Source organism: Pinus tabuliformis, chromosome 9 (genome assembly GCF_031772625.1).
Source record: "Pinus tabuliformis cultivar Carrire ecotype Pingquan chromosome 9, CPIR1, whole genome shotgun sequence".
NCBI classification, from domain to species: domain Eukaryota; kingdom Viridiplantae; phylum Streptophyta; class Pinopsida; order Pinales; family Pinaceae; genus Pinus; species Pinus tabuliformis.
Window position 1 is genome coordinate 272,371,000 of NC_142307.1, and position 288,358 is coordinate 272,659,357.

Below are 288,358 nucleotides of genomic sequence, written 5' to 3' on the forward strand. Positions count from 1 at the left end.
TGGAAAATCTCTACATGTTGATTGTTCTCTCCCATGCATTCACTAACTATTGATGAGGAGGGTATAGCTGCTACTTTGCATTCTACTCTGTAGAATTCTCTTCAAGGGTTAATAGTTGTTGTTGTTGTTATATAAACTAGACATATGTGATATGCTCCTGCTAATAATATACTACCTTTGCTTTCAATTCTTCCAGCTTTTGACACCTTATATATGACTAAATATTCTTTCTACCAATGCATCTTTTGTACCATTTGAAAATAAATTGATACCAATTAAAATCTCTCATAGTATTGTTGTTGTAGCAAATACCAATCATTAGTGATGCATTGAGCTTGTTGTTCACTACCATTTTTTCTTCGTCCTCTATGCTCACTTCTCTTGAGCATCTACATTAACCAATTATGCTCATCTTGAGGTCAGTATACTCCAAATATTGATTGCCACTTCAATAATATCAATTTCACCAAAAAGGAAGATACAATTGGATATTGTACCACGCAAACTCTAATACTTCCTTTCAGAAATAAATTCCAATTTGCAAAAAGGATACTCCATATGAACTTAGACCACCAATTGACATAGTGATACCAATTGAAAGCTAAGGGAGATTCAAAGCTTGTACATATTGTGTTTCATGAACACAAGACTGCTAGGAATAATCAAATTCACAACTTAAATGAAATAATGGTATTTCACCCAAGATGTAAACCTTTCATTTCCTATGCAAACTTTCTTCCTGAGGCTAACAATTGTTTTCCACTACTTCTTAATAAAGCATCTCCCCCTGAGACAATTCTCTTTGATCTCCTACATCCTCTTCCTTGCATCTGCGTGAGGACATATCTTGTGGACTTGACTTAACTATGGACCTTTTTCCATTCCACACTTTTGCTGCAACTCATCCTCTTGGTCTCACAACATGATATTTTGTTGTGTACTCCCCTGAAGGTTGGCTACATTTACTCCTCCTATCTCTTTCAATGTTGATACATTTGAAATAAGCAAATACATTATTGTAATCAACAATGGAACTTGACCATACCTTCAACAATAAGATGCGCCTTTTTGTCTATTCTTTCTAGCTTACTTCATCTAACTTATTCAACCTCCCTTGAGGCCACTCTCTTCCTTTACTGAAGATAAATAGAGTATCTACCCCCCTAAGTTGACCATCTTCCTTCTTCTTCCAAACCTTCAATGGTTGAGTCTTGACAGGATCATTACTTTTCAGCTTCCTTTTTTCCCATGTTTAGGCCTTCTATTGCCTACACATGGCTAGAGGAAACTTCTCCTTCAAGTCCTCTTTATTAACCAAAATCTTATCGTTGCCTTTTTTCCTTACAGAGGGGTCTACTACAAGACTAAGAGGATAATTCTTCCTCGTTTTCTTATGATTTATTCCTCCTCTTTTCATCTTTCTCTTTTGATACCAAGTATTGAAGACAACCTTGTATTCCTCTACTCCAATATTTGTTTTGGTCTTCAAATCTCGAGCTACTACATGTTCATGCATATGCTAAGAAGCATGCCTTTTATCCCCAAATATGTAGTGCGTTTCCTCATGCCCAAATTATCCATAGTTGTAGCATTTTATTTGGCTTAAGAATGGGGTAGAGAAGTTGCTATTATTAAAAACACTATGGTCAAGCCTTCAATTAATTTCAACATTCCTTGTCGTAGCCTGTCTATGTATTATTAGGTTGCTACTACCCAATGCATCATTTTTTCTTCCATGCCATCTACAATCCATGGCCTTATGCCCAATATTATTGCAAGAGAAACAATAACCCTGAAAAGGTTTCTGATAGTTAACAATACCTTTTATTGAAGGTGTTTCCTTGAGAGGGAAAGGATCTATGTTGGTTCTTCATGTGACTTTGCTATTGACTTGAATTGTTCCCTGTTGCTGCTTAGCTCTCTTCTCCTACTCTCCTTGTTGTTGCTTCTTAGCATATTTTTTGACTTTTCTTTTCCTACTGTTTATGATTTCCTTTATACTATTTAAGTAAAACAACTTATTTTCCTTTATTATAGATAGAACCTATATTTTCCTTTACCTCAGATGTTGAACCTTGACCCTTTAATCTTGCATCCTGGATTTTCTTTGAAACCCAAACTATCTTTGATGAGCCTTTTTTCTCTCCTCAAGCCTCTGATATTGAGACATCTCTTCACTTTCCCTTTCTATGTCATGTCTCAATGAGACTACTTCATTTTGTAGTCTCTCACAGTAAACTTCTCCATCATTTAGTTGAATTTATAATCTCCCATTCAATCTGATAGCCTCTTCTTGTTGAGAATTTATATGAAATATTGTTTTTCTCAACTTCTCATTTTCAAGCTCATACTCATGCAACTGGTCCTTGTGCTTGAGATTTTCTTCTCATATCTCCTGGATCTCTTTTGGAGCAGGGATCAAATTCTTCCTAAAATACATCGTTTCATCTAGATCATTTTCATCACTATTAGAGGTGTTGGATGAGGCACAACAAATATCTAAACTCATATATGTGCCAATAAAGTCTTCCACAGGTATAAGGGGTACTCTAATATTTTCTTATGGATGAGCACACTTGGGATCCCTCTTATGCTTTGGAGGATCACTCTTTTTCTATTGCTACTAAAGTAGGTCTATCTTCATTACTATTACTAGATACATGGCTATCTCTTTCCTCAAGTGATTCACATGAACATATATATAATGAGTGACTTGTTTCTTTACATATATCACAAAGAAATATCTTAGCTTCTAAGCCACATAGCCTCTCATCTAGGTCTTCTTCTTCACCATCCTTAGAGAGAAGCTCAACAATTTTCTCACTGGAAGAAATGTCTTCAATATTTTGAGCATCATTTCTTTTAGACACCTTCTCCACCAACAACTACATGTTCTGCTTCACTACTTAAGAAACAAGGTTATTTGTCCTTCTCTTGAGCCACATTGAAATCTTCTCCATATAGACATTGCAATATTTCTAACATTTCCTTTGTTGTCTCATAGTTACTTACTTCCTCAATATCTGGTTCATATAGCCCTGCCATGATGATTTGCTTGGCTTCTTCATTTTTCTCACTCTTATATCCATTCAATAAGGACCATAATACATCAACATCCAATGCTATTAAATAGGCTTCCATTATAACCTTCGAGATTACATACACTTATCCACTTAAAAATGGGACTCCTATTGTTTGCCAACGTTGATTAGTCATTATTTCCCTTCGATCTACCTTCTAGAGATTAAGTTGTTCTTGAAGGAACCTGGCTCTGATACCAATTTTTGGAAACAATGTTAGTACTGAGAGGGTGGGGGTGTTGAATCAATTTTAAGTCTAATTTAAACTTTTATGTGAATATTCGTTTACTCATTCAAACTTGGAATCCACTAAATGAGAGAAACCATTAACAAACCATAACAACAACCATTTCAATCAACACAAGAATTCACATCATGAGAAGCACAAATATGACATAGAGGTTTAATGTGGAAACCCTTCAGAGAGAAAAACCACCAAGCTTGTTTTTGTTATTGATGTAAAAATAATAGCACCTACTCTATTAAATCATTTTTTTGTGAGAAACCAATCATAGGAAGCACCAACTCCCTTTGATTGTTTGTTGGAACCCACTAGAAAGAATGTTAGGTCCCCATAATACTAGTGATTCCCCCATCACTATTGTCATTATAGCCCTTATTGTTATTATTGTGCCCCTATTGTCCCCATATTTTTATTAGTGTGCCCCATAGAAACCCATTATTGTTATTGTTGTGCCCTTATGTTATTACTGTTATGTCAGCTTGATTATATTGTGACCCCATAGACTCCTATATATAGAAAGGAGGTTTAGTCATTTGTATCATTCAAGAATTGTTAATTTGTGTAATGTAAAGTAGGTTTCCCCCTCAAAGAGGCTGAATTATAAAGCATTGATCTATCTTTTCTATCTTTTTATGAGCTGGTTTCGTAAAATTTGGTATCAGAGCTTTTGATTCTAGGGTTTTGCTGCTCCAAATGGGTCATCATGGAATTTTTGCTATAAATTTTTGTCTATGACATTTCAGAAGCTAAATTTTATTTTTTACGTGAAATCATTCTTCACTTTAGATCTAAATTTCATAGGTTGTCTCGCTTTATTTTTGTAGATATTATCTGAGGAAGTTAAGGTTTTTGCAGACTCTCGAATTATATTCCATATAGGAGACCTCAAGAAAATAGTCATAACTTTTGTTCTCAGCATCAGATTGAAATTTCGTAAGAAATTTCAGCAAAAGGATAGCTTGTAATTTTCTATATATCAGTTTCAGGTACTAAGGTTGAAACTGTGACACATGGAACTTCATACAAATTTGCTCTACCGAACTAGTCTATAGTTAGGTCACTATGGGAGATTTGGCACAAATCTTCCTTGGAGAATCCAATGTTGATTAGGCCTGTAGGGTTAGAAAGAGGACTTGAATAGCTACTGCAGGACATGATTTTAGATATTCAATATTCACAGTTACAGAGATACAATAGATTCAAAATTAAGCTCTTACAAAGTGAAAAAAGGTGTGTAGTTTTTTTTTTTATTTTTCATAAGATTGGTTTGAAAGATTAGTTTGAAGGAATTCAAAGAGAATTACGAAGAATTATTAGCATTAATTGATTCCCCGAAGAAAGAAAATGGAGACACCTAGTAAGCAATCTAAAAACTATAGCATGACTTGTGAAGAAGAGGAAGAAATGAAACATGATATATAAAAATTACAAGACCAACTACAACAAATTTCACTCTCACAAAAGGTAATTGAAGCAAATATGAATGGAGTGCAAGTTAAGATGGATGGCATGGAAGCTAATATGAATGGCATGGAAGCTAAGATGAATTGAATGCATGCTAAGATGAATGGCATCGATGCTAAGATGGAACAATTGAAGATAAACTTGAATAAGTTGGTACAAGAAATGACTTCTAATGGTGAAAGGGTAGTAAAGGAAACTCATGATGTGAACAAAAGAAATGTTAATCATGATTTCATAGATTCTAATGTTTGATTGAAGATCCAACATGTTCCAAAAATAGATATGAAGAAGTTTGATGGCAAGGATCCCGGAACATAGATACTACAGATGGAGCAATTTTTCGATCTCCACAATGTGAAAAGCACACAAAAGGTACGTATTGAAAGTTTATATTTGAAAAAAAATCTATTTATATGGTATCGATGGCTTTGATCTTGTAAAAAATTGTCCCTTGGGCATTTTTTCGGAAGAAATGTTAGCACATTATGAGGATACAAAAAGAAACACCTATTTTAGACAATGGATAAATCTCAAACAAAAATTTTCGATGATGGAGCACATTGAGGACTTCCAAAAATTGAACATAAAGGTAAAATATATTCCAGAGGAGCATAGGATTGATGTGTCCATAGGAACTCTAAAGGATAATATCCAACATGAGGTTTGCCTTTGGGAACCTGATTCATTGGAGAAGGCATTCAGGTTAGCAAGAAAAATGGAAAGCAAAATTATGGCAACCAGGAATTCTACCACTCACAACTATAAATATGGAAGTGTTGTTTGCCCTAGCCTTCCACAACCTGCAAGGTTGAGACCACAACAATTGGAAGAAAGAAGAGAAAAGTAGCTTTTATATAGTTATGATAGAAAATACAGTAAACTTCATAAGTGTGCTGAGAAGAAATTATTCTACATAGATTGTGAAGAGGAGGAAGAAAAGGAACAAGAAGTGTCAAAAGAAGAGGATATACTCTAGGAACGAACCCTAGATAAAGAAGAAATTAATCCAACCATATCTTGCAATGCATTGGCTGGAATTACCACTCCTCAAACTATCAAGATAGAAGGACATATCAAGAAGAAAAAGGTAATAGTGTTGATTGATTTAGCAAGTACCCATATTTTATTCATTTTAAGATAGCCAAGGAATTGAATTGCTTCCTATATCTAGAACAAGAGTGTCAAGTGATGGTTACAAGTGGAGGAACCATAAATTGCTCTCGAAAGTGCCATAATATCAAGCTATCCATGGGAGAATATGTATTGAATAGCCCAATGCTTTCCATTCCAATGGGTGGTGTTGATGTTATACTAGGAGTCTAGTGGCTACAATCCTTGAGTACAATAGCTTTTAATTTTCAATAACTTTTCATGAAATTTTGTGTGGAAGGAAAGGAAGTTGAATTAAGGTGTATTGCAAGTAAACCGGGAAATATAATAAGCTCTAACTGTATGCCAAAGCTTCTAAAGAAGGAACAATGAGGCATAATTGCACAATTATGTTCACTAGAGATTCCCACATCGAAACCATCTATTTCTCCAGATATACAAAACGCCTTGGACAATCATTCCAAGGAATTTGAGACTCCCAAAGGCCTCCCACCTATTCGTGATCATGATCATGCTATTCATTTGATTCCAAGAAGTGTTCCTCCAAACATTAGGCCATATAGATTGGTGAGCTCCAGTATTGCAGCAATAATTCTGCAACTCCTGGGTTATCTACTTTACTCTTATCAACCTGGTAGTTCGTAACAAACTTGGAAGTGACAGTGATGTATGCACAAGTACTAGTTCTTATTGTAGGTTGTCACTTGGTTAGTCAGCACAAGATCGCTAGAAGCTCAAGTCAACTTCTATGGATTCCAAAATAAGCTTTATATGTGATGAAAGAAGAGAAATACTACCCTACAAATACTACTCTAACTGCAAAAAGGAGAAAGACTGAAATGTAAGGCAAACCAAGTAAATTCTAATTAACCAATGAATCCTACTTTTGTAGAAATCACTATGAAAACCATGAAAAGAATGCCATTACCTAGTCAAGGAAGTAAACAACATCTAACTAAGCTATTTCTATAAGTAATTGAGAAAAAAAACATATTTTTGGACTTTTATGTATGCACAAGTACTAGTTCTTATTGTAGGTTGTCACTTAGTTAGTCAGCACAAGATCGCTAGAAGATCAAGTCAACTTCTATGGATTCCAAAATAAGCTTTATATGTGATGAAAGAAGAGAAATATTACCCTACAAATACTACTCTAACTGCAGAAAGGAGAAAGACTGAAATGTAATTCAAACCAAGTAAATCCTAATTAACCAATGAATCCTACTTTTGTAGAAAGCACTATGAAAACCATGAAAGGAATGCCATTACCTAGTCAAGGAAGTAAACAACATCTAACTAAGCTATTTCTATAAGTAATTGAGAAAAAAAACATATTTTTGGACTTTTATGTATTTTTATGTGAATTTGACATGCATGTGATTTATTGTTTGTGGATATGGCAGCGAATAGGTGGTATTGAAGGGAGGTTTTTGGACTTGTGAGGATGTAGGATGGTGTGGTTGGGTCCTAGGATCTCTTAGGTGGCATTATAGAGGCCTTTCCCACACTTGACCTTCAAAACAAATCCTACAGAAAAATCTACATGAGGACACAGGAAATCTACAAGAGGAAAAACAACGTTATACGGGATGCCTATAGGAGGAGGCCGAGAGTAGTTTTGGTTGTCTTGATGGTGTGAGAGTTGCTCGAAAAGGTGGATGAAGGTTGGAATGAAGTGTTATGGAACCTAGGGTATACCAAGAATCATTATGAGAGAGAAAGATGATTCGATTTGCTTAAAGAGAGAGGAAGAAATTCTATGGAAAATGCAGGAAAATAAGGCAGATTTTGAGGGGAGACTTGGGAAACCTATAGGGCATGGATCAGATGGAGGATGGGATGGATGATAGGCTGGCCTGCTGCCAGAAGATCTTTTTTGCATAAGCAACTGACAATCAACCAATGAGATTAAGCAAGAAATGAAATAAGTGCATCTAGAAAAACAAAGTTTTGGAGCAAACTAATCTAAACTGTGATCTTATGAAAGGAAGTGTTCATAACTACTGCAAGAAAGGAAAAAATGGAAGAATACTATGGTAAATAAAGAAGCAAGCATGATGAAGAAGTTCTGAAGCAAAGCAAACTAGACTATTAACCAACTAAAAAGCTGTAAACACTAGAAGTCCTATGAATGAGGAAAATATGTGTTTTTAGGGTAGTAAGAGGGTCTTTGCCTCAAATCGTGGTTCCAGAGGGCGGAAGAGAGGCCAAGGCATGATTTCTAGCCTTTTGGATCTTTTTTTATCACTACTTAACCTACTATGGAAAGCACAAATGGAAGCAAAATATTGAATCATCGAAAGCAACTTAGTCTTGACCATAAAAGAAATTCATCTAACAACAACCTAATCTACAAACTGAAATAAAACATACAAATACAAGTAAAGAGGAGCTTGGCTACTTCTATTGGGACCTAACCCAAGAGCTTCAGCCCTCTGAGGTAACTCAATGCTAACTCAAAAAGGATTCCATCTTTATTTCAAACAATAACAAGATTACATGAAGCTGTCACAAAAATAATAAGCTCAAAATTGAGCAGAGTTTACATAAGAAAAGTACAAAAAAAATCCAACCCTAGTGAGGCCCTAAGGCTCTCTACTTATACCAATGAAGCTACCAATAGCTTCCTTAAAATAAAGGAGGCTTGGCTCCCAAAACTTGAGATAATCGCCAGTTATCCTCCACTTGCCCAGTTGCGCACTAATGCATGACTTGGCTGCTTGTACTCTGAGCTGAAGGAAGGGGAATTCAAAGCGAGGAGTGATAAATGAGGGGGAATACCTCCTAGAAGTCCTCTCCTTTGTCTGCTTCAAGTTATTTTTTCTGTTTGTCGACCAGATCCTCGCCTTTGACCACAAAATTCATCAATAATATGCATTAAACACATATTAGACCACATGGCATCATAACTAACTCAACTCACTCTATATTCATAATTATATTTAAAAAATCATGCAATAAGCGAATAGAATGGTTGATTTGACTAGGTTAGGAGGTAAAATGATCCCATATAATTACCCATTTATGAGGGTCATCATCACCCACCTGTTGAAATTGTTGCTCATCCTCTAAGGAACTTAGTACATCTCCTAAACTTTTATGGCCCTGGTGGCCTCCCTAACATCCCATGCTTCTAATGTGGTCTCCTCTTCCTTGTCATAAAATCCTGCCTTCTTGTTTATTTCTTCCCACTGCTCCTGCTCTTCTTCTTCTCTTCTACCTTCCAACATGCCTAACAACAATGGGAGAATCAATTTGAGGCCAATATAATTTATCTTCGGCCTCTACATGGAGCGCTTATACATTGGAACTCTCCTTAATGCCTCCTTCATCCTCATTGGGGAATGGTATTCCCTGATCTATTTATTGTGTGGTAAGGTGTTCCATCTCCTCATACATGCATCCACATAGTCATCCCCAAGTAACCTTTCCATATCCTCAAAATGTGCAATGGATTGTGCCTCATAACTAATATATCTATGGGAAATTTGAGCATTATTGGCAAGCCAGTTATGTGCATTGATGAGTGCCATGGGATCTGATGGCTCAACTCTTATCACTAATGGCTCATTTTGCTCCTCTACCATCAACCTCCTTATTTCTGCTACCCTTAACTCTTCATGGTTCATCCATGAGGCCATGGCCATTCGTTGAAAGTTCCCTAACCTGGCATTAGGGTCCCACACACTCATGTATGTGGGGGACATGTTATGCAGGTGGAATTCTGCCATCTTTGCCTTATCTTTTGTTGTGCTTTGATCACACAGATCCATAAATTTCCTGTAATATTGGAAAGGCATTGTGCCTCTTTGTGCCAAAGTCTTTATCTAAAATTGCAACCATTGGTCCTTGAGATACAGGCCATGGGATTTTTTTGGTTTCCTACTTTGCAATGCCTCCATGGACTAGTTGGCCATGCATGCCAGTTGGGTCTCTTTCTCTTGCAGCTGCCTCCTTAGCAATTCATTTTCTATTTCAAGTTGGCTTCTTGCAATTGCTTCTTCGTGTCTGACATCACTTAACTCTCTGTCCATTTCTCTGATTTTTTTCTCCATATGGCCAATATCCTCAACCCCTTTAGATTTGGCTATTTGCATCCACCTATGGGTCCTTATCCTTTCTTTCTCTAGTTTAAAGAATAGTGGAATTGTCAATTTCCGTGGAATTATTTTTCCCCTACCCCCCAAAGAATATTGCAGTAGGAGCTAAGACTAGGCTGGTGATTAGGTTCTTGTGACTCTATTTATTCCTCCTTTCCATGTGGCTATCCTTCTACCCTTTTCTCAAACTTTTCGGTCTCCTGTATTTTTGACATGGTCTCCTGTAGAACTATTTGTGCCTCCTGTAGGACTATTTTTGGGTCTTGTAGTTCTACATTTTCTTTCCATGTGGGGGATCTAGGAGTCCCCCTTTCATGTGTGATAGGTGCCTTGGAAGGGCATTCTTTTCCTTGGGCAGACGGTGAATCTTGAATAATAATTGGCAATTTTGAAGAAGGTTGGGGTTTCCCTGTTTTGATTCTTATGCTCTTCCTAGCCTTGAAATACATTGAGGTCTACCTCTTCCTCTTTTGTTTCGGCTTAATTGGTGTTCTGAGGGCAATGAGAACAGTTTCTACCTCTCTTTCTAGGATCCCAGGGGACACTTTTGTCTTTTATGCCCCTTTTTCTCCTCTTTCTATTTCTCTTTCTGTCTCTGTTTGCTACGTTTCCTCCTGCTCTATTTCTTCAGCTTTCTTCTCCTCTATCATAGTTTCTTCCTCCTTCCCTTCTTGTTCTACTAAGTCACCAGTTGCCTCACCTTCTCCCCCTTGCTTCTCTTCTTCCTCACGACCAGTAGGACTGATACCATACGTTAGGGCTTTTATGTCATCTTGTGTTGTCATGTTTCAGTAGATTTCCCATGCTATAGGGAGTGTAAATATATGGAGGGATTCTTCCACTAAAAGTTTGATTAACTCATGGTGAGCGAGCTGCTCCAAATTCCCTACTTGAACTTTAATTCTAGAGTCAACGACTGCAGGAGGAAGTAGGGGATGTTGAGCTTCTGAGTGGCTGGCGTGTCCATGCCATATTTTAATTAATGAAGGATTCTAAAATGGTAACTATAGACAATGTTGTACCTCCCCTCACATGAAATACATTTGATTATTTGGTAGCTAACATCATCCCAAGGATATGGTATGCTAGCCTTTCTAATGCCATTTTTATCCTCTACAGGGGTTTCATTGTTTTGGAATAAGTTTTTCTTGGTAGCCTAGCCAAGTGGTTTTTCATCCTTACTCCAGAGCACACCAAGAGGAAGTGTAGTGACCCTACTGATAAAATCAAGGGTTATATCCATGAAAAGACCTCTAAAGGTGACAGTGGCATGTGTTATGGTGTGAGGGACAAAAGAGTGGGAAAATTCTTGAGTAATTTCCTCATCAAACCCTTGGAATTTCTCACAAAAGTTCATCCAATTTTCTCTTGTGAATATCTCCACTACTTGGGGATGTGCATGGAGCCCGGAGGAGTTGGTGGGCTCCTTCCTCATAAAAGCTCCTTTCATTTTGTTTATGCTTCTTGTGGAATCCAAATGTGGAGAAGGAGACAACAATTTTTTAAGAAAAAAGGAGAAATAGAGAGAGTGTGTTTATTTTAAGAAATAAGCAGAAATTTTGTTATGTATTTCTTCCACCTATAGGCTTTATTTCCTCCACAAAATTAAACCACTGCTCGCATATTTTGATATTCAATGCGGGTATGAATAAACCTACCTCCTCAGGTCAAGAATTATGATAAAACACGAGTTTTCTCCCTTCAAAACAACTCACTAGCCCTACTGTAGAAGACTATTGGCCCTCCTGTATAATTCTTGTAGGTTCTCTTGTAGAACCTGTAAGTGCTCCTGTAGAAAATTCCGAGAGTAGGAATATGGGATAGATCAATGGAGAATGATTGTTATGAGGCTATGGGGGGTAGGAGGAGATTGCAGGAGTGGAGTTTCGAGGAGAGAATGAAGGAAAAGGTGGTGAGAGTGCTCAGTGAGGAGTACTTTTACTTTCTATGGACATTCCCAGTGATGGAGGGTGAGCTATCCAAGTTTACACTGGCCATATTCGGACCATTGGTCCCCACCTTCCTTGTCATCATGTCCCTTTCCTCGTAATCATCCCTTATGATTGCATCGCAGTTCACACTTCCTCCACTACTTGTCCTTGACAACTTTCTTGAGATGATTGTGCGCACATGTGGTTGACATCTTCGGATGAGTGGAGTCAACTAGATGAAGGTGGCCAAGTTAACTGGCCACCTTTCCCTCATTCAAACTCAACCATCTCATTACTTTTGCATGCCTTCTAAATACACAAATGCAAATAGAGGAGCGGGTTATTTACTTACCTGAGATCCGAATGTATTTGATTATGAGGTGTTGTGGTTGCTTCTCTCTACTGCATGCCTTTGTTTCCTTTGCTACATGTTGTCTGCTTGCTAATGTGTGGTTGTATCTTGTGCAGGTTATTCTCTGGTTGGATCTAAGCTTCAGGTGCCTTCTTCAACTTCTATATTTGCACCCTCTTGCTGTTGATGCTGGATTTTAATGGGATCAGTTGCTACGGGGATTTATACAGGAGCTCCTGTAGTTGCTTCTCCCCTTGAAACTTCATCTTATTTCTATGCTTGGAGCTTTGAGGATGATGCCAGAGATGGAGAGGTAATTGGTAGGCTTTAGGTGAGGTTGATGGTGCTACTTACACTCTTATTTTTTTGTCTTTTCTTTTTCCTAAAAACCGTTTTTCTCTCTGTGTTTTTCTTGGACAGGAAGAAGAATGATGCTTCGGGTGTGATGCAGGATTGGACATGATGGCAAGGAGGTCTGAATTATTTAGGAGGATTTACAGATTTTTTATGAAGCTTCCTTTTCCCTCAAACTGTCTTTTATATCCATTTCTAGCTCTCTATAATTCCTACAGGAGCCTCCTGTAGAAAACACAATTTTTGAAAAATAAACATATTAAGGTGAAAAAAATGCCAAGGATGATGAAGAAAGGTGTGGGAAGGTAGGACAGGTGCTGGTGTTGGTTTCAGGGCTCCCTTGGTGCCTTCTATTACTTCCTGTAGTCATCTTGCAAACCTGCAATGTAATTGGAAATTCATTTTTCTTTTTATCTTTTTTCTTTTTCTTTTTGAAAAGAACTAGGGCACCTCAGGGAGAACTGCCTGCCCTGGGTGCCTCCAAGAAAATTTTTCACCCAAGGATCCTATTTTTCTCTCTTTTTTTTTTACATCACTGAGCTGCCTCATAAGAGGTTTTCAACCCAATGATGGGACTCAAGCACCTCATGGACGTTCCACTTGAGTCCTTATTTTTTATTTTTTCTTTTTCTTCAGTGAGTAGGTGAAGTGGAGGCTAAGACATGCTGCACTACCATCACTGTCTTATTCAAATATTCAATGAACTCTCGCTTGGAGAGGGGTTTCTTGTAGACTTTCAACCGATGTCCATTGGAAAGCATGGGGATGGCTTCATCATCAATGGTTTTGATCAAAACTGAACCATTGTCATTGCGTTTTTCCACAGTGTAGGGTCCTAGCCATCTTGTCCTTATCTTGCCCTTGAAATATTTATATCTTGAGTCATAGAGTAGTGCCTAATGTCCCTCTTGGAATTGCTTCACCTTGATGTTTTTGTCATTTCATATCTTTCTTTCAAGCTGAACTACTTTTGTATGGAGAACGGCCTACATTCTGTGTTCATACAATCCATTGAGCTGAAGTAATATTTGTTTTTTCTGTGCATGGCTGAGGTGTAGGTCCAGTTGAGCTACCATCCTTAGGGTATTGAATTCAAATTCTATTGACAACAAAGCCTTCTTCCCATAGACCAGCTCATAGGGTGTGAACCCTGTAGTGGTCTGCCATGTTTTATTGTAGGCCCAAGTGGCCTCAACTAATCTGTCTGTATAGTACTTTCTGTTGCTGCTCACTATGTTTATCAGGATCCCTTCCAATGCTCTGTTAGTGAGCTCCACCTGCCCATTGGCTTATGGATGGTAAGGGGTCGAAGTATTTTTCTTGATTCTATGATGTGTGAGCAGGTCCTCAATCAAATTTGAAATAAAATGACTACCTTGATATGTGGCCAATTCTCTTGGATACATGAACTTGTAGAATATGTTTTCTCTCAAAACTTCAGCTACTTTTTCCTCTGTCATTACTTTGATTACTTTTGTCTCTGCTGTTGGGTTGTGTTATATTCTTTCCATGTAGTTAATAGGGGGTTTGAAGGGCACCCGTAACCCCACTTTATGGGGTTTGGGGCAGCGCCCCGAAGAATTTTGGTTTTGGACCATATGTTAGGTTGGGCGGACCCACCTATAGTTTTGTGCATGATTTTCACACATGTTTTTTGGACGCGATGGTTTTCGGTCCATGGTATTGGACGCGATGGTTTTTGGTCCATGGTATTGGATGCTTCGGCATGTATAAATATGTATTGTAACATTGAAAGGAACATAATGAAAAATGAAGCTGTTAGTCTCAGTTTTGGGATCCAGGGAAAAATCTCTGTGCATATGTGTTTTATGGGTTATGCTCTCACATTGCTTATTTTCTTTGTTTAGAATTCGTATGCAAGTAATTTCTGTACAGGGTTAAAACCTACATTTGGTATCGGAGTTGTTTTGGCTTCAAGGGGACGCCTTTGTTGCTGAGGGGTTTCGCTCGGGCCTGTGGTAGACCCTATTCAGTGGGAGATCTGCGAGATCGATTCTGGTGGTGAAAGAAGATGGAAAGCAGTGGAAAGATAGATATTGAGAAGTTCAATGGTCAGAATTTTGAGTTGTGGAAACTCAAGATGGAGGATCTGTTGGTGGATAAAGATCAGTGGATCGTGGTAGATCCGGGTACTAAACCATTGGGAGTGACTGATGAAGGATGGAAGAAGTTGGATCAGAAGGCAAAGAGCACAATACGATTGTGTGTCTCGGATTCAGTATTGCTGAATGTATCATGGGAAGCTACAGCAAAGGCTTTGTGGATCAAGTTAGGGACTTTGTACCAATCTAAGTCTTTGGTGAATAAACTGTTCCTGCGGAAAAGGCTGTATAACCTGAGGATGAAAAATGGAGACTCGGTGACAGAGCATCTGAATGCATTTAATACTGTGGTAAGTTAGTTATTATCTGTTGATATTAAAATTTCAGATGAAGATAAGTGCATCAGTCTATTGTGTTCTCTACCAAATTTGTGTGATAGTCTGGTTATTGCAATAGGTAGCAATGCAACTGCTTTGCAGTTTGATGAAATAGTCTCAGCCTTGCTGACGGAGGAGATGAGACGGAAAAATATGGACAACCAGAATGGTGATGCCTTGTCTGTACGAGGATGGTCCCATAAGAGAAACAAAAATAAGTCATCAAGTGGGAGATCTAAATCTAGAGGGAGATCTAAATCTCTAGGAAAACCTACAAAGGTGGTGTGCTGGAAATGCGGAAAGGAAGGGCACTTCAGAAGGGATTGTAAATCTAAAGCTCCTGATAAAGGAAAGGGATCTGATGATGCTCCTTCTGTAGAGGCGAAAACCACCTCAGATGAAGGTGGGGATGTGTACTTGGCTTCTTCAAGTACACATGTAGATCATGAGGCATGGTTGATTTACTCAGGTGCATCCTTTCACTTCACTCCCCATAGATAGTGGTTCAGTGAGTATGAGAAATACGATGGTGGTGATGTCTTCTTAGGAGATGATAGGAAGGCTAGAATCATTGGTCGGGGAAAAGTAAAGTTGAATTTGCAAGGTTGAAGGGTTAGAACACTTCCGGATGTTCTACATATTCCTGCATTGGCCAGAAATATGATTTCTGTAAGCAAGTTGGATGATGCAGGTGTAAAGACAGTGTTCGAGAAAGATACCTGCAATATGGTTCGAGGAGCACTGATATTAATGCGGGGAGTTCAGATTGGAACTCTGTACAAGCTACAAGGTAGCATTGTTGTTGATGGGTGCAATAGTTCTATGGTTCGTGAAAATGGAGTAGAGAATCTAGTGGTCTCTGGAGAGAAGACCATGTTGTGGCATCAAAGGCTTGGACATATTGGAGAGAAGGGCCTTCGAATACTTCATGGTAAAGGTATGGTAGAAGCTATGAATAATAGCTCTCTGGATTTTGATTTCTGTGAAAATTGTGTATATGGGAAGCAGAATCAGGTGAGCTTCCCCTCTGGTGGTAAGAGGATGAAACAGATATTAGAGCTTGTGCACAGTGATGCGTTTGGACCTATGAAGGTTCCATCACTGGGTAAGTCTGTGTACTATGTATCATTCATAGATGACTTCTCAAGGAATACATGGATATATTTTCTTAAGAAGAAATCTGAAGTCTTTGACAGGTTTAAAGAATTTAAGGCTCTGGTGGAAAATCAGACAGAGAAGAAGATAAAGGTGTTGAGGACAGATAATGGTGGAGAATTTTGCAGCAAGGAATTTGAAGAATTGTGTAAGAAGTGTGGTATAGCACGGCAGAAGACTACTCCATATACACCTCAGCAAAATGGAGTCACAGAAAGAATGAACAAGACGTTGATGGAAAGGGAAAGAAGCATGCTCAGTGGTGCTGGGTTAGGACATGAATTCTGGGCAGAGGCGGTGGATACTGCATGTTACCTGATCAACAGATCACCTTCATCAGCGTTGGAGGATAAGACTCCACAAGAAGTATGGACTGGTAAGAAACCCTTTCTTTCACATCTAAGGGTATTTGGATGTGATGCATATGTACATGTTCCAAAAGAGAAATGAACCAAGTTGGATAGTAAATCTTAAAAGTGCATCTTTATTGGGTATAAGGATGGTTTAAAGGGTTATAAGCTTTGGAACCCAGTCACACGGAAGGTTGTGTACAGCCGAGATGTGTTGTTCAGAGAGGTAAAAGATTTTATTCAACATGAATTCCAACCAAAGGAACCTGAGAAGATAGAGTTTGAGCCAAAGGATGAAGAATCAGACTCTGTAGCAGAGGAGGAATCAGAAGATGAAGAGCCACAAACTCTGGCTGTGAGAAGATCAGTTCGAGAAAGAAGGTAGCCAGAAAGGTATAGTCCATCTACTTTCAGTTCAAATTTTGCTTTTTCTGTTACTGATAATGATCCCAGAACTGTGAAGGAAGCAGTGGATTCAGAGGATAGAAAACTCTGGAAAGAGGCCATGGTCGATGAAATGGCATCTTTGCACAAAAATGAGGCTTGGGATCTGGTGTAGTTGTCGGCTGGAAGGAAACCCATTGGCAGCAAATGGGTGTTCAAGAAGAAGACAAATGCAGAAGGAAAGGTGGAGAAATACAAAGCTCGATTGGTAGCAAAAGGTTATTCCCAGGTGCCGGGAATTGATTTTGGTGATATTTTTTCTCCTGTTGCCAAGGTAACTTCTATTAGATTACTTTTATCTGTTGCTGCTGCTTTTGATTTTGAGGTAGAACAGATGGATGTGAAGACAACATTTCTTCACGGGGATTTGGAAGAGGAAATCTACATGAAGCAACCTGAAGGCTTTGCGGTGAAGGGTAAGAAAGAACTCGTATGCAAGTTAAGGAAGTATTTGTATGGGTTAAAACAGTCACCAAGGATGTGGTATCAGAAATTTGATACATTTATACAGGGACTTGGCTTCACCAGAAGCAAAGCAGATCATTGTGTGTATTTTAAATTAAGTGGTGACTGTATTATTTATCTCGTCTTGTATGTGGATCATATGTTGTTGGTTGGAAATGACAAAGAAATTATCCAGGATTTGAAGACCCAATTGTCCTCCAAATTCGATATGAAAGATCTTGGTGCTGCAAACTATATTTTGGGCATGGAAATTAAAAGAGATCGGTCAAAGAGAAAGCTCTAGTTAAACCAGAGGAAGTATGTCGAGACAATACTCCAGAGGTTTAATATGCAGGATAGAAAATCGGTGAAGGTTCCTATTCCTCTAGGTGTGAGGTTATCTGCTGAACAGTGTCCCAAGACACAAGAAGAGGAAGAGAACATGTCCCGTGTTCCATATGCATGTTCAGTGGGTAGCCTGATGTATGCAATGGTCTGTACTAGACCAGACATTGCACATGCAGTGGGATTATTGAGCAAGTTTATGTCAAAACCTGGGAAGGAGCACTGGACAACAGTGAAGCGAGTTTTCAGGTATTTGCATGGCACTAGTGATTATGGTTTGTGCTACCAAGGAAGACCAGGATTGGACAGAGTGTTGGATATTCATGGCTTTGTTGATGCAGACTGGGCTGGAGATCTGGATCAAAGAAGATCTACAAGTGGGTATGTGTTTAACCTATTTGGAGGTGCAGTCAGTTGGATGAGTAAGAAACAATCTGTAGTGGCACTATCAACTACAGAGGCAGAATACATGGCAGCCACTCATGCAAGCAAGGAAGCATTTTGGTTGCAGAGATTGTGTTCAAGTATGGGGTTAGTATAGGGAGCTATAAGAATAGACTGTGACAGCCAAAGTGCAATTTTCTTGGCAAAGAACCCTGCTTATCATTCAAAGACAAAGCACAATGATGTTCAGTATCACTTTGTGAGGGATATGATAGAAGACAGAAAGGTGTTGCTGGTAAAGGTGGACACTTTGAAGAATACTGCAGATGCATTGACAAAATCTATGAGCAATGAGAAGTTCTCTTGGTGTAGAGAAGCAATGGGAATCTCAGGGCTGAAAAAATGACTAAGCTCTAATGTGGCCCCCTGTGGAAAGAAAAAAACAAGTGGGAGATTGTTGGATTGTGTTATATTCTTTCCACGTAGTTAATAAGGGGTTTGAAGGGCACCCGTAACCCCACTTTATGGGGTGCCCCGAAAAATTTTGGTTCTGGACCATATGTTAGGTTGGGCAGACCCACCTATGGTTTGTGCATGATTTTCACACATGTTTTTTGGACGCGATGGTTTTCGGTCCATGTTATTGGATGCTTCAGCATGTATAAATTTGAATTGTAACATTGAAAGGAACATAATGAAAAATCAAGCTGGTAGCCCCGATTTTGGGATCCAGGGAAAAATTTCTGTGCATATGTGTTTTATGCGTTATTCTCTCGCATTTTTTATTTTCTTTGTTTAGAATTCGTATGCAGGTAATTTCTGTACAGGGTTAAAACCTACATCTGCCGACTTCGTCAGGTAATCAGTGCACACAATAATGTATTGCTTCTGCTTTGAAGGAGGGTTGATAGGACCCACAAAGTCTATGCCCCACTTCTCAAATGGCTCAAAGGTCACTTGAGGTTGCATGGGAATTTCATCCTTTAGTGTAGGTTTCCCCATCCTCTGACATCATTCACGCTAGCTGGTATGTCTCCCCACATCCTCATGAAGAGTGGGCTAGTAGTAGCCCACTTGTAGTATCTTGAAGGCAGTTCTTTTTGCTACAAAATGACCTCCACAAGGCCCATCATGACAGGTCAAGGAGGATTTCAAATACTTCCTTCTCCCTAACACATCTTCTCAAGATCTGATTGGGGCCAAGTTTGAAGAGATTGTCACCAATCCAGGTGAAAGGGGTGCTCTTCCTCACTATATTTCTCTTATCTGTTGAGGATAGATGTTGTGGAAATTGTGCTAAAGCCAAGTAGTTTGCTATATCAACAAACCATGGAGAGAGTACTAAGATAGAAAATAGGTGTTCATCGGGCATTTGGTCATCCACCATTCCTCCTTCCCCTACAAGCAAATTTACTCTAGACAAAAAGTCAGCAACAACATTTTCTTTACCAAGCTTATCAATAATGTTCAAATCGAGCTACAGCAGTAAAAGCAACCATCTAATAATGTGAGCATTCACATCTAGTTTGTTCATTAAATATTTAAGTGCATCATGATCCGTTTACAAAAAATTTTGATAGCGTGTGATATAATGTCTAAATTTTTTTAAAGAATGCATGACAGCTAGGAGTTCCTTCTCAGTCACCGTATAATTTAACTCTGCCTTTAACAAGCTTTTGCTTATAAAGAGTATGGCATAAGGTAACTTTTCATCAATTTGTCCCAAGGCTGCTGCTATTTCTTTGTTCAAGCCATCTGTGTGAATGTGGAAAGGTAGGGCCCGATTTGGGCCTCTTAGAATTGGGGCAGTCACGAGCTTGCTCTTCAAGGTATCTAGGGCTTCCTAATAGTTTTCCAACCATATAAACTCGACATCTTTACTTAACATGCCAAACAAAGGAGAGGCTATCTTGCTGAAATCTTTAATGAATCTCAAGTAATACCCAGCTAAACTAGGGAAACTTATGATGTCTCTCACCTTTTGAGGAGGTGGGACCCTTTGGATGATGGCAATTTTGTTGGGGTCCACGTGTAGTCCTTGTTGAGATATTGCATGAACTAGCATGGTCCCTTCAGTCATCAAAAATTCACATTTTTCTAGAATGAGGGACAGGTTCATCTCAATACATTTGTCTACTACTTTTCCTAAATTAGATAAGGCTTCTTGAAAGTCATAGCCATAAGGAGTAAACTCATCCATGTACATCCCTACTGCATCATGGACTAATTCAGAGAATATACTCAATACCGCTCTTTGGAAAGTGGAAGGAGCATTACACAAACCAAAAGGAATGACCTAGTATGCAAAGGTACCCCAAGGACAAGTGAAAGTGGTCTTATCTTGGTCTTCTAGGGTGATTTGAATCTGATTGTACCCACTAAAATTGTCTAGGAAAGAGAAAAACCTTTTTCCTGCCAGACCGTCAAACACTTTATCTATGAAAGGTAAAGGAAAAAGGTACTTTTTGTTGGCTTTGCTCAATTCTTGATAGTCGACACAGATTCTCCACTTACCATTTTTCTTTAGCACTACCACCAAAGGAGAGACCCGTTCACTGTTAGAGATGGGATAGATGAATCTTGCATCAAGCAATTTCTGTAGTTCTTCCTTAACAATATCTTTAAGTGATAGATTCATCCTCCTTTGAGGCTGCCTGACTATCTTGCAATCCTCCTTGATGTATATATGACGAGTGCATACTGAAGGGTGCACTCCCTTCATCTCCTTATAACTCCAAGAGAAGGAATTTAGGTGTTTTCTCAGAAAGCTACAGAGTTCCTTCTCCTAGGAAGTGGATAGCGATGGATTTATTTTCAAGGTTCTTTCTGGGTTGAACTCTATATTATTAACATGGGTATGAGTGGAGTTGGCCACATAGAGATCAGTTGAGGGGTTGTTTTGGGTTTCTCTTACTATGTCCTCTAATGGTGATACAATGGGGGGTGGATTCTGAATCAGATTTTCAATCTTATCATCCTCATCTTATGGTTTCCCCCCATGGCAATTAGTAATGCACAAAGTTGTGCATAATAGACTTCATCCTCATCTTCCTCCTCCAACCAGAGAGGTAGATCATGTTCTATCAAGGGTTGGGTAGGATGATATAGGATTAACTGCTTGGACATATGCCCATTCTTTATGGTCATGTTCCTAGATCGATAGCTGATTTACGCATTGACAGTAGCCAACCAGAGTCTTCCTAGAATGAGAGGATACCACTGAGCTTTGCCTTTGGCTAGAGAACTAAGAAATCAGTAGGGTCCTCTGAAGAATGAATTGAGACCATCACATCTTCCACAATCCCCTTAGGGGTCATGGTGGAGTGGTCTGCAAGTTGTAGCACACTTGTGGTCTTCCTCAAGGAGCCCTGGAGGTTGACTTTGAGCATTGTGTCCTTTGTCATCACCTTAATGGTAGCTCCCAGATAAATCATGGTGCCATTGATGTGGACATCAAATACTGGGCTTCAACTGTCTAGATATTTTGAACAGATTACCTACCCAAAGATCAGGTCGGACGGTTGATCTATGACATTGATGGTTGGGACATCCCTCTTGCAGCTTCATGGATGCCTAAAGCACTTCTATTTTATCAACCTATTGTAGATAGGAACATCTTTTATGTCTTGGAGAAGTGGTATCTTCACACATAAATGTTTCAATTCTCCCAAGAGTTTAGTTTCTTCTGGGGTAGGTTTGACTGTTGCAAATAGTCTCTCAAGAAAAGGTGGATTTTCTTTAGGTTCACTTTCCTCTTTATCTTCCTCAACCTCCCTAGGTGGATGCTGGCTATCTAAGAGAACATTACCAGATCAAAAGTTTGTTGAGATTGCAACAAGATGATGGAGCTTAGTGAAAAGAGTCGCCTTCACTAAGTGGGCCCGCAGGCTATTTTTGGCGCAAGTCTATTTTTAGACATATGGATCATGTCTATGGATTGCAGGTTGTTGTTTATGGATGATTGATCAAGTTGGAAAAAACAAATGGACTTCTATTTTTGATGAAAGTGTGAGTGATCACAGTGTGAGTGATCAAAGTCTATTTTTAGATTGGCTGTCAAAAATAGAAAAGTCAAATATTATTATCTCACAATAATATTTGGACTATAAACTTAATCTTATTCTCTTGGAGCACTTCAGTTTGAGCTACAGAGGTGGCACATACAACCGTCAGAAGGAAATATGCTTTTCTTATGAGTCATTTGAGTTTTTGCATGCATGACTTCAGTTAGAACTCAATCAGTTGAGTTTGGTGGAGTTGATTGTGGAGTTGAAGGAGTTGTGTTCAGTTTAGCTTTGTTAAACTAGTTATATTTAGTCTAACTGGAAAATAGACTAGAGATGAGTTGGGTGAATTAGTTATTAATTAATTCACAAGTTATTAACTCATAATACAACTAATGAATACATCAGTTAACTCAGTTGCATGTCAGTGCATGTTCAGTTCAACAGGGATAGGTGGTAGAGAATTAGATTACTATCAGTTGTGACTATAGTTGTGCACCAGATCTTGCACAATCAAGGGATTGAGTATGCCAATGAGTTTTCTCACGTATTTTCCCACATTATAGCTTGTGATCACGTCCAACAAAGAGTGAGTGCCTATTTTGCAGGTGAAAAACGAGTTTGGTGAGCCATTCTCATCAGTTCTTGAGCAGGTATTGAGCAGTGGAGGCAGGCAAGCAGTGGAAGAGATTTGGAGATCAGATCTGAGCTGTATTGTGTCTAACAAAGGTGGAGATACTTGTGAGAAGTATTGTGCTGTGTAATGTTATGTGATTCAATCAATATAATATACAGATGGTTGGGGTTTTTAGCGAGATGCTTTCCCTGGGATACATACTGTGTTTATGAGTTTGATTGATGCTTCTATGTGCGCCTGTGAATGTTTCTGCTTCTGTAAATTGATGATCAACGTAGAGGAGATTATGTATTATATATGTTCCGCTTATAATTGTATGATCAGGATAATCTCTGTTGAATATGTGTTACATTATTCAAAATTTCTACATGGTATCAGAGCTATTGATCATCAGATCTACTATTTAGGAAGTGTTTACATTCTATTTCTTCAGGCAACGTCTGTAATAGGGCCAGGTAGCCTCTGGATTCATCCTTCCTTTGGAAGGTGAGATATCCGGTGAATGCCCATACAGTCAATCTCTGTACGAGAAATATTGTGTTCTCACGAATTTTAGATCGGAGGCAATTGAGTTTGGAGCTCGTGGAAATCGAATTTGCAGCAGTGTTGTTGAAATGTCTTTCAGTAGATTACAGATGTTATTCCAAAGCAAGAGCGACCTGGCGCTCAAGGATAAACTCAGTAACAATAAAGGTGAGAATGGATCTTCATCAAAGGTATCTGATGAAGAGAAGTGTGCTTTGGCTGCCAAAGAAAAGAAGGGGAAGAACGAGAAAGCTTCTCATTCCGGTGCAAAAGGCAAGAAGCAGGATATGTCCAAGGTGAAGTGTTTTCACTGTCACCAGCATTGAAACTATGCCACAAATTGTGCGCAGAAGAAGAAGAACAAGAAAGCTACTAGATCTGCAGGGGAAAGGCCTTAGCTTCTCAGTTGGAGCTTGATTTTTCATTGATCGCATGCTTGGTTTCAAGTGTGATGGGATCAGTGTGGTTCTTGGATAGTGGTGCGTCTTTTCACATGACGGGAGATAGAGATTTGTTCTCTGATCTAGAGGAAAAAGATCTTGGAGTGCACATCGAGATGGGCGATGATGGTAGATACAATGCGACCAGTATCGATACCATTTCCTTTGAGAGGGAGTCTGGTAAACCCTTCGCATTGAAGGAATTCATGCATGTTCCAGGATTGAAGAAGAATCTTATCTCAGTGGCGATGTTAGAAGACAAAGGGTATGATATTGTTTTTAGCAAGGGAAAGGCCTTCCTGCGCAGCAAGACAACTGGTGAGACCTGGAAGATAGGGGTTCGAGTGAGGAACCTTTATCAGTTGCATGTAGATGGATGCGCAGCAATGGCAGGCATGGCAGAAGGATTGGTGAGCCGGGATGATGGCGAGTTGTGGCACAGGAGATTGGGTCACCTTCACCATGGAGCCTTGAAGCTACTGCAGCAGATCACTACAGGGCTTCCTAAATGCACACTTGCGCAGTCAAATCAGTGCAAGGGGTGTACTTTGGGGAAGTTTGTGAAAGCCACCTTTCACGAGAAGGATAGTCGCGCCACGACGATCCTTGAGAGAATTCACATAGACGTGTGTGGACCTTTCTCAGTTGCTTCAACAGAAAGACACATGTATTATGTGATTTTTGTTGATGATTTCTCTCGTAAGTGCTGGATCTTCTTCATGCAGAAGAAGAGCGAGACATATTCAAAGTTCTGTGAATTTAAATCACTGGTCAAGAAGGAGTCGGGGAAGAAGGTGAAGGCTCTTAGGAGCGATAATGGTGGTGAATACATCTCGGAGGAGTTCAAGGATTTCTGCAAGACAGAAGGGATTCGTAGAGAGCTCATAGCTCCCCATAACCCACAGCAGAACGGGGTAGCTGAGCGGAAGAACAGAAAGATTGTGGGTGCTGCACGAGCAATGTTGCATGATCAGGGCCTACCCCTTCACTTGTGGGCAGAAGCATGCAATACAACAGTTTATGTGCAGAACCATTGTCCTCATAGGATACTTGGCATGAGTACACCTGAGGAGACTTATTCTGGTAAGAAGCCTAATCTTTCTCATTTGAGGATTTTTGGTGCTAACGTTTACATGCATGTGACGAAGGATGCCAGAAAGAAGTTGGAGCCAACCGCAGAGGTTGGGATATTTGTGGGGTACACTGATACGCCCCACAACTATCGTGTGTATTTTCCAGACAGTGGTAAAACTTTTGTGCGACGGGATATAAAATTTCAAGAGGAGAAAGCCATCAAGTGTTCGCATGAGAGGGAGATACACTTGCATGTAGATGAGGAGCTATTAGTTCCTAATGATGAGCTTCAGGACGTGGATCAGCCACAGGATGAGGTTCATGCAGTGGAAGAGACCACTCATGCAGCGCCAACCATCAGAGGGCGAAAGCGCTTAACAGAAGCTGAGTGACTGGCTCAAGATGCAGAGAAAGTTGTAGGACCACCTATAGCCCAACGCAGGCAAAGACAGTCACCTAATCGGTACACTGGATACATGGCTCTTATGAGAAAGTGTGTTGTGACTGAGCCATCCTCTTTCGAGGAAGTTGTGGAGGATCCCGCATGGGTAGATGCCATGGTGAAAGAGTATGATTCTATTGTCAGAAACAGTGCATGGGAGATTGTTCCTAGACCGTAAGGGAAATCAGTGGTGGGTTCGAGATGGATCTACAAAGTTAAGCAGGTAGCTGATGGGAGTGTGGAGAAGTACAAGGCAAGACTTGTTGCCCGAGGCTTTTCACAGATTGAGGGGATCGATTATGAGGAGACCTTTACACCTGTCGCAAGGTATTCTTCCATACGGACGATTCTTGCTCTCTCACTGCAGATGGGATGGCACATTCATCAGATGGATGTGAAGACTGCGTTCCTCAATGGAGTCATTGAGGAGGAGGTGTACATTGAGCAACCCGAAGGCTTTGAATTCTTCAGCAGCGAGTCGCATGTGTGCAGGCTCAAGAGAGCGTTGTATGGGTTGAATCAAGCACCACGTGCTTGGTATACATGGATAGACAGCTATTTCACAAGACTTGGATTCTCCAAGAGTGAGGCGGATCCGAACCTATACCAGATTGTGGTGGAGGGTAAGTTGCTTATCATTGTACTTTATGTTGATGATTTGATTCTAACGAGTGATGAGCTATTGATACTGTCATGCAAGAAGGATCTTGCTACAAAGTTTGAGATGAAGATTTGGGCCTCCTTCACTATTTCCTGGGATTGGAAATATGGCAGCGCAGTGGTGGACTGTTTGTTTCTCCGAGCAAGTATGCTCGGGAGATACTGGAGAAGTTCAACATGCATGGCTGCAAGCCTATTGATACTCCTCTTCCCGGAGGTTGGAGGAAGGAGGATGCCACTTCGGGAGAAGAAGTGGATGCCACCGTTTATCGACAGTTGGTGGGGTCGTTGATGTATTTGGTTAATACACGACCTGATATATGCTATGCAGTTAACGAGCTTTCACAAGCTATGGTTAAGCCTACCAACCTCTTCTGGAAGGCGGGCAAGCATGTATTGCGCTACTTGAGAGGCACATCGGGATATGGTTTGTGGTACAGACAGGAAGATGAGGTGAAGTTATGTGGCTTCACGGATGCAGATTGGGTAGGGAGCCCAACGGACAGAAAGAGCACATCAGGAGGGGTCTTCAGTATTGGATCGACAACAGTTTCTTGGTACAGCAGGAAGCAGAGATCCGTGGCACTCAGTTCAGCGGAGGCCGAGAATATGGCAGCAAGTTTGGCTGCATGCGAGGCTGTATGGATGAGGAAGATCCTGGTTGGTTTGTTCGGTTCTCATTTGGATCCTACTATGATTTACTGTGATAACCAGAGTTGCATTAAACTCTCAGCTAATCCTTTATTTCATGATAGATCTAAACATATTGACATCAGGTACCATCATATCAGAGATTGTGTGCAGTGGAGGATCATGTTACTTTCGTACATTCCAACGGAGGATCAGGATGCTCATATTCTGATGAAGGCTCTCACCAGGAGCAAATTCGAGTACCACTGAGGCAGGATAGGGGTTGCTGATAATCCATATCTTGTCGAGAGGGAGTGTTGAGATTGCAACAAGATGATGGAGCTTAGTGAAAAGAGTCGTCTTCACTAAGTGGGCCCGCAGGCTATTTTTGGCGCAAGTCTATTTTTAGACATATGGATCATGTCTATGGATTGCAGGTTGCTGTTTATGGATGATTGATCAAGTTGGAAAAAATAGATGGACTTCTATTTTTGATGAAAGTGTGAGTGATCACAGTGTGAGTGATCAAAGTCTATTTTTAGACTGGCTGTCAAAAATAGAAAAGTCAAATATTATTATCTCACAATAATATTTGGACTATAAACTTAATCTTATTCTCTTGAAGCACTTCAGTTTGAGCTACAGAGGTGGCACATGCAGCTGTTAGAAGGAAATACGCTTTTCTTATGAGTCAGTTGAGTTGTTGCATGCATGACTTCAGTTAGAACTCAATCAGTTGAGTTTGGTGGAGTTGATTGTGGAGTTGAAGGAGTTGTGTTCAGTTTAGCTTTGTTAAACTGGTTGTATTTAGTCTAACTGGAAAATAGACTAGAGATGAGTTGGGTGAATTAGTTATTAATTAATTCACAAGTTATTAACTCATAATACAACTAATGAATACATCAGTTAACTCAGTTGCATGTCAGTGCATGTTCAGTTCAACAGGGACAGGTGGTAGAGAATCAGATTGCTATCAGTTGTGACTATAGTTTTGCACCAGATCTTGCACCATCAAGGGATTGAGTATGCCAATGAGTTTTCTCACGTATTTTCCCACATTATAGCTTGTTCTCACGTCCAAAAAAGAGTGAGTGACTATTTTGCAGGTGAAAAATGAGTTTGGTGAGCCATTCTCATCAGTTCTTGAGCAGGTATTGAGCAGTGGAGGTAGGCAAGCAGTGGAAGAGATTTGGAGATCAGATCTGAGTTGTATTGTGTGTAACAGAGGTGGAGATACTTGTGAGAAGTATTATGCTGTGTAATGTTACATGATTCAATCAATATAATATACATATAGTTGGGGTTTTTAGCGAGATGCTTTCCCTGGGATACATACTGTGTTTCTGAGTTTGATTGATGCTTCTATGTGCGCCTGTGAATGTTTCTGCTTCTGTAAATTGATGATCAACGTAGAGGAGATTATGTATTATACATGTTCCGCTTATAATTGTATGATCAAGATAATCTCTGTTGAATATGTGTTACATTATTCAAAATTTCTACAAAGTTAATTTCTTGAATCTCCATAGCATAAGTCAGGCATGACGGTTCCCCACTATACACTTGCTGAGCTTGTCTGTTGTTCGGGTTAGGATTTGGCTGGACAGGCATTTGGGGTTGCTTCAGTGGAGTAGGAGGTAACAGTTATGGATGGGTAATGGTGGAGGGAAAAGAGCGAGAGGAGAGTTGTATTGGGGCCTCCACCTCTAATGAGATGCATTCCACTGGGACTGCAGCTGAGCATAGGATTGAAATGAATGGGTCGCTAATTGGGCATGATATGGAGATGTGAAGGACCAAGGACGAGGTGTGGGCTAGGGACTTTGTTGGGGTTGTAGTATGCTTGAGATGTCCCCTGCATCACTTGCTAGTATGGTCTAGGTCCATGCGGCCTCCTTTGGCTTATGTAATAGAGTTGTTCAGTGACTCCCTCAGCCCCGTGATATACAACTTTAAGTCCATGTAAGGAGGGGCACTTGTCTGTAGAATGATTTTCTTGACAGACTGAACAAAATTCTGTAGTGTTCAATGGAATTCATTCCTAAGATGCCTCCTGGTGCATCTAGGGAAAAAAATTGCCAAAGCCGTCTTTGCTTCCTCTTGTTTCCTTTTGATATGTAAGGTATCCATTTGCATGGTAAAGTCTGCAACATCTCACTCTTGAAGTCTTCCATCATGTTTCCAATTTCTCCTTTAATGGATGAGCTATAGGAAGAGGTACTGGTTATGGGTTGACTCCCCCTACCTTTTTCTCTGCTTGCTCTAGAATGGTTTCTAAAAATAGTCTTTATGTCCTGATAGGACTATTGGTAGATGTCTCCTGCAAAAAGTAGATGGAGAGTGTCTAAAAGATCTTCCCGAATTCCCCTGGACAGGACCAGCTTTAGAGACTCAGGGTCAAGGGTACACCTGACCCTTTTGTAATTGAGCTCGAACCTCTCTTCATAGTCCTCCAGGGACTCATCACTTCCTATGGTCATTTAGAAAATTTCTTATTTATTATCTTTTGACCTATAATAGTCTCAATACTTGTTGTTATAGGCTTGCTGCATCTGAGCCCAAGTTGTGATGCTATTTCCAGGTTATCCCATCAACCAGCGTAATGTTGCATCCTTGAGAGTAGAAGGGAACATTTTCAACTTTTTTTCATCCTCTACATGGTCATAGGTTCGATAGATAACAACAAAGTCAAACAAAAAGGTGTCAGCATCCTCTATAGTCAGACCGTGGAAATGAGGTAGGGAGGAAGGGCTTATATTCTTCATTTTGGTGTCCCCATTGGTCTCCCAAATAGGAAAGGTGCCCTCTATTCTCTCTCCATTCCCCCTATCATTTCTGTGTTTACCCATTGGCTCCAAAAGAAATGTTTTCTTCTTCTTCTTCCCCTATAGGTTCTTCAAATTTGTCTGGCTATTCCTCTAAGGGTTCTTCTTGATTGTAGCCACCGAATAAGAGAGAAGGTTGGCTGTGTGAATTAGTGGGGTTGTTGGGCAATAATTTTCTTGAGTTATCTCTATTCCTTTGAGGCATGAAAGGAAATATTTTTAGTTGGTTTTTGTTTCTTTTTCCCCACAATGATAGTACCTGCAAAACTAAAATTGATTGAACAAAACAAATTGCAACTAGCTGACATAAAATTGTTGAATGGAAACCTATAAAATTGAAGAGGAAAGCAAGGAAATGCAGAACTTGAAAGAAAAGAATGACTAGTCTACTCTTGATGAAATGAAATTTGCTGAAAAGAAATGCATAACTTCAAGGAAAAGAAAGGACTAGTCTACTTTTGCTGAATAAACTATTAGCACAATCATGGAAAATTTTAGGGGCTAATGTTCGCCCAGTGGGCTAATTTTCCATGATTTTTCCACAAAAAAGATTCGCCAATTTCCAATTTTATAAAAGATGATTCGCCCAAATTTTAGAAAATAAAATTATTTTACCTTAAAAATCGCCAACATTATATAGAGACTATATATAAAATAATTATAAATTTGATTAATTTTACAAATATATCAATAAAAATTTATAATTTGCATATTAGGGATTAGTGAGATTCGCCAATGTTTTAAACTTCAAGAAAATTTTCCATCCTTAAAATTTTATATAAGAAAGTAGTAATCACACAATACTCTGACACTTCCCTAGCAATGGCACCAAAAATTATGGTCAACGCTAGTATTTCCGCAATAATGTTGCAACTCCTGGGCTACCTACTTTACTCTTATCAACCTGATAGTTTGTAACAAACTTGGAAGCGATGGTGTTGTATGCACAAGTACTAGTTCTTACTGTAGCTTGTCACTAGGAGCTCAAGCCAACTTCTATGGATTCGAAAAGAAGATTTATATGTGATGAAAGGAGAGAAAGACTACTCTACAGATTCTACTCTAACTGCGGAAAGGAGAAAAACTGAAATGTAAAGCAAACCAAGTAAATCCTAATTAACCAATGAATCCTATATAAATCACTATCACAACCATGAAAAGAATTTCATTACCTACTCAAGGAAGTAAACAACATCTAACTAATCTATTTCTGGAAATAATGAGAAAAGAACATCTTTTTGGATTCTTATGTATTTTTATGTGAATTTGACATGAATGTGATTTATTGTTTGTGGATGTTGAAGGGTGGTTTTGGGACATTTGAGGATGTAGGATGGTGTGGATGGGTCCTAAGAGTCTCAGGTAGCGTTTTGGAGGCTTTTCCCACACTCGGCCTTGAAAAGAAAGCCTAGAGGAAAATCTATAGGAGGACACAGGAAATCTACAAGAGGAAAAACAACGTTCTATAGGAGGTCTACAGGAGGACGCCGAGATTAGTTTTGGCTGCCTTGAGGGTGTGAGAGTGGGTGGAAAAGGTGTATTAATTTTGTGATGAAGTGTTAGGTATCCTAGGTCTACCAAGAATCATTAGGAGAGAGAAAGATGAATGGATTTTTTCAAGGAGAGAGGAATAAATTCTATGGAAAATGCAAGAAAATAAGGCAGATTTTGAGGGGAGACTTGGGTGACCTGTAGGGCATGAATCAAATGGAGGATTGGATGTCTGATAGGCTGGCCTACAACTAGAAGATCTCGGCTGCATAAACAACTAACAATAGACCAATGAGATTAAGCAAGCAATGAAATAAGTGAATCTAGAAAAACAGAGTTTTGCATCAAACTAATCTAAACTGTGATCTTATGAAAGGAAATGCTGATAACTATTGTAAGAAAGGAAATCATGGAAGAAGACTATGGTAAATAAAGAAGTGAGCATGATGAAGAAGTTCTGAAGCAAAGAAAACTAGACTATTAACCAACTAAAAAGCTGTAAACACTAAAAGTCCTATGAATGAGAAAAATCTTTTTTTTTGGGGCAATAAGATGGTCTTTGCCTCAAATCATGGTCCTAGAGGGAGGAAGAGAGGCCAAGGAACTTTTTCTATCCTTTTGGGTATTTTCTTTATCAATGCTTAACCTACTACGGAAAGCAGAAATGGAAGAAAACTATTGAATCATCAAAAACAACCTATTATTGACCATAAAAGAAATTCATCTAACAACAACCTAATCTACAAAATGAAATAAAACATACAAATACAAGTAAGGAGGAGCTTGGATACTTGGACTGGGCCCTAACCTAAGATCTTCAGCCCTCTGAGGTAACTTAGTACTAACTCAAAAAGGATTCCATCTTTATTTCAAACAATAACAAGATTACATGAAGTTGTCACAAAAATAATAAGGTCGAAGTTGAGCAGAGTTTACATAAACAAAATTACAACAAAAATCTAACCCTAGTGAGGCCCTATGCCTCTCTACTTATAACAATTAAGTTACCAACAACTTCCTTAAAATCAGGGAGGCTTAGCTCCCAAAACTCGAGATAAACATCAGTTATCCTCCACTTGCTCGGTTGCCTGCTAATGCATGACTTGGCTACTTGTACTCTGAGCTGAATGAAGGGGTATTGGAAGTTAGGAGTAATAAATGATGGGGGACTCCATCCTATAAGTCGTCTCCTTTTTCCACTTCGAGTTATTGCCACCATTTTCCCACTCGATCCTTGACTTTGACCACAAAATTCATCAATAATTTGCATTAAACATATATTAGACTACATGGCATCATAACTAACTCAACTCACTCTATAAGCATAAATATAATTAGAAAATAATACAGAAAGCTAAGAGAATGGTTGATTCAACTAGGGTAGGAGATAAAATGAGCTCATATAATTACCCATTTATGAGGCTCATCACGGATATCCCTATGCCCAAAAGAGTGAAATTGAATGTACGGTTGGAGAAATGCTAGAGGCTGGTATAATTCAACATAGTCAAAGTTCTTTCTCTGCTCCAGTAGTATTGGTGCACAAGAAGGATGGATCATGTCACATGCATCCGAAATATAGGGAGATCAAAAAGCTCACTATTAAAGATAAATTTCCTATTCCTTTTATTGATGAATTATTGGATGAATTTACTTCACCAAGTAGGATCTTCATTCAAGATATCATCAAATCAGAATGAAGACTGAAGACATTTCGAAAACAACATTTAGAACTCATGAGGGTCATTATGAATTTTTTCATCCCTTTTGGCCTTAGCAATGCACCTTCTATATTTCAAGGTTTGATGAATTCCATTTTCAAACCCTTCCTTAGAAAATTTGTGTTAGTATTTTTTGATGATATACTAATCTACAACAAGTCTTGGAAGGATCATGTTCAACATGTTGTTTGGGTGCTCAAAGTATTAGAGGAGAAGCAAGTATATGCAAAAATCTCCAAATTTTTCTTTGGAGTACAAGAGGTGGAATATCTAGGTAATATTGTATCTCATGAAGGTGTTAAGATAGACCCTAGCAAAATTAAATCCATTAAGGAATGGAGAATCCCCACATCCATAAATCATCTGCGAAGATTTCTTGGGTTGATGGGGTATTATCACAAGTTTGTTAAGAATTATAGGAGAGTAGCAGCACATCTAGCAACATCATTGAATAAATATGCATTTTCATGGACTCCGGAAGCAACAAAGGCCTTTGAACATCTTAAAATGGCAATGTGCCAAGCACCATTCTTAGCTACGTTGGACTTCACAAAAACCTTTATTGTGGAAAGTGATGCTTCAGGAAATGGAATTGGTGTTTCTTTAATGCAAGATGAAAAACCCATTGCTCTCGAAATTCGACCAATCAAAGGAAAGTATTAACACAAAGCTATTTATCAGAAGGAAATGTGGGCAATATTACATGCGGTTAAGAAATGGTGACCCTACCTAATGGGAGGAAACTTCAAGGTAGAAATGAATCATGATAGTCTTAAATACTTTTTAAAACGAAGATTATCCTTTAGAGATCAATAAAAATGGGTCAGAAAGATGTTGGGTTATGACTTTGAAATCATATACAGAAAAGGGAAGCAAAATGTTGTGGCAGATGCACTCTCAAGAAAGGATGAGGATGTGGAAACATTGGTGTGCGCCATTTCTATTATTCAACCAGATTGGAAAAATGAAGCAAGGGATGAATGCAAGAATGAAGAAGACGTGTGGGAACTCATTCAAAAGTTACAACAAGATCCCAGTATATCTGATACATTTAGCTGGAAAAATGATTTGTTATGGTACAAATATTGCTTATACCTATGTAAGAATTCCCAACTCAAACAAAGGATTCTTATGGAATTGCACACTTCTCCCTTATGAAGGCACTCGAGATTTTTAAAAACCACAAGGTCAAGAAGGAATTTTTTTTGGATGGCCTTAAATCGGATATTCAAAAGTTTTTGGCGAAATGTTTGGTTTGCCAACAAAATAAATTTGAAACAATTAAGACCCCAGGTCTATTCCAACCTTTATCCATTCCAAGCCAACGTTGGGAGGAGGTTTCCATGGATTTTATCATAGTTTTACCACAGTACAAAGGAAAGAGTGTCATAATGGTGGTAGTTGACAAACTTACCAAGTATGCACACTTTTGTGCATTATCTCATCCATTTAAAGCCAATACAGTTTCTACTACATTTATGGAAACAATTCAAAAGCTACATGGAAACCCAAGGATTATTGTAAGCAACAAAGATCCCATTTTCACCGGAAATTTTTGGACATAATTATTTTCCTGTCTCGATACTTAGTTAGCTCATAGCTCATCTTATCATCCTCAATCTGATGAGAAAACTGGTATAGTAAACAAATGTTTGAAAGGATATCTTTGTTTATTTGTATCTAATAAATAGACACAATAGGTCAAATGGTCACCTCTCACAGAATGGTGGTATAAAACTTCCTTCCATACTGCAACAAAAATTACCCCATTTATGGCACTTTATGGATATCATCCACCATCCATCACATCATATTTAATAGAAAATTCTAATGTTCAAGCAGTGGAACATCACATCAAGCATCAACAACAATTTCTCCAACTCTTAAAGGATAACCTCAAGTTCGCATAGAATATAATGAAACAACAGGGAGATCAACATCGCATCGAAAGAAGTTTTGATGTAGGTGACTAGGTATTCCTACGGCTACAACCATATAAACAAATGTCCCTCAAGCAAGATGATAAGGATAATAAATTATCACCAAAGTATTATGATCCATACAAGGTGTTGTAAAAGATTGGTACTATGGTATAAAAATTGGAGCTTCCTGCAACTTTCTAACTGCACCCAGTTTTCCATGTTTCATGTTTAAAGAAGGTTATAGGTGATAAGCTCCCAGTTCAAAGAATATTGTAAGAACTTGATGAGGAAGGAAAGATCATATTGGAACTGGAAACAATCATAGAAACAAGAACTCGACAACTACGAAATCGATCAATTTCACATTATCTCATCAAGTGGAAGAAGTTATCTGTTGAAGACTCCACATGGCAGGATGAGAATTTTAGAGAGAAGCATCATGAACTCCTCAAGCATTGAGGAAAACACTTTTCGGAAGGAGAGGGGTATGTTAGGTCCCTATAATACTAGTGAATCCACCAACACTATTTTCATTGTAACCCTTATTGTTATTATTGTGCCCCTATTTTTCCCATATTGTTATTAGTGTGCCCCATAGAAACCCGCTATTGTTATTGTTCTTCCCTTATGTTATTACTGTCATGTTTGCTTGATTATATTGTGACCCCTTAGACTCTTATATATAGAAGGGAGGTTTTGTCATTTGTATCATCCAAGAATTATTCATTTTTGTGATGTAAAGGAGGTTGCGCCCTCGAAGAGACTAAATTCTAAGACGTTGATCTATCTTTTCTATCTTTTTGTGAGTTTCTTTTATAACAAAGAAGCACCAACTCCCTCCTTTTGTGAACACCTAATTAGCCTACCAGAAGCACAAAATTCATAGATTTGTTGCAAGTAGCAATGTACAACTCCTTGAACTTATGCAAGCCCCAAATTTTAGGAGGAAACAACCCCCAAGACTTCTCAAACACCCACTAGAGATAGAGGCACCATCTTCCTATATGACAGTTCCAACCCACACTCCATAAGGAACTAATGTTCTTTGTAGATGGTAGCTACTCTACATGATGTCATATTTTTTCTCATAATCACCGTTTCCTCTACTCATCCCATGTTACACTCTGTCCTTTTCTCACTTTATGGAAACACACAATACCCATTCCTCTACTCTCAATAACATACCCTCCTCTCTCAAGCTTCTTGTTTGTCTATGGCATTTTCAGCTTCTTCCCTCTCCATAGTCACTCTCAACCTCTTCTTTGTAGCACAACCTCACTCAGCCTCACATAGTAGAATCGACCAACTCAACCTATTTTCTATGAAACATAGGCATGCACACCCTCTTTCTACAACCCACGAACACTTTGCCTCTTCTCAGCAGTGCACTCACACCCAGATTTCTCCCTGGAGCTCACTAGTAACAATATTTCTTCCCCCACCTACTCAACTGCAATATTGGGTTTTTTTTCACTAGAACAAAATGATCGGCGTTGTCACTATTAGCCATCACTCTTCCATTCACACTATCATAGTGTAGTTCTACATGGTTTCACTATCCTGTTGTTGTGTCTCATAGCTTGAATTTTGTCGTTGTAAAATTAAATGAAAGAATGGGCTTTGTTCAATCACCAACTATGGTTGCAATAGAATTAATGCAAAGAATTTCCATTTGAGTGTCTTTCAAGGTATCGAAAAATAAATCTCAGTCACACTGTAGACTCAAGAAACTATTCCATTAAATTCAGCTTGTGCCAATCGTACGACTCTTTACCACTTATGAAATATTTCTGAATTGTCTTCCAAATATTAGCACGTACCTCGGGCATGGCTCTCCTGTTATAGACAATTTTGTGCCTTACAGCAACAAGCATGAATTGTCAATAATCCAAGGGATCCAAAGTTCCCTAAACATGATGTTCCTACCCCTAGAGGAACAAGGTCAGCAAACCAACAGCTCTCAGATAAGTTCTCCACCTGAAAACACTCAAAAACAAGCAATCCTGAAATCAAAGCAGGTGCTCCACTAGGCTTCTGCGCTGAAACTCAGATCCTCCATGGTGTACCTGCGTTGCAAAGCAAGTGGAACAAAGGCCACCTACGCTGAGCAAGATGGGACAAGTGGCACACTGAGTCATTGCTTTGGAATCTTCCAAAAATGACACTTGGATCAGGGATTTCGCCTTCTGATGAGTCAGAGGCTCTGTTTCTCCAAGTGGAAGCAAGGTTCTCCAAGTGGACTCAAGAACTGAAGATCAACTGAAGAGAGAGAGGACACAACGCAGCTACACATCAGTTGCAAGCTGACTCATCCTTTCTCAATTCATCTATATATTGAGCTCTCTCTTATGAGCTCAAGAGGCTGGAATTTTGTGCAAAGTAATGATATGCTGTTGGTTTCACTATTGAGCTATTGGGTGATTGTTTGAGAGAGGTGAAGAGGAGCAATTCTTTCTGCTGGGAGGTGTTGCTAGGTTGGAGCCTTCAATGGTTGTAATACTCTCAGAACCTTTACTTCTTCATTAATAAAATCTATTGAGGTTCTTCTATGTGCTCTTGTTTCAATAATATATTGTGATGATTGCATGTTTGGTTTACACTAATCCATGAACCAGTTATGATTGCATGCCTCTTGTAGTTTCCTTCTTTGTTATTTTGCAGGATCTCATTGTAGTTGGGCAAGCAAAAGAACAAGGAGCTAGGAGCAAGCGGCCAAAGAGAAGAGTTTGGATTCGACATTAAGCGCAAGGCGACGGTTAGTGCATTTCTCCATTCTCTTTTTCTTTCATAAAGAAGTAAACCTTAAGTAGTTTTTTTTACAGTTGTTGCTAAGGAACTATCACCCTTAGAGTGGGATAGGGTCATCCGAGTCGGATACTTTTCCCTACAAAAAACTGGTGACTCCACTGGGGATCGTATCCGTTTGATTGTGTTTGTAGTATTTTGCTATTCATTTCCTGAACAAAAGAGTACCAAATCGAAAATCTTTTGACTATATCAAAAGCGAAGTAGAGGGCAGCTACTCTAGCTCATTTCTGAGCAATTTCATGATTTTAAGAGCTGATCTACAAGGATCCTTGTAAGCTCTTAGTGATAGCTTTTCATCTTCCTAATCATCCCTTTGAGTGTGCTTGACTGATTGTTTCTGATTTGAGCAAAAACTGTGCATTTTTGAGAAAATTATGACCCGGAAACAATGAAAACGCAATTCTCGTTTTCCAAAGCAGGTAGTACACAGGCTACCTGCTTTGCAACGCAGGTCCCGAAGGGACTACCTGCGCTGAGAGCCAGATTGGCTATGCAGCACCTGCGTTGGCCCAATTTTGCCTAGTGTTGTTGGGGTTTCCTCCTTTTCTCTTGCCTGTTTTCACCGTTGATTTGGCTGCCAGTTACCAGTCTTGTACCTGTTCTGAAACCAATATTACTTGCCATCATTCTGCCTCTGTTATATAATGAAATTGTACTTGTTCTTTGTATTTCTTACTCATTTACAATTTCCCATAACGAAGAGTAAACTAGTCTTGCTTTTGGCCTCTTAGATCTGAACCTGTGTTAGGCATTTTGCTGGTCTAAAGAGTTAGCTTGTTTGTTGTCCATAGCTGATTAGTCATTTTACTTTCGTCAGTATGGTTTGATTTCATGCATTTCCAGTGATTAAGCAAGTAAATCTTAAGGTGTCTTTTGATTTTGGACAAACTTGTTTGTTTTCGCTCTAAATCGAAATCAAAGTTATATAACCACTTACTTTTTGTAATCCATCAACATTAAGAAAGGGAAAAGAAAATACATGCATTGTGCATTTTGCATTTGAAAAATTTTGCATGATGATTTAGGAGAAAGTGCATTAGTTTGTGCTGTATGAACTGTGTGAAAAGAATTTGCCTTTCTTCTCCCTCAGTAGTTAAGATTTTCATCAGTCAAAAAGATTTGAAAAAGCTTGCTTCTCATCTTAGGCTGCATTTAGGAATTTGTCATATACATCTCGTGGTGAACCTTGAAAGGAAAACTTTAAAAAGATCAACTTAAAATATATTGAATGAACCTAACAACGCATTGTAACATAACGCAAACATCTAGAGGTCTAGGTAGAGACGTGTTCCGGCATCGTTAAACATAGTGACTGTCGATCTCTACGAAGGTGGGTGATTCCTCCTGAGAGTCGGTGGCACTAATACGGACTTGTGCTCCCACGTACCGTCGCATATATATTGGGAGACCCCTATAGGCAATTATCCTTTATCCATAGGAAGCCGTTTCGGCCACCCTACTGATCGCGATGCAGTGAACACAGCATTCACGAAGATCGACCACCCGTACCGTAAAACGTATTCTGTGGTTTCGCGAAAGGTTTGGCACACCCTCTGCCTAGATCTCCAGAGCAGTTTCTTTTGGCCCTTTTTCAAACTCTATAACTGAAAAGGTCCAACCAAGCATTTGTCACTTCGGGCTCGTTAATACGTCGAAGGAGACTAGAGTCATCTTTAGCTTTTTCTCGACTCTTAAAACATGAAAAAGCAAAGTTATGTTTAAAAGCGTCTAATAAAATTCATTCAAATCGGAAACACAAACCTTTCCATTTATATTTTAGTTGATCGAGTAATCCGCAATCGTGGAAGAAAGTCAATTGAATATCCGCCGTTCTCGGAGGCTTGCGAGTCAACCGTCTTTGTCTCCGGAATCGAAAACAATCCGGGCAAAACGAACTCGTCGAACCAGTTCAAAATCTCCTTTAAAAGTTAGAACAAGTGTTCCAACAACATCTGAGATTCTGGTTACTCCAAACATTTCCGGAAACCCTGCCTCCATAGAAGAAGTTCAACCGCCACAGAGGGACAGTAATATTGATCCTAGTCTGGGGGCAAATACTTGTATGACTGAACCAGTTCCATCTGTAACCGGTCCAGTGAGTTTTGTTCCTCAAACATCTGTCGCTGTCGATACAACCCCTTCTTCAGCACCAGAAATCTTTTACGGACTTGACGGTCTTCCTCTTCCACCTGGTCCGATTGCGATAGGGGAAATTATAGAGGAACCGCAAGTATCCACTCCAATTCAATTTGGAGTAGGGGTCACTCTATTTCCTGCTACAATAGAAGTTTGTCCATCACCAGTGGAAGTTCCTGTAGAATCACTAGGCGATCAATTGGATAGACTAAAAATGACTGAACAACCGTCGACATCTAGGACTGTGTCAAATGACACGGCGACAACAGAATTACCTGCTGCAAATCCAACAATGTTCACCGGCATACCATCTGTCCCAACTAGCTCTCAGTCGCTAGAAGGAGTCCACCAAGAGACTATCTCGACAGTATGGTCTGTTCCTGTTTGTTCCGGAGTAATGTCTGGTAACTCTCATGGTGAGACTCATCAAATTGACCCTTTTGGGAATCTAATTAGGCCATCCAGTCCTCCAGGACAATCAATTGCCTTGAGTTCTGGATTGCTACCGTATGGGGGGCAGTATGCCCTTTCATTACCCCCTCCGGGAGGGTACCCATTCGGGAGTTCTCAACCTTATTCAAGTTATGGCGGAATTACAACGAGTAGTTGGGTACCTATGCTATCCCAGCCACCGAGAGTTGTATATTCTATGCAACAGTGTGTACCTGTGACAAACATCCCAACTACACCGGCTATTGTGACCGTGTCGCAAGTTCAAACAATGCCTGTTGTATGTCAACCTCAGATTTCTCAGGTTCTCATGCAACAGCCCCTTGACCCTGCGACCCAACCACAATCGCCTACTGGTGGGGCAACACAAGTACAGTCGGGTACAACTACCCCACATCTTGGTCCAATGGTTAGTGTAGCGCAACAACCCATGGTGTCGCAACCGTGGATAGTGCAATACCAACAGCCGCAATTCCAACAAGTGTACCAAGGTTCTGAACAGCAAATATTTGCGAATACGGGACAACCATATATTCAAAATGGTCAAAATCAACCACTTTATAGTGGTCAAGTCCATCAACCGTATCAATCATACCAACATCAACTCCATTATGCTGGTATGCAAAGACCGACTGTTCAGGCGATTCCATCGTATCCTGGTTACGCTTCACCTAACTTGAATCAACAGTTACCATTCGTGGCGACTTTAGAGTTGCCTGATTTACATCGGTTAACCAATGATCCAATTGCTTACGCCCCATGGTGGCCAGTGATTCCGCACAAACTTCCATCTGACATCCCTAAATTCAATGGAAATCCAGGTGAAGACCCGTCGAATCATGTGATGACATTTCATCTATGGTGTTCGTCGAACACTTTAAATGACGATTCGATAAGGCTTCGCCTCTTTCAGAGGACATTGACAGGTCCAGCGGCAAAATGGTATATATAATTTCCTAGAGCTTCATTCGACAATTTTAGCTCCCTTGCCACGACATTCTTAACCCACTTTCAATTACCAATAAGGTATGAAACGGGAACAGAGATATTGACTAACTTCAAACAGACAACGGCCACTCACATATCTGATCATATACATGAGTGGCGATGTCGTCGTAGGATGGTGAAAACTTACGTTCCCGATCAGCTGTTAGCTGAATGGTTTATAAAGTCGTTACTCCCAGCTATAACGGAAGATGTGGCCAAGGGAGGAGTCATAACAGAGGAGCAAGTCATTGCTCGTGCTCAATACTTAGACTTATTATATACTCAGTCGGGCACACTCTACGACAAAATACCTGACGCCCCTAGACCTGAATTTTCAATTCCTCCCCCTCCTGAATCGAATACTAACTCTCACGCCGGTAATGGCGTGACTGGCAAACGCAAAATTTATAGTCAAAATGCAAATGAGGAACTTCTTGCCTCAGTAGTAAATGCCATGTCGACCGACAAGGGCAAACAACTGAAGCAACCAGGGGGCAAGAAGATAAAGAAAAGGAAAGGGAGACCTCCGACAGGGTGTCATATATGCGATGAGGATCATTGGACGAAAGATTGTCCACATATACCTGAAGTTAAGAAACTCTTCAAGAGTTCAAAAACCCAAGCAGTATTCACTGATCCGTTCCCTAATCCAAACCAAAATCTGGTTGCCAATCAAAATGCTTCCCGATCCCAAGTGCTTATGTTATCCACCTCAAAGCAGCAGAATAATGCTTTGACAAGGAATAAAGGTTACCGGAATCCACAGCGGTCGAATAACAAGGCTGATAAACAACCTAGTAGTTCAACAACAACTTTGAACGAAGATGTGCCACCCATCGTTCCTAAACCAATGATAAAGTCGCCAAAGGGAGTAGTACACAAGTCTACATTTAATCCTCGTGAAAAAATAACACAGGATTATAATATAATAGAGGACCTGACCCAATCGTCGTCCGCTATGTCGACACTTGAGGTAGCACAAAATTGCACCTCCCAAGAGCAAGCTTTATTATCAGCTATAGGTGGGATTGGCCCAATGGATTCCAATCTTGTGGCCTTTGATCATAAAGGATATGACCCTAAGTTACCAGCTCAACAAGCTTTCCTTATTAAAGTGAAAGCCCTCAACAAAACTGTTCATCGAACAATTATTGATGAGGGAGCATCTACATGTCTTATGTCGATGAGTTGCTGGAAAAGTTTAGGCTCACCACCCTTGTCGAAATCGTCAACGACGTTAAAAGCATTTGATGGACGATCATACACTCCATACGGGATTTTAAGTAACTTGCAAGTTGAACTGGGGGGCAAAACAGTAGAAGTTGATGTGGAAGTAATCGACGGAAACCTCGATTACAACATCCTACTGGGAAGGCCTTGGATATATGCCATGGCTGCAGTTGTATCGACCTACTACAAGAGAATTGTATTTCCTTTTCAAGGAAAAATTACAATCGTCGACCAACAAACATTTCTCCCCAATAGTTCTCAAGTTACGGGAAGCAACACAATGATCCATGAAAGTAACAAATCGCTCCAAAATATTGGGGTAGGTCTCCTAAAAGACCCTGCCTTAATGGGTACTTTTGCCCTACCGCCGGCAAGTAATTTGGCGGAAGTAGCCACAGTGGAAACCTACAATATGAAATCTTCTATATCCAACGGATTCAGAAGATTCCAAAATATTTTGTCAGCATGGATCGTCGCCCTAATGGAAATACTGTAAATACAGTGGGACCCGAGGACGGTTCTTATCTCGTGTCAACCTCGTTAAAAAATGAAACAAGGAGTCATGAGGATAGTTCTGTTTACTGTGTCAACCTCATTAAAAAATGAAACACATCCCCTTTTCAAAATTCAAAGGTAAACCTTCATTCCAACCACCAAGTTGAATGCAATGAAGCTTGGGGGGCACCCTCCTTTGACATGCGTCATTATGATGCTGGGGGCATGCAAAAGATCGAGCAGTTTTAGCAATGTTCATGCTCGTTAAAAAATAAACGCAAGAATCGAGCAGTTTTTGTATAGAGTTCATGCTCGTTAAAAAATAAACATGAATTGTGAGCAATCTTTCCCTACAGTTCAAGCTCATCCAAAAAAAATGAACCGGTAAATAACCTGGAGAAATGTAACCTTTGAAAGCCGTTTTAAAAACCTTTGGTCGTGTTCTTGCAGTCTCACCTCCATCTGTTCATTTGGCCAATCGTTCATCTCCATATGTGTGTTTACCCATTTTGAGGAACAACTGCGAAGAGTGATTTCACTTAGCCATCCTTGTGACACTGCCGTGATTGGAGAATTCCAACATGTACCTAGAATCTACTGCTATCCGTGTTCATCACTCGTTCCTCAAAAGATGAGTCTTCTTTGAGCTCTTTTCACTGACTCGTAAAATATGAAAAGTTTGCCGAGTTTTAGCCTTCCAGCTCATTAGAAGGACCGGAAGAGCTATCCCTCCTCTAGATTTTAATCTTTTTGGACCCGAGGGATTATTGCACAAAAAGATCGAGCGCTTGTTTTGTTCGGCTCGTTAAAGAAATCGAAAATTCATCCCTTCTGTATGGTTTTATACTTTTTCAGACTTAAGGGATTAGAAGACGAAAAAGGAATTTTGGAGTTAAATTTTCATACCTTTTCAGACTCTCTAAAAATGAAAAGGACCGAGTTTTCCTTGTCGTTAGACTCGTTAAAATGATTAAATAGCGACAAACTTGTCTTTAGACGAGAACGAGTTTCCCTATCACTAGGCTCGTTAAAACATAGCGATGGGCTTGCCCGAAGGGCAGGTTATAGAACAAGCATATGTTATCCTCCTCAAGCTTGACAAAGATAAAGAGGTACTGGTCAGCAATGACTGGGGAAAAATTGGGAGAACCTCACAGCATTAATGGTAGCAAGTCGCTATTGAACATGACACTTTGTCCTCCGTATCACATCGGGTTGGGTTGTTTCATTCACCGGTCTCATAACCATGGTCCTCGCCACACCATCCACAATTGGGGTAATGCTACCAATCCATCACATCAGTGTCGTTATATGTTCAAGAGATGTGGTTCTGCAAAGAGTCAACCGTGTCCCATCCACTGCCATACATTATCTTTCATCCACTTCATGACCGCCACCTTGAATCATACATCACAATTTGTTTTCACCTCATCACAATCAATAGCTCCGTTCCGTGTCACTGATGTGGGATTCATTAAGGCCCTCCTTTGGCGGATCGCTCCTTGTCGACATCAGCTCATTATCCAAGGAGTTGATCTAGGAACACCCCCTTCAGTACTTTGAAGCTTGCATGCCTCAATGGCAAGTTTCTCACTTCCGGCGACAGGTATACATCAATGACCTTCGACCAAAAGATTTTGCATGGTGGTCGACGCCAAGTCCTTTATTCCCACCATGTGAATTGTACTGCCGTACCTTGAGGGTCATCATCCTTATCGGTGATTCCTCTCGCGCTTGTTAACGGTTTACATCATTGACCGGTAATCAAGCGATGTCTTTCCATGTTCGACTTCAAGAAATTCTCACATGGATCGACTTGTACATCGAGTGAAGATCGGAAGAAATTGAAGACCCCGGATCTAGTTTCATCCATCCAGGCTGCGATATATATTCAGGACATAAAGACATTTGAAATGTACATCATTACAGCAGATGATCATCCTTCTCAAAGGATGATAATTTCAGCAGAGAATTATCAGTCTATAATCAGACGATCGTCTGTTCTATGTACCAAAATGTATTTATAAAGCTGAGCATGGGAATGCCCGCCTCAGATAGATCATGAAAATGTATGAAAAATAATGTATTGTATTGTATCTTATTACAGGACACTTCTCAGCAGATTGAATGAACTTCGGATCCTCTCAATAAAGCATTTCACCCGATAAACGACCTCATACTTTAGGGGGCATCTGTTATAGACAATTTTGTGCCTTACAGCAACAAGCATGAATTGTCAATAATCCAAGGGATCCAAAGTTCCCTAAACATGATGTTCCTACCCCTAGAGGAACAAGGTCAGCAAACCAACAGCTCTCAGATCAGTTCTCCACCTGAAAACACTCAAAAACAAGCAATCCTGAAATCAAAGCAGGTGCTCCACTAGGCTTCTGCGCTGAAACTCAGATCCTCCATGGTGTACCTGCGTTGCAAAGCAAGTGGAACAAAGGCCACCTGCGCTGAGCGATATGGGACAAGTGGCACACTGAGTCATTGCTTTGGAATCTTCCAAAAATGACACTTGGATCAGGGATTTTGCCTTGTGATGAGTCAGAGGCTCTGTTTCTCCAAGTGGAAGCAAGGTTCTCCAAGTGGACTCAAGAACTGAAGATCAACTGAAGAGAGAGAGGACACAAGGCAGCTACACATCAGTTGCAAGATGACTCATCCTTTCTCAATTCATCTATATATTGAGCTCTCTCCTATGAGCTCAAGAGGCTGGAATTTTGTGCAAAGTAATGATATGCTGTTGGTTTCACTATTGAGCTATTGGGTGATTGTTTGAGAGAGGTGAAGAGAAGCAATTCTTTCTGCTGGGAGGTGTTGCTGGGTTGGAGCCTTCAATGGTTGTAATACTCTCAGAACCTTTACTTCTTCATTAATAAAAGCTATTGAGGTTCTTCTATGTGCTCTTGTTTCAATAATATATTGTGATGATTGCATGTTTGGTTTACACTAATCCATGAACCAGTTATGATTGCATGCCTCTTGTAGTTTCCTTCTTTGTTATTTTGTAGGATCTCATTGTAGTTGGGCAAGCAAAAGAACAAGGAGCTAGGAGCAAGCAGCCAAAGAGAAGAGTTTGGATTCGACATTAAGCGCAAGGCGACGGTTAGTGCATTTCTCCATTCTCTTTTGCTTTCATAAAGAAGTAAACCTTAAGTAGTTTGTTTTAGAGTTGTTGCTAAGGAACTATCACCCTTAGAGTGGGATAGGGTCATCCGAGTCGGATACTTTTCCCTACAACATCTCCCAACATGGGTGTTGATATTAATGTCGACACACTTACTTCCACTAGCTATCCAAACAAGTCAACTATCCAACAATTCTTAGTCAGCGCTCATTTGATATATTATCACTCCATTGATGTGTGCTCCATCAACAATTTGTTTTGGACATAATATATTGGAATTCTATATTTAGTATTGATTCTCTAGCTATCAACATTTAATTGACGGATTTGTAAATATGCATTGTTACTCTTGTTGTGAGCATTTTTTTTATTTTCAAAACTTACAATAATGTTGATGTTCTATCTGTTAGTTCTCTAACATTGTTTTTTACAAATCGGCACTAACACTAAAATTGTCAACACTTTAAAATTAATTTTTACAAATCAACGCTGACACTAAAACTGTAAGCACCTCAAAACTATTAACTTAAAATTGAGATAACTTTTTCCATCATGGTGTTGTCTAGGTATTAACACCTTCACATTTTAGTTTTTGTTAGTGAGGCATTTTGTGTGTCTTTTTAATATTATGCTAATTCAAAAAATAGGAAAGGTGCATTCCTTGTTTAGTCAATTGTATAATTATTTCCATCAAAGTTGTAGTTAGTTCCCTGGATATTGTCATAATTTCTACTTTTCTTTTGGATATGTTTGAGTGTTAATTCAAACAATTTTTTCCCATACAACCTTCTTCACTATTTTGTTTGTCATGGCAAAGAAAAAGAAAATTCTACAAATAGTTTTACTAATTTATTTTCAATATTCATTGAGCATATGAATTTTCTAAAAGTATCCTAACTGAGAAATTATAAAAATATCTTACTAATTTTTTTTATAATTGACAACTAACTTCCTCACTAGACCAATTTATTCTACATATTATTCTTTAACACAACTAAATATAATTTCAAATGAAAGATATGGTAAAAATAAAATCATATACAAATGTCTCTTTGTGTATATTAACTATTTTATGTTTTTGTTCTTTTTTCAGTCATATTTTATTTTTTTTGGATTAAAAAGGTCAATGGTTATTATTAACACCACTAACAACTACATGGCCTATATAACCTTAACAAGGAAAGAGATTAATCATAATTATTTAGAATTTTATTTCTATCATAAAAAAGAAGTGAAAGAGGCATTCATATATCATCGTAGTTTTGTTGACATGAAATACAAGCAAGTTGATAACGTGAAAAATATTTTGGAAATTAGATCAAATGTGAGTGTCTTATGCACAATATAATAGAAATTTATAATCATGTTCAATCCATCCTAGTATTGGATAGATGTTAGTCTCTTTCATCCTAAGGCATTTTGGAAATATAACAACACCTAGTTTCACTATGATGTTCAAGAGAATTACTTGTTATCTTAAAACAACTCATTTTCTTCTTTACACTAGCTAAAGAAATTTTTTATTTTCGAGATTAGGGTTAGTCACCTCTTTATAATATCATAGTTTCGTTTATCCATAAAACTCTCTATCACCACACAAATTTTCCCTAAATTTGGAATTAATAATACTTTTAATATTATCCTTGTTCTGCAACATCACCTTCTCTTTTTTCCGCCATGATTCAACGAAGACTAGAATCCTTATGTCATCCTTAATAGAGGTGAAGGTGGATGTTTTGGCTAGAGTTAGAAGAAATTTTTTAAGACATATTAGCTTCTACATTGTATAACTTATTCATGTCCATGAGATACATATTCATGTCCAAGCTCTTGATAGCAAAAAGAACTTATCCAACCAAAATTATAAGGCAGGGAGTATTTCCATTAATATTGAGGTTCTAGGTTATAAAAATTATTTTGGATCTAATCAACCTTCATCCATGATTCTTTAGATATACTACAAACCAAAACCTCACATCCATATAAAATTACAAGAATGAAAAGCCTCAAATTGAAGTTTTTTTGTTTCCATATCCAAACATCTATCGACTTACAATTTTTTTCAAGCCCATACGAACCTTTCCGAGCTCTATTTATCTATTTATCAATACTGTAACTCCAATTCAGCTTATGATGGATGTCAATTCCTAGATATTTTTATGAAGGAACTTCCTCCATCTAGTTTTTGTCACAAATTAAAGTATCAAAGGTGATCATTTTGGATTTAATTATTATGAATTAAGTTTTCTTGGTATTAATAGTCTACCCATATTTGAGCATAAATCTTGGATGATTGTTATTATTTTTCCAAGGTCATAATGATTCCTTTCCAAAATAGAAATTTCATCAGCATAAAGGAGAAGAATTATGGCTATAACAATGAGCATATGGAAAAAAATCTTATATCTTCCAAATGCTCTTCTAGATTTTCAATGTATATGCCAAAATTGTTGGGGGATAAGTGACACGATTGCTTGCTTCTGATATTGTATTTATTTTATTTTGACCAACCTTCAGTGGTCTTAATCTTAGTAATAATGTTCTCATACATCCTTATCATATAAATGATAGCTCAAGATGAGCCATTATATATTATATCCTCTTCTAAAGCTTTGTTTTAGGAACAATGTCAAAATATTTTCTAAAGTCAATAAAACAACATAAAGATCTTTTTTTATCTTCTCAAAATTCCTATGCAATTATACTAAGTGTGATTAGATAGTAAAACATTGAATGATATCTCCTAAACATATCTTGGCTTTAGCTCTTTTACCACGAATTTCAAGCCAAAGGTTAATATTATTTTCTAAATTAATTCCATACAAATTGGCTAAAAAATGACTAATAGTAATGCTCTTGTAATTAGACAGAATTATTTTATCCCCACTTTTAAAGATATGGACAATAAGACCATGTCTAAGACTTAGGGAATCCTTGCTTCCCTACTAAATTGGAGATCTTGTGTATGTGTAAGATGAGGATAGGTCCTCCCATTTTAATTTTTCAGCTAAGTAGCCTTCAGTAGGTTGATATTTCTCATTAGCAAGTTGCTTAACCCCAAAATTAATATCTTCCAAATAAAATATACCAACCTTAATAAAATAATTAAAAATAGTGTGCTGAAAAGTGTGCAACAAGAAATGCTAAATTTAGAATATGCTAAAAGTAGAACTCCTAAAAATAGAACTTCTAAAAATAGCAGTTTGGACAATGAGCATTTTTCCTGCCTTGGGTGAGAGGTGAAACTACTAAAAATAGCATTTTTGTGTCCCTTCCTATTTTTAGCAGTCCCTGGTCTAACTACAGGAAGTAAAAACGAATTTGGTCTTAACAATAGTTAAAAATATTAGTTAATTAATTTCCACGAGTTAATTAATGATGGAAAATAAAACTTGAAGTCTTTGTGAGAACATGCAAGTAGTTGTCCCACTGATTGAGGAATTTATCCTTGATTTTCTCCATTGATTGAGGAATCAAGTATGAGTTCTATAATGAGAGGATTAGTTGACCTAGTTTTACTTAGTCAAGTCTAGTTACATTAATTTAACAAGTTTTTAAATTAATGAGATATAGTTTGTTAATGCTTGCATGCATGTTACAACTATTATTTCAGATAACTGAGCATTCTCTCATGGATAACGGATGCATGTCAATTTAGACATAGACCCAATTGAGATCAGATGAGGGAAAGTGTACTATCAGATGCTTGGATATTTCTAGTAAGTATTCCTTGCATGGAGAAGGATATATTTCCATGAGAAATATGTAATATAGGAGATTGGAGGACTTGTGGCCTATATATTGAGGCCTAGGTAGTCCATGATCTTCATCTTTTGATTACAGAGAGTACAAGTTAGCTCTTGAGCTGATTTTTTTTGTAAAGAGAAGAGGATTTCCACTTGATTGATAATACAGATAAGGGTTTTATGCTGGTGCTTTCCCCAGTGATATATCTTTTGTATGGTTCATTATTTCTCTTGATCAGCTATATGTGTTTATGCTTGATGTTTCTCATGAAATCGATTATGCTTCCGCTTAATGTTTTGTAAAACTAGATCAAGTATTATGCTTTAGTACATTGCATATATCAGTTTGATCTACAGGTGTGAAATTTCTACATGGTATCAAAGCATAGGTGATCAAGGAAGAACAATATACAGGCAAGAAAAAACTTTGAAGTTTATTATTTGGGATATATATCTCAAGTTCTTATCACATCTATTTCACTGATGGCTTTCTATGGTTTGAGGCTTGAGTGTGCCCTTGATGGCAACTCAAACTACATATCTTCGAAGAATCGCATGGAGGTAGTATTGTAAGATAATAGCCTTAAGGACTTCATTAATCAAGAAGTCCCTAAGCCTACTGATGCTACTCAAGTTGCGGAATGGAAGAAGTGTGTGGCTAGAGCTAGGAGAATCATCCTAGAGGGAGTTCGAGATCACATAATTTTGAGCCGCCATGGGAAGGAGACTCTGCATGTAATATGGAAAACATTGAAAGGTTTATATCAGAATAGAAATGGTCAGAGGAAGCTGACACTGAAGAACAAACTTTACAAGATCAGGTGTGAAAAGGGTGACACTTGTAGAGCTGTAACAAGGGTCTCTTTCACCTCTAGTTATGTCACATTAATAAGTCAATCCGGGAACGCTTTGTTATTGCAAAGAGTAACTCAATCCGAGGCTATTCGTCAGAGTAATGCTTAATAGTACAGTGCCTAGAAAATACAAGAGTAAACGGATGCTAAACCTATGACTAAATTACTCTAAAAGAATAGAATCACACAAAGCAGCTTATCAGTCAAGGGTACGGAAGCGATAACCAATACCTTTAGAAACTGATGGAAAGGAAATTAGAGCATGGACCATAGGTCTGGGAGCTAGGCAGCGACTGCTGAGGCTCACTACAGCCTTAGACCTTCTCTCACACCAAGACAACAAATTCATGTAAATGGAACAACAGAAAGTGAAATGGAACAGCAAACAGGAAATGGAACAACAAATCTGAAATGGAACAACAGTAAATGGAACAACAATAAATCAAACTAAACCTCGCGAGTCCGAACTAAACTTGTTCTATTCAACCAAACTCACACTCTGTAATAAAATAGAAATATCCTCTCTTAAAGCAACTTCAATGGTTTATACTTTATGGAATAGTATTCACAAATGAATTATGGAACAACAATCATCAACCATAGATACACAACACGCTTAATATAGCAATTTGATGATTAACACGAATAAGACTATGCTTCCAAATAGAATAACATTACTTCCGGATTCCAATAATTGAGATTTCAAATGAATCCAATACAACAATATTCAATATAAAGGCTCTGTAATAGAAACAATTGGCTTATATTGTTAACATGCAATCAACTCTAAAAAGATTCACTCATACTATGCAGAGTCACTACATAAATCTCTTGACAAAAACCATTAATGAATTAATCGTAACAGAGTATGGAATAGCATATAAAAAACATGTCAGATTACCAAACTATAAAGATAAACAAACCACGCAGAAACCAAATTATAATGATACAAAAGCAAGTGTCCTTCGGAGCCGGGCCCTTAGCTTCCAATGGTACACCGCCATAGATTACTCCAGACGCAGAGATGAAATGAACACCAGGTATTTTATATTAATGCATCAACAAATGTACAGCAAAACAAGTCTTAGTGAGAGTCGATGATCAAAGTTGAGTCTGAGATTCACAGTTACATATATGAAAAAAGGTCCCTTTTCTTAATGATGTTGTCCCTTTTTATAAAAGTAACGGCGGAGGTATCTAGGTAGCAAAAATAAGCAAAACATTAATCCTTTACTTTTCTTCCCCTGTTCCCTCGAATTGATAACCCTTCTTTCTTTTTCAGGGTCGTTCTGCTTCGATCTGTTCGATCTCATTCACATCTGATTCCCTTCTAAAGGGACATCAGTTATTCCTCCTTTGTCTTTTCCTTTCAAACGACAGTCCTTCGTTTCCACCCTTTCCTGCATGGAAAAATAACAATTATCAGGGATTAAGCTTTCCATACTAATTCTCACACATTCTATTAATTTCTTTAAGTTCATTATGCAGAAAGGGTTACAATTGTTACTGAAAAGTCACTAAATTGTTCGTTAAAAACATACCTTTCCAGTGCTCCACACACCCCCCTGCTTACCCTGTTTCATGCCCTCATGAAAAAATTATAGTTGACATGCAAGGCGGTAAGAGAATAGGCTGGAGAGGGAACCTCGTGTGGAGGCCTACAGCCGTGATGAGCAACTAAATCATCAAAGAACTAATTTGTTTGACCTTCAGGCATTTCATACAAGGCCTGATATCCGGGTGCAGGGTGCCAAATAATTGGACTACGAAATCGATACCCTAACCAGGATGGCCCTGCTTGCAAAATACGCTCGCCATAAAGGTTCAATCGCTTGGCAGCTGGCTCAAAATTTTCATACTTGAACGGTTCCCTGAGCTGGATGTTTGGGTTCGAAGTCTGGTATCGGAATTTTGTAGCATCGATGGTGAGGTCATTAATGGTCAGAAAATATTCCAGATTTTGTCGGATTAGGTCCTCGTGCATGGGTCTTAATGTCTCCATAACACCTGGGGTTCTCATAAGGTTCCTATGTGCTCTCCATAATAGTATTGGGTCTCTAGGCTCGGCTCTTACCAACAAGTCTAGGTTATTTTCCTGTCTCTGAAAAGTGTTATAAGCCCTGAGCCATTTTAGCTGATTAACCCCGAATGAAACGAAGACTTGCAATTGGATGTCCCCAACAAAAGGGCCAGGATTTAAATCAGTTTCCTGGTCTAGCACGAGGTTATGCAAGTAAAATTCACATAATAATCTTTGAACCTTAATTCCATAATGCTTGCAACAATCTATGAAATCATTAACAATATTGATTTGTATAGGGGCACCTGCCCTGACAGATTTTATCTTTAATCGTAAATATCGTTCAAGCAAAAATAAAGCATAGTTTTTAGCAAGGGCCCTACAGGCCAGGACGTCATTATACAAAGAACAGACAGCGTCCATCTGTCTAACAACAATATCTAATCGATGAGTTACCTTTGCAACCTTTTCTTGCTCCTTTTGCCAGCCTTCAAAGGCCTGGCTCTCGGACTGACTAATATCCCGAAGTTGTTTTTGCAACTCTTCATATTTTTCCCGGGGGACTATTTGTTCCTTCAACTGTTCATCTTCTTGTTGATATTGATTCATCATCTTGTGCAAGGTTCTCGTTTTTGGATCCTTTTTCCATAGGGCCGTAGAGGTCGGGAGTTTTACCTGAACCTTTTTGTTATACTGTCTGGAGTTCAGAACCCGGATCACCCCTGAGGGCGGTGCCTCTGTTTGGATCTCCTTATTCTCCTTTTCTTTCTTAACACGGATGAAAGGTTGTTGTGGTTCCTCTGTTAATGGAACGTCATCTTGTCCCTCTTGTTCCTCATTATCAATTGGAACAACAGTATGTTCCTCATTGTCAATTGGAGCAACAGTCTGTTCTTCAGTGACAATTGGAACAACATTTTGTTCCTCAGCATCATTTGGAACAGCAGCAGGTCTTCCAGCCGGGTTTCGACCAACAGGGCGACTATAAGTCCTTCGTCTTCTTGTTCTACGGGATTTTGCTGCAGTGGTCCTCTTTCTTTTCCTTGTGGTCCTTCGTATCCTCAGACTGGCTTTCAGAATCCGAATTTGCTACGGGAGCCGGGCTATAGTGTTCAGCAGCCTCTGTTGTTTAGTCCTTAATTTCTTGATTTTCCTTGCCTCAGCAGAGGGTTTATGACTGGCCCTTAAATCTGCTCCTACTCTATCTAGAGTTTCTTCTGGTGCCTCGAGAACAGATTGTTCCCGGTTGGTGTCCCTTATTTCTTCCTCATGAACGGGTGGGTTTTCTTCTCCTTCCTTTTCTGCATGTAAATTTTGAGATATGTCTTCCCCTGGAGGTCCATCGGGAGGACCTGTTGGGCTGGAGGGTTGGCCATATTCCCCCATACTGGCCAGGATTGCGGCCAATTCTTCTTCACCCACAGGGTCTCGCAGCGGGCTGCTTTCTGGCTGTGCTACTTCTTCCTCCCGATTGTCCTGCTCAGTCACTGCCTTGGAGTGTTCAGCTTTGGAGTGCACTTCTCTCTCCTCAACTCCTTCTCCGGCTTGCTCAGTCTCGCGCCCAGATTTTTCAGCATTTCCTTCGGAAGGTCCTCCTTCTAGTTGTGGAGGTTCGTCTATAATCTCAATTGGTTTGCTGGTGCTTTCCCGAATCTTTTCCAGCCTCCCTTGTATTCGAGCTAACCGGACTGATTTTCTTGGTTTCTCAGGTTGTTCAGGTGTACAAGCAACAGGTTTTTCTGCTATCACTTCTCTGCATTTTTCTGGTCGCTCCGGTGTACTTGAAGAATGCTTACGTTTTGGAGCAACACGCTTTCCTGCTGCCACTTCTCTGTGTTTCTTTGATCGTTCCAGTGTGCTAGAGGGATGTTTAGGTTTTGGGGATGGTGCAGCCAATCCCCCCTCAATCAATGCAATGAGCTCCTCCCAGTTGCTCTGCTGTTGAGTGAGACTATGGCTCACTATTAATCGAATCAATCCATGGTGGCTAACAACTGCTTCTACGTGTTGTGCCATTTTCAGGCTTCGGGCCGCATCATGCAAAAGTGAATTTAAAAGTACAGGCAGATTTATAGAACATTTTTCTTTCAAAACAGCTACGAGTTTAAGATGGCGTGGTCTTACCACATCCTTCCTTCCTTCGCAAGTAATGTAGCTATGTACTATCCTTGCTAGTTCGGTCTAGGGCTCTCCTAACGTTGCTGGCAGAACTCCCTTCCCCTTCACTGTCAAGCTTTGGCCTTCATCCTAAAAAATCTCCATAATCTTTTGTAGTCTTTCTTTCCTCAGCGTCCATACAGGTCCGGTGGCTGGTATTCCTGAGACTTCTGCAATTACATCGTTAGTGACCGCTATCCGCCTTTCTCTTACTATGGAGTAGTCCTCCTGCAAGTTTTGCAGAAATTCCAACGCCACTGTCTCGTTTGATTCTTGTAGGCGACTGAAATAATTAAGCCATCCAGCCTTTTCCAGGATCTCCCGGGTAGCAGCAGAGACTGTCAGTTCCTGAGGTTCGCTTCGGATTGCCTTTCCTCCCATGGTTCTACTAAGGATTTCCAATGGAACAACAACTGCCTGTGTTGTTCTGAGATGCAGGGAAGGTAATCATCACGAAAAAAACAGAGTATGCAACAAAAATGGATTGTGGATGGCAACTTTGCGTAAAATAGAATTATCATACCATTAAACCATGCCATACTTTCGTACAATATCTACCCCGAATGGTGTGATGACACGTAACTCATGGAGTAAAGAGATTACCTTCCCCCCCGCGATGTGATAGGCTGCCCCAGCCGTCAAATAGAGGAGCAGCAGCCATCATGTAACCAATCATAAAAGAACAACATATAAAATTACGCCATGTTTTAGATAGACAACGAAATATCGAAATCGAGGCAAAAAGGTGGATCGCGTTTTACATAAGAGCCTGCGTAATATGATGCGAGGCCGGAGGATGGGACGTCTGTCAATCGTACGAATTCCCCAGAGGTCATTGTCAGTTCATTTGCCATGATTGGTAGTAATGAGTGTTCATGCGATGTATTCATCGGGAAATAAAATATGAATTACTCATAGGATAGAAGAGACAAAGACGTATTAATATCATCCCTGTTGGTGTAACCATTATGACTTCGATACCATTAACAGAGCTCTACTGCCGACAGGTGTCCATAACCTTGGCAGAGTTGTTTATTTCACCCCCAGAACCATGATCCTTTGTTTAATAAAAGCATTTTGTCAAAATGCACGCCATTATGCTGGCTTGGTAACCAGGTAGCCATAATTCCATTCACAAGGAAGGTGCGAAACGTGGACAGGTCGGCTCGTAATGAGACCCCCTGTTCGAAGGCCTGTTTATTTAGTGTACCTTTTGGACCATATCCCTGGTGTGGTGGCCATATTGGGAATGCCACTTCGCTTCCAACCTGATGATCATGGTAGGATGGCTCTTGATGAGACCCCCTATCCTGCATTTGACAATTAACAATCCATATTCATCATTTTTCTCTTTTGCAAAGCACTTTCTTTTCTTTATTTACACATAAGGGTGGTTCAACACTCCTTAAGAGTGGGAATGGTGGAAGAAGTCTTATCATCCCAACATGAAGATATAAATCCTCTGTTCTTATTCCTGAGTAATAATCAGAGAAATTTTTTAGAGAAATCACCATGATAAAGATAACCAATCAAAACAATAGGAATAAGTCAATGACAACAGAGATGAGAAGTAAGTATGTCCCTCCTCTTGTCCTCTTATCAATACTAGGCTCTATAAAGATAGTGATCTTATGGTCTGCTGACTTCGGAATGCCGTAATTTATGTTCATTACATAAGTGCATAGTTGTATCTTAAAGACTGGAGAAAACATGACTGAAAGCATCCTCAATATGAATCATCACAGAGAGAAAAAACATGTCTATGGTGTTGTTTTTTGAAAAAGGAACAGGAGAGAAGAATCCATGAAAAACAAATAGTTGAGATACCATTCTTTGAGACAGAGTAGCTGAAGATCATAAATGCTATCTCCTTTGAAAAAGAAGCGGCAGAAACTTTCAAATGTTGTTCCTTTTGAAAAGGAACACCAAAAACTCACAAATGTTGTTCCTTTTGGAAAGGAACAACAAAAACTCACAAATGTTGTTCCTTTTGAAAAGGAACAACAAAACTCAGAAATGCTATTCCTTTTGAAAAGGAACAACAAAAACTTAGAAACGCTGTTCCTTTTGAAAAGGAACAGCAAAAACTCACAAACGCTGTTCCTTTTTGAAAAGGAACAACAAAAACTCACAAATGTTGTTCCTTTTGAAAAGGAACAACAAAAACTCACAAATGTTGTTCCTTTTGAAAAGGAACAACAAAAACTCAGAAATGTTGTTCCTTTTGAAAAACGAACAGCAAAAACACGTTGAATGCCAGAATAAAAATTGAAAAGAAAGATCAAAGAAATGTTAAGAAAATGTATATACAAGAAATTATGTACAGGTCATAAAAAAATGCATTCCTTACTGAATTATAGGTGAGGAAGATTTTACTTCCTCTCCTAAAATTTCCATACCAGTGTCTTGACGTAGCTGCTGACAGAAGGATTCCCGAGTGAGTGGCTTGCGATAGAGATGAACTCGGTGGCCATTTACCTTGAATGCATATCTAGAACCATCGATTGTGATGAGAGTAAGGGTCCCATTATCATGTACTTTCTGAATTTCGTATGGCCCCAACCAACGAGTTTGCAGTTTCCCCAGAAAATCCTGAAACCGAGAGTCATATAACAGAGCCCAGTCTCCTTCATGAAAGACTTTGTTCTTGATAAGTGCATCATGCCATTTAGCTCACGGCTACTAAATAAGTGCTGTATTTTGTAATGTAGAGAGCCTTATTTCGTCCAATTCATTAATCTGCTGTAGTCGATTGATTTGTGCCTCACTTAAATCTAGGCCAACTTCCTCTGTAGTTCGTAGCGTTTGGATTTCAAATTCTATGGGGAAAATAGGTTGTTTCCAAAACACTAGTTGATAGGGTGAATAACCAGTGGTACTTCTCCAGGTGGTTCTATAAGCCCAGAGTGCTTCAGGTAGTCGAGCGGCCCAATCACGCCTATGTGAAGCAATGGTTTTTGTTAAAATCGATTCTACTTGCTCATTCGCCTGCGGGTGATATGGGGTAGTAATTTTATGCTGGACGTGATAATTTTTAAGTGTTGTAGCTAATTTGCTTCTGGTAAATTGTGGTCCTCCATATGTAATTATTTCTCTCAGAAGGCCATATCGTACAAACAAATGGAACAGGAACTATATTACCGAATCTTCTGTAGCTCTAGGCAACGCTTCGGCCTCAACCCATTTGGTAACATATTTTGTGGTTAGCAAGATATATGTTCTCTGATTTGATGATGGGTTGATGGGTCCAACGAAATCAAGAGCCCATCGTTCAAATGGTTCAATGACTAATTGTGGACTCAGAGGCATTTCGTCAGCTTGACCAGGTCGTCCTGCTCACTGGCAGCTGTCACAGGCTTGAACGAATTTCTTCGAATCCTTAAAAATTGTAGGCCAGTAGTATCCCGTCTGCAATACTTTGTGTTCTGTTCTTTTCTCGGCAAAGTGTCCCCCACATGGTCCGTTATGAAAAGATTTTAAGATGTCGAAAATTTCATCTTCTCAGATACACCTCCTAATTTGCATGTCTGCCCCTGTGTGGAACAAATAACCCCCGATCCACGAAAACCGAGTACTCTTCTGAACAATCTTCTTACGTTCATTAGGGGTTAAGTGTTTTGGTAGCTTACCTACTGCAAGGTAGTTGGAAACATCCGCATACCAAGGTGTTTGAATAGCAACAGCAAACAGGTGCTCATCCGAAAATTGGTCTTCCACTGCTACTGCCTCAATTGATTTTGGTATTAGTGAGAGAAAATCAGCTACAGGGTTTTCCTTACCGGGTCTATCCTTGATTGTGATATCGAACTCCTGCAGTAAGATCAACCATCTCATTATTCTAGCATTTGTAACAGGCTTGTTCGTTAAATATTTGATAGCAGAATGATCTGTATATAAAACAATGGGATAACATGTAATATAATGTCTAAACTTATTGACAACATGTATTACAACAAGGAATTATTTTTCTGTGACAATGTAATTTAATTCAGCAGGGGATAAATTTTTGCTGATATAATAAATAGCATATGGTTTTTTATCCTCCTCCTGCCCAAGGACTGCACCGATTGCTGTGTCTGAGGCATCAGATGAGATTTGGAATGGTAAATTCCAGTTTGGTCCTCGAAGGACTGGAGCTATTGACACAAGCTTCTTTAATTCCTGGAAAGCGCGGTCGCATTTCCCTGTCCACATGAAATCAACATTACCAGTTAGTGCATATAGAGGTGTAGCAATGTGTGAATAATGTTCTATAAATCGTCTATAATACCCAGGAAATCCAAGAAAGTTGCGTACCTCTGTTTGAGTAGTGGGGGTGGGGATAAGCAAAAGAATTTGAATTTTGGCCGAATCTACCTAAATGCAAGCTGCTGAGATGAAATGTCCTAGAATGAGCCCTTCAGTCATCATCATATAACATTTTTCGTGGCTTAAACAAAGCCTGGTAGCAATCCAACGCTGTAGGACTTTCTCTAGGGTGTCCAAAGCTGGGTCAAAATCATCTCCATACAGTGTAAAATCATCCATGCACACTTCAAGTCCATCATTTATTAAATCTGCAAAGATGCTAAGAACAGCCCTTTGGAATGTGGCAGGAGCATTACATAGGCCAAAGGGTAGAACTCTATAGGCGAACGTTCCCCAAGGACAAGTAAAGGTAGTTTTGTCCTGGTCCTTAGGGGAAATCTGAATCTGATTGTATCCACTGAAGCCATCCAGGAAAGAAAAGAATTTCTTTCCTGCTAAAGTGTCCAGTACTTGGTCTATGAATGGGAGGGGAAAATGGTCTTTTTGTGTGGCTTTGTTTAACTCCCTATAATCCACGCAAATCCTCCATTTCCCATTCTTTTTGGGTACAACCACAAGTGGAGAGACCCACTTACTATCAGAAATGGGATAGATAAAATTAACAACTAAAAGCTTCTGAAGTTCTGCTTTTACAACATCTTTTAGATGAGGGTTGAGTCTTCTTTGCGGTTGATGGACAGGTCTTGCATATTTTTCTATATAAATGTGGCGGGTGCACAATTGGGGGTCAATCCCTTTCATATCAGGGTAATCCCACGCAAATGCTTCTTCATGCTTCTGTAACAGATGGATGAGTTTTATTTCTTGGTCTGGTGTAAGATTGGCATTGATATTTAGAGTTTTTCCCGGTTCAATTTCCACTACTTTACTATTGGCGACAGAAGTCACAGGTATCGTTTGGTCATGTGTATCTTTCAAGGGATCTTCTTCTAGTTCGCTATCGAATGCAGTTTCTATCATGAAACACTATGCATGAGGCCTAGATTCATTTTGACTAACGAAGTTATTGATGGCATCATCTTCTGTTTGGTCTTTAAAGTCTAGGGCCTTCTGTATAGTCAATGGTGATCTGATATTGTCAGTAAGGTATGATACAGGGTGCTGGTTAGTTTTTATCATTGTAAGACTTGGCTGTGCTGGAGGGTATAGAACTAGATTTTTAATATCTGGTCCTCTGGTTATGGTCATATTCCCCTGCCGGCAACCAATGTAAGCATCAACAGTAGCAAGCCAAGGTCTGCCTAAAATTAACGGGTGTCCATCCAGTCGGGTTTTTGGATAGAGACCATGATATTGTATAGAGTTCCTTCTGGTCAAACTACAGATCGGTCAGCCAAATCTAACAAAGTAGAAGTGGGTTCTACTGATGTAATGCCGAGTTTTTGGCAAGTATAATTTGTCAAACTATTAATTACAGCTCCTAAATCAACTAAAGCATTAGTCAGGGTCTGACCAGGGTCTTCATATTTAATGGGTGTTCTTGATAACAGGTCAGATAAAGTACCGACTACTTGGACTCTTGGGTTAGTGGTTACATTCCTCCTTGGTTTTTTTATGCACAATTCTTTTATATTTTTTGCATATATAGGGATGTCTTGAATGGCTTGGAGGAAAGGAATTCTTATGTACAGGTTTTGTAACTCTCCCAGAATGTCAAAGTCTGGATATTGTACAGGTCGTGGTATGACTAATCGTTCTGGGAAGGGAGGAGAGGGTGTATTTGCTTGATGATGAGTCTGCTCCTTATTTGCACCCTCTTGTTGTAACGGTTGTTCTATTGGTAACTGAGCTTCAATGTGAACTGTTTTATCTCCCTCAGTTTCTATTATACGTCCTGATCTTAACTGAAGATCATTGCACTCCCTTAGTTCAGGTCTGATTTCCGCTGATTCTATAATTTGTAGGGACTGGACCGGCCTATTATTAGGATTAGGATTGGTTTGGGTTGGGAGTTACGGTCTCATATTAGACTGGGGATTTTGTTGCAAAGTTGGCAGAGTCGGTTGAGGGAGCGGAATAGTTCCTGTTGGCTGATATGTCGATCTTGGCCAATTTGTCTGCCAGGGTGAACTTTGTGAAGTAGGGGGGGTCCATTGTGGAGGATATGAGTTATTCTGCCAAAAAGGTGGGGCGCAAGGAAAATTCGGCCAACCAAATTGGCTTGGCTGATTCATCCATGGATTTGGAGAAGGAAATGGTTGTGATGACCAATTCGGAAATGGGGTTTGGGATTGGTTTTGCCACATACTATATTGCTGATCATTATACTATGGAGGCTGAAAAGAATAAGTTGGGTCTGAAAACATACCCGATTGCCTTGGTTGCCATTGGCGATGCTGGTTAATGAAGTATGCTCATTCTGGCTCTTCTTCTACTTCCTTATATACTGCCTTCAATCCAGGAAGTGAGGGGCAACTTTCAATAAGGTGATCTTTTGTACAGATAGCACATGTTTGAACTGCATCCAGTGGACATTCCTTGTGGCTATGGTTTCTTCTACATCGGGGGCAGAAGATCGCCAAATTCTGTTCTGCCTCTATTTGCTTCTGTTTAGCCTGCACAATGTCAAGTTGTGTAGTCAATGTCTCCAGGAAATCAGTTTTAAAATTTTCTAATAAATTTCCAAGTTCTACACATGTTACTCCTTCTGTTGATATTTTGTTATCTGTGACAAAATGGTCATATTCTGCTGGTTTTATCCTTGTGCTACCTCTCGAGCTCCTGATACATAAATCAATGATGTCAGCAAAATTTTCTTGATATATATCCCCTTTTCCCATAATATTTAATGTTTCAATCCATTGTTCCTTCATGCCTCTAATCAATGTTGTTTTTAACACATTATCAGGCAGAGGTAATGATGCATATGGAGATCTTTGTAAATTATACTGAAAACGTTCTACATATTCTTCTAGTGTTTCATTTGGTCTAGCTGTCATCTGAAATATTTCATCTTTCAGTTCTCTAGACCTACAGTAATCTTGATATTTCTTTAGGAAAGATTCTTTCATTTTCTCCCAGCTATTTATAACCCCACCACCTAAACCCATAAACCATCTTAAAGCTGCTCCTTTCAAAGTGGAGGGGAACAACTTTAATTTCTGCGGGTCAGTGGTGTAATCATATCCCCTGCATAATACATCAAGTTCAAATAAGAATGCATCGGGGTCCTTTGATGTAAGTCCGTAAAATGTAGGGATGTGTGGAAGGGGAATTGATTTCATAGGAGCATTTGCTACGGAATCCACTATAGGATATTGTAATGTAGAAGTTTGAGTGCTTGGTTGATTCTGTGCCATGGGATTGAATATGTGCCATGGGATTGAATATGTGCTAGTAACCTTCTGGGATTTCTAAGAGGGTATTCTTAGGCGAAGAAGGAATGACCTTAACAAGGATTGTTTTAATAGCACTTCCTTCGTCTGGAATAACGAGAGTCCCTGTTGCTTGAGGATATTGAATCCTTTCAACTCTGCTTTTTGCAGCACTTCCTTTATCTGGGCCTTTTAATGGCTGAATTATCCTAGGAGGAGATTTTGGCTCCTCAACTTCTCCTGTTTCCCCTTCTCCTTCACAAAGATTGCTTAGATTCCCTTCCATCAATCATTCTGGAATAGAATTTTCAATTTCTTGAAAATCTTGTTCATCAGTCTGACTATGCACCTCAGCGAAGGCTACAGATGGTGATCTTGCGGCCTGAAGGGAGCTAGTAGGTTGTTTAGAATTGGTTTTTCTGAGCCCTACTGATGGCTGAGATTCAGTTTTCTTATAGATTTCGTCTATGAAGGTTGTTTGGCCAAATGTCACCGGCCCTTTGGCTTTTTCGGGTTTGAACGGAGGTTTGATAATTTTTTCTGGCTTTTTCTCCTTAGTCATGCACTCTATAAAATACCAAATTCTATTCAACCCTCAATTCTTCCAGTAAAGTGGATGGTGGAGCAGGGCTTTTACATGCTCCATACGCAGGTTCTTACCTTCCGTTTTTAAAATCCAACTCTCGCCTAGCAGATTCGTACACTACTCTGTAAAAGACAAATGGCTATACTCTTATCCCCAGCAACGACGCCAAAATGTAGAGCTGTAACAAGGGTCTCTTTCACCTCTAGTTATGCCACATTAATAAGTCAATCCGAGAACGCTTTCTTATTGCAAAGAGTAACTCAATCCGAGGCTATTCGTCAGAGTAATGCTTAGTAGTACAGTGCCTAGAAAATACAAGAGTAAACGGATGCTAAACCTATGACTAAATTACTCTAAAATAATAGAATCACACAAAGCAGCTTATCAGTCAAGGGTACGGAAGCGATAACCCATCCCTCTAGAAACTGATGGAAAGGAAATTAGAGCATGGACCATAGGTCTGGGAGCTAGGCAACGACTGCTGAGGCTCACTACAGCCTTAGACCTTCTCTTACACCAAGACAGCAAATGCAAGTAAATGGAATAGCATAAAGTGAAATGGAACAGCAAACAGGAAATGGAACAGCAAATCTGAAATGGAATAGCAGTAAATGGAACAGAAATAAATCGAACTAAACCTCGCGAGTCCGAACTAAACTTGTTCTATTCAACCAAACTCACACTCTGTAATAAAATAGCAATCTCCTCTCTTAAAGCAACTTGAATGGTTTATACTTTATGGAATAGTATTCACAAATGAATTATGGAACAACAACCATCAACCATAGATACACAACACGCTTAATATAGCAATCTGATGATTAACACAAATAAGACTATGCTTCCAAATAGAATAACATTACTTCCGGATTCCAATAATTGAGATTTAAAATGAATCCAATACAGCAATATTCAATATGAAGGCTCTGTAATAGAAACAATTGGCTTAGATTGTTAACATGGAATCAACTCTGAAAGGATTCACTCATACTATGTAGAGTCACTACATAAATCTCTTGACAGAAACCATTAATGAATTAATCGTAACAGAGTATGGAATAGCATATGAAAAACATGTCAGATTACCAAACTATAAAGATAAACAAACCACGCAGAAACCAAATTATAATGATACAAAAGCAAGTGTCCTTCGGATCCGGACCCTTAGCTTCCAACGGTACACCGCCTTAGATTACTCCAGACGTAGAGATGAAATGAACACCAGGTCTTTTATATTAATGCATCAAAAAATGTACAACAAAACAAGTCTTAGTGAGAGTCGATGATCAAAGTTGAGTCTGAGATTCACAGTTACATATATGAAAAAAATTCCCTTTGCTTAACGATGCTGTCCCTTTTTATAAAAGTAACGGTGGAGGTATCTAAGTAGCAAAAATAAGCAAAACATTGATCCCTCAGGATCAAAGATCCTGAGGGATTCGCCAAGCCGTTAATCCTTTACTTTTCTTCCCCTGTTCCGCCAAATTGATAACCCTTCTTTCTTTTCAGGGTCATTCTGCTTCGATCTGTTCGCTCTCATTCGCATCTGGTTCCCTTCTAAAGGGACATAAGTTATTCCTCCTTTGCCTTTTCCTTTCGAACGACAGTCCTTCGTTTCGACCCTTTCCTGCATGGAAAAATAACAATTATCAGCAATTAAGCTTTCCATACTAATTCTCACGCATTCTATTAAAATTCTTTATTTCTTTAAGTTCATTATGCAGAAAGGGTTACAATTGTTACTGAAAAGTCACTAAATTGTTCGTCAAAAACATACCTTTCCAGTGCTCCACAACACTATCCCTACATTCCTAAACAGGGTCACCACCTCGAGGGATGATTTTGCAATTGTAGGGGTCATGACTCCTATGATGATATGGTGAGTCTAGCACTGCTTTGCCTTCCTAAGAGTTGGCATAGCTACCATAACTCAGTGAATGGAAGGGACAAAATGTCGGATTGGGAATGACTATGGTTAGATTTGATGTAGGAGGAGATGAGATGAAACACTAGGGATGGAGCTTCTTCATCAAAACATGATGATGAAGAGAACTTCGATTTAGCATATAAAGCTAAGAAAGGGAAAAGGAAGGCATCCCAGTCCAAGTCTTCTCAAGGAGGGAAGAAGTTTGAGAAGTCAAAGGTGAGATGTTTTCATTGTCATGAGTTAGGTCATTCTGCTACTAATTTCCCAAAGAAGAAGTCCAAGAAAGGTTCCTCCAAATAATTTGATGGTGATGCACTAGCTTCACAGTTTGAGACGGATTTCTCACTTTTGCATGCATGGTTTCATCTAACATGGGATGTGTTTGGTACTTGGACAGTGGAGCCTCTTTCCACATGTCAGGTGATAAGAATATTTTCAGCACTTTGGAGGAGAAGCATCTCCAGATACAAATTAATATGGGCGATGACGGAAAGTACCGTGTCTTAAGTGAAGGTGCGGTTGTGTTTCAGAGGGAGCATGGTCCTCCCCTCACTCTTTCTAATGTTTTGTATGTACTAGGGCTGAAAAAGAATCTTGTGTCTATTACTATGCTTGAGGATAAAGGCTATGATGTAGTCTTTAGTTTGGGAAAGGTTTTCCTAAGGCATATTGGCACTAGATAGACCAAACAGATAGGGATTCAAATAAAGAATCTCTATAAGTTACAGGTAGAAGACTATGCTGCATTGAGTTCTAAAGCATAGGTGGTCCATGGCCAAGATATTGGTGAGTTATCGCATAGGAGACTCAGCCACTTGCATCATGGGGCGTTGAATAGCATGCAACAAATTTCTACTGGATTTCCCAAGTGCAAGCTGGAGCAAATGAGCACATGCAAAGTTTGCACTTTGGGTAAGTATGCAAAAGCTTACTTTCATTATCAAGATAGTAGAGTAGGAGTAGTTTTGGAGTGAGTTCATTCAGATGTATGTGGGCCTTTCTCCATAGCCTCATGATAAAGGATAGGTACTATGTTATTTTGTTAATGATTTTTCTCGTAGATGTTGGATCTACTTCATGAAAAAGAAGGATCAAACCTTATTGAAGCTTTGTGAGTTCAAAGATTTGGTAGAGAAATAATCAGGCATGAAAATGAATGCCTTGCGGACTGATAATGGTGGAGAGTATGTGTCCTAGTAGTTTAAAGACTTACGTGCTTTAGAAGGAATTAAATGGGAACTCACGGCACCTCATAACTCACAACAAAATGGGGTAGCTGAAAGGAAGAACCGGTCTATTGTGGGAGCATCTCAAGCGATGTTGCATGACCAAGGCCTACCACTTCATCTATGGGGTGAGGCATGCAATACAATAGTATATCTTCAGAACAAAAGTCATCATCATATGTTGGGGATGAAGAAACTTATATAGGATTTTTCGAGTGTTATAGACATTTTTGGGCATTGCAACCCCGATCATAAATGTCCATAAACCAAGGGCTCTTAAGTCCCTAAAAGTTTTGTTCCAACCTCTAAAAGAACAAGGTCAACTGATTACATATTCTCCCAGAAGTTCTCCATGAAAAACTACTCAAAACTGGTCAAAACTGGACCATCTCACCTACTCCATGGTCAAATTGCACTGCATCCCACCTTAATACACACAGGAGGTGCGATGCGTCTTGAAAATCCCTTCTATGGGGTGCGATGGGCGATAATGGACAAATGGCAGGGTCAATCTGCAAGGTGGAGGATCATGGAATCTTCCAAAAACTTCTCCTGTGACACTTGCCTCTCTGCATTCGCCCAGGGATGAATAAGAGATCATCAATCTCCAGGTGGAATCAAGAACTATCAGAGAGAGGACACTAATCAAATCTCAAAAGCTGACTCACCCCCCTTGCAAACATATATATATGGATCCCTCATCCCAGAGATCCAAAGGCTCGAATTTTGTATCTTGTAAGGAAGTCCTGCTGGTTTCTTGGTGTAATATTATAGTGTTGGGTGATCTAAGCTTTTCATGAGGTGAAGAACGGATTTCTTGCTGAGAGGATGATGCTGGGTCAGAAAAATTGGTTGTAATCCTCTTTTCTGTTCTTGATTATTAATAAAGCTATTCAATTTTTCCTCCACATTCTTGTATGATTGATGATATATGCATTTGTGTGGTCAATATATATCTGGTCCTATATTTCTTATGATAATATATCTATGTTCTTGGATAGTGTTTTTCTGCTTTGATTCTACAGGTGCTCTTTGAGGCTGGGTAGACGAAGAAGAAAGTGGCAAAGATCTATCAGAAGGGAGAGGAATCAAGCAAGCGCAAGACAGAGGTTGGTCTCCTTTATTCCCCTCTTATCTATTTCTCATAAAGGAAAACGAAAGTAGTTTTAGTTTGTTTGTTTCTAAGGTAGCCACCAGCCTTAGTGGGACTAGCAGCTCTGCATAGACACTAGATTTCCCGATAACAAAATGGCAACTCGACTAGGGAGCGAATAGATTGTTTGTTTGTCTACATTTGTTTTCTTTATAAACATACAGACGGAGCCTGAAGTCAAGCCAGCTAGCATTCGAACTACATTTTCTATGCAAGTGCAAAGTAGATCGATGCTGCTTCAGTCTATCTCTGAGTTTTGTTTATGAACTGAAAAATCGATTTACAAGCTCTCTAACTTCCCTTGTGGTGGCTCTAGTAACCTCCTTAGATCTACCCCTGTGATTGATTTACTGACTACCAGTTGTTCGGCCTAAATCCCTGAACTGAGCTGCAAATTGTGACCCGGAACCCAGTTGAAGTCTCGTCCCTAGACCATCGCACTGTCTCTTCTCTGGAATATGGATGCATCACACTTCCTGTGTGTAGTAGGTGCGTTGCATCCCACTTTCCCTGCGTTATAGGTGTGCTGATCATATTAGACGTCTCCTGCTCTCAGATTTTGGTTTCTGTGTTCACTCTTTTCAGCTCTATTCAGGAGTTTTGTTGCCTGTAGCCAGTACACCTTTGTTGAAACCCCGTTCCTTGCCATTATTCTGCCTCCATTGTGCAAATAACTGTAAATGTTTTTATGTATTTTGAGACATTTTCAGTTCTCTTTTACAAAGAAGTAGCGTAATTGAACTGTTGTTTCTTGATTTGAAAGTGTTGCAAGTGTCGTTTTCAGTCATAGAAGAGAATCGGATTGTTCTTGATAGTCGATTACACTGTTACTCTTGTATTTGATTTGAACTAGTAGTTTTTCATGTGTTGAAAGCAAGTTTTCAATTCCAAATTGCAAAGTGTCGTCATTGTCCTCATTTTGTCTTGAAAAGGAACTTGCTAGTAATGTCGCTTTGAAAAATAATTCAGATTTGTGCTTAGCTTTCTTTTTATCATTCACACATTAAGAAGGCTGAAAACAAATACATGCATGTGCATTTGCATTTAGAATTTTTTTTGGTTTGATTTAGGACAATGCATATAGTGTGTGCTCTCTACTCTATGTTGAAAGAATATCATCTCTCTTTCCTTAGTAGCTAGGATTTTCATTGAAAAAAGAAGATTAAACGATTGTTTATCATCTTAGATTGCATTTTAGGAATTGTACATATACATCACGCGGTGAACCTGAAAGGAAAATTTCTTAAGCAAGATCAACTGTAAAATAAATTTAATGAATCTAAAAATGCTTTGGAACCTAATGCACAACATTTAGAAGTCTAGTCTAGAGATGTATTATGGCGTCGTAAAGCCTGGTAACTGTTGTTTTCATTGATGGTTGGGTGATTGCTCCACTTTGAGACGATATGTGCCAGTATAGACTTGTGCTCCCATGTACCGTCAAGTATATATTGGGAGACCACAATAGGCTTTATCATTTATCCATAGGAAGCTGTGCCTGCCGCCCTATCGATCGCAATGCACTGAACACAACATTCGGGAAGATTTACTACCGTACCGTAAAAAGTATTCTGTAGTTTTTCGATTGGTTTGGTAATCCCTCTGTCTAGATTTCCAGAGCAGTATCTTTCATTCCTTTTCAGACTCATTAAAGGAAAAGGTCCATCTGAGCACTTGTCATTTAGGCTCATTAAAAATCAAAGGCAACTAGAGTCATCTTTTGGTTTTTCTCGACTCTTAAAAATTGAAAAAACAAGTTGTGTCAAAGCGTCTAAAATTCACTTAATTCGGAAATATATTTCCTATTTATTTTTAGTTGATCGAGTAATCCGCAATCGTGGAAGAAAGTCAATTTAAACCCCGTCGTTCACGGAGGCTTACGAGTCAACCGTCTTTGTCTCCAGAATCGAAAATATTACGGAGAAAGCGAACTCGTTTAACCAGTTCCAAATCCCCTGGTAAAGTTAGAACAAGTGTTCCAACACCTTCGGAGACTCTGATTACTCCAAACATTTCTGGTATCCCTGCCTTTACAGAAGAAGTTCAACAACCACCAAAGGACAGTAGAACTGATCCTAGTGTGAAGTTAAACACTTGTATTACTGAACTAGATGCATCTACAACTAATTCAGAAGGTGTTATTCCCCAAACATCCGTCGTTGCGAATTCTATACCTTCTTCGGCACCAGAAATATTTTACGGACTTGACGGTCTAACTCTTCCACTTGGTATGATTCTATAGAAGAGATTGTGGAGGATCCTCCATCTAGTACTCCATCGTGATTTGGAGTTGGGATCACTCTATATCCTTCTTCATCAAAAATTATTCTACTGTCATCGGAAGCTCCTGTAGAATTGCTAGGCAATCTTTTGGATAGACTAGAAATTTCTAAACAACCATTGACATCTAGGACTATGTCATTCGACACAACAATGGAAAAACTTCCTGCTATCACTCCAACAATGTTCGTCGGCATACCATCTGTCCCAACTAGCTCTCAATCGCTAGAAGGGACCCACTCAAGGGCTATTTCGACAGTATGGTCTGTTCTTGTTTGTTGATCCAGACTAGTATCCGGGAACTCTTATGTTGAGTCTCAGCAAATTGATCCTTCAGGGTGTTAATTTGGGCAGTCTGGTTCTCAAGGAAAAACAATTCCTTTAAGTACTGGATTATCGCCATATGGGGGGCAATATACCCTTTCATTGTCTCCTCTGGGAGGACAACCATACGAGAGTTCACAACAAAATTCAGGTTATGCTGGAATTACATCTAGCGGTTGGGTGCCAATACTGCCTCAACAACTAACAGTTGTATATTCGATGCAACAATGTTTACCTATGTCAAATATACCAACTACGCCAGCTATTGTGACGGTGTCGCAAGTACAAGCGTTGCCTGTCGTATTCCAACCTCAGTTTTCTCAAGTTGTAATGCAACAACCTCTTCTCCCTGCAACTCAACTGAAATCGCCAACTAGTGGAATGAAACAGGCCCAAACGGGTACAATTACCCCTCATCTTGGTCAAACGACCAGTATTGGACAACAACACATGGCTTCACAACCATGGCTGGTGCAATACCAACAACCGCAATTCCAATAAGTATACCAAGGATCTGAGCAACAAATCTCTCAAATAATGGGCAGCCGTATATTCAAAATGGTCAAAATCAACCATTTTACAATGGTTATGCCCATCAACCTTACCAAAGTTACCAGCATCAAATGCATTATGCTAGAATGTAAAGGCCAACTGCTCAGGCAATTTCGTCTTATCTTGGGTATGCTTCGCGAAGCCTAAATCAACAGTTACCCTTCGTGGCAACTTCAGAGTTACCAGATCTAAATCAACTAATGAATGATCCAATTGCTTACACCCCTTGGTGGCTAGCGATTCTGCATAAACTTCCGTCAGATATTCCTAAATTTAATGGAAATCCGGGTGAAGACCCGTCGAATCATGTGATGACATTTCATCTGTGGTGTTCATCAAACAACCTAAATGATGATTCGATTAGGCTTCGCCTTTTTTAGAGAACGTTAATTGGTCCGACAGAAAAATGGTATATCGAGTTACCCAGAGCTTCGTTTGACAACTTTAGTTCCCTAACCACAACCTTTTTAACCCATTTTCAGTTACCTATAAGGTACGAAATAGGAACATAGCTTCTTACCAATTTCAAGCAAACAACGGCCACTCACATATCCGATCATATTCATGAGTGGCGACTTCATCGTAGAATGGTAAAAACGTATGTTCCTGATCAGCTTTTAGCTGAATGGTTTATTAATTCATTATTACCTTCCATTACAGAAGATGTGGCAAAAGGAGGATTCGTCACTGAAGATCAAGTTATTACTCGTGGGCAATATTTAGACTTGATTTATACTGAGTCTAGCACGCTCTACAATAAAGTCCATGACGCTCCCAGACTGGAATTTTCCGCCCCTCCTCCTCCTAAATCAAACAATGACTCTCATGCTGGTGATGGCGTGATTGGTATGACAGACATGAAATCGACAAAGGCTACATCTAAAAAGACCCGTAAGATTTCCAGTCAAAATGAAAAAGAAGAACTTCTCGCCTCGGAAGTAAATGTCGTCTCGACTGATAAAGTCAAAGAAACCAAGCAACCAGGAGGCAAGAAGAAAAACAAAGGGAAGAAGAAAAAACAGGAGGAATCATCACCTGAAAAATCTTCCGCAAACCCTTCTAGAGATAAGAAACCAAGTCGTCCATCTCTAATATGTGATGAGACAAGAGATTGTCCATATAAAGCTGAGCGTAGAAAATTCTTCAAGAATCCAAAAACCTCAGCGGTATTGACTGATCCGTTTCCAAATCTAGGAACAAATCTGGTTGCTAGTGAAAATGCTTCCCCGTCCCAAGTGTTGATGTTTTCGGTTTCGAAACAACAAAATGATGCTTTTATATCGACAAGGAATAAAGATTACGGGAATCCACAACTGTCGAACAACAAGGATAAGGATCAACCTAGTAGTTCGACAATAACTTCGACAGAAGTTGTGCCACCCATCATTCTAGAGCTAACAATAAAACTACCAATGGGAGTAGTACACAAGTCGAAATTTAATCCTCATGCCAGAGCAGCACAACATTATAATATAGTGGAAGATCTAGCCCAATCGCCATCCACTATGCCGACACTTGAAGTACTACAAAAATGCCCATCCCAAAGCAGGGTTTATTATCGGCTATAGGTGGGATAGACCCACAGGATTCTAATCTTGTGTCCTTTAATCACAAAGGATATGATCCTTAGTTACCATCTCAACTAGCTTTCCTCATTCAGGTGAAAGCCCTCAAAAAAATTGTTCATAGAACAATTATTGATGAGGGGGCATCTACATGTATTATGTCGATGAGTTGCTGGAAAACTTTAGGATCTCCAACATTGTCACGATCTTCGATGACATTAAAAGCATTTGATCGACAAACATATACCCCATATGGTATTCTAAGTAACTTGCAAGTTGAACTAGGGGGGAAAATAGTAGAAATAGATGTCGAAGTAATCGACGGAAACCTCGATTACAACATCCTACTGGGAAGACCATGGATATATGCTATGGCTGCAGTTGTGTCGACCTACTTTAGGAAGATTGCATTTCCTTTACAAGGAGGAATTACAATCGTCGAGCAACAAACATTTCTCCCCAATAGTTCCGAAGTTACGTGAAGCATTCCGATGATCCATGGAATCCCCCATTCGCTTCAAAATATTGGAGTAGGCCTATTGAAGGACCCTATATTAATGGGGACTTTTGCCCTACCACCTCCAATCAATCTGGCGGAAGTGGCAACAATAGGAGCCTGCAATATGATATCTTCTATTCAAAAGATCTCAGAAAACGATATTAGCATGGATCATCTGCAGGTGTTGCCTCTAAGCCAAATAGAAATATTGTAGCAATCAATGTTTTTGGCATGGGAAGCAAACCCAAATCAACGCTCATCAGGCGTTTGGATAGATAGGTCTAAGGAATATGACACCCCTTTAGATCCTTGGTCGCAAGTGCATCACACCAACGAAGGAATTGTTCAGTCAATGATAATTGAAGGGGAGCCATGGGAAGATTACCACCATCGTTCCCATCTTCCAGATTGTCAAGAAGATACTCCTGATGACCTTCATCACCCTTCAGTTTTTGATTTCCTATCAAATACTGTAAGCAAGGTGGATTCTGAGCGAAACTTGTCCAATATTGAAGAGACTATCACCATAAATATCTCAACCAAAAGAGATGTTGTAGAGAATATTTATGTTGGCAAATGTTGTTCTCCTTCAGAACTGGAAATATATAACGCTATTTTTCCCGAATTCAGAGATGTCTTTGCTTGGTCATATGATGAAATTCCAGGCATTGACTCGAGTATAGTTGAACACGAAATCAAGATGTATCCAGATGTCAAACTGGTACGACAATGTCTATGGCAGGTGCACCCCAAGAAAGTCGTTGCAATCAAGGCAGAAGTTGAGAAAATTCTCCATGTTTGTTTTATTTACCCGGTTCCTTTAACCAATTGGGTATCGAACATTTTTCTTGAAATGAAAAAACAAGGAACAATTAGAGTGTGCGTCGATTATAGGGATGTAAATCAAGCTTGTTCGAAAGACAACTACCCTACACCCTTTATTGACAATATAATTGATGAATGCGCCGGATGTGAAATCTTTTCATTTATGGATGGGTTCTCCGGGTATAATCAAATAAATATCCGCCCACAGGACCAGTCAAAGACTGCATTTATTTGTCCGTGGGGCACATTTGAATATCAAAAATTACCCTTTGGTTTAAAGAACGCAGGGGCAACATTTCAGAGGGCAATGAATTATGCCTTCCATGACATCCAAAACATCATTCAACCATATCTAGACGACATTTCGGCTCATTCGTGAAAGCGGACCGATCATATGCAGCATTTGAGAGCGATATTTCTACGTTGTCGACACCACAAGATATGACTCAATCCACACAAATGTGTGTTTTTTGTCAGTTCTGGTCATTTTCTTGGCTTTGTAGTCTCTAAGGACGAGATTCATCTCGACCCATGTAAGGTTCAAGCAATCATAAATTTTCCTCCACCTCCAAATCTGCTTCAGTTTCAGAAACTCCAAGGGAAAGAAAATTTTCTGAGGAGGTTCATTCCAAATTACGCCAAACTTGCTAAAGGTTATACACGTCTATTGAGAAAAGAAGTACCCTTCGTCTGGGATCAGGTCGTGCAAGTTTCCTTTGATGCTTTAAAAGAATCCCTAATGAAAGAATCATTAATGTATGCTCCTGATTATCAAAAATACTTTAACCTGTATCTAGTTGTAGCGGATACAACCATCGCAATGGTTTTAGTTCAAGAAGACAACGAAATTGAACAACCTATATATTATTTGAGTAGGAACTTAAATGATATAGAAAGCAAGTATTCCTATGTTGAAAAGCTGCCTCTCGCAGCTGTTCAAGTGATACAGATATTTCGACACTATGTCCACTTTCGAAAAACTACCATTTTGTCATATTGCAACCCCATGACTTATATATTGTCGTGACAGTTGCTGGGGGGGAAATATTCAAAATGGATAGCAATTCTTCAATAGTTTGATATGGAATTCGTAAAATCCAAATCAAAGAAATCCTTGGTTTTCGCAAAATTACTATGCGATTTCCCATCGTCGTCCAACAATGAAACATCCGAAGTAATCATCATGGATGAATCTTTGTTTTTGATATCTTCAAGCAATCCGTGGTATGGAGATATAATCATCTATCTCCAAACCCAAAAATATAGGTCTAATACCTCTCGCTCGGAACAAAAATGTATTCGATACCAATCAAAAGACTACATGATCATCGGTGATACACTTTATCGTCGTGGTGTCGATACAGTTATGAGGAGGTGCCTCACCCATGAGGAGGCCGAAAAAGCCCTGAATGATTGCCATTCAGGCGTTTGTGGGGGGCATCAATCTGGTTACACTATGGCGCAAAATTTTTTATGAGTAGGATACTTCTGGCCAACAATGTTCAAAGATTGCATAACCGCAGTCAGGAGTTGCCATGCATGTCAAATGTTTGATAGCAAAACCAGAAAACCACCCGCACTTGTGCAACCAATAGTTGTTGTTGGGTCATTCACCAAATGGGGCATTGATTTCATGACATGTAACCCCACTTCGACCGGGGGGCATGGGTATATCATAGGCACAGTAGACTATTTTACCAAATGGGCCAAGGCGATGCCTACATTATATAACACTGGTGAAACAACTGCCCTTTTCTTTTTCAATCATGTACTCACTAGATTCGGCGTTCCACAGGCTATAGTCACAGATCATGGATCACATTTTCACAATCACATGATGGTTGAATTGGCTATCAAATTAGGGTTGTTTCATGACAGTTGTACTCCGTATTACCCATGGGCCAATGGACAAGTTGAATCAATCAACAAAGTCCTGAAGCGGATGCTACAAAGGATGATTGGAGTCCACAAAAGGAGTTGGCACTTGATCCTGTACTCAGCCTTATGGGCATACTGAACATCGGTAAGGAATGCAACCGGGTTTACACCCTTTCAACTGGTGTATGGCCTAGAAGCAATCTTACCAGTTCAGTGAAATCTCGTCTCTCAAACTCGTAGTCGACCTTCTCCCCGGAAATTCAGAATAGGAGGCTCGTTTCTTGGAACTAATCCATTTGGATGAAACCCATCGTGATGCCGCTTTGGCTAATGAAGCCCATAAGAAACGAGTCATGGCGCAGTTCGACAAAAATGTCAAACCCTGTGTCTTCTCAGAAGGTGACATGGTCTTACTTTATGACCATGAATCCGAAAAATTGGGAGCAGGTAAGTTCAAGTCTTTGTGGATGGGCCCCTATATTTTTAAGCGTGTATTAGCAAAAGGAGCCTACGAGTTAATGGATTATGATAGGATTCCATTGGCGCAACCCCGTAACGGGTTGTACCTTAAGCGTTACTACGCGTGATTCAGTGTGGTAACCCATATGCTTTTGTTACATTTTTGTTTTCGCTAAGAGTAATTGTTTTGGTCAAATAATCCACTTTTTACATTTGTCGTAGATGTCAAACCTATTGGAATCTTTTGTTGGATATACTGACGGGGCGATTCGTAGTTCGTAGAACCTATCTTCTACGGCCTGGGCCATTTTTGATCCAAGCAGCGAGTTAGTAAGTTTCAGAGGGGTATGTATTGGTCGGTCAACAAATAACATCGCTGAATATAGCACATTGATAAAACTTTTCTCTGATGCCATCACTCATGGCATAAGCCGACTTATTATCAGGCTAGACTCACAGCTTGTCATACTATAACTCACTGGTATCTACTCCGTCCGAAATCCAGCTATCTATCGCATGTTCCTAAGGGTCAAGATTTTGGAAAGACAATTTGATTTTATTCAATATTAGCATATTTCCATAAGCTTAAACACATTAACAGACTCATTGGCAAATTATGTGTTAGAGAGACATTTGCAACATTTATAAAAAGAAGCATTTCATCAGTATTTCCATCAGTATCATGTAACTTAACCAAAATAGAACTCCGAAAATGAAATATATATATATATATATATATATATATATATATATATAATTGTTTATGGTTTACACATAATGTTCTGTAACCAAGACAAAATTGATCAAATGACCCAAAAATCAAAACGCTAGGGGGCACCCTAGTCTAATGATGTTGGTGATAACAAGTCACCGCCTATGCAATCATGCGTAAAAGCCTAGTCCACTGACTCGGTACGTCGGTAGTATGTCGCTGCAACCTCAGGGGTAGATCGTCAGTACTCACGTCCAGAATACCAAGAGTGAGGCCTTCAACCTGATCCTTCAATGCTGAAAGAGTCTCGACCACATCAAGGTCGCTAAGGATAGCCCTTCCCACACCCTCTCCTGCTGGAACGATAGTTGGGACTCTCAGGCATACTACTAGTCGAACTCGTCCAATATCTGCATGAGCACATGGGTTTTGATTAGTCCTGATAGAAGAAAGCACAAGAACATTAAAAAAGAAACGATAAACGGATATATGGTCAGAGAATTTACCGATAACACCCCACTTCTCGCCAACAGGTAGTACCAAATTTGGATCACCCCTGAAATCCATACCAGCATATGGATACTCAGAAAAAAAACATCTCCTGACGGTTGAACCACTTGAAAAAGGTATCAGAAAAGGAAACCTGGGACTGACCAACATGTCTGGCCATAATGTCGCCCCATCTCTGCATCCATGGCTCAGTCGGTGGAGGTAAACCAAGTGAAACATACTGCGGCTACATCAACGGGATCTTTTCCAACGCGAAAGCTATCAAGATAGAACCATATCCAAAGTTATTCAATCTTCCAATTTTCACCTTGGTTAGTTGTTCTTTCATCATAAAGAGTACTGCATCACACCAGTTGAACACCTTTGGTTCAAGGCATTCCAAGGCATACTGCATATAAGACCTGTTGGGCACGTGAAGAGTCGCACTACCAGCCAGTCTAGAAAAAGTAAATAGAATGGTCCTCAAGGACCTGTCAGTGACATCTTGGATAATGATCTTTCCGTCCTTACTCAGCTGAGATCCCTCTGTGCAATACCTGCGAATGTAATCTCTCACAGATTCACCCCCACGGGCCGAACCCGATAATGAGATAGGGGCACCCCGCCTCGATAAGCTGGTCAAAAAATAGATGTCCACGATAGTCAAGGGGATGGACTTGCCCCTAATCTGGAACACCTGGGTGGTAGGATCCCATGCATCAATAAAATATTGCAACAGGTTGATTTGTTGCCTCATGCAAGATATGCAGAAAAACTTGAATGGGCCACAGTTCCGCAGTGCATTTACCGTAATGGGATCATGTAAAGCAAGCATGTCCTCTTCTTCATGCTCACGTTCTTGCCATGTAACCGGAATTTTACTCCAATGAATCTCTGAAACAAATAAGAGAAGTGTCAAGATCCTGATTTGGTGAAAAACAGGCAAAAATTTCCATGAAAAACTGTGCATAAATTTCCCTCTTTGCGCCCATCGCACCCCGAGCAGTGTTCTAGGTGGGATGCATGCTAAATGACCAATGGCCAAGCTAGCATGCATCACACCTTTAGATGTAGAAGAGGCGCGATGGAGCTAGGGCGAGTTTTTCAAACCCCAGAGGCTCAGAAAAACTGCAAAACATGCTCATAATTCAAAAAGGAAAGGATGAAACTAAAGAGCTCAGGTTTAGCTCCTACCTAGTCCAAACGGTGCCAAGAATCATCCATAGAATCTCCCGGAATTAGCTAGTGAAAATCAAGGGGGAAAGCACCTCCAAAGCTCCAATGAACCAAAGTTCAAATGAAATGGTAAAATGAGAGGTAAAAAGCACTTTTAAATTACTTTTCACGTAATTCAAGTAAAATATTAGTGTTTTAAATCACTTTTCAAACATGTATTGTTCATTTATAACTAGTTTGATGAAGCAATTGAGCAGGAAGTACAACCTTTGAAGCAACAAAGTTGTCAATGGTAAAACCAAAATAATCAATGACCATTATATCGAGCAGTTTTAACGCAAAATTCAAGATCGTTAAAAAATAAACATAAGCAATGAGCAAATTTTCCCCCGGAGTTTAAGCTCATTAAAAAATGAACCAATTTCCAGTAAATAACCATCGTGAATGTATTATCATCAGCCTCTGAAGCCTTGGTCGTGTTCTCATCATCACCTCCACTCTATATTGGCCGATCATTCACTTTCATTTGATTTTTTACCCTTTTTGAGGAATAGCTGCGAAAAGTGATCCTGTTAGCCATCCTTGTGACACTGCCTTGATTAGAAAATTCCAAACCTTACCCGGAATCAGCTGTTACCCGAATTTATCACTCATTCCTCAAAAAACGAGTCTCCTTTAAGCTCTTTTCAACTGACTCGTAAAATATGAAAAGATTGTCGAGCAATTGGCATCTCTAGCTCATTAAAGGGACCAGAAGTGTTATCCCTCCTTTAGATTTTAATCTTTTTGGACTTTAGGGATCATTACACAAAAAGATCGAGCGCTTGTTTTGTTCGGCTCGTTAAAAGTACTGAAAATTCATCCCTTTTGTATTGTTTTATACTTTTTCAGAATCAAGGGATGATATGAGGAAAAAGGATTATTGGAGTTTTCTTTACGTCCCCTTTTCAAACTCTCTAAAATTGAAAAGGACTGAATTATCCTTGTCGTTAAACTCATTAAAACCGAATAGCGACAAACTTGTCCATACAGACAAGAATGAGGTTCACTATCACTAGGGTCGTTAAAACATAGCGACGGGTTTATCGGAAGGGCAAATTATAGAACAATCATATGTTATCCTCCTCAAGCTTGACAACAATAAAGAGATACTGGTCAGCAATGACTGGGGAAAAATTGGGAAGAAAACTTGAAGAAACTTTATTGGTAGCAAGTCGCTCTTGAACATGACACTTTCACTCCGCATCCGAGTCGGGTTGGATTGTTCCGTTCACTGGTCATATCACCATGGGTCCATCACACCATCCATATTTGGGGTTAACACTACCAATCCATCATGTCATTGTCGCCGATATGTTCAAGAGAAGTCACTCAGAGAATTCACTTGTGTCTCACCCACTGCAATACATTTACACTCCATTCGTTCATGACCACCACCCTGAACCTTATCTCACCAGATCATTTTCACCTCCATTAAAATCATTTGCTCCATTCCGTGTCATTGATGTGGGATTCACTAAGGCCCTCCTATGACGGATCACTTCTTGTCGACATCAGCTCATTATCCAATAGGTCGATCTCAGAACAACCCTTTCAGTACTTTGAAACTTGCATGCCTCAATGGCAAGTTTCTCACTTCCGGCGAGAGGTTTACATCAATGGCCTTTGACCGAAAGATTTTGTGTGGTGTTTGATTCCAAGTCCCTTATTCACACCACGTGAATTATCCTATAGTACCTTGAGGGTCATCATCATTATCGGTGATTCCTCTCGTGCCTGTTAACAACTCACATCATTGGCTGGTAATCAGGCGATGTATTTCCATGTTCGACTCCAGAACATCTCTCACATGGATCGACTTGTAATTTGAGTGAAGATTGAATGAGATTGAAAACCCCGAATCTAGTTTCATCCATCCGGGCTGCGATATATATTCAGGAAAATAAATACCTCAAATGTACATCATTACTGCACAGATAATCATCCAACCTAAGGGATGATGGCTCTACCAGAATCATCGGTCTACACTCAGATGATTGTCTGTCTTATGTACATAAAAATGAATTTATAAAGCCGAGAATTGGAATGCCCGCCTCAGCTAGATCATGAAAATATTATGGAGATAATGTATTGTATTGTATCTTATTACAGGTTGCCTTCCAACTTGAAAAAACTTCAGATCCTCATGATAAAGCATTTCACCCGACATCAACAGATTAACGACCTCATTCTTTAGGGGGCAACTGCTATAGACATTTTGGGGCACTATAACCCCGATCATAAATGTACATAAACCAAGGGCTCTTAAGTCCCTAAAATTGTTGTTCCAACCTCTAAAATAACAAGGTCAACTGATTACATCTTCTCCCAGAAGTTCTCCATGAAAAACTACTCAGAACTAGTCAAAACTGGACCATCTCACCTGCTCTGTTGGGTCCCTATAATACTAGTGATTACACCATTACTATTGTAGTTATACCCCTTATTAATATTTTTGTGCACCTATTGCCCCCATATTGTTATTATTGTGCCCCATAGAATTCCTCTATTGTTATTTTTGTGGCTTTATATTATTATTGTTAGGTCGGCTGGATTATATTGTGACTCCTTAGACTCTTCTATATAGAAAGGAGGTTTTGTCATTTGAATCATCAAATAATTATTCATTTATGTAATCTAAAGGAGGTTTCCCCCTCGAAGAGGCTGAATTCTAAGGCGTTGATCTATCTTCTCTTGAGATGGTTTCATAACATTCGGTATCAGAGCTTTGGATTCTATGGTTTCGCTGCTCCAAACGGGTCATCGTGGAAGTTTCTCTATAACTTTTTTTCTATAACGTTTCAGAAGTCACAAAAAAACCCATTTGAGAAGAAATCGCGCTAAACCTTGGGTCCAAAGTTTAGAGCTTTTCGCACTATATTTGCAGAGATATGATCTAAGGAAGTTGGTCTTTTTGCAAATTCCTAAATTACATTCCAAACAAGTGACCTGGGGAAAATCGTCATAACTTTCCCTTTGGGGATCTGATTGAAATTTCATAAGAAGGTACATAAATAGGATGGAATGTAGTTTCTTGTGTGCATTTTTTTAGATCCAAAGGTTGAAACAGTGACTCGTGGCGCGTCGTACAAGTTCACTCTACTGAACTAGTCTATAATAAAGTCATTGTGGGAGATTTCACATAACTCTTCATTGGAGATCCAATTTCGGTCAGACTTGTGGCATTGGAAAGAGGACACAAAGGGCTACTATAGGTCACAGATTTAGAACTAGATGATCGGAAAGTACAAAGATACATCAGAGGCAATATTGAGCTCCTACAAAGTGAAAAAAGGTGTGTAGATTTTCTTAAAGTTTTGCTTAAGCTTGGTTTGAAAATTTATTTTGAAGGAATTCAAAGGGCATAGTAGAGCATTATTATTGGTAACTGATGCCCCGAGGAAAGAAAATGCAAACACCTAGTAAGGAACCTGAAAGCTATAGCATGACTCACGAAGAAGAGGAAGAAATGCAACATGATATATCAAAATTACAAGACCAAGTGCAACAACTGTCCCTTACACAGAAAGGAACAGAATCCAATATGGATGGTTTAAAGAAAGATGTAGAAGCTAAGATGGATGGTTTAAAGAAAGGTGTAGAAGCTAATATGGACTGTTTAAAGAAAGGCGTAGAAGCAAAGATGATTGACGTGGAAGCTAAGATGGATGATTTGAAGATAGATTTGAAGACAGACATGGACAAATTGAAGATAATATGAATAAGTTGCTACAAGAAATGGGCACTAAGGGTGAAAGGGTACTAAAGGAAACTCATGATGAGAATAAAAGAAATGTTAATCATGATTCCATAGATGCTAATGTTGGATCGAAGACTCACCGTATTCCAAAAATCGATATGAGGAAGTTTGATGGCAAGGATCCTGCCACATGGATATTACAGATGGAACAATTCTTCGATCTCAATAATGTGAAAAACACACAAAAGGTACGTATGGCAACTTTATATTTGAAACCAAATTAGTTTGTATGGTATCAATGGCTTTGCTATCATAAAAAATTTATCACTTGGGCAATTTTTACGGAAGAATTGATAGCACATTATGGGGATAAAAAAAGCAACACTTTTTTTAGCCAATTGATAAGTCTCAAACAAAATGGTTCAATAATGGAGCACTTTGAGGAGTTCCAAAAATTGAACATAAGGGTAAAATATATTCCAGAGGAGCATAGGATTGATTTGTTTATAGGGTCTTTAAAGGATAATATCAAACATGATGTTCTCCTTTGGGAACCTGATTCATTAGAGAAGGTATTCAGGTTAGCAAGAAAAATGGAAAGAAAAATTATGGAAACCAGGAAGCATACCACTCACAACTATCAAGGCGGAAGTGTTGTTGCCCCTAGTCTTCCACAACTTATAAGGTTGACACCACAACAATTGGAAGAAAAAAGAGCAAAAGGGATTTGTTACAGTTGTGATAGCAAATACACTAAAGGTCATAAGTGTGTTGAGAATAAATTATTCTACATAGGTTGTGAAGAGGAAGAAGAAAAGGAGCAAGAAAGGTCAAAAGAAGAGGATATACTCCAGGAACAAAGCCTATATGAAGAACAAATAAATCCGACCATATCTTCTAATGCATTGGCGGGAATTACCACTCCTCAAACCATCAAGATAGAAGGACAAATCAAGAAGAAAAAGGTAATAGTTTTGATTGATTCAGGAAGCACCCAGAATTTTATTCATTGTAAGGTAGAAAAAGAATTGAATTGCTTCCTATATCTATGTTATAGACATTTTTGTGCCTTACAGCATGAAGCATGAAATGTCGATAATCTGAGGGATCCAAAGTCCCTAAACATGTTGTTCATACCCCTATAGGAACAAGGTCAACAAACCACAGCACTAAATATCAGTTCTCCACCTGAAAGCACTCAAAAACAAGCTAATTCTAGATCATGTCAACTGCTCCACTGAGCATCTGCGCTAAATGTCAACTGCTCCACTCTGTACCTACGCTGAATGTCAAAAGCAATGAAGGCTACCTGCGTTGGGCGAGTTTGACCAAGTGGCACAGTCATTCCTCAATGTGTCAAATGCCCAGGAAGCTTCCAAAATGACACTTGGATCAGGGAATTCGGCTTGTGATGAGTAAGAGGACCTAGATCTCCAAGTGGAAGCAAGAAACTCCAAGTGGACTCAAGAACTGGAGAATAACTAAAGTGGGAGAGGACACTAGTCAGCTCCATGCCAAGCTCAAGCTGACTCATCCTTTCTCCAAATCTCCTATATATAGAACTCTCTCATGAGGTCTAAGGAGGCTGGAATTTTGTGACTGTAAGGAAGTGCTGTTGGTTTGAGTATAGAACTATTGGGTGATTTGCTCGAAGGAGGTGAAGAGGAGATTTATTTCTGCTGGGAGGTGTTGCTGGATTGGGCCTCTTATGGTTGTAACACTCTCAGAACTTTACTTCTTCCATTAATAAAGCATTTGAGATTCTTCTATATGCATGTGTCTGAATGGCGTATTGATGCTTGTATATTTGATTTATTCTAATCCTTGAATCAATTATGGATGTATGCTTCTTGTAGTTTCCCTTTCTTGTGCTTTTGCAGGATCTTTGTGTAGCTGGGCTAGTGAAAGAGCAATGAGCTGGGAGCAAGCAGCAAAGAGGGAATATTGGATCAATCATTAGCGGAAGATAACGGTTAGTGGATCTCTTTCTCCTCTCTCTTACATCTCATAAAGAAGTAATCTTGAATAGCTTTGCATTCAGTTGTTGCTGAGGTAAGATCACCCTTAGAGTGGGATAGGGTCATTCCGTATTGGATACTTTTCCCAACAACAAATTGGCGACTCCGCTGGGGATCGTATCTTGTTGGTTGTTTGTGTTTTTGCTATTCATTTCATAAACACAGGGAGTACCGAATCGAACTGCATTTGGATCTTTCAAATGCAAAGTAGAGGGCAGCTACTCTAGCTCGGTTTCTGGGCAAGTTTATGATTTGAAGAGCTGATCCACAAGGACTCTAAATAGCTCTTAGTGATAGCTTTTCATCTTCCTTTTCATCCCTTAGTGTGTACTTGATTGATAGCTTCTGATTTGGCCAAAAACTGTGAATTTTTGAGCAATCTGTGACCCGGAAATCAAGAGAAACGAAAGTTTCGTTCTTCAGTGCAGGCTGTGTGAAGGCTGTCTGCATTTTAGCGCAGTTCCCGAAGGGGCTACCTACGCTGAAGGTCAAACTGCCTGTGTACCACCTGCACTGGACCAGTCTTGCCTTGTGCTACTGGGGTTTCCTGTTGTTTCTTGCCCTGTTTTCACTCTTGTTTTTCCTGCCTGTTACGAGTCAATGTACCTATTTGAAACCAACTTTCCTTGCCACTATTCCACCTCAGTTGTATAAAGAAACTGTGTTTGTTCTTTGTGTATTTCTTATATCATTTACAGTTTCCCATAACGAAAGTGAACTAGTCTTGCTGTGGCCTCTTAGATCTAGACCTGTGATTAAGTGTCGTTTTGATTTTAAGAGTTAGTTTATTTGTTGTTCATAGCTGATTGAGCTTTTGCCTTCGTCATATGGTTTGAGTTTATATATTTCTAGTGTCGAAACAAGTAAATCTTAAGGTGTCTTTTGATTTTGGACAAGCTTGTTTGCTTTCACTTGAAGTTGAATTCAAAGTTATACAACAGCTTTCTTTTTGTGTCGCACAAACATTAAGAAAGAGAAAAGAAATACTTTCATTGTGCATGTGCATTATGACAGTTTGCATGTTGATTTAGGGTAAAGTGCATTAGTGTGTGCTCTATGATCTGTGTGAAAAGATGTTATCTTTCTTTCCCCTCAGTAGTTAAGATTTTCAAAGTTGAAAGATTGAAAAGCTTGCTTATCATCTTAGACTGCATTTAGGAGTGTTATCATACATCTTGTGGTGATCCCTAAAGGCAAACTGCTAAACAAGATCAACCTTAAAATAAATTGAATTTACATAACAACGCATTGAAACATAACGCAAACACATAGAGGTCTAAGCTAGAGACGTGTTCCGGCGTCGTTAAACGTGATATCTTAGCGTTGAGTGGTTGGGTGATTCCTCCACAGTGAAGCGAGAAGTATCAATACGGACTTGTGCTCCCACGTACCGTCGCGTATATATTGGGAGACCTCTATAGGATCAAAGCCTTTATCCATAGGAAACCGTGTCGGCCGCCCTACTGATTGCAATGCAGTGAACACAGCATTCACGAAGATCGACGACTCGTACCGTAAAACGTATTCTGTGGTTTTGTGAAAAGTTTGGCACACCCTCTGCCTAGAACTCCAGAGCAGTTTCTTTTGGCCTTTTTCAAACTCTATAACTGAAAAAGTCCATCTGAGCATTTGTCACTTCGGACTCGTTAAAACATCAAAGGAGACTAGAGTCATCTTTAGCTTTTTCTCGACTCTTAAAAAGTGAAAAAGCAAGTTGTGTCTAAAGCGTCGTTATAAAATTTATTTTAATCGGAACATAATCACCTCCTATTCCTGCGTTGATCTTTAGGTTGAGAACATGGAACGCCCCAACCAAGGAATTCCACATGATGGAAATCCTAGTCCTTTCTCCTCTTGGGGAGAAGTTGGTGCACCCCACATGGCCACATTGTCGCTTCCAGGACTAACAATCGGCCTGCCCATTTGGCTATTCTCAACCAATGTATTTCAGACCACCATGGTTCCTGAACAGTCGAGTCAACAGTTAGATGAGTCTAGAGCTGCCCACCAGCCTTCAACTTCCTATAAATCTTCCTCCAATCCTTCATCTTCACAAGGTAGAGCCGGCAAGAGCCAAGCTCCCATGAAGAAGAAGGAGAAGAAGGAGAGAGAGAAGAAGAAGAAGGAGCCTAAGGCGACTGGGGGCAAGCAAAAGACATCTGACAGAAATCCACACACAGCACAGACCGGGCCTAAATCGCCATGTGTCATATGTAGAGGAGACCACTTCCATAGAGATTGTCCCTGTATTCCCCGGATACTAAGGGACTGGTCACCTCGTTTGCACAATTCGGGAGCATCAACCTCTGATAGCCATGTTGAATGCTTACCGTCGACCAGCGAAAGTGAAGGTTCAAGACAAAGAGGGGGAATAAGATCCCCCTGTAAACTTTGTAAAGGTGATCACGCCATCCACCGTTGTCCCTTCTTAGACAAAGCGAAGAGAGTTTTGGAAGATCGTCCGGTTTCACCGTTGAGACTTCCTCCTCGATACAAAAAACTCGTGCCAAGTCCTTCATTGGTTGAAAATACAACTGGCCCGCTCAAGTGGTCAGCTGAAGCGTCAGTCATTGAAAATGAACCTACTGAATCCAGACCAGACGGAAGTCTAAAGGTCGATACGGCAGTTGACCCGGTTCTTCCTTCAGACGTTTCATCCTCAAATGACACCGTCACTGAAGATTCATCTTCAAATGACACCCTCACTGAAGAGAATAAGGATGACACCATCCAGATTCTTTTCATCAACACAGACTCTGATGAGCATCAGGGCAATGCGCCCATTCCTTTATCGCAGGAAGGAACATCGTCAGGGTCATATCCGGCCGTGTATTCGGTCCCACCACCAAGCAACCTGGTTGTGTCCTTTGATTGGAACCAACTAGGCAGACCTCGGTTGCGAGCCAGTGTACCATTTAGAATCATAGTCCAAATTTATAGAATGGTAATGGAGGGAACTATCATTGATGAAGGGGCATCTGTGAGTATCCTTTCCTCTATTGCTTGGAAAGCACTGGGTTCCCCGGACCTTTTGCCTGAGATAAGAAATCTCTCGGGTTTTGATAAAGGAACCAGTCGACCATTAGGGATCCTCCCCAATGTACCTGTTACATTGAAAGGGAAGACCGTTCAGATGAACGTGATGGTTGTTCAAGGACCCTTGGATTATAACCTACTCCTTGGATGAGACTATATATATTGCATGGGAGCTATAGTCTCCTCACTCTTTAGAGTAATGTGTTTTCCACACAAAGGAAGAATGGTTAAGTTCGTAGACCAACTTTCATTTCCGGGATCACGCATCGCAAATAGTCACATACCAAACCTCAATGGTCTATTCACCCAAGAAATGTCTCCACCCCCAGTCCTCCTTCCCGATGAGTGCGAGTGATTCGGAAAGATGGGATTGGAACCCAGGGGGCATGCATCCTGGTCTGCTTTAGGCAGAAGAAACCTTGGGTATAGGGTAGAATTTCCGCGAAAGAATATGACTAGTCCGTACCCCGTCCGTGGAAGGAAGAGGGGTTGTTCTAGAACAGGATTCTTTTGTTAAGGTTACTTGTTTGACAAAGGTCATTCACCATTGTCTACTTCGGTAGACAATGCCGAGGAAATGTTTTTCGTTTGATGGTGTTAACAAAACAATATTTGGGTAATCAGAAAGAGGTATGCCTCTCTCGGTGAAACGAAAGTTTTGGCGGAAAGAAGTAGGGGTAACCTTGAAACTTTGTCTTATACCTGGTGGCATGCAACCTTTTGGAGTGCAAGCAAGGGACGACTATTTATTTTTTTAAATTTTTAGGTCCTCCCTTTAAACCTGTAGGTCTAACCCTTTAAACTCGTAGGATTAGCCGTTTCCAAACTTGCATAAAGAAAGGATATGAGGAGCATAGCTTCGTGAGATAAAGCTCCATAAAAAATAGCTATCTCACAGGAGACATTCTTATTTTATGACTGGTATTGTCGAGCAGTTTTACCGCGAAATTTATGCTCGTTAAAAAATAGAAAAGCGAGATCCGAGCAGTTTTAGCACATGGTTCATGCTCGTTAAAAAATAAACATAAGATCGAGCAGTTTTACCGTGGAATTTATGCTCGTTAAAAAATAGAAAAGCGTGAGCAAGAGTTTCCTCTAGAGTTTAAGCTCATTAAAAGATGAACCTATTCCGGTAAATAACCATTGTGATCGAAAAATTTATTAGCCATAAAAAGCCTTGGTCGTGTTTGCACCCGCCACCTCCATTCCATTTGGCCGATCGTTCATCCCCATATGATTGTTTACCCATTTTGACAAATAGCTGCGAAGAGTGATTTCACTTAGCCATCCTTGTGACACTGCCATGATTGGAAAATTCCAACCTGTACCTGGAATCTGCTGCTATCCCTGTTTATCACTCGTTCCTCAAAAGATGAGTCTTCTTTGAGCTCTTTTCTCCTGACTCGTAAAATATGAAAAGTTTGCCGATTTTTGGCCTTCCAGCTCATTAAAGTGACCAGAAGAGCTATCCCTCCTCTAGATTTTAATATTTTGTACCTGAGGGATTATTACACAAAAAGGTCGAGCGCTTGTTTTATTCGGCTCGTTAAAAGTTATCGAAAACTCATCTCTTCTGTATTATTTTATACTTTTTCGGACTTAAGGGATTAGATGACGAAAAAGGAATTTTGGAGTTAACTTTATGTACCTTTTCAGACTCTCTAAAAATGAAAAGGATCGAGTTTTCCTTGTCGTTAGACTCGTTAAAATAATTAAATAGCGACAAACTTGTCTTTAGACGAGAACGAGTTTCCCTATCGCTAGGCACGTTAAAACATAGCGATGGGCTTGCCCGAAGGGCAGGTTATAGAACAAGCATATGTTATCCTCCTCAAGCTTGACAAAAATAAAGAGGTACTGGTCAGAAATGACTGGGGAAAAATTGGGAGAACCTCAAAGCTTTAATGGTAGCAAGTCACTCTTGAACATGACACTTTGTCCTCCGTATCACATCGGGTTGGGTTGTTTCACTCACCGATCTCTTCACCATGGTCTTCGCCAAACCATCCACATTTGGGGTAATGCTACCAATCCATCACATCAGTGTCGTTATATGTTCAAGAGATGTTGTTCAGAAAGAGTTAACCGTGTCCCATCCACTGCCATACATTATCCTTCATCCACCCATGATCGCCACCCTGAATCATATTTCACAGATTGTTTTCACCTCCACTAAAATGATTAGCTCCGTTCCGTGTCACTGATGTGGGATTCATTAAGGCCCTCCTTTGATGGATCGCTTCTTGTCGACTTCAGCTCATTATCCAAGAAGTTGATCTAGGAACAACCCCTTCAGTACTTTGAAGCTTGCATGCCTCAATGGCAAGTTTCTCACTTCCGGCGACAGGTATACATTAATGACCTTCGACCAGAAGATTTTGCATGGTGTTCGACACCAAGTACTTTATTCACACCAAGTGAATTGTACTGCAGTACCTTGAGGGTCATTATCATTATCGGTGATTCCTCTCGCGCTTGTTAACAGTTTACATTATTGACCGGTAATCAAGCGATGTCTTTCCATGTTCGACTTCAGCGCAATTCTCACATGGATCGACTTGTACTTAGAGTGAAGATCGAACGAGTTTGAAGACCCCGGATCTAGTTTCATCCATCCGGGCTGCGATATATATTCAGGAAATATAAAGACATTTGATTTGTACATTATTACAGCAGATGATCATCCTACTCAAAGGATGATAATTTCAGCAGAGAATTATCAATCTACCATCAGATGATCGTCTGTTCTATGTACCAAAATGAATTTATAAAGCTGAGCATGGGAATGCCTGCCTCAGCTAGATCATGAAAGCAGAATGAAAAATAATGTATTGTATTGTATTTATTATAGGTCACCTCTCAGCGATTGAATGAACTTCGGATCCTCCTGATAAAGCATTTCACCCGATAAACGACCTCATACTTTAGGGGGCAACTGTTATAGACATTTTTGTGCCTTACAGCATGAAGCATGAAATGTAGATAATCTGAGGGATCTAAAGTCCCTAAACATGTTGTTCATACCCCTAGAGGAACAAGGTCAAAAACCCACAGCACTAAATATCAGTTCTCCACCTGAAAACACTCAAAAACAAGCTAATTCTGGATCATGTCAACTGCTCCACTGAGCATCTGCGTTGAATGTCAACTGCTCCACTCTGTACCTGTGCTGAATGTCAAAAGAAATTAAGGCTACCTGCGCTGGGCGAGTTTGGCCAAGTGGCACAGTCATTCCTCAATGTGTCAAATGCCCAGGAAGCTTCCAAAATGACACTTGGATCAGGGAATTCGCCTTGTGACGAGTAAGAGGATCTAGATCTCCAAGTGGAAGCAAGAAACTCCAAGTGGACTCAAGAACTGAAGAATAACTAAAGTGGGAGAGGACACTAGTCAGCTCCATGCCAAGCTCAAGCTGACTCATCCTTTCTCCAAATCTCCTATATATAGAACTCTCTCATGAGGTCTAAGGAGGCTGGAATTTTGTGACTGTAAGGAAGTACTGTTGGTTTGAGTATAGAACTATTGGGTGATTTGCTCGAAGGAGGTGAAGAGGAGATTTCTTTCTGCTGGGAGGTGTTCCTGGATTGGGCCTCTTATGGTTGTAACACTCTCAGTACTTTACTTCTTCCATTAATAAAGCATTTCAGGTTCTTCTATATGCATGTGTCTCAATGGCGTATTGATGCTTGTATATTTGATTTATTCTAATCCTTGAATCAATTATGGATGTATGCTTCTTGTAGTTTCCCTTTCTTGTGCTTTTGCAGGATCTTTGTGTAGCTGGGCCAGTGAAAGAGCAAGGAGCTGGGAGCAAGTAGCAAAGAGGGAAGATTGGATCAATCATTAACGAAAGATAACGGTTAGTGGATCTCTTTCTCCTCTCTCTTACATCTCATAAAGAAGTAATCTTGAATAGCTTTGCATTCGGTTGTTGTTGAGGTACTATCACCCTTAGAGTGGGATAGGGTCATTCCGTATTGGATACTTTTCCCAACAACAATATAGCACTAGAGTGTCAAGTGATGATTGCAAATGGAGGAACAATAAATTGCTCTGGAAAGTGCCATAATATCAAGCTATCCATGGGAGAATATGTATTGACTAGCCCAATGCTTTCCATTCCAATGGGAGGTGCTGATGTTGTACTAGGAGTCCAATGGCTACAATCCTTGGGTACAATAGCTCTTAATTTTGAAGAACTTTTCATGAAATTTTCTACGGAAGGAAAGGAAGTTGAATTAAGGGGTATTACAGCGAAACCAGGAAAGATAATCAGCTCTAATGGTATGACAAAGCTTCTAAAAAGGGAGCAAAGAGGTGTAATTGCACAGTTATGCTCACTAGATGTTTCCACATCGGAATCATCTATTTCTCAAGATATCCAAAAAGTCCTGGACAATCATTCAAAGGTATTTGAGACTCCCAAAGGTCTCCCACCTATGCATGATCATGATCATGTTATTCATCTAATTCCAGGAAGTGTTCCTCCAAACATCAGGCCGTACAGATATCACTATGTCCAAAAGAGTGAAATTGAATGTATGGTTGCAAAAATGCTAAAGGTTGGTATAATTCAACCAAGTCAAAGTTCTTTCTCTACTCCAGTAGTATTCGTTCACAAGAAGCATGGATCATGGCGCATGTGTCTGGATTATAGGGAGCTCAACAAGCTAACTATTAAAGATAAGTTCCCTATTCCTGTCATTGATGAATTACTGGATGAATTGCATGGATCAATTTACTTCACCAAGTTGGATCTTCGTTCAGAATATCATCAAATCAGAATGAAGATTGAAGACATTCTGAAAAAAGCATTTAGAACTCATGAGGGTCATTATGAATTTTTGGTCATGCCTTTTGGCCTTACCAATGCACCTTTAACATTTCAAGGTTTGATGAATTCAATTTTCAAACCATTCCTTAGAAAAATTTTGTTAGTATTTTTTGATGATATACTAATCTACAACAAGTCTTGGAAGGATCATGTTGAACATGTTGACAAGGTGCTACAACTATTGAAGGAGAAGCAATTATATGAAAAAAGATCCAAATGTTTCTTTGGAATCCAGGAGGTGGAATATTTGGGTCATATTGTATCTCATGAAGGAGTTAAGGTAGACCCTAGCAAAATTAAAGCCATTAAGGAATGGAAAATCCCCACATCCATAAAGCATCTGCGAGGATTTCTCGGATTGATAGGGTATTATCGCAAGTTGGTTAAGAATTATGGGAGAATAGCAGCACCTCTAACAACATTATTGAAGAAAGATGCATTTTCGTGGACTCCGGAAGCAACAAAGGCCTTTGAACATCTTAAAGAGGCAATGTGCCAAGCACTGGTCTTAGCTACACCGGACTTCACGAAAACCTTTATTGTGAAATGTGATGCTTCGGGAAATGGAATTGGTGCTGTTCTAATGCAAGATGAAAGACCCATTGATTTTGAAAGTCATCCAATCAAGGGAAAGTTTTTAAGGAAAGCTATTTATGAGAAGGAAACGTTGGCTATACTCCATGCACTTAAGAAATGGCGACCCTACCTAATGGGAAGACACTTCGAGGTAAAAATTGATCATGATAGCCTTAAATACTTTTTGGATCAAATATTATCCTCTGAAGAGCAACAAAAGTGGGTCACAAAGATGTTGGGTTATGACTTTGAAATAATCTACAAAAAAGGGAAGCAAAATGTGGTGGCAGATGCACTCTCAAGAAAGGATGAGGATGTGGAAGCATTGTTGTGCGTCATCTCTATTATCCAACCAGATTGGATAAACAAAGAAAGGGAGGAATGGAAGAATGACAAAGAAGTGTCGGCACGTATTCGAAAGTTACAACAAGATTCCAGTACGTCTGACAGATTTAGCTGGCAAAATGATTCGTTATGGTACAAGATCGCTTATACCTCTGTAAGAATTCCCAGCTAAAACAAAATATTCTTATGGAATTGCACACTTCTCCCTTAGGAGGGCACTCAATATTTTTAAAAACTTACCACAGGGTTAAGAAGGAATTTTTTTGGGATGGCCTTAAATCAGATATTTAAATGTTTGTGGTGGAATGTTTGGTTTGCCAACAAAATAAAGTTGAAACAATTAAGACACCGGGTCTATTACAACCTTTATCCATTCCAAGCCAACTTTGGGAGGAGGTTTCAATGGATTTTACCACAGGTTTACCCAAGTCTGAGGGAAAGAGTGTCATCATGGTGGTAGTTGACAGACTTACCAAGTATGCACACTTTTGTGCATTATCACATCCATTTAAAGCCAGTACAGTTTCTACTGCATTTATGGAAACAATTCAAAAGCTACATGGAAACCCAAAGATTATTGTAAGTGACAGAGATCCCATTTTCGCTGGAAATTTTTGGACAAAATTATTTTCTTGTCTCGGTACTCAGTTAGCTCATAGCTCATATTATCATCCTCAATCTAATGGGCAAACTGAGATAGTAAACAAATGTTGGGAAGGATATATTCATTGCTTTGTATCTGATAAATAGACACAATGGGTCAAATGGTTGCCTCTGGCTGAATGGTGGTATAACACTTCCTTCCTTACAGCAACAAAAATGACCCCATTTATGGCACTTTATGGGTATCAACCACCATCCATCACATCATATTTAAGAGAAAATTCTAAGGTTCAGGCATTGGAACATCACATTGAACATCAACAACAAGTCCTCCAACTCTTAAAGGATAACCTCGTGTTGGCAAAGAATAGAATGAAACAACAGGCATATCAACATCGCAGTGAAAGAAGTTTTGATGTAGGTGATTGGGTATTCCTACGGCTACAACCATATAAGAAAATGTCCCTCAAGCAAGCTAAGAAGGATAATAAATTATCACCAAAGTATTATGGTCCATACAAGGTGTTGCAAAAGATTGGTACTATGGCATACAAATGGGAGCTTCCTGCAGCTTCTCGATTGCACCCAATTTTCCATGTTTCATGTTTAAAGAAGGTTATAGGCGACAAGATCCCAGTTCAAACAATATTTCCAGAAATTGACGAGGAAGGAAAAATTATATTGGAACTAGAAGCAGTCACCTAAATACACATGGGAGGTGTGATGCATCTTGAAAGGCCCTTCTATGGGGTACGATGGGCGAGAATGGACAAATGTTAGGGTCAATCTGCAAGGTGGAGGATCATGGAATCTTCCGGAAATTTCTCCTGTGACACTTGCCTCTCTGCATTCGCCCAGGGATGAGTAAGAGATCATCAATCTCCAAGTGGAATCAAGAACTATGAGAGAGAGGACACTAATCAAATCTCAAAATTTGACTCACCCCCATTGCAAACGTCTATATATGGGTCCCTCATCCCAGAGATCCAAAGGCTGGAATTTTGTATCTTGTAAGGAAGTGCTACTGGTTCCTTGGTGTAATATCATAGTGTTGGGTGATCTAAGCTTTTCATGAGGTGAAGAAGGGCTTTCTTGCTGAGAGGGTGATGTTGGGTCAGAACAATTGGTTGTAATCCTCTTTTCTATTCTTGATTATTAATAAAGCTATTCAAGTTTTCCTCCACATTCTTGTATGATTGATGATATATGCATTTGTGTGGTAAATATATATCTGGTCCTATATTGCTTATGATAATATATCTATGTTCTTGGATAGTGCTATGCTGCTTTGATTCTACAGGTGCTCTTTGAGGCTGGGTAGATGAAGAAGCGAGTGGCAAAGATCTATCAGAAGGGAGAGGAATCAAGCAAGGAAGCAAGCGCAAAACAGAGGTTGGTCTCCTTTATTCCCCTCTTATATATTTCAAATAAAGGAAAATGAAATTAGTTTTAGTTTGTTTGTTTCTAAGGTATCTACCAGCCTCGGTGGGACTAGCAGGTCTGCATAGACACTAGATTTCCCGATAACATCGGGGAAGCAACCAAATGTGAGTCACTTCCACATCTTTGGATCACTAGTATTTTGTCATGTGACCAAACATGATTAAGAGAAGCTAGACCCAAAAACTGAGTTGGGAATACTTTTCGGGTACACAAATACACCTCACAACTATCGTTTGTTTCTACCTGCTAGTTAGAGGACCGTAGTGCGCAGGGATCTAATGTTTGATAAGTAGCGAGCCATGAGAGTGTCACTTGAGAGGGAGCTCAAGTTGGATGGTGATGATGAGTAAATATTAGTTCCTAAGAAGGAGGAGCCTCCTGATGATGTGGATGAGCCACATGCATAGATTCTAGTAGTGGAGATCACCACTACTGGAGAGTCTTCCAGAGATGGGCAGAAACGCTCACTGGAAGCTGACAGATTGATGCAAGATGCGAGAGATAATGTGGGGAAGCCATACTCTCAACGCAGGTAGAGGAGCTCTCCTGATAGATACACTAGCTACATGGCCCTGGTTGGGGAGTGTGTCGCAACTGAGCCTTCATCTTTAGGGGAGGCAGTGCAGCAGCCAGTTTGGGTGGACACAATGGTAGAGAAGTATGATTCTATCATGCAAAACAGTGTGTGGGATGTTGTCCCTAGATCAGGTGACAAGTCAGTGGTTACTTCCCGATGGCTTTACAAGGTAAAGCATGCAGCTGATGGCAGTATTGAGAAACACAAGGAAAGGTTTTTTTCCCGTGGTTTCTCACGAGTGGAGGGGATTAACTATCATGATACCTTTTCTCCTATTGCAAGGTACTCATTGATTAGATCGATTCTAACATTATTAGCACTGATTGGTTGGAAGATCCACCAGATGTATGTGAAGACAACTTTCCTCAATGGGGAAATAGAGGAAGAGGTATACATAGAGCAGCTTGAGGGATTTGAGACCTTTGATCTTGAGTCGCATGTGTGCCCACTCAAGCAAGCATTGTATGGGCTGAAGCAAGCACCCCATGCTTGGTATACCAGGATCGACATCTATTTCACCAGGTTGGGCTCAACCAAGAGTGAAGCAGATGCAAACCTCTATAACATCATCGTAGAAGGTAAGCTATTGATTATTGTGCTTTATGTTGATGATCTGATTTTGACAGGTGATGATCAGTCGATCAAGTCTTGCAAGGAGGACCTTGCAAGAGAGTTTGAGATGAAGGAAATGGGCCTCATGCACTACTTTCTAGGGATGGAGGTGTGGTAGATAGATGGGGAAGTATTTGTGTCTTAGGGCAAGTATGCCAATGAGATACTCAGGTGCTTCCACATGGAGATGTGCAAGCCCATGGAGACTCCTCTAGCATGGAACTAGAGGAAGGAGGATGCTACTTCAGGTGAGGTAGTAACTGCTACTATTTATCGGTAGCTTGTGGGTTCACTTATGTATCTAGTGAATACACAACTAGATTTGTGCTTTGCGATGAACCAACTGAGTCAAGATATGGTTAAGCCAACCAAGTTATTTTGTAAGGCGAAAAAGTATGTGCTGAGATATGTCATAGGAACTACTCAGTATGGATTATGGTAAAGGAAAACAGAGGGAGTGAAACTCCAAGGCTTCATGGATGCATATTGGGCACATAGTCCATTAGACAAGAAGATCACTTCTGAATGAATCTTCAACCTTGGGTCAGCTGTGGTTCCTTAGTATAGTAGGAAATGGAGATCAGTTTCACTTAGCTCAGCGGAGGCTGAATACATGGCTGCTAGTCAGGCTGCATGTGAGGCCATCTAGATGTGGAAGATTCTAGTGGGATTGTTTAGTCGGATGATGGATCTACCATGATATATTGTGATGATCAAAGTTGCAATAAACTCTTTGAAAATCCAGTGTTTCATCATAGGTCCAAGCATATAGATATCCGCTATCATCATCTATGGGATTGTGTGGTCGAGAGGATCATGATGTTGCTATAAATTTCGACCAAGCAACAGGATGCAGATATTTTGACAAGGGCATTGTCAAAGAGCAAGTTTGAGCTCCATAGAGACAAGATCAAGGTTGCGGATAATACCTTTCTTGTTGAGGGGGAGTTTTGAAAAGTGTACAACAAGAAATGCTAAATTTAGAATTTGATAAAAATAGAACTCCTAAAAATAACACTTCTAAAAATAGTAGTTTGGCCAATGAGCATTTTGGCCACCCTGGGTGACAGGTGAAACTGCTAAAAATAGAATCTTGTAAAAATAGAATTTTTGGGCCCCTTCCTATTTTTAGCAGTCCCTGGTCTAACTATAGGAAGTAAAAACGAATCTGGTCTTAATGGCAGTTTAAAATATTAATTAATTAATCTCCATGAGTGTTGGTCAGGTAAATCCCCTCTACGGACAGAGGCGATCCCACTAGCCTATAACAGAACTAGCCACAAACAAACCACGCTGCTACGCAAGTTCCTAGTTATGCATCAAAGGTCAATCAAGAAGACTAACCTAGAGTCCAACGCTATGATTGAAGCAGAGTTGATATCCTCGCTCCCTTGCTCCAACAGATCACAAACGAACACCTGCACATGCAAAGGAAGAGACAGATACCAACATAAAAACTACCAAGGCACAACTATATTTCAGTCAGAAAGGAAATAAATCAACACATCACCATGATAGATAATGAGATTGGAACTATAATAGAAGTCGCTCATCAATTAATAAATAGGAAAAGTTACAACCATTGTTCTGACGTCGACCCTTCTCCTGGCTGGGCGAATAACTATATGTGTCTTGCCATACATCTCCTCTCCGACAGTATAACCTCTCTAGCACTCACTAGCATTCCTCCAAGAACTCAAGAACTCAACATCTAACACTCCATGACCAATAATCATCACTACTATCACTCAATCACTAAATCACTAGCACTAACACTAGCTTGTCCAATGCATAATGACAAGCTTATATAGATGAAGGAGGGAGGAGGATACGATGAACCAGGACACCTTTCGCAGATTATCATTATCCTCAAAAGCCATAAATATGGATAAAGCTCGACAAAAGACTGATTTTTTATCCTCAGAAAAGCTCCATGTAATGAAGGAAACAACAGTCGGACATGTGTTAAGGCAAAAAGCACGACTAAATTTGGTTGGCGCAACTGTTGCTCTAAGACAGAGCGCCAATGGTCGCGCCCTCTTTTGAGGATCTCCACCATTGGCGCGGGTAGGATACTGTTGACTTGCGCCAATGGAAAAAAATCACTTTTCAGGGATAATCTGCAGAAGATATCTTCAGGGAACATGGAGTACATACTCAGGGGAACATAATGCAAGTGTTTTTAGCCTTTGTCACTTCTTATAACTCCCGGGATGGGTCCTCCAAGGTACGAAAAGAGGAGTAACAGGGATGGTGACAAATTACTGTGTAACAGATGCCCCCTAAAGCATGAAGTCCGAGAGGTGGAGAGGGGTGAAATGCTTTACAAGAACACACATAAGAACACATAAGAGCACATATAGTTACTGCCGCCGAGGAGTTGTATTAAGAGACATGACTGATAGTTCAATTACATGATGTACGTGGTATGGTCGCAGCCATCCATAAGAGAGTACATAAATAATCTGGATCCATAGTATGGACGCAGCCATCTGGTTAGGATCAATGAACTGACTCAGGTATGGTCACAGCCATCCAGTGAATGAGTCAAGTACTAAGAATCACACCTGGATTACAACAGACACAATCCAGGGTCTTGCGCTCCATCTCGACCTGAACAAGAGTACAAGTCCAAGCATGTGAATATATGAGCTGAAGTCGAATATGCATGAACATCGTCTGATTACCAGTCAATAATGGAAACTGTTAACAGACGCGAGAGGTACCACCAATAATGACAATGGCCCTCAAGGTACTATAGGTACAATCTACGGCGTGTGAATCAATGGTCTGAAGTCGAACACCCGTAGAATCATTCGATCGGAGGCCAATGATGAAAACCCCATGTCGAACATGAAGAACCTGCCATTGAGGCATGCAGGCTCCAAGGCACCGGAAAGGAGTCTCTAGATCAATTCCTTGGATAATGAGTTGAAGTCGACAGGGAGTGACCTTGATCGAAGGTGGGCCATAATGTTTCCCACATCATCGACATGAGACAGAGAGATGAAGTTGTGAATCAAGATTGTGTGAACTATCAGAGGGAGGTTGTTTTGCAGAGGTCAACTTCTCTTGAACATATCGGTGGCACATAAACGGAATTGGCAGTATTTGACATCAATGTATCAAAGGTCATGATGACGAGGCAATGAGTGAATGAGAGGTCAAATAGGGTACCCAAGTCCATGGAAGCAAGTGAAAGATATGAGATGAAATATCCCCACCCTGGACACGAAAGCAAAAAGTGCCATGTTCAAGAGCGACATACTGCTGTTACGGTAATAATTATGGTTTGAAAATTTTCTTTTCCCCCCGCCATTTCTGGCGAGTACCCCAGTTATTTTTAACAAGCTTGATGGGGATAGCATATGCTTGTGTTGTGACAAAATCCGATGTCATTAAGTTTTAACGAGTCTGACAAAGGAAGAACTCGGCGCCTTTTCATGTTTAGAGAGTTTGAAAAGACAGCAGAAAAGGAAACTCCAGGGATGTCCTTTTTTCATAAAGTTGTGTCTCTCGGGCCCGAAAAAGTATAAAATAATACCCGAAAGAACCGCCTGATCATTACGATCGAGGAGTACTTTTCATGATTAGTGACTTCGACCTGAAAAAGTAAAAAAGCGGTCAAAACCACGTCGTTTCGTAACCACTAACGAGTTTGAAACGACAAAAACCCGGTAATCTTTTTATGTTTTAACGGTCGACAAAAAGAACTTAAAACGAGCGCCCCTTATCACCATTTAACGAGTCAAGAGGAGCGACTCAGCAATCTTTTCCTCTTTAAATGGTCAGAAAAGAGCTGAAAGCGGACCTCCATTTTTATTTTCTTTAACGAGTCAAAAAGGGAAAAATACTCGGCAATCTTTTCATATTTTACGAGTCAGAAAAGAGCGTAAAGGCGACTCGTCCTGAAGGAACGAGTGGTATAAGGGATAGCAACTGGTTCTGGTAATGATGGAAATCACTTGAAACACGTAAAGGTTAAGAGGCTGGCTAATAAAACCACTCATCGCTGCGGTTCCTTAGGAAAGGAGAAACAACCAAGTGAAAGCATATGATTGGCCAAAAAGATGGTGGCGATGGAATGAAACAACCAAGGCTCATCTAGCAAGATTTAGCAGATAAAAGGCAATCACGGGATGTAAATGGGTTCATTTTTACACAAGCTTGAACCATGGAGAACTTTGCTTGTTAAAAATTTTTGTTGCATGCCCCCTAAGCTTCATGGCATTCACGGAGTGGATGGAATGAACGTTTACTTGGAAATACTCGATTTTGAAGGAGGATGCATGCCCCCGGGCTTCAGTCACGCGCCCGGGTGAGCTGTCGTCATTAGAATGACGGGGTGGGTGCTGGGGCATTTCCTGTGGAAATAAGACCATTTAGGAATGGCAGATGACTATATGTGAAGTGTGAACCAGGGAATGAAAGTTGGTCTACGACTTTGATCGTTCTTCCTTCATGCAGAAAACACATCACTCTGAAGAGTGAGGACACAATAGCGCGTATGCGATAAATATAGTCTCGTCCAAGGAGTAAATTGTAATCTAACGGACCTTGGACTACCATGAGACCCATTTGGATAGTCTTCCCTTCTAACGTGATAGGTACATTGGGAAGAATTCCTAAAGGTCGAGTGATTTCTCGATGAAAACCTATAAGGTTTCTCATCTCAGGCAGAAGCAGTAGGGAACCAAGTGCTTCCCAAGCTATTGAAGAAAGGATACTCACAGGAGATCCCTCATCAATAATTGTACCAGCCATAACCATGCGGTAGACTTGGACTATAATTCGAAATGGTATGGAGGCTGGTAACCGAGGATTAACTAGTTGATCCCAATTGAAGGAAACAACTAGGTTGCTTGGCGGTGGGACTGGATAGACAGCCAGATATGATTCTAATGGACTTTCTTCCTTGTGTGAAGGAATGAGAGGGATGCTCACTTGATCATTAATGTCTATGTCAATGAATAGAATTTGGACGGTGGGTTCTTCATTCTTGGTAGTGATAACATCATCTTAGGAGGTAACTTGTGAAGCCGAAACCGGGTCACTTGTAATCCGGACCGTTTGACTGTTGTCTGGTTTGGATTCAGATGTAGGATCATCTAGGGTTGGAAATTCTGAAAGCAAAACTCGGTCACTTGTAAGCCAGACCTTTTGAATTTTGTCTGGTTTGGATTCAGGTGTAAGAGCATTTAAGGATGGAACTTCTGTAGGCAAAACCGGGTCACTTGTAAGCTGGACCTTTTGAAAGACTGGGTCACTTGTAAGCTGGAAATGTGGACTTTCGTTTAGTTTGGACTCAGGTGGTTCATCTTTGATGATCAAGTGGTGCGTAGATGATGAATATAAATCACTCGTTCTGACCAGGGACTGGTCTGGAGTAGGCGGAGCACAGGTAGGTTCAGGAAGAGAAAGTTGGACCAAAGAGGAATCATGTTTGATCACTTGGTTAGTGGAGAGATGCTCTGCAGTTGTAAAAAGACGTTGATATCCAGTGGGTAGTTGGGGTAAGGGATCCGATAGACTTGCCAAAAGACGGGAAGCTTCATCCATAAGTGGACAAAGGCGAAGGAGAGGATTACCTTCACAAAGTTGACAAGGGAAACAAACCTTCCCTTTTCTGTTACCAGCTAGTAAGGTATCATCGATTTGCGACAGTAAGGGGTGAGTCGGGTCACGGGACCATATGTCTAGGATCCTGGGAATGCCAGGACAATCAGAAAGAAAATGGTCCCCTTTGCATAATCGACAAGGAGACCGAAGCTTCCACGGAGGAGCAGAAGGTGGTTCCACATCTGATAGCTTCGTGGTAGATACGACCTTTCCCTTAGGAGACTTCTTCTTTTTGGTCTTCTTCTTCTTCTTCTTAGCCACCTGGTTAGTGAAATCCAAGGTTTCACGAGGCGAAGTAGAAGATGAGGATGCAGCAATAGGCGAAGAAAGGAAGGGGTCCACCTTAGAATCAACATGGTGTTGTTCGGGTGGAGGAGGTGGTGGTGGGATAGGAGTCATCACACTTGAGACCACCAAGTTTGAAAACAACCATACGGGTAAACCAATGGTCAACCCAGGCAAAGACAATGTTGCGATATACTGAACACCAACATTTCCAACAGAAGGAAATGGGCGAGGGTACCCATCAGGAGGAACACCTTGGCCGGTGGGCACCAGAAAGGCTGCCATTGAACGAGAAATAACCCTACTCAAGATAACGCAAACAAAATCTAATTGGGTAATGTTATCGTGGCCAATAATTTTTAAGACACTGAACTTAACCTTTTCATTTTTTAAGAGTCGAGAAAAGGATAAAAGATGACTGTAGTCTCCTTCGAATATTTAGTGAGCACGAAGTGACAAGACGCTCACAGGCACCTTTTCGTTTAGGGAGTCCGAAAAGGATCAAAAGTGACTGCTCTGGAATTCTAGGTAGAGGGTGTGCCAAACTTTTCGCAAAACCACAGAATACTTTTTAGGGTACGGGTGGTCGATCTTCGTGAATGCTGTGTTCACTGCATTGCGAATTGTAGGGTGGCTGACACGGCTTCCTATGGATAAAGGCTTTATTCCTATAGGGGTCTCCCAATATATACTCGACGGTACGTGGGAGCACAGTCCGTATTGGCAGCTATCGTTTCACCGTGGAGGAATCACCCAACCACTCGACGATAAACTACCAGGTTTAAAGACGCCAGAACACGTCTCTAACCTAGACCTCTAGAGTGTTTGCGTTATGTTCCAATGCGTTGTTATGTTCATTGAGTTCATTTTAAAGTTTATCTTTGATTATGTTCCAGTTTTTTGGTCCTACTATATGTGATATCTCAAAAACTTCTTACATGCAAACTATATGCCAAAATTAAATCATATGATTCGATGAATTCTATCTACAGGAGGGTTGAGATCTTTTTCACAAACGAAACGATCACTTCAACAAACAACAAAAATCCTAATGCAGCTAATAACAAGAAACAAAATTTTGTCTTTTTCTTTTTAATAGCAACAAATAACAATAAATTCTAACTACTATGATGCAAGATATTTTTTGTTTTTTCTTTCCTTTAAGATGGCATGATGCATGTAAACAAATTCTAAGAGATATACACAATCCAAGTTCAGTCAATGAAATAGAACCAATTCTGAAACACTAAAATGAACCATGCAAGCAAGGAAAAACACAAAGACTAGTGAACTCCAACGAGGCTAGAAGTGAAGTATTCAGAGTATAGAAGATCAAGCTTTAACAAAGCACTGGATAGGTGCAGAACACAACCAACAAGTTGACTGGATAATCAAGAGATCGAAACTTCCCACAGAAGGCTAGACATGCAAAGTCACTAGATATCCTAGGGATGAGATGAAAATAAATAGAAATGAGCAAACAGCTGAGGGATACAGGCTAAGACCAGTCAAGCAGAGGTTCAACACAGTTCCAGAGGCTGAAAGAGATATATAAAGAGACTGAATGAGCTTTCCACCCACACACAGGCAAAATTTACAGAGCTGGCGCGACTGTCAGCCTGCAACTTGCGCTACCACAGGATTGGCGTGAGTTGCTTTTGAGCAACATGCGCCAACTGGCGCGACTGTCAGAGAAATAACCGCGCCAATTAAGCTTGCCAACTAGAAAAATAAATGATAAGACCTCAGGTCGGGTTGACAGTGCTCAGATGGGTCAAACAGTAAAGAATAAACTCAAAACTGACTCAGGAAGCTCATTCACTCAAGCAAGCAGAAGAAAATTAACATGCAAGAAAAAAATCAAATAGTTACTCCCCAGTGGAGTCGCCAATTTGTTGGTCAGGTAAATCCCCTCTGCGGACAGAGGCGATCCCACTAGCCTATAACAAAACTAGCCACAAACAAACCACGCTGCTACGCAAGTTCCTAGTTATGCATCAAAGGTGAATCAAGAAGACTAACCTGGAGTCCAACGCTATGATTGAAGCAGAGTTGATATCCTCGCTCCCTTGCTCCAACAGATCACAAACGAACACCTGCACATGCAAAGGAAGAGACAGATACCAACATAAAAACTACCAAGGCACAACTATATTTCAGTCAGAAAGGAAATAAATCAACACATCACCATGATAGATAATGAGATTGGAAATATAATAGCAGTCGCTCATCAATTAATAAACAGGAAAAGTTACAACCATTGTTCTGACGTCGACCCTTCTCCTAGCTAGGCGAATAACTATATGTGTCTTGCCATGCATCTCCTCTCTGGAAGCATAACCTCTCTAGCACTCACTAGCATTCCTCCAAGAACTCAAGAACTAAAGATCTAACACTCCATGACCAATAATCATCACTACTATCACTCAATCACTAAATCACTAGCACTAACACTAGCTTGTCCAATGCATAATGACAAGCTTATATAGGTGAAGGAGGGAGGAGGATACAATAAACCAGGACACCTTTCGTGGATTAGCATTATCCTCAAAAGCCATAAAGATGGATAAAGCTCGACAAAAGACTGATTTTTTATCCTCAGAAAAGCTCCATGTAATGAAGGAAACAACAGTCGGACGTGCGTTAAGGCAAAAAGCACGACTAAATTTGGTTGGCGTAACTGTTGCTCTAAGACAGAGCGCCAATGGTCGTGCCCTCTTTTGAGGATCTCCACCATTGGCGCGGGTAGAATACTGTGGACTTGCGCCAATGGAAAAAAATTACTTTTCAGGGATAATCCGCAGAAGATGTCTTCAGGGAACATGGAGTACATACTCAGGGGAACATAATGCAAGTGTTTTTAGCCTTTGTCACTTCTTATAACTCCCGGGATGGGTCCTCCAAGGTACGACAAGAGGAGTAACAGGGATGGTGACAAATTACTGTGTAACAATGAGTTAATTAATTATGGAAAATTAAACTTGAAATCTTTGTGAGAACATGCAATTAGTTGTCCCACTGATTGAGGAATTTATCCTTGATTTTCTCCACTGATTGAAGAATCAAGTATGAGTTCTATAATGAGAGGATCATTTGACTTAGTTTTACTTAGTCAAGTCTAGTTAGATTAATTTAACAAGTTGTTAAATTAATGACATATAGTTTTCTAATGCTTGCATGCATGTGAAACCTATTATTTCAGATAACTGAGCATTCCCTCATGAATAACCAATGCATGTAAGTTCAGACAGAGAGCCAGTTGAGATCAGATAAGGGACAGTGTATTATCAGATGCTTGGATATTCTTAGTAAGTATTCCTTACGTGGAGAAAGATCTATTTCCAATAGAAATACGTAATATAGGAGATTGGAGGACTTGTGGCCTATATATTGAGGCCTAGGTAGTCTATGATCTTCATATTTTGATTGCAGAGATTACAGGATAGCTCTTGAGCTGATTCTTTTTGTAAACAGAAGAGGATTTCCACTTGATTGATAATACAAATAATGTTTTTATGCTGGTTCTTTCCCTAGAGATATATCTTGTGTTATGTTTGATTATTTCTCTTGATCAGTTATACATGTTTATGCTTGATGTTGCTCATGAAATCGATTATGCTTCCGCTTAATGCTTTGTAGAACTAGATCAAGTATTATTCTTTAGTACATTTCATATATCAGTTTGACCTATAGGTGTGAAATTTCTACATAGTGTTCATGGCATCACTTATTCTACTCATTCTAATGCACCCCATGTTGAATTTCAATGCAAATGCAAACAAGTCAATGAAGGTTGTGGTTGTTGGTGTTTTCTTGTGTTGAGACATGATGCTTGGGTTTGAGTATTAGTTCTTCATATTCCATGGTTTGTTCGTTGTCTGAATCTTTCACACACACACACACACACATAGTAAAAATTGTGAAATAAATTAAATTTCTGGAAAACTTATTTGAAAACAAAAAAAAATTAGAAATTTAATCTATAATTTAATATTTTAAAGCAATCCCTTCAAAAATGATAACAATACACTTGAAAATAGCACAACCACATTTATCCATGTGGTTGATATAGCATATATCAACCACATTAACAATTATTAAGTATATCTTATGAAAGTTAAAATATTTCTCATTATTAAGACTTTTATAAATAATAACAAACTTATTACTTTATATTTATATAGTTATGGTTATTATATTAATATTAAATTATATATTAATATATTATTATGTTATTATATAATATTATTTTTATATATTGAAATTTATATTTCAAATTAAAAAGTAATTAACATATAGCATATTAATAACATTTAGTTATTATTAATAGTACTTATATATCTCTGACCATTATGCTATGGTCAATAATTATTATATATTTGTTAATATATTTTATATATAATTATAGTATAATGATAATATTAACTATATAGGTTATATAAAGCCAAAATATAATATAATATTGAGTATAAAGAATATAATATATATATATATATGAATGAGAATATTTATAATATTAATTTATACCAAATGAAATTGATTAATATTAATAACATTTATTTATTATTAATAATATTTATTGGATAGTGAAAGTGTAGAGATTGGCGATGAGAGAGGTTACGGTCTGGATTACATGATATTGTTGTAGGCAACAATATTGTCCCTTTCCCTCCTATTTTTGTCTACACAATCTTAGAACAAGACGTTTAGGGGCGTCTTATTTGTTTTCGATTTTTAACTGAGGTTTTTGTTAATGTTTCACTCCTCCTTTCCGGCTCACCAACACGATACCGTCATGATACCTCCCTATTTACTCGCTACCTATTACCTTCTCGTCGGTTCTTCTCTCTCGATGACATTGCTTCTCCATCATTCCTGTGTTCACTATCAGTTACCACCCTTGTTGCCAGACTGACTGCTCATTTCATTCTTTCTCCACTGGCAGCTGGCGCGATGAACATAGACCTAGTGGACTACTCGGAAGACCCCCTGGAGGAGGGATCCATTTGGATGTCCACACATTCAACATCGGAGGGAATGATACACTACATCGACATCCTTACCAGCACTACTATTGAGCTACCTCATTTTTTTGGTCCTTCCAACCCTGCGGTTATCTTACCAGACTACCCTCCAACCTAGTGGATCTCTCCCCACCTCGCCCATCACCTTCTACCCTAGGATTTATCTAGAGCTGTCTTAACCATAGCCTCGTCAATGCTGGCCCTGTTTTTGGACCGCTGTCGTTCTTGGTTACCCTCACTACTCTTGTTGTTACAAATGTTGCTTTAGAACAGGCTCCCCTAAACCCTCACACCTCTTCTAGTCCCCCATCGAGATGTTTCACGACCATTATGCCGCTCTCGGATGCCATCCTTGTAAACCCTAACCCTACTATGGAAGCTACCGAGAATATTGAAAGAGGCTCGGAACATCACCCATCTGCAGGTGAGCCTTGCCCCCTGAAGAAGTATAAAAGCTTTAAGACCAGGGCGGATGACGTAATGTTGAGGCTCTGGAAGGATATATAGTGGGGCGATAGAGTTCTTGTTGGAAAAATTAGGGGTAGAAATTACACTATGGCAGGCTTGAAGTCTTGGGCATCGTAGTTTCGAGGACACCACTTGGTTGATATTCCCTTTGTTCAAACATTCATTCGGGGATGGTTCGCACTGATATTTGCCAGGCTTGACCACAAAAACTGGGTTTTGTCTTCCTTTTGGCATTTCGAGCATGCCCCTATATTATTGAAGTGATGGACACCCTTATTTGACTTGGAGATAAAATAGATTGGGGTTAGACCTATTTGGATCAGGCTACCCGGCTTGTCGTTGTAGTTCTGGTCAGAAGATATATTCAAAAGGATCAGGAACTCGCTCGAAACTTACATGGAATATGATAAATCATTCTAGACCACAGGGATGATGGCTTATGCAAGGATATTAGTGCACCTAGACACCAGAGGAGGACTATAGGATCACATTAACATTCAATGGAAATCGTTCTCGTGAAAGTAGTTATTGGATTATGAAGGATTCCCTCAGCAGTGCCGAAGATGTCATAAGGTCGGACTCCTATTCAGAAATTGTATGCTAAACTACAAGGACAAGAAAGAGGCACAAAATAAGGATTTTGAAATACCAAAACCTCATTCACAGCAGTCAACCGAGGAGGATGATACAGAGGGACAAAAAATGACAAATGAGGCAACGAAGGTGGACTCATCAAAAGGAACAAAGGAGAAGTGTGGGAAGACACCATACCAGCGACCCTTCCCTCCTCTTACGAGATCTCGGGCAGCTCAGGGAGATGTCTTCTCCATGGGTATGTCTACTTTCTCTCTCCCTCTTGTTTGTTCAATTTAGTGTGTTCTAAATTGCTAATTAAAATGTCAATCCTGGATTCGTAAACTGACGAAGTGAGGTGTACTATATGTACAAGATAACCATTTTCTTAGTCTTTTTTTGTTTTTGAGTTTTTTTAGCTTGTTTTTGGATTTATCTTTTATGGATTCCCTAGTGTCTGATGGCAAAATTGAAAGTTCAGTATGGATGATAATGGTGATTTCTATAGTGATTTTCCAAACTTAAAAGTTTTCAAAAAGAAATCTTTAAACTGACTGTAATGAAATCAATTCTCAAAAGGAAGTAAATGAACCAAATAGTGAACTAGTGACAATGGCCCAATATCCCTACTGCTGCATGAAAAGGAAAGTAAAAGCTGAACTTAAAGCAACTCAAAGACTGAAAGCAAAGCAACTAAATCACACTACTTCAACCCCTGTTCTGATCCTTTACCCTTCAACTCAATCTTCCTATGGGGAGTAATCATAAACAAGCTGAGTAATATGATATCTAAATTGCAAGAAATTAAATTGCATAAAAGGAAACTAAAATTTAACTAATCACACTACTTCAACCCCTATTCTGATCCTTTACCCTTCAACTCAATCTGCCTATAGGAAGTAATCATGAACACGCTGAGTAACATGATATTCCAAATTGCAAGAAAGCAAACTAAATCATACTACAATAAGTAATATTTTGATTCCTTACTAATAGAGTCACTTGACTATAGAAAGGAAATCATAAATAGATGAGTAATATGTCTAAGTAGCAGAAAAATAAATAAGAAAAACGCAATTTGAAAAATGGCAATGCTGGAATTAAACTTTAGGAAATGAAAATCAGCAGTAAGGACAAGATCATCTCATGTCAGCAGTTATAAAAAAAAGATATGTAAATCTGCCTGGGTTACCTACAACAAAACCTGTAAAAGAAGCACTGATCAGCTAATAGTTAGAAGAGAAGCATAAAGGAAATATAGACAACAAATGAACATTAGAACAACACAATATATATACAAGCAATGATTTAAAAAAATAGTAAATGAAAGCAAGTAAGAAACTATACAAAGCTCTGGTGTACAGGGGCCCTCTGCAACCTCGGCCAGTCAATCACTTAGTCACAAATCAGATTCAGGAAAATAGTCTTCTCATGTATTTAAAGAAAAGTGAAATGCAGTACAGTGGACGAAAACATTCAATATTACAATACAAAATCTAGTCTATTCAGCGTATATCAACGCATTATTTATAAGAAAAGTTGCTGCAACTAATTCCTAGATTTATGCTACCAAGAGACACGTAAATCTCCTTGAGCCGAGATCTAGCGTGATGGTCATGAATTCATGCAGTGGTGGCTACTTGGTTCAGTTCGCGGGCTACTCTCCAGGTGTGTCAGTACCTCCGAAAACTAAGGATCGTGCCACGCAAACCTTCACGTGGGCAAAACAGAGTCGTGCCACCGCAAAACTCCTCATTGGCCCTTCCTTTGACCATTGTTGACCGCGATTATTTATGAGTGATTTGGCTGATCTGAGAGGACACACTCCATGTATACGTCACTTGCAGCTTACCCATGTGGTCTGTTTCTCCATTGGGCACCTGTAGCATAGCCTTTAACAAAATGGCTATGGAAACTTGGGCTGGATGCAGAAAGTGACAAGTTTCCGCAACTGCTTGAACAAAAATCTAAATCAAACAACAGTCATAAACATAGTTAGGAAACCATTTCATAAGCTCTTTTTAGACTATTATGCAACGATTTGACAGCTTGGTGGATGAAGTAAATGGAAAAATAAGGCTAAAAGGGTATATACGGAAGTGCAGGTTTGGGACTCAACATACCCCCACTGTGAAGGTGTTGCATGTCCTCATGCAACTAAAGTTTAGTCACCCCTTTCTAATCCATATGTTCTGATGCTTATACTAGGACATCTAGGCCTCTTTTCTTCTTCTTTGGTGCTACCACCATTCTTGGTTTCCTTATTAAACATCTGAACTTGAGATTTGTTAGGCCAGGGTAACTCCAGAATGGCAGAGAAAAATTGATTGATTAATTCATTAGCTTAACTATCATTTATATACAGAAATAGGACAGATCAGTTCATCTTCTTGATGACTGATCGCGTTCCATTTCACCCATCCGTTGAGGATTAGGTGTCAACATTCCCCCCCTTAATCTGAAGGGATGTTGGTGAGTCCAAGCATCATTCTGAATCTTTCAAGCTTTTCTCTTCCAAGCGCTTTGGTGAAGATGTCTGCAATTTGCTCGTGTGTGGAACAATGATGGAGATGGATTGTTTTGGCCTCAACATGATGTCGGATCAGATGATATTTAGTATTGATGTGCTTAGTACGATCATGGAACTTTGGGTTCTTGGCCAACTTTATTGCGGAGGTGTTATCAATCATGCGTGGAGTTGATTGTATTTGTTTTACCTGCAAATCTTCAAGAATTTTCCTGAGCCACACGATTTCTTTCGTTGCTTCAGCTGCTGCCACGTATTCTGCTTCTGATGTGGAAACTGCTGGTACTGATTGTTTGCGTGATCTCCAGGAGACAGCTCCTGATCCTAGACTCATAGAATATCCTGAAGTAGATACCCCAGTTTCTTTGTCTCCATCGAAGTCTGAATCAGAGTATCCAATCAAGTTGAAGTCGTCCACCTGTGTATACTTGATTCCAAGGTCTTGAGTTCCCTTCATGTACCTTAGAACTCTTTTTGCTGCAGACCAATGTCCCTCACAAGGCTTTTGCATAAACCTGGAGAGGATTCCAACAGCAAATGAAATGTCTGGTCTGGTAGTAGTGAGGTAGATGAGACTTCCTACAAGCTGTCTATACTTTGTTGCATCCTCAAATTCCTTTCCTTCAATAAATGTGAGCTTCAAGTTTTGTTCCATTGGAGTAGAAAGAGGATTGCACTCTGTCATGCCAAATCTGTTTAACAAATCTCCAATGTATTTCTTTTGAGAAAGAAATATGGATTTTGGATGTTGGGTTACTTCAATGCCAAGATAGTAATGAACATAGCCCAAATCAGTCATTTCAAAACTTTTTCCTAATTCTTTCTTTATGGATGCAATATAGCTTTCATTGTTCCCTGTCATTAAAAGATCATCTACATATACCACAAGATATACAACTGTTTTGCCAACTTTCTTGACAAATAAAGTTGCATCATCAAGATCAAAATGTTTGAAGTTGAGTTTCAGAAGATGCTCAGTTAGTTTTTCATACCAGGCTCGTGGTGCTTGTTTGAGGCCATACAAGGACTTCACAAGTTTGCATACTTTGTGTTCATGTCCTTTCACAGCAAATCTTTCAGGCTGGGACATAAAAACATTCTCTTTTAGATCTCCATTCAAGAATGCAGTTTTTACATCCATTTGATGGACTTTCCAACCCTTCTGAGCAGCTAGTGCAAAGAGTGTCCGAACGGTGGCTCATTTTGCTGTGGGGGAAAAGGTTTCTTCATAATCGACCCCTTCTTTCTGTGCAAAACCTTTTACCACAAGCCTAGCTTTGTGCTTGACAAGTGAGCCATCAGCTTTGTACTTGTTCTTGTACACCCACTTGCAGCCAATTGGTTTGGTTCCAAATGGAGGATCAACTAGCTTCCAAGTGCCATTCTTTATGAGGGCATCATACTCCTTATGCATCTCTTCTTTCCATTCATCATGAGAAGCAACTTCTTTGAAGGAAGTTGGTTCAAAATCTGTAGACAAGTTCAATTCACAATCATAAGTAACATCCATATCAACAGGTGAATTAGAGTTATCTACATCACCTCCATCTTGTCGGTTTGTATTTCTGGTTCCTGTTTTTCCAATTTCATCAGGATGAACACTTTCAAGTGTCTTTGTCAGCCACTTTGGGGGACCTTTCTGAGATGGTCCACGCTGCTATGTTGATTGAGTTGGGTCTAAACCAAGATTGAGTCTCCCAATTCTATCAATTACATCACTTAAAGCATCATCCGTTGTTGGAGTGTCATGCAGGGGAGATTGTTCTTCAAAAGAATATTCCACATGTTGATCTAGTATAGGAATCCCCCCTTCAAGATGTGGAATCTGATTATCAAACTCTTGGAATGATTTCGGTTTTGTGAATCTATCCAAGCGATCAAGTTTCCGCTCAACAACACTGTCAGATTTGGATGATTCAAGAAAAATGACATCTATAGATACAACAAACTTTTTATTTACTTCATCATAGAGACAGTATGCTTTAGATGTGTTTGAATACCCCAGGAAGATACACTTACGACTTCTAGCACCAAGTTTGTTTCTATGTACCTTTCGTATTAAAGCATAACAGGTGGAACCAAAGATCCTGAGATGTTTTACCGAAGGAACATGTCCATACCACAATTCATAAGGAGTCTTGTTTCTTATAGCACTAGATGGACATCTATTCTTTATATATGCAGCACATAGAACAGCATCAGCCCAAAACATTATCTTTACATTTTTGAAGAAAAGCATGGATCGTACCATATTCAAAATTGTTCTGTTCATTCTTTCAGCTACACCATTCTGTTGAGGATTATAAGGCACAGTTGTCTGATGTTTAATCCCATGCTGGCGAAGATAGTGTTCAAATTCATTTGATGTATATTATTTTCCATTATCAGTGTGAATATACCCAATATGAGATTGTGCATCATTTTCAATCCATTTATGAAAATTCTTGAATGTTTGAAAAGCATCAGATTTGTTCTTCAATAAATAAACCCAACACATTCTAGTGTAATCATCAATAAATGTCATGATATATTTATTTCCATTTGCAGAAGAAACATGCATTGGACCACATAAATCTAAATGAATGAGTTCAAGCTTCCTATGTGCTCTTGAATGTGAATCATGAAAAGAATGTTTGCTATGCTTTCCTAGAATGCAAGCATCACATTGCTTATGTTTTCTAGGAATTATAGGCAAACCAACAACACCATTTTTCTTTAACAAGCGGAGACTATCATAGTTTAAATGTCCAAACCTAGCATGCCATAATAAACTTGACGGAAGTGTACCTTCTTCATGATGAGAAATATATGAGAAATGTTGTGCATGAGCAGAGGTTCCTTGCAGTTTAAGAAGTATTTCTTCTTCTATACCCCTCATGACAAGTGAGTGGTCAGATTCCTTTCTTACCTCAAGCTTTCCATCAAACATATGAATGGATTGATCTTGCTGGCGGATGTGGACCAGGGACAACAAGTTTCTCTTGAGCTGTGGGAGATATAGAACATGATCCAGAAGAAAGTCTGGAAGACCAGGCAGTTTAAGCCTGATTGTGCCAAGCCCTGATGGCTTGATTTTTGACTGATCTGCAAAGTATACTGCTCCATCAACATTGTCAATGAAATCTTCAAAAAAATCTTTCGTATGATTCATATGACAGGTTGCTCCTGAATCAAGCAACCAGTCATTTTTCAAAGAAGCAAGTGAAGCATTAAACAAATATTCATTTACTCCAATGTTACATTGTGCCTCAATATAGTGAGCGGATTCAGCTGCTTTACCTTTGTCTGTGTCATCAGTTTTACCTCTCTGCTGATTTCTTCTCTGCTCAATTTTGTCCCATGGTAGCTTGCATGTAGAAGCATCATGTGATCCATTTTGGTTTGCAGCGAATGCAATGCAGATCTGTCTTTTCTGCTTGAGAATGTCTGCCCCCCTGCCTCTGAAGTATCTTCCTCTTCCTATTCGTCCACCTCTTCCTCTTGTAGAATCTTGAGCAGGATGATTTTCTTTATGAGCAAGGCAAACAGTCTCTTCAGAAGATTCAGGGACTGTCTTCTTTCCAAAGGCTTTCTCTCTTTCAGCAAACTTTTTCACAAGGGACTCAACGGTTATGTCTTTAAGATTTCCATTTGCTTGTAAAGACTCAAGATAATTGGAGTAGGTAGGATAGAGTGCTTTGATAAAGGAAATAAGAGAGATGTCCAGCTCAACCTTAGTGGATTTAATATCATGCATTATAGACTTTATTTTAGATGCAAGAGCAAGAGGATCATTATTTTTCAGTTCAAGAGTGAAGAGTTTAATCATGAGCTGAACAACTTCAAGTGCATAATGTGAATCATAGAGTTCTTTCAGCTTTTGTAAAGCTTCAAAGGCAGTGGAATAGGATGAAATATGACGACTTACTTCTTCATTTACAGATGCTACGATCAATGCATAGGCTTTGCTTTTCTTTTTTTCCCAAATGACAAGTTCTTTATCTGATGTAGGCTGCACAGGGTCTTTGTCTTCTTCTCCGACACACACTCCTTTCCACAACGCGTTGTAGATGAGGGTGTGTTTTACCATCCGAGACCATTCAGAATAGTTCTCCTTGCCAGTGATAACTATTCCTACCATAGAAATGATTGAATGCATTCTGTAAAAGAATATCTCTGCTAAAAAAAAAACTTCTTTTGATAAAAAAAAAACTTCTGCTGAAAAAAGCCTTATGCCATAGCCTTATGCACTTTAATTTCTTATAACGTTTGCATCAGCATTTCTTATATCACTGCAATATTACTATGTTTTGAAAAAAAACGCTCTAAGGGATCACTTCAATATATATCAATATATCACTTCAATATATATGTAATGCTACAAGACATTCAGGAAACACCGCAATATTTTGAAAGCTTTGATCCATATAAACTGCATATATCATGAATTTAATAAACTGCTCAACGCTATATAGAAACCGCCATACTGAAGTTTTAAAAAATTAACTGCATAATACTAAAGCCCTTGCAGTCTTTGTAATACCCAGCGTTACTGGCAACTGTTGAGGCTTTTCGCGTTCTGCGAAAATGTCTTTGATTGTCGGTGTTTGGCTAACCTTATATGCAAGAAGGTCGATGTAAGGTCGAACCATGCAGGTGGTATCCAATGCTTTTGACATGAACCTCAGGGATGACTTGGAACGCTAATAACTCCATTCTTTACCGGCAGAAATTTGCAGAGAATGAGCGTTATCAGTGAACACACTGTGAAATGGATGCATTCGGTTTCTTTGAAGATCAGGAACCACCTCAGGAGTGCAGGACCACGTCAACTCAAGTGACACCACCGTATGCAACACAATACACATACCACTGCTCTTCTGGATACATAGAGCATGACTCTCTTGGAGACACAGGCTTTCGACTCAACATATCACAATTAGATTCAGCCCTCACACCGCACTCCACGACATGTTTGAAATCAAGACAATTATGAGGTTCAGTACCACATTTTAACAATTATAAGGCTAGCTCGAGTGTTATTTCACACCTCCTCACAGAAGGAAATGCGTTCTCTCAGATCCAATACCTCCTCGCTGCGGAACTTTCAATTCAACGATGAAAAAGACAGCAGCTCAAACTAATAAATCTCGGAGCATCTTCGGAGACAAAATCGCGTATCAATTCAACATAATCCTCTAATTTTGTAGTTAATACAATGGAACGATTGCAAAGTCATTTAGCACTGGATCGAACAATTTACCATTCACCCGTGAATAAAACTTCAATCAGCCGCTTTAGAGGAAAATTTGAGTTTTTCCACCAAATCCCGCGCCCGTGAGATCAATGTCAGCAAAAACGGATGCGCAGAGGCAGAGCAGGTGTGGCAGATGCAGGTCAGAGGTAGAAACGCTCAGGTATTCAGCGCAGAGACTGAAACACATGACAGAGGCAGCGCTCAGGTATTCATGCGCAGAGAAAAGGAGTTACGACTATTCTAAGGACTGGGACCTGTGCTCTGATACCATGTCAGGCCAGGGTAACTCCAGAATGGCAGAGAAAAACTGATTGATTAATTCATTAGCTAACTATCATTTATATACAGAAATAGGACGGATCAGTTCATCTTCTTGATGACTGATCACGTTCCAGTTCACCCATCCGTTGAGGATTAGGTGTCAACAAGATTAATCAATGCTCTGCTCAACTTTTTGCACTTTTTCTTCAGCTTCTTGTTTTTCTTTTTCCATAGTCCTAAATGGAGCATAGTCTTATCATGAATAATCTTATCAACCTTGATCTCCTCTTTGAGTGCTTCATTTTCCTACTTGATATGCATGTTTAGGACTTCTAATTCAAATACCTCCTATTTTAAGGACTGAACTTGTGCATGTAGTGGCAGAGTGGTACTTGGACCTGCAGCTGATTTTTCTAATGATTCCAAGTAGTCATATACTTCCTGTTGATTGGGGTCTACTTCAGGTTTCTTTCTTGGACTGAGTTCAAAATATGGTGGAGGAGGAGGACTGCTCTCTAACTCTGGCCGAGAAGGGCTTTCATCATGTGGAGGGCTGATTTCAATGCTTGGTTGAGGATGAGGTGGACTACGGCCAGCTGGAGTTTTCTCAGGTGTCTCTCCACCCAAGTCAATGAAGTGGGGCTGTTTTATTTACGTTTTACTCACTTTTCCTCTTAACCTTGTGCTTCTCCTTAAGTATGGTGGACTAGTACACTTTTCATGTATACTCTATTTTCCTTTCGCCTTTTTCTTTGCTATAGCAACAGCCTAAAGATGTACTAATATTTCTGACAGTGGTTGATAATCCTCCTCTATGGACTGCTCAAGGGATTGATAGACTTCTTGGATGGTTCTTTTGCCTTTTTCTTTCTTATGTTTCTTGCCTTTAGCTCTATCTTCTTCTTCTTTTTGATCGGTTTCTTGAGTTTCTATAGTAGGTGAGTCTTGGACTGTAGTGCTCTTTTCTCTTCTCCTACTTTTTCTTGGTGTCTTCGGTGTGCTACTTTCAGAGGCCTTAGATGGCTCTTGGAAGTAGTTTCTTATCAAGAATTGCTCCCATGTATCTTTGTTTTTCTTTAAGTGGTCTTCAATAAGAATTTTTATAAGTCCATGATGGTATAGATGAGGGTCTATATTACCTATGTGTTTTTGGACTGTAATGCCTATCTTCTTCAAACTCAAGAGTAAGAAATAAGGCAAATTAAGAGTCTGATTTTCTAAGAAATTCATCAACAGTCAAGCATGGTACATATACATCGAACTGAAGCGTCCTTCACAGGTGACAAATTTTTGGATAACTAACAACAGACTAGCCCATTGTTCCTTTAATGCATGAACAGGAATTCCTTTAGTAAACACAGTGGTGTCCATAACTGGGTTTCTTAGCATGATTCTCCATGCCTGTTCATCCACGATTTTATTTTTGAACCATCTCTCACCCTCCTGAGGTAAGCCTGTGGCAGCTGCTACCGTTGTTTCGGTCACTGTGAGCTTCAAATCTCCAATCTCCACTTTCTGACCATCAAATGACCGTGCAAAAGCCTTGGTTACTTCTTTGTTATAGCCTTTAAACCTTTAAATGAACCGTAACCATTTGGATTTCTTCAGTAAATCCTTGGCTTGAGGGTAACCTTCTAGATATTTCGGTCCTTCTCGCTCTGCCCTTAGTAGTTTTCCCATTCCTTTCCCTGTTTTAAATTTCAACTGAGGATGCAATTGCGTATAAGGATTTTAGCAGATGACAGTAGCTCAGTTGCAGGGTTTATGGTAAAAGGTAATGGCTGCAATCGATAGAGGGTAACGGGAATGCTTGAGATTACAGGTGGAACAGAGGATAAACAGTAGTGAATGGGTTTACAAACTGAAGTGCGTGTGTATGAAAGGAAGGTCTTAAATGAAATGGTTAAGTGACCGGTAGTGGAGGCAAGATCATTTTTTGAATTAACGGCTGCATATGGGAGATCACACATTTTAATAGATAGTTGCAGAAAATACGGTGAGGAAGAGCCGTAAAGAGATTGGTCACATCTTATGAGCACAAGTGGCAAATGACAGTGCAGTCAACTTGAGTTTAAACCCGAAAACCCATCATGAGACCGTTAAGAAATGAATGCATGGTGTATGGAGTAAGATCGTGGGATAGGAGTGAGTAATGGAGCTATCATATAAAATCATTGCACATAGTAAAAATTTTCATGGTTTGATAACTATGCATAATCATGACTTTAATTGCTATTTGATAAAAAAAATTGCTCATACCTTTGGAAACTTTGTCATTTCTTGCCCATAGCTTTTAACCAGCTATTCTTTCTTCATGTCTTGGAGATGCTCCATGTCTTCATGGCATTTTCTCACTTACACGTGCATTTTCATGACTTTTGTACTAACATTTTGACTGTCAATTTGAAAAACAGAGTGGTGGTGGCTGCGGAAATAATTTCTGGCTGCGGAAACTGTTTCTGGCTGCGGAAACTGCTTCCAGTTGCGGAAACTAGGATAGCACCCACTTAGCTGAACAAATATGGTTTGAAAAGAACTAAATGAGTGAGAATAGTCCTGAAAGGAACTTTTATTGATGAAATGAAAATGAAATGAGTGGAATGGAATGAAAATGAAGTGAAGTGAAGTGAAGAGACAATGTGAATGAGATGGAGATGGAGTGGAATGGAGAATGAGGTGGAGTGAGGATGGAAAGAGAAGGAGAGGAGATTTTTTTTTTTTTTTGGAAAATATAGAGTGTCAAGTGTCCTTGATTTTCACTCTATATTTTCTGTGTAAGACTGCCAATCTATGATTGGTTTTCAGGCTTATACAATATTTATTTATTTCTTTATTTTTTTTTATTTTTTTTTTTAACTGAAAGAATCAAAGGCTAGGCTGGTGGGGAAGAAGGATTCTTCTCCACCAGCCTTATTGCAGAATTCTCTTGGAACATCTTGACAAATTCTTCTTTTGACAGTGGCTTATGATAAATTTTCAATCGGTGGCCATTCACAAGAAAAGAAATCTGAAATTCATCAATGGTCTTGATTCTTACTGCTCCATTGTTAAAGACTTTGTCAATTTCATATGGCCCAAGCCAATAAGTCTGAAATTTACCTTTAAAGTCTTTGAACTTGGAATCAAACAGTAATGCTCAATCTCCCTCTTGAAACTTTCTTTCTTTGATATATCTGTCATGCCATTTAGGTCTTTGATTTTGAACTAGATCAATCTTTATAATTTCTTCTTGTCTGATCTCATCTATCTCGTTCAGCTGCTCCATTCTGTGCTTTTGGGCTTCTGATAGATTCATCCCCAACTGGACTGCCATCTTGAAAGTCTTGACTTGAAACTCAATGGGGAACATGACTTCTTTCCCATAAACAAGTTCATAGGGAGAATGTACTGTTGTATTCCTCCATGTAGTTCTGTAGGCCCATAAGGCTTCAGGAAGCCTTTCTGCCCAATCTTTTCTATGTAGATGAACAGTTTTGGTGATGATGCTCTCAAGAACTTTGTTTGTAGACTCCACTTGGCCATTTTCTTGTGGATGGTAAGGAGTAGATTTTCTGTGCTTGATTTTGTATTCTTCCATCAGCTTCTCCATCAAGTTAGATGTAAATTGGCTTCCCTGATCTGTCACAATTTCTCTTGGGACACCAAAACGAGTAAAAATATCCTCAAAAAGAAATTGAACAACTTAATTTTCAGTGGCAAAAGGCAATGCTTTGCCTTCTACCCATTTAGTGACATAATCAGTGCATACCAATATATACTTTTTCTGTTTAGATGGTAGATTAATAGGTCCAATGAATTCTAAAGCCCATTTTTCAAAGGGTTCGATGAGTACCTATGGTTGTAATGGCATTTCATTTGAAAGAGTCGGTCTCCCAACTCTTTGGCAGCTGTCACACCTTCTGACATATTGTTTTGCATCTTTGAAAAGGGAAGGCCAATAATATCCTAAAGAAAGGATTTTATAGGTCGTCCTTTTGTCAACAAAGTGTCCACCGCATGGTTCATCATGACATGCCTTGAGGATGTTAGGCATTTCATATTCCCGAACACATCTTCTGATCACACAATCTAGCCCTGTTTTAAACAATTCATTAGAAATCCATAAATAACTTGAACGCTCCTGAATCATTCTTCTTTTTTCACCAGTAAATAAATGTGGAGGTATCTTTCCTGTAACTAAATAGTTAGCAATATCTGCATACCAAGGAGTCTTAGTAGTTATTACAAATAAATACTCATCTGGAAACTTATCCTCTACAGGAGAATCTTCATTAGTATTTTGGATTCTAGACAAGGAATCAGCTACTGTATTTTGTTTCCCTGGTCTATCCAACACAGTAATATTGAATTCTTGTAAAAGTAAGAGCCACCTTGTAACTCTGCCATTAGTAACAGGCTTATTCATGAGATATCTAATTGCAGAATGATCAGTATGGACAAAACTTTCATAGCCAGTTATATAGTGTCTAAACTTATTGATTGCATGAACAACAGCTAAGAACTCTTTTTCAGTCACAATATAGTTTAACTCGGTGGGAGTCAAATTTTTACTGGTGTAGTAAATGGCATAAGGAACTAAACCCTTTTGTCCCAACGCATCTCCTGGAGCTGTATCTAAAGCATCTGTGGAAATATGGAAAGGAACTTTCCAATTTGGCCCTCTCAAAATGGGTGCTTCGGATATTCTTGTTTTCAAAGTTTCAAATGCAGATTGACAATCAGGATCCCATTTGAATTCACAGTATTTTGTAAGTAATTTGAAGAGTGGAGATGCTATTTTGCTGAAGTTTTCAATAAATCTTCTATAGTATCCATTAAATCCAAGAAAACTTCTAACATATTTTTGACAATTTGGAATAGGCAACTTGGAGATGACTTCAACTTTTGATCTATCAACTTTAATCTCATCCCTTGAAATATGATGTCCTAAAACAATCCCTTCAGTAAACATCATAAAGCATTTCTCATGACTCAATGATAGGTTTGTTTCTTTACATCTTATAAGGACTTCTTCCAAATTCTCTAATGCCTCTTCAAACAAATTACCATAAACTGTAAAATCATCCATATAAACCTCTACACAATCATGGATTAGATCGGAAAAGATTCCTAGTACTTCCCTTTGAAATGTTGCGGGTGTATTACATAATCCAAAAGGAAGTACTCGGTAAGCAAAAGTTCCCCATGGACAGGTAAATGTGGTCTTGTCTTGATCTTCAGGTGCTACCTGAATCTGATTATAGCGACTAAAACCATCCAAAAATGAAAAATATTGTTTGCCTGCTAAAGTATCTAATACCTGATCGATAAAGGGTAAAGGAAAGTGATCCTTCAAAGTTGCTTTGTTGAATTCCCTGTAATCAATTCATACGCTCCATTTACCATTCTTTTTAGGTACTATAACCCAAGGAGAAACCCATCAGTTATCTGAAATTGGATAAATGAAGTTTACATTAAGCAGTTTTTGGAGCTCTTCTTTCACTATCTCCCTAAGGTTTGGGTCCATCCTTCTCTGAGGTTGTCTGATTGGTTTACTGTTTTCCTCAATGTAGATGTGATGAATGTAAGTCTTGGGGTCAATACCTTTCATATCAATATATTCCCATGCAAATGCAGTAGAATGTTTTTGCAAGATTTTGGTTAGTTCTTCCTGTTGTGATCTTTCCAAATTTGTGTTGATATTCAATGTTTTACTTGGAAAGATCTCAATGGCGGAACTACCAAACTCTTCCATAGAGAAAAGAGACATTTGTCTAGATGATAGATACTCAATATCAGAATTTAACTGAAATTGTTTGTGGTCATATTCTGAAGATGTTTCAAAGTTTTCTAATGTGTTCAGAATTTGGTTATCTTCACTAACTTCAGAAATGGTAAAGACAGGTTGTATAGTATCCTCATCATCAATCCACTCATTATCTCCTATTTCTATAATTGCTTTTGCTGGAGGATACAGATTGAATTTCTTTGTCGAATTACCATCAGAAATATACATATCCCCAGACCTACAACTGATGAAAGCATCGGTTGTGGCTAGACAAGGTCTTCCTAAGATAAGAGTGTGTCCTCCTAAATTACTCTTGGGGGTTAAAATAATGAAATCTACTGGATATTCCCAAGAGTCTAAGGAGACCGAAATGTCTTCTAATACACCATCTGGTTTGATAATTGATTGATCTACAAGTTGTAGTAAAGTAGGTGTAAAAAGAAGATTAGGCAGTTTCAGTTGTTCCATAGTTTGTCTACTCATAATGTTGATAGCAGCCCCTAAATCAATCAAAGTATTTGGAATTTCTACCCCATTGATGTGTGTTTTGACAATTGGACTACCGGGATCTACATACTTTTGCATAGTAATTTTTCCCATCATGATGTCTGCACTTTTTCCTACCAAGTGGATTCTTCTTGTATCTCTAGGTTTCTTTCCTGGTCTTTTAAGACTCACCTCCTTTATTGTTTTTGCTAGAATAGGAATCTCTCTAATGGCTTGTAACAAGGGAATCTTGATACAAACATTCTTCAATTCATCTAGAAAATCATAGTCAGGCAACAAGATTTGTTTTTCCACCCCTTTGTCAATTTGTAATATTTCAGGAAAAGGAGGTGTGGATGAAGATGCAGGTTGCTCAACTATAGGAGTTGTGGGGGTTAGCTCTTTTTCTTTTTCTTTCCGAGTGCTTGGGTTTTGAATACATGCTTCAGAACCTTTATTGGCTTCAAGAGAATCTTCCTCATAAATGCTTTGCGTTTGGGCATCTATAGAAGGTTTATCTGAAACTCTACCAGATCTGAGTTGTACATCATTGAGAGGAACAATCATATAGGTAGGAAATTGTTGACCTTCTACCATGTAAGCATTTTGAGGGTTTTTATTATTGGGGTTCGGCAATGGCTGGGAAGGAAGTTGATTTGACTTCTGTTGGAATGGAAGCAAGAGTTGAGAATTTGGGTTTTGTTGAGAAGATTGTTGTTGTTGAAATGGCAATGATAGTTGTGGATTTTGATTTGGAAGTTGTGGAGCTTGTTGGTTTTGAAAAGATGGAGGATATTGATAAAATTGAGCAAATCTCCCATAAGGATTTTGCATACCTTGTACCCATGATTGAAAAGGATTCTAAGGTTGGGACCAAGGTTGTTGCCAAAGATTCCAATTTGGTGGGGTTTGAAAGTTCATAGAGTTGTTAAACCCTTGGTTTTGTTGCCCCTGCCAAGGTCTCCTTGCAACAAAACAGAGAGACTCAATTGTATTTGGATCTTCTTGGAAGACAGTTTTGAGCCCAGGAATTGAAGGAAAATCCTTGGTCTCATGGTTCTTTGAACAAATCGCACATGTTTCTACAACTTTTGCATCCAAGGGACATTTCCTGAGAGCATGTTTCTTTCTACATTTTGGGCAAAGGATGGCTAAAGCTTCAGCTTCTGCTTTCTACTTATTGTGGATCTTAAGAGTGTATAGTTTCTCACTAAGACTCCCTATGATATCAGTTTTGAATTCATCAAGCATATTGCCAATCTCAGCCCTACTTACTGATCCAATTGCAGATTTGTTTCCTCTGATGAGATAAGGACCTCTAGGCCCTTTTCCAGTTTTAGATTTTCCTCTTGAGAGATGGACACACAGCTATATTATATCATGAAGTGGAAGTTGAGATATGTCTCCTTTTCCCATCATGTTCAAAATATATATCCATTCATCTCTAATGGATTTTAATAGAAGGGATTTCAAGGTTTCCTCATCTAAGTTTCTCATTTTTTCTCTTTTCAGATTGTATTGGAATCTTTCAAGTAAATCCTCCAAGTTTTCATATTCTCTTTGTACCATTTTAAATACATCATCCTTGTGGTTTGTGGGCATACAATAGTCTAGGTATCTATCCAAAAATGTTTGTTTCATATCATTCCAAGTTCTAATGGATTGAGTGAGTAATCCCATGAACCATTTCAAAGTAGCTCCTTTCAATGTTGAAGGAAACAGTTTGAGTTTTTGAGAGTCGTCGAGATAATCATAAGTTCGACACACGACCTCAAACTCAAATAGAAATGTTTCAGGATCTTCATTTCTTAACCCATGAAATTTTGGGAGGACAGATGGTGAAATATTTTTCATTGTTGCTCGAGAATCCTCATCGACTATAGGAAATATGAATGAGTTATCTCCATCCCTATTTCCCCCATTGTTACCTCTACCTCCTCCATTATTTCCTCCTCCCCCTCCTCTACCTCTACCAAATCTGTTAACTCCCTCCTCTCTCATGGTAGTTTCCTCAGAGATTTCAGAGTCCTCTGGTTCCTCTACTAATGGAGAACAAGGAGGAATTTCTCCCTCTTCTTCCTCAGGTGATTCTACTTCTTCAATTACAATGTGTCTTCCTGTAGAAGGAAAGAAAGGATCTTTTCCTAATTTAGATTCGATGGATGGTGTGGAAGAGTCTCCTAACTCAAATACTGCCCCTTGAATTCCAGGAATCCTAGGGCTAGGATTGTAGGTTGGAGATGATGGGGGTGTCTCTTATCTATTCCTTGAAGTAGATGGAGTTGTGAAAATCGAACTCTTGGCTCTAGCTAAAAACCTTCCCCTAGAATCTCTTGCTCTATGCATGTCATTTTTATTTTTCTTCAAGTCAGGCTAATTCTCCTTCTGATCTTCCATGTCACTCTAGGTGAAAGAAGAGAGCATACTCAAGAAACTATTAAACCAATAACTTTCTCTTTTCTGATCCTCCAGATCACGCTAAGTGCAAGAGGACAACATACTTTGAGAGGTTATCAATTTTCCTACCTTGAATTTTTTTTTTTTTTTTTTTTAAGAAATTGGCTACCTAGTTTCACTTCCCCGGCAACAGTGCCAAAATGTTTGGTCAATTTAGTGTGTTCTAAATTGCTAATAAAAATGTCAATCCGGGATTCGTAAACTGACGAAGTGAGGTGTACCATATGTACAAGATAACCATTTTCTTAGTCTTTTGTCGTTTTTGAGTTTTTTAGATTTTTTTTATTTATCTTTTATGGATTCCCTAGTGTGTGATGGAAAAAGTGAAAGTTAAGTATGGATGGTAATGGTGATTTCTACAGTTATTTTCCAAACTTAAATTTTTTCAAGAAGAAAGCTCTAAACTGACTGTAATTAAATCAATTCTCAAAAGGAAGTAAATGAACCAAACAATGAACTAGTGACAATGGCCTAGTATCCTTACTGCTGCATGAAAAAGAAAGTAAAAACTGAACTTAAAGAAACTCAAAGGCTGAGAGCAAAGCAACTAAATCACACTACTTCAACCCCTATTCTGATCCTTTACCCTTCAACTCAATCTGCCTGTTACACTAAAATTTGTCACCATGACTATTTGCAGTCAGTATGGCTCCATCAATAGTAATATTGTCCTCCCTGGCAAGTCTTATACCTCTGCTCCTCATGCCAAACTCCAAGAAAGAGAGAAAGTCCTTAAAAGTCAATATAACTCCGGTTACGCAGTTTCTCTTATCCTTACCTGCGTGTACGCACCCCAAGTTCATAACACCTGCATACTTGTACGCTCTGTCTGTAAAGGGTTGGGTGCATACTCCTGTAAAGGTCAAAAGGCGCAAGTTTTACTCCAAAAAAGTTACTTGTGGTCGATTCTAGAGCATTCTAGAATATGGTTTGACGTGGATTGAGCGCCTCCAGATGGTTCATGCATCCCAATGAAAGAGGAACTTATTCCATGAAGAGGGGAGCTATCCCATTGAAAGAGGGGCTTATCCCATTCATGGTGGACCTGATTAACTTCCTCCAAAGCACTATAAATACAGGCATTGGGCCAGAGGGAAAGGAGGTTGAAAGCTGAACATTCCTAAGGGTAGATGCTGCTGAAATTAGGACTCCCTTTTAGAGCTTGAGAGGAGAGATTCCAATCCTTTCTTACCTTCATTTGGAAGTTGGTGAGCTGATCAAAGTAAAGGAGAACTCTTGCTGGACCCTGTTGGAAATAATACTGAGAGGGGGGGGGGGGGGGGGGGGTGAATCAGTATTATCAGATCAATAAAACTTTTTCAATGCTCAAAAACATATACGCTACTTCAGTTACGTGAACCAGCGTGTACACGCTACTGTGTCTAAGGAAAACAACGTATAACCAGAAAACTTATAATTCAGTTAGTTTATCTTCAGTTAAGTGCATCAGGTCATCATTCACCATATTAAGAGTAAACAGATACAGTATAACATAACAGATTATCACACAAAAGCCACACACACATGAACACCATGATATAAGGTGGAAACCCAATGTGGGTGAAAACCACCTGCTGCAAGTCGTCTCTATCTTTCTTTAATAAGAATTCCAGTTTACAATTTTTTGTACTGGTGCAACCTTATACCAGTACGTAGGCTACAACCTGCAGAAGGCTTCAACCTTCTCTCATTCTCCAAACTTCCTTGGAAGGGAGCTCCAACCCCCCTTTGCTCTTGTACTAGCTAAGATACTAGTACGTAGGTGCTGGCCTACAATCTTCTTTCCTTCAGGTACCAATTTTCATCAATTTTCAGACTGGATACTCCTGAAGCACAACATTACAATCTGAAGACCATGATTCATTCACAAATCATATAAAACAACCAATACTAGCATCATCAATCTTTGAATCACTGAACCACTGAAACCTTGTCAAACCCAGTCACCAGAACACAGAGCAGATCACAGAACTCTGCAATAACAGTCAGATCCAACTGCAACCCAAAAATCAAGCTCCAAAAGATATACGCTACTACTATGAAGGCAACCCGCGTATACACGCGGTTTTACCGAAGACAACCTGCGTACAGATCTAAAAATAATCTTCCATAACTTGCAGCTGTACCAGATTTTAGTTATACCCAGAACATAGCATTGCGTCAGTATGCAGATCTAGAAATTTGCATAATCAACCATATAAAGATAGTTCATTTCAAACCATTTGATCCCGATCTCTCCTTAGATCTTGTTCTCCATCAACCGATGAGATCTCTCCTTAGCTCAGATCAAGCAATACACCATCAACCAATAACCTACATACTGGATCTAATACTTCATCAGATATTCAAGACATTTCAGATGCCCTTGCCTAATGATTTCCTTCTCCTTATATAGCCTTAGGCCTTGTTCAATACCAAGAGCCAAAACCATAGAAATGCAATACCATCAACTTTAAAACTAGGGATCAACACGTCTGTCGAGATACTTTGGTCAAAGGACATAGGCTCAAGTACCGAGGACTAACTACCATGGACCAAAAGGAAGTTTCCCGACATATACGCACTTTTCTATTCATGCATCTGCGTGTATACGCGCCTTCGTATATAGCTATCCTGCGTATACGCGACTTAGTATGCAGATCACCAGCGTGTATATGCAACTTCAACTTAATTAACCTGCGTATATGAGATTTCTCTTCATTCTGTAGTCTGAACGGAGATCTGTCATCAAAGAGAGTTGCCATCAAGGACAACACCAGTATCATAGCACCACACCTGTGCAAAAATGCCAACAATCTCCCCCTTTGGACTTGATGGCAACCTCAAGCTCCTTAGAATCATTCTCCCCCTTTGTCATCAAGGGCAAAGGGTTGTGCTCCCCCTGAGTACATGCTGATACCTCTGCTTGGATGTGCTGAATCATGCTCCCCCTGACTGTAGGCAAGATCTGCAAACGATGTTCTTTAAAGAGAACCAAGACTTATACACCATAAGGGACCTTCCGATCACCAAAAGACTCAATACATACATCCATACTCCCTACCAAGAGGGGAAACATCAGAAACAACCAATTATATTACATCATTCATCCCAGGCATAGTGGGGAAACCAACATAGGCCGGTACATGACCTTGACACCATAAAAGAGATATCACAAAAGAGATACATGACATAGAGACAACAGATCTAGACCAAGACTTATGAAAGTCACCAGCAGCATCTGATAAACATCTTTTAGATCAGCAACCAGGATTACTTTCTGAGCTCCTTCTCCTGAAGTTAACAACAGTTGTGAACTCGAACCAAAAGCATTGAAATGCCAACAATGCTTTATGAGACTTTAATCTGCTGCCCCTGAACCTGTGCCTGCTGCTCCCCCTGAACCTGTGCCTGAAGAATTCTGGCATACCCATCTCAGACCTTCTCCGACCAGAGTCTGCCCTTGCTGTTCGGAACTCCATATACGCGACTTCTCCTGCAGAAAACGGCGTATGCACGCGGATATGCTTTCTGCAACATGCGTACATCATACACGCGACTTTCCCAGCATAAAACGATGTATATACACGGATATCTCTTACTTAACTTGCGTATACCAACTTTTCTGTAGAACAGACAAGCTTCAACAGCAGGATGAAGCATCAACGACTCCTAGCTTTTGTCTGAGATATTCAAAAGTTTCCCTGGGCAGTGGTTTTGTGAGAATATCAGCAACTTGTTCCTTAGAAGGAACATACTCCAGCTTGATCTTCTGCTCAAGCACTTGTTCCCGAAGAAAATGGTACTTGATTGGTATGTCCTTGGTCTTTGAGTGCATGACTGGATCCTTTGAAATGCTGATTGCACTTGTATTATCACATAAGATAGAGACTGGTGGAGTGCAAGTGATTTGAAAATCCTGCAAGGTTTGCATCATCCAAAGAAGTAGTGTGCAACAAGATGTCGCAGCCACATATTCTGCTTCAGCTGTAGATAAGGCAATTGAACTCTGTTTCTTGCTGAACCAAGATACTAATCTGGAACCCATGAGGAAAGCACCACCACTAGTGCTTTTCCTATCATCCACACTTCCGGTCCAATCTGCATCTGTGTAAGCATGAAGAGTGAGATCTGTATCTATAGGATACCATAAGCCATAGTTTTGGGTCCCTTGAAGATACTTGAAGATTCTTTTAACTGCCTGAAGATGAGCTTCCTTTGGATTTTCCTGAAATCTCCCAACTATTCCGAATGCATGCATGATGTCTGGTCAGGTACCTGTCCAATAAAGCAAACTCCCAATCATGGATCTATAAGTTGGTTGATGAACTGCTGCTGATTTATCATTTGCACTGAGGCTGCATCCTGTAACCATGGGTGTACATACTGGCTTTGAATCTTCCATGCCATACTTCTTCAAGATCTGCTTGAGGTACTTGGTTTGAGACAAGAAGATGCCTCCTTCATTTTGTTGGATTTGCAATCCAAGAAAGTATGTCAATTCTCCAAGTAGTGACATTTCAAATTCTTTCTGCATAACCAAGGCAAAGTTTTGACTCATAGTTTCTTCATTGCTGCCAAATATAATATCATCTACATAAACAACAAGTATTAGCAATTTGTTATTTTCAACTTTTATATAGAGATTGCTATCTACTGATCCTTTTGAAAAGCCGTGTTGGTGAAGATATTTGTCCAATCGATAGTACCAAGCCCTTGGAGCTTGTTTGAGACCATAGAGAGCCTTTTTCAATCTGCATACAAGGTTTGGATCATTCCCAAGAATGAAACCATCTGGTTGCTCAATATATACTTCTTCTTCTAAGTCTCCATTCAAAAAGGCTGATTTCACGTCCATTTGAAATACCTTGAAGTTTTGAAAGCTTGAGAGAGCAAGGAACATTCGGATGGCCTCAAGTCTTGCAACAGGAGCAAAGGTCTCTTCAAAATCTATTCCTTCTTGCTGAGCATACCCTTTACAAACAAGTCTGGCCTTGTTTCTAATCACTTCTCCATTTTCATTCAATTTATTTTTGAAAACCCATTTTGTACCTATGACATTCTTATCTTTTGGTCTAGGAACCAATTCCCAAGTGTTGTTCTTTCCGATCTGCTCAAGTTCTTCATCCATTGCTTTGACCCAACATTCATCTTTGCATGCCTCTTTCACATTTTGTGGTTCAGTAGAAGAGAGTAATGCCAAATAGCTTGAAGTTTTTGCAATTCTTCTTCTTGTTTGTATTCCTGCTTCTTTCTGCCCCACAGTCTGAGATTCTGGATGATTCTTTTGAACATATCTGGATGGAGTCTTCTCTTCTATTCTTGTCTGCTCCTCTGGTTCTTCTTGACGTTCTTCTTCTTCTTGAGGTTCTTCTTCTTCATCATTCTGCCTTTGAGGGTAGCCTTCATCTTCTTCAATGTCTTCATGATGAACTTGCCTAGGAATATATCCCTTCTCATCAACCACTACATCAATGCTGTCAACAATTCTGCCAAGTCTTTTATTGTAGAACTTGTATGCTTTGCTATATGGAGAATAACCAAGAAGAATGCCTTCATCTGCTCTTGGTTCAAGTTTGCCAAGTTGCTCATCAGTATTCTTAATATAACATTTGCTCCCAAATATTTTGAAGTGCTTTACCGAAGGAGTCTCACCACTCCAGAGCTCATGAGGTGTTTGAGTGTTGTTTACTCGGACATTTGTTTTGTTAAGAATAATAACCGCAGCATGTGCAGCGTCACCCCAGAAAGTTGCGGGAGTACCTGATTCATCAAGCATAGCACGAGCCATTTATTGGATTGTTCTGTTCATTCTTTCCACCACCCCACTTTGTTGAGCAGTTCTAGCTGTAGAGAATTATCTTCTTATCCCATGTTCTTCACAGAAATCGAAAAATTTGTTTGAGGTAAACTCCCCACCTCTGTCAGATCTGAGGCACTTAATTTTGTGTCTTGATTCATTTTCAACCAAGGCTTTGAAGGATTTGAATTTTTCGAATGCTTCATCTTTGTGCTTCATAAGTCCTAACCAGACAAACCTGGAGAAATCGTCAATGAATAATATCAAGTATTCTTCTCCTCAAGGTGTTCTTTTTCTGAATGGACCACATGTATCTGTATGTACTAGCTCAAGAGGCATGCTAGCTGATCCTTCCTTCTCTGGAAAGTTAGTTCTGGTTTGCTTTCCAAACTGACAAGATTTGCATATAGTGTTGTCTGGAATTTTGATATCTGGAAGACCACGAACTGCCTGATATTTGCATGCTTTCCTTATTTGTGAAAAGCTTAGATGCCCCAACCTTCGATGCCATAGCCAGTGTTCATCATCCTTGCTCAAATAGCATTGTTGTGGTCCTTCTTCAAATATGTATATATTATTTGGAGTCCTTCTTCCTTTGATCACTGTTTTACCTGTATCAAGATCACGAACACAAGATCCATTTGATCTAAATATTACCTCTGTTCCTTGATCGCACATCTGACTGACACTCAAAAGATTATGCTTCAATCCATCAACATACAAAACATTTCCAGCTTTGACCTTCTCTTTTAATGGAGCCACACCTTTTCCTTTTATGGCTGCAGAGATATCGTTTCCAAAAGAAACTTTCTTCCCTTTTTCTAATGCGGTATATGACTCAAGCTTTTCTTTGTCCCCTGTCATATGCTTCGAACATCCGCTGTCAATGTACCATAGACTTTCTTGACCTTCTGCATAAAAGGCTATCCCACATCTTTCTGGTTGTGGTTCCTTTATTCTCCATGTTCTGACATTTGAGTTTTTCTCCTTCTGAATTGTCTTCCGAAACCTGCTCCTGCATTCAGAGTCTTCATGACCAAAGTTATTACAAATAGAGCATTCAACTTCATTTTCAAGGACCGAAAAGTTGTTATATGTCCTTTTCATGGTTTCAGTCATTCTCCCTTGCTTTTGAGCTTCTCTAGTCATGATTGTCTTGTATGCAACACATTGAGCTGCTTTGTGACCGAAGTTATGGCAAGAAAAGCATTGGCCATTAAAGAAAATTCTGCGATAACCAGATCTATCATCCAACCGATTGTAGCTTCTATTTATTCTTGGAGCAAATTGGGAAGATTTTACCTGTGGCTGAATGTAGCTTCTGTTTGTCTTTAAGGCAGTTTGTCCCCAAATTTCTTGATGGTCTTTATTTGTTCTTGAGGTAAATTGTCCCTGATTCACCTGATTACTTTTAATTGGCCTTTTCTCGCTTTTCCTTGTTGCATCAAGATAACTTTTAGAGGTAGAGGTTTGAGATGTTTCTCCATGATATCCAAGACCTATCTTGATCAGAGGAGATCGATGCACATTGATAATATCATCCAAGGTTTCAGATCCTTTAACAAATTTAAGATTAATAGCTTTTGTTTTCTCAATCTCTTTCCTAAGACCAACAATTTGACCTTCTAGTTTTTCAAGATGTTTTTCCTTTTCGTCAATTTGAAATTGTAGAGTATCAATGATCACATTATTTTCTTCTATACATCTCTTGAGTCTAGTAATTTCATCATAAAAATTATCCACATCTATAGCATCCATATAATCATCATCTTCAAATGCCATTAACAACTTATATTCATTACCTCGTTCATCTTCATCACTATTTGATAGACCATCACTATCTTCATGAGTGTAGTAGCTTTTCTTATTTGCACTCTGTTTCTTGTTCCATCTAGCAGGTTCCTTTCCTTTATCCTTATAAGGACATTTTGCAGCATAATGACCTACTCTTCCACAAGCAAAGCATTTAAAAGGTAACTTACCTCTGAACCTTCCAGAACCCCTTTGAAGATTTCTGACAAAATTTGATTCTTCTTCCTCTTCTTTTGGGACGTGGCTTGTTTCATAATAATCTTCTTTGCCTGATGCCTTGAAAGCAGCTTCTCTTCTGTCTGATGGACCTCCCTTTCTCATTTCATAAGCAGTTAGAATTCCATGTAGCTGAGACATAGTAAGAATTCGTAGATTTTCTTTTTCTTCTATTGCAGATACTTTAGATTCAAACTTGGGGGACAATGATCTTAGAACCTTTTCAACCACTATAGCCTCTTTTATTTCTTCACCCAAATTTTTCATACAATTAACAATCTCATCTACCCGAAGAAAATAGTTAGCCACACTTTCATCATTATACATCTTGAGAGTCTCATATTGAATCCTGAGAGTTTGAAGTTTAGCACGCTTTTCCTGTTCATCTCCTTCATAGCTTGTGACAATTTTGTCCCATATCTCTTTTGCAGATTTGTAGTGCATTACCTTCATGAATTCAGTTTGGGATATACATCCCAATAGGGTACTGACTGCTTTCGCATTTGTTTCATACTTCTTTTTCTCAACTGCATCTGTAGGAGTAGCTGAAGGAAAAGTGTAGCCTGTTTCTACGATGTCCCAAACTTCTGTACCAAGAGATTGAAGATAGGCAGTAACTCTTACCTTCCAATAATTGAAGTTTGTCCCATCAAAAACCGGTGGCCTGATTGATGCTTCTCTCTCGTAGTTGCTCATGATGAACGATCTACCTTCAAGCGATTAAGCTTTTCTGGAGGACCTGCTCTGATACCAATTGTTGGAAATAATACTGAGAGGGGGGGGGGGGGGGGTGAATCAGTATTATCAGATCAATAAAACCTTTTCAATGCTCAGAAACATATACGCTGCTTCAGTTACATGAACCAGCGTGTACACGCTATTGTGTCTAAGAAAAACAGCGTATAACCAGAAAACTTATAATTCAGTTAGTTTATCTTCAGTTAAGTGCATCAGGTCATCATTCACCATATTAAGAGTAAACAGATGCAGTATAACATAACAGATTATCACACAAAAGCCACACACACATGAACACCATGATATAAGGTGGAAACCCAATGTGGGTGAAAACCACCTGCTGCAAGTCGTCTCTATCTTTCTTTAATAAGAATTTCAGTTTACAATTTTTTGTACCGGTGCAGCCTTATACCAATACGCAGGCTACAACCTGCAGAATGCTTCAACCTTCTCTCGTTCTCCAAACTTCCTTGGAAGGGAGCTCCAACCCCCCTTTGCTCTTGTACTAGCTAAGATACTAGTACATAGGTGCTGGCCTACAATCTTCTTTCCTTCAGGTACCACTTTTCATCAATTTTCAGACTGGATACTCCTGAAGCACAACATTACAATCTGAAGACCATGATTCATTCACAAATCATATAAAACAACCAATACTAGCATCATCAATCGTTGAATCACTGAACCACTGAAGCCCTGTCAAACCCAGTCACCAGAACACAGAGCAGATCACATAACTCTGCAATAACAGTCAGATCCAACTACAACCCAAAAATCAAGCTCCAAAAGATATACGCTACTACTATGAAGGCAACCCGCGTATACACGCGGTTTTACCGAAGACAACCTGCGTACAAATCTAAAAATAATCTTTCATAACTTGCAGCTGTAGCAGATTTTAGTTATACCCAGAACATAGCATTGCGTCAGTATGCAGATCTAGAAATTTGCATAATCAACCATATAAAGATAGTTCATTTCAAACCATTTGATCCCGATCTCTCCTTAGATCTTGTTCTCCATCAACCGATGAGATCTCTCCTTAGCTCAGATCAAGCAAGACACCATCAACCAATAACCTACATACTGGATCTAATACTTCATCAGATATTCAAGACATTTCAGATGCCCTTGCCTAATGATTTCCTTCTCCTTATATAGCCTTAGGCCTTGTTCAATACCAAGAGCCAAAACCATAGAAATCCAATACCATCAACTTTAAAACTAGGGATCAACACGTCTGTCGAGATACTTTGGTCAAAAGACATAGGCTCAAGTACCGAGGACTAACTACCACGGACCAAAAGGAAGTTTCCCGACATATACGCACTTTTTTGTTCATGCATCTGCGTGTATACGCGCCTTCGTATATAGCTCTCCTGCGTATACGCAACTTAGTATGCAGATCACCAGCGTGTATATGCAACTTCGACTTAATTAACCTGTGTATATGAGATTTCTCTTCATTCTGTAGTCTGAACGGAGATCTGTCATCAAAGAGAGTTGCCATCAAGGACAACACCAGTATCATAGCACCACACCTGTGAAAAAATGCCAACGGACCCTGGGAGGGACCTGCACAACACCAAGGCATTGGTTGTAATGGTTTCTTTTGTTTCCAATTAATACAATTAAGTTCATTTTTCTCAACAAGTTGTTATATATTATTTGTTTCATAAACTCCTTTGTCTTTATGATGAATATGTTTTATTATATGAGTTATTCAGGTGCTATGTAATCGTTTGCTTGTTAGTGAATGCGGGCTTCAAGGAGAAGGAGCTCATCTGGATCAGAGAGGCTGGACTACAACAAACAAGCGTTGGACTAAAGGTAGGCCTTAAACACCTGGTTGCTTTTATTTTAAATGCATATTTAGGGAAAGATAGTGCTTGATTGTTTTGTTTGTCACTAGAAAGCATTAGCTTCTAGGGAGGTCGGTTTTTTCCGCAAAATTTACTCTTTCCGCATGACAAAATGGTGACTCCACTGGGGAACTCCATGGATGTGATTGACTTCTCTTTTGATTGATACTCTGATTTGAGAAAATCTGATCTCTTTCTAGTTTTTGACTGATTGACTGTGAATTTGGGCGGAATAGCTTAGGGTTGAGTTAGTTTTTTTTTTTTGATTTTGAGAGCAGTATGCACCCTCTGTGTTAAGCACAGTGCGTACCTATACACACTTCTGCTTTGTACACAGAGCGTGGCCGCACCTGTGCAAACAGGCTGCCTGCGTACCCTGTCAAAAGCCTAGAAAATTTCCATTTTTTCCTTTTTCTCCTATTAAATTTTGTTTATAGCATGTTTTTGCTGCCCAGATCCACTGTTTACATGTCAAAAGTTTTCATCTAAGCTTGTTTCATTAGCGTCAAGGGTTTTAGTGAAGTTCAAAGAGATTGTAGCCCTAGGTTTGATTTTTGCATTGGTCTTGTAGTGACTTTGGCTTTGGAAGTTGTAAGAACCTTGGATCTCCCTGGTCTTTTCAGTCTTCTTAGGAGTCAGACCTTTCGTAAAATCCACCTTTGTGAGAAACCTACCTTTGTGTCATCTATTTGCAGAATTTCGAGAAGGCTTGTTGGTTACGCTGTGAATTTCATTCTTAAGAAAAAGAACAAAAACTTTTTATTTTGTTTTTGACTAGTTTATGATTCTGCATGAATTAGTTCTTGGTTGGATTGTAACTGAGTAAAACCTCTTGGAATTATATTTTGTAGGCTCTTACCTCATTAGATTTGCTTTTAGGTGAATTTCTCTTAGATTTGCATAGATCTTAAAATCGATTCTTGTTTTCATAGATCTTAGATTGATTTGATTGTCATAGATCTTAAGATTGATTTTTGTTAAGTAGTTTTACATGCTTTGTTAAATAGAAAAAAATACAAAATCTCTTTTGAAGAAAGTTTGTTTTAGTAGCGTTTGAAGTCTTTGAAAAGATAAAGGAAGTTTTCATGAAATAATTAGTGGTCATGTGTTGTGTGCTTTGGAAAAGATAAAAGAGATTGTTTCTTTGATTTTCATTGCCAAGAAAGTTGTCTTTATAAGTTTTGCATTCTCCAACTCTCTTAGCTAGGGAATTCATTGAAAAGGAAAGATTGTTTTGTTTCATCCTAGGTGCATATTTTAGTGGATTTGAGTCGAGTCTACACACCATCAGTTTCATCTCCGCTACCTTTTGTCCTAAAGAAAAGCCATAAAAATTAACGCTTAAAGTAAAATCAACTTAGTAACATTTTATTTACTAGGGCTCTGAAACACCAATATGGATCAGGCTAGTGTCTTGGAGTAGGAGAGTAATTAACTCTCCAAGATAGTAAAACCAAACAAGTAGCTTATCTTGTGGTAGGATAAATCCAGTTGTTTCATTTGTACTCTGGGAAAGCTCCTCTTAAAGGAGAAGCATGAGATCGTGTTCGAAACAGTGAGGGAATCAATCCTCCTTCATTGGGAACGACGCCAGATACGCACATACTACAAACGGTAAACCTCGGATTAACCATTGTCGATGAGCCTGGGGTCACTTGTCGGTAAACCTTGCATTATTTTCAAGGAGCCGGCAAGGGGATTGAGATTGTTACTCTGCCCTTGCGTGCTATCGGATCGTAGACTGTTCCCCCAGGTATATATGTTGCTGTTGGTGACCTTAGTGACTATTATCTTTAGGATTCTTCCTAAGGTGACGGTGGAGGGAAGGTCTCACTGTACCTGGAGTAGACGTCGGCTAGGCTCACTTGGATTTTCTGGGGGGTTCACTTCACTCGAGACGGTTTAAGTGGAAGAACTTGGTCCAGTCTATTCATTAAGCAGGTTGTCGGGGTAACTGTTCCACCCGCCACTTCTGTACTGAATTCGGCGATATTGGATTTCATCACCAACTAGTGTTTTCGGTCCAGAAGGTTACTGTTTGTGTTTGGTTTGACGCCCTAGATTCTTTAGGCATGTGATTCAAATTTGTTTGGTTATTTAGAGACTTTAGGTGGTTTTCTTTGAGATTTTACTTTATTTGTGTGTGCAGTAGTTAAAAGTTTTTAGTGATGGATGAATTACCAAGACAGTCACGTAGACTTCGGGGCCAGTCTCCTGAGGTTGTAACCGTGGCTGATTTGTTGAGGAAATCCCGTAGACTTTGAGGTCAACCTCCTGAAGACGTCCCGAGCCATTACGAAGGTTTGAAAGTCCTTGTAACTCCTAGCGGCAGTAAAGTAGGGTCACCTAAAGAAGGAGAGTCTTCGTTGGTTGTTCATCCTGATTACCAAAGTCTAGAAACAGGTTATAATCCTGAAGCTATTTCGGTTTCCGAGCTTGCTGGTAGTTTTTCATCTACTAGTGATATAGGCGAAGAACCTGAGATATCTGAACCTGTTACTCCAACATCGGGGTTAGTCTCTCCAGCTTCTAGTGTTCCTAATTCACCTAGGGTAGAAAGAGTCATCACCGAAAATCTTCCTTTTGGTTTGATAGCTATTGAAGAGCTTGCTCCGGAAGAAGAAATAGGCATCCCTATCCCTGAAAATCAACCTACTATTGATCTAAGGGAGCGTGAATCCATTTTTTATAGTCCACCTAGAAGTACTACTTGGTATCTTTCTTTAACTAATCATTTGGACAACTCAGTGTCGAGTTTTTCACCACCTCATGTTTCTTATCCACCTAGGGGTATTTATACTCCCATAAATATGGCAGGTCATTCGTCCATGTTTACTCAATCTCCTGAATCTTTTTTGTACGGCGGTCCTTCTGTTCTTGCTGGGTATCAGTCTCTGTCTGGTACTTTTTCGGGAGCATCTCATCAACCCATTGAATAAAGGATGTTCACTGGAAGCAATGGTGCAAAGTCGTTGAGTGTAGAAGACATTCTTATGATCTCAGGTTCTATTCCCGCTTCTCAACCTCAAGGTGGCCAGTTATCGCCTGGGGGGCAACCTCAATTAACGCATGGGGGGCAACCTCAAGGTACACAATTTGCATATGGGGGGAAACCTCAAGGACAGTACGTGCCTACGGTACATTACATTCCTCAAGGTCAACCCCAGACTCAATATTTACCCCAAGGTCAAACCCAGTATCAATTTGTACATCAAGGTCAACCCGAGTATCAGTATATGCCTCAAGGGTATCTACCCCATGGTGAGTACTTGAGTCAAGGTTTCCAACCACCCCAAGGTCAATCTTATGTTCAAGGTATGCGAAATGTACCTTTCACTTATCAATCCTTCCCTCAACCCGGTTATGGATCTCAATATCCTCAACCTGTTATGGGTCAATACCTCGGAATAAACATAGTGTGGGATCCATCACAAGTTCAATAGGTGTTGCAGCCAAATGTACAGTTGTCATCTCAAACTGGACAACCCTTAGTTTCTGGTTCACCCCAGCAACCAGTCCAGTCTAATATTCAAACTTTTGTACCTTTGGTAGTTTCTCAGTCCAGGCCTATTTCGCCTCGTACTCCATCTCAAACGACTGCTGCAACTGCCGCAACATCTGTTCCATCTACCACACTTACTTCTGGAGTATCGACAGCTCCAGTTTCTACTGTCCCTGTAACTACTCCTCAGACATCTTTACCATCGTCTGGATCCACAATTCAAATTACAGTTCAGATGCTTGTAGGACAACCTGGTTTAAGTACGATTGTCACAAGTCAACTAAAATTCACTTATCAACCGTACCAGGGACAGTACCAATTCGGTCCTGCTGTCCATCAATCAGTTTACCAGTATCAACCGTATCCTAGGAACACTTATCGACAATCACAACAACCCTAGTACGGTCCGGTTAATCCTGGTTCTCCAAGAGGATACAATATCCCGAATGTGATTCCTATTCCTAGTTATCCTAGATATCCTCCTCCTGGGGCTGGTATAGTGACCCAGAGTTTTAGGGATCCTAATCGGCAGCTACCGTTTATCGCAAATTTGGATTTACCAGACTTGTCGCACCTAACGAACGATCCAATTAATTATCTTCCGTTCTGGCCACCAATGCCTAATAAGTTTCCCAGTGACATTCCCAAGTTCGAGGGTAAGTCTGGAGAGGACCCGTCGAATCATGTGATGACTTACCACCTCTGATGTGCCTCAAATTCCATCTCGGATGATTCGATCTGCTTGCGTCTTTTTCAGCGCACTCTCATTGGTCTCACGGCAAAGTGGTACATTGAGTTACCACAGGCCTCTTTTTATAATTTTAGCCAGTTAGCTACTTCATTTTTAACTCATTTTCAGTTTCCGATCAGATATGATAACGGCACGGAGTTACTAACTTCATTAAAACAATCGACGTCCACTTATATTTCCGATCACATTCATGAATGGAGACGTCAAAGGCGGTTAGTGAATGTTTTTATCCCGGACCAGATCTTAGCTGAATGGTTTGTTAAATCATTGTTACCAAAGATTACTGAAGATGTAGCTAAGGCCGGAGTAGTTACTGAGGAGCAAGTGATTACTCAAGTGCAGTACCTTTACTTAGTTTATACTCAATTAGGTACGTTACACGAAAAGGTCCCAGATCTTCCTAAGTCAAATCAAATCGCTGCTGCTCCGTCAGGGTCTCATGCTGCTGATGGCATGATTGGTGCGGTGAATACTAAAAGCAAGAAGAAGTCTTCCAAGAATTCTTCTCCTATTATAACCTTACCAGACTCCCCGACAGGATATTCTTCTGTTGAACTCTCCGCCGATATTCACGTTGTAGAGTCATCTACGGCTAAATCAAAATCCGGTGGGAAGAAGAAAGGCAAGAAGAAGAATAAAGCAGACAAAACTCCAAAGGAGAAAACTGAAAAGGCGGAATCCAATGATGAAAAGCGGAAGCCTCGTTATCCATGTCTTATTTGTGAAGAATAACACTTTACAAGAGAATGCCCTCATTGAGCAGAGGTTGCGAAGATCGTCAAGGGTTCCCAAATTCCTGCTATCTTGAAGGACCCATTTCCGAAAGATAGCAAAATGATAGGTTCTTCCTTGAGTGCCACTGAAGAACCCATTTTGATGATGTCTCATGTAAGGATTGTGACTCGATTGCAAGATTATGGTAGTAAAAGTCCTGTTGATGGCAAAGAAGCAAAATCTTCTCATTCTAATCCATCAACCTCAGCTCCTGGTTCTGATCCACTACAGATTGAGAGGCCTAACCCATACTTAGTAATCAAACCGCCCGCTAAGGGTGTACTTCGAAGGTCTGCTTTCAATCCACATGTGAGAGCGGCCCAGAATTACAGCATTGTTGAGGACTTAGCTGTTTCACCCTCAACAATGTCAGCTTTGGAAGTGCTGCAATCGTGCCCAGCACAACGCAAATTACTTTTGTCGGCTATAGGAGCTGTTGATGTTCAAGACCTGAACCTAATAATCTTTGATCTAGAAAATAGTACACCGCGTTTACCTCATCAAATGGCTTTCGAGATCCCAGTGATAGTAAAAAACAGGCCTATTCATCGGACTGTAATTGATGAGGGAGCTTCCACGTGTATTATGTCGATGCAGTGTTGGAGATCGCTTGGTTCTCCTTCACTAAATCAATCCTCGACAATTCTTAAGGCCTTTGATGGCCGTGGGTTCCGTCCTTTTGGCCTTTTACAGTATTTTCCTATAGGGGTTGAAGGAAAAACCGTTAGTCTAGATGTGGAGGTGGTTGATGCCCCTCTAGACTACAACCTTCTCTTGGGTCGAAGTTGGACTTACGTTATGACAGTGGTCGTTTCATCGGTCTTCCGAGTAATATATTTTCCACATAATGGAAATATCGTAACAATAGACCAGCTAACTTACTTTTCATCTGACCCAACCTCTTCAGAGAGTATCCAGCATGTCGGTAAAAAGACTATCCCATATAAGGATGTTGGTGTAGGATTAGTTAAAGATGTCGGTTTACTGGGAACTTTTCCTTTTCCTCCACTCAATGCATCATCTTCATTTGCAACCATTCATATGATTACATCAGACGCAATTTATTACGATGATCCTTGGATCGTTCCTTCTGAATCTGAAATAGACTCATTTGTTAATTCTATGCCGTTGAGTCCATATGAAATTGCCTATGAATCCGTGCAGTCTTTTTCCGACCCGTGTTCAACCAAAGTCGACCAAATGAATGTGGTCCGTGAGGAATCACATTTCACATCAACCTCAGAGTTAATAGCGTTTCCCGAAGTTGTGTCATCTAACGAACAACTTCGTGAAGTCCTGTGTATAGATGACTTACCATGGGACGATCTCCATCATAGATCTTCGTTTTTACCTGAGGATGATCATTTTGAAAATGATTTCTCATCAATTTTTACAGCTGAATATGTCAAGGAAGCTCAGAATCCCATGAAACATCCTGATTCAGAGTTGAATTTGGGAAATATCTCTCGAACTGTTCGCATTAACATTTCAGTGAAGCCTGGAATTGTTGAGAACATTCATATAGGTGCCTCGTGTACAGATGATGAAATCCAGGCATACAAGGCCCTATTTCAAGAATTCTGCGACGTGTTTGCCTCGTCCTACGAGGAAATGCCAGGAATTGATCCCGCAATTGTTGTTCCTGAGATCAAGACTTACCTGGATGCTAAACCCGTCCGACAACGTTTGCGTCAGATTCACCCACGAAAAGCTGCTGCAATTAAAGCAGAAGTTGAAAAGCTTCTGAAAGCAGGTTTCATTTATCCGATCCCGTTAACGGATTGGATATCGAATATTGTTCTGGTTAACAAAAAACAGGGAACAATAAGAATATGCATCGATTATAGGGACATTAATCGAGCTTGTCCAAAGGACAACTACCCAACTCCCTATATCGATCAAATCATTGATGATTGTGCCGACAGTGAAATATTTTCCTTTATGGACGGTTTTTCCGGTTACAATCAAATTAATATTCTACCTGCCGATCAACCAAAAACGGATTTCATTTGTCCATCGGGGACATTTTCTTACTGCAAATTACCTTCTGGGCTTAAGAACACCGGAGCAACTTTTCAAACGGCGATGTCTTATGCGTTTCATGACATCAAACACATTGTGCAACCATACCTCGATGATTTTCCCGCTCATTCATTACATCGAGTTGATCACCTTGTCCATTTATGAGCAATCTTCATGAGGTGTAGGCATTATCGTATTCAGTTGAACCCACACAAATGTGTCTTCTGTATAGAAGTGAGACGATTGCTAGGATTTGTAGTTTCGAAAGCCGGCATTCGCGTCGATCCCTTGAAGGTAGAAGCTATCATCAAATTGCCTCCTCCTTCGAGTCTTCGCCAACTCCAAAGTTTGCAGGGGAAAGCAAACTTTTTACGACGATTCATTCCTAACTACGCCAAGGTTACAAAGGGTTTTACCCGGTTGTTGAAACAGAATGCTCAATTCTCTTGGGATGAGATAGCTCAGAAATCTTTTGATGCACTCAAACACGCATTGACCCATGCACCATTGTTGCATCCTCCCAACTACAACCAGAATTACATTTTCTACCTCGCCGCCTCCCATTCCACCATTGGAATGGTCTTAGTTCAGGAAGATGAATTCGGAATGGAACATGTGATATATTACCTTAGCAGGACATTAAATCCCACTGTGCTAAAATACTCACATGTGGAGAAATTGGCATTGGCATCCGTTCAAGCTGTCTAACATTTTCGTCACTACATTTTACTCGGTCAAACTACAGTCATTTCGGATTGCAACCCTATGATTTACATTTCGACTAAACAATTGCTAGGGGGCAAGTACTCCAAATGGATTGTTATCCTGCAGGAGTTCGACTTGGAGATTGAGAAATCTAAGTCTAAGAAATCTTTAGTTTTTGCAGAGTTAATGTGTGACTTCCCGCGTGCTGACACGGAAACTGTGGCATAGGAGCCCATTGTGAACGAATCTACATTTCTAATTAGCACTTTAGATCCGTGGTATGGGGATATCATCATCTATCTCAGACCCAATCCTTTCGGCCCGAAGCTTCAAAGTCGGAACGTCGGAAAATTTGATTCCAGTCCCAACAATACAAAATTATTGGAGACTCTTTATCGACATGGGGCGGACTCTATTTTTCGACGTTGCTTAACTCACGAAGAGGCAGAAAGGGTTCTAAATGACTATCACTCTGGAGCGTGTGGTGGTCATATGTCTGGGTATGCCACAACACAAAAGATATTGCGTGTTGGCTACTTCTGGGCGTCCTTGTTTAAAGATTGTATTATTGCGGTCTGAAAATGCCACAACTGTCAGGTGTTTGGTCGAAAGATGCGCGCTCCACCTGCTCCTCTCCACCCTATAATTGCCGTTGGTCCTTTTGCCAAATGGGGTATCGATTTTATTACATGAAACCCTCACTCGGTCGGGGGGCATGCATATATCAACCTTGCGGTAGATTATTTTACTAAGTGGGCCGAGGCGATGCCTACATTCCAGGTAGACGGCAAGACAGCTGCAATTTTCATATTCAATCACATAATTGCTAGGTTTGGTGTCCCACAAGCGATAATCATTGACCATGGGCGCCATTTTCGAAACGTTATGATGGCAGAACTTACAGGCCAGCATGGTTTGCGTCACGATAGTTGAACTCCTTATTCTCCACAAGAAAATGGTCTGGCTGAGTCCATCAACAAAGTTTTAGTTATCATGATCTGACAAATCATTGGTATTCATTGGTCGAATTGGCACAACATGTTATTTTCAGCGCTTTGGGCGTACGATAGTTCAACTCCTTATTATCCACAAGCAAATGGTCTGGTTGAGTCCATCAACAAAGTTTTAGTTATCATGATCCGACGAATCATTGGTAATCATCAGTCGAATTGGCACAACATGTTATTTTCAGCGCTTTGGGCGTACCGAACCTCAGTGAAAACATCAACATGGTTCACTCCTTTCCAACTAGTTTATGGTTTGGAAGCTCTGCTACCCATTGAATGCGAAATCCTGTCACTGCAAATGGCCATCGAGTTGCTTCCAGCTACTTTTGAAGAGGAGAAGCATTTATTATACTTATCTGAATTAGATGAGAATCGACATAATGCTGCATTGGCAATCGAGACTCACGCAAAACGGATGAAAGCTCAGTATGATCAAAATGTGACCCCTCGAAATTTTTCGGAAGGATACCTAGTGTTATTATATGATCAAGCTAATGATAAATTAGGTGCTGGAAAATTCGTTCCTATATGGCATGGGCCCTATATTGTCAAGTGAAAGCTAGCAAAAGGGGCCTATGAGATGGTAGACTTTGACGGGGACTCTTTGGGTAAACCCAGAAATGGACTTTACCTAAAGAGGTATTATGCTTAAAAGATGGGTATGGAGATTTTAGTTAGGTTAGGTTTTTCTTTCTAGCTGGTGTGTTTGTTAGTTTAGACAGTGTGCTTAGCTTAGAAAGTGTGTTTTCGTCGTTATTCTAGCTTATCTTGGTTTTACTCTTGATGATGTAGATGTCGATGCCTCTCCAAACATACATTGGTTTCGTTGATGGTGCTTGTTGTAGTACACGGAATATCTCTTCCGCAGCTTGGGTCATCTATTTGCCCTCTAATGAGTTAGTTTCTATGCATGGGGTGAGCCTCGGTCAAACAACAAACAACATTGCAGAATACAGTGCAGTGATTGAGTTATTGTCTGAATCTATTTCATTTGGGATTCGGAGTTTGATAGTGAGGTTAGATTCTGAACTCGTTGTATTACAGCTTAATAGAGTGTATGCCATTAGAAATCCAGTGTTATTAAGGTTATTTTTGAGAGTGCGTCTGTTGGAACGTGAGTTTGATTATATTGAATATCAACATATTCCAAGCTCTTTAAATACATTGGCAGATGCAATTGCTTCTCGAATGTTAAATAGACATTTGCAATAATCATACATGTGAATTTTAAACCATTCCATAACATGATTTACAAAATAAGCTAGTAATAATGATATATATAGATAGGAGTGTGTCAAAAATACATCGTCTTCGATCATAGGTTGAAAAACACCTTATGATCGGCAAAAATGATAAGTACAAAAAACCAAAATGTCACATGTTTCTACAAAAATGACCATCCAATCATTGGTGATGATATCTATATGACACCACTGCACGAGCTACCCTACACAAGAACCTCCTAAAAGGTCCTGGGACCCCGACTACAAAGCGTTGAAGCCTGATAGGAATATCATCTATGGTAGTCTCTGATATGTCTGCTGTAAGACACTCTAGGTCATGCTCCAACTCAACTAAAGTCTCTGTGGCTTCGTTGTGTGGGGCCGGTGCCGCTGCAACTGGTAGTCTCCTCTCGAAAGGTCGGAGATTGGCTGGACGACGTGGGCCTACACCTGCATTTTGAAAATTGTTACTGTCAGTTTTGAGACGATATAAAAACAAAAAAATAGATAGTTTAAAAACTTGTAGAAAATGAAATTACCTGTATCATCCCATTGTTCTCCCGATGGAATAATCATGTCCGGATCTCCACGAAAATCAACGTCGGCATAAGGAAAATCCTGTATAGAAAATACTTGGTCCTCTAACCAGTGAAAGTACTCCGTAGTAAATGGAAAAACCTCCATTCCCTCATCAGGATGACGAGCCATAGCCGCAACCCATCGCATCAATTTGGGCTCTCGAGGAAGCCCAACACCAAAAGTGAGCTGCTGTGGGATCAGCATCGGAACCCTCTCTAAGCCAAAACTCACAACTAAAGGCCCATAACCAAAAGTCTTCAGCTGTCCATTTTTGGCTCGAGTCAGTTGGCCTTTTACATTGGCCAACACAGCATCACACCAGTTAAAAATGGTACCTCGATAGCAATCAATCGCCATCCGAATCTGGGACCCACTGGCAATGTGCAAAGCGGCAACCCCGCAAAGTCTGGTAACTATAAAGGCAATCACCATAAGTTCAGGTCGGGATATAGTTTTGATCTCTATCCCCTTCTCCTGGTTCTGAGTGTTACGCCACTCTAGTCGGAGACTAGCGATGGACTGGCCACCCGACCTAGTCCTGAACAAAGTCAAGTGTTCGCCTCTCTTGGGCAAACCAGTGAGAAAGTAAATATCCGAGGGCTCTATCTCGAGCTGGTGCCCTCCGATATCAAAACATTGGTCCTGAACATTCCACCTTTCTACCAGCCACTCTAGAAATCTCACTTGGGCCCTCATGCCAGGTATGGCCCAGTATTTATAAAGGTTGCATGCCTTCAAAGCATCAATTGACGGTTGATGATTAATGGTGAACAAATCAACATCTTCGTGCTCTCTCTCGCGCCAACCAAGCATGGTGGGAAATCTACACACCAAAAAACATCTGTTAGATTCAGTAAAATAAAAAAAATTTGGTCCATTTTGAAGAAATTGGGGTTTGAAAACTCGTTTTGCAGGGTACGCACCCCGCCTTTGGGAACAGAGCGTGGGTACGCGGGTTCCCTTAAGCCAAGGTGTGTACGCCCGGCATTTTCCCAACTGATAAAATGTCGGGGTACGCGGGTCACCAGTGGAGCACCTGCGTACCCCGAAAGGCGGATCTTGAAACCCCAAAGCCTCCAAAAAATGAAACTAGGGCCTAAAAACGAATTCCAAATGGATGAAAATGAAGAGGAGGATGTTGTAGAATACCTGAAAGAGACAGCGTTCGGTTTCGACGGTCGGATTCTCCGCAATTTCCACGGGAAGTTTCTTGCCAAAAGCCCTTTTTCTCTCCTCAACAGTAAAATGGTAAAATTGAATTGGTAAAAGCCCTTTTTATAGGGTTTTTGGGTAAATTAATGGTAAATTTGTTTATTTTTCACCATGAAAAGGTATTTTTCAAAGTATTTTTATCTATCGTCAACATGTATGAGTAATGTGTTGGTTTTTGTGCAGGATAAAGGATTTTCAGGGAAAAATTGTCATTTTTTTACAAACAAAAACATCAAAGTCATCTTTAAGCCCTTTTCTGACTCCTGAAACATGAAAAGATTGCCGAGCGTTTCTTTTACACTCGTTAAAACGAAATTAAAATACGGTCCTCTTATAGCCCTTTTCTGACCGTAAAAACATGAAAAGATTGCCAGATTTTTGTCGTTTCAAATTCGATATTGGAAATAAAACGACGTGTCCTTGATCGCTTTTTACTTTTCAGGTCAAAGACACTAATCATGAAAGTACTCCTTGGTCGTAAGGATCAAGCAGTTCTCTCAAGTATTATTTTATACTTTTTCGGGCTTGGGAGACACAAACTTACGAAAAGGGTCAACCCTGGACTCTTCTTAAGTTTTTCAGACTCTCTAAAATTGAAAAACGCCGACTTTCTCCTATACTGGACTCGTTAAAATTTCACAGTAAAGGACTTGTTCGATTACAAACAGGAACGGACCACTCCTTCTTAGGGTTCGAATCTAAACTAAGTTGGACTCATCCGAAGGATGAGCTTATAATCAAGCAAATGTTATCCTCCTCAAGATTGTAAAAAATAAAGAGGTACTTGCCAGAAATGGTGGGGGAAAAGAGAGAAAAATGAGCCTATTTGTTATCCTTTGTCTCAGAGAAACCTTATCGCCACTCTTGAACACGACACTTTTCATTCACCTGGGTTGGGAAATCCTTTGCCTCACAGTTGATCAAACCACATTGAAAGTCTTCAGCCGGGTTCCGGGTATTAACTTTGGGTCAATTGTCACCAAGCCATCTAAAGTGTCATTATGTGTTCAAGAGGTCACTGCAAATAAAACATTCATCTGCAAAATACTTGTCATCCATCTTGACCATCCCTGAGTCAGTCCTTACAGCTACATTTCTTCAACTTGATTTATGATTTCGTGTTGTGGGCTTACCTATGACGGATCGCTTTCTATCGACATCAACACATTATCTAGAAAGATGATCTACAAATCGTCAGTACCTTGAAATACGCATGCATCAATGGAAGGTTTCTCGCCTTCGACGATAGTTTACATCATTGACTTTCGATCGAAGGATTCCGTGACATGTTCGACATCAACACATTCATTCACATCTCATGGATTGTATTGGGTACTTTTAGAACCATTGACATCACTGGTGGTCTCTCTCACACTTGTTAACAGTTTACATCATTGAATGGTAATCAAGTGGTTTCTACCATGTTCGATATCAACTCATTTATTCGCATGGATAGAATCGTACCATTTCGGGAAGTAGAAATGAAGACTCTGGATCTAGTTTCTGCCATCCAGGCTGCGAGAAGTTTTGTATTCATTATATAGTAGACTAATTATAAACATATGGCTGCGTCCATACTGTGTCTACATGAGTCTATGATTACGATGTACTGTGAATTCATTCCTATATCAGAGCAGTAGTTAGTTTGTTAGTTAAAGTTTTTGATCTGAGTATGGGAATGCCTACCTCAGCGATGATATGATCTCATACATGTATTTTTTGTTGAATATTTGCAGGTTCTGACTGGGCTCTCCACAAGATAATCCTTGAAATGATAAAGTACTTCACCCTTCCTAGATGATATGAAACCCTAATCTACTACAGGCTTCACAATTAAGGGGGCAATCTGTTACACTAAAATTTGTCACCATGACTATTTGCAGTCAGTATGGCTCCATCAATAGTCATACTGTCCTCCTTGGCAAGTCTTATACCTCTGCTCCTCATGTCAAACTCCAATAAAGAGAGAAAGTCCTTAAAAGTCAATATAACTCTGGTTACGCAGTTTCTCTTATCCTTACCTGCGTGTACGCACCCCAAGTTCATAACACCTGCGTACTTGTATGCTCTGTCTGTAAAGGGTTGGGTGCGTACTCCTGTAAAGGTCAAAAGGCGCAAGTTTTACTCCAAAAAAGTTACTTGTGGTCGATTCTAGAGCATTCTAGAAGATGGTTTGATGTGGATTGAGTGCCTCCAGATGGTTCATGCATCCCAATGAAAGAGGAACTTATCCCATGAAGAGGGGAGCTATCCCATTGAAAGAGGGGCTTATCCCATTCATGGTGGACCTGATTAACTTCCTCCAAAGCACTATAAATATAGGCATTGGGCCAGAGGGAAAGGAGGTTGAAAGCTGAACATTCCTAAGGGTAGATGTTGCTGAAATTAGGACTCCTTTTTCGAGCTTGAGAGGAGAGATTCCAATCCTTTCTTAGCTTCATTTGGAAGTGGGTGAGCTGATCAAAGTAAAGGAGAACTCTTGCTTGACCCTGGGAGGGACCTGCGCAACACTAAGGCACTGGTTGTAATGGTTTCTTTTGTTTCCAATTAATACAATTAAGTTCATTTTTCTCAACAAGTTGTTATATATAATTTGTTTCATAAACTCCTTGGTCTTTATGATGAATATGTTTTATTATATGAGTTATTCAGGTGCTATCTAATCGTTTGCTTGTTAGTGAATGCAGGCTTCAAGGAGAAGGAGCTCATCTGGATCAGAGAGGCGGGACTACAACAAACAAGCGTTGGACTAAAGGTAAGCCTTAAACACCTGGTTGCCTTTATTTTAAATGCATATTTAAGGAAAGATAGTGCTTGATTTTTTTTTTTGTCACTAGAAAGCATTAGCTTCTAGGGAGGTTGGTTTTTTCCACAAAATTGACTCTTTCCGCATGACACTGCCTATGGGGAGTAATCATAAACAAGCTAAGTAATATGATATCTAAATTGCAAGAAATTAAATTGCATAAAAGGAAACTAAAATTTAACTAATCACACTACTTCAACCCTTGTTTTGATCCTTTACCCTTCAACTCAATCTACCTATAGGAAGTAATCATGAACAAGCTGAGTAACATGATATCTAAATTGCAAGAAAGCAAACTAAATCATACTACAATAAGTAATATTCTGATTCCTTACTAATAGAGTCACTTGAATATAAAAAGAAAATCATAAACAGATGAGTAATATGATTTCTAAGTAACAAAAAAACAAATAAGAAAAACGCAATTTGAAAAATGACAGTGCTGGAATTAAACTTTAGGAAATGAAAATCAGCAGCAAGGACAAGATCATCTCATGTCAGTAGTTATAAAAAAAAATATGTAAATCTGCCCGGTTTACCTACAACAAAACCTGTAAAAGAAGCACTGATTAGCTAACAGTTAGAAAAGAAGCATAAAGGAAATATAGACATCAAATGAACATCAGAACAGCACAATATATATACAAGCAATGATTAAAAAAAAACAATAAATGAAAGCAAGTAAGAAACTACACAAAGCTCTGGTGTACAGGGGCCCTCTGCAACCATGGCCAGTCAATCACTTAGTCACAAATCAGATTCAGGAAAACAATCTTCTCATGTATTTAAAGGAAAGTGAAATGCAGTACAGTGGGCGACAACAGTCAAGATTACAATACAAAAGCTAGTCTATTCAGCGTATATCAACGCGTTATTTATAAGAAAAGTTGTTGCAACTAATTCCTAGATTTATGCTGCCAAGAGACACGTAAATCTCCTTGAGCCGAGATCTAGCGTGATAGTCATGAATTCATGGAGTGGTGGCTGCTTGGTTCAGTTCACGGGCTACTCTCCAAGTGTTCCAATACCTTCGAAAACTAAGGATCATGCCACGCAAAACTTCACGTGGGCAAAATAGAGTCGTGCCACCGCAAAACTCCTCATTCAGCCCTTCCTTTGACCATCATTGACCGCGACTGTTTATGAGTGATTTGGCTGATCTGAGAGGACACACTCCATGTACACCTAACTTGCAACTTACACATGTGGCTGGTTTCTGCATTGGACACCTGTAGCATAGCCTTTAACAAAATGGTTGCGGAAACTTGGGCTTGAACAAAATCTAAATCAAACAACAATCATAAACATAGTTAGGAAACCATTTCATAAGCTCTTTTTAGAGTATTATGCAACGATTTGACAGCTTGGTGGATGAAGAAAATGGAAAAAGAAGGCTGAAAGGGTATATAGGGAAGTGTAGGTTTGGGACTCAACACCTCTCACCTCATCAATTGCTGTTATAAATAGTTTAATAAATTCATATCCCAGATCGATCTCATCTGCACACAATTTGTTTTCATCCTACTATAACACCCCCTCTATGGGTCAATTCTTTTACCTTGGAACCAAGTTGTCTCATCCCATCAATGTGACCTGAACCTTTCAAGCCTCCCCCCTCCAATATTCTCATACACTTGGCCTTCCATTACCTCAACACCCTTCCACCCTCCACCTCCCCTTTCGGTATCCTCCAACTCCCTATGTCCTCTGTGCTCAAAAGGAAAAATCCAAGAATTGGATGCCATCAGATTTGATCTAGATGTCACCCCTACAACCCTTAAACTTCCCAGGAGATGACCATCATCCCTCTCCAAATCCAAGCACCTTGCTGATGGAGGGGTAGCGCTAGGTAGACAACAAACACTTTACAGCATACATAGAGAAAGGAATACCCTAGCACCCCCCACTCCATGAAGATCCTATCATTTAATTGTCAAGGGTTAGCTAGCCCTGGTAAAAAACTAGCTCTGAGAAGACATTTTGCTTCTGTTATAGTTGATATCATATTTCTACAAGAAACCCTAGTCATGTCCAACACTATTATCCCTCTCCTTGAATCATGGTTTCTTGGTTGATCATTCCATGCATTGGATGTTTCAGGTTGTTCTGGTGGCATAACCCTAGGTGTCAAGAATCACACCATTGAATTGAAGATGGTTTGGGGGGGAATTCGTCATTTGGGGTCTGACATATATTCTGCCTTCTTAGAGGTAGAATATAGAATTATCAATGGATATGGCCCTTGCCAAGACAAGTGTTGGATTATTGGGGCCTGACCAAGGTTTGAAAGCTTTATCAGCCAAACAAATCCGAAAACTATCGTCCCTTTCGGCAACAGTCTGTAGAGCATGAACTGAAGTCTCCCCCAAGGTAGTAGGGGAGGGTGTTGCAACTAGGTTTCTACACCCTTGGGATGTGTTGATGTGGTTTGGAGGTGTCGCGAACCATTCTGCTGCCTCATACCTCTTTGTACTATTGTTGAGCTTCCATGTAGATCTGCACAAATGCGCTCTCTTATTAATGAATTTATTACAGATCTGATCTTATTCTTTTGGTCTTTAAGCAAACATTTAATAATAAAACCCAGTACGCGCAAACATTTAATAATAAAACTGAGTACGCGCAATAATTAACAAGATGCCAATGTAGAAATTTAGAACATAAGCAACAGATATATTTGCAATAAAACACACAATGCTTCAGTAATTCTTATCTTTATTTATCTTTAGTCAATACAGCCAAATTTTCCCTGTGCACTCAGCTGCAGGGGTCCGCACACACAACTACAGACTCTACCTAGCCTCTGCGCACACAACTGTAGAGCCTATATCCATCTACCAACACCCTCGACTCGGACTTACAGACACTGAGAAAATATTGCCTTCATAAACCCATAGCATTCAAGATCAAAACCAAAAACTTCCCTCTACCCTTAGAGCCTCGCTCTATTTATATATTCCTATGTTCCGCGACAATGGGTAGCCTCACTCACTTCCTATTATTTTATATTATTTTTGGGCAAACAACCCTTTGACTCAACCTATTACATTTCGTGCACCATGCATTTTGCAGAGCTTTTCACAATATCATTACCCTAACTTATAGGCTTTAAACCCCATAAACCGTTACGCGGGGCCTCCGCTACACAACAATAGCAATAATTACTGGAGCAAACTGCTTAGCTCCTCTATTAACTAGAAATAAAATATTGTTTTGAGAGGGGACCTAAATTTATCTAGCGGTTTCATGGAATCATGGGGTTAACAGGCTCAGGTAGATGGGCTATCTGATTTTTTTCAAATCTCTTGAAGGATCACAACTAGATAGACATCCCCTCAGTAAAGATACAATACAACTTGAGGAACAATAGAATTGGGGAACATAGTTTAGCTAGGAGACTGGATATATTTCTCATTAAAGAGGCCTTATATAATGAGGCCCCACGGATTCGTCAATGGGTAGGATCAGGTGGCATATCTGATCACAGAACTATATTTCTTGAACTGGAAGGTGATAAGAAAATAATTAAGGCCCCTTCAAGTTTAACTCTGCCTGGTTATGAGACTCCACTTATATCAAAACTAGTATCTGATTACTGGATTAATCACTCGATTGGGGAAGGAGGGGATATTACAGTTGGGTTTGTGTGCAACCTAATGTAATTGAAATCATTATCCAAACATTAGGCCCACAAGAAGAGGATACAGGATGATCACATACTCTAGAAGGCTGAACAGGAAATCACCACATATGAGGAAAATATTGAAGGCACATTTTACTCCCAGGACCACAAAGATATGATCACCTCGCTCATTCAACATAGGAATCAAATAATAAAGGAAAGGGAAGAATTCTGGAGACTTAGAAGTAGGGAAATCTAGTTAAAGGAGGGTGACGATAACACCAGATTCTATCATATGTTTCCTAATGGACGGAATGCCATAAATACAATATGGGAACTACAGAATGAATAGGGGCATACAATTCAATCAGCCTGCAATCTGGCTAACCTAGCCACTTCATCTTTTAAAGACATTTACAAGGCTCCCCATATTGTTAACTTGGTGGAAGTTATGTACACTGTCGAGATTTTCCCTAGGTTCGTGGAATAGGAAGAGGCTCTCGAACTTACAAGGGAGGTCACTATGGGAGAACTTCAGGCCACATTAAAATGGTTAAAGAAAGATAAAAGCATAGGACTGGATGGTTGGTCTATTGAGTTCTATATTGCTATTTTTTACATTCTAGGCACGAGCTTACTAACTGTTATTGAGGAATGTTGTAGGAATGGGAAGATGTCTGCAGCCATAAAATCCACATTTATTTCCCTTATATCTAAATTGGATAACCCCTCCACTTTCAATGACTTCCAACCTATATCTCTATGTAATTGCATCTATAATATTATTTCCAAGATCATCACTAGCTACCTCAAACCCATACTATCTTCTCATATTTCCCCTAAGAAATTTTCCTTCCTCCAAACTGACAAATTCATGAAGCGACTGGAACAGCCCACGAATTTCTTCATTCCGAGGAAACTGAAAGGCATGATTTCAAAAGTTGATTTATCAAAAGCTTTTGACAGAGTAAACTGGCTCTACGTCAGGATGTAATTAACTCACTTGGGCTTCCCCTATGCTTATATCAAATGGATCATGTGATGTATCACTAATGTACCTTTCAGTGTACTAATCAATTGAGAAGATACCCCCTTTTTTTCACGCTCAACGTGGGCTCAGATAAGGATGCCCACTCTCCCCTCTTTTATTTCTTCTCATCGTGGAAGGATTGACCAAGACCATTACTGCTGAACATAGAAGGGGCAGGATAGAAGGCATTAAAATTACGAATTCCTACATCCTTAAACATCTTTTATTTGTGGATGATGTGCTCATTTTCTTAAATGGGAGCATTGAGGATATCACAACGATTCATAATGCTTTTGGGCTAGTCCAACAAGCTATTGGTATGGCAATTAATGTTAGCAAATCCACTCTAATAGCCTCGAGATGTACACAACATGAGATTCAATTTTCTCTCAGGCATTTTCCCTTTATCCTTCTATCCATTGAAGAAGGGTTGAGATACCTTGCATATAGACTAAAGGCGCAAGGATACAAAATCACTGATTCAATATGGCTCATCACCAAGACCAAAAAATGCCTCGACATGTGGTGTCACAAGTACCTTTCAAGGGCTAGCTGACCGGTCCTCATCAAAGAAGTTCTCGAAGCTACACCTGTATATTAGATGATGCTAGCTTAGATACCCAGAGGTATCGTAGCCAGAATACAAAACATCTCCTGTCGTTTCTTATGGAAAGGGAACCATCAAGGAAGAATATTTGCCTGGGTAGAATGGGATACCATTGCTAGACCTAAAAGATGGGGAGGGTTCAGAATAAAGCAGTTGGAGATATTCTCCAAAGTTCTAGTGGCAAAACTGGGTTGGCAACTTATCTATACAAACAATCTATGGACTAAAGTTTCTATTTCCAAATACATTATTCCCTCCTATATTATGGACTATATCTAGCATGAAGAGAGAGTTAGCTCTAATATATTGATCATTTGGAAGGCTTTCATAAATTCCATCAACCTCATTCCAGATGGGCTTACATTGAGAATAAAATTGGGAACCTTTGTTCGAATCGGTGTTGACACCTAGGTAGGATGTGACAATGCACATCAAATGCCCAAGTATTTAAAGCATTATCTTGCGGGACAAGGAATTATGAATATCAGTCACATAGTGGATGCGGTGCACTCCTTAATGTTTCAACAAGCTTCGAAATATGCACTTGACCTCAACATACCTGCATAATGGCATCAATGTTTTCTTCTTTATGTTGATGCATTGACTGAGTCTCATATTCGGATCACTGAAGGAGAAGACAAGATCATTTGGGCTCATGCCAAGCATGACAGATACACACCAAAGGAGCAATATTTGATCTTGATGGAATCATACAAGCCACATCACATTGAGCCTTGGTGGAAAGCCTTATGGAAACTTAAAGCTGCACCAAGAACTCATGTCCTCATGTGGACAATCCTCTTCAACAAGATCCTGACATGCTCAAACCTGATGAAAAGAGCTTCCCATGGAGCGTTTTGGTGTCATTTATGCGGAGAGAATTCTGAGTACATAGAACATTTATTTCTAGATTTCCATGTAATTAAAGAGCAATGGAGACATATAACATCACACTACCCCTCCCTAAAATCTTGGCAGGGTAGGAATATCTTAGAGGCTTGGAGCTTATGGTGGATGACTCATAGTTGGAAACAAGGGAACATTCCCTTAATCGTGTGTTGAGCTATCTGGATTGCTCAGAATCAGGCTATTTTTCATCACAAAGCACCTCACTAGAACTCAATATACCCTAGGATCATTGCTAATTATGACCTACTACCTAAAGAAGATTCGATCCACCCCACTAGAATCATACAACTTGAATCATCAATAAGTCCATCCTGTGGCCTACTTTGATGGATTAGCCCAGGATTTGGGATGTCGGGTGGGGAAAAATTTTGTTTATCTGATGTGAACTTCTTTAAAATTCAAATGGGCCTTGAAGGGGAAGCAACAATTTTTCTAAACTCTTCTCTGCCAAATACCTCAAATAATTCGCCTTAGAAAAACAATGCAAACATCTAAAACTCTTTGGGGATCCTAAAATTGTATGCAATTGCCTAAGTAAAATAGCTAACTGCAATGCATACTCATTGAGGCACGTATTGGCTAAGGCACACATGCTTACATCATTATTTGACACTTTTGTATGTCATCACATTTTCAGGGAGTGCAACATAGGGGCAAACTTCCTATCAAAGGAGGCAGCGCACAGGCAAGATGACAATTGGTTAATACACGAAGAGAAGGACGGTGCTTTCTACCAACACTATCACATGCCATTCATAGATTTACATGCAGTTTAATGGGCTCATGAGCTTGGTAGAAATTTTTGATTATATATCTAAGCTTTTATGATCTTTCACACAAATAGTGCTATGATCATTCTCTCTGCGTAGAGACAGTTTTATGTTGATATTATGTTGATATATCAGTGCTCCTTGCATGGAACACATGCTTTTTTATTTTTGTACATCTACATACTCACAGGCTATAACTTCTCACATATGCATATGCTAAGGCATCTACAAAATGTAATTTTCAAACTTTAATGGAAATTATGACTTTTTCCAGAGGAAATATATATATATATATATATATATATATATATATTGATTTCTCTCTGGTCATTATGTTATGGTGAATAATTATTATATATTTATTAAAATAATTATCCATATCATTCATATTCATATATATATTTGATGGATAATGATAATATTAACAATATATAGATTATATAAAAACAAATATATATATATATATATATATATATATATATATAATCATATAATCATATAATCATATATTATAAATCTCAATATTGAAAACCCAACATTTCAAACCTAAACACAAAATTATAAACCCAATATTATAAACCAGAATATTAAACCCTAATTTTCTCAATGTTGCAATGCAACATTGAACAAATTGCAATGTAATATATCATTGTCGGAATGATTGCCACATTGCTTGTCTGTTTGCAATAATATTTGTCACACAACGGTGTTGGATAGATTTCCATACCATTCCAATGTCACAATATTATATCCTAATATTAGATCAAATATTATAAACCCTAACATTATGAAACCCAACATTATAAGACCTAAGATTAATATTATAATCCCTAGATTTATTTTTATAAACCCTACAACAAATATTATAAACCATAGGATTAATATTATAAATTCTATGATTAATATTATAAACCCTTGCATTAATATTATAGACTCTAATATTATAAAACTAATATTAAATCTAATATTATAAACCCAACATTTCAAATTGTGATACTAAACATAATATTAAAGATACTAAAATTATAAACTCAATATTAAACCCTAATATTATAAACCAAATATTAAGAACAATATTGTTAGAAACCCTGATATTAAACCTCAATTTTGTAATGTCACATTTCGATATTCAATCAATTTCAATATTATAAACCCGAGGAATAATAAATGCAAGGGAATAATATTAAACCCTAGGATTTATATTATAAACCAAAGGGATTATAAACCCTAGGATTAATAGTATAAACCCAAGGGAATAAAAACCATAGGAGTAATAGTATAAACCCTACATTATAAAACATAGGATTACAAATGCTAAGCCCAATATTATAAACTATAATATTTGGTGTGTAATTGAAAAACTTGAAGATTTGAACAAATTGCAAGTGAAATTTGATATGTGCTTTGGGTAAGGGATCAAGTTACTAAAGACATAATAAAGCGATTTTTAAACACAATTAACCACCTAAACATAGATAAAATACCATATTAGAAACACATAACAACAAACAAGATAAAGGAGTTCACCCCTCACCTTACTGTGTTTCTTCATGTACTCTTGATTTTTGGCATCCCACCAAATAAGTGTTGCACCTTCCAATGTAAGAGAAGCCATGGGGGCTTCACTGAATGAACCTTTGACCTATCACGTGGGTTTATGGCATATTAAAAAATACCCTTAATTTGAATACATATTGGAAAATACTCCTAAAAATCACAGTATTTAACCCCCCTACTAATACTAACCCAATATACCTTCCCAATTTAAAAATGCATACTTTCACTAGATATTGTAGGTATCCAATTTTTTCATTAGCATTTTTTATACACATTTATATCTTTTATTAACTTTGAACTCCATTTTTTATACGCATCAATACAAAAACTCTTTAGCCCCTATATATCCACCAATATATTGTGCCATTTTTCCTCAATATATATTCCCCAATATGAACCTACGTGGTATGGTATTGTTCCCCCAGTGAAGACTCTATGAAAGAAGAAAGTTGAATTTTGGTCTCATCATCCTTGATTCTTGTATCCTGCAATACACTTCAATCTAATGAATCCAATCATCTAATTTCTCAACATATACCTCCCCATTGTACATAGGTAATTCAAACTTTATATCAAGATTAAGTAAAGGAGGTTTACCGTGTCCTTTAGGAGAATTTGCAGGATTTTGTGAAAGGGTTAAAGAAGTAGAAGAAGATGAGGATGATGGAGGTGAAGGTGGTGGTTTTTCACCATTCCCTTCATTCCCCTTTGGAGGCTTGTCTCATTTTCCTACATCTCCTTTTCGAGGTTTTGAGTGCTCTCCATATAACCTTGAATAAATCTCTTCATAAAGAATCTTTACCATTTTAGACATCTCAAAGAAATATTGTATAAAATTTCTTTCACCTTCAAACATCTCTTAAGGACCTTCTTCATGTGTCGTGACAATTGAAGCTTGAGGTGTGTTTTTCTCCTTGAGACAATTTGAGATCTTGGATCCACAAGTTCTCCTTCTCCTCTTTTAAGGTTCAAAATAGTAAGCATCAAAAATCACTTCCAAAAAAAATCAAACTTTTATAATAACCTGATGGATTATACCAAAATGGTTTGTAATTGAAAAATTTGAAGATTTGGAAAAATTGCAAGTGAAATTTTATATGTGTTTTGGGTAATGGATCAAATTACTAAGCACATAAACAAGTGATTTTTAAACATAATAAACAACCAAATAGATACAAAATACCATATCAAAAAAAAGTAACAACGAACATGATAAAGGAGTTCACCCCTCTTGTAGGCTACATCTCCTTGTTCATCTTCCAATGTAGGGAATTTTTAATTAAGTGCTCAAATTTATGTTTTCATGGCTTTCAATTTCCCAAAAAGCAAACACAATGTTTTCAATGGATCCACAACTATCAAAAACCCCATCCGGGTTCTCTTTTCACCTCATTTCGACAAAAAATGAGAAATTTATGCTTGTTACAAGTTTTTCCAAAATTCCCTAGCTAAACATGCTACAATTCGACCCAAATCTGGCTTAAGGGCCTCAAACCTTGAACCGAAAAGCAAACCTAGCCTATTATCCCACATGACAAGTGAATTTTTCGGAAATTTAAATTTTCCATTAACCCCCTGTTCCAAAAAAACGTGGTCATATGGGGGCTACGTTCTAAGGGGTCATGGCTAACCCCTCACCCACGCCAACCAGGCCCCAACACTTAGCGCTTGGTCATGTTATGCACCCATATAATCTGGTCCTGGTGTCAACGAACGCTGAGGAAATTTATCTCCGATAAACTTGGTTATATTGAGGGCCATAGGACCTAGGGTTCACCCCTCATGTAGGTGTCTATGGGTTAGCCCCCGCTCCTCTTCACATTGGTGGTTGTATTGGCCGCATGTGGCCTGAGGCTGCCCCCCATTCAACCTCTGCCATGGTTCTCACTCAGTTGCATTGAGTGGAGGGTTGTGACCATGGGGATTGGGCTAATCCCTAGCCTACGATCTCACCTCTTGGTTTTGAGTGTGTGGGGAAACTCCCATGTGAACTGCGCTCAATTAAAATAAAAGTCGTAAACAATATGGTTAAGTAACACATGCATGGTGCACGGGTGGAGACTTTTGGTGCATGGTGCTTGGTCATAGGTTCGATTATCGTGGAGAGGTTGGCCCCTTACAAAAAAAATTGACCGATCATTGGAGGCCATGTGGAAACCTCCAGTTGTCCCACATGGCTCTCCCTCATTGGTCCACCCAATTACATAGTAAACACAAATGTTAATAAAAAATTTGAACCCACAACATTAAAAATATTTATGAGCCAATTAAACTTGAAATTTTTGGACCAATCAAGAGTGGCCAAGTGGAAACCTACAATTGACCCATAATGTACTATCACCCTATCAATTCTAAAACAATATCCTATTTGAGAATTCGACAAGAACATGATATTGAGAGCACATGATATGGTTTTGAGTGAAATTAGTTGTGTTGGATTTAGATTGCTAAGATCTACACACTAGTAGAAGTTTCGAGTACTTTCGAACACTTTGAATTTTGAGCACTAAACTGATTTCCTAGATCAATATTAAACCCTACTTTAGTCAATGTCGTAATGCAACATTGAATAAATTGCAATGAAATGTGTCATTGTGGAAATTATTGTCATAATTCTTGTCAAAATATGATGATGCTTGACACATTACAATGGTAGACAAATTTCCTTACCATTCCAACGTTACAATATTAAACCCTAATATTAAACCAAATACTATAAACCCTAACATTATAGAACCTAATATTAATATTATTATCCCTAGGACTAATTTTATAAGCCCTAAATAAATATTTTAAATCGTAAGACTAATTTTATAGATGCTAAGATTAATATTATGAACCCTTGAGTTAGTATTGAAACCCCTAATATTATAAAAACTAATATTAAACCCTAACATTAAACCATAATAATATAAACAACACAATATTATAAAACCCTAATATTATAAACCCTGATATTAAACCCCAAATTTGTAATCTCACATTTTGACGTTGAGTAAATTTCAATGTAATGTAACATTGCGACTATCATTCTTAGATTTATTGTTACATTAGAACAATGTTTGTAACAAAGCAATGTTGGACACATTTATGTATCATTATAGCATGACGTTATTAAACCTTAAAACTAAACTGAATATTATCAACCCTAACATCATAAAGCCAATATTATAAGCCCAAGCATTGTAAACCCTAAAATAAGTATATTAACATCTATTTTTTTTATATTAAACCCTAGGTTTATAAACCCTAAAATTAGTATTTAAACCAATGGGATTAATATTATAAACTCAATGAATTAATAAGCACATTAATATTGTAAACCGTTTGAATTAATATTATAAACCAAAAGCGTTAATATTAAAGCCTAAGGGATGGATATTATAAACCCAATGGATTAATACCCCAAAAGATTACTAATATTATAAGCCGAGGGAATTAATATTATAAACCCTTACCATTAATAAACCCAAAAAATATTTAAATGTTATTAATAATGTAAATATTATTATGTTAATAATATTAAATGCCAATGATTTTTAAAATTATTATAATTAATAATATTATTAACACTATTTTATAAACATCATTAATATTTTATTAATAATACTACTAATATTTTTTTATGAATAATATTTCCTGCTATATTGTTTTTAATGTTACTATTAAAACCAAAAATGAAATTTTAAAATCCTAAAAACTTAAATTTATAAAAAGCTAATATCGTAAAAGCTAAATAACATAAGGTTATAAAAACCTAAAATTCAAAAACTAAATGCTGACATTTATAAACCTCATATTTAATAACTTGAACATTTCTTTTTTTTAATATTTAATAAGCTAAAATTATAAAACCTCAACCTATTATATTTATCAACATAATATTTAATATTTTAAATTTTAAATATGTTGTATTTTAAGAAAAGTCTTTCGATAGAAATTACATAAGAGAAATTTTTGGCCTATGCATTTCAAACCAACAAGTGTGCTTCATTATCAGACCAAATGAAAAGACAGACCATGACAAAGACTTAACTAGAGAGCAATGTACACACCATAATTTCAAGTAACGACTAGATTTGAACAATAATATTTAAATTATTATGGTAATTTATATATCTATTAAAAATAAAAATAAATAATGTTAAGTAACCGCTATATTTAAGGACTAGTTTTTGAAAAATAATATTTAAATTAATTTATTAAAATAAAATATTATTAAAAAATTCTATTACTCAGAAATAATCATAGTAAAAAAAATAAGAATCAAAATACAAGAATAAAAGGATCAAAGTCAAACTCCAAATAAAGAGGGAAGTCAAAAATTATAAAAAAGAATCACAATATCATTTAATAAATAAAAATAATAAATAGCAAAAAATAAACTAAAATAGAAATAATCAATGGAAAATAAATAAAATAAAACAAAATATACACGAGTCAAAAGAAATATATATATATATATATATATATATATATATATATATATATATATATATATATATATATATATATATATATATATATATATATATCTATATCTATATCTATATCTATATATATATATATATATATATATATAAGTTTTCTTGTTGAAACTTGGGAGCACGAAGAATCTAAGGTCCCTAACATAGATGGCTTTATGGTATGGTCTACTTGGAAAAGGCGATCCTCCTATAGAGGCATTAGGGGAATAGCTTGTTACATTAAGAAGAACATCTTCGCCCATGCTAGGATTTATAAAAATGGCCCTTACAACCAATATAGTTGGACAGAGATCACTGACATTAATAATAAAAATAACTACATAGCAATATGTTATTTTCCCCGCATCTATTCTAACTTCTATAAGAAGAAGAATCTAGATAAAAGTAGTCCCTACAATGGTTTAGAGAATGATATTTCTAGCCTAAGGAATGAAGGTTATATCCTTTTAATAGGTGACTTTAGTGCTCGAATTTCAAGCAACCAAGCTATTATTCTAAGTAATCATTCCAACCCTAATCCTCCTTGGTTAGATGAAGACCCTACTCTGGCTAGAAGGTACAAAAGGAATTCTCAAGACCTCGAGGAGAATTTGTTTGGGTGAGAGCTAATCAAGCCCTGTAGTGCTCAGGATCTCATAATTTGCAACGGTCTAAAGAAGTGGCCCAATTCTAGCCAGACGACCTGCATCCATGGGCTTGGTAGCAGCATGGTAGACTATGTTATTTTCGATCTCCCTTTATACAATGAAATAATAAATTTTGACATCTTAAACGACCATGAGCTCGACTCTAATCATATGCCTTTACTTATAACTCTCAATTTTTTCATGGATAGAGATCTCATAGAAAATAATCCTTATAGCCAATAGAACCTAATATTTGATAGGAATAAAAATGATCTCTTTCTAAATGAATTTAAAACTAATTTGCTTCCTTTGTCTAGTATAGACAACATAGAAGAACTCTATCATAATTTTACTACAACCCTCTCATATTCTATTAGCATGTTCTCAATTGAAGCTTCAAATAATAAAAGAAATAGCAAAACCAACCCATGGTATGGCAAAGATTGTAAAAGTATGAGGAGAGCAATTAAGGAAGTTGTTGATGAATCTCTTAAAATGGGCAAGATAAAAATATACAAAGCCCTAATTAAAAGGAAAAAGAGGCAATACATTCGTAAAAGACAAGAGAATCTCTTACAATTCTCTAAGGTAGCTCCTAAGAAATTTTGGAGGCAAATTCTGACTAGGAAAACTAAAGATAATAATAAAATTGCTTTAAACGATTGGACTTCCTATCTTAAAAAGATTTATGAATCTCCAAATGTCATGGATAACTTTGAAACCCTACTCACAAAAAAAGAAGTTTTCTCATTAGAAGACATTGATTTTGGGGTTAAATGACTGGAAAATGGGAAAGCTAAGGACATTGAAGGTTGCCAGGCAAAAATCTTAAAAATTGGAGGTCCTGTCCTCATTTCCCACATCCACAAGCTTTTCAATCAAGCAGTCAAGCAAGGGTTCCCTAAACATTGGATTGAGAGCCTCATTATACCTATTTTTAAAAGTCGCGGTACAAATAATCCCTCTAATTATCAGACCATTGTGATCAGCCCTCTCTTAGCCAAGCTATATGGTATTATTTTGGAAAAGAAGTTGAGCATATGGCTTGAAAGTGAAGGTAAGTGGGCTAAAGGCCAAGCGGGTTTTAGAAGGCATCACTCAACGACAAACCAACTCATTACACCTAGGATCATTGGGGAGGAATTTCGTAATGATAAATCCAATATCTTTTGTTGCTTTGTGGACTTTAGAAAGGCTTTCGATATGGTTCCTAGAAACAACCTTTGGAATAGATTAGAAGAGCTAAGGGTTCCTTTCGAGTTGAGAGATGTGATATAAGATTATATGAGAATGTAATTTCCAAGCTAAAAAGCAATGAGGGGTGGTCGAAAGATATTAAATGTAATCTTGGAGTTAAATAAGGCTGCCCCCTCTCCCCTACCCTATTTGGCATTTACATCGACAAGCTTGAAGGTTATTTATAGGAAGCAGGTTGTGTTGGCATGATTTTAGCAGGGATAGTCATCATCCTTCTTCTCTATGTTAACGATATTGTTCTTCTCACAAGGTGCCCATATGAGCTTGATAAGAAACTTAGGCTTCTTAAGGATTTTTGCTCTACCATGGGTATGATTGTTAACACTGACAAAACAAAAGTTATGATTATCAAATCCAAGAAGGACACTTATGCTAATTTTATGTATGACAATAATAACTTGGAGGAAGTGTATTCTTACAAGTACCTAGGAATTGATTTTCATCACAAGCTCAACTAGAACTATAGCAGTGAGAAAGGATTAATGGCGGGAGGAAAGCTTATTTTTGTCTTGAAAATAATTGTAAAACGACAAACCTCATAATGTGGGATAAAAATAGGTTCCCCTTTGAAACTTTAGTCACTCCTGTTATCTTTTATGGATGTGAGGTCTGGGGTTGCAGCATCTCAAGTGAATCCTGGAGAAAGATTGAGAAAATCCAGAAGCGTTTTATAACGTATAACCTGAAAATTAAAAGAAATACACCCTATCCTATTCTCCTTATAGAAGTAAGTCTTTCCCCTATCAAGAGCCTAGCTATGACTAGGATTCTATTGTACAAGCACAAACTCTATAATGTAGGAGATCATAGACTTCCTAAACGAGCTTTAAATTCTAGCCAAAACAACCTAAGGCTCAAGCGAGGGTGGTATAAAGACACGAGGGCCTGGTTAAACCTTTGGGAGATCAACGAGAATGATGCATTGCAAAACATTAATAACATTAAAAATATTGTTACTTCTAAGTTCAAAGAAAAAATGTGGTGTGAGAAAGATTTAGGAGCTAAAAGAAAATTAAGTTATTATAAGAAGGTCATCAACCCCACCCTAGAATATCAAAAGTATCCCTCTATTTTAACTAGCTCAAAGAAGAAAATTAATATAGCGAAGATTACAACGAACTCTCATGAGCTCCATAGTGAAACAGGTCGGTTGGGAGTTCCTAAAACACCATGGATGGAAAGGATGTGCCATCTGTGTGAGAATAGGAACATTCAGGATGAAAATCACTTCCTCTTAGAGTGCTCCGCATACAACCACATTAGGTCTCAGTTTCATAATCTTTGTCGCAATAGTGACCTTCCTAGCCTTTTATGATGTCAAAATTATAGTGAGCTCGAGAGGCTTCTCTTCAAGCTTTTTGAGCATAGGAATAAAATCTTAAATCAAACTAAAAGATTTGATTCTTTAGGTCTGATATTCCAAATTTTGGTCTCAGTGGACGTTAACCACCATCACCACCATCATCACACACACACACACAAACACACATATATATAATAGGGTTAACAATAAAATATGGGGTTGAGGACCATTAAACAAATAACAAAATTACTAAAAGTAGTTAAGAACGAATAGGATGATAAAATAGTTAAGAAAACACGAAGGATCAAGAATATAAACATTAATGAAGAATAAATCAACAATAGATACTATAGAAAGACACCAATACTTACATAGATAAATAAACAAATAAAATAGATCCCAAAAAGAGACCTAAAAAACAAGGAGGACAGGAGAGGGACCCAACTTCTACTAATAATCCAACCATCATCTCTATTCAATGGGTCTTTTTCCGATTTCTAGGGTCTCTCTCAATTTATAATGATGAAAATTACTAACCCTAGAAATGACTTGGGCCTCCTGAATGCAGATGTGATGGTTAGGTTTATCTGCATGCTCTGCTAAAGTAGAGGAGCGGGTCCTACCATGCTTGATATCAGTGGCATGCTCACGAATCCTTTGATTAATCGAGCGACTAGTCAAACCGATGTAGGGAGTCCCACATGAGCATGAGGGAATATTCTTAGAGTTCACTAGGTCTTTTATAGATCTAATGGAGGTCTAGATGGTATTTAAAGACCTAAAGGTTGAAGCCACCTTATGCTTCCTTAGGATCTTCGCAATCTTGTTAGTGCTCCCTTGGAATAAAAAAGAAAAAAACCATATTATTAAGCAATCACATATAAAGGATTGAAATTTAATTTATTGAAAAGATATAAATATGATTTATTAACATAATATTTAATATTTTAAATATTACATATGTTGTGGCTTTTTCATATTAAATATTAAAAATAAATAGCACAAAATTAATATTATTAACTTTATTATCAATATAAATTTATAAATATAAATATTAAAAGTTCTAATAATATTATTTATGATGGAATAAAATCATAATCATATATATATATATTACAAACAACAGTTTACATGTCATTATGAAATACCTTATATTATTATTAGATTCAATTTTTTATATCAAATATTATTTCAAAACATAAATTGAACCTATATTAATTCAATTCACATAATATATTAATAATATTATATTAATATATTAATGTAATATATACATATAATTATATTAACTAAATTTACATCTACATCAAATTAAATTTCACTTTTTAAGAAACGATAACAATATCTTACTCTCCCACTGTTAAATTATGATCAGCAGAAACCGGCATCTTGTATTGGTCTGTATGTGCCGTTTATGACATCCGTATACAACATGGCTAAGAAAATTTGTCAGAATTTTTATTTACGTTTATATATATTTGAACCAAAAATATACTAAATCTTGTAATGCTATCGATCGACCAGATATTTACTCGATTTAGTTATGATTTACTTAGACAATTAAGAAAATAAGATGTATATTTATATAAAATAAAAAATAATCTTAAATAAAACAAAAGATAATTTTATTGGGAATAAAATTTTAAAGAATATTATTGGTTGTGTTGTCCATATTAATTTTTTTAATTTTATAATGTTTTTTGAATAGAAAGATATTTAATAAAAAATGGATTTAATATTATTTATAAAATTTTATATAAATAGAAAATAGATTGTGTACGTTTGTATCTTCAACCTTACTTAATATTATTTATTTTTATTATTTTCAAATTATTTTTTCGTAGGATGTTAGGTTCAATAGCTTTTGATTTTTAATGGTTTGAACCATTAAGTCAAATAATTTTGAAACCAAAAATTATAAGAAATAAATATTAGTTTTTTTTAAATTTATTATTAATATGTATTTATAAATTTAAGTTTTTGGATTTTCTAAGGTTTTTAAAAAGGCCATACCACCATTGCCTTGGCAAACGTGATATGCAGGTTGGGGAAAGAAAAAACCTAACCTTACACTCAAAAGTATCCAATTTGACTCAATAAATTATTGAATAAATGAACCATTCCCACTCAATAGAGCAGCCGACTGGCGATTAATTATATTTATATAGTAAGTAATTAATATTAATATTAATTCTAATCGGTGGTGTGAAATCTTCACAATTTCCTCTAATTTTAATTGCGCTTTTATATTAATAATTAAGAAAATTACAATAATGTAAATTAAAGTTGATGAGAAATCATATTTGATTTTCATAAAATTCTCTTAATGGTAAGAGAGTTTAACCCATCTCTAATATATGTCTAATGACAGATTGAGTTTCAATAGGTAGAATGTTTGAAGATGTTTTTGATGTCTATATAGTCTCAATTATTAACTACATTCGATGTTGTAAAGGAAACGCTATAACGCAGTAACATATAGTGCTAATTAATGTTTTCTTGACAATTGTTGAAAGACAAAAAAATATCAACTAAAGGAAAGGACGATGCTATAGGCAAAGACTATGCTAAAATGAAATCTTATTACAATACTACTTCCTTGAGCCTTACAAATCATGAGGCCTATGTTAAAGTTAAAAACCTTGTGTGATTATGCCAACATGGATGCCTCGTAAATAAATAAATGGATTGTGATTTGCTACCTTCGAAATCAGATGTCGTTTTGTTAGAATTCCTCCATATTTCTTCTTGATCACTTCCTCTTGCTAAAGACAACCTTAATTAGTACAAAGAATTTTTTTATATTTTGAAACATGTGTCTAAAACGAAATATAATAATTTTGTAAATAAATTTTGAATTTCTATGTGAATTAAGATCTACACTTAATAAAAATGCACATTTCTCCAATCTGGAAATTGAAACCAAGAATTGCATTAACCACAAGTCTTCTTGACAAAATTGCCTTTGTTTCTATTTTGAATGTTGACTCACCTCAATATTATTTCCTTCATGATCCTTGAAACTGTTCAAATGATCACATTTCTCTTTACCATTAATCTCCTTGGTGTCTTCCATGTTCTTGTTTTAATCCAAGAGATTCCACTTAAGTAAATCTAACCCATGTAATGTAGTTGAAAATAATGTAAAGGTCATTAATAAACATTTAAACCATTTTATCTTGGAAATCAAGCAAGTGTGGTCCATAAGAATTAATGTGATGTTTTGTTTGTCACAATGATTCAAAACTCAGTTATTATATCTTAATATTGAATTTCTCATTATTTTTTATGTATATGAACGCTTTAGAAAAAACATAGCAACAACTGATTTTACACTGTAATCTCATGTGCAAATGAATAAGTGGCTGGAAGTCATAAGTAAATTGCCAAGCTTCATGTGGGTATGGACACATGTGATATCTAGTAAAAATATGGCAATTTTCTAAAACAACCTGGATACAATATGGCTAGGACACAACCAATTTATATAGAGAAATATGTGTTCGCATGCAAGAAGGGGAGACAATTTTCGGAACGTCATTCACGAATTTGGAAATAGAGCTAAAAAGATAGTTCTCATTAATATTACCAAACTTTATTTGTCATTAAAAATATTGGTCATTATCAATATTGATGTGTGAAGATTAAACTTAGAAAAATTAAATGTCATGCTATTATAGATTATACAAGTTCAATCAAGATGGGTAGGGGTAGAATGCCAACCATTGAAAAAAATATATGTTTGAAGAAACAACAATTGAAATGTAGAAGATCGAACTCAGATAGTTATTGTGCGTTAAATGGCATGTTGACTAAAAGACAACAAGGAGCAATGAGCTTTTGTGGTATGATTGTTAGAACCCTAAAAGTAAAACATATTTTTTTTTGCTCAAGTGAGAGTGGAGCCTTCTATTAACTGCAAGAAATGTTACATATATTACCTGTCTTTACAAGTGTAAATACCAACAAGGGCTAACCCGATGAAGATTAACCCGTAACAACCAAAAACATACCTGAAACAAACCCAAAACCTTATACCTTAATATTACATATAAACCTATGCCCATTATCCAAGCCGATGGCCATTCGGTAAGACCCCCAATGATCCAAGGGTCGTTAAAGAAATCGCTTCGAAGATATGCTCGACCTTTACCAGCTTTATGGAGCTGACAGGGTAAATAAACTGTCAATGTATAAAACTTTGAGTCCGTTCATGGACATAACCTCCTCTCATGTTGAAACTCGATGTCCCTTCGATCCAGATCCCATAAGATCCGATGGTCACGAACATTATCGCCTCGCTAACATGGGCCCTTTTTAGCCAGTTCATGGATCTGATAAGGATTATAAGCCATTGGTTTATAAATCTTTGGGTTTGGTCTGAGACTTAACCTTCGATTACTTTTAGAACCTGATATCCATACGAATAGGTCCTTGTTGATCTGATGGTCCTTCGAGATATCAGATCAGAAACTTGCATGGTCTTTATCCTCTTTCTGGACTCGATGATGTTATGAACCATTGATCTAAAAATCTTCGGGTCCGCTTGAATAGTTAACCTTCGATCACTTTCCCACGCGATATCCATTCGATGGCGAAGGCTATCAAGATCTGTGGTTGACGACCTACAAAGAAGCCTATTTTTTACCAAGTGCCTCTCCCCTCTAGAAAGCTCTGTTTTACACATTTTTGAGTGATCAACGGTTCAGAAAGACTTTCACTTCTACTCACTCACGCTTCCACTAGTCTTCTTTCTTGTTCATTCCTAATAGTCTAGAAGTTCTCCATGTCTTTGGTCGCCTATGTTTAACAATCCTCACACAATTTTCCAAAGGGTGTTGAACCCCAGGCATACCTGCTGTAACTTTCTTTGCATAACACTCTGTTTGCAAATGATCAGCTAGCATATTGTCTTTTCTTCGCACATGAACGAAGATAACCATCCTCAGCATTTATAGGTGGCTATGAATGCATTGAAAGACTTACAAAATCTGGCAAAGGTTTGAAACTTTTCCTGGTGATTTTCCATTACAAATCTTGTTGGCTGCATTAATTATCAATTCATAGTCTACTTCAATGATGGCATTATGTAAATTTGACTCAATCAATATTTCCATGAATTTCTCTAAGGCCATGAGCTTCGTCATCTTATTAGTGGCAGTCCCCAAATGACCATGAAAGATATCCTTAATGCACCCATGCTCATCTCTTACGACCCCTCCAAAACTAGTCATCCCTGGGTTACCTGTATAGGCTCTATCTATATTGAATTTCAAGAAACCATGATGAGGAGGTTGCCAGAAGTGTTTACCAACATTTATCTAGTTCACACCCTTGTTTATGCTCTGGGGAACTAGTGAATGTAGACCCAACCGCAGCAGTATACGAGTGTCCTGGGGCAGTGTAGGGTCCTCAGCAGGTCTTCCTAAAAGGGCTCCAATAATGACTTTGAGCTGTCTTAATATTTGTGCAATAATGTTCTGGGTTGAGCCAGTTTTATTCTTGAAAATCTTGTCATTGTGTTCTTTCTAGACATCCCATATTAAGAAGCTTGGAACTAGAGTCTAAGCCTTATTGATGATTTCATTGTTTAAGAAGTCTTTTCTCCAATTCTTCAAAGTGTTGGTAATACTGATTCTGTCCCTGTTAGTCTGCCTGAAGATTGAGGCCACCTAATCCCACAAGGTAGAGCTGAAAGGGCAGATGTTGAGTAAGTCTTCCATTGTCTCCTCTTGTGAACCACATATATTGAATTTGCAAGGGCCAACAGACCCCCTTTTTAGAAGATTTTCCCAAGTTAGAGTTTTCTTTTGTTGAACCAACCACATAAACAAATTTATTTTCATGCAATGTTGGTGCTGCCAAAGGTCCTTCCATACCTTATTAGGGTTTTGATAATCAAACCCTAGTTCTATTCATTTAGCTTATTTGAGGCTAAAGTTACCTTCCATGTTTCTTCCCCATCTCAGTTGGTCAGACGAGGATGATACGAAAATCTTCCTATGCTCCAAGTCTTGAGCAAGAGAGCCCGCCTAAGCTTTCAAAGGGGTCTCTTCACTGTAGCTGAGATCCTTCCATATTCTCCATTTACCATCATTCCTAGCCTGATCCCAGAAGTCACTTACCATGCACAAGCCTTCGTTGTCAGTGTAATTCTTGAGAGAGGTTAGTTCTTCCCTAAACAAGTTTGGTTCCTACTGCCAGTTGTCCTCCCAGAATATTGCTAGGTTCTAAGCTTGGATCTCCTAGAAGCTATGGTGTTAGACAATGGATTTGTTTTCCCAAGCAAGATTCCAAATGTGGGAGCCCTTGATAAGCCCAGACATTCAAATATGATCCCTATCCTACCAATTATTTGCATATTTTTGTCTCCAAAGCTCGGCCCAAGGGGTTAAAGATTCCTTAAGCCACCTCCACCAAAGTTTTGCACCCAAAACGCTGTTGAGGGTTTCAGGGTCATGAAGCCCCAAAGCACCATGGGCCTTAGGTTTGCAGATCTTGTCCCAAGCTACCGAAGCCAATTTCTTTCTCTCTTCCCCTTTTCCCCAAAGAAAATCTCTTTGAATGTTTCTGATCTGTTGCATAACTCATACATGAGCAATAAGGGTCGACATCATAAAAATGGGTATGGCCTACAAGACAACCTTTGTAAGCACAACGCGCCCTACCAAGTTCAATGATCTTCATGTCCATTTCCTGATGTTATCCTGGAGTTCCTTAATTATTAGCTCCCACACTCCCCTACTTAGAGGTTTGTCTGTAAGAGGGATTCCAAGGTACTTAGAAAGTCACTGATCCCTTTGAAACCCTATAATTCTGGTCAGTTTTCTCTGAATAGCAATGTTAGTGTTAAAAAACACTACTTTTGATTTGTCAAGGCTTACCTTTGTACCAGCAGTCATAGAAAATTCGTTCAATATTTGTTTAAAATATTTGGCTTCCTTGAATTTGGGAATGCCCTGCAGCATAGTATCGTCCACAAATTGTTGGTGAGTTGAAGCAGCTCCATCTATGGTAAGTTTCACTCCATGGATTCTTCCTTCAACACTTGCTCTTTTTATTGCTCTACCTAGCCCTTCCATCATGAGCACAAAGAGAAACGGGGAAGTGGATCTCCTTGTTTGAGACCCATAGAAGGCATAAAAGTTCTTGACTATGATCCATTAAGCAGGATTGAAAAACTAGCCATGGATACTAGGGCCATAACCCATCTAATCTAGTTGTGGTTGAAACCATAAGCTCTAAGCACTGCCCTAATGTAATACTAGCTTATCTTATCATAAGCTTTCGCTAGGTCAAGTTGTATGATCATACCAGCTTTCTTAGTGGTTTTAAGAGAGTGTACCACCTCAGGAGATTGTATGATGTTATTGAGAATCTGTCTTCCCTCCACATAACTAGTTTTCTCCTCTGAGACAAGAGCTAGAAGAAGAGGCTTGAGTTTCTTAGCGATCACGTTGGAAATAATATTGTACACCACATTACATAGAGCTATGGGTCTGAATCTTCTCGGTGTCATAACTTTTTCCTGCTTTGGAATCAAAGCTATGAAAGAGGCATTGAGAGCCTTCAAAACCACTTTGGATCTTCTGGAGTCTTTCACTACATCAAGGATGTCTTGTTTGACTGTTTTCTAGCATGCTTTGAAGAAGACCACATTGAATCCATCCGGTCCAGGAGCTTTCCCATTTTTCATCTCATTGATAACTTCATTGACCTCATCTTCAGACACTAGCTTGTTAAGATTTTGATTGTCTTGCCTTGTTACAAGCTTGGGAATGTACTTTGTCAAATTGTTAATGAACCATGACACGTCTAAGAGAGGCTCCTTTGCAATGTTAAGGAAGTGTTTTACTAGGAAAAATTCCATTTCTTTGTGGGAGACAAGATCTTTCCCTTGAAAATATTTGAGTTTTAAAATTGTGTTATTTGACCTCTGATCCAAAGTTGATTTATGAAAAAAAATTGTGCCTATTTCTCCTTCTCTAATCCACTACGCTCTCGATTTCTACCTCCAGAATATATCCTCTTGGACACACCTATATTCCCATTCCTTGTGAAGAGAATCAACTTGAGTTTTCCTTTCCTCGGTAAAGCCATCTATGATTATGATCTGATTAAACCCCTAGAGTTTCTGTTCAACTTCTCTTTTGGATTTAAAAATATTACCAAACTCTTTTTTGTTCCAATATTTGATTCTGGAGTTGATGTGTTTAAGTCTTTGTTGCAGCATGAACATTTTAGTGCCTTGAATGGGAAAATATTCCATCCCCCATTTGTTAATATTGCTTGTGAAGTCAGGGTGAGAGAGCCAAACATTTTCAAACCTAAAAGGTATGTTCCTCAGTGTACCCATAAAAGTGGCTTCAAGCTGGATAGGTCAGTGGTTCGAGCCTCCAAAGGGAAGGATTAGAGGTGACATGCCAAGGCCTATGAGAAGGAGGTCCTTTGAGATTATGAATCTATCTAGTTTAGAGGGAACTTGAGAAGCCCCTCCTCTCTTGTTGTTCCAGGTGAAAGTGCCATTTATTGTTTCAACATCCACTAGTCTCATTTTATTTATGAAGTTCTGGAAGGGAATGGAGTCTCTGCCTAGTGTTCTAATGCCACCCTTTTTCTCTATAAGAGATTTGATCATATTGAAATCCCCTGCCAAAATCAAGGCCATATCAAGATATCTCTCTCTCAGCTCCTCAAGGGAGGTGAGAAGCCTGAGTTTGTCTTCTATTTTTTAGGACCATAGACATTTGTAATCATATAATTCTCCTTATCACCCAAAGGTTGAATCAGCAGCGATAGATAGTTCCTGGACACTTTTGCATCTAGGATTCCATGTTTCTGGGGATCCCAAAGCATAAGAATCCCTCCTTCCAAGTTATTTGCCTTAACCTCTAGATACTCATACTTTCTTAGCCATTTGCTATGTATTTCTCTGATGTTTTCCATCAAACACTTAGTTTCCTGAATAAAAACCATATCTAGTTCTTCTTCTTTTATTCTACTGCTAATATTTCTTTGTCTCCTTTCACTTCCTAGGCCCCTAATGTTACAAGTTGTAAGTATCATTGAGAAAGGTTTGTAAAGGAGTAGCTGGTGAGATCTTTCATCTTACCTGAGTTGATCATGAGTTTTCCACATTTGGTCAACAGCTCATTCTGTCTATTTCTTCCTCTTTTCCTACACGGATTCTTGGAAGAGTGTCCCAGTGTTTCCTCCATTGTTTACATCCCTCTTTTCTCCTAGCTGTCATGGTTTCTCTTGACTCCAGAGCCCTTCGATCGGGATCTCTAGAGGAAAGAGCTTTTGAAGACTATCGAAATCCTCCCTTGGGATGGAGTCAACTCCTTTGGCAATACCATCCTCCAAAAACTTTCTAAATATAAGTTCTCTGTTATAGAAATTTGTGTGCCTTACAGCTATAAGCATGAAATTTCCATAAACCAAGGGATCCTAAGTCCCTAAAAGTGTTGTTCCAGCTCCTAAAGAAACAAGGTCAACAAATTAAAGCTTCTCCCAGAAGTTCTCCACCAGAAACTGCTCAGAACTAGTCAAATCAGGATCATTTCAGCTGCTCCACTAGCTAACTGCGTTGCAAAGCACCCAAATACACTGGCTAGGTGCGTTGCAACGCACTTGAATGCACTACCAGGGTGCGTTTATCGGGAAATTACAAGTGGCAGAGTCATTCCACGAGGTGGAGAGACAATGGAAGCTTCCAGAATCTTCTCCAATGACACTTGCCTCACTGAATTCGACATGTGATGAGTAAGAGGCTCTTAGTCTCCAAGTGGAAGCAAGAACTGACAGAGAAAGGCCACTAATCAATTCATGAGCTAACTCATCCTCTTTGCATACATCTATATATGGATCCCTCACCAAGAGATCAAGGGGCTGGAATTTTGTACAATGCAAAGAATTGCTCTTGGTTTTGAGATAGATATCAAAGTATTGGGTGATTTATGCTTTGTTGGAGGTGAAGAGGGGATTCCATGCTGGGAGGTTGATGCTGGATCAGGAATCATCGGTTGTAACTCCTCCTGGATCTTCTTGTTTTATCAATAAAACTATTTGAGTTTCTCCTACATGCTTGTATATCATTGATGTGTGTTACATTTGTATGTTTAGCTTAAATCTGATCCTAAGCTTTTTATGAACATAAATCCATGTCTTTGTGTAGTTTCCTTCTTCTGTGATCTTGTAGGAACTTGGTGACACTGGGCAAGTAAGGGAGCAGGTAGCGGAAGCTGTCAAAGAGAAGAGAGATTGGATCAAAGGACTAGCGCAAGACACAGGTTGGTTCATCCTATTCCTCTTCATTTATAGTTCATAAAGGAGAATACAATAGTAGTTTTCCCTGTTTGTTTCTGACGTCTCTGTCACAACCCAGTGGGACAGGGTGGTTCTGAATAGACACTTTTCCTGATAACAAAATGGCGACTCCGCTGGGGAATGTGTCTAGTTAGTTTGTTTGTGTTTCTCTGATTGTTTGTTTCATAAACTTAGAAGTAGCGAATCGAACTGCATTTGCCATTTACAAATGCAAAGTAGACATCTGCTACTTCAATCCATTCACTGGATCTTTTTATGATTTGAACAGCTAATTCACAAATGATATTATTACCCTTTGTGATAGCTCTTAAACCTCTTTTAAATCAACCCTCTGATTGTGCATTTCTGATTGCTTTTACCCGGCCAAAAACCATAGATTAAACTGCAAACCATGACCCAGAACCCGGATAGAATTCTCAATTCTGCCCCAGCGCAGGCGCTGTGAAGAGTTCCTGCATTTCAACGCAGTTCCCGAGAGGGCAACCTGCGTTGCAATCCAGTTTCTCTGTGTACCAGGTGCGTTGATCAGCCTAGCCCTGTGCAGATGAGGTTCTTTGCTCATTTTTTCCAGTTTAGCCTCTGATTTTTGCAACATGTGCTCAGTGTGTGTGTCTGTTTAAAAGCCCCTTTTCTTTGCCTTAATTCCGCCTCAGTTGTATAAAAGAAACTGTATTTGTTTTTGTGTGTTTGTTACGTCATTTACAGTTTCCCATTGCAAAAGTAGACTAGTCATACTGTCGTCCTTGGATTTAGATCTGTCGTAAGTGTCGATTTTGATCTTAGGAGAAAATTTATTTGCTATTTACAGTCGAATATGATTTTACTTTTTCCTTTGGCTTTAATTTGTGAATTTCTAGTGTCGAAACAAGTGTTCACTTCAAAATCATAAAGTGTCATAATCGTCTCTACCTTTTGATTTCGAAAAGAAGCTTGTTTGTTTTTTTCACTTGAGAGCGAATTCAAATTTGTACAACAACTTTCTTTTTAGGCATCAATATTAAGAAAGTGAAAAAAAAATACATGCACATGTGCATTTTCATATTGATAGTCTATTTGGCTTGATTTAGGAAAAGTGAATTTACAGTGTGCTCTTTGCTCTTTGAGAAAAGATTGTGTCTTTCGTTTCCCCTTGTAGCTAGGATTTTCATTGCTGAAAAGAGATAAAAGCTTGCTTATCATCTTTAGATTGCATTTTAGGAATTACATCTACATCTCGTGGTGAACCCAAAAGGAAAACTTCATAAGAAAGATCAACCAAAAATAAATTCAATGAACTTAACAACGCTTTGTAACTTAACGCACAACATTTAGAGGTCTAGGCTAGAGACGTATTCTGGCGTCGTAAAGCCTGGTAACTATTGTCCTCACTGATGGTTGGGTGATTCCTCCACTTTGAGACGATAAGTGCCAGTATGGACTTGTGCTCCCACGTACCGTCGAGTATATATTAGGAGACCCCTATATGCATAAAACCTTTATCCATAGGAAGCCGTGTCAGCCGCCCTACTGATCACAATGCACCGAACACAGCATTCAGAAAGATTGACTGCCGTACCGTAAAAAGTATTCTGCAGTCTTGCGATTGGTTTGGTACTCCCTCTACCTAGACCTCCAGAGCAGTCCCTTTCGTTCCTTTTCAGACTCCTTAACGGAAAAGGTCCATCTGAGCACTTGTCACTTCAAGCTCATTAAAAATCGAAGGAGACTAGAGTCATCTTTTGTTTTTTCTCGACTCTTAAAAACTGAAAAAACAAGCTGTGTCAAAGCGTGTTAAAATTTATTTTAAGCGGAACATTCATACCCTTTTCCTACGTTGATATTTGGGTTGAGAAAATGGAGCCTACCAACCAAGGAATTACCCTTAGTGGAAATCCTAGTCCCTTCTCCTCTTGGGGAGATGTTGGTGCGCCCCATATGGCCACATTGTCGCTTCTAGGACTGACAATTGTGGGTATGGCTCTTCTCAACCAATGTCGTTCAGAACACCACTATTCCTGAACAATCGAATCAGCAATTAGACGAGTCCAGAGTTACCCAGCAGCCTTCTACTTCCTCTAATTCTTCCTCTCCTCCTTCCTCTTCGCTTGAAGGGACTGGTAAAGCTAAAAGCCAAGTTCCTAAGGAGAAGAAGGAAAAGAAGAATAAAGAGAAAAAGAAGAAGGAGCCAAAGGCGAATGGGGAAAACGAGCGTCTTCTAATGAAAATCCACACACAGCACCGACCAGGCCTAAATCGCCATGTGTCATTTGCAGAGGAGACCACTTTCACAGAGATTGTCCTTGCATCCCCCAGATACTAAGGGACTGGTCTCCTCATTTTCACAATCCGGTGTCATCAACCTCTGGAGATCATGTTGAAAGCACACTGTCAACTAGTGAAAGTGAAGCCCCAGGACAAAAAGGGAAAGCTAGATTTCCTTGTAAACTATGCGAAGGCCACCATGCCCTCCACCGTTGTCCCTTCTTAGACGAGGCTAAAAGAGTTTTGGATGATTGTCCGGTTTCACCGTTACGACTTCCTCCTAGATATAAAAAACTCTTGCTGAGTCCGCCACTAGTTGAGAACCCAGCTGGCCCACTCAAGTGGTTGGCTGAAGCGTTTATCATTGAAGATAAACCAACTAAATCCATACTAGACGAAAGTCAAAAGGTCGAGGCGGCAGTTGACCCGGTCTTGCCTTCAGAGGTTTTATCTTTGAATGATACCATCACTAAAGAGAACAAGGATGAAACCATCCAAATTCTCTTCATCAACACAGACTCCGACGAACATGGGGGCAATCCACCCATTCCTTTACCACACGAAGGAAGTTCGTCAGAGCCATACCCGACCGTCTACTCAGTCCCACCTCCAAGCAACCTAGTTGTATCCTTCGACTGGAATCAACTAGGCAGACCCTGTTTGCCAGCAAGCATACCATTCCGAATTATCGTTCAAATATATAGAATGGTCATGGTTGGTACCATCATTGATGAGGGGGCTTCTGTGAGTATCCTTTCCTCTATTGCTTGGAAAGCGCCTGGTTCGCCATCGTTGTTGCCTGAGATGAGAAATCTGACAGGCTTTGATAAAGGAACCAGTTGACCTTTAGGGATCCTTCCCGATGTGCCCATAACATTGAGAGGGAAGATAGTTCGCATGAACGTCATGGTCATTCAAGGACCCTTGGATTATAACCTACTCCTTGGATGCGACTATATTTATTGCATGGAAGCCATTGTCTCCTCACTCTTTAGAGTAATGTGTTTTCCGCGCGAAGGAAGAGTGGTCAAGCTCGTGGACCAGCTTTCATTTCCCGGATCACGCATAGCAAATAGTCATATACCGTCCCTAAATGGTCTCTTCACGCAAGAAATGTCTCGATTCCCAGTCCGTCTTCCCGATGAGCGCGAGTAATATGGAGGGATATGACTGAAACCCAAGGGGCATGCGTCCTGGTCTGCTTCGGCAGGAAAACTTTGGGTATAGGGTAGGTTTCCGTGGGAGAATATGACTAGTCTGTACCCCGTCCGTGATTTGAAGAGGGGTTATTCTAGAATAAGATTCTCTTGTCAAAGTTATGTGAGGGATGGTCTCACTATATCATCCGTTCACCTTTGTTTATCTCGGTAGACATCGCCGAAGAAGTGTTTTGTTTACGCCGTAAATAGAACAATCTTTGGGTAACCTGTAAGAGGTAGGCCTCTCCCGATGGAACAAATGTTTTGTCTGCAAATTGAGGGGTAACCTTGAAACCATATTTTATACCTGGGGGCATGCAAGAGAAAGAGCGATTATTTATCTTTTTTTTGGATTAGTCATTTCCTAACTTGCATAAAGAAAGGATGTGGGGAAAAAATCTAAAAGTTACCTTTTTTATATAAGACATTCTTATCATATGACTGGATTAATCGAGCAGTTTTAGCGCATAGTTCAAGCTCGTTAAAAATAAACATAAGACCGAGCAAATGTTTCCACCCGCGTTTAAGCTCGTTAAAAAATGAACTATCCCCTCGGTAAATAACCACCGTGAATGAATCATTTTCAGCCATTAAAGCCTTGGTCTTGTTTGCACCGTCACCTCCACTTTTCCATTGGCCGATCATTCACCTCCATTTGATTGTTTACCCATTTTGAGGAACAACTGCGAAGAGTGATTTCACTAGCCATCCTTGTGACACTGCCATGATTGGAAAATTCCAAACCTTACCTGGAATCAGCTGCTACCCGTTTTATCACTCGATCCTCAAAAGACGTGTCTTCTTTAAGCTCTTTTCATCTGACTCGTAAAATATGAAAATATTGCCGAGTTTTGGCCTTCCAGCTCGTTAAAGTGACAGGAAGTGCTATCCCTCCTCTAGATTTTAATCTTTTTGGACCTGAGGGATTATTGCACAAAAAGATCGAGCGCTTGTTTTGTTCAGCTCGTTAAAACTATCGAAAACTCATCCCTTCTGTATTGTTTTATACTTTTTCGGACTTAAGGGATTAGATGACGAAAAAGGAACTTTGGAGTTACCTTTACATACCTTTTCGGACTCTCTAAAAATGAAAAGGACCAAGTTATCTTTGTCGTTAGACTCGTTAAAAATATTAATAGTGACAAACTTGTCTTTAGGCGAAAACGAGTTTCACTATCCCTAGGCTCGTTAAAACATAGCGATGGGTTTTCCCGAAGGGAAAGTTATAGAACAAGCATATGCTATCCTCCTCAAGCTTGACAAAAATAAAGAGGTACTGGTCAGCAATGACTGGGGAAAAATTGGGAAGAAAACTCAAAGAAACTTTATTGGTAGCAAGTCACTCTTGAACATGACACTTCCACTCCGTGCCTGAGTCGGGTTGGGTTGTTTCATTCACCGGTCACATCACCATGGTCACGCCATACCATCCAAATTTGGGGTAAATTCTACCAATCCATCACATAAGTGTCGCCGACATGTTCAAGAGAAGTCATCCAGAGAAGTCACCCGTGTCCCATCCACTACCATACATTATACTTCATTCTTTCATGACCGCCACCCTGAACCATATATCACCATATCGTTTTCACCTCCATCAAAATCATTTGCTCCGTTCCGTGTCATTGATGTGGGATTCATTAAGGCCCTCCTTTGACGGATCGCTTGTTTTCGACATCAGCTCATTATCCAAGAAGTTGATCTAGGAACAACCCCTTCAGTACTTTGAATCTTGCATGCCTCAATGGCAAGTTTCTCACTTCCGACGACAGGTATACATCAATGACCTTCGACCGAAAGATTTTGCGTGGTGTTCGATGCCAAGTCCTTTATTCACACCACGTGAATTGTACTGCAGTACCTTGAGGGTCATTATCATTATCGGTGATTCCTCTCGCGCTTGTTAACAGTTTATATCATTGACTGGTAATCAAGGGATGTCTTTCCATGTTCGACTTCAAAACATTTCTCACATGGATCGAATTGTACTTCGAGTGAAGATCGGATGAGATTGAAGACCCCGGATCTAGTTTCATCCATCCGGGCTGCGAGATATCTTCAGGAAAAATAAAGACATTGAAATGTACAGCATTGAAGCACAGATAATCATCCTACCAAAAGGATGATGACTTCATCAGAATCATCAGTTTACCATCAGGCGATTGTCTGTCCTATGTACATGAAAATGAATTAATAAAGCTGAGCATGGGAATGCCCTCCTCAGCTAGATCATGAAAATAGTATGAAGATAATGTATTGTATTGTATCTTATTACAGGTCTCCTCCTAGCATTGAAAGAACTTCGGATCCTCCTAATAAAGCATTTCACCCGATAAACGACCTCATACTTTAGGGGGCAACTGTTATAGACATTTTTGTGCCTTACAGCTATAAGCATGAAACGTCCATAAACCAAGGGATCCTAAGTCCCTAAAACTATTGTTCCAGCTCCTAAAGAAACAAGGTCAACAAATTACAGCTTCTCCCAGAAGTTCTCCACCAGAAACTGCTAAGAACTAGTCAAATCAGGATCATTTCAGCTGCTCCACTAGCTAACTACGTTGCAAAGAACCCAAATACACTGGCTAGGTGCGTTACAATGCACTTGAATGCACTACCAGGGTGCGTTGAGCGGGAAATGACAAGTGGCAGAGTCATTCCACGAGGTGGAGAGACAATGGAAGCTTCCAGAATCTTCTCCAATGACACTTGCCTCACTGAATTTGACCAGTGATGAGTAAGAGGCTCTCAGTCTCCAGGTGTAAGCAAGAACTAAGAGAGAAAGGCCACTAATCAATTCATGAGCTGACTCATCCTCTTTGCATACATCTATATATGGATCCATCACCAAGAGATCCAGGGGCTGGAATTTTGTACATTACAAAGAATTGTTGTTGGTTTTGAGATAGATATCAGAGTATTGGGTGATTTATGCTTTGTTGGAGGTGAAGAGGGGATTCCATGCTGGGAGGTTGATGCTGGATCAGGAATCATCGGTTGTAACTCCTCCTGGATCTTCTTCTTTTATCAATAAAACTATTTGAGTTTCTCCTACATGCTTGTATATCATTGATGTGTGTTATATTTGTATGTTTAGCTTAAATCTGATCCTAAGCTTTTTATGAACATAAATCCATGTCTTTGTGTAGTTTCCTTCTTCTGTGATCTTGCAGGAACTTGGTGACGCTGGGCAAGTAAGGGAGTAGGTAGCTGGAAGCTGTCAAAGAGAAGAGAGATTGGATCAAAGGACTAGCGCAAGACACAGGTTGGTTCATCCTATTCCTCTTCGTTTATAGTTCATAAAGGAGAATACAAGAGTAGTTTTCCCTGTTTGTTTCTGAGGTCTCTGTCACAACCCAGTGGGTAGGGTCGTTCTGAATAGACACTTTTCCCGATAACATTCTCCCTCTCAAGAATCTCCTGTAGTTCATTGTCCTCCATTCCTGCCCCACTAGGGGTCATCTCATGGTCCCTACTTAGCTCCACAATTCTCGGTAGATCATCATTTTACTAGTTGTTCTCTAGTATATCCTCCATGCTAGCATCCCTATCCTTCTCATTGGTATTAGTATTTAATTATTGGTTTGCCCTATTGTTTCCAACTTCTGCTTCTAAGATTTTGAAATGATTGTGGCTTGGTTGCACATCCTCATTGATTTTCTTTTGGTACCACTTTCCTCCTTTCCCTTTGCCCCCCACCTTAGTGAAACCCTCAGGATCTTTACTTTTGGTGGTTTTTGTGTTGCTCTTCAATTTGTTTGATGGGCAGTCTCTGTATAGGTTCCCATGTTCATGGAACTTATGACACCTCAATGGGACATGTTCATAGTCCACTGCCTACACCCATTCTTCATCATACACTTCTAAGATTATCTCGTTCGAAAGTGCCCCAAATAAGTCCATTTCCACATAGATCCAAGTGAAAGAAGTGTGTTTACCTCTTAGAGTCGCATCTGATATTTTTATAGGATGCCCTAGTTTATTGCTGATAGCCTTTAAATACTCTTCAACGAATAATCTAAAGGAAGGGAGTATAGTCGGATCCATACTAGTACTGAAGTGAACATTTCTCATTCTAGGAAAAAATTCATCACCCACGGTCGCATGTAAAGGCCTCCAGCAACGTAAAAATAGGGTCCTCCCTCGAGCACTTTGTCTTTATCTTTTAAGCTCATGAACACCATCATAAATAAGACCTTTGATCCAAGGTGAAGGTTTATTTCCCCCATTGGTTTCTAGTGGTTATTTATCCATCTGCGTAAGGCCTTTTTCATCGGCCAAATCCCCATATTTTTGCATATAACCGCGTGTTCCGCCATGTGTTCTTTGTGCACTTGTGGCGCTGGGCCACTTAAAACAACCCAAGGAATAATGGTCTACATGGGTTTACAAACCCCTGTCACACCCATAGGTGCATCTTTCTGACTGCTACCCTCTTTCCTCTTCTCCATGCTATGTTCCTCATGATTTTCTTTGTTTCTGTGAGGTTCGATATTTCCAGTGTTAATATCCTCATTTATCACCTCCAGTGGTTTCTTGAAGCAATGTAGATTAGTTCCCTTACTTCTGTTTACGGGTATTTGATTGTAGGAGGGAGAAGAACTCCCTCCTCCATGACCCGCCATGGTTACCAGTGACCAAACCCTAACTCAAACCCTAGCTCAGATTGCAGAGCCACCAGTCATCTTTTTCTTTTCAGATGCATTCTAAAAGTAAAACATATTTAACCAAAGGAACTTTATTGCTTAAAGCTTGAAAGGGTTTGACAAATGTATCAAGACCCCAAGAAAGATTAAGATCTAACCATTTTCTATTTTGAATTCATGTTTAACTTACAATCATGCATTTTTCAGATATCAATAGCTTGAATATATTTCATGTTACAATCATGCATGTTGTTAAATAGTTTTTATCTACTTATTCACTTATATTATTTTTATTATTTTTATTTTTTTTTGGAATCCACAAAATTGATTTTCTTCCTCGACTCCTTCCGTCTTGTTGTAGCATAAAAGAGGAGGTTCTTGAGATTCCACATAAATTCTTCCCAATAAATATTAGTAAGAATACCTTTAATAATATTTTTTTCACTAATCTACCTGTCTGCATCAAATATATTCATCATAAATCATGGCAGTGAAGACTAAAAACAAATTTCTCAAATTTACCCAAATTATATCATAAGTACATGCTTCATGAGATATTAAAAGCTATTCCCAGTGCTTCAGAGGTCAAACCCATATTATTGTACATCATAAAATAGAAAAAATATTGGCTTAAAGCATGTATCATATTGGAGCTCTTCTCAAAGCATTTTGAAACTAAAACAAATTTTGCAATATGACATTTTAAAGTCAATGAATCAACTATCCGATGTCAACCCATAAAAATGTATGTTGATAGTCAAATCATGAATATGCAACATTCTTTGAGTCCTTGGTGATACCGAATTGGGTTTCCGATTAGGAGTTGCTGGAAGAGAATGTCTCGTTATTATAGGAGTTCCCTTCTCCTGAACATCTAGACTTGATCTTTGAGAATGACCAAAAGAAAAGAGTCAATCATTGATTATGTTATCCTAAAAAAGAAAACTGGCCCTAAAGTAATTTACCCTCATATATTAGATTTTGTTGATCCACATGGATATTTTGTGGGAGATCCAATTTCTAATTTCATTCCCCCACATATCCAACATAATTTATGCATGGGTAAGCTTTCTCAGTAAGTGACTTAATCATGAATTATTCATGATTAAAAAATCATTTCTTCAAACAATTGGTAACAAAACACTTGGCATGTACCCTTTGTTATTATGGTCCCCAAATCATAATTTATATATGGGTGAGGTTTTGTCGATGAGTAACTTAATCATAATCATGAATTAAGCATGATTAGAAAAGAATTTCTTAAAAAAAATTGGAAAACAAATAATTGGCTTGTACCCTCTGTTATTATGGTCACCAACATAACCGTGAGACATCATAGTCCCAACATAACCGTGGGACATAATTCTAGATATATATTTTCACTATGTTTTTTGAGTACCAACATAATCACCAACATAATCATTGGACGTAAGAGTACCAACATAACTATGGGACATAATTCTAGACATATATTATTACTATTTTTTTTTAGTACAAACATAATCACCAAATTTGAGTACCAACATAATCAACAAATTTGAGTACAAACATAACCGTGGGACATAATTCTAGATATACATTATTACTATGTTTTTAAAGTACCGGTAATTCTAGATATACATTTTTACTATGTTTATGGATTCATAGAATAATGTTTACGATTCATTGAATAATGTTTATTGATTCATAGAAAGGGACATAATTCTAGATATACATTATTACAATGTCTATGGATTCCTAGAATAATTCTTAATTTTATGTCATTACTATGTTTATGGATTTATAGAATAATGTTTAATTTTAACTGTGAGACATAATTCTAGGTATACATTATTACTATGTTTTCATTCTAGATATACAATATTACTGTGTTTGTTTTTTAGTACGAACATAACGACATGACTATGCGATTTAATTCTAGATATACACTATTACTATGTTTATGGATTTATTGAATAATGTTTTACATAACTACATAACCTTGGGACATAATTCTAGATATACATTATTATTATGTTTATGGATTCATAGAATAATGTTTAATGTCTGATATGGTTGTTGACATTCACTTACTCACCAAGGGGTCTTAATGCAATAATGTAATCAAGCCATGGACATAATTCTAGATATGCATTATTACTGTGTTTATGGACTTATAGAATAATGTTTAATTTCTTAGAATAATGTCATAATTATAGATATAAATTATTACTATGTTTATGGATTCATAGAATAATGTTTAATTTCTTATATGGTTGTTGACATTCACTTACTCACCAAGGGGTCTTAGTGCAATAATGTAATCAAGCAATAGTTTCCTTATGTATCAATGACCTTATCATCTTGGTTTTTATTAAGACTTATCATGTTGCTAGTACGAACTAATAGTTTGGAGCCATAAGTTCTTGTCTTTATCTTTTCCCATTAAGCATGTGGGCTATTACTTGGAGTAGTCTAGCCTAGCAACAATTTCACCCGAGAATTATCATTTGTCACCACCTCAATGTTTGTGTTCAGTTCTTGCAAGTTTTGCCATCTCTGTCTCCCGACCTTGATGTTTTTCACTATTAATGCATTTTACCATGGTCAAACTTGTCCCTTCCCCTTATGCAGAAGTCACCAACCATCCCCGTCTCGCACTATTTTTTAACCTCTGTTATCAATCTCCCATCTTCACACTTTCATATGCCATCTATGATCCATGTATCTACCCTACCATGGATCATTTTTAAATTTGAAAAGGTGGCAAGTTAGAAATTTGAATTGAAATTAAAATTTCATCATTTTGTAGCTAGATTTGAAATTTAAATTTCATCGTTGTTTATTTGTTAGAGAGCTAACAAAAAGATTGGCCTCGATAGAAGGTGGTCAATTTTGGCCTGGTGAGGCTCCTAGGCTGGGACTATAGTATGGTTTTGACAACCATGAGAGGAAAGAGAGGATACTTGGCCCAGAGTGGCTTTCGAGCCTACCCACTATTGCCAATATTGATATCTACTTCGTCATGACATGATATCATTTGATATTGTCCCTGTGTGGGTCGCAACACTTGTTAAAAATGGAAATGCAATGGATTGGGTTGACAAGAAATTGATGGACAATCCAGACACAAAGCAGGGGAAGAGGTTTGTCTTCGTGGGAGGATGGTGGATACAAGATGATGAAAATGAGAGGCCATCAATTAGTCACCATATATTGTATTGATGAACATTAATAGACACCATAGATCTTTTATTGGTGCTGTGATTCATGCAATTATGTTTTGTATGCAATTTTCTTTTAATAATTTTTGCAATTTTTTCCATAGAAATGAGCACTTGAATTTATTTTATTCTTTGTGTTTTGAGATTATTAAGCATGAAAGAAACTATTTTTTATTCGATATGTAAGAACTGGACGTGAAAGGAGTTTCCTTCACTGACCCTTAAGTCTAATGCTTACAATGAACAATTTATTATTTAAGAAATCTTACATTTTTTTTTGTAAACTTGGCAATTCTCTATTTATATTCTACTTTCAGAAATTTTAACAACCATTTGCTCTAGGTGGTTTACCTGCCCGAAAGAAAAAAGATAACCACATGCTAGCTTTAAACCCTGTCCAAAATTTAAATAGGTTTATTGCTATCCATCTAGCATCACTATTTTGACTGTCAATACTACTGTTCCTAGAAAGCAAATTAAGCATGTATATGCATTTCATCAAAAAAGAGACCATTTTGATATCAAACTGGTTCACTGGTTCACTTCTCATCTAAGGATATTCCCAGGGCTGGTGCCTTGGCACCGGATCCTGGAATCTCACTCCGCTACTCAATTCTCCACTTCAGGTATTTTAAAGTCTGTTCAATTCTATGCACGGCCATGTTATTTCTGTAGGTTTGTATTTGAATTGTCGCTATCTCCTTGAGTAGTTCTAACCTAACTGGGTCCTTTTCCTTGTTCTTGTCATGTGCCTCTGCTTCTTCTCCCACATTTTGCTCTCAGTGTAGGGTCATCGCCTGTGCCACCATATTCTTTATTACCCGGTACTATTGTATGGTTTTCCTAAAAGGGGAATGCCTCCCATGAGTTTTCCCGGGGTTCAGCCCCATTCTTCCATGGCAATGTCTCGGTGCTTGAGACTATCCTTCAGTTCCCTCTCCCACCTCACTATCTGGGCTCTAATATCCTACAGATTCCCTGCCATGTAGGTGTTGAGGATTGTTTTCATATGTTCACTGCCTATTTTCCTACCTCTTTTCTTGGTCGATCCTCTTGTTCCTTCTTCCGTCGGTTACTCTCTTTCCTCTCTTGGTGGGCATTTTGCTCCCTACCTGGCTGCAACCATATTTTTCTTGGTGTTCTCTATTCAGTTCACTGTACTTTCCCTAGTATGTTAATATACCTATCATAAAATTGATGCATTTATCAGAGTTAAGATATTGAATCAAAGCAATTTCCCAATTACTCATTTTCTTTCCCTTTCCTGTAATTGCTACCTTCGGGTTTTTGGTCAGATTGGGTTTAGAGCCAGCCCTTTCTCTGGTTGACATTGGGTATTTCCTTACGTTTCTTCCCTTTTTCAACCCCTAGTAGCAGTCTGTGCCTCGCCTTTCCATTCTAGAAAACCACGTGGGTTCCTCCCCAGATGAGGTCAGGTTTTGTTTCCACCTTTCAGGTGTCTCCTTGTCTTGTCTACAGGTTTCCTAGATCCATCTCTCCTACCCTCCCCTCTAGGTTGTAGGATTTCTTGGATCCCTCTAAACCTTAGAATTTTTCCCTCCTAGCTTGCTTCCCTTTTTTCTACTGGCTGACTCCCTTCCATTCCTATAGGCCTGGCCAGGGTCATGATCTTTCGGGGAATACTATAGGCTTTTTTCCTAGGATAGCCATCTCCCTTCCTAGCTACAAGACCCTATCCTCCAATCTCCCTGCCCAAGAAATTCATATGCTCCATGGAATTGGTTTTTCCCTTATCGTGGGAACTTCTAATATCCTTTTTTATAGTCCTATACATATTCCAACTCAGTATTCCTATTTTCATACTGAAAATACTTTTGAGTCTAGCAGGAGAGTGGAGCGAAAGGACTACATACCTACTTGTTGATTTGTTTCGTCTTCCTTCTACTACATGTGTCTTCTCTCTTCTTCCACCTTCCTTCTCGCCAGCTTCCCTCGTCTTTGTCTGTATGCAATTTGCTGTATTCTTATTTTCATTAAGTTTTATTTCTTTCTTCCTCTCATCCTTTGTCTTTACTGCCACCTGTCTAGCTTTGTTACCAGCACATATCCCTTCACCCTCATCTCGGGATGTTGCCCTTCTATCCTTTCTGTCGTTTCCTCTCATTAATTCACACTCTCTCCCCGTTGCTCTTGTCGTGTTACTACTGTCCTTGTTCTGCCACTTGGTATCATTCTTCTACCCTCCCTCCTACTCCCTGCCCTGCCCGCTTCTCTGTCATTCTCATCCGTCACTACCCCCGTACTCTTGAGAGGTGTACCTTCTCTACCTTGCTCTGTCATCTACCTGATTACCTATTTACTCACTTCATCCTCTGTGTCTATCCTTTCCCCCACCTATCTTCTTCCTTCCCCTTCCCATCCATGCCTCCCTCGTTTCGCTAGATTTTCTATGGTGTTCTTCTCTCCTTCTTTGTCTTTCTTGAGGAGTTTCATTAAGTTTTCCATCTCCTCCATCTGAATTAGCTTGGCATCACTTGCATCCAATGTTCTTCCTCCATTCCTACAACCCCAATTTGCCAGACTATTTGTTGGTTTATTGCCCTTCCTTCTCACATGGATTGGAAGGATGTAGGCTACCTGTCTTAGGAGTTTACTTATCTCCTTCACCAACCAAGTGGTTCTCCATCTACGACTGATTTTTTCTGCTGGTGTGCCTTGTTATAGTCGTTTGATTATATCCACTACCAGTTTCACATCCCCTTCTATGTGAAGCTTTTGCTACTCCTCCCTTATGGCAATTTACAACCCTCTTTTTAGTGCATGAAGCTCTATTTCGTTCTTTGTTGCATTACCATAGTCCATCGCATATATCCTAAGCATTGTTCCCGTGTCATCTCTGAATACTTCACCAATCCCTGCCTCACCTGGTTTTCCTTTCGCTGCCCCATCGAAATTCAACTTGATGAACCCCTATTGAGGATTTATGTAGTGATTGACGTCTTCCATCTCATTATTGTGGTGTTTCCTTACTATGGTATTCGTCATATTAGGCTTTAGTTATAGGCGTGTCATTATTCTTATCTTTGTTTGGTCATTTTTCCTATCCTCCTTGTACCACCTCTCTGTGAAAATGGTCTCTCTTATATTCTGGATGATTTGGTTCCATATCTCATTATTTTCTCTACCATTTTCCTTGAAAATCAGGTGGTTCTGCTCTTTCCAGATGTTCCACAGAACGAATCCTATTGATAGTTTCCAAGCCCTGCTCAGATTTGTATTCTGGTAAGTTTTGTTCCTCCAATTCTCTATCGCTATTTTCATGTTGTTTATGTCTATGTCACTGATTTTAAAAAGTTGTTGACATTGTCTCCACAAGTTGCTGCTGACTTTGCAAACGTTGGTTGAATGCTCCATGGTTTCTTCCTATTAACGGTAGAGGGCACATCATGATGGGCCTTGCATTCCTTTCTTCCTCAGCTGGTCCCATGTTAGTGCTCTCTCCTGGCTCAGGATCCTAGTAAAGAATACTACCTTGGACCATGTTTTTGTTTTCCATATGCCATCCCATTTTTTTTTTTCTGGGTGTCTGTTGTATTCTTCTTTTAGATGGTATCCTTCTACTATTGTGAACATACATTTGATCCTATTTCCCCATCTTAAAGTGTCTATCCCTTCTTTAACCGCTACTTTCCTTGTTGTCATTTCCTTTTCATATACTTCCCAGTGAGCTGTTACAGGTGCTTGTGGCTAGTTTTCCTTTTGCTTCCACTTTCTCCAATATCCATCTGACTCTGGGCTCTAGTAGTTTCGTACTGTATCGCCTTCACTTTGGATGGTGAACTGGTGGATGTCTTGGAGTAGAGGATGTTGGTTGAGTTTTTCTTTCTGTTGTCATGCCTCTTCCTAGAAATTTGCTTTGTCACCCTCTCTTACTTCCTAGAAGCTATGCTCCATGATCAAGTCCCTATTGGATCTTGCCAAGTTCTAGATTACAGATCCTTTCTTCTTGGTTTGGCTTCTCAGATTTCCTTCTGGAGACCTCGGCATCTTGTATTTTCTCTCCCATAGTTTTTTCCACAAGTTGTCCCCTCCTTGTATCCATCACCACCACATCTTTACCCCCATTACCTGTTTTAGGATGTATGGGTATCACAAGCCTAGTCTTCCTTCTTTTATGGATTTACTTAGCCAACTCCAGGAGAGAAGAACCCTTTTTTTTATGTTACTCAACCCTTGCCATAGGAACTTTTTAAACATATCTACCATTTTTTAGCAGATTGTTTTAGGTGTGGCTTGGTTGGTCAATTGATAGATCGGTATAGAATGGAGCACTGATTTGAGCAGGATTATGTGGCTCAGAATGTTTAATGTCTTGAATGTCCAGTTTTTCATTCTCTTTCGAATCTTACCCATCAGGGTTCCCCAATTAGCAACTATGTTTGGCTTGTCATTTAAATGGATGCCTAAGTACTTTGTAGGGAATTTCCTGACATTGAATCCCATGGTTCTTGCTAGGAAGGCTTGGGAGGAAGCTTGAGTATTGAAGAAATAAATTTCATATTCTTCTTTACTTATCTATGTCCCTGAGGCCCCTGTGAATTCCGTGAGAATTTCCAATATTTTTTTTGATTCTTTGAGTGTTGTATGTCCATATAACATAACATCATCAACAAATTATTGGCGAGTTAGAGGTAGGTCATTTCCCCATATTCGTAATCCCTTCAGTTGTACGCTATTAACTTTTACTCTTATTATTCTTTCTAGTCCATCCATTGAAAGGATAAACAGGAACGGGGATATCGAGTCGCCCTACCTAAGTCCTCTAGACGGATTGAAGGCTTATGTTGGTGACCCATTTAATAGTACTGACGTGACTGGCATAGTTATCATTGACATTACCCACTTCATGCACTTGTCATCATAGTCTTATGCCTTTAGTATTTGTTGGAGGTATCTCCAACTAAGTCTATGATAAGCTTTAGCTAGGTCTAATTTTATCAGCATCCCTTTGGATTTTGAATTTTTCAGTGAGTGGATTGCTTCTTGTGCTACTACGATGCCATCTATTGTTTTTCTACCTTTGAAAAACCTTGTCTATTATTGGGATATTAGATCTGGTAGTATCGGTTTTAGTAGATTCACTATTATTGTAGCTAGTATTTTATATATAACGTTACAGAGCACTATCGGTCGGAACCCTTGTCGTTCTTCTGAGTTTTTTGTTTTTGGTATCAAGGCTAAGAATGTAGCATTTAAGGTGAGGTGCATTCTTTTGGTGCATCTAGACTCTTATACTGCATTCACTATATCCAGCCCAGGTGCTTTATTCTTTGCCATATTTCTTATTACCTTCTCCACCTCTGCTTTCATTATGACCCCTAGGAGTGTTAAGTTCTGGTCTCTCATCACTATTTTGGGGATATGTTGACTGAGTTTATCAATGTCATCCTCTCTTTTGATATTGGGTTCTGTTAGGGTCTCTTTAAAATGTTGTACCATCAAATTCTCCATTTCTGCTTTCTGTGTTAGCCTGTTGCCTTGGTTGTCTTTTAAGGAGAATATTCTATTTTACTGTCGATGTTGCAACATTTCCTTATGGAATAATTTCATGTTTCTCTCTCATTCTTTTAGCCATTGGATTCTCGATTTTTGTTTCCATAAGATTTCCTCTTGTTTTCTTCTTTCCTCTAATTCATTTAGCACCCGTCCTTCTTCTTCTGCCAGTTATTCACTTCTCCTTTCAACTATGATTTTCTGTTGTATTCTTTTCAATCTGAAGCATTTCTTGTTTCTTTTGAATATTTCCAAATTCTTCTTTGTTCCACTTCTTTATCCTTCCTTTTAGGTCTTTTAATATGAGTTGGATAGACTGCATTTTATTTCTTCCTTCAATCCCAATGTGAGTCTCCTTCCACCAGTTCTTCATATTTTCTATGAAGGTGGGATCTCTCAACCAAAATGCCTCGAACCTGAAAATTCTATTCTGGTTCTGCTGGTTCATAGCTATTTCTAATTTGATGGGCCAGTGATCCGACCGTAGACATGGGAGGATTGCTGCTTCATAGAAGATATCTTTTCCATTGAAGTGTTCTATTGCAAGGATCTATCTAGCCCTAATTCTATTTGTTTTCTCCCTCCTTGTCGATTGTTCCATGTGTATTTTCCATTTCTGGTTGGGTATCTACCATTTGCAGTTCTACCTGTAGATCCCTAAATCTCTCCATCTTTGGCTCTTCTCCTTTTAGTCCACCTTTCTTCTCATATTTTGATGTTGCCATGTCAAAGTCTCCTGCTATCAACCACAACTTTTCTTTATGAGGGTTTCCTAGCTGCTGAAGTTGGAGGAGGAAGCTTCCCCTTTCCACTGGTGTATGAGGGCCATACACTGTCGAGACTACAAACCATTCTCTATTTCCTATTAACTCGAACTTCTCCATGAGTATTCTTTTCATTCCTATCCAGTAGTTTGCAATGATTTCGACATGCTTCCATAGTATTTCTATGCCTCCAACATTATCTTTCACATCTATGGTCATGCATTGATATTTCGATTTGATTTTGTTTAGTATTTCCTCCATTTTCCTTCTTGAGATTTTTGTTTCCTGTAACAACGTTAGTTGGGGTTTTTCTTTTCTTAGCCTTTTCGTTAAGTGTCTCTGTTTTCCTTTACTATTCAGGCCTCTTATATTCTAAGATGTGATTATCATTGGGGTGCTTGGTTAGACTAGTGGAATACCATCGAGAGCGGAACTACTCTCTCAGTATTCACTAACATTTCTCCCATGATCTGTATCAATTCTTGTATATTTCACCTTCCTCTTTTTTCCACCTTTTGTTTTTCTTTGATGGTCTTGAGTATTACCTTGTTGGAAGCCTATTTGTTCTACCATTTCCAACTTTATTTATCCCTGTTTCGCTTCGTACTGTTGGAACGCTTCTTTATATATTGTTTTTTGCTCTTCTGGAATGAATCTTTCATCCACGTGTCTCCATTCATTGAGAAGTTTTCGCAATACTTCTTCTTCTGAGCTTAGTTCTTCTCCTCTGCTTGTGTCAATTTCCTTTATTCTGTTGTCCATTTTCTCCCTCGCTTCCTTTCCCTCCTTTTCTGTTGGTTCAGTTTGTGCCTTTCTCTTAGTATCTGATTTTCCTTGACTTGTGCTGCTTTCCTTTCCCTTTTCTCCCTGATAATCCATTGTTTGGGTCTCATTATCTTCTTCTTCTTCTTATAGGATTTCAAAGTTGTTTGTATTACTTGGCTGAGTTTGGTGTTCTTTCCTTCCTTCACTCGGGTTCTCTCTTGTGTGTCATTTTGTTCTTCTTGCTTCTTGAAATCTTTCCTTGTCTTCTTGATTTTTCCTCTGTTGTTTGTTTCTTCGCTTCTCTTCTTCTATGTTGAGTGGGCATTGCTTGAACATATGTCCATAATCAAGACATCTTCTGCATTTGAATGGAATATGCTCATAGTCAAGGGTTTGTTTCCATACTTCCACATGATACTTTAGCTCGACTACATCTCGAATAGGGTCAGCGATATTCACGTAGACACAAATTCTAGCATATGAGGTGTATCTTCGCTTTTTTCTGGTTTCAGCTATTTTAACAAAGTTTCCGATTGTGTTTCCTATACCCTCTAGGATTTCTGGATCCCATAAATCCATTAGTAGCCCAAATAACCTTACCCATACCAGGGTTGTTAATTTTTTTCCTTATTTTTCCTATAACATTCCTCCTAGTATCTCATAAACATTCCCGCATTATAATGAAAGTATGGACATTTTCAAACACTTTTTCTTTATCTTGAAGGTTCAGGAAGATTATCGTGAAGAAACCTCTTGCCCTAGCTTTAGCTCAATGTTGCCTTGGGATTGCCATTTCTTGCTGGATCCATCTCGTGAGGTCCTTTTCTCTCGGCCAAACTCTGATGAATTTGCATATTAACGCATATTCTTTCATGTAGCTTTTGTATCACTGTAGTTTTTTTATTGGGATTATAAATCTTGGTTTTTCCGCATGTCATCGTGCTCCAAGGACAGGTTCTGGTTTTCTTGCTTCTTTCGCCTGATTGTTGTTGCTTTGGCCTTCCCCTGCCACTGCATCTCGATAAGAGAAGATCTCTCCCCTCCTTTCCTCCTGTGTCATCATTGCTATCATTGCTGGTTCTTGGTTTCAGTGTCTATCGCTTGCCATAGTTTCTAGTTTTCCCCCGCAGCCCAACTCATAGCAACATGACCATTAGGAAAATCTTACCTTTTATTTTGAAGAGCAAAATGCATTTTTTTTTAATGCATATTTTCAAACTCTTACATATTTTCTAAAAGAATGAAAAGATAGAATATTTAAAACGCATTTTTTCAAACATCTACATTTTTCTATCTGGGAGGGAAATTTTACATGTTTAGTTTGTCGTACCTCTCAACTCTGACAGCTTTGTTGTTTGAAAAGTGTATGCCTCATAACCAAGCTAGAACATCTCAAATCATGAATAACAGTTAGTCTGATAAGTAACATAATTGGATGCGTTGGACCCAAGGGCTAGCGAAGGCAACCCCTCAAATCCAATTCTTATAGTTAATAAATTTGCAAAAATAATTAAAGGAAAAAACTGTGTACAAAAAGTAATTGCATTAAGGACAGCACAAATGTAAATTATATGGTGTCTATTAATTATCAATTAGTCGGTGCTATGTGATTTAAAACTAAATGACCAGGGTTAATTTTTGCCAGTTTACTGAGATTTCGGCTCCAGGTGATTGCGTGGTTTGTCTTCTTTCAATTTTGAAAATAGTTTTGTAGATCATTTGTGTATCTGTTAATATCTGTATTTATATAAAAATATTTGTATACCTTCGCTACTGGTACAAACTCACATGATTCTTCTAGAGAACATCAAAAACTGGTAGTTGAACGAATACTCTGTTTTTTGCACTTTGCTCGATTTTACGATAAGGAAGGAATGATGAATGATTTCGAGCTAGGAAGATCCAACTAATTTTATTATATCCATCGGAATGCAATGCCAATTTAAGTTTATTTTTTACGAGTTAATTTATATTTTTAACCTTCTCCTGAAGCAGAAGTAGCAGAAAACTAAATTTAAGTCTGCTTGTTATTTCCGCTACTTCTCCAGAAGAAGGGGCGGAAAACTAAATTCATTTGTAAACACTGGGTTTAGAAATTCACTCAAAAGATCTGGAAACTGGATTTATTGGCAGATATTCGAAAATTGAGTTAACTTATATTTTTAGGGTTCGCCCGAAGAAGAAGTAGCAGAAAACTAAATTTAAGTCTATTTGTTATTTCCGCTACTTCTCCGGAAGAAGTGGCGGAAAACTAAATTAATTTGTAAACACTGGGTTTAGAAATTCACTCAAAAGATCTGGAAACTGGATTTATCGGCAAACACTGGGTTTAGAAATTCACTCAAAAGATCTGCAAACTGGATTTATTGGCAGATATTTGAAAATTCGCATGAGACATTATTTTTGGGATTCGAAAGAGTTAAGTAATGACTATTTTTATGAGACGCAGTAGGTGATTAGTTTTTTTATGATTTTTGAATAGTTTATTTAGCACCTGTTTTATCAGGTGTTGTTTATAAAGGTGAAGAAGTGGGAGTGAAATTAATAAAATGAATCACATACTTCCAAGACTTGCCCCAAAGTCAATAATCACTTCCAAGACTTGCACCAAGTAACTCCACTTCCAAACTTTACATGAAATAATCCAAATTCCTTAAAAATTACCTATAAAATTTACTCACAATCCAATCCAATCCAATCCAACCCAACCCCTTCAAACCAACTTAGATTGCTACCTTTCTTAAACCTAAATTTTACAATCTTTGATATTTTCACATGATATCAAATCATTTTAAACATAAATTTTTCAACATGGGAGCACACTCTAAGAGATTTATACTTTTAGTTTATTTATTTATAGGTTAACAAATTTGATGCTGTGTCGTATGTGATGGGTTTGGAAACTTCCCTTTATTATTTCAGTTTTAATTTTAGAATTTCTCTTTCAGTACCTGAAAGGTTAAATTTAAAAGCCTACTGAGAAGAATTTTCATCCGAAAATACATCATTATAAGCTTTATAGGTTTTAACTTTTCTGATTTTTCCTAGTTGATAAATTACTTTTTTATTAAATTTTATTATATATCTTTGAAATTCATTTCTTCCATGAAAAATGGTATATAAAAAGTTCAGCATGAAATTCTGAAGCCCCTATACTAAATTTCGGTACAGAAGATAACTAGTATTTAGGTGCAGAGTATAACCATTATTTTTTTACCATAATTATAGATAAACCCAATTATCATATTAATTGGATGTTTATTTATTAAATTTTATTTTAAGAAAATAATAAATTAAATCTTTAAATAATACATGAATAAAATAAAATTTATCTAATTGTCCATTAATTTATTGCTTATTTATTAAATTTTATCTTATGAAAAATAATAAATTATATTTTTAAATAATATAGCAATAAAATATTTATATAATAAATTTAAATTTATTTATTATAATTTAGTGTAGTTATTTAGTTAACAATATTTTAAATTTAATATTAATTTAAATGGAATATAAAAAAACATTAAATTTATTCTAAAATCGAAGATATTAAATTGAATTTAAAAAATATAAAATTAAAGATAATAAATTCGTTTTAGAAATTAGAGATAGTCTGGTTATCTTTCTATCAGTAAATATCAAAAAACAATGTAAGATTAAACCTTGCCTCTATTTTATTCATTGTAATAGTTTCTGCAAAAAAATTAATAATAATAATTTTATTTCTAATATTTGTAATAGAAAAAGAGGTGGTTTTGTTTATTTCATAAATAAGGGGCTTGTTTATTTAAGTTTTTTTTATTTTGAAATGGGTTTATTTTTTAATTAAAAAGAAAAAGAATTTTAATCAGGGGTGATTACATGGAATAGTAACAAACAAAATATAGTGTTTTTGTTTTTAGTGGAATTAGAGTATCAAGTTATGTGTGCAGCAATATGTGAAGAATTTTGGTTGCGGATAATTCTCCAAGATATCGGTGAAGAAAATAAAAATGCAACAACAATCAGATGGCACAACAATCAAAGGTGACAACCAGAATTCAGTCAAACTTGGTAATAATCCGGTGTTTCACAAGAGTACTAAACACATTGATACACCATTCCACTTTGTTACAAAAAATTCAATTAAAAGAAATCCATCTTATATATTGTACCATTGGCAGCCTTACCGATTGATACTGAACAGGAAGGAGTTCCTACAGCTACTCACAAGGAGGGGCCTACTCACAGAGGCTAGGAAGGAGTTCCTACAGCTACTCACAGAGGCTACATGTCACAGGGACTAATCCACAGGGAGAGGGAGGGGGCACACAGATACACATAGAGCTAATCGAAGGGGAACTTATAAGAATGTAATAAGCCTCTTGTCACGATCTCATTATCTTAAACATAATTAAAGAAAACAAAAAAAAAATATTTTTTTTTTGGGCAAGGTAATTCCACCCATTCCCTACACCTTAACTATACACCTAACCTTTATGTGTAACCCGCCAGACCTTCACCCATGTACCCCCTTAAGTATATATTGGTTTATTTAAGTTCTGGGTCAATTCATATGGCGGCAACAGACATATAAAACTTAACTATTACCATACTCCTCGATTAGGCTTCCGCATTACTAATGTTTGATATCATATACGTTAAAGTGTTGGCCATAATTGCTTTACCATCCCGATATAAATGTTAAGTGCCAAATGGCAGTACGACGGAGCCAACTCACTTCTCTCCGTGGCCAGATGGCTCAACTTCACGTGCTGTCCATGTGCCTTGTGGAGGGTTGACCTGCTCTGGGGTTTGCGCCAGGCCTCCCGCCTAAACCAACGATGGCGATCGCTCACCCTCATCGGACGGCTCAGCTTCGTTTAGGGTTTGACATTTCATATATATGTCCACCGGATTCATCATTGGGTTCATTTGCACCCACCGCAGCAGCTGAGCTCCTTCACCACTTCGACAGGTTACTCTGCAACCTCTCCGGTTCATATCTTCCTGCCAGGTACAGGTTCGATCCGCGTTCCATCTAATGTTTAAACTTACGTTTAGCTCTTCAGATTTGATGGTATTCATGAAACCTTCTTTATACCCTGACTGTGTTCATTGTTTGCATACGGTTGGGTACAGGTCTGTTGCTGTCCACAGCTTGTCTTCCACAGCGTGCCGGAGGGTTTGGCTACTACGGCACTTACAGGTATGCCTATTCCGCTTAACTGTTTCTTTGATAGTGATTTAATGTGATGTTGTGTGCTGACTACTGGCTGAGACAGGGCTTGTGTTTTCTGCCTATTGTCTCAGGTCCGATACCATATTCCAAACCCTTGTGCGCTTAATCTGGCGGTCTCTTTATGCCGGTCTATCCAGCATGAGACCCTAGGGTCCTGACTTTTACGCCTTTACTTATATTTCTATGTATTTGAATAGTTAGGGTCTCAGATTCGACTGTCATTGTCTGGTTATTTGGAAGCTCTTCCGAGCTATTTGACAGATTTGTAAGGATATGTGAAGTTATGTTCTTTCACAATAGTTAACACCTGCGGCTCACCGCTGTCTTCCTTGTCCGGACTTCTTCCTGGCTATTGTAATGTTTTTCACAGTTGCTTAATGAATACAGTTTCCGAATATAGAACCTATCAATAATTGTTAATGGTCATTCGGTTCTTACGTTGCCGGTGCATATGGAAGTTTTACATTCGATGTGCCTCGCTGTTTTTTCATTTTTCTAATACTCGATGCATTTATAGTTTCTGATGGTTTCACCGCAATAGGGGATTACTACGATTTAGTTCTTGAAGATTTCGCATATATTTGATTCCTACAGTTCTGTTCACATGCTATATATGTATATAAAGCGACATGGGGTTAGTCTTGCATTCGTTATATGAATGCAGAGTCTGCCCTTCCGCGAACATCTTTTTGCAGTAATTCCAACTGCCAGGTTAAGATAGCTGTTATTCGGTTGTATTTTCGTTTTGTTGCCTTAGCTCGATGTTATGTTTTAATTTCCTGTACAATATGCTCAGATACTTTGGGCTTTTTACATGTGAATGTAAACCGTTTCCAAGTCTGTTGTTACGGTTTGACGAGCATCATTGTTATTAACTGCACGATGCTACTCTTTACAGCACTGTTCCATATTAATATTTCCGCTATACAGCTAATAGTTTAAAATGATATTTCCTGCAGTTGTTGGTTTTATATGATATTTCACACTCACACAGCACTTGTTCATACTGTATCGTTCGTGTACACAGCATTTCGTTTACATTATCTTGTTTGGCTTACACAGTGTTAATCTGATGAATAGTTATATACAGATAAATTCGTAACTAAAACCTTGACTTATATATTGTTACCGCTTACATGCAAGCACAGATTCTGTGCTTGTTCACTGTGTATAACTAGCTCGGTTTCTTCCAAGCTTTTCCAGATCTTTACACTCCAGATCTGCGCATTCTTAAGGTTTTCTGTTTAGTTTAATACCCTGATTTTCCTACTGTTATTTGATACGGTCTTTCATACCGTCCCCACAGTTCTCAGTTTGACTCTATTCTGTGCGCATTGTAACTGTGCGACCTTAAATAAATACAGTTTACAGAGGTGACCTCAGTCACACATTTCCTTCACAACTTCTTAAAAAAAAACTGTAAGCATTATCCTAGTTACCCTATCACAATAACTTAAAGGACATAGTACAACTTCTGTATTTACCTGTACTCTTCAATACCTGTTCATATTCAATAACTAGATTAGAGGAAGCGTACCTGGTTATTCCCGCTACCGATGTTCTTACTTTCGGAAGTCACCTGCAATGTTTTTGCTCTTAACCTCCCAACCTTGAGATCCACTTGCACTGGATTCTCCCCCCGAGCCGTCTTGCAGGCCTGCAGCCCTCAACAAGACTCATGCACTACTGTGCTGGGTTATCTGGTCACTACCAGACTTAACCTCCTTTCTCACTCTGCTCTCTCTCTCTGGAAAACTCTTCTCTGCCTGTTCATCAACAACCCAGAGGTTTTCCTCCCAGGACCTTTCCTTGGGTGAGAGGCAGTTGTTTTTCAGTTTCATAACTGATTTTATTTTCTTTTAATAGAAAATCCTCCTTTTGGAGGCTGGCAGCATTTCATCAATACACATATGCAAAATAGTCTATTATATTCACTTTCAAAATTAACAATGTCATTAAGTAATAACAAGTTACCACTCATACAGTTTTCACCACAGTAATTATCCAGAATTACAAGTTACCGGGGTCATTACACCTCTTCGCAAAATTAAGCTTGAAATGTTAAAGGAAATATTTGTGAACTTTCTCCATTAAAAAAAATGTTGAAAATAATGGAGAATCCTATAATAGTCATGTAAAAGTATTACTGCGTTTGATCGAATATGAGAATATTAAAAAATCTTAGGTCATTGGATTCTACAACATAACTGTCAAACTTCCTTACCATTTACGCTGCTGCCAAGTCAATCATTTGCAACCGTTCTATAATGGTTGGCTTTTGGTTTGAATAACCGTTCTGTAACGGTTGGCTTTCTGTTTTGGCAAGGGATAACCAGCCATATATCAGTCATAAATGCCTTTGCCATCTATGTATGTGGTGCACGTCAGTGGGATGGCATACATAACTCCGGCGGGCGACCTCGCGTTTCCGGTGACATATGCGGGACCCAACAACGGCGACCCTCCCCGCGCGCCAAAACACGTGCTGCATTCAATTTGATATTTCAAATTTCAAATTTTAGCGCGCCCACGAAAACACTTCATGAATGCCCGAAATTGGACACATCTATGCTATGGCCTCGTTGTTTTACCCTTTTTCTTAATTGGTGGTTTCTTAAAATAATTCTGTGAGGGTTCAAATCCTCTTCTTATAATTTTGGAATGGTCAGACGAATTGATATTGAAAACGTTTATGTTGTCCATGATCGTCTCTTTTCATTTTCGGCAGAATGCAGATCCTCGCTAGCATCCGAACTCATATTGGGGATGCATGGGAGTTTCGTCCCAATTCTGGCAGACGAAAGAGCATCTCGGTTGGAACTCTGGTAAGTCGTTTATTTGTTTGGAGAAAAAAATAATTTTTTTTAAGGTAACCATGGATTTTGAGAATTAAAGGAAATGTCCACGGTCTGGTTCTATTTTTTTTCAGGTTGACCATTCGATTGTGGAGAGCTATGCATAAGGGGGAAGCCACACATGCACTAAATCGAGCTGCCAAACTATTTCTGTTCGGCAATGACACCACAGTTGTCAAAGTCCAGAGTTTGAATTTCTGCCATATGGATTCTGTGTCCATGCGTCTCTACTAACAACTAGAGCCAATGGATTAATTCTGTAGGACCTTGCGTTTGTTGATATATGCTGGTTGGTCATGCTATGTAGTTTACCATTTGTATGTTGATGTAAAATCTGTATGATATGTGGAATTTCCTCGCACATGGTGGAAGTCATAAATGATAAATGAGGAAGAGAGAATACTTTCTGCGGGAAAAGTTTATCGGTGTATTTCAATGTTTTGTTATTTTTTTAATTAAAATTTTATAATCTTTTTGAAATTTGGCCACTTACTTGTGATGTAACTGTATATAGTTGTATTTTTCTAAATTTTTATGAAAGGAAAGAAATCGCCATTATATCAAGATGTGTTTAGTTGTAATATTTTTATTCATTTTATTAATATTATTATTTTACATGTTTAATAAGTTATAATTTTTTTTATTAAAATCAATATGGTAATTTAAACTAAAAATGGTCATTGTAATTATATAATTTTTTTTATTAAAGTTTATCTTGTAATTTAAGATAAAGTTTTTTATTATTTTTATATAGAAAATATTAAAAAATGAAAATTAGGAAAAAAAAATTGGTAACATCAATTATTCAACATCCTAGGTTTTTAAAACTATGGTAAGATTGTGATGAAAAATGAAAATTGTATTAATATAACTTTATTTTAATTATTACTTCAATAGAATGATAATAATATGTCTATAAGAGAATTTTTATTTATAAAACATTTATTTGTTGTTTTTAGTATAAGTTTTTATTAACTCGTCCTTTATTTGATTGTTTTAATATAAGTTTTCATTACCTCAATTTTAAAACAATTATATGGAAAAATATAATTAGAGATGAACATCTATACTTATTTTATAAATATGGAGGTATTAATTTCATATATGTAATGATCTATTGTTTTTAAAATAAACAAATAATATAAAAGCATTCATTAAATTTAAAGATTTGAATAATTTACATAGCTAGTAAGTTTGGGAAAAAAATAACATTATATTAAAAATATTCTAAAGTTCTATTAAAAATGAGCAAACAACAGATTAAGATATCTTTAAAAGGAAGGATATCAATAATACAAAAAAAAGATTAAGATATCTTTAAAAGGAAGGATATCAATAATACAAATATGAATTTTGTAATTCTTAACCTCAAAGATCCTATAAGTCTTTTGAAAATATATATAAATAATAGTATATTTTATTTTTATTTTTGAAAAATAAATCAATCAAAAACCTTAAGAATGCCCATACATTTGATTTTACATGGGTTCAAGCTCTACAATGATGAACTCTTGCCCATAGCTTTTGCGTTTGGGCTTATGATTAAGATTCTCAACTTTAAACATTACTATACTTGGTGGAGGGAACTTGCCATTTCATTATGGAGGAAACTTGTCATTTTAGTTTTGAAAAAAATATGATGTCTTTTTCTTGGTTTCGTAGTTCAACATGAATTCAATTATATCTTTTTTAATATAATTAAAGAAGATGATATAATTGCTCGTTTGCTTGATTATATCAAAAATTCCTAAAATAAGAAATACTATATAGTAATATTTTTATGGAAGGTTAAACTCATGTTTACTTTTTAAATTTATTTAAAGAGTGATTTCTAAATATATAATGCTCCAATACAATTATAATACTTGACCTTTCATTAAAAAAAATAAACAGTGATTATTGTTGGGTACATGTTAGAGAGGCTAAATTATTAGCATATGTTCCTTACTCATTTACAAGGCATTCCCCTCTAAAACTCTAAAAGCTGGTACAAATACATTATATCCATATTAACCTTTTAGACTTGGACAATAATTGACAAATGAAGGTTTAAGCATTTTGAATCACCAACAATAATCAATTTGTTTATGCCTTTGGAGATGCTTATCTTCAGATCTTGCTAAAGAGAGAGAGCTTCGGATTGGTTATTCGAGGTTTTCCCAAGTCCCCATGCTTACTTTGTTTCATGTTTATCTTCAAGGTTAAATATCACCCCTCTTACTCCTGCCTCCCCGAGGTTACCTTTCGAAGCACCATCGAAAAAGCGTTGAACTTTCCCTATATTCCTTTGCAATTCTTCAAAATTTTCCTTGGATAGTCTAATATAGAATGGAGGGACTTTATTATTCTTTTTTTATTGGAGGTAGACTTTGTGCTTTTAGAAATTTTGAGCTAATCTTTTTCTTCTGCAGATAGATCCTTTATTTCCTCTTCATCATATCCTCGAGAGGATATCACCTCAAATAGGAGTTGCATTCATTTCATGGCGACAGATTCTGGGGAGCGCCATTTACCTTGGAAGATCACTTGATTTCGGCAAAGTCAAATCGACCAACAAAGGAATTTTGGAAATTCCATCCAACATCACATAAAGAGGGAGCTAGATTTCTTAGGAAAAGGATATTGAGATCGCCATAGATTAAACATCACATTCCACTCATCAAGAATAAAAGATAGATGAAAAAAATGCATGAGAGCAAATTTCCAATTATCCATTGAGAAGGGGCAAAAGAAAAAGAGATGCTTGATGGATTCCTCCGCCTTGCCACAAAGCATGCAACGAGAAGGCCCATGGATGTTTCTTTTCTGGAGGTTCTCAGCTGTCAAAATTTTCTCATGGACCAGCTCCCAACAGAAGATGTTGACCTTTGGGAGACCATCCTTGTTCCAAATATTTTCCCATATTCATGTTGGAGATGGAGAGGGAAGTTTCTTACGGAGCATAGCATATCCCTCTTTGACTGTATACTTTTTAATTTTCCCTCCAAGCCAAATTTGTTTATCCAATTTGCTGGTAGCAATGGCATAGTATTGAATGTCAATGATGCAACAAATGCTTGGGAAGATTCAATGTTCTCCACCCGTTCCAATTTCCTTGTTCATCCCAACTGGAAATGTTAGCTAGATGAGTAAAACCATGTTCCATCATCCAATTTTCAAGATCCATAAACCCTTGGTCATCAGCTAATATATCAGAGAGGGGAGAGCGATATTTCCACATATGAATACGCTTTCCATTAGCCGGTTGCCAACCTAGATGATTCAACAAAAGCGGGGTCGTTGTTTTGCAAAGCTTCCAAATTTTGGTACCTTTCCCTTCTCAAACTTCTCCTTCATGTCTGAGGAGATGATTTTTGTGGAAGTATTTCCTTGTAAAGGCGTTTTTCCACCATTCATTTGAATTCGATAGTAACCTCCAAACCAGTTTGGCACCAAGAGCTAGATTCATGAATTCGTCTTTGATTGCTAATCCCCCCATATTCCTTGGCTGCCTTACCATTTTCCAGTTGACAAGATGGAATTTGTTTTCATTATTTTTGCCTCCCTACCAGAGGAATTTCCAGATTATACTACTTAATCTATGAATTATGTACTTTGGAGCTAACAAACCTGACCGCGGATACACTGGAAGGGAAGAGAGAACCGATTTGATCAGAATGACCCTTCTTGCTAGATTTAGCCACCTTGCTCCCCAATATTGAATCCTATTTTTGATTTTCTACACAACATAATCCTAGTCTTCCCTAGACTCCTACTTAAAGGATATTGGAATCCCAAGATAGGAAAAGGATTTTCTGTCAATATAAATTGGGAACCCTAGCAATATGGAAATTTTAGTCAAAATAACCCCAGAGCAATTCCAACCAATCAATTGACATTTCTTTTTATTGATCAAACCTCCAAGCAAAAGAAGGTATAAATCCAAGATACTCTTGAATATTGAGGCAATAACTAAGGAGGCAACACCAAGAAGGAGAGTGTCATTTGTGAACTGGGAGTGGTTGACTTCCTGAACATTTATAACAATGCTTAGGCTTGGAAGAGAACCATCCAACCTTGCTACCTCAATATTTTTGCTCAAGGTTTTAGCCATTATTATGTAGAGCAAAGTTGACAACAGACACCCTTGTCGAAGTCCTCTGGAAGTAGCAAAGAAGGAGGTTGGTCCATTGAAACCTATTTTTTCCAAAACAAGGAAAAGGAAGTACCCAATCAAAAGTGTTGGCCATGTTCAACTTAATAAATATGAATCCAACTTCTCTCACAACCTTTCTCGAATGAATAGCTTCCTGGACCAAAATTATGTTATCAAAGATATATCTGTGCTGCATAAATCCCCCTTGGTTCTCAGAGATAAAGGAAGAGAGTAAAGGTTTGACTCTGTTGGTAATGATTTTGGTTAGGATTTTGTAAGAAGAGTTGTAGAGCGAAATGGGATGAAATTTGGAGAAGTTGGTTGGGTTGGCTTCCTTGGGGATTAGAGCAAGAAATGAATAATTAGTGTTTCCACCAATTTTCTTTTTGATTCTGTCGTGGTTTAGCATTCTCAAGGGATCCTTTTTAATAGTATTCCAATATAATCGATAAAAACAAATAGAGAACCAATCAGGCCCAGGAAAATTTTCAGGTTCCAAGGACCAAACCACTCTTCAAACTTTCTCATCCTTAATTTCATCTAGTAGGAGAAGATTGGCTGCAAGAGAGATCACCTGAGGTAAAGGATAGAGGAAGTCCTTAGCTCGATCGAGAGGAATATGATCTTTACTGAGGAGATATTTGAAGAAGATTGGGGCCTCCTCCTTGATGCCCTCGAAGGAGAAAACTTTTGGCTTCCCAACATGCTCTATTTATTTAATTCTATTTCGTGCCTCCCTTATCTTGGCTTGCTTATGAAAGAAGGCAGCATTGGAGTCCCTAGTTTTTAACCATAGGCTACAGGATTTTAACCTCCAAAGATTTTCTTCTTGACACCTTATGGCAAATATCTGGCTAGAGAGTTCCTCTTCATGATGAATGTGCTTTTCCTCAATTGGGGCTTCTTCCATCAATTTGTAGTGTTCCTCGAGTTCTTGAACTTTGTCTCTCTTTTTTCCTGGAGGTTGATAGTTCTCCTTCAACCATTTCCTGAGTTCTTGTTTCACATTCTTTAGCTTGGATTCCCATACAAAGTTTGGGGAGCCTTGAACAATGGTCTTCCATGCCCTTACCACCAGATCCCCCACCTCTTCCGATAGCCCCCAATCTGCGTTGAACTTGAAAGGCAGAGGCCCAAGGTTTTCCACCTTCTCCATTTTGATCATAATAGTTCGATGATCATAATCTCCTTGGGATTCAATAGATGAAGAACTGTCACTACCTATAAAAAATCAACAACTGTGAATCAGAAAAGAATCGAAGCGAGCTGCAATGTATTGAGGACTGGTTCATCTATTTGACCAAGTGTATTTCCATACCTTTGGAATAACATCCAGAAAATCCCAACTGTCTATTAACTCTTCCATTCGATCTTTGAATGGATCCCTCACTATAGTTCCTCGTCTTTTTTCTGCATTATTTAAAATGGTATTGAAGTCACCTCTAATCACACAATTAAGATGCATATTCCTTTCCTTTAGAATATCCAAAGAGTCCCAGAATTCCACCTTTTCACTATATAGCACTGGAGCATAAATATTTATAAAGGGTATTCGTCCTCCAGTTTCTCTTACCTCTAAGAGTGCCATCACCCAAGATTTCGTTTTTAGTTTTTCCACTAGTGCAAAATGCATATTTGACTAAAAAATACCCAGACCTCCAGAAGCTCCTCTAGATTATTAAACAGTCTCGAAGCACTCTTTCCAAAATACTTTGGTAGCTTTCTGTCTCGTCCAGTTTTGTTTCTTGGAGAAAAACAACCATCAAAGATTCTTGTCTTATTATATCTCGCACAGCTAGGTTTTTTGCGGGGTTACCTAGTCCCCTTATATTCCAAGAAATTAATTTCATTCAGAAGATGTGACTTGACCAAGCCCACCATCCTTTCCTACCTTATTTTTTACTACCTTCCCTTTTAGTATTTCTATAATAACTAGTTGACTTCCCAGTTTTTTATTCAACTCAACTTCTTTTTCCCTTAGAGCTTTTTGCTTCGGTCTGCCTTTTCTTTTGGAGCTCTCAATTTCGTGACTGTTGCAATCGTCTACCCAAGTTAAGTTATGAGTCATATGCCGAGTAATGACTCTACCTATTTCTTCACTAACATTTCTTGGAAGGTCGCCCGGGGGTTCTAATGCCATGGCCACCCTTGAAGGGGAGGCAATGAACTTGATTCCTTTGGTTGGACTACATTCTGTTACTATTTCACCATCCTCAGTTCCATCGATTTCCATTTCCTTTTCATTGCTTATGTCTTCTTCTTGCAGGATGGGAGTTTCTTCCACCTCATGTGGGGAGATGAGAACGTTAAAAGGGTTAGAGGAAGGAGCTGTGATATTACCTGTAGTTCCTTGAGTTTTTTGAGAGGCTCCTTTCCCTTTCAGACCTTTCTTTTGCTTTTGCCACTATTCCAACTAGGGAACTAAGATATCCACAAGTTTTTGCCCAACTTTAGAACAGTCCCTTGCAAAGTGACCATAGTTATGAAAGTGTCGACATTTAAAAGGAATTTGTTCATAATCCAAAATTTGTCTATGCTTCCATTCTCCCAAGTTTAGGTTAATCTCTGTTGGTATGCCTTTTTCCTGGTGCCATATCCGTCTCTGCATTAAATTAGATATCGGTTAAATATTTTCTTAAAATAAGGAATTTGTTAAAGAAACGAGGTTTTGGAGAAATTTGATTTTCTTTTGCCCCTTCTCAATGGATAATTGGAAATTTGCTCTCATGCATTTTTTTCATCTATCTTTTATTCTTGATGAGTGGAATGTGATGTTTAATCTATGGCGATCTCAATATCCTTTTCCTAAGAAATCTAGCTCCCTCTTTATGTGATGTTGGATGGAATTTCCAAAATTCCTTTGTTGGTCGATTTGACTTTGCCGAAATCAAGTGATCTTCCAAGGTAAATGGCGCTCCCCAGAATCTGTCGCCATGAAATGAATGCAACTCCTATTTGAGGTGATATCCTCTCGAGGATATGATGAAGAGGAAATAAAGGATCTATCTGCAGAAGAAAAAGATTAGCTCAAAATTTCTAAAAACACAAAGTCTACCTCCAATAAAAAAAGAATAATAAAGTCCCTCCATTCTATATTAGACTGTCCAAGGAAAATTTTGAAGAATTGCAAAGGAATATAGGGAAAGTTCAACGCTTTTTCGATGGTGCTTCGAAAGGTAACCCCGGGGAGGCAAGAGCAGGAGGGGTGATATTTAACCTTGAAGATAAACATGAAACAAAGTAAGCATGGGGACTTGGGAAAACCTCAAATAACCAATCCGAAGCTCTCTCTCTTTAGCAAGATCTGAAGATAAGCATCTCCAAAGGCATAAACAAATTGATTATTGTTGGCGATTCAAAATGCTTAAACCTTCATCTGTCAATTATTGTCCAAGCCTAAAAGGTTAATATGGATATAATGTATTTGTACCAGCTTTTAGAGTTTTAGAGGGGAATGCCTTGTAAATGAGTAAGGAACATATGCTAATAATTTAGCCTCTCTAACATGTACCCAACAATAATCACTGTTTATTTTTTTTAATGAAAGGTCAAGTATTATAATTGTATTGGAGCATTACATATTTAGAAATCACTCTTTAAATAAATTTAAAAAGTAAACATGAGTTTAACCTTCCATAAAAATATTACTATATAGTATTTCTTATTTTAGGAATTTTTGATGTAATCAAGCAAACGAGCAATTATATCATATTCTTTAATTATATTAAAAAAGATATAATTGAATTCATGTTGAACTAAGAAACCAAGAAAAAGACATCATATTTTTTTCAAAACTAAAATGACAAGTTTCCTCCATAATGAAATGGCAAGTTCCCTCCACCAAGTATAGTAATGTTTAAAGTTGAGAATCTTAATCATAAGCCCAAATGCAAAAGCTATGGGCAATAGTTCATCATTGTAGAGCTTGAACCCATGTAAAATCAAATGTATGGGCATTCTTAAGGTTTTTGATTGATTTATTTTTCAAAAATAAAAATAAAATATACTATTATTTATATATATTTGCAAAAGACTTATAGGATCTTTGAGGTTAAGAATTACAAAATTCAGATTTGTATTATTGATATCCTTCCTTTTAAGGATATCTCAATCTGTTGTTTGCTCATTTTTAATAGAACTTTAGAATATTTTTAATATAATGTTATTTTTTTCCCAAACTTACTAGCTATGTAAATTATTCAAATCTTTAAATTTAATGAATGCTTTTATATTATTTGTTTATTTTAAAAACAATAGATCATTACATATATGAAATTAATACCTCCATATTTATAAAATAAGTATAGATGTTCATCTCTAATTATATTTTTCCATATAATTGTTTTAAAAATGAGGTAATGAAAACTTATATTAAAACAATCAAATAAAGGACGAGTTAATAAAAACTTATACTAAAAACAACAAATAAATGTTTTATAAATAGAAATTCTCTTATAGACATATTATTATCATTCTATTGAAGTAATAATTAAAATAAAGTTATATTAATACAATTTTCATTTTTCATCACAATCTTACCATAGTTTTAAAAACCTGGGATGTTGAATAATTGATGTTACCAATTTTTTTTTCCTAATTTTCATTTTTTAATATTTTCTATATAAAAATAATAAAATTTTTTATCTTAAATTACAAGATAAACTTTAATAAAAAAATTATATAATTACAATGACCCTTTTTAGTTTAAATTACCATATTGATTTTAATAAAAAAAAATTATAACTTATTAAACATGTAAAATAATAATATTAATAAAATGAATAAAAATATTACAACTAAACACATCTTGATAGAATGGCGATTTCTTTCCTTTCATAAAAATTTAGAAAATTACAACTATATATATAAGTGGCCAAATTTCAAAAAATTATAAAATTTTAATTAAAAAATAACAAAACATTGAAATACACCGATAAACTTTTCCCGCAGAAAGTATTCTCTCTTCCTCATTTATCATTTATGACTTCCACCATGTGCGAGGAAATTCCACATATCATACAGATTTTACAGCAATATACAAATGGTAAACTACATAGCATATGACCAACCAGCATATATCAACAAACGCAAGGTCCTACAAAATTAATCCATTGGCTCTAGTTGTTAGTAGAGACGCATGGACACAAAATCCATATGGCAGAAATTCAAACTCTGGACTTTGACAACTGTGGTGTCATTGCCGAACAGAAATAGTTTGGCAGCTCCATTTAGTGCATGTGTGGGATATGCACGGTCTTCCCCCTTATGCATAGCTCTCCACAATCGAATGGTCAACCTGAAAAAAAATAGAACCAGACCGTGGACATTTCCTTTAATTCTCAAAATCCATGGTTACCTTAAAAAAATTTATTTTTTTCTCCAAACAAATAAACGACTTACCAGAGTTCCAACCGAGATGCTCTTTCATCTGCCAGAATTGGGACGGAACTCCCATGCATCCCCAATATGAGTTCGGATGCTAGCGAGGATCTGCATTCTGCTGAAAATGAAAAGAGACGATCATGGACAGCATAAACATTTTCAATATCAATTCCTCTGACCATTCCAAAATTATAAGAAGAGGATTTGAACCCTCACAGAATTATTTTCAGAAACCACCAATTAAGAAAAATGATAAAACAACGAGGCCATAGCATAGATGTGTCCAATTTCGGGCATTCATGAAGTGTTTTCGTGGGCGCGCTAAAATTTGAAATTTGAAATATCAAATTGAATGCGGCACGCGTTTTGGCACGCGGGGAGGGTCGCCGTTGTCAAAAACGAGACGTGGCGGGCAGGCCTTCGTTGATGGGTCCGGCGTATGTCACCGGAAACGCGAGGTCGTCCGCCGGAGTTATGTATGTCATCCCACTGACGTGAACCACATAGATAGATGGCAAGGGCATTTATGACTCAATTAGCCCTTGCCTTCTGTTTTCATCTCTCAAATGGGTTGGTCACTGCTCTCTTTACTCAGAAGAATGGGTGACGTCTTTTCTGAAGTCGTTTCATGGGCAAGAGCGGGAGACAAATTATTTTGTGTCGCTGACATCATATGCGGTGAAGGACAACCTGTTTATGGGGTAAAATCACTTAATATAGATCACACATAACGTTTTCAATGTTTTTATGTGTTAGAGTTCAGATCTGATTAATAATTCTGGTGGTTATTTACTCTTAGAAATGCTATCTACATACGATGGCTGAGCCGAGTGGCGCAATTACAGCGAATAGAAGATCTAGTGACATTATTTTCCCAGACAGATGGGATAATCAGAAGATCCTTCCAAAGAATCGTAAGCTACTGTTATCCCAACAAATCAAATATAATGCAAGCATACATAAATGGACTATCATAATCCCGTTTGTTGAAATATTAATAATTCCAACTGCGGCATTTATTGCAGCGCTGTTTTGCAAAACCACCAGTCCATTCCTCAGCACTGCCTTTTGCCCAAAGTTGTTTTTCCCCGTAGGCTCCGACCACACCGACCAGCTGATGCGTGCCTGTCCAAAGGCGATTCCTAAATCCACCTCTATAGAAAAGTTAATGCTCTGTCCTTACCAGACAGGAGCTTGACGTCACGGGTACCATTGATCATGGGCATGCATCTATGCATCCATCTCTCCTCACCCAATTCCGGCTATGCGTGTTCCTGCCCGCCTCCAGCGCCGATGTTCCTGCCTGAGTTGCCCAACTGTTCAGCGTAATCAATGCAAGTAGTGCACGGCCTGCCCGAGTTGCCCAACTGTTCAGCGTAACCAATGCAAGTAGTGCACTCCGATGCACTGATAGTAATCACGGCATTAATGTTATTCAAATAGTGAACCCATTTGAATTCAAATTCAAATTTGAATTTAATCGCCCAAAATTCAGCGCTCATCTATATTTCAGCAACCACATTCGAATTTCTTCAAAGGTCTGTCAACCAGAAAAATTGCACATCTGTATCTCCCGCGGTCATTTCAAATATTTTCAAAAAGGCCGGGCCACTCTTTTGCAAATGCCAAACACACGACAAAAACTCTATGGCATCGAGCTACCTTCGACTAATGTTATGTCTTTCGCTCTCCAGACGTTTAACACTTCCCTGCACTACAGTTGCGTGATACTATTGTTACTTCAGAGGACTCCTCCACACCAGCGGGACTACAATAATTGGCAACACACGCTCTTCTTGAGTTCGTGTTAATGCGATGCATATTGCTGCGTCTTTAGAACTATAATCTCAGCGACGGCCTCAATGAATTGAGCTTATGGCAGCAACTTTATATTCTCCTATTGTGATGGAATAGGGGGTCACTGGTTATTTATTCCATGGGAGAAGCTGGTTGCGCACTGGATTCCAATTAACACATATAGCTATATTTTGAGCGTTTCATTATAGTAGCTATATTTTGAGCATTTCATTATGTAGTGATATGTGTATAATAAGAGTTAGAGCCATGGAGTGGAAGAGTTGTATCTGTTTACGGTTAGAGAAATCGAGTTCGCTATCTCCACTTGTAAGTAAATACATTGTTCTCACTCATACCATCTCGTGAAATTGGTATGGGATTTTACAGCGAAGAGAGACAGAATAATACGGTCCAAGAATGAAGAAAACTACAAGAACTTGCATCTCTTCCAAGTCCAGACATTGTCATTTTATGCCTATGGTTCGATCCGTGTGTACTTGAAACTGTAACAACTATTTGTAAAAGATACTTCAAAAATTCTGTTTTCATACTTGGACAATGGAATAATGGCACGGTATAATTCACTATGTTAATGTTAATTTGACGTCGCTATAACAATAGTCTCTATGTTAACTTTATGTTTATTTGATGCGATGCATAATATGAATGACTATGATTTTGTTTATAATTTTATTTTTACTAAAATGAATACGGTCAAGGTGATAAGGTGATATTTTGATGGTTGAATATAAATATCTTATTGTTATTAGTGCTCTTGCTTACTGTTAGAATGATAAGTATTAAAATTTTTATTTTACTTTATTGTTCAATTTAAAAAATATCATAAAAAATAAATAAATTATTATCAAAATTATATATAATTTTTTAATTAAGTAAATTTTTAATAGATAAATAGTTTATGTGATAATACTATGGATAATTATTATGATTTGTCAATATTATATATTTTCTAATTAAGTAAATTTTTAATAGATAAATAGTTTATGTAATAATACTATGGATAATTATTATGATTTATCAATATTATATAAATAATATTCGATATGTTGATATGATTTTTTTTTAAATTAAGTTAATTTCTATATATACTATTATGAATATTTCAATATATTTCATAATAAAATCTCTACCACTTATTTCATAATTAAATCCCTGCCACTTAATACTAATGAAAAGTAAATTAAAATTATAAAAAACTTATTTTAAAATATATTTATAAATATACTTTGATTATTATTATTTTATCTTTTATCTTTTATTGAATACTTTTTACTAAAGTGAATTATGTTAAAGTAGTTGAACTTGGATGGTGGGAAGATAAAAAAACCTATTTTTTGGTTAGGAATACACTTTCTATTTAAAAGATATTTGATTTCTTTTTTTTTAACTAAAGTCAATTTTGTTGATGAAGGGCAAATCAAGAAACTACCTTTGGGTCACGAATACACTTTGGGTTCAAAAAACATTGGAATTTTTTTACTAAAGTGAATTCTGTTAAAGTAGTTGAACTTAGATGGAGGGAAAACCAAGAAACTACTTGTAAATAAATATTTGTTTTTTACTGCAACCAAGCAAACTATTACTTTTTTTTAAATTATAAATTGTTCTTTAATTAAGTTATGAGAAGGAATTTTGCACTTATTAGTAAATGATGTTCCTTTTGGTTAATTGGTTAAAAGAAGCAATTACATGTTCCAAGAAAGAAAACTAAATCTTGGAAACTATTTGAAAGAAAAAATATCAAGAGGATAGGGGTATTTGTGATCAACAAGAGGAAACACTGTGTTGAGAGCCCATGCAGTGGGGGGAGAACACTGTGTTGAGAGCCCATGCAGTGGGGGGAGATTTACTGGCATAGAAAATCTCATGGTAGGGAGGAAAACAAAGTGCAGGTCTATGTATAGACCAAAAATAGAAGCAGGAAACTCAAATAAGTTAAAATATGTTGGGAGGTACAAAATGAAATAAGTGATATTTTCTGATTAAATATTGAAATTGCGTAGATTAATAAGTCTTATTCTGAGTTGTTAATTGATTTAGAGTTATTAAATGAGTTAATTGCTTAAAATTGCATAGACTAATAACTCTTACTCCAAGTTGTTAATTGATTTAGAGTTATTAAATGAGTTAATTTCATGGTCGGTTGATCCTAGAAGTCATATCAGTAAGGTTTCTTTTTATAGAAGTAAAGAATTTTTTCAAAGCTATCTGAATAGTAATTACTTGAACAAGAAATAGAGAAACACCTACACTACTCAGAATGAAAATCACATTAAATATAAGGAAATAATATCACTAAGGTATCTTCTAATAGAAGTAAATAATTATTTTCAAAGCTATCGGAATAGTAATTACATGAAAAAGAAACAAAAAACAAGTCTTATTCTGAGTTGTTAATTGATTGAGAGTTATTAAATGAGTTAATTTCTTGGTCGGTTGATCCTAGAAATCATATCAGTAAGGTATCTTTTAATAATAGAAGTAAATAATTATTTCCAAAGCTATTTGAATAGTAATTAAATGAACAAGAAATAGAAAAACAACTTCACTACTCAAAATGAAAATCTATCTGAATAGTAATTACATGAACAAGAAATAAAAAAACACCTTCACTACTCAGAATGAAAATCACAGTAAATATCAAGGAAGACAATTCACTACTCAAAAATGAAAATCTATCTGAATAGTAATTACATGAACAAGAAATAAAAAAACACCTTCATGAAAGAAAAGATAGTAACGAAACAAATGCAGTGATAAATACAGTGAAAAGAATACATGATTATGTATTATAAATGGATAAGTTCAGTTGAAATAATTTACAAAAGATTTTATTCCATAGGAATTTCTAAGAATACATGATTATGTATTATAAATTGATAAGTTCAGTTGAAAGAATTTACAAAAGATTTTATTCCATAGGAATTTCTAGGTTTGAAAGACTGATAAAACAAACTACCCAAAGGAAGTAAAGTCTATTATTTAAAACAAAATTAGTAATTTGTTTGTACAAAATGAAAAACAGGTAAACACCAGAATTTATCTCATTAGCTAATTACAATAAAATAGGTATCTAGGTCATAAACCCTACAGCAGGTTTTCTGGATCTAAGTAGGATAGCATAGGTATTACGAAACTGTGGAACACTCCTTGAGGGATTCCATGCGGACTAGTTAGATTACACAATATTAAAGCTTTAGCATTCATTAGCATTCAAACTCTATGCAGAAACGAGAAATTGTATATACGAAATCAAGGAATTCAGAACTATGGCGAGACTCAATATGGAATGTTATGAAGTGCTTTACTATCAATCCATCCTTCGCCCGACTATCAATCCATCCTTCGCCATATTTAAATCAAAGACTTTTTCAAAAGGAAACCAACAAATATCTCGACATTTTTCGAATACATAGCTTAATACGATATATTCAAACCCTAATGTAAACCTATAGAATTATATCAACAAGCTATTATGAATCAAAATCTCGACAAAGGAAAAGATATTGAATTTAAACGGAACCATACATTCTATAGTTTTCAATAACCATGCGAAAATGTTATGAAGTGTTTTACTATTACCTAGACTATCAATCCATCCTTCGCCATATTTAAATCAAAGACTTTTTCAAAAGGAAACCAACAAATATCTCGACATTTTTCAAATACATAGCTTAATACGATATATTCAAACCCTAATGTAAACCTATAGAATTATATCAACAAGCTATTATGAATCAAAATATCGACAAAGGAAAAGATATTGAATTTAGACGGAACCATACATTCTATAGTTTTCAATAACCATGCGAAATAGCAGTATGAGAAATAGAGTCAAAGTTACAAACTATGGCAGAAGCCATTTAAAACTTATGTAGATATGGAACCAATAGTACAATGGGATTAAGGCTTCCATAAGCCGAGAAAGGAAAAACTTCCTAAGCATAGAATCAAGAACTCTAAGTAAAGCTGACCCTCTGGCCACAAAACCCTACTAAGAAATGACTCTAGTAATTTAAATACCGGGTTTCTGGCGAGTTATTCCTTCTGGAAGACGAATCCAAAGAGAGGGTTTCATCCTCCGCACCATCTGGAGGTTGTGGCACCTATAAAGAGCTTCCACAAAACTCAACCAATAACGAGGGATTAGTTGTTAAACCTTATTAAGAAAACTGTAACAAAGAAATGATAAGCACAGAGCTGATAAAAAAACTCACCATTGAATAACAACATTAAAAACCCTGTCATAGCAGTTGAACTCCAGCATGCCCGAGCATCTAAAGCAGTTGGAAAACAAGCCCAGATGCAATCCAAAAGTCGGGAAACAGAGCTGGTGGACAAGCAGGCCCCCACATCAGGCAAAGCAACCAAATGAACCACGTCTCAAGTCACCGGACCAGAGCGGAGCTGAAGTCCATCGGTGTTCCTGAGAAATGCGATGCCAAACATGAACAAAACCACCAGGAGGTAAATGTCAAAACCCTTGAGAATCGTATGATCAACCAAGTTGACAAGGGTCGTTGATGTGGGAGACAGATCCCAAAGAAGGTGTAGCAAGTGGTCCGCGTACACCACCTAGGCCAGGACAACCAGGGCCATTAATAGGACTTAAACAGATGGCATGCTCTTAAGAAACAAAATCCATTGTATTAAAGGCCAATTACAGAAAGTACAAAATTTATTAGATATGAAATTATTGTTATTCATAAGTTAATTGATATTGCATGTGTATAATCGCGCCTTGCGTTATGAGCCCAGTGGAAAATGATTACTAAGGTTTAAATTGACATTTATATCCATGCTTTATAATGGTTGTCTTTTGTTGTTATAGAAATAATTAGGTTATTAACATGACAAGATTAAAGTAAGCACTCTGGTAATATAGTAAAACAAAGAAAAGTATACTTTCTTTTATATTTTACTTTTTTTTTATATAGATTTGTTACATATGGTATGAGAGCGGCTCTGGTTTTGAAAACTGAGACCTCTGGAGTAAGAAATAACAATCTCGATGATGTGCACGTAGGAGGCAGAAAAATTCAGTATGAGGCGAACTGGGAATCCACTACACGGTTCCATATTGGGAACATGACCAACACCATTTTAAGAAGGTAATCCTGAGGTCTAGGTGCAACTGGGGGATGAGTCACAAAATCCCAATACAAACCTCCAGATGACTATACAATAATTGAAAGGTGAAATGGCTCGACTCTGGGCAGACAACGAAAGATTGATGCAGGAACAAGAAAAGATTTTGAAAAGTCTAGCAAATAGATAGAATCATTGACCCCTAGTTCCCAACCCCGATTGCGACCATACAACTAGGGAACAAGAATGCCAAACTGAAAACATGGAAACGGGGCGAGGTGAAGAAAACCAAGAAGAAGAATCAGGTAATGTGTCCAATCATAAGACTCAGAAAAAATAGAAAATTGAACTCCAAGGAGAGTTTCAAAAAATCAAGCCTTCTCTCTTCGATGGAAAGCAAGAAGAGGGGACAAAAGCATGGTTTATTAACATGAATAAGTATTTCCAGTTGTACGAGTATGATTACAATTTGAAGGCTTGTCTGGCCATTTTCCAGCTTCAAGGGAAAGCCACGTTATGGTGGGAGGAGGTAAAAACCGTCTCAGGGATCAATGAGAAAAATATAACATGGGAGAAATTGCAGTTTTTTTTTAAAGAAAAATATCTAACCGAAAGGTTTTATGATGAGAAAGAAAAATAATTCCATGATCTCCACCTGGGCCAAATGACCATGGATGAGTTATAACAAAATTTACATCATTGTTGTGGTACGTTCCTTATATTTGTGAAGGAAAAGCCAAAGTGAAGTGATTTATCAGCAACCTTCCACTATTCATGAAGGAAAGGTTGGAATTTGACAACCGAAAAACTATGGACGAAGTCATTCAGAAAGCACAGATCTATTATCAGCAAAATAAACCAAAGGGTGAATCGAGCAAAAAGTGGGTTGATAAAAAGGGAAATAAATTTATTCCCAGCCACAAGGGGAATAAGGGAATCAACAATAAAGGCTGATATAAAGGACAAACTAACCGAAATGTGAATAAACCCATATTTAAAGTAGTAGGTGAAACAAAGATAAATGAACAGGCTGGCAAAAATGAATTTGTATTTATTAACATACCACCTGTGCAGTGTTGGGGGTGCAAAGACCCGCATTATGTAAAAAGTTGTCCCCACCAAAAGGGAGCAGATCATATCTCTCAAATTCAAGAGGCATCTACGGTGGGAGAAGTGGCTAGGAGCATTCCTAAAATTAACACAGTGTTGGAAGATCATTAGGTAGAATTTCAGCCGACTATGGTTGAATTTGAAGGTACTATTTTTTACCAGACATGTTCTATTTTAATAGATCCTAGGGCCACTTTAAGCTACATTAGTCTCAGGATAGTGGAACGATGTAAATTACAAGATGTTAAAATTTTAAAATCCATGGTTAGTACAACTAGCCACAAGAGCAAAAAGAAGAGTTTTGTCTAAAGTAAGAAATTGTCCTTTAAAAATAGCTAGTCAACCTATCATATTTGATTTGAATGTCTTACCCCCGAGGTCATACAACATTCTTATAGGCATGGACTGGTTGGAGAAACGTTGGTCCCTCATAAATTGTAAGACAGAAACTGTTAACTTCCGAGATGAGGTAGGGGAGAGACATGAAATTCAAGGTGTACAAAAACCTCTGCAATTAAGGCCTATAACAGCCTCCCATTTAGCGAAATGCATAAGAAAAGGTTGTCAAGTTTATGCCATCCAAGTAGGGTATGATGAATCAAAAGATAAATTTGTATCCCTTGAGAATATACCTATGATACAAAATTTTCCAGATGTATTTCCTGAAGAAATACTAGGTCTACCCCCAAAAGGAGACATAGAATTTACCATTGAGTTAATTATGGGAGCTGCCCTAGTTTCTCCAGCACCTTACCAAATGAGCAGACCAAAACTAACAGAATTAAAATGCAACTCCAGGAGTTGCTTGATAAGAAGTATATCCGCCCCAGTCTATCCCATTGGGGAGTTTCAGTATTATTTGTTAAAAAGAAAGAGAGAACCCTACAGATGTGTATGGATTACCGCCATCTAAACAAGATGACCATTAAAAGCACGTACCCCCTTCCCTGTATAGATGAGTTATTTGACTAGTTGAAGCATGCAACCTTCTTCTCAAAGATCGATCCCGTTTTTGGGTATCATCAAATCAGGATAAAGGAGGAAGATATTGCAAAAACTTCATTCAAGACGCGTTATGGTCATTATGAGTTTGTGGTTTTACCATTTGGGCTAACTAATGCCCTAGCTACCTTCATGTGTTTCATCAATAGCATATTCCTTTAGTTCTTAGATAAATTTGTATTAATCTTCATTGATGACATACTAATCTACTCTTGGAACATGGAGGAGCATAAGGAGCATCATCGCATTGTCCCACATGTCCTAAGAGAACATCAACTATACACCAAGTATAGTAAATGTGATTTCTCTAAGGAGAAAATCCAATACTTGGGACATGTCATCACCAAGGATGGAATTGTGGTAGATCTGGAAAAGATAAGAGCCATTATGGAGTGGTCGGTGCAAAGGATGTAGCCAATATAAGATCATTTATGGACCTAGCTGGTTACTACCAAAGATTTGTGGAGGGTTTCTCTAGAGTGGCATATCCTATAACCTCTCTACAAAATAAAGGAAAAGCTTTCAGGTGGACCCCCGACTGTTAAAGGAGCTTTGATAAGCTCAAACATCTTCTTACCACCACACCTATTATGAGAATTATTGATCCCAACAAGGAATATGTGGTTTGTATGGATGATAGCAAGGAAGTTGTGGGTTGCAGATTAATGCAAGAAGGCAGAGTGGTGGCTTATGAATCTAGAAAAAGTAGAGAATATGAACAAAAGTATTCAACATACGATTTGGAATTGACAGTGGTCATTCATGCTTTAAAAATGTGGTGGCATAACCTATTAGGTAAGAAATTTTTGTTGATGACTGACCACCATATTCTGATTAATTATTTCAAACATCTAACTTTAAATTTCAAGCAAGCTCATTAGGCAGATTTCTTGAGTGAATTCGATTTCCAAATCAAACATTTAAAAGGAGAAGATAAGTTGTTGCTAGGATCATACATGTTAGAAGAGATGGAGGAAGTGGTGGAAAAAGGTAAGAATCAATTTAAATGTTGCTCAGGACCGAAATTTTGTTTTTCCTGATCGGAAGAGAAGCTTCCAGTAATTCCAAGTAGGGAATCATGTCTACATTCGAGTTCGAGCCAACAAGAGCACCCTGCAATGGGCCGGGTGTGCTAAATTAGCACCCTGATTTTGCAGACCCTTTCAAATCCTGGCTTGAATCGGACCAGTGGCTTACCAACTTGCCTTACCTAGTCACATTCGTGTACACAATATCTTCCATGTCTCTCTACTTAAGAAATATGTTTATGATGCTAATCATGTCATCAAATGGCAAGACATTCATGTAATATATGTGTGTGTATGTGTGTGTGTGTGAGTTTTCTTTAAGGATGTATTCAAAAAACTAGTTAAAGACTTAACGCTTTTTATTGCTATGTTCAGGCCGAATCGGAAGGCGAGTTCTTTGTCAAATGTCTGGTTCTACTAGATCCGAGAGAGGTAACGCTGTGGAAACGAGTTATCACCCAGGTTAAAGTGCAGTGGTAGCACTATGGGACTTCTTCTTCAAGCTCACCATTCAATAAGGTTTATTTTACATCCATCTAATATATTTGAATTTTTTGTGACTTTATAAACATTGCAAACAAACTTATTTCCTCTAATCATGTTGCGCATATACGAAAACTCGGCATATACGGAAGATATGCGCGTGCCTTCCGTATATGCACAGTTTCCGTATATGCGAATTTTTTGTATATGGAATTTGCACATCTGCGATGCAGATACATGAACGACGTGCATATATGGAAGATATGCACATATAAAAAAGTTAGGGATATACGGAAGACATGGGCATATCTTCCGTATATGCCCAGTTTCCGCATATGCGCATGTCTTCCGTATATGCCCAGTTTCTGTATATGCGCACAATTTCTATAACATAAAAGAAGATACGTGAACGACGTGCATATACGGAAGATATGCACATGCGGGAAAGTTCATGTATTTGCATCATATACGCGCAAATTCAATACACAGAAATTGCGCATATACGGAAACTGGGCATATACGAAAGACATTTTCGTATATGCGCAATTTATGTATATGGAATTTGCGCATATACGATGTAGAAGCATAAACGAAGATGTGTACAAATTCCATATACAAAAATTCCGCATATATGGAAACTGGGCATATACGGAACATGTGCACCATTTCCGTATATGCGCACATCTTCCATATATGCACAGTTTCCGTATATGCGCAATTTATGTATATGGAATTTACGCATATACGATGCAGAATGTTTTCCGTATATATCCAGTTTCCGTATAGGCACACATCTTCCATAAATGCACAGTTTTCGTACATGCCAAATTTCTGTATATGGAATTTGTACACATCTTCGTTTATGCTTCTACATCGTATATGCACAAATTCCATATACATAAATTGCGCATATACGGAAACTTTGCATATACAGAAGATGTGCACATATACGGAAACTGGGCATATACGGAAGATGTGCGCATATACGAAAACTGGACATATACAGAAGACATGCCCATATCTTCCGTATATCCCTAACTTTCCTGTATGTGCATACCTTTCGTATATGCACATCGTTCGTGTATCTGTATCGGAGACGTGAAAATTTCATATATACAGAAATTAGACATATACGGAAATTTGGCGTATACGGAATATATGCGCGTGTCTTCTGTATATGCCTAGTTTCCGTATATGCGCACATCTTCCGTATATGCACAGTTTCTGTATATGCGCAATTTCTGTATATTGAATTTGCACGTATAGGATGCAGATACACGAACGACATGCACATACAGAAGGTATGCACATACAGGAAAGTTAGGGATATACGGAAGACATGGGCATGTCTTCCGTATATGCCCAGTTTCTGTATATGCGCACATCTTCCGTATATGCACAGTTTCCGTATATGCGCAATTTCTGTATATGGAATTTGTACACATCTTCGTTTATGTTATATAAACTACGTATATAGGGAAACTGTGCATATACGGAAGACGTGTGCATATACGGAAACTGGGCATATATGGAAGGTATGCGCGTGTCTTTCGTATATGCACAGTTTTCATATAAGCGCAATTTCTGTATATGGAATTTGCGCATCTGCGATGCAAATGCATGAACGACGTGCATATATGGAAGCTATGCACATACAGGAAAGTTAGGGATATACGGAAGACATGCGCATATATTCCGTATATGCACATGTCTTCCGTATATACCCAGTTTCCGTATATGCGCACAGTTTCTGTAACATAAACGAAGATACGTGAACGACGTGCATATACAGAATATATGCACATGTAGGAAAGTTCATGTATCTACATCGTATACGCGCAAATTCAATATACATAAATTGCGCATATACGAAAACGGGGCATATACGGAAGACATGCGCATGCCTTCCGTATATGCCAAGTTTCTGTATATGCGCACATCTTTCGTATATCCACAGTTTCCGTATATGCACAATTTATGTATATGGAATTTGCGCATATCCGATGTAGAAGTATAAACGAAGATGTGTACAAATTCCATATACAGAAATTACGCATATACGGAAACTGGGCATATACGGAAAATGTGCACCGTTTCCGTATATGCGCACATCTTCCATATATTCACAGTTTCTGTATATGCGCAATTTATGTATATGGAATTTACGCATATACGATGCAGAATGTCTTCCGTATATGCCCAGTTTCCGCATATGCGCACATCTTCCGTAAATGCACAGTTTCCGTATATGTCAAATTTCAGTATATGGAATTTGTACACATCTTCGTTTATGCTTCTACAACGTATATGCGCAAATTCCATATACATAAATTGTGCATATACGGAAACTGTGCATATACAGAAGATGTGTGCATATACGGAAACTGGGCATATACGGAAGATGTGCGCATATATGGAAACTAGGCATATACGGAAGACATGCTCATGTCTTCCGTATATCCCTAACTTCCTGTATGTGCATATCTTCCCTATGTGCACATCGTTCGTGTATCTGCATCCTATACGTGCAAATTCAATATACAGAAATTTCGCATATACAGAAACTGTGCATATATGGAAGAAACGCGCATATCTTCCGTATATGCCCAATTTCTGTATATGGAATTTACGCGTCTGCGATACAGATACACGAACGACGTGCATATACGGAAAGTATGCACATACAGGAAAGTTAGGGATATCCGGAAGACATGGGCATGTCTTCTGTATATGCCTAGTTTCCGTATATGCGCACATCTTCCGTATATGCACAGTTTCCGTATATGCGCAATTTCTGTATATGGAATTTGCGCATCTGCGATGCAGATACATGAACGAAGTGCATATATGGAAGATATGCACATACAGGAAAGTTAGGGATATACGAAAGACATGCACATATCTTCCGTATATGCGCATGTCTTCCGTATATGCCTAGTTTCTGTATATGCGCACAGTTTCTGTAACATAAACGAAGATACGTGAACGATGTGCATATACAGAATATATGCACATGCAGGAAAGTTCATGTATCTGCATCGTATACGTGCAAATTCAATATACAGAAATTGCGCATATACGGAAATTGGGCATATACGGAAGAGATGTGCATGTCTTCCGTATATGCCCAGTTTTCGTATATGCGCACATCTTCCGTATATGCATAGTTTCCATATATACGCAATTTATGGATATGGAATTTGCACATATATGATGTAGAAGCATAAACGAAGATGTGTACAAATTCCATATACAGAAATTGCGCATATATAGAAACTGAGCATATACGGAAGATGTGCACCGTTTCCCTATATGCGCACATCTTCCATATATGCACAGTTTCCATATATGCGCAATTTATGTATATGGAATTTACGCATATATGATGCAGAATGTCTTCCGTATATGCCTAGTTTCTGTATATGCGCACATATTCTGTAAGTGTACAGTTTCCGTATATGCCAAATTTCTGTATATGGAATTTGTACACATCTTCGTTTATACTTCTACATCGTATATGCGCAAATTCCATATACATAAATTGCGCATATATGGAAACTGGGCATATACGGAAAATGTGCACATATACGGAAACTAGGCATATATGGAAGACATGTCCATGTCTTCCGTATATCCGTAACTTTCCTGTATGTGCATACCTTCCGTATGGGCACGTCGTTCGTGTATCTGCATCGTATACACGCAAATTCAATATACAGAAATTGCGCATATACGGAAACTGTGCATATACGGAAGACACGCGCATATCTTCCGTATATGCCAAATATCTGTATATGCCCAATTTCTGTATATGGAATTTGCGCATCTGCGTTGCAGATACATGAACGACATGCATATACGGAAGGTATGCACATACAGGAAAGTTAGGGATAGACGAAAGACATGGGCATGTCTTCCGTATATGCCCAGTTTCCGTATATGCGCACATCTTCCGTATATGAACAGTTTCCGTATATGCGCAATTTCTGTATATGGAATTTGTACACATCTTCGTTTATGTTATAGAAACTGTGCATATACGGAAGATGTGCGCATATACAAAAACTAGGCATATACGGAAGATATGCGCGTGTCTTCTGTATATGCACAATTTTCGTATATGGGCAATTTCTGTATATGGAATTTGCACATCCACGATGTAGATACATGAACGACGTGCATATATGGAAGATATGCACATACGATAAAGTTAGGGATATACAGAAGACATGCGCATATCTTCCATATATGCCCAGTTTTCGTATATGCGGATGTCTTCCGTATATGGCCAGTTTCTGTATATGTGCACAGTTTTCTAACATAAACGAAGATACGTGAACGACGTGCATATACGAAATATATGCACTTGTAGGAAAGTTCATGTATTTGCATCGTACACGCACAAATTCAATATACAGAAATTGCGCATATACGGAAACTGGGTATATACGGAAGACATGCGCTGCCCAGTTTTCGTATATGCGCAAATCTTCCGTATATGAACAGTTTCCGCATATTCACAATTTATGTATATGGAATTTGCACATATACGATGTAGAAGCATAAACGAAGATGTGTACGAATTCCATATACAGAAATTGTGCATATACGGAAACTGGGCATATACGGAAGATGTGCACCGTTTCCGTATATGCGCACATCTTCCATATATGCACAGTTTCCGTATATGCGCAATTTATGTATATGGAATTTACGCATATACGATGCAGAATGTCTTCCGTATATGCTCAATTTCCTTATATGCGCACATCTTCTGCAAATGCAGAGTTTCCGTATATGCCAAATTTCTGTATATGGAATTTGTACACATCTTTGTTTATGCTTCTACGTCGTATATGCACAAATTCCATATACATAAATTGCACATATACGGAAACTGTGCATATACAGAAGATGTGCGCATATACGGAAACTAGGCATATATGGAAGATGTGCGCATATACAGAAACTGGGCATATACGGAAGACATGCCCATGTCTTCCATATATCCCTAACTTTCCTGTATGTGCATACCTTTCGTATGTGCACGTCGTTCGTGTATCTGCATCGTATACGTGCAAATTCAATATACAGAGTTGCGCATATACGGAAACTGTGCATATACAGAAGACACGCGCATATCTTCCGTATATGCCAAATTTCTGTATCTGCCCAATTTATGTATATGGAATTTGCGCATCTGCGATGTAGATACACGAACGACGTGCATATATGGAAGGTATGTACATACAAGAAAGTTAGGGATATACGGAAGACATGGGCATGTCTTCCGTATATGCCCAGTTTCCGTATATGCACACAACTTCCGTATATGCACAGTTTCCGTATATGCGCAATTTTTGTATATGGAATTTGTATACATCTTCGTTTATGTTATAGAAACTGCGCATATACGGAAACTGTGCATATACGGAAGATGTGCACATATACGGAAACTGGGCATATATGGAAGATATGCGCGTGTCTTCCGTTTATGCACAGTTTCCGTATATGCGCAATTTTTGTATATGGAATTTGCGCATCTGCGATGTAGATACATGAACGACGTGCATATATGGAAGATATGCACATACAGGAAAGTTAGGGATATACGGAAGACATGCGCACATCTTCCGTATATGCCTAGTTTCCGTATATGTGCATGTCTTCTGTATATGTGCATGTCTTCCGTATATGCCCAGTTTCCGTATATGCGCACATCTTCCGTATATGCATAGTTTCCGTATATGCGCAATTTATGTATATGGAATTTGCGCATATATGATGTAGAAGCATAAATGAAGATTTGTACAAATTCAATATACATAAATTGTGCATATACAGAAACTGGGCATATACGGAAGATGTGCATCGTTTCCGTATATGCGCACATCTTCCATATATGCACAGTTTCCGTGTATGCGTAATTTATGTATATGGAATTTACGCATATATGATGCAGAATGTCTTCCGTATATGCCAAATTTCTGTATATGGAATTTGTACACATCTTCGTTTATGCTTCTACATCGTATATGCGAAAATTCCATATACGTAAATTGCGCATATACGAAAACTATTTGAACAAATTGTTTGAAACAAATTTATTATGGAAGTCTTATTGTGAATTTATTCTACTTGTTTATTTACTCTATTCTATCATATTCTATTTTAGAAAACTAATTCATTCTCTCAAGTATAAGTGAATTTCTAGTGCATCCATTTTCGTAACAAGATCATAAGTAAACTCATATCCAAATTTGAAAAATATACTTTAATAAATGTTTGGACATGAAAATTTATTTGATCATAAAGATTTGATGAGAAAGAATTTTGAAGCATGGAGTAGTGTTGTAACCTATTCTTTAACATCATTTTTAGATCTTGTCGTGTAAACAGATTTTGTAGTTTTTTTTTTTTTTTGATTTTATGTTTTTGTTGAGGGGTTTTGTTTTGGAAACCTAATTTCAGGATCTCTATTTCTAGACATAAAGAAACATAACTAAGAGAAATGTATACTAGCTAAATTTTTTAGTGTTTTTGTTTATCTTCTATTTGACTATGCTGATAATTACCTCCCCGGCAACGGCGCCAAAATGTTGGGCTAATTTATTGACTAAATTAACACAAGTATTTAATTATCAATCCGGGTTTGTAAAACTTGGAGGCAAATCCATTGTATATGGACATCAGATATAATCAAGTTTAGAAGCTAAAATTTGAAGATTTAAAGAAGTACATATTACAAATATAAACCTATTTTAACAATTTTTAATTCATTTATGTAATATATGAGGGAAGAGGTTCCTAACTTAGGAGAACTAGGTTGTCCTTCCCTACAATACTACTTTCATAAAGATAAATCTAAGAGAACTAATTAACAATGGCTTATGATGTAGAAGATGTAAAAGAAGAGGCTCCTAACTAAGGAGGTCCATATTGTCCTTCTTCACAATCCTTCTATATCACAATCACCATTGCTTCAAACCAGAAATGCAGAAATAACTTCAAATGAGAATTGGAGAATGAAATTTAGTTTTAGTTCAAGATCAAATAAAAGGGGAATTTAACTTAAATTCCTTTGTTTCCCTTCATACGTAGATTAGAATTAAACCAATATTCATTCAGCAATCATCACACATCTAAATACATTTGAAACAAAAACTAGTCTATGAAAACTATGAAAATTGAACCAAGAAGTGTACTTAGCTTGGTGTGGGGGTCCTCCACCCTTGCCTTGCACACTTGAAGAAATCTCAACTACAACAACTTCAGTAAATCAACCAAGCATGAACAACAAATTGGAATGAAACAAGTTCTTCAAATTAGCTCCCAACTTCAATTATACAAAAGTTACATACAAATTCCATTACAAAAGTCATCAAAGTCTTGGCTTTAAATAGAGGTTTAATGAAACAAACTGATCTATATTATCTCTAACACTCATATCTACTCATATCCACCTATCTAAGTTGAACTAATCCAATTCATCCCAACAAATATGGTCAATCCCATAAAATCTCAAAATTGCCCTATTTCCTGGGGATTTTCTGGTGACTAGTCATGTTTAACCAGCCTTGACCGGGCCTAATAAAGCTTGTTCTAGCCGAACCAAGTGGAGTTAGCTTAGTCCTAGTTCCCAGGTTGTCCATCCATGCATCAAACTTGAGCCCAAGTGTCCTGCAAACATGTCATCCACATAACTATTACGGGAATTTATGATTCAGTCTAAAATTGCACTTGAAACTCAATTTTCATAAAAACTTCTAGAAATTGCAAAATTAAAGTTAAATACCTGAATATGCATAAAATACATCAAAATGAGATGGATGTGATGGAAAATGGATGGAAAATATAAGGATTAGGTAGGTTTCCCTAAGCAAAAATAGACCAAAACTGAGGGCCAACACATAGAGGGTGATTTAATTAATGCATTAGAAAAAATCCAAAGGCTCGGTAAAAAGAACAAAAAGCAAAAAGAGATGTTTGAAAAACTTGAAAAAGGAAAAGATGAATATGAAGATTCATCACTTCCTCTTCTAAAATTGATTTAATAGAAGAAAATAAAGTTGAAGATACATTATTACAATAGTTGAAAGAGAAAAACAAGGAATGTGAAAAGTGAGAAGAGGAAAATGCCTCCCTCATAAAAGAATTAGAAAAGGCCAAGGGTTAACTAAACCATAACTTTTCTTTTTTTTAAGGGATCCAATAAGCTAGATGAGATTCTAAGTATTTAGAGATCCCATGTCAACAAAATAGGTCTCGGCTACAAAGGAGAATCAAGCATTAAGAAAATTTAAGAGAAAACCCAATAAAATATGTAGAAGTGGTCAAAGGAATAGTCACCAATGCAGCCAATTAAAATCAATAACAACAAGGTAAGGCTTACAACATGCACTGAAATAATCACATACAACAACTGAAAGAATAGCTACAAATAATAAACGTAGAAGATAGAAAACCATAACAACATCAACAATTAATAATTCACAACAACAATTCTAATAGCTACAGAAATAATTTCTTTTTGAGAGAAGATCATATAAAAAATTTGAAAATTACACACGCAAATACAATTTTCCCCTAGGTACCAAAATATATTTAATGGTTACTATTTTTCTTTTATGGGTTTTGGGCATAAACATGGATATTGTAGAGCTTATCATGGAAGCAATTAGTTAAGAAATAATGGAAACAAATTCTATAAATCACATATAAAAGAAAAAATTTTAAATTCACATGAAACTATTCTCAAGGACAACGAGTGTAGAACTAATGAAATAAAAAAACTCCTCATATTAAACAAACTCAAGAAGAACCAAAAACCTAGAGAAAGAAAAAGGATAAGAAGAAGGAAGAATGTGGCATTATATTTTACATCCAAAATCAAGGGAGCCATTGGTATGTGGATAGTGAATTCTCCAAGAATATTACTAGATATAGAATAAATTTCCTATCAGTGAATGAAAAAAAATAGGAAGTGACCTTTTAGGAAATAATGCACTAGGAAGAATCAAGGGAAAAGGAATAATATATTTGGACAATGGAAGAGGTAAATCCAAAATATTCTCTTTGTAGAAGGGCTCAAAAACAATATTTTAACTGTGATCCAAATGTGTTCAAGGGCATGATGTTACCTTTGATTCCAAAGGTTGTGAGATAAAGTAAGAAAACACAAGCAAAGTAATATCAAAGGGTGTGATGTCCTCAAACAATTTTTACTTACTCAAGGAAGAAAATGAAAACTGCTATCTTGGAAAGCTTGATGAGAGCTTGATAGTGGCACATGAGACTTGGCCACTTAAATTTTAAGCATATTATGAAGCTCAACAAAATGGAAGCTGTAAGAGATTTTTTCAAAAGATTATAAGCCAAGTAATACCAGTTGTAAATCATGTCAAATTGGCAAGAAAATTTGAGTTCCTTTCAAGACCAAAGAGAATCCATCTACCAAGCCGCTTCAAATTGTTCAGATGGACTTATGTGGTCTTGTTAGGATGGAGGATCCAAGTGGTGAGATATATTTCATGTTGATTATTAATGATTATACCAAACTTAGGTGGGTTGTATATTTAAAGGAGAATTCTAAAGCACTTGAAAAATTTAAAATAGTTAAGGCTATGGTTGAAAACCAAATTAATTGCAAATTAAATTGTGTACGATCCAAAATACGTGTAGACTTCACCTTAAATAAGTTCAATAAATTTAGTGAATAACATGGTATAAAGAGATAATTCACTATAACTAACACTCCATAATAGAAATGGTGTGGCTGAAAGAAAAATCGATCAATACAACAACTGGAAAGGCCAATGATGGATGAAAGAAATATACCAAAAACATTTGGGATGAATATGTTCATACAACAATCCATATTTTGAATAAAGATTAGTTTAGGCTAAAGAGTGATAAGACACCATATGATCTTTGGTATGGAAAACCAAACATAATAAACTACTTCAAAATCTTTGGAAGTAAGTGTTAAATCAATAATAACGATGACAATTTGGGAAAGTTTGATGTTAGGGATGATGAAGGGATATTTTGCAGATATTTTACCAAAACAAATTGATACAAATGCTACGACAACCAAAATTTACCAGTTCGGTTGATTAGGCTAATAGTGAAGATGAAGTAAATTAGACTCAAGAATTATTAGAAAAGCAAGAAGAACAAATAGAATTCTCTCATGCAAAAGCTCCCTTAAGGCACATACAAAAGCATCATCCTACAAATAAGATTGTTGGAGATAAAGAATTTGGTGTTCAAAATTGGAGAAAGCTAATGAATACCTCTAGTCAAACACATATTTCTACGTTGTCTATGATTTATCAAGATAGCCAAGATGAGAATTGGGTAAAATCATGAATGAGGAACTTGATCAAATTGAGGAGAATCAGACTTTGGAATTGGTTCCAAGACCATTAGATAAAAATGTCATGGGTACAAAATGGGTCTTTAGGAACAAATTGGATGATAATGGAAAGTTGGTGAGAAACAAAGGCAGATTGGTAAGCAAGGGTTATGCTCAAGTTGAGGGAATATATTTTGAGGAATAATTTGCACCTGCAACATGATTAGAGGAAATAAGGATGTTTGCAATGTTTAGAAGGTCACAAAAAATTCAAATATATTAGATGGATGTAAAATAAACCTTATTGAATGGTGAGCTTGAAGAAGAAGTCCCATAGTGCTACCACTGCACTTTAACCTGGGTGATAACTCGTTTCCGCAGCGTTACTTCTCTCGGATCTAGTATAACCAAATGTTTGACAAAGAACTCGCCTTCCGGTTCGGCCTGAACATAGCAATAAAAAGCGTTAAGTCTTTAACTAGTTTTTTCAATACATCCTTAAAGAAAACCCACACACACACACATACACACACATATATTACATGAATGTCTTGCCATTTGATTACATGATTAGCGTCATAAACATATTTCTTAAGTAGAGAGACATGGAATATATTGTGTACACGAATGTGACTAGGTAAGGAAAGTTGGTAAGCCACTGGTCCGATTCAAGCCAGGATTTGAAAGGGTCTACAAAATCAGGGTGCTAATTTAGCACACCCGGTCCATTGCAGGGTGCTCTTCTTGGCTCGAACTCGAATGTAGACATGATTCCTTTCATGGAATTACTGGAAGCTTCTCCTCCGATCGGGAAAAAAAAAAATTCGGTCCTGAGCAACATTTAAATTGATTCTTACCTTTTTCCACCATTTCCTCCATCTCTTCTAACATGTCTGATCCTAGCAACAACTTATCTTCTCCTTTTAAATGTTTGATTTGGAAATCGAATTCACTCAGGAAATCTGCCTAATGAGCTTGCTTGGCATTTAAAGTTAGATGTTTGAAATAATTAATCAGAATATGGTGGTCAGTCATCAACAAAAATTTCTTACCTAATAGGTAATGCCACCACATTTTTAAAGCATGAATGACCACTGTCAATTCCAAATCGTATGTTGAATACTTTTGTTCATATTCTCTAATTTTTCTAGATTCATAAGCCACCACTCTGCCTTCTTGCATTAGTACGCCACCCACAACTTCCTTGCTATCATCCATACAAACCACATATTCCTTGTTGGGATCAACAATTCTTAGAATGGGTGTGGTGGTAAGAAGATGTTTGAGCTTATCAAAGCTCCTTTAACAGTCGGGGGTCCACCTGAAAGCTTTTCCTTTATTTTGTATTGAGGTTATAGGATATGCCACTCTAGAGAAACCCTCCACAAATCTTTGGTAGTAACCAGCTAGGCCCATAAATGATCTTATATCGGCTACATCATTCGGCACCGACCACTCCATAATGGTTCTTATCTTTTCCAGATCTACCACAATTCCATCCTTGGTGATGACATGTCCCAAGTATTGGATTTTCTCCTTAGAGAAATCAAATTTACTATACTTGGTGTATAGTTTATGTTCTCTTAGGACATGCAGGACAATGCGAAGATGCTCCTTATGCTCCTCCATATTCCGAGAGTAGATCAGTATGTCATGAATGAAGATTAATACAAATTTATCTAAGAACTAAAGGAAGATGATATTGATGAGACACATGAAGGTAGCTAGGGCATTAGTTAGCCCAAATGGTAAAACCACAAACTCATAATGACCATAACGCGTCTTGAATGCAGTTTTTGCAATATCTTCCTCCTTTATCCTGATTTGATGATACCCAAAAATGGGATCGATCTTTGAGAAGAAGGTTGCATGCTTCACCTAGTAAAATAACTCATCTATACAGGGAAGGGGGCACGTGCTTTTAATGGTCATCTTGTTTAGATGGCAGTAATCCATGCACATCCGTAGGGTTCTGTCTTTCTTTTTAACAAATAATACCGAAACTCCCCAAGGGGATACAATGGGGCGGATATACTTCTTATAAAGCAACTCCTCGAGTTACATTTTAATTCTGTTAGTTTTGGTATGCTCATTCGGTAAGGTGCTGGAGAAACTAGGGTAGCTCCCAAAATTAACTCATTGGTAAATTCTATGTCTCCTTTTGGGGGTAGACCTAGTATTTCTTCAGGAAATACATCTGGAAAATTTTGTATCATAGTTATATTCTCAAGGGATATAGATTTATCTTTTGATTCATCATACCCTACTTGGATGGCATAAACTTGACAACCTTTTCTGATGCATTTCACTAAATGGGAGGCTGTTATAGGCCTTAATTGTAGAGGTTTTTGTACACCTTGAATTTCATGTCTCTCCCCTACCTCATCTCGGAAGTTAACAGTTTCTGTCTTACAATTTATGAGGGACCAACGTTTCTCCAACCAGTCCATGCCTATAAGAATGTTGTATGACCCTAGGGGTAACACATTCAAATCAAATATGATAGGTTGACTAGCTATTTTTAAAGGACAATTTCTTACTTTAGACAAAACTCTTCTTTTTGCTCTTGTGGCTAGTTGTACTAACCATGGATTTTAAAATTTAACAGCTTGTAATTTACATCGTTCCACTATCCTGGGACTAATGTAGCTTAAAGTGGCCCTAGGATCTATTAAAATAGAACATGTCTGGTAAAAAATAGTACCTTCAAATTCAACCATAGTCGGCTGAAATTCTACCTAATGATCTTCCAACACTGTGTTAATTTTAGGAATGCTCCTAGCCACTTCTCCCACCGTAGATGCCTCTTGAATTTGAGAGATATGATCTGCTCCCTTGTGGTGGGGACAATTTTTTACATAATGCGGGTCTTTGCACCCCCAACACTGCACAGGTGGTCTGTTAATAAATACAACTTCATTTTTTCCAGCTTGTTCATTTGTCTTGGTTTCACCTACTACTTTAAATATGGGTTTATTCACATTTCGGTTAGTTTGTCCTTTATATCAGCCTTTGTTGTTGATGCCCTTATTCGCCTTGTGGCTGGGAATAAATTTATTTCCCTTTTTATCAACCCACTTTTTGCTCGATTCACCCTTTGGTTTATTTTGCTGATAATAGATCTGTGCTTTCTGAATGACTTCGTCCATAGTTTTTCGGTTGTCAAATTACAACCTTTCCTTCATGAATAGTGGAAGGTTGTTGATAAATCACTGCACTTTGGCTTTTTCTTCACGAATATAAGGAACGTACCACAACAATGATGTAAATTTTGTTATAACTCATCCATGGTAATTTGGCCCAGGTGGAGATCATGGAATTATTTTTCTTTCTCATCATAAAACCTTTCGGTTAGATATTTTTCTTTAAAAAAATTCTTCAATTTCTCCCATGTTATATTTTTCTCATTGATCCCTGAGACGGTTTTTACCTCCTCCCACCATAACGTGGCTTTCCCTTGAAGCTGGAAAATGGCCAGACAAGACTTCAAATTGTAATCATACTCGTACAGCTGGAAATACTTATTCATGTTAATAAACCATGCTTTCGTCCCCTCTTCTTGCTTTCCATCGAAGAGAGAAGGCTTGATTTTGTGAAACTCTCCTTGGAGTTCAATTTTCTATTTTTTATGAGTCTTATGATTGGACACATTACCTGATTCTTCTTGGTTTTCTTCACCTCGCCCCGTTTCCATGTTTTCAGTTTGGCATTCTTGTTCCCTAGTTGTATGGTCGCAATCGGGGTTGGGAACTAGGGGTCAATGATTCTATCTATTTGCTAGAATTTTCAAAATCTTTTCTTGTTCCTACATCAATCTTTCATTGTCTGCCCAGAGTTGAGCCATTTCACCTTTCAATTATTGTATAGTCATCTAGAGGTTTGTATTGGGATTTTGTGACTCATCCCCCAGTTGCACCTAGACCTTAGGATTACCTTCCTGAAATGGTGTTGGTCATGTTCCCAATATGGAACCGTGTAGTGGATTCCCAGTTCGCCTCATACTGAATTTTTCTGCCTCCTACGTGCACATCATCGAGATTGTTATTTCTTACTCCAGAGGTCTCAGTTTTCAAAACCAGAGCCGCTCTGATACCATATGTAACAAATCTATATAAAAAAAAGTAAAATATAAAAGATTTTTCTTTGTTTTAATATATTACCAGAGTGCTTACTTTAATCTTGTCATGTTAATAGCATAATTATTTCTATAACAACAAAAGACAACCATTATAAAGCATGGATATAAATGTCAATTTAAACCTTAGTAATCATTTTCCTCTGGGCTCATAACGCAAGGCGTGATTATACACATGCAATATCAATTAACTTATGAATAACAATAATTTCATATTTAATAAATTTGTTACTTTCTGTAATTGGCCTTTAATATAATGGATTTCGTTTCTTAAGAGCCTGCCATCTGTTTAAGTCCTATTAATGGCCCTGGCTATCCTGGCCTAGGTGGTGTACGCGGACCACTTGCTACACCTTCTTTGGGATCTGTCTCCCTCATCAACGACCCTTGTCAACTTGGTTGATCATACGATTCTCAAGGGTTTTGACATTTACCTCTTGGTGGTTTTGTTCATGTTTAGCATTGCATTTCTCAGGAACACCGATGGACTTCAGCTCCGCTCTGGTCTGGTGACTTGGGACGTGGTTCATTTGGTTGCTTTGCCTGATGTAGGGGCCTGCTTGTCCACCAGCTTTGTTTCCCGACTTTTGGATTGCATGTGGGCTTTTTTTCCAACTGCTTTAGATGCTTGGGCATGCTGGAGTTCAACTGCTACGACAGGGTTTTTAATGTTGTTATTCAATGGTGAGTTTTTTTATCAGCTCTGTGCTTATCATTTCTTTGTTACAGTTTTCTTATGAAGGTTTAACAACTAATCCCTCGTTATTGGTTGAGTTTTGTGGAAGCTCTTTACAGGTGCCACAGCCTCTAGATGGTGCGGAGGATGAAATCCTCTCTTTGGCTTCGTCTTCCAGAAGGAATAACTCGCCAGAAACCGGGTATTTAAATTACTAGAGTCATTTCTTAGTAGGGTTTTGTGGCCAGAGGGTCAACTTTACTTAGAGTTCTTGATGCTATGCTTAGGAAGTTTTTCCTTTCTCAGCTTATGGAAGCCTTAATCCCATTGTACTATTGGTTCCATATCTACATAAGTTTTAAATGGCTTCTGCCATAGTTTGTAACTTTGACTCTATTTCTCAGACTGCTATTTTGCATGGTTATTGAAAACTATAGAATGTATGGTTCCGTTTAAATTCAATATCGTTTCCTTTGTAGAGATTTTGATTGATAATAGCTTGTTGATATAATTCTATAGGTTTACATTAGGGTTTGAATATATCGTATTAAGCTATGTATTTGAAAAATGTCGAGATATTTGTTGGTTTCCTTTTGAAAAAGTCTTTGATTTAAATATGGCGAAGGATGGATTGATAGTCTAGGTAATAGTAAAAACTTCATAACATTCCATGTTGAGTCTGGCCATAGTTTAGAATTCCTTGATTTTGTATATACAATTTCTCGTTTCTACATAGAGTTTGAATGCTAAAGCTTTAATCTTGTGTAAGCTAACTAGTCCGCATGGAATCCCTCAAGGAGTGTTCGACAATTTCGTAATACCTATGCTATCCTACTTAGATCTAGAAAACCTGCTGGAAACTCTGTAAATAGCTAGGGTTTATGACCTAGATACCTATTTTATTGTAATTAGCTAATCCGAGAAATTCTGGTGTTTAGGTGTTTTTCATTTTGTACAAACAAATTACTAATTTTGTTTTAAAGAATAGACTTTACTTCCTTTGGGTAATTTGTTTTATCAGTCTTTCAAACTTAGAAATTCCTATGGAATAAAAGCTTTTGTAAATTCTTTCAACTGAACTTATCCATTTATAATACATAATCATGTATTTATCACTGCATTTGTTTTGTTACTATCTTTTCTTTCATGGATTTATATTCGTTGTCTTCCTTGATATTTATTGTGATTTTCATTCTGAGTAGTGAAGGTGTTTTTTTATTTCTTGTTCATGTAATTACTATTCAGATACCTTTGAAAAGAATTCAGTGATATGATTTCCTTGATATTTACCTTGATATTTACCGTGATTTTCATTTTGAGTAGTGAAGTTGTTTTTCTATTTCTTGTTCATTTAATTACTATTCAAATAGCTTTGAAAATAATTCTTTACTTCTATTAAAAGATACCTTACTGATATGATTTCTAGGATCAACCGACCAAGAAATTAACTCATTTAATAACTCTAAATCAATTAACAACTCAGAATAAGACTTGTTTTTTGTTTCTTGTTCATGTAATTACTATTCCGATAGCTTTGAAAATAATTCTTTACTTCTATTAGAAGATACCTTAGTGATATGATTTCCTTATATTTAATGTGATTTTCATTCTGAGTAGTGAAGGTGTTTCTCTATTTCTTGTTCAAGTAATTACTATTCAGATAGCTTTGAAAAAATTCTTTACTTCTATTAAAAGATACCTTACTGATATGACTTCTAGGATCAACCGACCATGAAATTAACTCATTTAATAACTCTAAATCAATAAATTCTTTACTCCTATTAAAAGATACCTTACTGATATGACTTCTAGGATCAACCGACCATGAAATTAACTCATTTAATAACTCAAAATCAATTAAAAACTTGGAGTAAGAGTTATTGGTCTATGCAATTTTAAGCAATTAACTCATTTAATAACTCTAAATCAATTAACAACTCAGAATAAGACTTATTAATCTAGCCAATTTTAATCTTTAATCAGAAAATATCACTTATTTGATTTTGTACCTCCCAACATATTTTAACTTATTTGAGTTTCCTACCATGAGATTTACTATGCCAGTAAATCTCCCCCCATGCAACTGCATGGGCTCTCAACACAGTGTTTCCTCTTGTCGATCACAAATACCCCTATCCTCTTGATATTTTTTCTTTCAAATAGTTTCCAAGATTTAGTTTTCTTTCTTGGAACATGTAACTCCTTCTTTTAACCAATTAATCAAAAGAAACATCATTTACTAATAAGTGCAAAATTCCTTCTCATAACTTAATTAAAGAACAATTTATAATTTAAAAAAAAGTAATAGTTTGTTTGGTTGCATTAAAAAACAAATATTTATTTACAAGTAGTTTCTTGGTTTTCCCTCCATCTAAGTTCAACTACTTTAACAGAATTCACTTTAGTAAAAAAATTCCAATGCTTTTTAAACCCAAAGTGTATTCGTGACCTAGTTTCTTGATTTGCCCTTCATCAACAAAATTGATTTTAGTTAAAAAAAGAAATCAAATATCTTTTAAATAGAAAGTGTATTCCTAACCAAAAAATAGGTTTTTTTATCTTCCCACCATCCAAGTTCAACTACTTTAACATAATTCACTTTAGTAAAAAGTATTCAATAAAAGATAAAAGTAAAAATAATAATAATCAAAGTATATTTATAAATATATTTTAAAATAAGTTTTTTATAATTTTAATTTACTTTTCATTAATTATTAAGTGGCAGGGATTTAATTATGAAATAAGTGGTAGAGATTTTATTATGAAATATATTGAAATATTCATAATAGTATATATAGAAATTAACTTAATTTAAAAAAAATCATATCAACATATCTAATATTATTTATATAATATTGATAAATCATAATAATTATCCATAGTATTATTACATAAACTATTTACCTATTAAAAATTTACTTAATTAGAAAATATATAATATTCACAAATCATAATAATTATCCATAGTATTATCACATAAACTATTTATCTATTAAAAATTTACTTAATTAAAAAATTATATATAATTTTGATAATAATTTATTTATTTTTTATGATATTTTTTAAATTGAACAATAAGTAAAATAAAAATTTTAATACTTATCATGCTAACAGTAAGCAAGCGCACTAGTAACAATAACATATTTATATTCAACCATCAAAATATCACCTTGACCGTGTTCATTTTAGTAAAAATAAAATTATAAACAAAATCATAGTCATTCATATTATGCATCGCATCAAATAAACATAAAGTTAGCATAGAGACTATTGTTATAGCGACGTCAAATTAACATTAACATAGTGAATGATACCGTGCCATTATTCCATTCTCCAAGTATCAAAACAGAATTTTTGAAGTATCTTTTACAAATAGTTGTTACAGTTTCAAGTACACACGGATCGAACCATAGGCATAAAATGACAATGTCAGGACTTGGAAGAGATGCAAGTTCTTGCAGCTTTCTTCATTCTTGGACCGTATTATTCTGTCTCTCTTCGCTATAAAATCCCATACCAATTTCAGCAGATGGTATGAGTGAGAACAATGTATTTACTTACAAGTCGAGATAGTGAACTCGATTTCTCTAACCGTAAACAGATACAACTCTTCCACTCTATGGCTCTAACTCTTATTATACACATATCACTACATAATGAAATGCTCAAAATATAGCTACTATAATGAAACGCTCAAAATATAGCTATATTTGTTAATTGGAATCCATTGCAAAACCAGCTTCTCCCATGGAATAAATAACCAGTGACCCCCTATTCTATCACAATAGGAGAATATAAAGTTGCTGCCATAAGCTCAATTCATTGAGGCCGTCGCTGAGATTATAGTTCTAAAGACGCCGCAATATGCACCGCATTAACACGAACTCAAGAAGAGCGTGTGTTGCAAATTATTGTAGTCCCGCTGGTGTGGAGGAGTCCTCTGAAGTAACAATAGTATCACGCAACTGTGGTGCAGGGAAGTCTTAAAGGTTTGGAGAGCGAAAGACATCACATTAGTCGAAGGTAGCTCGATGCCATAGAGTTTTTGTCGTGTGTTTGGCATTTGCAAAAGAGCGGGCCGGCCTTTTTGAAAATATTTGAAATGACCGCGGGAGATACAGATGTGCAATTTTTCCGGTTGACGGAGCTCTGAAGAAATTCGAATGTGGTTGCCGAAATATATATGAGCGCTGAATTTTGGGCGCTTAAATTTAAATTTGAATTTGAATTCAAATGGGCTCATTATTTGAATAACATTAATGCCATGATTACTATCAGTGCATCACGCACTACTTGCATTGATTACGCTGAACCGTTGGGCAACTCGGGCACGAACACTGGCGCTCGAGGCGGGCAGGAACATGCATCGCTGGAACTGGGTGAGGAGAGACGGATGGATGGATGCATGCCCATGACCAATGGTCCCGGTGACGTCAAGTTCCTGTGAGGTGAGTGTAAGGACGGAGCATTAACTTTTCTATAGAGGTGGATTTAGGAATCGTCGTGTCCAAAGGTAAAAGTCCCGCTGAGGCGTGTCCACAGTACGGTTTCAAAACCACTCATTCCCTGGAAGGTAAAAGTCCAGCTCACGCATGTCCACAGTACTACAACCAGCAACCTTGCACCTTATTGCGTGACGTGAAGTGATTTTTGACCGCCAGTAAATTAATTAATGTTGAAGTACCTTGATCAGAAAATTAATATATATCCCCATGGTGAGAATTTAATGAAATGTATTGTAGTAGTAAAATGTAGAATGTATTGTAGTAGTAGAATGTAGGTGAAAACTTTTAATTTTATTATTTTGTTAATTCAAGGATGTAAGTCTTTTTTTACATGGCAGTAGAAAAAAGCTTATTTCATGTTTTTTTGTTTTCGTGTTAACGAGGTGTATTGTGAAAAAATCACAGCAATGTGCATGTGTAGTTTTGAATATGCAAAAAAAACATGTAGAAGAAATTCTATGTGTAATTTCCACACAACAGTGTGTTGATGTCTCGAGTAGAGATAAAAGTTTTTTATTTTGTAATGTAGCAGCGGGAATGAAGCAAGATGATTTTTTTTACAGCAGTAAATGTAAGAGATTTTTACACACTTAATTTTTTTGTTGAATTGTTTTTAGTGTAATTGAAGAATATTTTTGTTGTTGATGTAATCCTTCAGCCAAAATAAGAATATTTTTGTAACAACAGTTTTATTTTAATGAATACAAAGCTTTTGTGGGTGTGTGTAATACTCTATTTTTCATCATTTCAAGCTGTTGGAACTACTACACACCTACATGTAGACTCTTGGTTAGAGCATGTAACTGCATGCAAGATTCCTTTTGCATGTTGGAACTACTACACATCTACATGTGGACTTTTAGTTAGAGCATGGGATTGCATGCAAAATTCCTTTTGCATGATTTACTCCTTGATTTACTCCTTGATTTGCTCTTTCTTAACTCCGCAACTGACTAGTTATCTCCGGAACTTGTTGTAGGTGTTGAGTCTTATCATTGATCACCACTATAGTCATTACCTTGGGATCTTCACCCAGTAATGCTATATCATGAGCATTGTAACATAATTTTCTATTGAATCATTCTTCTCTTCTTTCGATTTTCTTTTAGTGTTTTTGCTTTGCAAAGCTGTGTGTTCAACCTTTACTAGCTAGATTCATCTATGCAGGTTTTCTAACACATTTACATGGTATCAGAGCCCACAGGTTGCTAGATAAAAGGCGCACCAGTACTTTATTTTGCAAGTATTACAGCTTGGAGATCGAAGATTGATAGAAAAATGGAGTTTCCCAAAGCATCAATCCTAACACCGTACAACTATCATGAATGGAAGGACCAAATGGCTCGATACCTTCGTCACAAAGGGTTGTACAGGATTACCATGGCTACAGAAGTGGAACCCACTTCAGCCATAGAGAAATCCAAGTACCTCAACCGTATGGATGAGGCCTGCGGATCCATATGCATGTGCATCTCTCCAGAGTTGCAGTTTCATCTATCTTCCATGCAATACTCCCAATGAGATTTGGAAAAAGGTTGAAGAGTTCTACGGGAAACCGGATGAGATGAAAGGACATCTACTCGAAGTGGAGCTGCTATCATTGGATCCACGGAACTATGACAGAATTCAAGATTTCTTCACCAAATATAATGATCTATTGTTGCAACTCAAGGATTGTGGAATTGACAAATCCAAGGAGGAGAGTCGCCAAGTTCTCTCTATTATGTCAAATCTCGGACCAGAATACTCCGTCTTTGTGACTACATTTCATTCAGTAAGGCTCGCAACAGGTAAATCCTACACTATGCCTTCTCTCAAAGAATTTATGGAGTCCCTTATTTTTGAGCAAGATAAACTCATTGGCATGGGGAAAATCAAACCTCCAAAAGCACATGCACTTGCTGTGCATGATGGCAGCCACAATAAAAATCACAGGTCTGATTCAAATCAGAAAAATCAGCAGCAAAAAGACAAAGGAAAAGCACATTCCCATCCAAAGAAGGAAGGGTACACCAATCCCTTCAATGACTCCTCCGGCTCGAGAAATGAGAAAGGGAAGAAAGGAAACAGATGCACCTACTGTCAAAGAGGATTCCATCCAGAATCCTCTTGCATGAAGAAACAAATTGACCAAATGGCAGAAATCCTTCAGAAGCATAACCTTGGGGACCACATCCCTCAGGGTGCCAAGAAGAAAACTGAGGATCCGCCACACGGAAAAGGTAACAATTTTCATGCTTTAGTTGCAATTAATTCTTATCCTCATGCACGGATTATAGATTCTGGTGCATCGCATCATATGGCTGCTGCAAAGGAAGTCTATTCCTCTTTGGATGCATGAAAAGGACCTCCCATCCTCATGGGAGATGAGTCACCTTTTGAGGTCACCGGAAAAGGTAGAGTGGAACTTTTACACAGAAGCTTTGAAGATGTGCTTCATGTTTCAAAACCTTCGGTAAACCTGCTTTCAGTTTATCAGATCACTCATTCCGGCACTGGAAAGAGAGTGGAATTCACTCCAGATGCAGTGAACATATATGATCTACAGAGCAGTGCCAAAATTGCAACTGGTGAGGTAAACAATGGAGCCAGACTGTATACATTTTCTGAATTTATTGAATCTGAAACCTCCTTATTGCTTACACATGCTGATGATAGTAGTAGGCTTTGGCACGAGAGGTTTGGTCACTTAAATTACAGGTATATGCAGCAGCTAAGCAAGAATGAGATGTTGGAAGGCTTGCAAAATATCAATTTCTCCAAAGGAGTTTGTGAAGGGTGTGTTCTTGGCAAACATCCCAGAGAAACGTTTGACACCGGCAAGACTCACAGAGCATCCTCTCCTGTAGATCTGATCCATAGTGATCTCATGGGGCCTTTTCCTCATCCTTCCATCAACAAAGCAAGGTATGTGCTTACATTTATTGATGATTTCTCACGGTATACTTGGGTGTATCTTCTCAGGAACAAATCTGAAGTTTTTGAGCACTTTGAAGATTTCAAAGCACTAGTTGAGACACAGTCAGAGAGAAAGATCCAAGCCCTCCGTACAGACAATGGGGGGGAATATGTTAACACAACACTTCGGAACCTTTGCCTTCAGTCCGACATACAGTTGCAGTACACAGTTCCATACACTCCGTAGCAGAACGAAGTTGCTGAGATAAAGAACCGACCTCTTAAAGAGATGGCTTCCTGCATGTTGCATGCCAAGTCACTGCCTCACAAGCTCTGGGCCGAAGCACTTAATTGTGCTAACTACATCCAGAACAGATCTCCTCATAGGTCTGTCAAGGATCAAACCCCCTTTGAGGCTTGGAGCGGCACTAAACCAGAGGTCACTCACCTCTTTGTTTTCGGCTCTCGAGCATGGGCCCAGATCCCCTCTGAAAAGAGGAAAGCTCTTGATCCACAGAGCATTGAGTGCATCTTTGTTGGATACCCTGATGGTGTGAAGGGATATCGACTCCTGATTTCCTCTACGGACAAGCTCATCATTGAGCGAAGTGTCAAATTTGAGGAAAGTCTCTCGCATGCACCTCAAGCACCGCATGCAGACACTTTTTATCTACCTCATGTCCGAGATGATGACTCAGTGCATTCAGACGCAGATACAGATCATGCAGATGTCGAGGAAGAGCATGCAAATGCAAAGACTTTGTCTTCAGATACAAATCTAGTGCATGCAAATGATGATCCACATCCAAGCCCAGATCGGGCTTCCAGCAGTGAATCATATTCCCCTGTCATAAATCAGAGAACAAGGAGCTTACGTGAGATATATGCACAAGACCAACCAGTTGCTAGAAATGGTCTTGTGGGGGATAATTCTGATCTGCAGAGGACTAGCTCAGAGTTTATTGAGCCTCCTCTTGTCCTGAGTGCCACTGAACTATCACCCTCCTGGCATTGTCATTTGGTTCAGTCTTCTGATCCACAGTCTTATGCTGAGGCTGCTGGACATCCATCTTGGGAGTCCACCACGGAGGAGGAGTATAACTCCCTCCTCGAGAACCAGACTTGGGATCTGGTCCCACTTCCTTCAGGAAGGAAACTTGTCCGATGTAAATGGGTCTACAGGACCAAGAGTGCTGCAGATGGGAAAATCACCAGACGGAAAGCAAGGCTAGTAGCCAAAGGCTTCCAACAACTGCATGGCATTGATTATGACGAGACCTTTGCTCCAGTAGCAAAGATGGATTCCATACGCCTTACACTTGCCATTGCAGCTGCCCAGCGGTGGGAAGTACATCAGATGGATGTGAAGAATGCCTTTCTTCATGGAGACCTATCTGAGGAGATCTACATCGAGCAGCCACATGGTTTCATTCAGGATTCATCTTTGGTCTGCAGACTGAAGAAATCTCTCTACGGCCTTAAGCAAGCCCCGAGAGCTTGGTACGCGAAGATGGATTCTTTTCTCTTATCACAACACTTTGAAAGATGTAAGTCTGATCTGAATGTTTACATGCTTAGGACACATGATTCTCTTCTTATCTTAGTTTTGTATGTAGATGATCTCCTAATCACAGGCAGCTCGGCTTCAGCCATTTCTACAGTCAAGAGGGCCTTGCATGATAGGTTCTTGATGATGGACATGGGTCCATTACACTTCTTTCTTGGTCTTGAGATCAGCCAGAATGCCACAGGCCTCACACTCTCTCAGGCTAAGTATGCCCGGGATCTCCTCTAGAGATTTCGCATGACTGACTGCAAGCCAGCACCGACTCCTTTTCTGTCTGGGGTCCGCCTTGAGGATGGAGGTGACATTCCATTAGTTGACAACACTCTCTACTGACAGCTAGTGGGGAGCTTATTGTACCTCACCCACTCCAGACCAGATCTCTCATACGCAGTAGGGGCAGTTTCCAGATACCTGCAGGACCCGCATGAGCTACACTGGAATGCTGCCAAGCGCATCCTCGATATGTGCAGGGCACCATCACCTTCGGGATTCACTATGCAGCAGGCACTTCATTGAATCTCCTTGGCTTCACAGATTCTGATTGGGCGGGAGACAACATTGATCACAAGTCCACCTCCGGATATTCACTCAGTCTAGGATCTGGCCCTATATGTTGGTCGAGCAAGAAGCAGGCTGCTATTGCTCTCTCTTCAGCTGAGGTTGAGTACCGAGGAGTAGTCAACATCACCATTCAGGCTCTGTGGCTACATCACTTCCTCACTGAGTTGGGCGTCCAGTTCCACCAGCCCATTGTCATCTGGTGTGACAACCAGAGCACTCTCAAATTTTGCAGGGATCCAGTGCAGCGACAACGGACGAAGCACATAGAGATCCATATGCACTACATGAGAGACTTAGTACATGATCGGGTCATTGCTTTGCAGTTCTGTCCTTCAGCAGAACAGACTGCAGACATCTTCACCAAGACATTCACTAAGCAGAAGTTTCGCTCTTTGCGTGATCGTCTTGGAGTGAAGGACACAATTGCTTAGAAACTGTATATTTCTTCCTCTTTTCTTTTGATTACATTGTATTTTGAGGGGGGGTTTTTCCCACGAGGTTTTCCCTCTTTCCTTAATTTTAGTACAAATTGCACTGTATTTTGGGTGACCATTGGCCTTAGTTGCCAGGGCCCATTTTCTATTTTTCCCCATAGTGGTGTTCAGGGGGGGTGTTGGAACTACTACACACCTATATGCACACTCTTAGTTAGAGCATGTGACTGCATGCAAGATTCCTTTTGCATGTTGGAACTACTACACATCTACATGCGGACTTTTAGTTAGAACATGGGATTGCATGCAAAATTACTTTTGCATGATTTACTCCTTGATTTGCTGCTTCTTTAACCCCACAATTGACTAGTTATCTCCGGAACCTGTTGTAGGTGTTGAGTCTTATCATTGATCACCACTATAGTCATTACCTTGGGATCTTCACCCAGTAATGCTATATCATGAGCATTGTAACATAATTTTCTATTGAATCATTCTTCTCTTCTTTCGATTTTCTTTTAGTGTTTTTGCTTTGCAAAGCTGTGTGTTCAACCTTTACTACCTAGATTCATCTGTGCAGGTTTTCTAACACATTTACACAAGCAAACAATTTTTTTTGCTTCAGTGTGTTAAAACATAGTGTTATTTCCTGGTTTAAAACATAGCCTTTTCTCTCTGTTCAATTTGTTTGAAATTACCAAAAATTTCCAGCACCGTTCTCATAACATAATCACTCTTCCATGTTTATGTGCATAACTATGCTTTATGGCCCTTAGAAATTTTCTGGACCTTCTGCAACTCATAATGGAAGATTCTCCTGGTGACGTGAACTCAGTGATGAGGAGGTTGCATCGTTTTTAAATAGCAGTTTCTTTGATGCGGAGAATTGGATCATAAATAGACCATATTGCATTAGAGGTCTCTTAATTTACTTCCACTAAATGGCTAAAACGTCATCGAATAAGTCTCTTCCTTTTGACATTTGTCTTGTTTGTTGTCAAGTTTATCGTGTGGAATTTATTCAATAGTTGTTGCGATCCACATCTATAAATACACAATGAAGAATGCCAGCATATACGGTTTCAATTGTTCAATATTTGTTACCCTCCTCATTTTTCTTATGATACCAAAATGCGAATTTCACCATTAGCTTGTACCTTTTAAATTTCTAAAATATTCCAAAACCTGAAAAATTAATTTCAATGTGATCGTCGAAATTACTACTGAGGGACTGACCAGAGAGAAACTTTAAACCATGGAGCTTCGTTCTGCCTCAGTTACATTTCCAATCCCAGTTTCGCATGTTTTAAAGCTGGATCATTTGAAATGTGCAAAAAGAAACTTTATTTAGGTTTTTTCTTGTGAGGGACTGTTTTTTCTTTGAACTTAATATGGAACTTAATTTGTAATTTGGTTACTGATTTTAAGATTATTTTGAAATGTGATTTAATTGTTTGAGCTGGCTCTTATCTATCATGTTATAAAATATTAAGAAAATGCCGAACTCTTAAAAAAAATAATTGCATTATTATTTGTGGAGGGAAAAAGTTAGTGAAAACCTGAAAGATCGTTAGCTGAATTCCTTGTTTAATTTTAAGCCCAGATGCAGCAACCCTAATCCATTCCTCACTTTGAGAGGCCCATTATTGACTTAAGTCAAATTGTGACCTCATTTTAATATTGTTGTTCTGGTTTTTGGTTTACAATGTTTTGTGTGATATGACTTCAATTCTGGTTTTGGTTTACAATGTTTTGTGTGGTATGGCTTCGACCAATCTTTAAATATGTTCTTTGCAATAATTTCCAGTTTACATAGTTCCAATTGAGTGTTCGGCAGAACCCATCATTTTTTTTCCTGATGGTCAAGCTTTGGCTAGGGATTTCTATCTCGAATATGACGAGTCTCTTTACGGGAAAGAGAACGAATATGTCGGTGAATGTCTAGTTGCTTCTATTGGGTCAACTTGCATTTACTAGGGCCCAGGCGGTCCTTTGTCACTCATTCAAGTGAAGTCTTTAACGTTTTTTTACTATATTAAATATTAAATGTGGAGGACTATAAACATTTTCCGTATTTTAGTAAGGGAAACAGGGAAGGTTGGTCTTCTTTTATATATATATATATATATATATATATATATATTTTTTTTTTTCCCAAAACAGCTGTGACTATAGTTATTGCTATTGAGTCAATATTAGTACCCATATTAAAAATATTTACAAAGGAAACAGAATATTTATTATTTTAAGAAAACGAATATTTTTCTTTATATCTTATAATTTAATAATTTGAATATTACAATTGAATAAGAAATTGTTATCAGAATTAACTAGTTTTGGCCTGTTCAATTTGTTTCCATATTAGGTATAAGAAAATAATTTTAAAACACATCAATTTAGATATATCTTAAACATAGATTTATTAAAAGGTAAAGAAGGATCACATTTCTTGTGGTGCAAATCTCTCTTAGAAAGCAAATTTTGAAGAAATGTATGCACTTCAAAAATACTATATATATATAGAGAATATTGATACCCATATTAAAAATATTTAGAAAGAAAATAGAATATTGAAAGAAAATAGAATATTTATTATTTTGATTATTTTAAGAAAATGATTTTTTTTTAATAATTTATCACTTAATAATTTGAATATTATAATTGAATAAGAAATTGTTACAAGAATTAACTAGTTTTGGCATGTTCAATTTGTTTCCATATTAGGTATAAGAAAATAATTTTAAAATATATCAATTTAGATATATCTTAAACATAGATCTATGAAGGAGTAAAGAGGGATCAAATTTCTTGAGGTGCAAATCTATGTTAGAAAGAAAATCTTGAATAAATGTATGCACCTCAAAACAATTTATTCTTCTAAATACTTTATATATATATATATATATATATATATATATATATAAAATTTTTCCTAAGCATAAAAGGAATTACACATGTTCTTCGTTTTTAGAAAGCACCAATATGAGTATGTGAGTCAAGGAAAATTTAAGGATGAAAATTTATAAGTTTAGAAACCTTAACGAATCTCACTAGTCCATGATATGCTATTTATAAATATGTGGCTATATTTTTGTAAAAATATTCAATTTTTTAATAATTTTATATAGTCTCTATATAAAATTTTGGCTATTTTTGAGGTGAAATAATTTTATACAATAACAATTGGGAAAAATATTTAGCCAATATTAAGCCATAAAAGTTTCCCTAATACACATGTGTATGTACCATGTATCACAAAGAGCCAATATGAACTAGTATGTGTATGTAGGTGTGTGTATACAATTTATCGACTATATGCTAAGGATAGAAGGAAATGCATATCTCCTTCATCTTGAGAAAGATACCAACAATATGTTTAGGCCATACAATTCTATGTTTAGGCACATAGATGTAGATTGTGTAGACTACTAGCATAAATCCATCTCAACCTCAAATTTCCTAGAGGGACCCAAATCTCTCCAGGTGAAAATATCTCTTTTGAGTACAAAACTTGATTAAAAGTATGCACCTCAAGAGATTCGATTTCTCTTTTGAGTACAAAACTTGATTAAAAGTATGCACCTCAAGAGATTCGATTTTGTGGCGCTTTTGAGTACAAAACGTGAGGAAAAGTATGCACCTCAAGAGATTTTATTTCTTGGGTGGTTATATAATACTATGTAATATTTATATTTGTATCTATGTGTCTCTTTTTTATTCCCTTTGTCTAGCTCGCCCCCCAAACATACAAGCTCTCCATATCAATTTGTCTCTCTCCTCCTCCCTCTTCCTCTCCCTCTCTTTCTCTTCCCCTTCTCTCCATCCCTCCCTTTCCTTCTCTCTATCTTCCCTCCAATCTCTCCCTCACTCTCTCTCCATCTCTCCCTTGTCACTCCCTCTCTTTCACCACATTTCTCCCACTATGTCTTTCGTCTTCCCTCCGTCTCTTTCCCCCTCCAAATCCTCTCTCTCTCTCTCTCTCTCTCTCTCTCTCTCTCTCTCCCTCTCCCTCTCTCTTGAGTCCTGTCTCTCTTCCTAGTTTGAGTCTCCCCCTCCAAATCCATCTCTCTCTCTCTCCCTCTCTCTCTCTTGAGTCATGTCTCCCTTCTTAGTTTGAGAATGGTAAGTACTCTTCCTCGCCTAAGAATCCTATTCTCTATTCTTAGGACAATGAAAATTCCAACAAGAATCATGAAAGTGGATTCTCCATGTTCGAAACAAATTTTAGTGTTGAGGTAAATAACACTAGCATTAGAAAGGGCCTAAATAGTTACTCTGACATCAAAAATCTACTCGTTGAATTGTATGATGACCTAAGTGGTTACTCTTGCTTTAATAATTTGGTCGAATATGTGGGACATGAAAATCCTATAACTCTTGGACCAATTGTGCAGTTGTTCGTGAACAAGGATGATGTTGACAACTTGTTGCATAACAACTCCGTTGTGAACATGTTCGACACCTACACTCATCCTAGGGAGTACTTATCACAGATTGGTTGGCACGAAGAAACACAAAAAAATGCCTTTGAGTAATTAAATGATGATGGATTTGTAGATTAGATGAAGCATGCTCTCCTGAGTGGCCCATATTAGGGGCCCTATATTTGAAATTGGAACAAATTTTCTAACAGATTTTTACTATATGAAGCATGCTCTCTTGAGTGGCCCATATTAGGGGCCCTATCCTTGAAATTAGAACAAATTTTTTAACATATTTTTACTATATGAAGCACACTCACTTGAATCACCCATATTAGCTGCCCTATCTTTGAAATTGGAACAAATTTTCTAACATGTTTTTACTATAGATGATCATATTTGTGCATAAGGTACATGATATCATGAATTTTTCTATGGACTTTTGTTTCACACTAAACTAAAGGTCTCAAATAGCTAGTAGGAATTCCATGTGTTGCCTCCCTTATCTTTGAAATTGGAACAAATTTTCTAATAGGTTTTTACTATAGATGATCATCTCTGTGCATAAGGTACATGATGTCATGAATTTTTCTATGGAGTTTTGTTTCACACTAAACTAAAGGTATCGAATAGCTAGTAGGAAGTCCATGTGTTGATTCCTTTGTTGAGCGCATTCAATTTTTTGGTTTGGTTTTGTTTGAAAATCCATAAATTTAAATGTCACCTTTTCTAATGTTTTCTTATGGGTTTTGTTCATACCTGTGGTTTGGTTTTAATTTTATTGATGAATCATGAAAACATGCAATTTATAGAATTTTATTGTCTTGAATTTGCAAAATGTCGAGAGTCCATTTGAATAATTAGTTCCAAATGAAAAATGTGATTTTGATGAATTATTATGGATAATGTGTTAGATACAACTTACCATTCATTAAATAAAACTCTTGTCTCAAAGTATGATCAACTAGTTGGAAAGATTTATAATGAATGGCGATTGCTACTCTATGCTTTGCTATGATATATATCTAGTAGAGATTAAGGAATCATAGTGGTTTGGTTTTAATTTCATTGATCAATCATGCAAACAGGTGATTTCTAGAAGTTTGTTGTCTTGAATTTGCAAAATATCTACAATCTATTTGAATAATTAGTTCCTATTGAAAAATGTGATTTTGATGAATTATTATGGATAATGTGTTAGATACAACTTACCGTTCATTAAATAAAACTATTGCCTCACAGTATGATCATCCCATTGGAAAGATTTATAATGGATGGTGATTGCTACTCTATGCTCTACTATGATATATATCTATAGAGATTAAGGAATTATAGAAATAAACAAATTTTAAAGTAGATTTATAATGAATGGTGATTGCTACTCTATGCTCTACTATGATATATATCTATAGAGATTAAGGAATCATAGAAATCAACAAACTATAAAGCATTCTCGAGAAATTTATTGAAAAAGGGAACCATTATTTCTTACTAAGAACTATGTTCTTTTCATGACTAAAGAAATATTTACCATTAATGGTGGGTGCTATAATGTCTAAAAATCTAATGAGCATTTTTCTCCCCATTAATGTCACCACGGGACCATAATTCAACGCTGTAATTTTGCAGTTTTTGTAACCTGATTCAATTCACTCTGAACAATATTCTTCACTTATTTTCTTTCCCAATCTAATAATAATAATAATAATTATATATATATATATATATATATATATATATATATATATTCTATGAACGAGGTATATCTTGGTATAAAAAATCCTCTTTTTTATTTAATTTGATTTGTTAATATTTATTCCTATTTTCAAGTTTATTTCAGGCTTTCGTTATAACTAATCTCTACAAAGTTATTCCTCAACCCAAGTCAAATGACTTTGATAGTGATATGTAGGAATTCTGAGAATGATGTAAATAGGTCTCATGTTTTTGTAAATTTCCATATTTGTACCATATATCACACATGTCCATACCTACATGAAGCTTAGCAATTTACTTATGATTTCCTATCACTTATGCATTTGTAAATCAGATGTTTCTTACAACCTTAGTGTGGCTTATATTCAATTATTACAATAGTGTATATGGTATTAGTATAGAATGTTTCAGCCCAAAAGCTATTTGAGAGTTTATTTCCTTAACAATGATCTTTTCTATATCAACAATGGTCCACTTTTCCTCTATATATTGAAGTTATGTTGCCCAAATACCTTGAGTAAGCAATACTTTGAGAAGTAATTAGAGTTTATTTTGCCAAACTCTAATATATGAGAACCTTAATTTTCATATCAATTTTGTTTTTGAGTTTCATCCATTGCTCTGTATTTTTCCAGTGTTATAAGAGCTAATGACTTGTACTTCACAAATCACAACCAATTTTTTCTTTAAAGCGCATTGATGGATGTCAAAAAATAATTTGGACTTTCTAATAACTAAACATGCATGGTTTTTCTTCATCCAACTTTTTGATGTTATAAAATAATCAGGACTTTCCAATAACTAAATGTGCATGGTTTTTATTCATCCATTTTTTTTTTTTTTTCAAATTTATCCCTATGTATGTTCTGTAAAGTGTGAAATTAACAATAACTCATGCTAAATTAGAGGAGAAACATGAACCATATAATTTTTTTTTGAATGATCTAGATTCTAGACTTAAGATATCCATACTTTGATGCCATAGTTTATTTTTGATGTCATTTTGAACCACCAATGTTTTTTTCTATTGTTGTAATTCACTTTTATTTGAGAAAATAAAACCAATTTTTTCTTGCAATGACATGATGGACGTCGTAAAATAAGTTGGAATTTCCAATAACTAAACATGTATGTTTTTTCTTCATCCAACTTCTTCAGTGAAATTCATCCCTATGTTTCTTGTATAAAATGCGAAATTCACAATACCTTGTGCTGAAGTGGAGGAGAAACATGAACAATATTAATTTTCTTTAAATGCATTGGATTCTAGACTTAAGATATCCATATCTTTTGATACCATATTTTACTTTTAGAGTTGTTTTGAGCCACCAATGCTTGTTATCCTATTGCTTGTTGCTGATACTCTATACCTATCAATATCTCCTTCAACAAAATTGTCAACCACTTTGTATTTGTCTCTCTCGAAACCGTTTCCATTAAATATAATGTTGAAATGATGCATTAGTATTTGTCTTCTATAGTTTTTCCCTTAGGCTCCATACATATGTTATCTGCATCTTTAACACCTTCATTAGGATCTTTCATTGGGTTTGGTCCTTAACCTTTGACCATGTGTATATTCTCATGTATTGAAGCAATTGTCTCTTGGTGACTTTTACTATCATTCAACTAGGAAAACCACTGACTTTTTTGTGTCATGTGGTCTATTTAATATTTCGTTATGCTATTTCCTTATGATGTTTCATTCGTAACATTTGGTGAAATTCCTAGTTATCAACATGACAACACAATAAATATGAGTTGTTGAATTTTTGTCGATTACACTGACAATTAAGATAAAGGTCAATTATTTGACTTCTATCCTCATGTTCCACAATATTCTCATATTATATAATGGATATAAGAATGTTTCTCTATATGAAATGATGACCATTGGATCAAAATTTATTTGTAGAAATCATTCATATAAATAAAGTACAAATACATTTTTATAAGTGCATAAAATGCTCTTTAATCGACTATTAAAATAAATCTAAATCGACATATAATAATTAAAAATATATGTTAGGATATTCCGACACTTAGGAAATAGTGAAGTACAACTTGGTCTAGTATAGATTTAGGTATAGAGTTAGGCAAAGTGTGTTTCTTTACTATGTACATTTTGTAACTTACAATTCGACGGTCACGATATGTAGTGATCCGAAGGTTCATTCTCTCCTCGGTATTACCGACACTTCCGGGGCTTAACACCCAATTGGTCCATGATCACTATTTAAAGAGCATGGAGGGTCATTTGTAGGTTAACCGTTAATGAGAAAATCTTATGTAAATTTTCATTCTTTTCTTAATAAATTTCCTGAAGTGGTCGCGTTGGCTCACGCCGTGGACCGTTTCCCTCTTTGAGGGTTTTAACCACGTCAAAAGTACTGGTGTATTGATCTGCGATCTGTTTGTGAGTGGTGTCCTTTGGTGTTCTGTCTGAGGAACTTACCCTGTAAATTCCTACATGGTATCAGAGCTATTTGAGGGCCGCATCTGTTGGCGATCCAAATCTGAAGCTGGTAGAACTGCATCTGATTACCGTTTCCTAGATTTACTATTTCTGATTGCTTTCAGGCCGAGAAGACTGATCTGTTGTGTTGGGAGCATCTATTCCAGTGAGGAACCCCTTTCGTTTCACGCGAAAAGGTTTCCGGTAGCCCTAGCTGTGTCATTTTTAAGATCTGGAGGTATAGAGTGTTTATTTGTAGTTTACAGTTATTTTCTCTCTGTTTATTTCGGTTTTCAGTTTATTTAGCTTTTTTTTATTACCGGATCTATACCTTTCATTTCTGCGTATGCTCTTTGCTGTGCGACTCTGTGCGATCTGGGCAAATCAGAAATAGAAAGGAAGGATTTTTCTCATGCGTATGCTCTTTTCCACTGCGCCTTAGTGTGATCTCGGAAAATCAAAAACATTGAGAAAAATATTTAGTTTCCGTCTAAAACTAACTTCGAGCTGCAAGGTTCGTTTTTGAAAATATTTAGCTTCTAGCTAAAGTTAACTTCGAGCCGTAAGGTTCGTTTTTTTTGTATTTCCGTGTTGGGTTTTGTATTTTTTGTTTTGTAGCGAAAAAGAGCTTTCTCAAAGCAAGCACGCAACCCAAAGCATCAACCCCCCCCCTTCTCTCTCTCTCTCTCTCTCTCTCTCTCTCTCTCGCTTGCTAACTTTTTGTATAGCTCACTTGGTGCAAAGCTAATTTATGAGAGTAGAGGTCTTGGATTCAAGTCTCCATTTTGTGGGGGCGGATTTTTCATTTCCGCACATTCCTGCACTTCGTCGGTGACTTCATCAAATTTTCCTCAAAAAGCCATAACTTCTTCATCCGGAAGCCGTTTTTAGAACCGTTATTTTTTAAACAGCCTAATTTTTTGAGATCTTTCCATTGAAACACTTATTTTCAGCATCTATAGCTTTAATTTTTTTTAAATGGAAAGTCCATGCCAAGTTATTCTTGACAGAACCAACTACTTCCAATGGTGGTCCTACATTGTGGATTTAATTAGAAGTAAAGGTCTTTACAGAATAGCCACAGGCCAAGAGACCAAACCGAAAGACGAAGACAAGGTAGCTAAATGGGAAAATAGGCAAGACCAAGCACGCGGGTTGATAGGGATGTCTATTTCTCCAGATCTTAGATTCCATATTGCGGAACTTGATACTCCTGATGAAGCAATGAAACAAATTACTAAAGTCTTTGGAATTAAAAATGAACTTAAAGCCCATCAACTTGAAAATTAATTGCTTACATTGGACCCCAATAATTTTTCTTGCATTGAAGATTTTGTGTCCAAGTTCAAGACCCTTAGACTTCTCTTGGAGGGTGTTAAGGTTAAGAAAGAAGATAGTAGCCTTATCTACTCCATTCTTACTAAGTTGGGACCAGCCTATTCTGTGTTTGTTTCCACCTTCCATTCTACAAGAGAAGCCTTCATTTCTCAAGGACAAACCTACAAGTCCCCTTCATTTGATTCCTTTTGTGATTCTTTAATAAGAGAACAAGAAAAACTCTTACACCTTGGTCTTCTTCATCTTGGAAACTCTTCTAAGAAAACGTTAGCCGCCCAACAGCTACTGAATTCAAAGAATCCTAAGAAGTAGTATCTTAAAAGGAATGGTCCTAAACCAAACAAGGGTCCTAACCAATTTTCGCTTCAAAATGAAAAATCATTTCAACAAAATGATAAGACAAATAAAAACAAATGGAAGAAGATTGATAGACATTGCAACTTTTGTAATCGAGATGGCCACTTAGAATCCAAATGCTTTAAGAATATGGAAGCCTTGGAAGTGGCAATGAAGAAGCATAACATCCATTTCGAGCAATCTTCAACTTCAACTTCATCTTTAGGAATGACACCTTCTGCATGTGGTTTTCAAGCATCTCGGTCTGGCTATGTACTAAATGTATCTTCTTCTTCTCATTCTCATGAGTGGCTCATTGATTCTGGAGGTTCTTATCACATGGCCAAAAAAAAGCCATGTTTTCTTCTTTAAATGGTTGTAACACCAAAAATATATATGTTGGTGATGATAGATCTCTTAGTGTTGTAGGGACTGGAACTGTTCATCTAGACAATGGTCATTTTAATGATGTATTATGTGTTCCAACCTTATCCTGCAACCTTCTATTTGTATATCAGATAACCCATTCAGCTGAAAGTAAAATCGTTGAATTTTCATCTCACAATGTTGTAATTAAGGACCTAAGAGATCCTAGAGAGATTTTAGCTACTGGCATTGGTGATGATTCTACAAGGTTATATAAGTTTCACAACTTTGGGTCATCAAATCTTCCCTCAGTATTTGTTGCTCATAATGATGAAGTGAGCAAACTTTGGCATGAGCGATTTGGTCACTTAAACTATCGCTCTCTTCAGAATCTTTGTAAAGAAAATATGGTGACAGGTCTTCCAATGGTATCTTGTAGAGATGGTATTTGTTCCGGATGTGTACTCGGAAAACATCATGAGGACAGTTTTAAAAAACGCGCCGCCTGAGCCCCTTTACAACTCGTGCATAGTGATTTATGTGGTCCACTTCCACTTGTTTCATTCTCTCGCTACAAGTATTTCTTAACTTTCATTGATGATTTCTCGAGACGCACTTGAGTATACTTCTTAAAACTCAAGAGTGAAGTATTTAACATGTTCTTGGCCTTTAAGGCCTTTGTTGAAAAACAATATAGACATCAAATTCTTAAGAAGATCTGATAATGGCGGAGAATATGTTAAGAACACATTCATCAACTTTTGAACTGAGAATGGAATTCAAATGCAACATACTGTTCCATATACTCCACAACAAAATAGTGTAGCTGAAAGGAAGAATCACAACTTAAAGGAAATGGCTAATTGTATGATTCAATCTAAAGGACTTAGTCATAATTATTGGGTAGAATCAATTAACTGTGCAAATTACATAATAAATCAGACTCAATGTCACTCGAGAAGCATGGAAGTCACTTTAGTATTTTTGGAAGTAAAGCATAGGCCCATATTTTCGGAGACACATGGGATAATTGGAAGATCCTTCCAAAGAATCGTAAGCTACTGTTATCCCAACAAATCAAATACAATGCAAGCATATATAAATGGACTATCATAATCCCGTTCTGACAACATAATCACTCTTCCATGTTTATGTGTATAACTGTGCTTTATGGTGCGTAGAAATGTTCTGGACCTTCTGCAACTGATCATGGAAGATTCTCCTGGTGACGTGAACTCAGTGATGAGGAGATTGCATCGTTTTTAAATAGCAGTTTCTTTGATGCGGAGAATTGGATCATAAATATACCATATCACGTGTAGAAGTCTCTTAATTTACTTCCACTAAATGGCTAAAACGTCATCGAATAAGTCTCTTCCTTTTGACATTTGTCTTGTTTGTTGTCAAGTTTATCGTGTGGAATTTATTCAATAGTTGTTACGATCCACATCTATAAATACACAATGAAGAATGCCAGCATATACGGTTTCAATTGTTCAATATTTGTTACCCTCCTCATTTTTCTTATGATACCAAAATGCGAATTTCACCATTAGCTTGTACCTTTTAAATTTCTAAAATATTCCAAAATCTGAAAAATTAATTTCAATGTGATCGTCGAAATTACTACCGAGGGACTGACCAGAGAGAAACTTTAAACCATGGAGCTTCGTTCTGCCTCAGTTACATTTCCAATCCCAGTTTCGCATGTTTTAAAGTTGGATCATTCGAAATGTGCAAAAAAAACCTTTATTTAGGTCTTTTCTTGTGAGGGACTGTTTTTTCTTTGAACTTAATTTGTAATTTGGTTTTTGAAATGTGATTTAATTGTTTGAGCTGGCTTTTATCTGTCATGTTATAAAATATTAAGAAAATGCCGAATTCTAAAAAAAAATTAATAACAAGGCAATTATTTGTGGAGGTAACAAGTTCCTGAAAATCTAAAATATCCTTAGCTGAATTCCTTGTTTAATTTTAAACCCAGATGCAGCAACCCTAATCCATTCTCACTTTGAGAGGCCCATTATTGGCTTAAGTCAGATTGTGAGCTCATTTTAATATTGTTGTTCTTGTTTACAATGTTTAATGTGATATGAGTTGAATTTTGGTTTTGGTTTACAACGGTTTGGGTGGTATGGCTTTGACTAACATTTAAATATGTTCTTTGCAATAATTTCCAGTTTACACAGTTCCAATTGAGTGTTTGGCAGAACCCATCATTTTTATTTTTCTGATTGTCAAGCTTTGGCTAGGGATTTCTATCTCGGATATGATGAATCTCTTTAAGGGAAAGAGAACAAAGATGTCGATGAATGTCTAGTTGCTTCTATTGGGTCAACCTACATTTACTAGGGCATTGGCCGTCCTTTGTCACTCATTCAAATGAAGTCTTTAACATTTTTTTATATATATTAAATATTAAATGTGAAGGACTATAATCATTTTCCGTATTTTAGGAAGGGAAACAAAAATTATATCTATATATATATATTTTTTTCCGAAAACAGCTGTGACCATAGTTATTGTTATAGAGCCAATATTGGTACCCATATTAAAAATATTTACCAAGAAAATACAATATTTATTATTTTGAATACTTTAAGAAAATGAATATTTTTTTTTTTATATTTTATAATTTAATAATTTGAATATTATAATTGAATAAGAAATTGTTACAAAAATTAACTAGTTTTGGTATATTCAATTTGTTTCCATGTTAGGTATAAGAAAATAATTTTAAAACACATCAATTTAGATATATCTTAAACATAGATCTATTAAGAAGTAAAGAGGCATCACATTTCTTAAGGTGCAAATCTCTCTTAGAAAGCAAATTTCGAAGAAATGTATGCACCTCAAAACAATATATTCCTCTCTCTCTCTCTCTCTCTCTCTCTCTCTCTCTCTCTATATATATATATATATATATATATATATATATATATATATATATTCTCTCTCTCTCTCTCTCTCTCTATATATATATATATATATATATAGCGTCAATATTGGTACCCATATTAAAAATATTTATAAAAGAAATAGAATATTTATTATTTTGATTATTTTAAGAAAACAAATATTTTATGTTCAATTTGTTTCCATATTAGGTATAAGAAAATAATTTTAAAACACATCAATTTAGATATATCTTAAAGATAGATCTATTAAAGGGTAAAGAAGGATCACATTTCTTGAAGTGCAAATCTCTCTTACAAATTTTTTTTTTGAAGAAATGTATGCACCTCAAAACAATTTATTCTTCTAAATACTTTATATATATATATATATATATATATATATATATATAGATATATATATCTAATTTGTCCTAAGCATAAAAAGGAATTATACATGTTCTCCGTTTTTAGAAAAGCACCAATATGAATATGTGAGTCAAGGAAAATTTAAGGATGAAAAATTATAAGTTTAGAAACCTTAACGAATCTCACTAGTCCATGATAGGCCATTTATAGATATGTGGCTATATTTTTTTTTAAATATTCAAATTTTTAATAATTTTATATAGTCTCTATATAAAATTTTGGCTATTTTTGAGGTGAAATAATTTTATACAATAACAATTCATAAAAATATTTAGCCAATATTAAGCCATAAAAGTTTCGCTAATGCACATGTGTATGTACCATGTATCACAAAGAACCAATATGAACCAATATATGTATGTACATGTGTGTATACAATTTATCGACTATATGTTAAGGATAGAAGGAAATGCATATCTCCATTTTGAGAAACATACCAACAAAATGTTTAGGCCATACAATTCTATGTGATAATGTAATTTTCATTTTTTAAATTGGATCTTTAAAATCCCTTTGGGCACATAGACTTAGATTGTGTAGACTACTAGCATAGATCCATCTCAACCTAAAATCTATCAAGTTCCTAGAGGGACCCAAATATCTCCAGGTGAAAATATCTCTTTTGAGTACAAAACTTGAGTAAAAGTATGCTCCTCAAGAGATTCGATTTTGCGGAACTTTTGAGTACAAAACATGAAGAAAAGTATGCACCTCAAGAGTTTTTATTTCTTGGGTGGTTTTATAATACTATATAATATTTGTACTTGTATCTAGGTGTCTCTTTTTTATTCCCTTTGTCTAGCTCACACCCCAAACATACAAACTCTCCATATCTATTTGTCTCTCTCCTCCTCCCTCTTCCTCTCCCTCTCTCTCTTTTCCCCTTCTCTCCCTCCCTCTCTTTCCTTCTCTCCCTCTCTTCCCTCCCATCTTTCCCTCACTCTCTCTCCACCTCTCCCTTGTCACTCCCTCTCTTTCACCACATTCCTCCCACTATGTCTTTCTTCTTCCCTCCCTCTCTTTCCCCCTCCAAATCCATCTCCCTCTCTCTCTTGAGTCATGTATCTCTTCCTAGTTTGAATCTCCCCCTCTAAATCAATCTCTCTCTCCCTCTCTCTCTTAAGTCATGTCTCCCTTCCTAGTTTGAGAACGGTAAGTACTCTTCCTTGCCTAAGAATCCTATTCTCTATTCTTAGGACAATGAAAATTCCAACAAGAATAATGACAGTGGATTCTCCATGTTCGAAACTAAGTTGAGTGTTGTGGGAAATAACACTAGCATTGACAAGGGCCTAAATAGTTACTCTGACATCAAAAATCTACTTGCTGAATTGTATGATGACCTAAGTGGTTACTCTTGCTTTAATAATTTGCTCGAAGATGTGGGACATGAAAGTCTTATAACTCCTGGACCAATTGTGTAGTTGTTCATGGACAAGGACGATGTTGACAACTTGTTGCATAACAACTTCATTGCCAACATGTTCGACACATACACTCATCCTGGGGAGTACTTATCACAGATTGGTTGGCACAAAGAAACACAACAAAATGCCTTTGAGTAATTAAATGATGATGGATTTGTAGATTAGATGAAGCACACTCTCTTGAATGGCCCATATTAGGGGCCCTATCATTGAAATTGGAACAAATTTTCTAAGAAATTTTTACTATATGAAGCATGCTCTCTTCAATGGCCAATATTAGGGGCCCTATCCTTGAAATTAGAACAAATTTTCTAACATCTTTTTACTATATGAAGCAAACTCACTTGAATCACCCATATTAGGGGCCCTATCCTTGAAATTGGAACAAATTTTCTGACACGTTTTTACTATAGACGATCATCTCTATGCATAATGTACAATATCATGAATTTTTCTATGGAGTTTTCTTTCACACTAAACTAAAGGTCTCGAATAACTAGTAGGAAGTCCATGTGTTGCCTCCTTTGTTGAGTGCATTCGATTTTTTAGTTTGGTTTTGTTTGAAAATCCCTAAATCTACATGTCACCTTTTCTAATGTTTTCTTATGGGTTTTGTTCATACATGTGGTTTGCTTTTAATTTTATTGATGAATCATGCAAACATCCAATTTCTAGAAGTTTATTGTCTCGAATCGGCAAAATGTTGACTGTCCATTTGAATAATTAGTTCCAAATGAAAAATGTGATTTTGATGAATTATTATGGATAATGTGTTAGATACAACTTAACATAACATTCATTAATAAAACTCTTGTCTTAAAGTATGATCATCTAGTTGGAAAGATTTATAATGAATGGTGATTGCTACTCTATGCTCTCCTATGATATATATTTAGTAGAGATTAAGGAATCATAGTGGTTTGGTTTTAATTTTATTGATCAATCATGCAAACATGCAATTTCTAGAATTTTATGATATATATCTAGTAGATATTATGAAATCATAGTGGTTTGGATTTAATTTTTTTGATCAATCATGCAAACATGCAATTTCTAGAAGTTTGTTGTCTTGAATCTGCAAAATCTCTACAGTCTATTTCAATAATTAATTCCTATTGAAAAATGTGATTTTGATGAATTATTATGGATAATGTGTTAGATACAACTTACCATTCATTAAATAAAACTCTTGCCTCAAGGTATGATCATCCCATGGAAAAGATTTTGTTGAGATTTTCTGTTTTAGTCAAATAGGCAAAAATCTCTGAAGGATGACACCAATAGGGATTCAGTTCCTAGATTAGCTCCAGGTTGTTGGGAGGGAGTTAATGCCTCCTATATTTGATGTGAGGGAGTTATGAGGCTGTTAGATTCTCTATGCTATATAAGAGGCAATCATTCGGATGATTTGCTAAGAGTGTGTGAGGATTTCATGATGTAATCTCCTAATTTGATTAATATATTCCTGATGCCTATGTTTGGTGGACGTAGCCCAGATTGGTTGGGTGAACCACGTTAATTCTTGTGTTTATTTGCTTGATATTTTGCTGTGTGTATTTAATTAAGCTGTGCATCTGAACCAACAATTGGTATCAGAGCATGTTGGAGGTGCTGGTGTGTGTCTAACCGCTGGAGGTGGAGCGATGTGTGTGGAAGCTTACTGTTCAAATTGCCTGGAGAACGCCTGTCCGCCTGCGTGTGAATACTGATGCTGGAGTCCGGCGTGCATGGTCTAGGCGCTGGAGGGAGCTGGCGCGCTAAGCCGTGGTGTTGTAATAACTCCGCTGAGCTGTAATACCTGTTGCTGCGTGTGCACGCGGAGCCATGGTGCGTTGTTAACCTGGTATGTTCATTATTACAGCATATGCGTGGAGCGGGTTTTTTTTGTTTAAAAAAAAAAACAGATATGCATTGGGTTATTAAAAAAAGACAACTATTCTCAGTCTAAATACATGTAGATATTCAGAAACGAGTTCCAAACAACCAAGGCAATGAATTAAAGGAATTTTCAGACTTATTGATTAAATGGACGTGTTTCATTGTGGGAAGCGATAGATGGAATTGGTAAAATTTTTAATGGGATAAAGGAGCCCATTCCATGATGCCAGAATATGAAGACGCTCATTTTCGATGTCAATGTAATACAAACTGAAAGTAACGTGGTTTGCGAAAGCAACTTATAGCCAATACAAGGGGTTCTTACAATTTTTGAAGTAAAGGCAACCCTGCAAAGCTTGACGGTATTGGTCCTTTAAGCTTATTATGTGATAGATCACTGCAAGATTGTGCAAGACAATAATCAAATGAAAAATCCTAACAATGCAGATCAGAAATGTAAATGTGGGCAAATATATCTATGAGTCATTACTTATGTCAGATCAATGACTGTTCAGTAATGTTATGATATGAAAACAAAGCATTTTGTTTGTTGGTTTTTTATTTTTTGGCGGTGATCTGAAATAAATGTAACTTGCCCAGCAAATGAAAATTTTTAAAGGAAAAGGTACAAAGACATAGGCAGAAATTTGCACAAGTACAAAGAAAGTTTTTTTTTTTTTTTAAGTGCAAAAGGCAGTTTAAAAAAAAAAAAAAAAAACAGAAGTACACAGGCATAGGTAGTTTTTCTTTGTTTTGTAAAAACAAAGGCATAGCCAATTTTTCTTTTTAAATTGCTGGTATTTCAAATTGAAATTGGAGATTCTTTGACGAGATGGCCAAAACACAAAGTGCCCGTTTTGAAATTGAGAAATTTAATGGCAAGAATAATTTTGAGATCTGGAAGGTGAAGATGCACGATCTGCTCGTTCAACAAGGGTTGGCGAAAGCACTGTTGGGGAAAAACAAAAGACCTCCTTCCATGACGGAGGATGAATGGGATGAGATGGACAATAGAGCTCTGAGCACAATTCGGTTGTGTCTGGCGGACGATGTTTTGTTCAACATTGTGTCAGATAAATCCGCCGCAGGCTTGTGGTCAAAGCTTGAGAAGCTCTATATGACGAAATCTTTGACAAATCGGATTCTCCTGAAGCGGCAACTTTACAGTTTGTGGATGAAAGAAGGTACCTCAATTTTTGATCACCTGAATGTTTTTAATACCTTGTTGGTGCAATTAAACAGTCCAGATGTGAAATTTGTTTCAGAGGATAAGGCGATAACTTTATTATGTTCATTGCCCGAATCCTGGGATCACTTTGTTACTTCCATAAGTTTTAGTACATCAGAAATTCTAAATTTGACGATGTTGTTGGAGCCTTGTTGGCTGAGGAGACAAGGAAGAGGTCGAATGCAGACACCTCTACATCAGAGGTAATGATGGCCAGAGGTCGCTCACGAGAGAGACACTTCGGGGGAAAGCATAGCGACTCTCGTTCAAAGTCCAAAGGAAAGAAGCCAAAGATGAAGTGTTGGCATTGTGGCAAGGCTGGACATCTGAAAAAGGATTGCTGAAAGCGGAAGCAGGCTGCTAAAGAAGGCTCTTCGACAGAAAAGAAGGAAGCCAACACCATAGATATAGGTTCAGTATCTGGTTTAGGTATGAGCGATGAAGTATTGTCTGTTAATGTTTCAAAACATGATCAACATTGGTTGTTAGATTCCGGGGCATCTAACCACATGTGTATTCATAAATATTGGTTTAAAACATATAAATCAGTTGATGATGGAGTCGTGTACATGGTTAATGATGTCACTTGCAGTATTGTTGGAATAGGAAGTGTACAACTACAAATGTTTGATGGCACAACCAAAATATTAACTGATGTGAGGCATGTACCAGATTTAAGAAAAAAATTGATTTCATTAGGAGCACTTGATTCAAATGGATATAAAACTCTAATTCAAGGTGGAGTAATGAAAACTTACAAAGGCATCTTACTAGTTATGAAAGCTAAGAAAGTAGGAAATCTATTCCAGTTAGAAGGTAGAATTGGGTCAGATCATGTGTCTGTGTCTGAACATGACAGTAGTTCCATTCACTTATGGCATCAAAGATTGGGGCATATGAGTGAAAGAGGATTGAAAATTTTGGTTGACCGAAAGTTACTTCCTAATCTAAGATCTGGATAATTGGATTTCTGTAAACATTGTCTGTTTGGTAAACAAAGTAAACAAAAGTTTAAAACAGGCAAACATACTAGTAAAGGCATACTTGATTATATCCATTCAAATTTTTGGGGTCCAGCCCCTACAGGGTTGTATGGTGGTTCGTCTTATTTTGTATCATTCATTGATGACTTTTCTCGGAAAGTTTGGGTCTTCATGTTGAAAAAGAAGTCTGATGTTTTTACAGTTTTCAAGCAGTTTAGAGCATTGGTAGAAAACAACACTGGTAGAACTATAAAATGTTTAAGAACTGACAATGGTGGTGAGTTTTCCTCCAAGGAGTTTGACAGCTATTGCAAGGATGCAGGGATTGAAAGACATAAGACCACGGTTTATACTCCTCAGCAGAATGGAGTTGATGAACGCATGAACATGACTCTTCTAGAGAAAGCAAGGTGTATGCTGAGTAACGCCAGGTTGCCGAAGGAGTTGTGGACGGAAGCAGTGGCAACAGCTTGTTATGTGATAAACCGATCTCCATCAACGACAATAGACTGCAAGGTTCCGCAAGAGGTATGGACATGACACCCTTGTGACTATTCTAAACTCAGAGTGTTTGGTTGTGATGCATATGCTCTAGTGCCTAAACATCAGCGAACTAAATTAGATCCGAAATCGAAAAGGTATATCTTTGTTGGGTATTGTTGTAGGGAAAAGTATTCGACTCAGATGACCCTATCCCACTCTAAGGGTGACAGTTCCTTAGCAACAACTGTAAAACAAACTACTGAAGGTTTACTTCTTTATGAAAGCAAAAGAGAATGGAGGAAGCACTAACCGTTGCCTTGCGCTTAATGTCGAATCCAAACTCTCCTCTTTGGCCGCTTGCTCCTAGCTCTTTGTCCTTCTGCTCGCCCAGCTACAATGAGATCCTGCAAAACGACAAAGAAGGGAACTACAAGAGGCATGCAATCATAACTGGTTCATGGATTAGTGTAAACCAAACATGCAATCATCACAATATATAATTGAAACAAGAGCACATAGAAGAACCTCAATAGCTTTTATTAATGAAGAAATAAAGGTTCTGAGAGTATTACAACCATTGCAGGCTCCAACCCAGCAACACCTCCCAGCAGAAAGAATTGCTCTTCTTCACCTCTCTCAAACAATCACCCAATAACTCAAGAATGAAACCAACAGCATATCATTACTTTGCACAAAATTCCAGCCTCCTGAGCTCATAGGAGAGAGCTCAATATATAGATGAATTGAGAAAGGATGAGTCAGCTTGCAACTGATGTGTAGCTGCCTTGTGTCCTCTCTCTCTTCAGTTAATCTTTAGTTGATCTTCAGTTCTTGAGTCCACTTGGTGAACCTTGCTTCCACTTGGAGAAACAAAGCCTCTGACTCATCACAAGGCGAAATACCTGATCCAAGTGTCATTTTTGGAAGATTCCAAAGCAATGACTCACTGTGCCACATGTCCAAACTCGCCCAACGAAGGTGGGCTTTGTTCTACCTGCTTTGCAACGCAGGTACACCATGGAGCAGTTGTGTTTCAGCGCAGAAGCCTAGTGGAGCACCTGCTTTGATTTCAGGATTGCTTATTTTTGAGTGTTTTCAGGTGGAGAACTGATCTGAGAGCTGTTGGTTTGCTGACCTTGTTCCTCTAGGGGTAGGAACATCATGTTTAGGGAACTTTGGATCCCTTGGATTATTGACAATTCATGCTTGTTGCTGTAAGGGACAAAATTGTCTATAACAGATGCCCCCTAAAGTATGAGGTCGTTTATCGGGTGAAATGCTTTATTGAGAGGATCCGAAGTTCATTCAATCTGCTGAGAAGTGTCCTGTAATAAGATACAATACAATACATTATTTTTCATACATTTTTCATGATCTAGCTGAGGCAGGCATTCCCATGCTCAGCTTTATAAATACATTTTGGTACGTAGAACAGACGATCGTCTGATTGTAGACTGATAATTCCCTGCTGAATTTATCATCCTTTGAGAAGGATGATCATCTGCTGTAATGATGTACATATCAAATGTCTTTATGTCCTGAATATATATCGCAGCCCGGATGGATGAAACTAGATCCGGGGTCTTCAATCTCTTCCGATCTTCACTCGATGTACAAGTCGATCCATGTGAGAATTTCTTGAAGTCGAACATGGAAAGACATCGCTTGATTACCGGTCAATGATGTAAACCGTTAACAAGCGCGAGAGGAATCACCGATAAGGATGATGACCCTCAAGGTACGGCAGTACAATCTACATGGTGGGAATAAAGGACTTGGCGTCGACCACCATGCAAAATCTTCTGGTCGAAGGTCATTGATGTATACCTGTCGCCGGAAGTGAGAAACTTTCCATTGAGGCATGCAAGCTTCAAAGTACTGAGGGGGGTGTTCCTAGATCAACTCCTTGGATAATGAGCTGATGTCGACAAGGAGCGATCCGTCAAAGGAGGGCCTTAATGAATCCCACATCAGTGACACGGAACGGAGCTAGTGATTGTGATGAGGTGAAAACAAACTGTGATGTATGATTCAGGGTGGCGGTCATGAAGTGGATGAAGGATAATGTATGGCAGTGGGTGGAACACGGTTGACTCTTTACAGAACCACATCTCTTGAACATATAACGACACTGATGTGATGGATTGGTAGCATTACCCCAATTGTGGATGGTGTGGCGAGGACCATGATTCTGCGACTGGTGAATGAAACAACCCAACCCGATGCGGTACGGAGGACAAAGTGTCATGTTCAAGAGCGACTTGCTACCATTAATGCTGTGAGGTTCTCCCAATTTTTCCCCAGTCATTGCTGACCAGTACCTCTTTATTTTTGTCAAGCTTGAGGAGGATAACATATGCTTGTTCTATAACTTGCCCTTCGGGCAAGCCCATCGCTATGTTTTAATGAGCCTAGCGATAGGGAAACTCGTTCTCGTCTAAAGACAAGTTTGTCGCTATTTAATCATTTTAACGAGTCTAACGACAAGGAAAACTCGGTCCTTTTCATTTTTAGAGAGTCTGAAAAGGTACGAAAAGTTAACTCCAGAATTCCTTTTTCGTCTTCTAATCCCTTGAGTCCGAAAAAGTATAAAACAATACAGAAGGGATGAATTTTCGGTTGCTTTAACGAGCCGAACAAAACAAGCGCTCGATCTTTTTTTGCAATAATCCCTCAGGTCCAAAAAGATTAAAATCTAGAAGGGGGATAGCTTTCCGGTCGCTTTAACGAGCTGGAAGGCCAGAACTCGGCAAACTTTTCATATTTTACGAGTCAGTGAAAAGAGCTCAAAGAAGACTCGTCTTTTGAGGAACGAGTGATGAACAGGGATAGCAGCAGATTCCAGGTACAGGTTGGAATTCTCCAATCACGGCAGTGTCACAAGGATGGCTAAGTGAAATCACTCTTCACAGCTGTTCCTCAAAATGGGTAAACAAACATATGGAGGTGAACGATTGGCCAAATGAACGGATGGAGGTGATGGCATATAAACACGACCAAGGGCTTTTAAAATGGCTTTCAAAGGTTACATTTCGCGAGGTTGTTTACCGGTTCATTTTTCTGGATGAGCTTGAACTGCTAGGGAAAGATTGCGCACAATTTACGTTTATTTTTTAACGAGCATGAACTTCTGCACAAAAACTGCTCGATTATACCAGTCTTAATACAAGGAATGCCTTAGGTGAGATAATCTTATTTAAGGAGTGATACCTCACTAATTACTCCAATTTGGCAGGTTTTAACTTTTGCCCTTCACCCTTTCTTTATGCAAGCTGGAAACGGCTAATCCTACGAGTTTAACGGGTTAGACCTATAGGTTTAAAGGGAGGACCTAAAAATTTAAAAAATAAATAGTCGTCCCGTGCTTGCACTCCAAAAGGTTTGCATGCCCCCAGGTATAAAGTATAATTTCGAGATTCCGCCATCTCTTACTTATTATCCGAAAAATGGTTTTGTTTGCTGCCGCAAACTAAACTCTCTTTTCGGCGATGTCTATCATTAGGTTGCTAAGGATGGTGACCACTTTTTGCAGCAATTTCATCTCTTTCTTTGAAGACTGCCCCTACTTATCCTTCAAAACAACTTGTTTTAATGGGTGAGGCTTGACATTCAAAGATGGTGGCTACTTGCTGCCACAAATAGATCCCCTCCTTAGGAGAGCCCACTTCTTTAGAAAAAGGGAGCGATTGCTTCGCTTCAACATAACTTTGACAAAAGAATTTTATCCTAGAACAACCCTCTTTTCCTCTGCCGGACGGGGTATGGACTAGTCCATCCTTCTGCGGAAATTAACTTTATACCTAAGGTTTTCTCTGCCCGAGGCAGGCCAGGGTGCATGCCCCCTGGGTCCCAGTTCTTTCTTTCCGAATTACTCGCATTCATCGGGAAGTAGAACCGGGGGCGGTGGCATTCCTTGAGTGAATAAACCGTTAAGGGATGGTATTTTACTATTTGCAATGCGTGATCCTGGAAATGAAAGTTGGTCTACGAGTTGGACCATTCTTCCTTCGTGTGGAAAACACATGACTCTAAAGAGCGAGGACACTATTGCCTCCATGCAATATATATAGTCTCGTCCAAGGAGTAAGTTATATGCCAAGGGTCCCTGGACAACCATGATGTTCATGCGAACTGTCTTCCCTTTCAATGTAACCAGAACATTGGGGAGAATCCCTAACGGGTGACTGGTTCCTTTATCAAAACCTGATAGATTTCTCATCTCAGGTAAAAGCGCCGGGCAACCCAGTGCTTTCCAAGCAACAGAGGAAAGGATACTCACAGATGCCCCTTCATCAGTGATAGTTCCAGCCATCACCATTCTGTAGATTTGGACTATGATTCTGAATGGGATACTGGCTGGTAACCGGGGTCTGCCTAGTTGATTCCAATCAAATGATACAACTAGGTTGCTTGGTGGTGGGACCGAATATACGGCCGGATACGACCCTGACGATGTTCCTTCCTGCGATAAAGGAATGGGCGCATTGCCCTGATGCTCATCAGAGTCTGTGTTGATGAAAAGAATATGGACGGTGTCATCCTTATCCTCTTCAGTGAGGGTGTCATTCGAAGATGGGTCTTCAATGACGGAGTCATTGGTCGATGAAACCTCTTAAGGAAGAACCGGGTCAACTGCCGTTTCGACCTTTAGACTTTCGTCTGGTCTGGATTCAGTAGGCTCATTCTCAATGACCGACACTTCAGCTGACCACTTGGGCGGGTCAGCTGGATTTTCAACTATCGAGAGATTAGGCGCGAGTTTTTGGTATCCAAGAGGAATTCGTAACGGTGAAACCGGACGATCTTCTAAAACTCTCTTTGCCTCATCTAAGAATGGACATCGGTGGATGGCATGCTCGCCTTCACACAACATACAGGGTGATCTTGGTCTCCCTCTTCGTCCTTCACTCTCGCTAGTTGACGGACTGCAATCAACATGACTACCAGAGGTTGATGCTACCGGATTGTGCAACCTTGGGGACTAGTCCCTTAGTATCCGGGGAATACAAGGACAATCACGATGGAAGTGGGTCCCTTCGCAAATGACACATGGCGATTTAGGCCCGGTCGGTGCAGTGTGTGGGTTTTTGTCAGCTGTCTTCTGCTTGCCCCTAGTCGCCTTCGCCATAGGCCCCTTCTGCTTCTTTTCTTTCTTCTTCTTTTCCTTCTTCTCCATGGGAGGCTGACCTCTGCCGGCTCTACCTCGTGAAGATGAAGGATCAGAGGAAGAATTGTAAGAAATGGAAGGCTCGTGGGTAACTCTAGACTGGTATGACTGTTGATTCGACTGCTCAGGATTAGTGGCGATCTGGACTACATTAGTTGAAAAGAGCCATACAGGTAGGCCAATTGTCAATCCTGGAAGTGACAATGTTGCCATATGAGGCGCACCAACATCTCCCCAAGAGGAGAAGGGATTTGAATTTCCGCCAAGGTTGCTTCCTTGGTTGGTGGGCTCCATACTTTTCAACTGAAAGATCAACGTGGGAATAACAGGTGATTATGTTCCGCTTAAAATAAATTTTATTAACGACGCTTTTAGACACAAACTTGCTTTTTCATGTTTTAAGAGTCGAGAAAAAGCTAAAGATGACTCTAGTCGCCTTCGATGTTTTAACGAGCCCGAAGTGACAAATGCTCGGATGGACTTTTTCAGTTATAGAGTTTGAAAAAGGCCAAAAGAAACTTCTTTGGAGTTCTAGGCAGAGGGTGTGCCAAACTTTTCGCGAAACCATAGAATACATTTTACGGTACGGGTGGTCGATCTTCGTGAATGCTGTGTTCATTGCATCGCGATCAGTAGGGCGGTCGACACGGCTTCCTATGGATAAAGGATAATTGCCTATAGGGGTCTCCCAATATATACGCGACGGTACGTGGGAGCACAAGTCCGTATTAGTGCCACCGACTCTCAGGAGGAATCACCCACCTTCGTAGAGATCGACAGTCACTATGTTTAACGACGCCGGAACACGTCTCTACCTAGACCTCTAGATGTTTGCGTTATGTTACAAAGCGTTGTTATGTAAATTGGATTTATTTTAATGTTGATATTGCTTATCAGTTTGCCTTTAAGGATCACCACGAGATGTATATAACAAATTCCTGAATGCAGTCTAAGATGAGAAGCAAACTTTTCAATCTTTCAACTTTGAAAACCTTAACTACTGAGGGAAAAGAAAGGCAAATCTTTTCACACAGATCATAGAGCACACACTAAAATGCAACTTTTCCTAAATCGTTAATCACATAGTCAAATGCAAAATGCACAATGCATGTATTTTCTTTTCCCTTTCTTAATGTGGATGGATACAAAAAGAAAGTGGTTATATAACTTTGATTTCGATTTAAAGCGAAAGTAAACAAGTTTGTCCAAAATCAAAAGACACCTTAAGATTCACTTGCTTAATCACTGGAAATACATGAAATCAAACCATACTAACGAAAGTAAAATGACTAACCAGCTATGGACAACAAACAAGCTAACTCTTTAGACCAGCAAAACGCCTAACACAGGTTCAGATCTAAGAGGCCAAAAGCATGACTAGTTTACTTTTCGTTATGGGAAATTGTAAATGAGCAATAAATACAAAGAACAAGTACAATTTCGTTATATAACAGAGGCAGAATGATGGCAAGTAATATTGGTTTCAAAACAAGCACAAGACTGACACCTAGCAGCAAAACTAAGTGAAAACAGGCAAGAGAAAGGAGGAAACCCCAAATGCACTAAGCAAATTTGGGTCAACGCAGGCTCTGCACAGTCAAACTGGCTCTCAGCGCAGGTAGCTAGTTCGGGACCTGCGTTGCAAAGCAGGTAGCCTGTGTACTACCTGCTTTGGAAAACGAGAGTTGCGTTTTCACAGTTTCCGGGTCACAATTTTCTCAAAAATGCACGGTTTTTGCTCAAATCAGAAGAAATCAGTCATGCACACTCAAGGGGATGATTTAGAAGGTGCAAAGCTATCACTAAGAGCTTACAAGGATCTTTGTAGATCAGCTCTTCAAATCATGAATCTGCTCAGAAAAATGAGCAAGAGTAGCTGCCCTCTACTTTGCTTTTGATATAGTCAAAAGCTTTTCGATTTGGTACTCTTTTGTTCAGGAAATGAATAGCAAAATAATACAAACACAATCAAACGGATACGATCCCCAGTGGAGTCGCCAGTTTGTTGTAGGGAAAAGTATCCGACTCGGATGACCCTATCCCACTCTAAGGGTGACAGTTCCTTAGCAACAACTGTAAAACAAACTACTGAAGGTTTACTTCTTTATGAAAGCAAAAGAGAATGGAGGAAGCACTAACCGTTGCCTTGCGCTTAATGTCGAATCCAAACTCTCCTCTTTGGCCGCTTGCTCCTAGCTCTTTTTCCTTCTGCTCGCCCAGCTACAATGAGATCCTGCAAAACGACAAAGAAGGAAACTACAAGAGGCATGCAATCATAACTGGTTCATGGATTAGTGTAAACCAAACATGCAATCATCACAACATATAATTGAAACAAGAGCACATAGAAGAACCTCAATAGCTTTTATTAATGAAGAAATAAAGGTTCTGAGAGTATTACAACCATTGCAGGCTCCAACCCAGCAACACCTCCCAGCAGAAAGAATTGCTCTTCTTCACCTCTCTCAAACAATCACCCAATAACTCAAGAATGAAACCAACAGCATATCATTACTTTGCACAAAATTCCAGCCTCCTGAGCTCATAGGAGAGAGCTCAATATGTAGATGAATTGAGAAAGGATGAGTCAGCTTGCAACTGATGTGTAGCTGCCTTGTGTCCTCTCTCTCTTCAGTTAATCTTTAGTTGATCTTCAGTTCTTGAGTCCACTTGGTGAACCTTGCTTCCACTTGGAGAAACAAAGCCTCTGACTCATCACAAGGCGAAATACCTGATCCAAGTGTCATTTTTGGAAGATTCCAAATCAATGACTCACTGTGCCACATGTCCAAACTCGCCCAACGCAGGTGGGCTTTGTTCTACCTGCTTTGCAACGCAGGTACACCATGGATCAGTTGTGTTTCAACACAGAAGCCTAGTGGAGCACCTGCTTTGATTTCAGGATTGCTTGTTTTTGAGTGTTTTCAGGTGGAGAACTGATCTGAGAGCTATTGGTTTGCTGACCTTGTTCCTCTAGGGGTAGGAACATCATGTTTAGGGAACTTTGGATCCCTTGGATTATTGACAATTCATGCTTGTTGCTGTAAGGCACAAAATTGTCTATAACAGGTATGGTTATGGAACAAAGGGATTTAGATTGCGAGATCCTAGTACCCGCAAAATCATCATCAACAGAGATGTAAAGTTTCATGAATCCTCTCTTGTACAGTTAGATGTAGATAGAAGATTGAAACAGGATGATGTATCTGATTTCCAACATATTCAGTTTGACAACATTTCTAATGATATTCATAACGACCATAGTTCAAATTCTAGTCATGAACAGGTTTCAGAATCAGATTATGAACAGGGTTCAGATGGAGGACATGAACAGGTCTCAGATGGCGATCATGAAGAAATTCCTACAGTTGATAGACAGCCAGTTGTGGAAGCACCAGAAACATTCTTAAGGAGATCTACAAGGATCAAACGCCGTCCGAGAAGGTATGATGATTCAGTTGCTTTGATCGCTAATGATGATGAACCTTTGTGTTATCAGGAAGCTGTAGAAGGTTCAAATAGTGACAAATGGAAAGCAGCCATGAAGGAAGAAATGATGGCCTTAGGTAAGAATGGTACGTGGGATCTGGTTGAACTTCCCAAAGGCAGGAAAACTGTGGGATGCAAGTGGGTGTTCAAGCTGAAACGAGGTATGAATGATACGGAAGACAGGTACAAAGCTCGGCTGGTTGCAAAAGGGTTTTCTCAGAAAGCTGTCATAGAATTTCATGAGATATTTTCACCAGTGGTTAAAATTGTTTCAATTAGAGTTGTGTTAGCATTAGTGGCTTTGTTTGATTTGGAGTTGCAGCAGTTAGATGTTAAGACTGCATTTCTACATGGTGATTTAGATGAGGAAATATATATGGAACAACCGGAAGGGTTTGTTCAGCAACGCAATGCGAAACTTGTCTGCAGGCTCAAGAAGTCATTATCTGGCCTGAAGCAGTCGCCTCGGCAGTGGTATAAGAAGTTTGATTCTTTCATGTTGAGTCAGAAATATGTAAGAAGTGAATATGATCATTGTGTTTACTTTAAGCAGTTAAATAATGGCATGTTCATTATCTTAGTGTTGTATGTTGATGATATGATTTTAGCAAGCAAAAGAATTGATGAAATCAATAGGTTGAAGACTTAGATGGCAAGGACGTTTGATATGAAAGATCTAGGAGCGGCAAGACAGATTTTGGGCATGGATATTTTCAGAGACAGGAGCAATGGTAAGCTGTGGCTATCACAACAGAAGTATGTTGAGAAAATACTTTTGAGGTTTGGTATGAACAATGTGAAGCCTGTGTCGATCCCTTTAGCTTCCCATTTTAAGCTTTCTTCAAGTTTATGTCCTAATACAGATGAAGAAAAGGATTATATGTCTCAAATTCCTTATGCCAATGTAGTAGGATGTTTAATGTATGCGATGGTGTGTACGCAACCGGATATTTCTCATGCAGTTGGGGTTGTTAGCAGGTACATGGCAAATCCGGGTAAAGAGCACTGGTCAGCAGTAAAATGGGTGCTTCGGTACTTGAGAGGCACAAGTAGTTATTGTATTTCTTACAATAAGAGTAGTGAATTTGTTTGCGGATATGTTGATTCCGATTTTGCAGGTGATTTGGATAAGAGAAGATCAACTTCAGGGTACGTCTTTACTCTTGCAGGTGGAGCTATAAGCTAGATGTCAAAGCTATAGAACATTGTTGCTTTGTCTACTACTGAAGCAGAATACATTGCTGCTTCTCATGCTTGCAAAGAGGCGGTTTGGTTGAAAGGTTTGCTTGGTGAGTTTGGTAGGTTACAGGATAACATCAGGTTACTTTGTGACAGTCAAAGTGCAATACATTTGGCTAAGAATCCGGCCTATCATAGTAAGTCAAAGCATATTCCAATCAAATATCATTTTGTAAGACAGGTTATCACTGAAAGGGGAGTTTCTCTTGAAAAGGTGCATACAAAGGAGAACTGTGTAGACATGTTCACGAAACCAGTTTTGTTGGAGAAGCTACGCTGGTGTTTGGCTTCTCTTGGCTTGCAGAAAAAATAAAATAATAATAACAGGGCATGAGGCGAATTGTTGTCAAGGTGGAGATTGTTGAGATTTTCTGTTTTAGTCAAATAGGCAAAAATCTCTGAAGGATGACAACAATAGGGATTCAGTTCCTAGATTAGCTCCAGGTTGTTGGGAGGGAGTTAATGCCTCCTATATTTGATGTGAGGGAGTTATGAGGTTGTTAGATTCTCTATGCTATATAACAGGCAATCATTCGGATGATTTGCTAAGAGTGTGTGAGGATTTCATGATGTAATCTCCTAATTTGATTAATATATTCCTGATGCCTATGTTTAGTGGACGTAGCCCAGATTGGTTGGGTGAACCACGTTAATTCTTGTGTTTATGTGCTTGATATTTTGTTGTGTGTATTTAATTAAGCTGTGCACCTGAACCAACAGATTTATAATGGATGGTGATTCCTACTCTATGCTCTGCTATGATATATATAGAGAGAGAGATTAAGGAATCATACAAATCAACAAATTGTAAAGTAGATTTATAATGAATGGTGATTGCTGCTCTATGCTATACTATGATATATATCTATAGAGATTAAGGAATCATAGAAATCAACAAACTGTAAGCATTCTCAAGAAATTTATTGAAAAAGGGCACCATTATTTCTTACTAAGAACTCTATTCTTTTCACAAGAAACAAAGATTTACCATTAATGGTGGGTGCTATAATGTCTAAAAATATAATGAGCATTTTTCTCCGCATTAAAGTCATCACGGGACCATAACTCATCGCTGTAATTTTGCCGTTTTTGCAGCTTGATTCAATGCACTCTCCAGAATATTCTTCACTTATTTTCTTTCCGCAGCTAATACTAATAATTTTAGATATATATATATTTTTATTTTCTATGAACGAGGTATACCTTGTAATAAAAAATCCTCTTTTTTATTTAATTTGATTTGCTAATATTTATTCCTATTTTCAAGTTTATTTCAGGCTTTAGTTATAACTGAGCTCTACAAAGTTATTCCTCAAAGTCAAATGACTTTGATAGTGATATGTAGAAATTCTGAGAATGTTGTAAATAGGTCTCATGTTTTTGTAAATTTCCATATTTGTACCAGATATCACACGTGTCCATACCTACATGAAGCTTAGCAATTTACTTATTATTTCCTATCACTTATGCATTTATAGATTAGATGTTTCTTAGAAACTTAGTTTGGCTTATATTCAATGACTACACTAGTGTATATAGTATTAGTATAGATTGCTTCAACCCAAAATCTATTTGAGAGTTTATTTCCTTAACGATGATCTTTTCTATCTCAACAATGGTCCACTTTTCCTCTATACATTGGAGTTATGTTGCCCAAATGCCTTGAGTGTGCAATACTTGGAGAAGTAATTAGAGTTTCTTTTGCCAAACTCTAATATATGAGAACCTTAATTTTCAAATCAATTTCCTTTTTGAGTTTCATCCATTGCTCTGTATTTTTTCAATGTTATAAGAGCTAATGACTTGTACTTGACAAATCAAAACCAATTTTTTATTTAAAGCGCATTGATGGATGTCATAAAATAATTTGGACTTTCTAATAACTAAACATGCATGTTTTTTCTTCATCTAAATTTTTTATGTTATAAAATAATGAGGACTTTCCAATAAATAAACGTGCATGGTTTTTCTTCATCCAATTTTTGTTTTTTGTTCAAATTTATCCCTATGTCTGTTCTCTAAAGTGTGAAATTAAAAATAACTCATGCTAAAATGGAGGAGAAACATGAACCATATTAATTTTTTTTAAATGATCTAGATTCTAGACTTAAGATATCCATACTTTGATGCCATAGTTTATTTTTGATGTCCTTTTGAACCACCAATGTTTTTTTCTATTGTTGTAATTGAATTTTAGTTGAGAAAATAAAACCAATTTTTTCTTGCAATGACATTGATGGATGTCGTAAACTAAGTTGGACTTTCCAAAAAATAAACATGTATGTTTTTTCTTCATCCAACTTCTTCAGTGAAATTCATCCCTATGTTTCTTGTATAAAATGCGAAATCCACAATACCTTGTGCTGAAGTGGAGGAAAAACATGAACAATATTAATTTTCCTTAAATGCATCAGATTCTAGACTTAAGATATCCATATCTTTTGATGCCATATTTTATTTTTAGAGTTTTTTTGAGCCACCAATGCTTGTTATCGTATTGTTGATACTCTATACCTATCAATATCTCCTTCAACAAAATTTTCAACCACTTTGTATTTGTATCTCTTGAAACCGTTTCCATCAAATATAATCTTGGAATGATGCATTAGTATTTGTCTTCTAAAGTTTTTTCTTTAGGCCCAGTACGTACACTATCTACATATTTAACACCTTCACTAGGATCTTTCATTGGGTTTGGTCATTAACCTTTGACCATATGTATATTCTCATGTATTGAAGCAATTGTCTCTTGGTGGCTTTTATTAGATAAAAATCAGACTTGAATTAAAAAGAAGTTACAGCTCACAGGTGAGTATTGCACCTGGAGAGTGCACTCAAACAAAGAGACCTCTCTCTGTACACTCTACTTACATCAAATGAGCAATTACATCATTAAGTACTTTACTAGAACTCAGGAAGTTGCAACCAAACTCTTAAACTCTAAGAACAAATCCTAAACTAAGGAGATACGTTACAACTTGTGTAACCATTTCTCCATTAATGCAAAATAATATTAATTATTTTCAACTCCCCCCCTTAATGGAGAAAGGATTATCCTAAACTCCTAGCATCCCTCTAAACAATTCAAACTTTACACGCCCAAGAGTCTTAGTAAAAATATTAGCCATGTTATCACAAGTTTTACAATATTCAACACATATCTCTTTTGACTGTTGTTTGTCTCGAAAAAAATGAACCTGAGTGTCGATATGCTTAGTATTTTTATGAAAGACTGGATTATATGCAAGCTTGATGGTACTCCGGTTGTCGGTTTTGATAATAGTTGATTCTTTCTGCTCTTCTCCTACATCGTTGAGAAGTCTTCTCAACCAGATAGCTTTAGATGTGGTTGCACATAATGCTTAGTACTCAGCTTCACATGAAGAGAGAGCTACGGTGTGCTGCTTTTTGCTGCTCCATGCTATGACCCCGGATCCAATGCTGAATGCGTAACCTGTGATATATCTTTGATCATCCAAGTTGCTTGCCCAATCAGAATCTGAAAAACCTGCTAGAATAACATTAGAAGTGTCAGTGTACAAAATGCCATAATTACTAGTACCACTAAGATACCTCAACGCACTTTTTGCTACAACCCAGTGACTTTTGAGTGGTCTTGACTTGAACTGACTCAACACACTAACAAAATATGCCAAATCTAGTCTAGTTGTAGTTATATATATCAAACTTCCAAATAACTGTCTGTACATGGTAGCATCCACCTATTTAGTACCATCGTCACTGCTCAACTTTAAATTCTATTGTAATTGTGTTGCTGCTGATCTGCACTACTCCATTTTGAACCTTTCCAGCAAGCTTCTGACATACTTCCCTTGAGTAAGAAAAGTTTGTCCAAAATCTTTCCATACCTCCAATCCCAAGCAATAATGAAGGTTTCCGAGATCTTTCATCTCAAACACTTGTGACATATGCTGCTTGATTTCTTTGATCAGATTGTTAGCATTCCCTGTTATGATCATATCATCTACATACAAAAAAATCAAAATATTTTTCCTCTGTTTATTAAACTTGGTATACAGATTTGGATCATTCAAGCTCCTATGAAATCCATGTTGTACAAAAAGTGAGTCAATTTTCTCATACCACGACCTCGGTTCCTGTTTTAAACCATAAAGTGCCTTTTTCGATTTACACACAAGATGTTCCTGTCCCTTTTTCACAAAACCTTCAAGCTGTACTAAATACATTTCTTCCTTCAAGTCTCCATTCAGAAACACAAACTTAACATCTAGCTGGTGTAGCTTGCATTTGTGTTTTGTTGCTAAGGAAATTAGCATTCTAATGGTGTTTAATTTGGCTACAAGAGCAAAGGTGTCATCAAAATCTATTCCCTCTTTCTGTGAGTAACCCTTTGCTACCAGTCTAGCTTTAAGTTTCTCTATACTCCCATCTGCATTTATTTTTGGTTTATATATCCATTTTCATCCTATGTGGATTTTAGATTTGGGCAATTCAACCAAATCCCAAGTATGGTTTTTGTTTATTGATTCTATTTCCTCATACATTGCAGCCCTCCATGCATCAGATTTACTTGCTTCCTCATAATTTGCAGGTTCTACAATGTTTAAAATCTTTGGCATTAATGCATAGCCTTTCAATTTAGATGATAGTTGAGTTTTCCTACCTGATCTCCTTGGTAGGGGACTTACCTCAATTCTGTCTATTTCAGACTTTTCTGGGCTTGCATCATCATTGATTACATTGTCTGTTACTTCTTCTTCTTCTTCTTGTTTCTCCTCTTGCTCTTCATCTTACTCACTCTTTTCTTCCAATAGCAATGGAATGTGCCAATCACTGCTGGAGTCGTTCTTTCCTTCTTCAACTTGTTCATGAAATATGAAATCTCTGCTTGCAAAAACCTTGTGAGTCACAGGATTCAATAACTTATATGCCTTGAACTTGGTGCCATATCCAACAAATATACATTTCAGGGATTTAGGATCTAACTTATTCCTATCTGCCTTAGGTATATGAGCATAAGCTTTTGACCCAAATATTCTTAAGTGACTCACTGCTGGTTTGAATCCAAGCAATTCAGAAGGGGTTTTGAAGCCTAGACACCTAGTAGGACTCCTATTCTTTAAATATACAGCAGTGCTAATATCTTTTGCCCAAAGACCATTTGATAGACCCTTACCTTGAAGCATGCTCCTTGCGCACTCCACAAGAGTTATGTTCTTCCGTTATGCCACACCATTCTGCTGTGGAGTGTGTGGAACTATAAACTATTGCACAATCCCATGATGCTTGCAGAAATTCATGAACTCTACCAACCTGTATTCTCCCACTTGATCTAAGCGGAGAATTTTTATCCTTTTTCCTATCTGGTTTTCTACCATGGATTTAAACTCTTTAAAATACTTAAAATCTTGACTCTTTTTACTTATAAAGTATATCCACGAAAATCTAGTGCAATCATTTGTAAAAAGGAGAAAGTAATATGCTCCTCCTAATGACCTAGTTTGCATAGGTCTGCAAATGTCTATATGCAGCAGTTCAAAAATTTCTCTTTCCTTTGTATTAACATGCGAATGGAACCCTTCTCTACGCATTTTCTCTAATGCACATCCATCACAATCCAGCTTAACATTATGGAAAACAGGGAGTCCATCAATCATACCTTTTCTCTGAAGTAGGATGAGGTCTTGAAGATTAATATGGCCGAATCTTTGATGCCAGAGATCTTCGACTATTGATCCAACTCCAACCATTGCTTGCTGTGGCATACTCTTTGAATCGAGTCAGTTTAAGCTCCCCACGCGCACTCCTATTGCAACTGTTTCTCATGGTGATGAAAGATCGCTTTCCTGTCATATAAATATGGACTTCCCAAAACAATCCCACAAATGTTAAGTGGTACCACATCAAGTTCTACAGCATGAATAAAATTTGCAGTGATGGAAAATCTAGGTATGCATTTTGTTGTCACTTGCAAATTGTCATTGTCACATACTCAACCCAAAGGATAAGGTTTAGGATGAGGAATGGTTTCCAAATTTAGTTTCATGAAAATGTCTTTTTAAATTAAGTTTCCTTGTGAACCACTATCAAACAAAGTATCTATATTGTTATGTTTTGTGATGATTCTAATATGGAACAACTCTATTCTTTCTCTTGCATTTTGAGTTTCAATATTTTTGATAGAATATCTAGTACTTGAAATTGAATCCTTACCTTTCAATCCCATGGCCATTATTTTTATTTCCTCTCTAGAATCAGATCCTAGACCTTGTTCTGTAGTTGCAACAACCTTGTCTTTCAGCTTGTTATTAAACTTTTTGCATCTCATTTAAAGATGAAGTTTGCAATAGTGGTCTTCATCATGGCCTTCTCGAGAACAATGTTTACATGTGATTTTTTCTCCTTCTTTCTGGGCTAGAGCATTCTTTTTATCCTTACCTTTCAACTCCCATTTTCCTTTCTCTCTAGAATTGAATGACTTCTCACTAGTTTCTTCAAAAAATTCTTCCCTCTTTCCTCTAAATTAGTTTCCTATACAAAAAATTCATCTAGTTTTGTAGGGTTAAATATGAGAATGGAGGGTCTCAAGTAACTATGTAATCCTCCAATGTATTTGAGAAAAGTACCTTGAGAGGAGAAATATATACTCAAAATCGAATCCCTTTTCCTAAATTCTTGAGTATAGCTTTGCACATTTTGACCTTTAGGCTTTAGCTTGCCTAAATTTTTGTCAATCCATGACATCTTTTTGCATGTATGCTAATGGATAAAACTTCCTTCTTATCGCAACAAAAAAATAATTCTAAGAGGACAAAACCTTACTGTGTTTCTTCATCTACTCTTGATTTTTGGCATCCCACCAAATAAGTGTTGCACCTTCCAATGTAAGAGAAGCCATGGGGGCTTCACTGAATGAACCGACCTATCACGTGCGTTTATGTCATATTAAAAAATACCCTTAATTTGAATACATATTGGAAAATACTCCTAAAAATCACAGTATTTAACCCCCTACTAATACTAACCCAATATACCTTCCCAATTTAAAAAATTCATACTTTCACTAGATATTGTAGGTATCCATTTTTTCATTAGCATTTTTTATACAAATTTATAATTTTCATTAACTTTGAACTCAATTTTTATACGCATCAGTATAAAAACTCTTTAGCCCCTATATATCCACCAATATATTGTGCCATTTTTCCTCAATATATATTCCCCAATATGAACCTAGGTGGTATGGCATTGTTCCCCCAATGAAGACTCTGTGAGAGAAGAAAGTTGAATTTTGGTCTCATCATCCTTGATTCTTTGTATCCTGTAATACACTTCAATCTAACGAATACAATTATCTAATTTGTCAACATATACCTCCCCATTGTACATAGGTAATTCAAACTTTATATCAAGCTTAAGTAAAGGAGTTTTACCATGTCCTTTTGGAGAATTTGCAAGATTTTGTGAAAGGGTTAAAGAAGTAGAAGAAGATGAGGATGATGGAGGTGAAGGTGGTGGTTTTTCACCATTCCCTTCATTCCCATTTGGAGGTTTGTCTCATTTTCCTACATCTCCTTTTGGAGGTTTTGAGCGCTCTCCATATAACCTTGAATAACTCTCTTCATAAAGAAACTTTACCATTTTAGACATCTCAAAGAAATATTGTATAAAATTTCTTTCACCTTCAGACATCTCTTAAGGACCTTCTTCATGTGTCGTGACAATTGAAGCTTGAGGTGTGCTTTTCTCCTTGAGACAATTTGAGATCTTGGATCCAAAATTTCTCCTTATTCTCTTTTAAGATTTAAACTTGTAAGCATCAAAAATCACTTCCAAAAAAAATCAAACTTTTATAATAACCTGATGGGTTACCAAAATGGTCTGTAATTCAAAAACTTGAAGATTTGAAAAAATTGCAAGTGAAATTTTATATGTGTTTTGGGTAATGGATCAAATTACTAAGCACATAGAGAAGTTATTTTTAAACATAATAAATAACCAAAATAGATACAAAATATCATATCAAAAACACATAACAACAGACATGATAAAGGAGTTCACCCCTCTTGTAGGCTACATCTCCTTCTTCATCTTCCAATGTAGGGACTTTTTAATTAAGTGCTCAAATTTATGTTTTCATCACTTTAAATTTCCCAAAATGCAAACAAAATGTCTTCAATGGATCCACAACTATCAAAAACTCCCATCTGGGTTCTTTTTTCACCTCATTTCGACAAAAAATGAGAAATTTATGCTTGTTAGAAGTTTTTCCCAAATTCCCTAGCTAAACATGCCACAATTTGACCCAAATCTGGCTTAGGGGCCTCAAACCTTGAACCGACAAGTGAACCTGGCCTATTATCCCACAAGACAGGTGAATTTTTCGAAAAGTTAAATTTGCCATTAACCCCCTGCTCCAAAAAAATGTGGTCGTATGGGGGCCACGTTCCAAGGGGTCATGGCTAACCACTCGCCTACGCTGACCAGGCCCCAACACCTGGCGTTTGGTCATGTTATGCGTCCATAGAATCTGGGCCTGGTGTCAACGAGCGCTGAGGAAATTTATCTCCAATAAACTTGGTTATATTGAGGGCCATAGGACCTAGGGTTCACCCCTCATGTAGGTGCCTATGGGTTGGCCCCCTCTGCTCTTCACATTGGTGGTTGTATTGGCCGCATGTGGCCTGAGGCTGCCCCCCATTCAACCTCTACCATCGTTCTTGCTCAGTTGCATTTAGTGGAGGGTTGTGACCATGGGGATTGGGCTAAGTGTTGGCCTACAATCTCGCCTCTTGGTTCTCAGTGTGTGGGGAAACTCCCATGTGAACCGCGCTCAATTAAAATAAAAGTAGTAAACAATATGGTTAAGTAACACATGCATGGCACACTGGTGGAGACTTTGGTGCACGGTGCTTGGTCACAGGTTCAATTATCGTGGAGAGCTTGGCCCCTTACAAAATATTTTGACCCATCATTGGTGGCCACGTGGAAACCACCAGTTGTCCCACATGGCTCTCCCCCATTGGTCCACCCAATTACATAGTCAACACAAATGTTAATAAAAAATTTGAACCCACAACATTAAAAATATTTATGAGCCAATTAAACTTGAAATTTTTCGACCAATCAAGAAAGGCCAAGTGGAAACCTACAATTGACCCATAATGTACTCTCACCCTGTCAATTCTAAAAAAAATTCTATTTGAGAATTCGATAAGAACACGATATTGAGAGCATATGATATGGGTTTTGAGGGAAATTAGTTGTGTTGGATTCAGATTGCTAAGATCTACGCACTAGTAGAAGTTTCGAGTACTTTCGAACACTTTGAATTTTGAGCACTAAACTGATTTCCTAGATCAATATTAAACCCTACTTTAGTCAATGTCATAATGCAACATTGAGTAAATTGCAATGTAATGCGTCATTGTGGAAATTATTGTCATAATTCTTATCGAAATATGATGATGCTTGACACACAACAATGGTAGACAAATTTCCTTACCATTCCAACATTACAATATTAAACCCTAATATTAAACCAAATACTATAAACCCTAACATTATAGAACCTAATATTAATATTATTATCCCTAGGACTAATTTTATAAGCCCTAAATAAATATTTTAAATCGTAAGACTAATTTTATAGATGCTAAGATTAATATTATGAACCCTTGAGTTAGTATTGAAAACCCTAATATTATAAAACCTATTATTAAACCCTAACTTTAAACCATAATATTATAAACACAATATTAAGCACAATATTATAAAACCCAATATTAGAAACCCTAATATTATAAAACCTAATATTATAAACCCTCATATTAAACCCCAAATTTGTAATCTCGTATTCTGACTTTAAGTAAATTTCAATGTAATGTAACATTGCGACTATCATTCTTATATTTATTGTTGCATTAAAACAATGTTTGTAACAAAGCAATGTTGGACACATTTATGTATCATTATAGCATTACATTATTAAACCTTGAAACTAAACTAAATATTATCAACCCTAACATCATAAAGCCAATATTATAAACCCAAGCATTGTAAACCCTAAAATAAGTATATTAAAACCTATTTTTATATATTAAACCCTAGGTTTATAAACCCTAAAATTAGTATTTAAACCAAAGGGATTAATATTATAAACTCAATGAATTAATAAGCACAATAATATTGTAAACTATTTGAATTAATATTATAAACCAAAAGCATTAATATTAAAGCCTAAAGGATTGATATTATAAATTCAATGGATTAATACCCCCAAAAGATTACTAATATTGTAAACCTAGAGGATTAATATTATAAACCCTTACCATTAATAAACCCAAAAAATGTTTAAATGTTATTAATAATGTAAATATTATTATGTTAATAATATTAAATGCCAATGATTTTTAAACATTATTATAATTAATAATATTATTAACACTATTTTTATAAACATCATTAATATTTTATTAATAATACTGTTAATATTTTTTTATGGATAATATTTCCTATTATATTGTTTTTATATTGTTTTTAATGTTACTATTAAAACCAAAAATGAAATTTTAAAATCCTAAAAACTTAAATTTATAAAAAGCTAAGCTAACATCGTAAAAGCTAAATAACATAAGGTTATAAAAACCTAAAATTCAAAACCTAAATGCTCACATTTATAAACGTCATATTTAATAACTTGAACATTTCTTTTTTTTAATATTTAATAACCTAAAATTATAAAACCTCAAGCTATCACATTTATCAACATAATATTTAGTATTTTAAATATTAAATATGTTGTATTTTAAGAAAAGTCTTTCGGTAGAAATTACATAAGAGAAATTTTTGGCCTACGCATTTCAAACCAACAAGTGTGCTTCATTATCAGACCAAATGAAGAGGTAGACCATGACAAAGACTTAAATAGAGAGCAATGTACACACCATAATTTCAAGTAACGACTATATTTGAACAATAATATTTAAATTATTCCGTTAATTTATATATCTATTAAAAATAAATATAGTTAAGTAACCACTATATTTATGGACTAGTTTCTGAAAAATAATATTTAAATTAATTTATTAAAATCAAATATTATTAAAA

The 288,358-nt window shown here is 37.8% G+C and overlaps 1 protein-coding gene across 1 annotated transcript; it reads left to right on the plus strand.

Annotated features, from left to right (window-relative positions):
• Positions 1 to 11,826: 11,826 nt before the first annotated feature.
• LOC149148237 (uncharacterized) lies at positions 11,827 to 202,351 on the plus strand. The gene is made up of 6 exons (XM_089442113.1): positions 11,827 to 11,968; positions 12,398 to 12,426; positions 199,027 to 199,156; positions 199,282 to 199,348; positions 202,110 to 202,206; positions 202,311 to 202,351. Exons 1-6 carry the CDS (start codon positions 11,827 to 11,829, stop codon positions 202,341 to 202,343), a joined length of 498 nt encoding a protein of 165 aa, XP_089298239.1. The 3' UTR covers positions 202,344 to 202,351.
• Positions 202,352 to 288,358: the final 86,007 nt, after the last annotated feature.

Excerpts from the sequence above, each read along its gene's own strand:
- LOC149148237 (XM_089442113.1), top strand. The coding sequence starts at position 11,827 with ATGGAGAATGATTGTTATGAGGCTATGGGGGGTAGGAGGAGATTGCAG. Across the intron at positions 199,349-202,109 it reads GGCTACTACGGCACTTACAG|AATGCAGATCCTCGCTAGCA; the intron begins GTATGCCTATTC and ends CATTTTCGGCAG. Across the intron at positions 202,207-202,310 it reads GCATCTCGGTTGGAACTCTG|GTTGACCATTCGATTGTGGA; the intron begins GTAAGTCGTTTA and ends ATTTTTTTTCAG.